General features: G+C 37.3%; 2 protein-coding genes and 1 long non-coding RNA gene across 11 annotated transcripts; 1 reads left to right on the top strand and 2 right to left on the bottom strand.

Annotated features, from left to right (window-relative positions):
• Positions 1-52,901: 52,901 nt before the first annotated feature.
• KCNJ8 (potassium inwardly rectifying channel subfamily J member 8) lies at positions 52,902-60,555 on the bottom strand. 2 transcript variants are annotated; one of them, XM_086713907.1, is made up of 4 exons: positions 60,537-60,555; positions 60,065-60,203; positions 58,772-59,213; positions 52,902-54,595 (listed from the first exon to the last, which is right to left on the bottom strand). In XM_086713907.1, the coding sequence occupies exons 3-4, from the start codon at positions 59,143-59,145 to the stop codon at positions 53,695-53,697; spliced, it is 1,275 nt and encodes a 424-aa protein (XP_086570033.1). In that variant the 5' UTR covers positions 59,146-59,213; positions 60,065-60,203; positions 60,537-60,555; the 3' UTR covers positions 52,902-53,694. The 2 variants fall into 2 exon arrangements, with proteins under 2 accessions (XP_086570033.1, XP_086570032.1); XM_086713906.1 differs by lacking the exon at positions 60,537-60,555 and adding an exon at positions 60,358-60,495.
• A 15,930-nt stretch (positions 60,556-76,485) lies between these two features.
• Positions 76,486-215,311, bottom strand: ABCC9 (ATP binding cassette subfamily C member 9). 8 transcript variants are annotated; one of them, XM_086713901.1, is made up of 42 exons: positions 215,162-215,311; positions 214,861-214,994; positions 213,626-213,740; positions 211,081-211,141; positions 209,379-209,540; positions 206,630-206,771; positions 200,089-200,210; positions 191,295-191,461; positions 189,996-190,238; positions 187,453-187,647; positions 185,453-185,605; positions 184,822-184,977; positions 181,451-181,585; positions 179,234-179,396; positions 174,573-174,613; positions 173,528-173,670; positions 157,555-157,663; positions 152,787-152,894; positions 146,556-146,628; positions 145,568-145,673; positions 137,561-137,599; positions 136,081-136,182; positions 134,323-134,407; positions 133,038-133,118; positions 122,280-122,417; positions 121,822-121,947; positions 117,888-117,984; positions 115,569-115,798; positions 114,747-114,895; positions 114,444-114,513; positions 112,263-112,420; positions 108,311-108,403; positions 103,356-103,458; positions 94,172-94,273; positions 93,471-93,591; positions 92,031-92,161; positions 91,230-91,308; positions 88,977-89,085; positions 86,883-86,986; positions 84,187-84,320; positions 82,146-82,208; positions 76,486-77,163 (listed from the first exon to the last, which is right to left on the bottom strand). In XM_086713901.1, exons 5-42 carry the CDS (start codon positions 209,518-209,520, stop codon positions 77,026-77,028), a joined length of 4,650 nt encoding a protein of 1,549 aa, XP_086570027.1. In that variant the 5' UTR covers positions 209,521-209,540; positions 211,081-211,141; positions 213,626-213,740; positions 214,861-214,994; positions 215,162-215,311; the 3' UTR covers positions 76,486-77,025. The 8 variants fall into 8 exon arrangements, with proteins under 8 accessions (XP_086570027.1, XP_086570026.1, XP_086570029.1 ...); XM_086713902.1 differs by lacking the exons at positions 214,861-214,994; positions 215,162-215,311 and adding exons at positions 81,298-81,473; positions 214,083-214,298 and having other exon boundaries at positions 76,925-77,163; XM_086713900.1 differs by lacking the exon at positions 215,162-215,311 and having other exon boundaries at positions 214,861-215,140.
• On the top strand, positions 176,177-183,128 carry LOC147579270 (uncharacterized). Its single transcript, XR_015253732.1, has 3 exons — positions 176,177-176,227; positions 179,792-179,830; positions 182,193-183,128. It is a non-coding gene; the product is annotated as an uncharacterized LOC147579270 (long non-coding RNA).
• Positions 215,312-288,358: the final 73,047 nt, after the last annotated feature.

The following is a 288,358-nucleotide window of genomic DNA, read 5'->3' as shown; positions in this document are numbered from 1 at the left end:
AAGTCTTGGTTGTGTCTACATGAGTGTGTACCTATGTGTGTGTGTATGACAGAGAGACCAAGTCCCCATTTTCTGGAAAAATTAATTAAATGCTAAAAATTAAATAAACTTTTATTACCAGTTTATTAAGTGTCAGGCCCTTTGCTAGGCATTCACCATATAGCAGTGACTAAGACACCATATCACATAGGCAATAAGTCACAGGACCAAGATTTAGCTCAGCCCAGCTAACTCCATCATGTGCTCTCTTAATCACTATTTCTTAAAAATCTTTGCTTATAAAAAACTATGATTTATTGTTTTCTTGTGAATGGTGAGTGAAAAAAACATGTCATTGCTTCCACACCAACATTTAGCATGAAAGTGACTCATGTTGATACCTTGAGGTTACATCTTCCATTCTACAAAACATCTCAGTGAAATTTTAAAATAATATTAAAATGTGGATTTTTCTAGTAAGTTGCTATTTAGTTAGTTTTAGTTTCTATACTGTATTTCCAATAGGCAATTCAGTATACTTATTTTTTTTGTTTTTTTGATTTTAGATCTTTCTTAACACTTATTTGGGAGGTACTTAGACATTCTTAGCCCCAGCTGGGTCCCAGCTCCTCCCTCTTGGAGAAGGTAGAGCAAACTGCTTAAGAGTATGGCGTTGCCCAGTTCACACCCAGTTGTATGATAGAAATACTTGACACAGGTTTCCTCCCTGTGTGTGAAGTAATGAATCATTGATTATGTGACTTTTTAGGTATTCTATTAAACACTAAAGAATAAAACATTCACTCCTTTACAAAACAATAAGAGCATGGTCTGGAACGGTCAGCCCTACGTTCAACTCCTAGCTCTGCCACTTAGCTGTCTCATCTCTGACAAGGGACTTAATTTCTCTTGCACCTCAAGTTTTTTCATCTGTCGATCATTTCATATCTTATACATAGATCATTTACCTGTAATTATTATTTACCTTATAAATAAAGTACTGTTTACCTCAAGCCTGTCATTAGATTGCGTTCATCAATGAAGTATTGTTTCAGTAAAATGAAGGGGTCAGGCCTAGAGGTTTCTAGCTCTAATGTAGAATTTATGGCCTTGGGGATCCTAAGGCTTCTCCCTGGTTGTCTAGAGGGTGTTCTGCTTTTTTTAGACTTTCCTGAATTCAGCTGGAGTCTTCCGATTGAATATTCTGACTAGCGCTACCGAACAGCAGCCATCTTCCCAGCCAAATTAGGACGTTTGTTAATTCACTTTCAGACATGATCTTCACATTGCGGATAGTGAAAGTGAAAACCCTGTGAAGTTAGGTTTGAGATGCCATTTCCCCAAGATGATGATCAAGGTATTCAGAGTTCTGATTACTAAGCATTTACTCAGTACTCTTTCTGGCACACTGCATTGCTTCTTTATAAAAAGGTCCAGTGAGAACAAACCATTTTGTTAGTACACTAAAAACATTTATGGGAGAGGCTCCCATAAATCTCTTTAGTGCTTAACATTGGGATAATAAAACTCAGGGATTTGGAACTCACTTTGGTTCTCATCTTCTCTCCGGACCTTTGTGATTTAGAAAGTCCATATGTTAAAATCTCAGAAAGGCTGATTCAGAGAGACCTTCTTTAATTTGGAGTCTGCTGGGGACCTCTAATTTATTTGTTTCCTCTTATTTTTTTTCCAAACTAAGATTTTTTTCACAGGACTTCATATAATTTTTCCAGCTTTTCTGGTATAAACCATCTGTGGTCATTTTGCAGAGTCTCTTTAGGTCATGGGAAAGTTCTGTCTTTCCTGCATAGCACATATATGAGTCCTGCTTACCACAGCCACTTTTTAGTAGTGGATAGTTGCATTTGTCTCCAAGGAATTTAGATGTAGTCACAATGCCAAACTTGTTGCCGATCTATAATTGTGAAGAAATTTGAGAATTCTCTTACATTTAAATAACTCATTCATCAGTTTATTTTAATGTTTACTTTTATTTTTGAGAGAGAGAGAGAGAGAGGGAGAGAGAGAGAGAGACAGAATCTGAAGTAGGCTCCAGGCTCTGAGCTGTTCGCGCAGAGCAGGGCTCAAACTCACGAACCATGAGATCATGACCTGAGCTGAAGTTGGACACTCAACCAACTGTGCCACTCAGGCACAGTCCTTTGTCAGTTTTTGAGATGCATTTTGCCTCTTCCTCAAAGATATAGGTTATTACAGAAGATCTGTTAGAAAATGAAAGTTGTTAAATGCTGTATTTAGTATGTTAGTAGTATATTTATGTTGGTTTTCCAGATACCTTACAACTGTAAAATAACCATTGAGTGGATAGAAAATATGAGATGTATTGTCAGAGCCAGTCCTGACTGTTGCTTTTCAAGTCTTTATCACTTATCTTTTCTAATTACACAAATTTCTATCTTCCTTCAGGACCCACCTCAGGTACCCTTCCTAGACTTTGTACTCCCCAGTGCCTCTGAATTTCAGAAGACAAATTATTGCCTATTTTGATATTTGAATATACCCTGTCCTATGTATTTGAATTTTTTTTTTTATGTATGAGGTTATATGGAGTGAAACTATAAGCTTCTTGAGGACACAAACTACCTCATTTAATTATAGTCAAGTCCAGACATCATCTGCCTGGTGGCTGCAAATATGTTACTTTAAATAATATAATTTATAAAAACTACAATACATACCTCCCATGGATATTCTGGGAAAAGCCAAGATAGCAAAGCAAACCTGAAATCGTCAAAAAATTGCAACAAATACATTCTTCTATTTTTCTGGGATCTTATCCTTTGAAAATGTGTGTGTGTGTGTGTGTGTGTGTGTGTGTGTGTGTGTGTGTACAACCTGTGATCTGTGATCATATTAGATATGGTTTTGATGCTTTTTTTTAAATAGCTCATAATAATCTTTTTGCTATGAAATATTATCCAAATGCATAATCTTGCCAGCCATCATTTATTCAACTATTTACTTATTGTTGGACATTTAAATTGTTTCACTTTTCATTTTATTTTTAAGAATATTTTTTAATATTTTTATTTAAAATAAAAACCTTTACCAATTTATCATTTCAACAGTCCATTATAGTGCCCTTTCCCTCCATTTTTGCAGCTGTCAGTATTATTGTTGAATATATATATGTTTTTAATTTTAGAAACACATTTTTATTATTTTAAATTACATTCTTTGCTTATTAAAGACATTATCTATTTCCTATTTATTGTCTATTTCCATTTAAATTTTTTCTTTTGTGAACTGTCCATTTGTTATTCTTTCTCAATTTAATTTGTTATGTCATGTGTTACTCTCAGGTTCATAAGAACTAATTGTATATTAAGGACATTATCTGAGCCCATATTTGTTAGATTCATATTTATTTTTCCTTTAGTGTTTACCTTTAATTTTGATACAGCATTTCTTAATAGTTCTTGCAAAAAATTAAACAATTTTTTTCTTTGTGAGTTTTTGCATATAAAGCATTGAAAATATTTATTTACATTTTTCCTCACTTAGATTTTTCTGCTCTGAAGTTTTAATATTTAACTTTATAATGTACTTAGAATTACTTGCTTTTTCCCTCAATTAATTGATCAATTTCTTAGACCCATTTATTGAATTTTTTTTCCTACTCATTATATGTTTTCTTATTTATTGCATATTTTAATGCATACTACATAATTTCTTACTGGTAACACATGTATCATATGCCAGTTTCATGTGCATTTTTGGGTTCTCTATTCTATTTCATTGACCTGTTCATGCTTGTTCTAGCTCCACAGTGTTGATTATTATAGCTTTATAGTAAATTTTACTGTAAGTTATACCATTAAATACAGTAAATTTTAACATCTGGAAAGAAATTCCTCATGTCACTATTTTTAGCCTTACAAAAATTCATTGGTTTTCTTGCCCATTTGATCTCCTTACAGAAATTTAAGATTATTTATTTGCCAAGTTAAAAGTATCTATTTGGGATTTTGCATAGCATTACACTAAGCCTTAATATTCCTTGAGATACACTGACAGAAAATATTATAGCACTCAGTATGTTCTTTCTTTCAAGTCAGACTACTACTCTTTTCATACTGGAAGAGAAATAATTGCCAGCCTGCACTATAGTCCAAGTGGGTAAGAAGCAGGGTGTTAACTGATGATAACTTACATCTGCAAAGAACGTTTCCTGAAGAGACTTTCTGAAGTAGCTCTCACAGCTATTTTACTTATCTGATACTTTTCCTTAGAACACAGACATGAATTTTCTCCATCAATAAATCTCAAGCAAAAATTTTAATCCTGAGATTTTTTTTTTAAATTTTTTTTTTTAACGTTTATTTATTTTTGAGACAGAGAGAGACAGAGCATGAATGGGGGAGGGTCAGAGAGAGAGGGAGACACAGAATCCGAAACAGGCTCCAGGCTCTGAGCCATCAGCCCAGAGCCCGACGCGGGGCTCGAACTCATCACAGACCGCGAGATCGTGACCTGAGCTGAAGTCAGACGCTTAACCGACTGAGCCACCCAGGCGCCCCAATCCTGAGAATTTGTAACACATTGGTGTTTCCTATCGAAGCCAATGTTTATTAAAATATTGAAGTAAATACCTTGAACAACTTTCATACTCGAATGGAATTTAAAAAGTTATCACTGGAAAATTGCCCTAAAGTCTAGTTGTAACACTGTAATACAAACAACAAAAAATAGTTTTCACTCATCTAAGCCTCCTTATCTGTCTATTGTTTTTGGGTTTCATTCAGTTTTTCATGGTCTCAAATGCATGTGTTCTTGTTTCTGGTGGGAATTCTTGCTAAGTGATATGTGTCTTTCTCTTCCTTTGGGATTTGAACTATCCCAGAACCATCTTTTCTCTTTTTTTTCCCATAAATTCTGCTCCTGGGATGACGGTGTCCGTGTTTGGTTTCACAAACATCTGAATAAAATGTGTTTATTTTCCTTTAGAAATATGCATTGTAAACCAAGTGTACTTTCGTTTTTAGAAAAGTACAAGGTGGTAACTCAAGGCCTAGATAGACAGAGGATTTTTATATTCAGAGTAAGTCCAAGAAGAGTAGACTTATTTTCCAAAGATTTCTGTGCTGAACCGCATCTTGAGATGAGAAATAAATTTAATTAGTTTGGATAATTTTATCTGTCTAGCTATTTGGCTTTTGATCAACAATTTTGAAGCAAAGATTGCCTTTTATTACAGAAGATTTTTCTTAATTCTTATTTTATGTTCTTATCAGAACAGTAATCTAATAGATCAAAAATCTCTAACTGATGGTGGCAGCAGAGTTGTTCTTGGGAGGTGTTGAGTGCAAAGCATTTTGTGTTTGGGGAACTCATTACAGTCTCAAAACTTTCTTCATTTTCTAAGACAATTAGGAAAATAAGAAATCTTGACATCTTAGGACAACTTCTATTAGATACACCAGGAGGAAGCTTTTAAAGACATAATTTAGGAGCACACAAGAGATCAAGTAACTTCAGAAAAGAAACTTGCACTTTAGTTTCAGGACAAGCTATAAAGTTGAAAATTTTGTGATAGTAAAATACTAAACTTGAGTAAATTATAGGCACTGATACTTTAGTCTGAACATATGTTTAGAAGCAATCACCACCATCAGTGACTGTAGACACGTGCCAGTAGGTTGGATTGCTGAGAATCATATGTTTTCATTTATTTTTGAGCTAACAACTTGAGAGTTTCATGGCAGTGGGATTCTGACAGTATTTGGAGCAATCTGCTGCTATGACGTCTATATAAAGATTCATGTGGATTCCTAGGCCTGACGTATATTTGAGAGCCTGAGCTCATGCGCATCTTCTATGATTTGTGAAACTGGAAGTAATGACCGTTTTCTTTATTTAGAGAGAAATATTTTTAAAAGGGTCATTAAAATATTTAATTTTAATTTTACCTTATTTTAAAACATCAAACATAGATTAGGTTATTATCCAATTTGATTCAGATTCAATTCAATTTTTGTTTTTTAAGAAAACATAATTTTGGGCACCTGGGTAGCTCAGTCGGTTAAGCATCCAACTCTTGATTTTGGCTCAAGTCATGATCTCATCCCACAATGGGTTCTGCGCTGCTAGCGTGGAGCCTGCTTGGGATTCTCTCTCCCCCTTTCTCTGCCTCTACTCCACTCACACACTCTCTTACAAAACAAATAAATAATCATTAAAAATTTTTATTAAAAAAAAGAAAATGCAATTCAAAGATGCCAAATAGCAAGAATAATGCCCATAACCACAAAACATGCAAAGGATTGATTTTATATTTTTTATGAAGAAACTCTACCAGTCACCACTAGATTTTCCTTTTTTCAACGTTTTTTTTTTATTTTTTATTTTTTTTTATTTATTTTTGGGACAGAGAGAGACAGAGCATGAACAGGGGAGGGGCAGAGAGAGAGGGAGACACAGAATCAGAAACAGGCTCCAGGCTCTGAGCCATCAGCCCAGAGCCTGACGCGGGGCTCGAACTCACGGACCGCGAGATCGTGACCTGGCTGAAGTCGGATGCTTAACCGACTGCGCCACCCAGGCGCCCCTAGATTTTCCTTTTTTCAACAATACAATTCTGTGGTAGAAACTGCTGAAATTTCTACCCAAACATGGACAATTACTTCTTGAAAGTTATTGTCATCTAGTGCTGATCAACCTATGACAGAATAGAAATAGAAGCAACAATTATACAAAGAGAAATAGATTTATGTAATATTCCATATTTATTAAAAACTCTTAATTGACTATCTACTAAAATGAAACATTAAACATTAAACAGAAAAGTCTTTGTCAATAGGGGTTTCTGTTCTAGGGGCACCTGGTGGCTCAGTTGGTTAAACATCCAACTCTTGGTTTCTGCTCAGGTCATGATTTCACAGTTGGTCGGTTCAAGCCTCGCATCGGGCTCCATGCTGACAGTGCAGAGCCTGCTTGGGATTCTTTCTCCCTCTCAAAAGAAATATATATATTTTAAAAAGGAGTTTCCATTCTAGAGGGTGAGTTTAGGAAAGAAACCGGTACTATATAATGCAGATATTGAGAAACTATCACTCAAAGACCAAATATGGCCCACCACATATTTGTGTAAATGTTATTTTGTTAAAACACAGCCATGCCCATCCCTTTGCATGTTAACCAGTGGCTGCTTTTGCACTACAACAGTGGAGTTAAGTAGTCATGACTGAGACTTTGGCTCCCAAAGCCTAAAATATTCACTATCTGGCCCTTCACATCAAAATTTGGTTGACTTCTGGGAATAATGTGTTGATGGCAATAAACGGTTTTAAAAGGCAGGGTGAATTTTTGTGTAGAGTGATCAGGGAAGTGCTTTCTGAGAAGGTAACATGTGAGCAAACCCGAAGAAAGTGAGGAAGAAAGCAAGAAAGCTCTGCAGATTTGACAGAAAAGAGTCCCGAGGAAGAGAACAGGAAGTACAAATGAAGTGGGAGTGAGCTTGTCATGTTTGAGTAACTGCAAGGAGGCCGGTGAAGCTAGAGTGTATTGAGCAGGGGGACCATGATAAGAGGGCTGTCAGAGATAGCAGAAGGGCAGATAATGGAGGACCTTGTAATCCAAATAATGAACTTGTTTCTACTCTGAGACAGTAAATCACTGGGAGCTACAGAGTGGAAGAGGGACATGATATGCCTTATATTTTAAAAGGAAACCTCCAGCAATAGCTAGAGGGAAAACTGTAGGGGAATAGTGGTGGAAATAGTAAGCTCATTTGGAGTGCTAATTGCAGCAGTCCAGGTGAGTGACCATGGTGGCTTGGACTAGGGTGGTGGTGGTCAAAGTGGTAATAAGTACTTGGATTTAAGACACATATTGAGAGTAACCAACAAGATTTGCTAACTGACTGGATGTGATGTGTGAGAGAAAGACAACCACAAATGACTCTAAGGTTTTTTTCCAAGCAATTGAGAGAAATAGGGTGAAATTTATGAGATGGGATCCACTAGAGGAATAGCAGGCTGTTTTGGAAGCAATAAAAAATGAGTTCCCTTCCCTTCCCTTCCCTTCCCTTCCCTTCCCTTCCCTTCCCTTCCCTTCCCTCCCCTCCCCTCCCCTCCCCTCCCCTCCCCTCCCCTCCCCTCCCCTCCCTCTTGCTTTCTTGCTTTCTTTCTCTCATATTTTCAGACCTTTTATTTTTAGGTTAACAAAATCAGATTGAGACTTGCAAAAAAGAAGGAAAGAAAAGAAACTTCTTTAATAGACAATGTAAAGACATTGGAAACACTTTCTAGAGCAGCAGGTGATGATTAACTCATAGCTCACTCTATGGCTTCTAATCAGCCTCAAGGCACTTTACTTGGACCCCTGCCTCATCTCCCTTCTCTTTCATTTCAGCCTAATGCATCTTCTTCTTCTCCCCTTCCCTTCATGAGTCCAGCTGCAGCAAGTAGGCCTCATGGACACATGCCTACAGCTGCTAAAGTCTGCTTTTGAACTGACAAATTTTGATATGACCGTTAGCATCCAAGTGATCATGTTGAGTAGGTAAGTAGATACCTGAGATGAGTTCAGGGAAGTAGTCTTGGCTGAAGAAAAAAATTGGGGAATCATTTGGGCATAGAGATCATAGATCATGGCACTGTTGGAGACGACCTGGGAGTAAGTGTATGAAGAGGAAAAAAAAGTGTAAAAATACAAGGATTCCCAAGAACCATGTTTAGGATGATGAGGAAGAACCAATAAAGAGAATGAGAAATGCAGCTGGGCAGGTAGAAAGGGAACCAAAAAAGTTGGTGTCCTGGAAGCCAAGTGAAGAAGTTGATTGAAGATGGAAGGAAAGGTGCGTTGTCTCCAAGGCTGCTGAGGTCAAGATGAGGAGTAGGAATTGACCTTCTGATGTGGAAGTGTGGAGGTCATATAGGACCATGTAAAAAGCTATTTCAGTAGAGGGACAATAGCCCAGTTAGAGTGGCCTCAAGAGAAAAAGGGGATATTCATGGAAATAATGTATCTGTGGAGCAAATGGAGAGAATGAGAACAGGTAATCTTGTGAGAAGATTTTCAGTAAATTCAATCAGGGAAAGGAAGCAGTTGCTAGAGGGAGTTAATGGGTCAAGAGAGGATTTTTTTTTCTTCAAACAGGAACTATTATAGTAAGTTTTTATATTAACAACAATGACTTATAAAAAACTAGAATGTGGCCTGAATGAGGTCCTTAAGTAAGCAAGAGCAGTAGAATTCAGTGTGCAAGTGGAAGAGATAGATTTACACAAGAGCCCAGGAGGTTCATCCCCAGAACGGGAGGAAAAATCAAGTGCAGAAGCATCCAGAAAAGACAGTGTGATAGGTTTTATAGTAGACCCATGTGGATTTTCTCTTGTAATTTGATTCATATTTTTCAGCAGAATAAGAATCTAGGTCATCAACTCAGAGTGCAGAGCTAGGAAAATGGGTAAGTGAATGAATTAGGGGAATGAGTAGAATTGTCTGGCAGCATTAAGGGTCTATTCTAAGTTAATAATCATCATTTTATTTATTTTTTATTTTTTTTAATGTTTATTTTTGAGACAGAGAGAGACAGAGCATGAATGGGGGAGGGTCAGAGAGAGAGGGAGACACAGAATCCGCAACAGGCTCCAGGGTCCGAGCTGTCAGCACAGAGCCCGACGTGGGGCTCGAACTCACGGACCGCGAGATCATGACCTGAGCCGAAGTTGGCCGCTCAACCGACTGAGCCACCCAGGCGCCCCAATAATCATCATTTTAAAGTGAGACCAGTCAACATGGTTGAATGCATTTTTTTCCCAACTCTGTTCGCCTCCTTTGGTGCATAAGAAAACTAGACACAGGGTTGTATTTAACCAGGTGTGGAGTTTTGGCAGAGGACTACTATGGAGAGGAAAAAAGGTGAGAGGGCATGTGTATGGGAGTAATGGTACTGATAAATTGTAGAATCTAAGCTGGATAAGAAGGAAGTGAGAACATGAGATGGATAAGGGACAGTGAAGAGGTTGTAGAAAAATTGGAGGTCCAAAGACAGGTGGAAATAAAGTTGAGCACCTAATTGTTAGAGTCAGGGAGAAAAGTACACAATCTTAAAAGGTAGGATGTGGGGCTGGAGAGAGGTACATTTGAAACTGAACTTGGGGAATGGGGTAGTTATTGGTAAAGCATATGGAAGATATCATTGTGCCAAGGTGAATTAGGCAGAATTAAGGACAGGCACAATTCAAGAAAAGAGGCATGAATCTGAAAGGACAAGATAAAAGAGGGCTTGTCTACCTGGATAGGAAAACCACCAAGAATTATGGCAGAAGTCCTTTTGGACTGACCATTGCTGACCTCCCAGGGGGGTGGTCCTGGATATCCACAAATGACTGGAATAAAGAGAGATAGTGAATGATATTGTCTGACGGCATGAACTGAGAGTTTTAGATATCAGCCCAAGAAAAGACTAGAAAATGCATAGGCCAACGTTCCCAAATTTTGCTGCATCCTGGAATCACCTGGGGAACTTTACAACACCTGGATCCCCACATCATAGCCCATACTAATTAAATCAGAATATCTGGGGATAGGAACATAGCATGAGTATGTCTTTCCAGATTCCGAGGTGATTTTGGTGTCAGCATAGTTTGGCGACCACCACCAGCGTCAACCCTACATTATATCATTTGGAGAATTAAAGTAGAACAAATTGATCTTGGCTGAAAGGCTGATTTTTTCTGAAAATATCTCTATGTAAATGGAGAGCAGGAAATGAAAATAACATTGAGAACAATAACAAAAACAGCTGTTGGAAATCAGCCGGAAATGGTGAGGTTGTTATGATAAGAAAGTTGACAGTTTGAGAATTGGAAGGAGTGTTTTAGTTTAGATAATTAGCTTTAATATCCATGTGGCCATGTGCCAGGTACTTAACTTTATTCTCAGGTTCCTCATTTATAAAATGGAATCAAAATATATACCTTTCAACTATTGACAGAATATGAATATCTTGGCAGAATTCCCTTACTGAATTCTTCCATTGAACATTTTTGTATCTTCTGCATAAATGCCTATGTACTATTTCTTTGATACAAATATTTTTGTTTTATATATGTATATATAATTTATATATGTTATATGTAATTTACAGTGTATGTGTATGTATGTATGCATCTGCCAAATAAAATCACGACAGCAAGCCCTATGTGTAAGAATTTCATCAGGCTGAAGCCAGGTTCAATTCTTTTCTCTCAAAGTCATTGTCTGATAAAATATGAGTGTACCAAGCTCCTCATCTTCTCTTGCTTTGTGAAAGGATTGTAAATAACATTTCTGGAAGTGAGAAAGGGGAAAGAGCTCATCACTTGCCTTGTAGCTTCGCTCAGACCATGTTGTATGGTCAAGTGTTACAATCACAGTGTAAAGTCAGGCATGGGACTAAGTTTTAGTTGTATAGTTTTTAACTTAACCTTTCTGAATATTATTTTAGAGCTGTTGAGATAATATATGTGCCAACTGAATAAATTAGTAATTGGCCCATAGTAAAGAGGAGTATATGTTTAATAAATGATCACTATTACTATTCACCATTTTTAGCCACTTTATTTATTAAATAATTTCTAAATTTTAAAAAATTTTTATTTTAGAGAGAGAGTGAGAGAGAGTACACAAGCACGGGAGAGGACCAGAGGGAGACAGAGAGAGAGAGAGAATCCCAAGCAGCCTCTGTGCTGTCAGCATGGAGACCAATGCTGGGCTTGATCTCATGACCCTGGGATCATGACCTGAGCCAATATTCAGAGTAGAATGCTCAACTGACTGAGCCACCCAGGCAACCCTAGCCACTTTAATCAAGGCCATTTACAGTTTTAAAGTCAATGTTACCATTAGAAGAATTCAAAGCAATGTGTGAAAAATACAAAAATTCCTAATGTTAGAAAAATTGGCGTTTCGTGGGTTTTGAGAATTTTTCTGACACTTTGTTTACACAGGACATAAAGATTGCAAGGACAGGTATTTAATTTCCTCTGACACAGAGGCTGGCAGGAAGTTGAAAAAAATCAAGATGGATTGTTCCATAAGGGCTTGATGTTACTTAAGACATGAACGCCACCAGGATAGAGACCTATCTAGGGAAATGGTACTTCTTTTTTTTTTGTGAGCCAGTGACCTATTGTCCCTTCTTACAATTTGCTGAATGTGATCTTTGCTCAAGTTAATCACAGAGAGCCAGTTTTGCAGGGTTCCAACAGCAGCCTTCCAGTGGTGAAGGGCCAATGGCAACATACTGCAATACACGCAGGAAATCCACTGCTTTATGGGTGAAATAGGCTCTCCAAAAGAATCTTTAATAGCATGGTGTTGTTTCACATGAAGCTATTAAACTGTCTACATGAGAAAGAGACCTGCACTCCAAAGCTCTCTCTGGTCCCTTTCACTTTGATTTTTCTGGCTCTTATAAACATATATAAATTCAGTTTGAAATTTTCAAATCCTGTAAACGGCTCAGAAAATTTCAGATCAGTTAACAAAAACCCAGTTAAGCAGTCTCTTGGCACAATTCTGTAATACTTAACAGGTTTCTCTGGGCCGTAAATTAAACAGCCCCTCACAGGAGTTTAAATAGCTTATGGGGACGTGGGGTGGGCTGGTGGTCTTTGACAAAAATAGCCAAGGAAGCGATATATTGATCTAAAAAAAGGTATGATTTAATGTCTTCTATTATTTTCTTCTTAGATTACCAAAACCTTGTATTCCACAAAATTACTTTATATGTACCAATAGTAGCAGTTCTTGGTCGATAACGTGTTGCCATCTTCAGAAAGTGATAATGTTTGATTGCAAAGGTCTTGTTCTGTTGACTGTATAAATCCTAAAGAGCGAAAAGGGATTGTTTTTCTCTGCAACTAACTGAGAGTTGGTAGGAGCTTCCAACATGGCTTTGAAAGGCAAACTTGGCAACAGTGGTTTCCACTTTAATCAGAGAGTATAAATCTTTTTAAAATCTGTATTAAAGAGTCATGCAAAAGAGAGGAACTTAAGTTAAATTTCTGCCTCTATTTTTAAGAGCTAAAAACTTATATCCACGTATCCTTCACAGAGGTCCAAGTCCTGTTGTTTCTAACTAACTTATTAATGGTGTCATGTTTGGCAAACTACCTTAACTCTCTGGGTGTGTTGGCCTTTTTGGTGTAACCATAAAGAGTGAATGAAATAATGTGTATAAAATGCCTAGAACTTAATAGTTGCTCAATAAATGTTTACCGCTCCGTACCAAATTTGGGCTTTATAGGATTTACCATGACTAGAAAAGTACAGGCACCTTGCTGAATCAGTTTGCTCTGCTTATTTAACATATGCTCTCTGCATCTCATTTCTTTTTCCAAAAAGCTAAAATGAAAGTGGGACCTGAGATCTTGTCTGCTGTAGGTGGGCTCTCTGTCTATATTCCTACTCCTTTAATGGTGGGTACATTTTCTAATTCATTATGTGTGTTGTGGGTTGATGTCCCTGAGAAACTAAGATGGACATCAGCATGCAGGAGGGATTTTACAGGGTGTCCTTAGGATCAATGCTTATGAAGAGAAGGTGAGATAGAGGAAAAAGTCTAGCTTCAAGTCACTCTCAACGACAGACTCAGTAAACTCTATGGGAAGTTCTGAAGGACATGCCACCTCCCTTAGTGGAGATGAGAGAGAGGGGCCTTTCTAGTCCCATGCCAAACACTGTTAGGGTTTGGGACATCCTTGAAAAAAACTTGACTTGGACAAGTTGACTCTCTGCAGTTGAGGAAATATTTGAAGGAAGCTGGTACTAGGAACCATCTGGAGGCCGTACTCCCAGCAGCAGGGGGAATAAGTCTTTCATCATAGCCAGAGATCTAAGCATATACCACAGTGTTCACTAGTGCTTGGGCCCATGCCAGGAGCATTCTGAAAGCCTGTAATGCCTTCAAAAGCAAGCTCATGCCATGACTATGCTAAGGTGAGCAGATGTGCTTCCTTGTTCATACAGGTTTATGCTGATGCAAGCAAACACAAGCAGATACTTATCCCTTGGAATAATGAATGGTTATGAAATAGACAAGATTAAATACTCATGTGTGAAAGGATAAAAGCATTTATCTATAATGTATAGGATACTACCACTGAATGTTTGTTGAATGAATAAGTACAAGTAAAGGAGATGTTGCTAAGGTCATACCATCTTTGAAGGTGCCATCAAGGAGTGAATGTAACCCAGGGAAGCTGTGTGGAGGAAACAGTACTCACAGAAAAGGGCTGAACTTGGGTACGTTTTTGGATATACATTTGGCATAGAAGTCCAAAATAAGAAATGTGAAGTTGTTCAAGAGGACTGAGATTGAAAGGCTAGAGGATGATTTTCTGTGAATCTAAATCACAAAAGAAGGGAAGCAATGTACAGTCACTTGGTGAACACTTTGGTCATACAGTTTTAAGGAGTGGACCTGGGCATCATAGACCCAGTAAGGCACTAGAAGGTGGTGTGGACAGTTGTGTTCGTTTTACACACAGGGCATGAAGCAAGAAGTGCTGGAGATTGAGATTTGGAGAAGGGGGTGTTTCAGTAATTGCATGAACTGATTAAATTAGCTGGGGTAATAATGGTGAATGAAGCAGAAGTTATAGGCAGGAATAATTTAGAGAATTTGTCTGGAGGCAAGTTGAATTTTTCTTACTTGGAAAATAATGTACACAGGGCTTCAAATCTTTTGGGGTTATATTCAGTTTGTATGTAGCTATGAAGACTGAGTTGTGAAAAGTCATGAACTATATTCCTTTTTTTTTTTTTTCCTAATGACACCAGGATAAAAAACTGCAGATTTGGAAAGAGCTCTAGAGATTATTTATTTCAGCTCTTTCATTTTACAAGTGAGAATAGCAAGGTGGAGCAAAATTAATGACTCGTCCCTTGCAGTGGTGGAGTCGTACAAGTGGGGCCCTCTGTTGCCTGGGGTATTTTCTTCCCTACAATTCCAGACTGTGGTACTACATTTACAAAACATTATTAAAAAATCTAACGGGTAAAAATATCTCGTACTAACCCTGTGCCATTATAATATATACTGGGGCTCCCCTCCAGGTTCCAATCACAACCATCTGATGGGCTTTTTTTTTCTTTTTTTTTCAACATATGAAGTTTATTGTCAAATTGGTTTCCATACAACACCCAGTGCTCATCCCAAAAGGTGCCCTCCTCAATACCCATCACCCACCCTCCCCTCCCTCCCACCCCCCATCAACCCTCAGTTTGTTCTCAGTTTTTAAGAGTTGATGGGCTTTTAAAAATATGTAGATTTCAAAGTATATATTTTGAAGTTCTACAAGTGGTTTTGTTTCTGAAAAGAAAGGTTTAAAATGTTAATATCCTAACAAACCAAAAAGCAAAAGTAATAAATCAAAGATATTACACCCACAGGAAAAATTGTATTATGCATGTGAAAACCAAATGGAATAGGTTTTATATGTATATTTGTGCATTCTCTGAAATCTTTTGCTTGCATGAAGTTATTGGCAGGAATCCTGGCTCTTCTAGAGCATTTTACAGACAGACACAGATTGGCTCAGTGCCCTCTGCACTGTGTCTTCGGGAGACTAGGGAGGGTGTAAGTTTTATGACTCCTCCAATGTAAAATATTATACTTATGAAATACTTAAAATAGCATATTTATGCAAAAACACCATATACTGAGAACAACCCGGTTGTTGGTGCATATTTAAAGATATGTAAGGTTTTCCAATATTTTTCTGTCTGGCAGTTACATGAATCAGTGTCCCAGCGTTGGGCAGATGGCATATTCAGATAAGAATCATTTAGGGATGGTTTAAAAATGGGTCTATTTACATGGGTGTGGGCAGGGTGTAGTGGAACTACCAAGGAAAATGCATCAACCTGGCTAGGGTCAGCAGAAACTTTACTAGTCTTTAATCCAAAGGAATGAGGGGAAGAAGAAGTTACTAGAAGGGTAGAAGAACATGGAGTGACCTTAAGCGAGTGACCTTAAGTCAGGGGACACAACCGATTCAAGGTGACTTTACAGGGAAGGAGGGAGTGGGGGATTATGTGCACTGGCCTCAGTGTCCTCTCTCCTTCCAGTCTCCTGTCACCGCTGTCCACTGGCCAAACCAGCAAGAAGTTGGAGTGCAAGGGAGTGGAGGTAGCGGAGAGTGGATTCGGGGAACAAAGGGAAGGTATCTAGCACAGGAGTTGAGGGGGAGCAGTGAGGCCTTGGAAAGGTTAGTATCTATTGATGACATCATCAACTTCATTAACTTGTTCACCACACATGTACGGAGTATTCACTATGTGGCGGGCACTGTTACTTGTCATTGGGACACAAAGGTAAATAGTACCAAGTTCCTGTCATGAAGGAGCTCAACTCCTTCATGGAGAGAACCGCAAATCAATGCAAGAGTGAAAATACCTGTAAGTGCAAGGTTAAAATCCCATTTTGAGGAAGAATGGCAGCAACTGCTTTTGAAAGGATATTTTCCTCCCAAGATTCCTTAAAGATAACAGGAAATCCACTTCCAGGAAGAACCCGGAATCTCACGGGTGATCCGAGAGAAGAAACAATATCAGGATGTTACATCAAGACCTGATAGCAAGGAGTGACGTTGATAAAAGTCCAATTAGAGAAGTTCTGAAGAAATACGATATTCTTCTAAATCCGGGAAGGTTTGCGTGTGTCTGTGTATAGGGTGGCAATGCACTTATACACGGGGTGTTAGGATGGAAAGACAGGAAGCAGATAAGTGTTTACGAGAACCTTAGATTCTGTGTCAAATGTCATCATGGAGAACTAATTTAGGGAGATTCCTTGTGTAATTCAGACACCAGTGGGGCCTTCCATGTTCCCTCCATTTGCACATTTTCTCTTTCCCTCCTGTGTTAACCTGTACCCACGAACTCAGCCCCTTCACCAGTTTCTATATACGCACAGAACTTTGTCATGGTAGGGTGCGGGATATTTATGAAAAGTGTGCCACAGTCGACCATAATACTTGCCTTCTTTTCCCTTCTTCTCCTTCATTCCCTCTCTCTTTCTTCTTTCAGATTCTGCCCAGGCACTCAATTGTTTCCTTCTATCATTGTTAACCTAGTAAAAAGCAGTGGTTCCCAAACTAGCATTATCACAATCCCCTCAAGGGTTTGTTAAAACACAGATGTCTGGGGTTCTAGAATTTTAATTTCTAGCAGGTCCCCAGATGATGCTGATGCTGTTGATCTGGGGACCACACTGAGTACCATGGCCTTAAGTTCTAACACCACACATCTCTGGTAGCCATTTTAATCTTCAGGTGATTTCGTTTCTCTGCTGATGTCACAAGGATAGGTGTAGATAGAAGCCTTCAGAAAGACACCTCCGGTAACTTTGGGAAATGATGTCTCTTTTCACTAGACTGAACTGAGTCCTGTACCCTAGCCATCCTGAGCGTAATGTGTCAGGTCATGGTCCTTCTTCAGCTGGGACTTACCCAAAAGCCAAATTATAACACATTCCTTGATTTCGTTAGTTGCACGAGACTCAGAGGAAGACAGAGATAGACTGGAGATCATTATGTGATTTTTCCTATTAGTCTGCCACTCAATAGTACCGATATTTGATATAACTGTGTGTGTACTTTTATTGTTTAAAAAAATAGACCATCAGCCTGGAAGTAAGTGTTGAACACAAACGAGAGCTAAATCTACCTGAAACATGTCTCAGTGTTCAAGTTACCCTTTGATTTATTGTATCTTATTAAACCAGTATTTATCAATTCCTGGTATATGCATAGTGCTTCCCTGTCTTGGAATGAATATGAAATTTGGTGGAGAAAACAAACATACACACAGAAAAGGGAGCAAATAAATGATAGAAAGGAAAAACACTGCATTATGTAAAGAGAGGAAATGGCTGACATCAAAGTACCTAGCCAAACCTTGGTTCTGTAACTTGTGAACATTTAAATCTTTGATTGATGGTGTTTGGGACACAAGAATAGATCACTGTCCCAAGATTAAGCTGGGCTCCAATGGCCAGTGTCTATTGGCAATAGCATAAATAAATAAGGATTTATTTTCCTTTCATAAGTAGTTGTCTGGAAGTAGGTAGTTTGATGTGGGTTCAGGAGTTCAATTTCATTGCCGAGATTTGTTTTGCTTTGTTTTGCTTTGTTTTGATTTAGATTTCCCCTTATGGCTTTAAAGTGGCAGCTGCAAGTTCCACTATCCTCTTGGTCACATTTGGGGCAGGAAGAAAGGAGGAAGGAAGATTTGGGTCAGTCTTGTCCCTCGTTTCCTTCTGGGAAAGGTTAGAAACACAACCTTTCCCAGAACCGCCCTGCAGAATTTAATTTACATATTATTGGCCATGTGTCATGTGGCCAGCTGTGGCAGCAAAGAAAGATGAAAAAAGTTTTTAGGTAGGTATATTCCAACCCCAAACAAAATCTGGCTTCCATTGCAAGGGGAAAGGGAGACAAATAATGTCTATCCCAGCGAGGTATCTTGGGAAGCTGTTTGTAACTGTCAGGCTGACAGTACCTGCCATCTGCCTGATCTTGCTGTCCTATCAGGGTTTACACTTGGGGACGTAGAGAATATAGTTAAAATCTCCACCTCTAGCATCCCATAGCTCTGTGGTTTAATCCAGGGTTAGACACAAATAAGCTGGGTGACCTTGAGAAAGTTACTTGCCTTATCTGAGCTTAAATTTTCATAGCTGTAAAACAGGGATAATAATATTAGTATCTTCATCCCCAGTGTAGAGGTGATTTTAAATGAGGCACTGTATGTAGCACCCTTCCTTCAGGGCCTGGCTTATAGTGGGTACTCAATAAATTAAAGACTTAGAGTTTTAGTTGCTGAGATCCTTCTCAGGGAAGTGAAAGCATGGATGTTCCAGGACGGCTGTAGCAGAGGATCATGTTGGGATGCGAGAATAAATGATAGGCTAACCCATAGCTCATTACGGTCTCTCAAATTATTATAGTTGTCTACATAAGCAAATTCTTTCCAGTCTACTTTTAGCCTGGCACTGTTCACACTACTAACTTTTACAGACTTGAGTGTTTATGTGAGCCAATGAAAATGAACTGTAACTCAGGAAATGTAACTAGAAGAAGTTCAGTGCGCTATTGTAGTGTGCATGCAATAATCTGTCGGATTTTCTCTGAATTCTGTTCTCATCCTTGTGAAGCATAGAAGGTGAGTTCTTCGGTAGTTGTAAACAACTTCCTCCTCATGATTCAATTCACTTACTTGACTCTAGAATCTGCTTTATAGTTTTGCTTGGTATTATGAAAAAATGAGTGCCATATTTGTCCTGGTAGTATAGGAGACTGCTTCATGCCAATCACCATTATAAAACAACAGTGCCATTCTTGGGGACTTTGTAGAATGGTCATGTGAAGTAAGTAAGCTGAGGTCCCCATGGCTGAGATTGGGACGAAGCAGGAATGTGCCACATCAGAGCCCAGGGCCTCTTAGAGCTGTTGGGATGAGGGGAGGAATGGAGTTTCTCGTGGAGGCCAAGAATTTGGTACTGAAGAGGACAAAGTTAAAGCCATGCTGAGGGGGCAGGACAGGACCAAGGGCTCAGGGGGTCCATCTCAAGTAATGGCACAGCAGCCCCTGGTGCTGCAGAGTCATGTAACCTCTACCGTAGAGGCATCAGCTCTTCTGCCCTTTGTTGCAGGACCCCCTTCCAGAAGGAAAACCAAATGGCTCTCCTTCCCATGTCACCTCCTAAAATTCATCTTGATCAGTCCAACCCACTTTTCCTTTTTATTGAAATCATAGTGTTGAGCCCTTGCTGTGTGCCAGACCCTGCTCTGGGCAATTTGAACTTGCCGTTCCCACTTCCTGGAATTCTTGTTCCTCAGATATCCACATAGCTTGCTACTTTAAATCTTTCCTCCTTCAAGTCTTTTATTCAAGTATCACATTCACAGTGAGGCCTTTCCTGGCCTAGATCTTTAAAATCATGCCCTCCCCTCTCCCCTTCCCTATTATATATTTCATGGCGCGTAGCAAATGTGCTATGAGATTTACTGATTTGTGATGTGTGTGTGTGTGTGTGTGTGTGTGTGTGTGCGCGCTCTCTGAAGAGAAGGTAAGCATCACAAAGGTTTTTGCCTGCCCTGTTTGTTTTAAAATATGTTCCATCACTGTTGCAATTCATTGCCTAAAAAAATGCCCACCACACAGTAACCTCCTAAGGAGAATTTGTTAAATGAAATAATGAAATACACTCCAGACAAATCCCTTGGTAATCCAGTGTTAAACAGTCTATGTAGACATTATTTTGTATATTTGGACTATGTACACTCTACTTCGACCTTGGTGTTGATATTGGGTTTTGGTGGTAAGCAGCACCTTTTATAGAATATGATCTTAACAGGATCTTACTCTAATAGTGTGTATGTATCCCTGTTACATTCTCTGAACGTATAGATGGGGCTTCTTAGTTGCTGCAGTTTCCAAGGTAAATGAAATTTTATGTTAATTGACTTCCATAACTACTTTTCTTTTATTTTCTCCTCCTCTTCCTCCTCCTCTTTCTTCTTCTTCTTCTTCTTCTTCTTCTTCTTCTTCTTCTTCTTCTTCTTTTTGAGACAGGGAGGGCTCAAGTGAGTGAGGGGCAGAGGGGCGGAGGGGAGAGAAGTGGGGCTTACCCAGCGCTCCTGTATTTTACCCAAAGGGGGGCTCTGGCTCACCCGACATGGCTCCTGAACTCAAACTGAGATCATGACCTGAGCCGAAGTCAGATGCTTAACAACTGAGCCACCCAGGTGCCCTCCACAACTCCTTTTCAAAGTGCTAACACTAACCCTTATTTCTTATTTCTACCCTCCACTATTGGAAGGATATGAACCTCACCTTATCTCACTAGCAGGGACAGATCCACCATGAAGCTAATGAAGTTTAAGTTTCTGTGATCCTTATGTATATGGATCCCATCTATATCACAGTATTTAATTGTGTATTAAGTGTAATTTATATATTATATTATTATAATAATGTATATATAATAATTATGTATATTATCTTAAAGAGAACCTCAAGTTGTTATCAGCTTCAAGATGCACCAACCTATACCCACTCCTATTCAACAGCTATGGTCTTTTGATTGAATGGGTCCTATGTGAAAAAATTGTATCTCATGGAGTTCCCTCTAATTCTCATGCTCTATTTCCCTAAAACATAAAACAAATGCTTTCATTTCCTTGAGATTTCATTGTAGATAATTTAAAAATATATCTGTCCACTCTCTTTCATTATTTTTTCTAGCATGATAAACTTGGACAGTGTGTAAACTTGAAGATTACATTATTTAAATAAATATGCTATTAGATTATATTATTTAATAAATATGGTATTCAATAATAACACTCACTGTTATTGAGTGTGTACTAAAGATCCCCTGTTGTTTTTGCATTTTACATACACTAACTAATTTAATTCTCATGAGAACTGTGCATTATCCCCATTTAACAGATGAGGAAACAAAGGTTCCAGAGGTGTTTGTTATATGTTAGTCAAAGCCTAAATACCACGTAATTTCCATAGCAGGGTAAAGACTGAAAATCTGTGAATTGTATGATAGTGTAGGTGTCTAATCACAAAGCTGATTATTTGTCAAACTTTTAGCACCTTTTGGAAAAGTGACAAGAATAGTATTTGAGGTTTTTGGTTTTTCTGGTTTCTTGAGACAGGGTGACATTTATATCCATATGATTGCATATACAATTTACTCTAAAAGGAAAAAAGAAAAGGAAAAAATAATCTTACTGGCTCACTATCCTATGCATCAAATAAAGCCAGTGATCATGAAGGCAAGAAGAAATGGAAAGTGGAAATTAGGAAATGAATGCACACAAAGAATTATGCTTAGGAATTAAGCTAAGCATCATTTGCTTTTCCTAATACCATGCAATAAAATGTTTTATATATACTGCTGCTAAAAAATGCATCCCCATGATTGCTAAATGTAAAAAATCTGCTTTCAAAATTCAGTCAGGTGGCTAATTCTGAAACTGGATAATATGCATTGATATTAATAATATGCATTGATAATCTTTATGATGATTATTTCTGGTATCTCTTAGCCTTTTATTGCTTAAAAAGGAAATCAACATCAAAATTCACACCTGCGAAACGTATATCATTTTCTTAGCTGTTGTGACTTATGATTCATGATTCGGTTGTTTGTGTGTCTGGCTAAAATTGTGAGTTCAATGGCTGGGATCCTATTCTCTGGATGTCTTGCCTAATGCTTAGCATTAGGCAAATTATTTAAGTCATAACCCCTAACATTCTTGTCTAGACAGTCTTCCATGTGGTGTACTTGTTCTTATTTCCATGTTTTCATCAATAATAGCAGAATGAGTTTGAGGTTAGATGCAGATTTTTTAGAACAAATTTTTAATGTTTATTAATTTATTTTTGAGAGAGAGAGAGAGGCAGAGAGAGAGGGAGACAGATAATATCAAGCAAGTTCTGTTAGCGCAGAACCCGATGCAGGGTTTGAACTCATGAACTGTGAGATCATGATCTGAGCTGAAATCAAGAGTTGGACACTTAACTGACTGAGCCACCCGGGTGCCCCTAGATGCAGATTTAAAAAAAAAAAAAACACAGCTTCTCCAAATAACAGAGTGTGAACCATTCTGGGAACCATATTTTGTAACAAAGAACATTTCAGAAAAATTCTATTTAATTTTTATTACAATTATATATATTATATATAACTATATATATACAATTTTCAAGTTAGTAGTCTTGGCTTTAGGAGTAGAACCCAGTGATTCATCACTTACATATAACACCCAGTGCTCATCCCAACAAGTGCCCTCTTTAATGCCCATTATCCATTTCCTCCAACCCACATCAATCCTCAGTTTGTTCTCTGTATTTGTCTCTCATGGTTTGCCTCCTTCTCTGTGTATATCTTATTTTTCCTTCCCTTCTATGATCATCTGTTAAGTTACTTGTATTTCACATATGAGTGAAATCATGTGATATCTGCCAATCTGTCAAGAAAAACTCTATTTAGTTTGGAGAGTTTCTTTCTTTTTTTAATGCTTTATTTTTGAGAGAGAGGTAGAGAGAGAGAGAGACAGACAGACAGACAGATAGAGGGAGAGAGAGAAGGGTGGGGGGGGAGAGTGCGAGTAGGGGAGGGGCAGAGAGAGAGAGGGAGACACAGAATCCGAGGCAGGCTCCAGGCTCTGAGCTGTCAGTACAGAGCCTATGTCAGGCTCAAACTCAAGAACCATGAGATTATGACCTGAGCCGAAGTTGGATGCTTAATCGACTGAGCCACCCAGGCGCCCCTAGTTTGGGGAGTTTCAAGAGTCATTTTCATATCAACTGGGTTTTAACAAATAAAGTCTTTATGGTATAGAAATCTGAGGCTAGGATAAGCAGTTGCTATCTTTTCCAGTTGATTCTGTGTAATGATTAATGTGTGGGCCTCCTCCACATAATGAAACTTCTGTTGTGTAAACAAGAACTCAGTTTCGTTAAAGGTCAGACCAATTAGTTACACACAGTCTTTAGAATTCAGAATTATTGATTTCTATTTCCAAAGGCACAAAACTCTGCTACTAATAGCTTCTTTATTTTTCCTATATGTTGAAGTATATTTAAGAACAGTGAAATGTAAAGATGTCATTCATTAAAACACAGCTATCATTTATATCTATGACTGTCAAACAAGACATGACAACTTTAAGAGCAACAGGATTATGTATGCCATATAAAGTATGTTGCCAATCACTTAAAGATCCCAGAAAAACATCCCAGAAGATAACTAAGATGTTTGTGGTGTTCCCTTGCTTGTTTGGCTCTGGAAGCCAGCTCCTTTAATTTGCTTAGTAAATTATCCTCCTATTTGAACATGAAAGTCTTGATCTGAACTTCAGCAGAGGGCAAAAAAGATAAACAGCCAAGATAGGTCATGTGAGGATAGTAAACTTGGCTGAATACTCTCTCCTCTTCTGGAGTTTGATCAATATCTGTAGGTGAAAATAGTTCTTATTAGGTCACTAAAATGTTTATGAGCTAGCTAGTTTCAAGTTTTCTGCTTTCCCAACTTCCTGGCATTGTAAACGTTCAGTAATTATCTAATAGTGACTTTTTTTTTGAAAATCAGATACGAATTAAAAAGAAAGACTTATTTGGGAATCACATAAACCCTGGAACTTTCATGATCTTTATCCTCAAAAGCATATAAACAAATATTGATCCCATACCACAGTCATTTAAAGACTATTGAATTTCAGTCATACGTTTGGCCTGCTGGTTTCCTTCTACATTCCTTTCTTGATGCCAAAAACCCCACTTGGCTCCAGTAATTCCAAATTATTCCAGCAACTTCTTATTTGATAAATATTATACTCAAAAACTATAAAGGCTAAGAAGGAGAATAATTAAGAAATTATAACTCATTATTAAGGGTGTTTGCTATTTGACTCAAATGTATTGTTATATGGAGGGTTTTTTTTTAACCTAACATTTCGAAGACTTATTGTGGCATAAAATAAAGGCTTTTTCAGAATATTTAGATCCTAGTGAAAAAAAGAAGTTAGAATTATCACTAAAACACTTGAGATCACAGTTAATTTCTAGATGGTGTCCATACATGTTACCACATTTGATCTTACAACAATCTTGTCAAGTGATATTATTTCAATTCTGCAGATAATATATATACATGTTATCTGTAAAATTTAAATTTTTTTTACAGGAAATATTTTTATTTTTATTTTTTTAATGTTTATTTTAAGAAGAGGGAAAGCATGAAGCAGGGAGGAGCAGAGAGAGAGAGGGAGAGAGAAAATCCCAAGCAGGCTCTGCACTGACAGTGTGGATGTGCTGGGCTTGATTTCATGAACTGTGAGATCATGACCTGAGCAGAAACCAAGAGTCCAATGTTCAATCGACTGAACCACCCAGGCGCCCCACAGATATTTTTAAAAGTATGTTTACATTTCACAAACTCGTCTTTAGAAAGTTGGCTAAATAAGTCTCTGGTTGAATTTTTAAGGAATTCTACAATCTGGTTTTATTAGTTTTAAGATGCTTTCATCCGTTCTCTCTTCAAATATTGTTTTTGACCTTTCCTTTCTCTTTCTTTCTGGGACTCCAAATATAAGTATTGCTATTGTTAGTCTCTCACTCTATCCTCTATGTCTTTTACTTTCTCTTTTAGATTTTCTACCTATTTGTCTCTTCATGTTTCATTATGGATTTATGGTTTTAGTTTCTGATCTCTCTTTCAGTTCGGTAATTCTCTCCTCACTCTTTCTTACCTGCTGCCGTACCCTTTAATTGTGTTACCTATTGAGTTCTAATCTGCTGTTAGATATGTCTATTTCCAATTCACTGTTAAAATTTTTAATCCTGTAATTTCCTTGAACCTAATGAGTACTGTGGTTTTAAAGTACTTCTCTGATAACTCCAATATCTAGAGCTCTTTTGGGTCTATTTCTACTGTCTGTTATTTCTGCTAGTTTATTCACATCATTTTGTCTCCTTATGTATCACCATTTTGTCTTCACCTGCATAGAATTGGTGAATTCTTCTAGGTAGAAAGTAGCCTTAAATTCTAGCTCATCTTCCTAAGCCTCCCTCTTTCCATGGATTTCATCTCATAATTCTTTACTATTTTATTAGCTCTCTGTTGCTTTCAGCAGAATTAAAAAAATACTTCACCAATTTTTTATTGTCTTCAGCAAAAGAGTAGTTTATTTAATCTGTGATTGCTCAGAAGCAGAATTTTTTAATGCATTTTTCTATTAACAGCATATGTGCTAATTAGGTTTGGAGGCCCATTCATAAAAAAAAATCTATTGTCCCTATGTTTTGGGTGTAGTTCCTAGAAGCAGAGTCAGATCTTGGGATTCTTTTGCAGGTCATTGAGGTAGTTCTCTCAGAGGAAACACCTGTAAAAAACTGAGGGAAGCAGGGTAGGGCATGGGGAAAAGTCAAGCAAAGATATTCAACTACAGTATGAGCTCACCAATCCCATGCAGAGTTCTAGAATTTAAAATGTGCCACTGTATTGTGCCAAATTGAGGTAAGGGGCTAGGCTTTTATACCCCTAAATTAATCATTCATTGGCCTCAGGCTAACCCTAAAGAGGGAAGTTATAATTTTCCAGGCATTTCCATACAAAGTAGTTCCTGTCAGACCATGGTAATTCTGGGAAAAAGGTGTAGTGCTGAGCTCTTAGTAGCCAGCTCAATATAGATGAGGGATGGGTGCCCTCTTCCTAGGATCTGGGCAGGACATCAACAGCAATCTTTTACATCTCATAAGCCACCTGAACTATAAGGGAGTATTTTCAATTTCTAAGAATAAATGCATTTGTTTGAGAATATGTATTTAGATTTTATACTTTGAATACCTGCCAGGCTTTTCTCTCTGCTGGGACTTGAGCAACTTTTTCCACACTTTTCAACTGCCAGACAGAGAAATAAGGATTCCTTAAACTACAAGCCATGATGGTAGCTCCAGTATCCTGGCACAGAGTGTCCTGGAAGGAAAATAATAGAAAGGTGAGAGTCTTTAGGGGGGCAGTTAGTGAGTTCTGGGTGCTAGTGAGGAGCTAGAGAATGAGGACTATTCTTAGACTTTCTTTTCTTTTTTTTTAGATTTGTTTTTAATGTCTACATATTTACTTTTGAGAGAGAGAGAGAGCTCACAAGGGAAGGAGAGACAGAGAGAGAGAGAGGCACACACACACAGAATCAGAAGCAGACTTCAGGCTCTGAGCTGTCAGCACAGAACCTGATGCAGGGCTCAAATTCACGAACCGTGAGATCATGACCTGAACCAAAGTTGGATGCTTAACTGACTGAGCCAGCCAGGCACCCCTTTAGACTTTCTAATTTCCTGGTTACCTTCTGTTATCCGCACCCCCTCCAACCCTCTCTTGATTTCATTTCTTACTTCTCTCATCTCTACCTGTTGTTTCCTCACAGGGCTTTTTTGTATTCCTCTTAATCTTTTGCTGAGATTTGGGCATTTGAAAAAACCACCTCTCCTAGTCTTTGCCTATTGTCTTTCTGCAGAAGAAGACCTTCACCAACCCTGGCTAGGGGTTCCAGGACCTCTCCAACATTTTTTGAGCTCTTGCTTCCCTGGACAGTTGCATGTGAAACTGTACTCTGATGTGCCTGGGTACAAGCCTGTTTCTAGTAGCTTCCATACTATGCCACCAGTCCAGTCAGCATTTGGCATCAGAAGAGACAAAAATCAGTCTAATTAGGCAGATCCCCGACAAACCAGAACATTGGATGCATGGTCTACTCCTTTGTTTTGTCCAGAAGGAAAAGCCCTGTTATGGAGAACCCCTTCCCAGTTGTGCTGCACTAACATTATAGCCCATGGGGAGGGAGGTGTGGACTGGTACGCAAAACTTGCAAAACGATTTCCACCCATTTTCCTGGAATCCCTTCTTGGTTTTACATTGGCCTGGGTGCTGTGCCTTCTCAACAGGTCTCTAGAGGTCACAGAATTATTCTTGTCTGTATATATTTGTTAACTCAGTTTCTCTTTGAAGGAAGGAGGGCTTGGTGCTTCCTCGTCTGCCATTTTGCTGATGTCACTGTGTGGGATTGTGTTTTGTAACATGAGTGACCACCCCAAACTCATTTGTTTTATAAATCCTTATTTATATAAGTTAATTTTTCTTAAAATTGAGTATATCACCATGGGAGTCATTGCCTCTTGGTCTTTGTCTCTCTCTGAGGAAGCTGCTCCTGTACTAATAGTGGTATCTTAGCAGAGTACCTCCCCAGGACAGTTATGTGCTCTCTTTCTATATTACAAACTACAGGTGAAGCTGCTGGCCAATATCTTCTACGTCAAGCTACACATTCTAGCTATTTGGAAGAGCCTCTCTTGTGTTAAAGTCACAACTGCAAAATATGTTTTAAAATAATTGCTTAAGTGCAAACTTCTATTATTGAGCTTCTAGTTTTCAAGGTTTATGAAATTTGAAATAAAGACAGTCTGTTGTCTTCTTCTATTACTTTATAAGTAGATACAGTCATGGCTTACATGATAGATTTCTGGTTAGGTCCTTGCCAAAACTTATTTGATAGCTCACTATCAGTTAGTAAATCATAAGGCATTAAGTGCCTTGCCCAGACCTTAAAAGAATTTGGGTAGCTCAGTGAAGAAGCTATTTTTTAAAATAAAATATTACTTATTTGTGTCTTAACACGAATAAACGCTGAATGCCATGAATATAGAACATGAAGTAGGACAACACTTACTTTTGGAAATCTGTTTTACCATGAAAATTCCACCTGCCTTTCAGCCTACCTGATGTAGCTGGAAATGTGCTGTACTTTTTGCATGGGTAAATCACTCCGTTTTTCTTTTTGATCATTAGGAGGTGGGACATACTGATTTTTCCCCCCGATTATTCTTCCAGTCAGAGTGTCTTGAATAAATTTTCCATGAGAATGGAGCATTAAAGGATCTCTTTCCTATTTAGGCCTGGAGAATCTATTTCGAGTTTGTGTTCTGAGATATCCGAAGAGTGATTAGGGAGGCTTGTCTAGGACTCTGGGTGTGCAGCTTTAGGTGGTTGCCTCTCATCCTCCATTCTCCCTTTTCCACCTCTGCCCTGTAGTGACACCAGCAGAAGCAGCAGGCTGGCCTGTCTTCCCTGAAAGATTCTCCCTTGCACAGGGTGCCATCCTCCAGCCTAGGCTGCTTCACCTGATACCCATGTTGAGTCATCTTGGGGTTTTCACCATGGTGCCTGTTCTCATGGTCCTAGACAAGCTGTTGCAGTCTTCATGTATCTTTGGTAAGTGTGCTGGTCAGCATGATTTTTGCATGACCTCAGATGGCAGACAGGACTGTATTTGCAGGAACCAGCAGTGGAAGGCTTGCTCCAGAAGCAGAGTGACAATTTACAGTGTGTAAACTCAACGGCCTGGTGGGTGTCCCCTAGGTAAGACAGTGACCTACTCTAATTTTGTTTTCACTCTTTTCTTATGTACCTTTGTCCCTTTTTTCTCATCTTGTCTTTCCTTCCCCCTTCCCCACTCTCTAGACATGAGGATTTCTGGAGATGGTGAGATCATGGCTTACATCCATGTTTTTATAACTCTCCTCCAAAGCCTTTTAAGAAGGTGAAGTCAGATGCTCCAAAATTTTCCCTCTGATGTTTCCTTTCTAGCTACAAAGCTCTTTTACTGCAGTTTTCTTTCCTCAGCAAAGTGTCTAAGAAAAAGTAAAAAAAATTAACTAACTCAGAGATTTTTGTCAATGACTAAAATAACATAAGATGTTATCACCCAAGGTGTATTTACAAATTAGAAGTGTGTGTAAGAGAGGCCTATTTTCCTAACCATAGGCATGCGTAGCAAATACCTGATTAATTGTTAGTGTGCTGAGGAGAGAGTTAAGAAGGGTGTCCTAGAGTGACAACAGGTTCCACATTACAGAAGATCAATCCAAATTTGCTTTCTGCCTATCCCAGATGTTCGTGTTGTCTGCAGAAGGCTTACCTCTCGCATTGCTTCACACCCACTTAGGACCCACAGAATCACCTGAGTTTCCTTTCATTTCAAGGGGGTTGTGACCTCTATCATCTATGATGCACTGGAAGGAAAAGGGAATGCAGTAATGTAGGTCAGCAGTTCTCAACTGGGATTTCAGACTGGTGGTGGGGGTAGGAAGAGAGGAAGGGTTAAAATTTTTCGATCTTCCTAATTTTATTTTTTTAAAAAACCTCTACTGCAGTGAATGGTGCTAGCTGAGTATAGGCTGAAATTTTGTCTTTCCAGACATGTTCTAGAATAAGATTCCACAGTGTAAGAAGCTTCCCTTGGGCCTGAGATGAAAACAAGGTCATTTTCCCAGGGGAGTAACCCATCGAGCAAGCGTTTAAAGTAAACAAACTGCCTGGCTCTGGCTTGAAATGAGCTGTAGTTATCAAGATTTATTGCAACTGACTTTGGACCTCATCCAAATGCTGAATTAATACAACCTTCTTATTAACTAAAATGGAGTCTCCCTTTTGGCAGATGCAATAGAAAAGTTCCTTTTCCCATATTCTGGAAGATTCAATTGCCTTCTCACTCCCAACATGGGTCACTAAGCATCCTAAGTGGAGAAGCAAGTACTTTCAGTAAGCATTGTATACGTGGTCTGATTTCAATGCTCATAAAACAAAATAGCACAATTCATTTATAATATGCAAAATTAGGACCTCTTTTCATGTTAGTTGAAAAAATGTAGCAATTCAGTTAAAATAACATCTTATATCTGGTGTAGTTTAAATAGTGTAATACATGTGATACCTATAATTTTGATAAGTATGGTATGGTTTTGATATTTCTGCCCTTTTCCCCCAACTATATCATTATACAGTGGAGAAAGCAGAATACTAAAAGCCAGGCGAATTGGTTTGACCTCTCCCAAATGACATGACCTTTAGGATGCTTGTCAATAGAGAAAAGAGAGTTGCCTTACATAACCTCAGAGCTTCCTTTTAATCTTAACTTTCAAAGAATCTATAATTTCCTCATCCTTCTCTGGAAGATGAGAAATAACTTGACATTTCTAAGGAACCCTCCTGTGCCTGCCTTGCTAACAGGCACTAAAATATAAGGATGCACAAATAGAGATACAATCCAGGCACAGATTCTAGTGTCTTCAAATAATTGAGGTTTTGGAAGTAAGTGAAGTTGCTTTATTTTAGGGAAATAGAGAGAGAATGACTGAGAGTACAAATCCTAAACTAAAACAATAGGCAAAGTGACCACTTTGAAAAAAAAAGTTGTGGTGTCTGGGTGGTTCAGTTCGTTAAGCGTCCGACTTCGGCTCAGGTCATGATCTCAAGGTTCATGAGTTCGAGCCCCACCTCGGGCTCTGTGCTGACAGCTCAGTGCCTGAAGCCTGCTTCAAATTCTGTGTCTCCCTCTCTTTCTGCCCCTCCCCCATTCATGCTCTGTCGCTCTCTCTTTCTCAAGAATAAATAAACATTAAAAAAAAACAAAGAAAAAAAATGAATTAAAGATGTGGTGTGGTAGGATGCACATGAAATGGAACCAGTACTTAGATCAGCTAAAAGGGTTCTGGGTTCTGGGCGGATGGTGTGGGGAAGGCTTTAGGAAATGCCCACCTAAAGTTTTTGTCAGTCTTGCATGTGTAAGATGATGATTAGAGGGACTTTCTCTTTTCCCAGAATTGGCAACTGGGGCTCAACAGTGAGGTCAAAGAATACTACATAACCCATGTCCTTATTGAATTGTGGGAACCCCATAGCCTCTTCACCCCCTACCCCTAGCATTTATAAGAGATGACAGAACCCAACTCCCATCGCCAGCCACAGTCTCCAATCTGTCTGCACTTTCTGTGCCTATGTAAGACGATTGTGAGAAGAGGAAAAATGGCTAATGTCACGTGTTAGTGGGGGTTCTGTGGCTTTTCCTCCCATTCTTTATGAGACAGGGCTCCAAGAGAGCCCTCATAAAGTCTAGGGTTGCCTGCAAAGTGTGAAGACTGCCACCTCATTCTCTGGATGGATGTTTGCTAAATTGTGATCCTCTCAGCATGGAGCGCATAGGTGACTTTCTGGCAGTTATTCATGCTCTCTGGAGTTTTCAAAGCCCTTTATGAATACTTGGTCTCATTGTTTAGAGAAGTCTGAAGGTATAAGTCTTGCTAGAATTGATTGTGACAATGGAGTGAAGATATTGTGGTATAATGTCCCTGGGAAAATGAGAGCAACTTCACCCAGACAGAGTCTCTGTGGCCTTTGCAGGATGCAAGAGTGGAACTCAGTTCTTTCTGAGGCTCCAAGTGAAGGAGTTAGGGATAGAGGGTGGGGCAGGAGGAAGAGGGTGGTCCAAATGTCTATGGCAGGTTGACTTTAAAATGTCCTCTAATGATCTCAGTCTCCTAATATTCACACCCTGTGACTTCTAACTAATACAATATGGCAAAGATGATAGAATGTCACTTTCAGGATTTTATTACTAGGGTTGTAATTTACGTCTTGCTAGCTGACTCTCTCTATTGCCTTCTTGGCTTGCATGCTTTGGTGAAGTATGCAACCATGTTAGGAAGCCCATGAACTGAGAGTGACTACTGGCAAGCATTCAGCCAGGAACTGAGGCTCTCAATCCAATAGGTTGTAAGGATCTAAATCCTACCCACATCCACATGAGCTCAGAAGCAAATTCCTTTCCAGACAAGTGTTCAGATGAAAGTTGTTTGGGCCTCATTAGAAACTTTGAAGCAGAGGGACATAACTAAGCCATGCCTGGATTTCTGAACCTCATAAACTTTGAGATATTAAATGTATGCTGTTTTAAGCTATTAAGTTATATAGCAAAAGATAACTAATACAGAGGCAGTGAAGGCATGGCCACTGGAAAAGGATGAATGAAGAGTGGTAAACCTCTCACTGAAGGGGGTACTCAGTAATATAATGGTGAAGCTATAATCACCCCAAGAAAAATATACACACATCATGTTGATAGAGACCACGACACTGGCGGAGGCTACTAGCAACACATGGAAACATACTGGGCACCAGTTATATATTTTTCTACTATATCGCTTACTCACTCTTATCTCCCCAATACCCATGATGCCAAAAAAGAAGAGAGAGGAGGTGTCCTAATGATAGGACTTTTCTCCAATGTGAGGGAGAGGGAGGAAGATAAAAAAGAGCAGGCCACATCCACTCATTTATTTCCAGTCCCTTGGGCTACAAGCCTTTCTAGGGACAGGAGAATAGAAGTTATTAATCTGATATGTGATTGGAATTTTTAAGTGGAGAATGTTTTTGGAAATTGTGCAAAAATTTTTTACGAGATTTTCTTCCCCATCAGAAAGGGAAATTTGACATGTTATACATAAGACAGTGCTTGGAGAAAGCATAATCTGTTTCATGTATATATTCCCACCACGTTTAGACTCCATGAGATGGGTAACACATTAGTACAGGCAAGAAAGCATCTGAAACTCTGAAAAGTGGAGGTTGCCTTGGGAAAGGGGTTTTAAGCTCTGAACTGTGAGAAAATGCTTCAACATCTGAGAAACACCAAGATATCTTTGGCTGCTAATATGGAACCAATTGGCTTAATGTGGAAATTCCCAAGTGTTTGATAGTAGTGGGTCAATACTTGCATATAGCCTCTGATGAACCTCTTGAGTCATATGTATCTGGGTCAAATCAGGATATTGAATCACCTTAAAATATGATTTGAAAATGACCATAGTGACTCAAAGAGATGTATTTTCCTAACTTTCTCTGTCACTTCGATACTATTGTTCATTCCCATCCTTTGGGGAGTTCTCCTGTTTTAGGGCTTTTGTGACACATTTCCCAGGTTTTTCTCTTGCCTTTCTTATACTTCTCTATCTTCTTTACAGACTTTCCCTTCTTCCTATCTATCTGAACTTTGGCAAGTTTTCTTCCTGGCTCTACTTAGCATTTTCCCTCTTCTTTTCCCTGTCAGGAATATCCACTTCTGTGGTGTCATCTGAGTTGTCTATGCACATGCCTTCCAAATATACACATAAACACACATGTGTGCCTACACACACACACACACACACACACACACACACACACACGTGCTGCTTTCCATCCTGGATCTTCGAATGATGAAAAAAACGACATAGATTATACTTACTCTTCTTTGACCCCTGTTGCCCCCTTGTCTTCTCAATAAATCAGCTTCAAAATTTCATAGTTTTCCTCTCTCACAATGTCCTGTGCATCTAAAAAGAGTCAGGTGCCCCCATAGCTTTTTTGGCTTTAATGATAACTACCCTAATCCTAGTTCAAGCCCTCATTACCTGTTGCCTCGGCTACTACAATTACTTTCAATCTGGTCTTCATGCCTCTCCTTTCTCTGCACCATCCAACAAATTGTTAAGGACATAGTTTTCATAAAGTAGAACCACTGTTATATCCTTTGTTTAAAAAAGCTTAAAGACTTTCTCTTACCTTCAAATGTAAATTCATACTCCTCATCCCAACACTCAAAGCCTTCTATAAATCCCTAATCTACCTTCTGAATTCATCCTTCTTCCTCTCATTTATTTTTCCCATAAGACTTCATCTTGTCCCCTCTTGCTATACTTGAGCAAGCCCCTTTGTCTACCACTTTGCTCACAGCCACCAGAATAAACTGTAAACATATATGTATATATATATATATACATATCTATTAGGCTATGATAATCCCTGCTTAAATCCTGTCAATGCTTCCCCATTGCTTCGAGAATAAAAATGGAGGCCTTTTGTGCTGACTCTCCAAAGGCTCTTTCACTCAGGCACAAGGCCTTTGTACTATATCTCTGAACAAGACCTGTCTTGGGCTTTTACACTTCTCATTGCCATTCCCCTGGCAACTTCTTGTCCAGACCTCAATAGAAATGGTGCCTTTTTTACAGTCTTTCCGGCATGATCCTACCTAAAGGGTTGCCCTTGCCCCACCCAGTCAGGTACATAACCCTGTTTGTTTCCTTCATCACTTTTTATATCCAGCAGAAATCATCTTGTGGTTTAAATATATATATTATAATATTTATATTATATCTATTATATAATATATTTATTATCGTATATATTCAATTATAATATAATATAAAATTATAATATAATACATATATACACATATATACATGTATATACACATATATACATGTATATATGTGTGTGTGTGTGTGTGTGTGTGTGTGTGTATATTTACCTTTTTGTTGTTTGTCCTCCTTCACAACGTGATAAACTCCATGATGCCAGGGATTTTTTTTAAGTTTATTTATTTATTTTTGAGAGAAAGAGAGAGAGACAGAGCACAAGTGGGGTAGGGGCAGAGAGAGAGGGAGACACAGAATCTGAAGCAGGCTCCAAACTCTGAGCTGTCAGTGCAGAGCCCTGTGCTGGGCTTGAACTCACGAACCATGAGATCAGACCTGAGCCGACTGAGCCACCCAGGCGCCCCCTTCAGGCCAGAGATTTTGTCGTCTTGCTCATGGCTGTGTTCCCACCTCATTTAACATAGTGCCATTCCTTATTTAACAAATATATGTTGAATGAATGAATGAATGAATGATTGATTCAGTGTCATTTATTCTGAATTGATATACTCCTCACTCTCTCTACCTGTTGAAAATAGTGGTCTTGCCAGGTTCTGCTTGTTATTTTAAACCTTCTACCATCTGTTCATTAGACTATAATTTTCTTTAGCAATGCAGTTTTATTATATTCATCTTTACATCCAGTTACTGTGCCAAACAATTATAATTACATACATAGCTGATATATTGAATTAAAAGGCAAGAAATACCACAAGAAATAATGGGAAGTTTTCACAAATGATTTCATAGTTCTGTTGGTTTTATTTATTTATATTTATTTATTTATTTATTTATTTATTTATAATTTTTAAAATTTTTAAGTAATCTCTACACCCAATGTGGAGCTCGAACTTACAACCTCCAGATCAAGAGGTGCATGCTTTCTGACTGAGCCAACCAGGTGTCCCCATAGCTTTGTTGGCTTTAATGGTATTTTTGTCTCTGGAGCTAATTATTGATACAGGAACTGATAATGTCCACTGGTACCAATTAATAGTTGTAAAAGGCAGAAAATGTAAATCACATTATTTTAAAGAAAAAAAATCAATGATAAAGAATTTTCCTTTTTGTTTTTGGAGTCAAATAAATGGTTCCATGCATGTGAGTATCTAATAGGTCTAAAAGGACCGTAGTTTGAACGTGACTTGAATTTAAAAAGTAGAAAGTGGTAAATAGTATCTATCTAAAATTAGCAAAATATCAAATTATATTCAAGTATAATTTGTGAAAATCCCATTAGTGCCTGTTTCCAGAAGCATCTCTTTTACATTGATATAATTCATCTTATTTCTGCCATTTCCCACTCTCTGTTTTATGTATTTGTTTATTTTTTGTATTCTTGACTTTAACTGGATTTGTTTAGTCTTTTTTATGTTTATTTATTCATTTTGAGACAGAGACAGAGAGAACATGTGAGTAGGGGGAGAGGCAGAGAGAGAGGAGAGAGAGAGCATCAGAGGCCCTGTGCTGTCAGCATGCTGTCCAGTGTGGGGCTCCATCTCACAAACCACAAAGATCATGACTGAGCTGAAGTCAAGAGTCAGATGCTTTACCGACTGAGCTACCCAGGTGCCCCTCCTTCGCTAGTCTCTACCACTTATGGTCTCTTGATGGGCTAGATATTCTATACCCTGCCTAATAATTCTAATCTTGTTGCTACCTTGTAGTGTTATCGAATATATATAAACTTTTCTGTCAGTTTTTATTTCTAATTGCCACTGAAGATAAGCATTACCCTGGCTGTGGCAATACTAATTTTGGAGCATGCTGATGACATGAGGACATTGTTGTTAGTTTTGTTCTGGGTGTGATAATTGCTTGTACAGATTCCATATCTTTTTAAAGTTTGTTAATTTGTTTTTGAGAGAGAGAGAGAGAGAGAGAGAGAGAGAGAGAGAGAGAGAGAATCTCAAACAGACTACGTGCTGTCAGTGAGGAATTCATGAACAGTGAGATCATGACTTGACCCAAAATTGAGTCGGACTACTTAACTTACTGAGCCACCCAGTAGCCCTCCATATCTTTTTAGATATGTAGTAAAATATTTATAGATAAAAGTATATGATGCTGGGAGTCCTTCAAACAATGAGAGAAGGAAAGAAGGAAGCATAGGAAGGTAAAAGAGGAAAAATGATTGGTCTGTTAGTCATTACTGAGGTGACTGATGAATAAGTGTAGTTCATTATATTATTCTCTCCACTTCCACATATGTTTGAAATTTTCTCTAGTAAGTTAAAAAGAAAAAAGAGTCACAATTTCCCCCAATGAAGTATAATTGACTTTACTGGTAATTTGCAAAAGGAAATCGGAGACAAAATAATTTTATTTTGAATGAGCACACAGAAAATCTTTGATTCAAATGCCAGAAATTTCATTTAAATTTGATAAATTCTGTGTGTTAACTGAACAGTTGTTCTTTGTTGTATTTATGATATTTGCCATTCCAGCATTCCAGATTAAGCTCTCTATATGTGTTTCTCCGTAACGTTGCTTCTATCATGACGCACATTTCCATGGCTACTGCAGTGTCCTGCACAGCCTAGTTTTAGTCTTGAAATCATCTTGCGATTTCTCCAAAATGCAGGGTAATACCATTCAACTGCAAAAGAGCAAAGTTACCCCAGAAATCCTTTCTGCCTAATGTAGATCCACCTAAAATGGAAATATAGTAACTTGAGTTATGTTCCTGGGTAATTGTTTAAAAAGGTTTAATGTCTGTACCAAATGTAGTTTCTTTAGAAAATGCCAAAATTGTGATCTGTCAAAAAGTGTATCAACATACATAATCTTTAAACATAAGTTGTGACCAAATGTTAGGAAACTTCAAAGGGTATTGAATAAAACTTTTAATCCTTGGATTAAAAAGATCCTCTTTCTCTCCGTATCACTTGCGATGGCCCAGGTTATCTGCAGGCTGAAAGCCCCTGTGGCCTCACTAGAAATTAACCTGAGGGTAACGGATGCCTAGTTACTTACAGGACCAATCAATCATCACTGTCTGTCTGCAGAGCAGCACGCATCTGCACAGCCCCGCACTGTCCCCACATCATTGTCTGCTCCTGCTTCTGCTCCCAGCCCTATGGTCTATGAACTTTGGATATTTCCTGACCTTTGTGAAAAACTACTTGTCTAGAGACTCTCTACCTTCTTTTTGGTGAATCTGGGTAATATGACTCAGCTCTGACTGATTTTCGCAGCAAGTCCGTTTCATCTTCTTTACATTTTCCAGGGATTCCTCGGGGTTTCTCTCCCACTGATAAAAAGATCTCTTATTTATGGGACTTCAATAAATTAATTATGATTTAAAAAATTTTTTGGTTTTCTTATGTCAGTGACAAGAGGACAAGCTTTAGGCATAGCTTATTGTTTTTCCCTAAACATCCTACTCGTACACACTCAGTGTTTTCATGCTTCTCTGATCCTAAGCCACTTAACCTCTGTATGTGCCTGTTACCTATGACATAAAGATGGAGATTAATATGAGAAGAGAGTTTTGATAGCCTCTCTCTTTCCTTTCTCTGCCTTTAAACACTCATGTCTAAGATATGTCTGTTTGTGAAATTAGACACACAACTTGGGGAGGAGGAGGGACTTTAGGAGTTGATAGCCTGGTAGCAATTTTCAGTGTCTTTGGTCGAAGATGGGATTTACCCTTCATTGTATTCCTGTGCAGTCACAGTGGATACTCTAAGAGCTTGGGGGATGATCTAGAATAAATTCACTGGTCTTCCCTTTTCATGGTTTCTTATTGCCTTTTCTGCTAGATATTCTTTTTTCATTTCTGCCTTTTGGTTAACACTACTGTGGGAGCATCACACCATTCCAGCTGCTGCCAAAATAATAGTAATTATAATGATATGCTTAAGATTTACTGAGGGTTGGGGCATCTGGGAGGCTTAGTCAATTAAGTGTTTGACTCTTGATCTCAGCTCAGGTCATGACCTCATGGCTGTGAGATGGAGTCTTGCGTCGAGCCCCATGTTGACCGTGGAGCCTGGTTAAGATTCTCTTTCCCTCTCCCTCTGCCCTTGCCCTGCTCATGCACCTGCACACATGTGCACTCTCTCTCTCTCTCTCTCTCTCTCTAAGTAAATAAACAAGAAAATAAATGATTCATTGAGGACATAAACTGTGTTGAACACAGTTGAGTGTTCTAACTCCTCAAAATATGAAATATGTTATATAAAATAAATAATTGATGGGGCGCCTGGGTGGCGCAGTCGGTTAAGCGTCCGACTTCAGCCAGATCACGATCTCACGGTCCGTGAGTTCGAGCCCCGCGTCAGGCTCTGGGCTGATGGCTCAGAGCCTGGAGCCTGTTTCCGATTCTGTGTCTCCCTCTCTCTCTGCCCCTCCCCCGTTCATGCTCTGTCTCTGTCTGTCCCATAAATAAATAAAAAAAGTTGAAAAAAAAATTAAAAAAAAAATAATAAAAAAAAATAAAATAAATAATTGCTATATTGTAACTATATATAATGGTATATATGATATAATTACTGCGTATAACTATATATACTATACAGCATTATAATACATATGCATTATGTGTCTTATATGTTATATGTATTCTATATGTTAAATATGTTATATAAAATTATATATAATATATACATAATGTATGTGTTATATATGTATTATATACACAATAACATAGAAATAATATAATTAAATGTAATCCGTTAGACTGTAGGCATCTTGCGATGACTTCGTTATCATTTGTGTTCCCACAGTTTAACACAGTGTCTGACACTGAGTAGTTGATAAATAAATAATAAACGAATGATTGTATTCAGGCTTTAGCATGAGCTGTAAATCTAATAGATTGTGATACCAATGGAGTTAAGTGAATTTAAAAATTTTTTTTTTCTTTTTTTCAACGTTTATTTTTGGGACAGAGAGAGACAGAGCATGAACGGGGGAGGGGCAGAGAGAGAGGGAGACACAGAATCGGAAACAGGCTCCAGGCTCTGAGCCATCAGCCCAGAGCCCGACGCGGGGCTCGAACTCACGGACCGCGAGATCGTGACCTGGCTGAAGTCGGACACTTAACCGACTGCGCCACCCAGGCGCCCCAAGTGAATTTTAAATAACATTAATTTTATAGGATCTTTTGATAGTCAATTTAGAAAAATTCAGTGCATTTATCACATAATTAGAAAAGTAGAATTCTATCAGTGTTTATTAGTTTTAAGAGATTCGTTTTTTGCCTCTCATTGTTTTTCTCTTTAATGTATTTTGTGTGCTGAAATTCTTTTAAATTTTATTGAATGGAACTGTGGTTATAAAAAAGTGCACAAGTGATGATGTACAGCTCAATGAATTTTCCCAAGGTAAATATACCTAAGTAATTAGCACACTGTTCAAGAAACAAAACCTTAAGAGAACCATGGAACCCCCCCCCCCCCCCATGCTGTCTTCCAGGTACGATCCTTTGCCCGTTGCCTTCTGAAGGTAAATGACATCCTGACTTGTAAACACCGTGGAGTTGTGTTGGCTGTTTTTAACTCTTTTGATTTGCTCAACAGTGTTTATGAGATATCTTCCAATGTGAGTAGTTGTAAGTTTTTTATTCTCATTGTGCTATAGAATTTTATCATATAACTGTACTGCAATTTATATATCCATCTTATAGATAAACATTTGCGTTGTTTTCCTGTTTGGGGCTGTAATAATGATACTATAAACATTCGTACACAAGCCTTATGAGAATATACCCAAAGCGGAATTGCTGAATCGTAAAGTTTCTTATATTTAGTTTTAGAAGATCCTATGAAACAGTCCTTTAAGGTGCTAATGGCATAATCGCGTTCGACTAGTAGTATATGAAAATTCCTCATCTTCCCCAACACTTGTTTTTTGTTTTGATATATATTTACTAGTTTTTATATAATAAAGTCTCCAATAAAGGATACAGATGAGTGGCTAGATGAAGGGTTGGATTATATAGGGTAAGGACTTAAAGGGTTCTACACTTAGGAGCTTCTGTCCCTGTGAAGTTGGGATACATACCTCTCCAGCACATGGATGTGTTCACCATCCTGGAAACTCTTCTAGCACTGAGCCCCATACTAACAGAATTTTGGGGGGAATTTGCATATCACTCATTTAAAAAAATTTTTTTAAAGTTTTATTTATTTTTTTGAGAGAAAGAGAGAGCATAAGTGGGGGAGGGGCAGAGAGAGGGGGGAAGAGGATCCAAAGCAGGCTCTGCGCTGACAGCAGCAAGCCTGATGTTGGGCTTGAACTCATGAACTGCGAGATCATGACTCGAGCTAAAGTTGGACACTCAACCGACTGAACCACCCAGGTGCCCCGCAGAGCACACATTTTTAAAAACATTTCTTCCAGTTTTATTGAGAAATAATTGACAGAGACTACTGTATATGTTTAAGGCATATAGCATGATGGTTTGATTTACATATATTGTTAAATGATTACCACAATAGGTTTAGCTAACATCATATTTGCATCTAGATAATGAAAAGAAAGAAAAAAAGAACAAAGAAAGAAACTCTCAACTTGTGATAAGAACTCTTAGGACTTACTCTATTAATAACTTTCCTATATATCATACAACAGTATTAACTATATGTTATACATGACAACCCTAGTATTTATCTTATAACTGGAAGTTTGTACCTTTTGACTACCTCCCTTCACCCCTGCCTCTGGTAACCACAAGTCTGACCTCTTTTTCTGTGAATTTGCTTTTTTGTTTTTTAAAGATTCCATATATAAATAAGATAATACAGTGTCTGTCTTTCTCGGTCTGACTTATTCACTGAGTGTGATGCCTTCAAGGTCCATCAATGTTGTCACAAACGGTAGCATTTCCTCATTTTCTATAGCTGAATACTGTTCTATTGAATGTATTTACCATAACTTCTTTACCCATTCATCCATCATTGGACATTTAGATTGTTTCCATGTCTTGTCTATTATAAATAATGCTCTTTGATCATGGAGATGCAGATATCTTTTCAAGTTAGTATATTCATCACCTTTGGATATATTTTCAGAAGCGGAATTGCTGGATGACATGCTAGTTCTATTTTTAATTTTTTGAGGCTCCTCCTACTGTTTTCCATAGTGGCTGCACCAGTTTACAGTCCTACCAACAGTGAATGAGAGTTTCCTTTTCTCTACATCTACTCCAGCATTTATTATCTCTTGTCTTTTTGATGATGGCTGTTCTAAAAGGTGTGAGGTGAAATCTCATTGTGATTTCAATTTGCATTTCTCTAATAACTAGTGATGTTGAGCATCTTTTCATGTACCTGTTGATTTTTTGTATTTCTTTGGAAAAATGTCTACTCAGGTACTTTTCCCATTTTTTAAATTGGGTTATTTGTTTGTTTTCTACTGAGCTGTATGAGGTCTTATCAAAAAAAATCACTACAAAGACCCATGTCAAGAAACTTTCTTCCTATGTTTTCTTCTATGAGTTTCATAGTTTCAGCTCTTATACTTAAGTATTTAATCCATTTTGAGTTAATTTTTGTGAGTGGTATAAGATATGGATCCAGTTTCATTCTTTTACATGTGACTATCCAATTATCTCAGAACCATTTATTGAAAAGACTGTCTTTGCTCCATTGAGTATTCTTGGGTCCTTTTCAAATATTAGTTGACTGGGTTTATAGTGGGTTTATTTCTGGGTTCTTGATTCTGTTCCATTTGTCTATTTTTCTGTTTTTGTGCTAGTGTGATATTGTTTTGATGACTAGAACTTTATAGTAAAGCTTGATATCAGGAAGTATGATACCTCCTGCATTGTTCCTTTTTTTCCCCCAGGATTTCTTTGGCTATGCAGGAAACTTTTGTGGTTCCATATTGATTTTAGGGATTTTTTTTTCCAATTGCCATTGGAATCGTGATAGGGAATGCATTGAATCTACATATGACTTTCTGTAGTATTGACATTTTTATAATATTAATTCTTCCAATCCATGAACACAGATACCTTTCCCTTTATTTGTGACTTCTTCGATTTCTTTCATCAATGTCTTATAGTTTTCAGCATGATATTTTTTGCCTCCTTAGTTAAATTTATTCCTAAGTATTTGATTGTTTTTGATGCTATTGTAAATTGATTCAATTTATTTATTTCTTTTTCAGAAATTTTGTTGTTAGTATATAGAAATACCACTGATTTTTGTATGTTGATTTTGTATCTTGCAACTTTGTGTAAGTCATGGCTACGTCTAACAGGTATTTTTGGGGGGTGGGGTGAGACTTAAGATTTTGTATACATAAAGATATTCTTTATTTATGGATTTTTAAATAATTTATTGTCAAATTGGTTTCCATACAACACCCAGTGCTCATCCCAAAAGGTGCCCTCCTCAATGCCCATCACCCACTTTCCCCTCTCCCCCACCCCCCATCAACCCTCAGTTTGTTCTCAGTATTTAAGAATCTCTTATGGTATGCCTCCTTCCCACTCTGTAACCTTTTTCCCCATATGGATTTTTTATATATAAAAAGATTTTAAAGATTTTCTGTATATAAAATCATTTTGTCTTCTAATAGTGACAGTTTTACTTCTTCCTCTTTGATTCTGATACATTTTATTTCTTTTTCTTTACTGATTGTCCTAGCTAGGACTTCCAGTATTATGTTGACTAGGAGTGGTAAGAGTGAGCACCTTGTTTTCTCCCTGATCTTAGAAGAAAAACTTTCATCCTTTCACTATTGAGTATGATGTTAGCTGTCGACTTGTCATATATGGCCTTTATTATGTTGAGATATGTTCCTTCTATGCCTAATTTGTTGAGTTTTTATCATGAATGAATGTTGAATTTTTTCAAATGCTTTTCTCTGTTTATTGCTTATTGAGATAATCATGATTCTTTTCTTTCTTTCTGTTAGTAATTTGATGTATCACATTGATTGACTTGTGTATGTTGAACCATTCTTGCATCCCAGGGAGAAATCCTACTTGATCATGGAGAATGATCCTTATAATGTGCTGCGAATTCAGTTTACTGTATTTTATTGATAACTTTTGCATCTACATTCATCAAAGGTGTTGGCTTATAGTTTTCTTCTCTAGTAGAGTCCTTTTTTTGGTTTTGGTATCAGAATAATGCTGGCCTTGGAAAATGAATTTTAATTTTTTTCAGTTTATTTATTTATTTTGAGACAGACAGAGACAGCGTGAGAGGGGGAGAGGCAGGGAGAGAGGGAGAGAGAGAATCCGAAGCAGGCTCCTTACTATCAGCACAGAGCCTGATGTAGGGCTTGAAATCATGAAACTGTGAGATCATGACCTGAGCTGAAACCGAGTCTGACGCTTAACCAACTGAGCCACCCAGGTGCCCCAGAAAATGAATTTTAGAGTGTTCTCTCTTCTTTGATTCTTTGGAAGAGTTTGATAAGGAGTGGTGTTAATTTTTTTTTAATATTTGCTAAAATTCGCCAGTGAAGCCATTTGGTGCTGGGTTTTTCTTTGTTGAGAGATTTTCGATTATTGATTCAATCTCTTTACTAGTAATTTGTATTTAGATTTTTAATTTCTTCCTCATTCAGTATTGATAAGCCTGCATATATATGTATGTATGTGAATATATATATATATATACATATATATATATATATATCAGAGAGAGAGCACAAGTGGGGGAGAGTGGCAAAGGGAGAGAGAGAGAATCTTAAGCAGACTCCACTCTCAGTGTGGAGCCCAATGCAGGGCTCAGTCCCACAATCCTGGGATCATGATCTGAGCTGAAATCAAGAGTCAGACACTCAATCAACTGAGCTACCCAGGTGCCCTTATAAGTTATATATTCCTAAAAATTTTTCCATTACTTCCAAGTTGTCCAGTTTGTTGGCATATAGTTGTTCATAGTGGCCTCTTCTGATCCTTTGATTTTATGTGGTATAAGTTGTAATGTCTTCTCTTGCATTTACAATTTTATTAATTGGGGTCCTTTGTCTTTTTTTCCTTGGTTAGTCTGGCTAAGGGTTTGTCAGTTTTGTTCATCTTTTCCAAGAACCAACTCTTAGTTTGGTTAACCTTTTCTATTGCTTTTCTTTTCTCTATTTTTATTTATTTTGCCTCTAATCTTTATTATTTATTTCCTTCTGCCTACTTTGGACTCAGTTTGTTTTTCTTTTTCTAGGTCCTTAAGGGGTAGAATTAAGTTGTTTATTTGAAACTTTTTTGTTTCTTAATATAGATGTTTGTTGCTATGAACTTCCCTCTTACAACTGCTTTTGCTGTATCCTATAATTTCTTCTATGTTGTGTTTCCATTTTCATTTGTATCAAGAAACTTTTATTTCTGGGGCACCTGGGTGGCTCAGTCGGTTGTGTCACTTTGGCTCAGGTCATGATCTCATGGCTAGTGAGTTTGAACCCCGTGTCAGGCTCTGTGCTGACAGCTCAGAGCCTGGAGCTGCTTCAGATTCTTGTCTCCCTCTCTCTCTGCCCCTCCCCTACCTCATGCTCTGTCTCTCTCAAAAATAAATAGTAAAAATTTTTTTTTAATTAAAAAAAGAAATTTTTACTTCATTTTTAATTTCTTCTTTGATCCATTAGTTTAGGATATTGTTGTTTAATTTATATGTGTTTGTGAATTTTCCAGTTTTCCTCTTGTTATTTCTATTTTCATGCCATTGTGATAAGAAAAGTCTGCATCAGTTTGCATTCCCATCAGCAGTGCAAGAGGGTTTCCCTGTCCCCACATGCTTACCAACTTGGTATGATTTCAGTCTTCTTAAACTTGCTAAGAGTTGTTTTGTGACCTAACATGTAGATTATCCTCGAAAATGTTCAATGTATGCTTGAGAAGAATGTGTATTGCTGTTGTTGTGTAGAATGTTTTGTATATGTCTTAGGACTGTGATGTTCAAATGCTGTTTCCTTATTGGTTCTTTACCTGTATGATCTATCCATTGTTGAGAGTGGGGTATTAAAGTTTCCAACCATTATTATATTACTGTTTGCTTTTCCTTTTAGCTCTGTCTGTTGTTGCTGTATATATTATATATTTATATTACATTTATATATTATAAACTTATATACCCAATGTTGGGCACATAAATATTTACAGTTGTTTTACTTCTTGATATACTGACCCTTTTATTGTTATATAATAACGATTTTGGTGTCTAACACTTGCTTTTAGGTTTTTAAGATTAAATTTTCTGTTGATATAAAATGGTATTGAATTGTGGTTATTTGCATTTTTTAGTTACTAGTGAAATTGCACATGTTTTGATATATATGTTGGCACTTTAGGCTCTCTCTTTTGTGATATGCTTTTTCATGTTGCTTGCCAATTATTTCTATTTGGCTGTTTTTACTTTTTATTGTACTTTTTTATTGATTTGTGAGAGTTCTATATAAGTGGCAGATATGAGCCTTTTGTAGCATATGAGGATGACAAATGTCTTTTGCTATTCTGTGGGTTGTGAGTCCATTTGATCTAATTTAGCATTGTAGTATTTAGGATAAAATTTAAGCTTGAGTGTAGTAGTAAAATATACAAACATGCAAATTTTGAAAAACTAAAAATACCCCACTAAAATTATATATATATTGGGGCGCCTGGGTGGCTCAGTCGGTTGAGCGTCCGACTTTGGCTCAGGGAATGATTTTGCAGTTTGTGAGTTCGAGCCCTGCGTTGTGCTCTGTGCTGTCAGCTTGGAGCCTGGAGCCTGCTTTGGATTCTGTGTCTCCCTCTCTTTACCCTTCCCCACTCATGCTCTGTCTCTCAAAGATAAATAAATGTTAAAAAATTTAATATTATATATATAATATTAAATATATATTTTTATATATTAAAAATATATATATTATATATGTAATATATATATATTTCTTTATTTCTCATGTAACTAACTGTCTAAAGGTAGATAGTCCAGGCTAGTGTGACTCTATTCCACAAAGTCATTTAGTGTCACAGGTTTTTCCATCTTTTTGCTCCTTGGGTTTTGTCATCATTAGCCTGGTGAAAGCTGACCTCCACCACATACGTGTCTGGTCCATGGGAGGGAAAAAGAAGGTGCAGAAATATAAGCTCAGGACATTTTCTTATTATTTATTTAGCTATTCATTTGAACATTAAAAATATTTACATTTCAATTAGTTAATGTACAGTACAATATTGGTTTCAGAAGTAGAATTCAGTGATTCATCACTTACACACAGCACTCAGTGTTCCTCATGACAAGTGCCCTCCTTAATACCCATCACTCATCTAGCCCACCGCCGTCTACCTCCATCCTTCAACCTTCAATTTTTTCTCTATCTTGAAGAGTTTCTTGTGTTTTTCTTCTCTCTATTCTCTTTTTCCACCTTCCCATATGTTCATCTGTTGTGTTTCTTAAATTCCACATGTGAGTGAAATCATATGGTATTTGTCTTTCTCTGACTGACTTATTTTGCTTAGCATAATATATTCTAGCTCCATCCAGATTGTTGCAAATGGCAAGATTTCATTCTTTTTGATGGCTGAGTAGTATTCCATTGTGTATGTATATATATATATATATATATACCACCTCTTCTTTATCCGTTCATCGATTGATGGACGTTAGGGCTCTCTCCATAGTTTGGCAATTTTTCACAATGCTGCTATAAACTTTGGGACGCACATACTCCTTTGAATCTGTATTTTTGTATCCTTTGGGTAAGTACCTAATAGTGAAATTTCTGGATTATAGAGTAGTTCTATTTAGTGTTTTGAAGAACCTCCATACTGTTCTCCAGATTGGCTGCATCAGTTGCATTCCCATCAGCAGTGCAAGAGGGTTTCCCTGTCCCCACATGCTTACCAACACCTGTTGTTTCTTGTGTTGTTAATTTTATAAGCTCAGAATTTTTAAAAGATTTATTTTTTTTTTAAATTTTTTTTTTCAACGTTTATTTATTTTTGGGACAGAGAGAGACAGAGCATGAACGGGGGAGGGGCAGAGAGAGAGGGAGACACAGAATCGGAAACAGGCTCCAGGCTCTGAGCCATCAGCCCAGAGCCTGACGCGGGGCTCGAACTCACGGACCGCGAGATCGTGACCTGGCTGAAGTCGGACGCTTAACTGACTGCGCCACCCAGGCGCCCCAAGATTTATTTATTTTTGAGAGAGAAAGAGAAAGAGCAAGTGGGGAAGGGACAGAGAGAGAGAGGAGGACAGAAGATCCAAAGTAGGCTCTGTGCTTACAGCAGCAGCAAGCTTGATGCGGGGCTGGAACTCATGAACCGTGAGATCATGACCTAAACCAAAGTCGGACGCTTAATCTACTGAGCCACCCAGGTGCCCCTAAGGTCAGAAATTTTAAAGTCAAGAAAGGGAAGACATCCATTGACCTCTGTCCATGGGCTGTTGACCCCAATTAAGCATGTGACCACAACTAACAGCAACAGAGTCTGGGGAAGGTAGTATCACTAGCTAGACAAATTTGTTGCTGTGAAAGGAAGAATAGATTTGGGGGAAGGTAACTATCAATTTGCTGTTACCATTTATTTGTGGTAAGTAGTTTGGGAACAGACAGACTTTTAATCTAGTTAGGAATATGAAAATATGATATCAAAACATTATATAGTACCAGTTATTATGAAATGACCAATAAACAGGTACACATTATGGGAATGAAGAAGTACTTAAGGTGGAGGATTTGAAAAGGCTTTGTAAAAGCTATAGTTATGGTGGATAGAAAAAGCACAGATTTCAGCCTCAGAGACTTGCAGAATTGTGTGAGAGACTGAATGGAGCATTCAATAAACTTGAAGCAGTATAAGGTATTGAGGAGAGGGGCAGGATTGCGGACGGAAGCTGGGAGGTGAGGCTGGAAAGATGTGTTGGAATCAGACCACAAAGAGCCTTGAGTATCATGCTTAAAGAATGTGGGCTTTTATCAACAGTCAATGAGAAATAATTGAAGCCTTTTTTTCATGAAAAGGCTATTTTAACTTCAGTTTTACAGATAGCTATTTTATCTTCTACATTTTCAATATTTATTTAATGCAAACCAAAGTAATCCAATAGTATATAGAAATCCAGCCTTAATATTTTTGTTTTTTCAAGTGATTAAAATAAACACTGTGCAAAGTAATAGTTTCATTTAAATTACCCCAGAGAGTATTAGAGTTGGGGGGAAGGGTGTCATACTGTACTGCCAAGAAAATCTTCATGAGAACTGGGGCAACAATCAAAAAAGAGTACTAATGAAGATGTGAATAATCTGCCATGAAATTTGGCTCCGATGTGATATTTTGATCTGAAGTTAAAGACTGATTAAGATTTTCATGAACTTAAACTTGAATCTGTGCAGTAAATTATCAAGGGGTGTAATTAGAGTCACTTCCTTCCTAGGTCTACGGGGAAATTCCCATCACCATTGATGAGAATTGTGCGTAAAGATCATGGGAAGAGCATGGCCCTTGGGTTTCCTCTTAAACAGCCTGTAGGATTTGTTATGGTTATTTTAATGCACTGGTCCTTAGAGACACTAATTTCAGATCTGCCTCTACCTTCGACATGCTGAAAATGACAAAAGTTGGGAGTGGGAACCCCAAGAGACATAGATAACTTGTCATTCTTTTTCATCTATAATTAATTTACTTGTAAAGAGGAAACTTCTTGTTTCTTAAATGCCAAATTATTAAACAACAACAACAACAAAAATGATTCATATCAATGGAGGGGAAAGAATACTGCCTCGTGTTGACTAAGTGGCTAGCAACTTCTCTGGGAGTTAGACTCTGGGAACTGAGGTTATTTCTTTAAGTCACTGCTGGTTCTGAGACACTTATGTGCCAAAACACTTGGCCAGGGGTATTTAGAAATGTTTGTGGCTTGGGAAACAGGATTTTTACTCAGGAAAAGTCTTGAGACAAATGGCAAATGATGAGAAATTATAGAATAAAACTGATATTGGGATAAGGTAAAGCAGGAAAACAATGGTAGTTCTAAGGATTAACAATGTTCTGGTTTCTCATGCAGCTCTCAGCAAAGCCATATGTGCAATGGCCCTGGATCTTCTGTTGTCTTCCCATGCCCTCTTAGTAACTAAGGGTAGGTCTTAACTTTGATTTTGAGATGGAAGTGTCTTTTTGGTAATTCTTTTTTTTTAATGTTCATTTATTTATTTTGAGAAAGAGAGAGCAAGCGTGAGGGGGAGAGAGGCAAAGAGAGAGAGAGAGAGAGAGAGAGAGAGAGAGAGAGAGAGAGAGAAGGAGAGACAGAATCCTAACCAGGCACCCAACCAGGACAGAGGCTAGTGTGGGACTCGGTCTTATAACTAACTGTGAGATCATGACCTGAGCTGAAACCAAGAGTCAGACACTTAACTGACTGAGCCACCCAGGCACCCCTCTTTTCTGTAATTCTGATACACAAGCCAGTGTTTCCTCATACTTTCCATCTTAGATTACTTAAGAGCAGAATCAGCACCTACCTTGCCTATAAATCTCTGGTCCTTTTTCATAAAACGAAACACACCTAGCTATTTTTTGCCAGATGGTAAATGTCAGACATTGAAAATATATTGCCAGATGAATAAATGAATGATAGATATGTAAAACCAGAAATATCCTCTGTATATAAAATATTTCCTTTTATACATTATAGTGTTTTATACATTATACTAGTTGATGATAGGCAAGTGGCAGGTATCAAAGAATCAAGAAACATAATAACTGGAAGTGGGCAGATATAAGGTCTCTGCTGCAGATTTAAGAGATTAGATTTACACTGCAAAGATCTTTTGTCTCTGTCTTAGAGAACAAATGTAATGCATTGAGTTACTCATTTACTAAGAGTGCAACTAATTTCAAGGCAGTCCTTCATTTCAAGCTTTTGTTCTGGGCAAAGAAATTAAATTCTTCTGAGCCCTTTATACATGTTAACTCACTCTTTACAAAATCTTATGAGGTAGGTACCATAATCATTCTGCTTTTATGCATGGGGAAAATGAGGTGCAAAAATTAATTTGTCAAGACCTCACAGTTCCTAAGTACGGCTGCAGTCTATTTCCTTAACCATAATATTGTATTGTCTTATGAGACGGCACTCCAGTCACTAAATAATGACAGGAGAGGCCCGTGAGGCTTTCTGGGGATAATGCTCCAGGTACAAGCAAATCCATGATATAAGAAAGTATGTATGGTTCCTTTTCAAAGAACACCAAGGCCAGTGTGGTAGAGAAGGGAAAGAGTGATGAGACGTAGTGGCTTACAGGCTTTGGGAAAGATTTTGGTTTTCATTGTTAGAAAACCGGAAAGCCACGGGAGGGTGTTAAGCAGAGGTGCGATGTAGTATTACTTAAAACAATATTGAGGCTCAGGTGTCTGGGTGGCTCAGTTGGATAAGCATCTGACTTTGACTCAGGTCACATGATCTCACGGTTCGTGGGTTCAAGCCCCTCATCGGACTCTGCTGAGAGCTCAGAGCCTGGATATTGCTTCCGATTCTGTGTCTCCCTCTCTCCCTCTCTCTATGCCCCCTCTCCCACTCGTACTCCGTCTCTCTCTCTCTCTCTCAAAAATAAACATTAAAAAAATTAAAAAAAAAGAATATTGTGGCTGCTGTATGAAGATTAGGGTGGGAGTAGAGACTAAATATTTAATATAAAATAATACTTAAATTCAATACATAAGTCAAAATTACCCCCCCCACACACACACACATACACACAGAGTCTTCCTGTTTTCTAAAACTAAATAGTTCCTGAAACTTTTTAGCCAGTTAAATATATTTTTAAAAAAACATAGGTTCTCAAATTCTTGTAGTATCCTAAAACGTTTGTATAGTTTTAGGAATTATTACTGTGATCTTTTCTTTAATGTGGCCATCACCAGCTAAATGATGTCCCTGCCTGAGCCATGACTTGACATAGGAGGCCCCATCGAACTTCTTGATTGACTTCCCCATTGAACTGATGGTCATTAGGTGTTTGGTATTTAGTATTTGGTTGCAGCTGGAAGGGGGATGGAGGAATTGCTCACGCTCCATAGCTAAATTTGCCCCAGTGCCAGGGAATTCTGTATCACTTGGACTCAAAAATCCTGCATTTCAGTCCCACTGACTGTACCCAACACTACCTACCCTGTAGCCTGTGTCATCTCCGCTAACATTGGCTTGTCATGGGGCAGCAGGCAGGCATTATACACAGTCTTACTGTTGGTGTGGCAGCTGCCTTTCTGGGTCTGCTCAGCTGCCCCAGGGTGAGAGTGGGGGACCTGCACCTGTACCAGAACTGCTACGAAGTCTGATACCAACCTCTGAAACCTCCGTTGGGTGAAGTCTTATTAAGATCTATTTTTTTCTTTGGCATCCTTTTCCAAAAATGGTTTAATATTCTAACAATTGGTAGAGCTGCATCTATATATTCTGGGTAATGAGCACCCAGCTTGAACTATGGAGGGAGAGGTAGAGAGAATTGGTCATACTCTGGATGTATTTCCACCGCAGACCTAACAGGTTTTGCTAATGCATGGCATGTGAGGTATGAAAGAGAGGTGTCAAGTATGATTCCCAGGTTTTGGCCTGATTGGAAGAAAGAGTGGGGATAAGGGGTAGGTTTTGTTAGTGAAAATGGAGTGTTTGGTTTTAGGCACATTTTAAATGCATATGGGGTAACCAGGTGCAGCTTTAAGTACCTGCTTGCTACATGAGTCTGGAGTTCAAAGGAGTGGTTAGAACTGTTCAGAAATGATTAACTCAGTAACTCAACAAACATTTTCCATTCATCGATTAGAATCATGAGTCTTTTGTTTAATTTAGGATTTTAATATATTTGTGATTATCTGCCTATTTCAAATGTTCATAAATGAAGTAAAATAAAATCTCCAAATCTGTGTAAAAGGCTGTACAAGAGCTCAGCTTTCTGATGTTTCTGATGTGAAACAGAGCAAACCCAGAGCCTCTCAACTAAGTGCTTGTCTTTGTGCCCTCATCCCTTCCTTGAAGAAACAGGAGCTCAGGATGATTAGCTCAAGCTTTGATAGAAAATATCACTTTAGCAAGTGAAATAAAGCTAAACTTATGTATGGTAGGCCTGAATTCAGGAAGGAAGTAGATTTTTAAGACGGAAGGTTGGAGATTCAAAGAAAAAAGGTTGTAAGATTTCCATGATACACCAGGCTCAGAAAGAAGAGCCAAGAAAACATCTCAAATCTTGGAAGGAAATAAAACCAAAATGAAAGAAAAAGATGTAGTGCCCTTGGAATAACCAATTGCAAAGGCAAGAAGATCTGAGAGGTATTATCATTGTATATCTCTTTCACATGCCTCTAAAAATGCTTTTTTTTTTCCCCTTGAGCTTTGACTAGGGATAATATTGTGAAAGAGAAATCACAAAACTACAGTGAATACAAAGAAAATATTTTAATAAAATATTCAATACAGTATTTCCCTATGGGGGCTTGTAAGAAGTGAGAAGCCAAAAAAGTAACTGTCACTTTTAGCAATCCAGTCCTAAATGAGACAGGAATGCTCTTACTTTTCTCTAAAGCTCCTTGCCCAGTTCCACCAATAGGCTGCCATCAGGAGGATGAGGAAACCTGCAAAGGTCATTGTGAAGAAGTAACTGAACAGAACCTGTTTAGAAGCAACTAGAGACCAGCAGGTTTTGCCTCAGGCCTCTCACCAGGTACAGTATCTGGGAAAAAAAAAAACAAGAAGAAGGCAACATAACATACTGGTTGATATACAAAAGGTGTTAACAACAAAATTTTGGGTTTCCGCCCTTCATCCTATTTGCATTTCCAGAGTGACCAACAGAAACAGAGAAATCTGTTTTAACCTCTTTTAGTGGTTTTAACCTCTAAGCATTTTGAACAGATCATTCCTTGGCCAACTTTTATATTCAAGGTCTATTATGCGATTCTTGGGTTTCAAATGGAGAAAAATGAGAACATACTGTTTCCTATACATAATATAACTGCAAATACTGCATGTATGAAACAAGTGTCAGCCATGAATCCTCCACCTTGTGTGTTACTGTTTATTGACACAGAAAGTGCTGTTGCTTGAATATGAGTATCATCTAGTGCATGAAGATATAGAAGGACAAATTACTGTGTTTCCATTCTGGAATAGTCTGACAGTGCTTTCCACAAACTATCAAAACTTGATAAAAGACTTTCTTGAGGTTGTCTTGCTGTCATGATTCCGATGTGTTTTGATTTCCTTCAGGAGTCATAAATTGCACCTTTGGCACAATGAGGGATGAGTTGTTCCTTCGGATAGAGTTGTTTCTCCTCATAGAATTGTTTCTTCTCATGGAATTGCGCTTCCTCAGAGAATTTTGATGGGATAGTTCACTCTTTTGGAGAGTCTGAATAAGGATGGAAGGCTTCTCATCCAGCTCTCGGGCACTGCACCTTGGAGCAGCTACTTTAACAGTGTTGCCAAATTTGGAGTAATCCACAGAATACACTCCTTCCTCCTCAGTAACAATGGACACAAAGCGATGGCCCCATTGTATCTCCTCGGCGATATAGGAGGTTCTTGCTTGTGTGGTAATGCCAGTAGTCTCGACCACTCCTTCGAGAATCACTATGACCTCTAGGTCTTGGTTGGCAAGGTCAGTGGCTGAGATATCATACAAGGGGCTGCGCTTGTCAATCACATGGCAGATGATCAAAGGGGCTACCAGAAAAATGTTATTGCTCTCAATTGGGTTATCAACAGGAATGTCCAGCTGGTGAATAGGCACCACCTCCCCTTCAGGTGTGGTTGTTTTCTTGACCACCTGGATGCGCACTGAGGCACTAATGATCATACTTTTCCTTAGGTCACCCACTCGGAACATGAAGCACAGCTTGCCATTTCTAACGGCAATCACAGCATGGCGGCTGAAAATCAAGGTTTCCGCCCTTCTGTGAGCCTGAGCTGTTTTCATGAAAATGCAACCCAACATGACTGCGTTGATTATCAAACCCACAATGTTCTGGAGAATCAAAACTGTGATGGCCAGGGGACATTCCTCTGTCATCATTCTCCCTCCAAATCCAATTGTCACTTGAACTTCAATGGAGAAGAGGAAAGCAGAGGTGAAAGACCTGTAAGGAGTGATATCAGAAAACGGTGCCATCAGATCAAATTTTGAATAATGAAATAACATGCTAAGCTGAATTTTCCATTTTCTTCAATACTTTTGGAAACACCTGGCAACTTAACTTGTCAAATGTCTGATTCTAAACACAAGCACTTTCTCTCTCCCCCTCTCTCATCATAATGCCTCCACTTTCAGACTTCTGGGATACAATTCTGTTATTTTCTACATCACACAATGATGGGCCTACTTATATGAAAGCATTAAAAGAATAAGTTAAAATAATAAATACATATTTGTATCTACAGGCATATTTTACTTTGTGAAATACTTTCACAAAGGCATAGTTTACTTGGTGAAACTTTCTATGTTTATTATTTATTGCATATCTGTGTTTAAGTGACTTGAGTCATATGGGAAGGTATTGAGTAATAAATGAACATTTTATTATTTACAACCCTTAAAATCATACTCATTGGCTAACACTTATTGTATACCTCATACAGACAAAGCATGGTGCTTAAAGGTGGTACAAAACACATGACTCAAAAATATTAGTATTTTTAATAAAAAAAGAATGTTTTGCCATTCAGAAAGAAAACTTTTTTTTAAATTGATTGTCCCATTTTGTTCTCTAATTCTAGTGAATACTGAAGCCATTAAAGGAAAAATTTGAGAAAGAGATTTGTAAGTGGCTATGTCAAGGTCACATAATTAATGAGAACTTGAATTCTGTCACTTCTAGCTTAGTGATCTTTTGAAAGAAGCAAAAGGAAAGAGTGGACAATTGTCAGTATTTTCTTGGGAAGTTTTTTCAAATTGTACCTCTCTTCCATATCTAGTGCAAACACTGATTTGGTAAGTTCAAAGTTGACTGGGCAAAACTTACAAAAAGCTCTCAGGTTAGTCTGATTTGTTCCCCTGGTTAAGATACACCACATTTGGTTATTCTTAAGATTAATTTATTCACTTACCCACATAACCTATATTGCCATGGGTTCTTTACATAAACAAGGTTAGTCCTATGTTTGCCCCCAATGCCAATTCCAAAGTCCTCTAATTTTATAGATTAACCATGTGTAGGCTATCTGCCAGAGTATTATCTATCTATAAATGCCATGCACAATGAGTGGGCAAAATGCTTAAACATTTGAATACTGAGTATATGCCCTTTGGTGCAATACTGCCCTTTGGTGCAACACCATGAGGGGTAAGCATATATGATTGATTGGCTTTCCAGTGGAACGTGAAAAATTGCCCTTTTACCCCTTTTGCTGCTAAAAAGATTCATGGAAACCACAATAATTGCTTAGTGCACTAGCTACACAGAAGATGTGTTGTATGATACAAAAACTCGTAAAGATTAAGAATGGACCCCAGGGGAGGAACTTGGATACAGCACTGATTTCTAATAATGTATATGTACTTCATGGAGCAGACTGACGGTGAATATTCCCACGTTTCATTTTAATGGCTTGGGAGATTATTCATATGCTGTATTTTATGTATTGTTTATTTTATGAAAGAATTTAATTCTAAATATTACGTGGTACAAGACCCAGCCTTTTATGGACACCTGTCATGCTAAACACCCTCAGAAGATGAAAGTGTTCAGCTGTTCATTTGTTCTGGTACAGAGGGAGTTAGGCTGAATGAAAGAAAACATGTTGGTTTATTTTCTGCCTCATGTTGGAAAGTCATCCACATGAAAGAGAAAGTGAGCCATCCTAAAATGAGAATGGTAGAATGTTATTTGGACATACTGGTGAGTAACCATCACTCTAAGTTGTTTCTAATTTTGATGACATGGTGGGACATTTAACTTACGAAAGGTAAGGAAATGTAAAGAATAAGAAATATTATCAGACATCTTTTAATCCCCTTTGGGAGAGAATGGAGATTTTCTGGTTCTATATTTTTGGTGAAAAAATTTTTATTATGTGCGGTTGGTTATGATTAAACTAAATGTTGAGATGAAGTATAAACAGTAGGAAAACGTTAAAAATAAAATTAGTAAGATTTTAACCTTAAAAGATTTCAAGTTATTTTTTTAGGTAAGAAGCAAAACTAAAAATCAAAAATTGTCATGCTGAGATCAGCTTTGTCTCACTGCATTTGAGACGTCATTTCTCACAGTAAATGGAATATTCATACCAGCAGGAATACATCAGGGTAATGAAAATGCTTCAGAACACATCTTGTGAAAAATAAAAGCTAGCAGTAAAACAGCTTTTAGCAACCAGTGCATTCTATAAAGTTCTTTTTAAAAAATCATCAAAAGGATGTTAGTTTTGATGCTATATCTTTCTAAAAATTTTTTTAACATTTATTTATTATTAAGAGGCAAAGATAGAGCATGAGCATGGGAGGGGCAGAGAGAGGGGGAGACACAGAATCTGAAGCAGGCTCCAGGCTCTGAGCTGCTAGCACAGAGCCAGACGCGGGGCTCAAACTCACAAACCGCTATATTATTGACCTGAGCTGAAGTCGGGCGCTCAACCAACTGACCCACCCAGGCGCCCCAATGCTATATCTCTAATAAACTGCTTCATGACTTCTTTTTCACAGGAAAAGCCAAAATATTTGTCTTGTAAATAAAATCTGCCATTTATTTTTGAGGTTTATTGTTTTTTAATCTCTTTTTATGAGTATCTACCGCACGTTTGTTAAAAATTTATCTTGATATGAAATTGGTTCACCAATATCAATGTCCATAAATTTCTTAAAGAGAAATACTATAGAAAATGATACTTGGCCTACAGATACCTGTTAAACACAATGTTTTGTTTCTTTTATATCCGGTACGCTGATAATCACCGACATTTTTCATCTATATTTTCTTTCAGAGAAAAGTTTGTGAAAAGTTCAAGACACAATAATATCTATCTACTTGATGATAAAGGCAATGGATCAATTCAGTATATTTTTCTCTTCTCAAAATCTGAGCTGAAATCTGTGATGTGTGATCTCTGCACACAAATGTTGCATCTCTTCCTGATACGCTGGCATTGAAGTTACTTAGGAAATGGAAGGACGGACAAGGACAAGTTCAAAGTCTGGGTTTCCGCTTCTGGCAATGGTATGCTAAATTCAGAAGATTTCAGGGTCAGTAAAGGTCTCATTCTTTACAGCTGCCTGGCAGAATGGTGCTTGTTCAAGTTGCTTTGCTTTGTACACTACGCAAATTTGTAATATTACTCAGAAAATGTCCTGGCAAAGTTTCCAGTATTATTGCCATTGTTTTGCTTCAGAGTGACTATTTTTGCAATTGATATACATGATCTCTTTGCACCTTCCAACAAAAATTAAAGGACAGATCACCCCATCTAAATGTTCTTAGGCCATGTGAAAATATGTTCTTAGGCCAAGTGAAATCAAATTCACTTTACTTACCACTGAAACACTTACAAGAGAAAGAAGCAAAAGCTAGGCAGTCTGAGGACGGTCTTGTTTTTACTCTATTAAAACTTGTAAAGAAAATCACAACATTAAGGTACTTCTGTATAATCCCTTCCATGAAAAACTTGGATCAATTTCCATCAAAAGTTAATTTTTTTCTAGTTCTGCATCTTAGCATAACCAATGCTAGCAACCAGCTATTATATAAGATACTCTTGATAAAGAAGGGCTTGTAGCTACTTATTTCAATTTTAGTGGATTTTTAACCTAGGACACCTGTCCGCCAGTGTTTTCCCATTTCCCTCACTATTGCTGGAAATGTCATGGGCAAGAGAAATATTGGAACAATATTGCTAGCATTGACACAATATTTTTTGTTGTTCAGAGATATTTACCCGTGGACACTAGAACTATGGCCAGCAGCTTTTTCATACTGAAAACTAAATATGTGCTTTTTCCGAGTGAGGCATTCTGGAATCCTCTGAATCATAACCATTTTTATAATAACCAGTGCAGTATTTTTAAAGCTAGCCAGAGGGATTGAAGCTCCACGTTTGCAGAGACTCCTCATCCGTAAAGCTTCCTTTAAAACGATTTTAATGTGTCAGATTAGTTTTGTTTTGTTTTTGTTTTGTTTTGTTTTTTTACTTCTTTGTGCCCGAAGGTACTAAAGGAATGCTTTATTTCACTTTCCACAAAAATAACTGTAAGAGGAGAGCAAGGGCAGTTTCCTATTTTTTCCCACACCGTTTTCAATCCCTGCCTCATCCCACTGCATTCTTACCTGACGTTAGTCACACAAACAGTGGACTCCAAACCACTTTTCTCCATTCCGCTTTTCTCCATGTAAGCGTAGATGTCCCCATGGGCAAAGGCCACGAGCCACCACATGATGGCGAAGAGCAGCCAACTGCAGAGGAACGACATGGTAAAGATGACCAGCGTGTGGCGCCATTTCAGGTCCACCAAGGTAGTGAAGATGTCCTGAAGGAATCGCCCTTGCTCGCGGATGTTCTTGTGCGCCAGGTTGCATGCCCCGCTCTTGGCGATGAAGCGGGCTTTGGGGAGGCGGTCTCGGACGCGCGGCTTGCGCAGATTCTCCGCGGCGATGCGCGCCAGCACATACTCCTCGGGGATGATGCTCTTTCTGGCCAACATCGTCCTGTCACCATAGCCAGCTTATTCACCTGTCTCTGACCTGACTCCTCTTCCCTCGGGACGTCCTCCTGCATAAGGCAAACGACGATTTTAAAACTCCCCCCTCCCCCATTTTCTCACCTCTTCAGTTCTTGCATTCAGGGATATGTGTATACGTTCCAGGTGACCTGCAAAGCTAAGGTATGATTTTATCAATCCCAACACGATTCTAGTTTTTGCGCTTGAGTTCTGGAGTCGCGGAGAAATTATTTGGTACGAATCGGAAGTGTTTCAATTTTCCGTATCGTTATGAACACGGGCAGAGCCTTAGTGAAACAAAACCAGGAGCCGTCCTGTAAACAGCAGGCTCAATGATAATTCCGAGATTAACCGCGTCTGTAGATTAGTGCAAAGATACAAACACGCGGCGTCTATGGTGGAAATTAAAACCAGCTGGGTATTACGATCCACTTATTATTTAGACGATATAGCAATATGAAAAGTACAGAGAGGAAATTCTTCCTCCGTTATTTTTAGAAGTAGGCAGAGAAAAGGCCGTGGCCTCTTGCGCAGTATAAATAACATGTTTAGTGAAATTTGACAAAATAATAATAAGCGATGTGCTATGTAACTTGAAAACGATGAAGAAGTATTTTAAATTTCAAAGAAGTATGAACTGCATTAAAAAAAGAGAAAAAAATCCCATTGGAATTCATAATATTGTAAATTGAAAACTTCACAGCGAAGGCTTCAAACAAACATACAAGCCGCAGGAAAAACCCGGACAATAACCTGCGGATTGCAAGATAGAGTTAGAAGAGTGTGCCCCGAAAAGTCCCTCTAATACTGTAAAACTTCTGCAGTGTTTGGCATTTTAAATCATTTGCGGGGGTGCGAGCAGCCTCCCCCTCCCCTCCCCGGGAGGAGCGTTGAAACTTACAGACTCTGGGCAGCGGGTGCGGCAGCTGCACCTCCCTACACAGGCCGGCCGACCGCGGGCAGGTCCCTCGCTCTCCCATCCCGGCGCGCGGGTGCAGGGACCGCGAATGCCGGAGGGACAAATCCGGGGACCGCGTGTCCTAAGGAGAAGAGTTAAAATAATAAAAGGTGCAATTGAGTCTGAATGCGGGAAGGCTAGAGGAAGGGGGATGGGTGTAGATCTTCCCCTCCCCCGGTTCAGCGCTATTCCCCTGGCCGTTGCAGTGCAAGGAGGAGGGGCTGGGGGAAGAGAACCTTGGGGGTGATGCTCTACAAATCAGCCTCCCAGTTCAGGCTTTGACGCGCGCCAGATCTATGAGGCCGCCGGAGTTGGCGAGATAGAGAAGGGAGGGGAGTGGGGGAAGGCGCAACCCGCGGAGGTAGGGAGCTGGCCAGGGGAGGGGCAACCGGGAGGGGGGTAGGGAGGGCGGGACCTGTAGGGCCAGTTCTCTTCCAGTAGCGGCGACCCCCCGGGCCTCCAGTTTGACACGCAAGTCTTTAAAAGGCTCCCTGCTCAGGAGGGAGAACTTGCTGAGTCCAAGTTCACTGACGTAAAGAGAATTTATTTTTTATTTTGTAATCTGGTAGATAACTGGGCTACTTAAGATTGAATAAAACCAGGTATAGAAATCAGAAAACAGTTTTCCGAGGTGTTCACGCTGTGTGCACACATATTTATATACATTAAATTTCGAACTAGTGGGGATGATACAGGTGGAAGATGTTCTGAAACCCAGTAAACTGTTTCTTCACCAGCCAAAGCTAGTTCTCAGGAAATTAAACGCGCACGTGCACACAGGCACACTAAGACACCCGCCCCCACCCCCCAACCTACAAAAACAAAAACAAAAAAACATTTGGGGTCCCTTCCAGTGAGAAAGTTTACCCCCAACAAAAAAATCGCTGTCAACACTTAGAACTCAAATGGCCATTTTTCAGGAATTGGTTGCTTTCTGAAATGTTGCAGCTTCTCTATCTTGTCTAGATGGTCTGAAAGATAGAGCAATTGCGCACAAGAAAGATTATACAGTGAATATCTTTCTATAGCTTTTTGAATAGGAGCCAGCAAAGACAAATGTGCTTTGTCCCATAGATCAGGCCTCCTGATTTGGCACTTGTGTTAATGGAAACTTTAATTCTTGGAAATTTCACGTATTTTCCAAGACTCAGGACAGAAAGTGTATGGAGAATAAACAGTATGTTCACTTAATTTCCAAAAGACCTAAAATTAGTGTTTAATAATGGCAGTGAAGAACTTTTTCCCATTGTGGATAATCTTAGTGCCTTTCAGCCTGGGGATGCTGGTCTGTTAGTGGTAGCTCTCCTCTCTACTGATGTTAATTTTTCCAGTAATTTATGTCATAGATTTACTACAAGTGTGTGGGGATCTATTTGTATAGTTAATCCCCTCATTGTTCTATTTTACAATTGAGTTTGGTGTACAACTTTTTCCCTATTATGATTTTAGCTCAGGGAATATTCATTGAACACCTATTTTGTAAAGACTTTTTGTTTTTTTTGTAGATATATATATATATATATATATATATACACAATCATAGTTGCTGTCTGAAGAGGCAAATGGTTGTAGTGATAGAAATGGGAGTTTGATAATAAATTCCAATACAAGCAAGGATGTGAACCAAATGAGAAAAAGAAATACAACCAAATTGCTATAGGAATTCAAATGAGAGATAGTAAGACAAAGACAATAAGGAAAGCTTCATGGATGAATTGACGTCTGATCCAGTCTTTAGACAATGTATATTTGGGGTATGCAGAAAGGCAAAGATAAGACATTCCACAGAGAGGAAACATCATGAACAAAATTATGAAGTACTGGCAGGGGTGGGCTATGATTTAGTAACAGAAACTAAATGAATTACCATCGATGAAGCAAGGTCAACAAGATGGCAGGATTAGACACTTGGCGTTCAGTGTTGCCTGGGCAGCCGTGGTCACCACTCTTCTCAACACATGGGTTATTCGTGTACTTGTCTCCATGCCACTCACCCCCCCATGAAATGAGAGTTACTAGAGGGCAGGGCTGGGAGTCCTTTACCTCTGGGTCCTAACTAAACCTCTAGCTTACCACAGCTCAAATGACAGAGGTGCTAACAAAATACTTTGGAATCAATATGTGGAAAAGGTAAGGCTGAAAACCGTATTGGGGACTTGAAAATAAATGCATTGATGGCCTTAAATGCTCAACAAAGGAGTCTGGGCAGTTTTCAATGCATAAGGGTAAGCCATGGAAAGGTTTTGATTAGAAAAAACACAGTAAGAGTCTGATTTAGTAGGGTTGATCAGGAAGCAGGGGCTATGATGGCTTTGGGAGGTGCATTTCTAAGTAGAGTCCCTTGGGCTCCAAAACTCTGTGATTGGCAGAGGGAGATACTGGAAACTATTATATTAATTAAAAAAGGAATTGCGGTCTGGGGCTGCTAAGCAAATATATACAAAAAGAATGTTACATAGAATCAGTAGTGGGAGAGGGAAAAGTCAGAGCTGACTGTGATATTTACTGTGGTGACAGAAAAATACAATTGACACTTGAACTGCATGGGTTTGAACCACACAGGTCCACTTCTAGGCAGTTTTTTCCCAATAAATACAATACAGTACAATACAGTACAGTACAGTATTTTTCTTAATAACATTATTATTATTTTCTTAATAACAATTTATTTTCTCTAGTTTACTTTATTGTAAGAATACAGTATATAATGCATATAATATACAAAATACATGCTGTTTGTTATCGGTGAGGCTTCTAGTCAAAGTAAGTGATTAGTAAAGTTTTTGGGGGTGTCAGAAGTTATATGTGAATTTTCAACTGTACATGGGGCCGGCACTTCTAACCCCTAAGTTGTTCAAGAGTCAGCTGTATTTATTATTGATCGATATCTAGTTTCTCTCCTTTTTGATCTTCCTATTCTCATATTATGGCCCAAATAGTGAACATTTAAATTTACCTTTGAGAAGCTTGTTAAAGAAATCAATGTTTTAAGAACACATTTACTACTTAAGGCTTATTTTATTGGTCTACTTGTTTAATCATTATTTTGCTGTCATCCACCAACAGTTACACGTGTTTTCTTTACTCTTCAATAATTTTCCTATTTGTTCTTTGATTAGTGAAGACTAACTTGTGCTCCACTCTTGAGGAGACCAGTAATAAGTTTAGAACAGAGCTAACTTTTAAAATCTTGTGATTTTCTTGACTTTAAGATGTTAAAAATTCTGTTAGAATCTGCTCATGTTGCATACCAGAGGAATTTATGTGACTGGGAAGCAATTCAAGGATATCTGTTCACTTTTAAGTAAACATCTGTTAGGTTCCTTTTAGACCCTATGAGCATTTTATTTGTGAATAAAGAAGTTTCTGCAATTCCTAATTTTTCTGAAAACAAAGTTTGTCAGGTGCCTTCAAACAAGTAGAGAAAGTATTAGGCTGATACTTTTCCCAGTTGTCTATGGCTTTGATTATCAAATATAAATCGGTGAAATCCTTGAAAGTACTCTCTAGATTAAGGGTGAAGTCCTTGCATTTAATGTGCTTGCCTTTGACTAGACTTGTGAATATCAAACTCTTGGATTTCCTGAGCCATATTAGACGTAAGAATTTGGAGAGTCTTCAACATGACAATGGAAAGGATTCATGTTAGCAGCCCAAGTAACAGTTGGTCTATTTGCTTGGTATGCTGCCTTATTAGTGTCCTCATATAAACCACTTTGGAACACATTGCTTGGGAATCAGCTTAATAAAACTCTTACATAAACTAGTAATCAAAACAGCATGTTATAAACTCACTTTTTTTGAGTTATCATGAAATGGCAATGACAGTATAACTCTTCTTACTTATCTGTTCCAGTGAGTTTAGAGACCATTTCTTTTTGAGATGTGTATCTATTTATGTACAAAAAAGTCTCCCTGTCCTTGAAATTAGGTCACCCCATTTCTTCAAGGATAGCCATCAGCACCATTCATGAAAAAGAATCCACCCAGCTTGCATGCTCAGCTCCTCAAACTTATGGCAGCCCAAGGTGTGGATCCACAAGTCAGGAAGGGAGGCATTCGTAGTAATCACTACCTTTTAGTACACATCTAGGTGAACAAAACAAAGCCTCTGTGCCAAGGCGTTCTTGGGGAGGAATCTGTTAGCAAACAAGTAACTGAGTAATACATTGTGTAGTTATCAATGGTGTCAAAATTTATAAGGAGAATAAAACAGAAAAGTATTGAAAGTAACTGGAGCCAGAAATGGACAATTTTACATATGGCTCAGAAGAAGCCACTTTAAGAAGGAGGAATTTGAAGGAAGGATTAGCCAGCTGATCAACAGGGGGAAAGAGTGCTTCAGGCAGCTCAAGAGCAAGTATAAAGGAAATGGCTTGGTATATTCAAAGAACAGGAACAAGATCAAATATAGAAAGGAGAAGAGGAAAAACAGACAAGTGGGGGGAAAGTGGCAAGAATATTCACTTATCTATCCACCCCTCCATTTACCCAAAGAATAGAGAATCTGCATATACTAGGCTCTGAAAAACATTGACCTAATCCTTTATACAGCTATGCTGGGTTGTTTTCTTCCTTTCACACACGACTCTATTAAAGTATGGCTAAATAACTTACCCCATATCAAATACCTAGTAGATGAAAAGCTGCAACAAACTCAAAACATCTGAACCCAAATCCTGTGCTTTTCTCACTGGACAGTATCTCAAAGGGATGGTTGTTATTCCATCATCCAGCTACATGAGAAATACCTGGTAACATTATTTTATGCCCCTCTAGGCTTTTATTGAGCAAGAATAGAATAAGATATAAAATCTTAGGCCCCCACATGAAAATATCTTTAATGAGAATGCTTAAATACTCTAATGAAATAGAGCCTATTTAAAGGTTCCCCTGGAGATTCTCTTGCCGACTCAGGTATAAGAAGCTCACAGAATTGTTATGAGGGCAAGATGACACAATCCATATCAAGCACTCAGATAGTGACTAGCCTGTTAAAAGTACATATTAAATGTCAGTTCTTATTAATGATGAGAAAGATCTCAGAGCTGGGTGTGGAGGTGGGAAGGGGGGAAGGTATAGACCCACAGATTCCTAATAGTTAACTACTAGTTAACTATCTTCCCTAACCTAAGACTGAGAAAAAAAAGACATGACCCATGTGATTTTATAGACTTGAGTATTATTTTTGAGAACTCACTGACCTTCGGAGTGTTCACTAACCAACACTTGCGATAGTGTCTCCTCAACTCTTGAATTTAATCAAGATACCAGGAACTGAAAAGAAGCCAGCCAAGACACTAATAAAATAAGGACCCAGGAAATCAACATGTCTGCTTTACTATAATAGTGTTTCCAAGAGAAAAATGGTTCCTTCAGTCAAGTGGAGAGTACCTGTGGTAATTATTTTCTGCTGGTAGGGCACAAAATGCTAGTACTAAATAAAACGGGTAGGGTCTTTTCCAAGAGAAGATGAAGAATAGTGGCCTTGAAATTATGCTTTGATATTCTTGTGCCAAGAAAGACGAGTTTGCATGAGCCTGGGATCTGTCTTGCTATAGGAACTCTTTGCAGGCTTCTCTGAAGCTCTTAGGGAAAGAGCAATTCCCAACAATGTCCTGATCTGTTGCTAAGCTGTCACGTCACAATGTTTTGAAAAATCAGTGACTCATATGGTGCTTGGAAAGGGAAATCTGACATTTTCCAGAACTCTCAGTAGGGTGACTCCTTATTGCCACCTTTCATAAATGCCAGTTGCAGAAGGGATTATAGAAGTTGAAAGTTTTAAAATGATATTTAGACTCCACGATTATTTGCCATGATTTTTTTTTCCCTGCTACTAAATGATCTGGATTTTCCTTTAGGTAAAAATTATCTGTGCCAGAAAAGCTTTCACAAAGTCATTTTTCTAAACAGGTTCATATCAGAATTAAATAGTTGGTATTTGTTACTAATTTAAAATGCCAAGTTACCTCATTTATTGTTAGAATAAATGGGGTAAGGGGTGCCTGGGTCAGTCGGTTAAGTGTCTGACTCTTGGTTTCAGCTCAGGTCATGATCTCATGGTTTGTGGGTTTGAACCCCGCATCTGGCTCTGTGCTGACAGCACAGACCCTGTTTGAGATTCTCTGTCTCTCCCTCTCTTTCTGCCCCTCCTATGTTAGCTTTGTCTGTCTCTCTTTCAAAATGAATAAGTAAGCTTAAAAAAATAAAAATAAAATAAATGGGGTAATGATATAATCTTTCTGTAAACCTACAGAAATTTATTATGCAGTTGGGTAAATCTTTTTTTTTTAATAAATTTTTAATGTTTATCTATTTTTGAGAGAGAGAGCATTAGGAAGGGAGGGGAAGAGAGAGAGAGGGGGAGAGAGAGAATCCCAAGCAGGCCCTGCACTGTCAGTGCAGAGCCTGATGTGAGGCTTGAACCCATGAACCGTGAGAACGTGACCCCAGTTGAAATCAAGAGTCAGATGCTTAACTGAGCCGCCAAGGCACCCCTGGGTCAATCTTTTTTTTAAAAAAGTGAAGAACTGGGGAAGATGCATGAAATATACTGTAACCTTTTAAGTTCACATAGTTTTAGAGTCAGAAAGATGTGGGATCAGTTGTCAGTTTTGCCTCTTCCTTAGTTGGTGGCTTTGAGCAACATACTCTATCACTCTGAACCTCATTTCCTCTTCTGTAAAATGGAGACACTAACGTCTGCCTCTCAGAGTTGTAGAGCTGAAATTAGGTGAGGATGTAAGGGATTTAGCACACACCAATATACTTAAAATGTAATGTGTTCTAAAAAAATCATAACTTTGAGACAGCTTCCTTAATTAGTATTTAATCAACTTATCACTGTAACTATTTTAATATTTTCTTAACCTGCATTTGTTAATATTTTTGGATCAATAGTGGGTAATAATGGTGGTAACAGGCACGGTCTTCTCCTTAGTGATTTTGAGACAATTCTTCCAGAATATGTAATTTACATAGTTATCATTTCAAGGTAGATAGGTGTTCTTTCTACTTTTCTAGGTTTTTAAAAATTAATAATGGCTGGTGAATTACATAAAATGCCTTTTTAGCAAATGTCAAAGTTATTTATTTATTTATTTTTGTTTCTTCCTTGGCCAATTAACTTGGCAAATTGAGTCACTAGATTAAAAAATGTTGAATTATTTTTACATTCCTGAGATAAACTGCACGTGGTCATGGTGAATTATTATTTTAATATAATGCTGAATTGCATATACTTATTTAGGATTTTTGCATAAATATATATAAGTGAGCCTGGTCTGTATTATTCTCTTTGTGTTCTCTCTGCCTGGTTTTGGATGAATGTTATGAGCCTTTGTAAAATTAACTGATGCATTTTCCTTCTCTCTGGATCAGAATAGTTTAAATAGAATAGGGATTAGTTCCTCCTTGAAAGTGCAATAATTTTGAAATCATCTGAGTCTGATTTTTTTTTAGGAATAGTTCTTGGTTCTTTAAATTCTCTTCATTCTTTGTTTGTTTGTTTCCCCTCTGAGACACCTGTTTCAGAACTTCTAATATGTTCTCCTTATTTTCTTATTATGCTTCATATTTTTTATCTGCTTGTTCTGTGCTGCATTCTGGGTACCTTATAGATCTGTGTCCAATGGAAAAAAAGTCCCTCATCATCTAAGCTTAATTACTATTTAATTTGTCCATTGAGTTTTTAATTTAATTCAATTTTATTAAAAAATTTATTTAATGTTTATTCATTTTTGAGAGACAGAAAGAGAGCGTGAGCGGGGGAGGGGCAGAGAGAGAGGGACACACAGAATCCGAAGCAGGCTCCAGGCTCTAAGCTGTCAGCACAGAGCCCAGCGTGGGGCTCAAACTCATGAACTGTGAGATCATGACCTGAGCCAAAGTCAGACACTTAACCGACTGAGCCACCCAGGCACCCTGAGTTTTTAATTTTAATGGCTCTTTTTTCTTTGCTAGTTCTATTTGGCTATTCTAAATTAATCTACTTTCTCTCACCTTTTAAAAACCTGTGCATACCACCATTTAACCACTGCATGGATCACAGATCAAGACAAAATATACCTATCACTCTAGAAGATGTCCTGCTGCTCCTTTCCAGACTGTCATTGCTCCCTACCAGAGCTAGCACTATTATGACTTATTTCATCATTAGTTTGTTTTGTTTACTGTTGAGCTTTGTATATGTGGACTCATAGAGTAGGTACTCTTCAGTACCTGCCTTCCTTTACTTAATTTTGTGTGAGATTTGGCTGTGTTGTTTTACATGTATTTCAAAGTGCTACTAAACCACCATTTATTTACCCATAAATAAATTTTTTGGGTTTTTTTTTTTTTGTTTTGGGTTTTGGTTTTTTTTTTACTATTATGAATAAAGTTGCTATGAACGTTTCTGTACAAGTCTTTTTGTAGACATAAGCACTGATTTCTCTTGGATATATGCCCAGGAGTGGAACTGTAAGTCCTGGTATAGGCACATATTTAGCCTTAGTAGAAAAAGCCCATTTTCCATACAAGTTGTGCCATTTATACTTCCTTAAGTGGTGTAGGAAAGTTGTAACTTCACCAACACCTGCTACGGTTTGTAGTTTTAGTCTTTTTATTGCTAGTCTTTGTAGTTTTAGCTGTCTTTATTTGCATTGTGATGAAGAATGATGTTGAGTACATTTTCACATCCTCATTGGCAAACATACATATTTTTAAATCTCTTATAGATTGTTTTAATATTTTTAGTTCTTAGGGCCCCTGGGTGGCTCAGTTAGTTAAGCATCTGACTCTTGATTTCGGCTCAGGTCATGATCTCACGGTTTGTTGGTTGAAGCCCTGCATCAGACTCTGCACTGAAGGTGTGAAGCCTGCTTGGGATTCTCTCTGCTCTTCCCCTGCTTGTGCTCTCTCTCGAAAGAAATAAATTAAAAAAAATAGTTTAAAAAGTATTTCTAGTTCTTGTGCTAATATTTCTATTTGTTGTGTCTCTTGCTTCTCCTCATGGTGGTTCATTTTCTCATGTGGTTTTAATTTTGAGTGTGAATTAATTTTATTGTTTGTTTTTCATTTCCAGGAGATCTAGGTTATACCCCAACAGACTGATTTTGCATTTGCTCTTTCCAGAACCCCATGGCTATCAATATTCTAGAGCCATTTTTACATAATATCTCAGCTTGACTATATCATCTCACCATTGTAAAGTTGGAAGCATATCAATTTTTTAAGAGGGAAAAAGCTTATTTTGTGACTTAAAAAATAATCCCAAATCATACTATTAAGATATGGTATATGTAGTGGATTCTCAAGACTAATATCATATCAGAATGTGCTTTTCAAGTCATAAAATCCTTTTACCACCATTTAATCAGAGATTCACAAAAACTTGATGAAGAAGACAGAGCAGTTATCATGCCTTTTTGTGTTTTTTTTGTTTTTGTTTTTGTTTTGTTTTGTTTTTTTGTGAATGAATACTTGGAAACTCAGGCTTAAAATGATTAATCCAAGGCCACACATCCAATATGTGATAGACCCAAGACTAGAACTCAGGTTTTCTAATTCCCGATCCAATTCTTTTCAATATATTCTCCATAGGCTAACATATTATTCTTTATTATATATCATAGATCATATAAATCATTTATTTCCAGGAGAAGTTCATAGATTCGCTAAATGAATCCTCAGTCTAGTATAGTGCATGGCCAGGAGTGTGGGCCTTGAGGTCAGATTGCCTGAATCTCTGTTCCACTAAACCTTGGGCAAATTAGCCAATCTGAACCTCAATTATAAAATAGTGATAATGTTTACCTTGTAGAATTGTTGTCAAGATTAAATGAGATGATACTAAAAGGCTCACGTCATATCTGCTCAACCTGTTCATTGTAATTATCCTTTCATCAAATTTTTAATGAAATGGTTTATGCGATACGCATTCTACTGATACCCTAATTGATTTTACATTGCTCTTTTCTTCTTTCCCCCAGGGATTTTGCTTCTCTCGTGTTGTTTGATACAAGATGGTACTAGACATTACAGAGATATGATGTTTAAATCATAAGTCATTATGTCATCTCTCTGCTTTATTGGCACACATAGCTAAGCTTTATTAAAATATTCTTTAAGCCAAGAATTTCTCATGAAATATTAGGCTTGCTAATTTTTTCCCTACGTTTCTGGCCAAAAGCCTAGATGCCTTGTGTTTCCAATATAATATTTTACTGAATTTAATATATGCTAGAAGTCCAGTGAAGTGGGAACAAAGAAAAGGAGCTCCTATTTTCAGGTGAAATCTTGTCCCAAGTCATAGTCTTTTGCTACCTCTCTTTTCCAGTTTGCCAATGACACAGCAAATTCAGTGCCTGGGACAAGTGCTTGGCATTTGTAAGTGTCTGAGAGTGACAGGTCACTGGGAGGACTTGGTGCCTCTATCTAAAATATGCTAGTAATTGTCCTATGTGTTGAGGATCCTAAAATGGATGAGAGAGTGCAATTCTAGGTGGGTGTTACTGCTTGTTTTGAATGGGTGGTTGTGAGAAAGCGTCTCACAGGCTGTGAGCTATGCAGTCATTCCCACAGGGAAATAAAACTTGGGCTTAAAAAGTCAATGTTTGGAGGTGATTACTTATGGCAGGAGATTTTGTTTTGTTTTCTTGGTTAAAAGAAAATTACATTCTTTTTTGGACTTTCCCTCTCTCTCTGGAGCAAAGGTAGGGTGTGGGACCATGTAAAGAATGTCCAAAGGGTTTAGTCAACCAGCTCACTCTGCTGCTCATGTGATAGAAGAATGGGTCTCCCTCCCTTCAGTTTTTTCTTTTATTCCAAAGGAAAATAATCAGTAGCCAGCTTGGTATCATCACTCTTTTTCTGAAACTACTGGTTGTGATTTTGGTTTGTATTCTTGCTTTCATGTCACTCTCCAGACTGTGTTAAATTTTCTCAGCATAAGATATTACTTCCATTTGGCATATACTGCCTGGCCACAAGCTTTTTAGGTCAGAGGTCAATCCCTGACCCAAAGTGAAGTAGTACAAAGTGGGCTGGTCATGTGTAAGATAGAAAGATGAGCTGGACAAAGGAGATTCCTTGCTTGATACTTTGAAACTGACAATCTGAGAAGTGGAGATAGTTGTGGGCCTCGGTGCTAGAAGCCTTCATCTGAGATAGGAGTGGTTGGTAAAGGCTACATGCAAAGTGAGAAAGAAGTGGACAGAAAGATAGAATGCACAGAAGGGTAGAAGGAAGCTGAGAAGCTTGAGACAGAGAGATGGAATTAAGGGAGTGGACTGTCTTTAGACAGGCCATTAGACCTGGCCTAGTCGTCACTTCTGAGATCTGACAATTCTGCTTTCCTTAGATTCCAATGCAGAAGTGTGTTTTCAACACATCCCTGTCTCCCACTCCCATCCCCTGGTGCTTGAAGTGCCATCTCTGGAGATAGATCAGTGATTTGGGGGTGATACACTTAAAATTTAACCTCAGATCCTTACCTGTAAAATAAGTAAAATAAAGATAGTTATTTCAGAAGATTTTATACTATTTTTAGGGGCACCTTGGTTAAACATCTAACTTCAGCTCAGGTTATGATCTCACGGTTTGTGGGTTCCAACCCTGCATTGGGCTCTGTGCTGACACCTAGGAGCCTGGGGCCTGCTTTGGATTCTGGGTCTCCCTCTCTCTCTGGCCCTCCCCTGCTCACTCTCTGTCTCTGTCTCTTTGTCTGTCTTTCTCAAAAATAAACATTAAAAAATTTAAAAAAAGATTTTATACTATTTTAATATGCAGTAAAGCTTTGTGTTACCCTGAAAAATAATCTCCTTGAATCATACTTTTTTTACTCAAAGGTGAACACATAGCAGATATTCATAACAGTATTACTCAAGATGAAAAACCAAAGTTTGTTTTCATGTAGCATCCCTTAATAAGGAGATAGCCACCTTTCTTTCATAGATGCCCTGCTCAGTTCATTACCCTTATGACAACCATTATCATCTCTTTGTTGAACTAAAAAAACCCCACTCAACATAACCCAACAATATGTTGCCATTGTTATTTATTTATTTTTTTTAAATTTTTTTTAACATTTATTTATTTTTGAGACAGAGAGAGACAGAGCATGAACAGGGGAGGGTCAGAGAGAGGGAGACACAGAATCTGAAACAGGCTGCAGGCTCTGAGCTGTCAGCACAGAGCCCGACGCGGGGCTCAAACTCACGGACCGCGAGATCATGACCTGAGCCGAAGTCGGCGGCTTAACCGACTGAGCCACCCAGGCGCCCCGTTATTTTTTAAAATAATAGAAAAAAAAGTTGAATTTCATATCACTGGAAACACATTTTATGATCTATCCATAAGTGAAATGTCCTCCTAAGGTGGCCTTAGGGCTAGAAGATACACTTATAGATTATTGTGATTATAAGAATTTCTCTTTATGCTAGCCATTGTACGCTTATCTATGCATTTGCATTAATATGTGATGCAAAGGTTAACTCAACTTTATTCTTCTTTAGGACAGCAAGATAAAATGTGAACATATATGTGCATGTGGAGGGTGGCATGCACATGTACTGAGGAGTTGGAGGATAGGATGTAACCTTTGAAAGAGGGTTAACAGTACACCTTAAGAATTTAAACAGTTGAGAATTCTATTTATGTCTACATTCAGACTTGATAAACATTTTGGGTGTCTGAAAGATTAATTTGTTTTAATTGCTCCTTAAACTAGTGTTGGAACAAAGCCCCAATTACTATGGGTCCAAGAGCAAATACCTAGATATGGAAGAGCTGGTCTAAATCCACTTGACTCTGATAATATTAAAGGTCAATAGTCTTTCACTTAACAATAACTGATAATGTGTATAAATAGTGCATAATGTGGCTCTAAGAGAAAAATGGGAATGGAGTGGCATTAAGTAGCATTGTACTATTGCTGCATATAAACACATTACTTATTTTATGCAATGGGCAGATTAGGTAGGTGATAAAAAAAATGATCGGAAAACAAAGCTCTTTGTCATTAGTGTGTAGTGTATAATTGGACATGATCTGTGATGGTTGGTGGCACGAAGTTCACAGAGAGCATTCTTCTTAGAGTCAGCTAACTTATTTAGCCAGGTATGACTCCTTTGACTTTTTGTCAATTTAGGAAGAGGGCACTGGTGACCATGGTGTGAACGGCAAAGAGAAATTTGCTACTGCCTGTAGAAAAAGAAATAATTTAAATCCTATGTAGTAGATATATAGAATGAATATATCAACATTTATGTATCAGTGATGATGACAAACACCTGTAGAAAAAAATGTGAAGATGGAAAGGTGAATAATCATCGCAGATAACTCACCTTCATTCCACAGTGTGAGGTATCGATAGTGAAACTTACCCAAACCCCTCACATTATGGACTGTGAACATTTGGAAATATGATTCCAAATTCATCAGAATAACATACAAATGATTCAACACCTAACTCAGATGTGGGCAGGGGAAGCTTTGTATTTTTGTGAAGACATTTTCCCCTTAGATTCCATATTGCTGATTAAACCACAAAACAAAATACATTCAGAACCCATCTTCTTGGGTAATATTCAGTTCATTTAACTATATGTTTCAATGATGGAACTAAGGGGTTCGCTCAATGACACTGAGAGGCTTGTTTTAGACATCTGGAGTAAGGTAATGTCAGGAAAGAGAGGAAACATGTGAAAATCACCTTCACTATTCTCTGACTTCACATTATGCATAACAAAAGGAAACTACAGTGATGAGTGAGGTGGGTCAGTGATTCCCAAACTTGCCTAGTTATGAATCTCATCTGGAGACACTTGCCAGAACACAAGCCCTTTCACTGGAAAGTTGACCCAGGTGATCCTTACTAGTGCTTGAGAAAAACCATTGTGAATGATGTGTAATTACTAAAGAAGAAATCAAACTTAAGTTACAGGACCCATCCTCTTGACTACTGTTTCTTATGCTAAAATGCTAAGGTTAGAAGATTGCCTTTAACTTTAGATAAATCAATAGGGATTTATCATAGTACTATAAATCACAGAACTCCAAAGAATGTAGTACAAAATAAGTGATAAAAGATACATTGGAAGACAGCTATAAAAATTGATCAATAAACCTTAGGGAAAAGTCCAGACATCTAGCCATTTCATTAGGGATGTCATAAATTTATCCATATAGCTGTTTCACTTAATGGAAACTTCCACATAGGACCTATATATAAAACTAATGAAGTGCATGACTGTGGCAAATGTGAAACAAAATTGTCAAAGCAGGGTATTATCTCAGCAATTGGTGTTAATTTACATCTATTGATCACCTTGGTTGATACCCAATGATACTATAAGTGAATGAATAATAACCCTATTTAGTCAAGCAAAGAAAAAGATAATTTATGATATAATACCAAGTCAGTATAATTTCACAGTAGAATAAACATAACCCAGAAGGTGAAGGGAATAATCCATAATACTAGGCACATGGCTAGTGGTAAGATAATCAGTGGATCAGTAATCTACACTTATTAGGGCCTACTGCAAGCTAGACACCATTAAATGCAAAGGGCAGAAAGACAAAACAGACATGGTCCCAGATCTCAAATATCAGTTACTTGAACTCAAATACCAGTCTTCTGGTATCTAATCTAGAGCTAAGTTGACTTTTAAATGGATGATGAGTAGTAGCATAAAAATAGAGGATGCACAATCCTTTAAGAGAAATTTTTTTTTATCTCTCAGTGATATTAGTTACCTTGTTAGTTTTCACATAAATTTTATGCATTAATTGATTTTATCAAATATTAAGGAATTAAAATTTATAAAATTAAGTTTGGTTAATTAAATGTAAAATTTGTGAGTGTAAAATTTGATTTGGTTAAGTCTCATCTTTTATAGATATGCACCTATTTAGTAAAGAATTATTTCAAGATGAGTCATTTCTATATTCAATAGATCAAAGATGTGATATAATAAATGATTAAACAGTTAAAAAATCATCCCTGACTTTATTCAGTCAGTTTAGTTTTGTAAACAAACACTCAACTTAAGTGACTAAAAGTTATGAGGGAACCAGTGACCACTCGGGTGTTAGAATGATAAACGTGATTCTAGGTTTAGTGTAATTAGCTGAGGATCTGTTGACATTGCTGGTACAGAAGTATAACTTACAAATATTGTAAGGAATCACTCTTATGGTAAGTCCCCATTTCTCTGTGAGAATGAGCTATAAGTTGATAACAAGCGTCATGTAAATGCAGCCTTGTAAAACATTCCCATGCCAGAAATACTTGGAGGAGATTGGTAGAAATTTTAGAAAATATTTTCAAGATTGATTTAATAGTTATTGATTCCATTTTGTTTACCTTTTGGGGAACAGTAAGAGGATTTTTCTCCCAATGAAGTTCTTTATATGCAACAAAGAGTGACAATTCAAGCAAAATAACATAGGACATTGTGTCCGTCCTCGTGGAACTTACTAGGTAAACATCAGGACTCTATATTCAGGTAAAGGCCCAGTCATATATTTTGGATAAATAAGTATTACATATTTCCCAAGAGTGAGTACATAATATAATAAACGGAACACAAGAACTATATGGAAGAAGCATAAATTCTCTTTTTCCATCAGTCATAATTCTTCAAAATCTAACAATGCATATGGATCTTCATATGAGAATCAATGGTATTTATACAAGGTGGGCACAGAATTATAGTAGAATGCTTTGGCTGCTAGCATGACAAGTGCAGATAAATTTGGTATTTTAAAATTTGTTAATTTATATTTAAGCAAAACAGCATTAATATTCCATACATTTTTGATGCACTCCTAACACACATACTAATATTAAAATAACATTTTGATTCCTTTTTACATGTACGTTAAAATTAGAGCAAAATGGATACATGTGTGACACCACTGTGCATAAAAAGAGGTATATGCTTCCATCTTGAAATAGACACTTGTTATATATATACTTATATAGGCAAATATAAATTTGAATCTTGAATAATGTGGAATTTTAGGGCTCAAAATCATAAACACATCTAATGATGAGTTAAATCACAGAGAGCATTAGCTGGTCTGCCACTGAAGGATTGAATCTATTTATTCTTTGAACTTTAGTCTGGAAAAAACACATTATGCCTGATACCTTAAGAACTCTCTCCTTACTAGACAGGGAAAAACAGAAGCTTGAGTATACGTTTTCAAATATCCAAACTCTTTTTATGATCTTTCCAGTTAAGGCTTTGGCTTTACAAAGCTACTATAAATGTGGTGACTTCTTGGTAACAGAAAACAATTTAGATGAGGGAAAAAAAACTGGTTAAGGATGCATCAGTATTACTAATATTAATGAACACAGAACATTCACATTCAGTAGATAATGAATTTGAGTGTTTTATTTTCTCACTGATTAGAAACCTGTTCTTTTAATCCTCTTCCAATAACAACTGGAGACACCAACAAAAAGGAAAATATATTCTTACAAATAAGAGTACAACAATACTGAATACTCATGATAACCTCTATACCTGAGAGCTATTTAACAGACTTAAAATTATGAGAAAATATAGCTGTTGACTTACTACTTAAAGTAGCTTACATGTTTTAATGCAACCTGCTATTCTTAAAGGTAAAGTGGCTTAATCATTAGAAAAACATCAGTAATGAACCTATTTAAGCAGTAGAGTCTAGGAAAGAAAAACAAAAAGGAAGTATCCATATAGGAAATACAGTAAAGTGTCATCAGTAAAGTGACATTGTTACTAAGTACAAAGTCCCACAACACAACAAATAAACTTTACGAAAGAGTAAAAATTTAAGAAGCCACTTTATGAAGGTCAAGCTGATGATCCATTAAGTAGGTTATGACTGCATTATTTTAAATCCATGTATTGTTTCAAGACATCTCTTCACATGTCTGCACGGACAAAAGAAGCAAAAACTCCATCTTCTCTAGCCAAGAGGCTTTCTGGAGTGTCATATTCTAAAATATTTCCTCGCTTCATCACAATAACTAGGTCTGCCGTCAGAATAGTGTGAACCCGATGCTGTGAGTGAAAAAAAAACAACATGTATTTGTTACAGATTTCAAGGTACAGGCAAAGCTATGGAATATGCATATTTCATCGATTATTCAGGGACAATTCTTTATCTCGGGGCACTAGGAGGTGCACGAAACACAGCCTCTTTTTCTTATTTAACATATCATTATTTACATACTTTTAAATGCTGGCCAGTGTAACTGGGTTTGGGATGGGCTGTATTAAATTGAGTGTAGCTAATATAGTAGTTTCAGTACTGTCATGGATGTGTAAGGAGGCTAATTTTGTTTGTCAAATAATTAAATGATAAGAAGAACCATCATGGACCATTTGGGTTATCATTTAGTCTAGACTAAAACGATCTCTTGTGTGGAGTCAACTAACTTGTGGGCTAACACACATCTGAAGAACATTGGAAGGTGGTTCAATTCTGGGAACACAATATGAGGAAATCCATTCTGGCATGCAGTATTAGAATGAATTATCCGGGACTTTAGACACGCCATGCTTTAGTCTTTAGACATCACTGCCACACACTTGTTCTCTCTTTCCACCTAGTACCCTTTGGAGAGAAGCTTTGGGATTAGTAACTAATAATAAAAACTATCACTTACTGAGCATATGCTATACATTAAGTGCTCCACACACATACTTGTTAATCATCAAAACATTCCTCAAATGTGGGTGTTATCTCTCTCTGCTTTGTTTGCAAGACCACTGTGGCTCACAGAGATAAAGCAAAATCAGGAGATCACATAGATAATAAGTAGCAGAACCAGGATTAAAACCAGACTTATTAACTTCAAAGCATGAGATATTTCCACCCTGCTATCAAACTGTTTTGTAGGGAGTATCTGGTACCTTAGAGGATTGTTCGCCTACCATTATTAGTGTTATGGTTAAGAGCATGGACTTTGAGGTTAGACTGGACTTGTATTTTGGTTTCATCATGTTTGGTTGTGCGATCCTGATCAACAAACTAAATTTTTGTATGTCTCAAGTTCCACATCTGTAAAATGATGGTAGTAATATAGTACCTGCCTCACAGAATGGTGGTGAGGATCAAATGAGATTATCCATGTAAAAAAAAAAAATCAGCACCTTGTCTGACACATACAAGCAAATACTAAATGTCAGACACTATTATTTTTTTTTATTTTTAAAATTTACAAGGGAAAAGTCTGTGCTGTGGGCTTTTCACTTCTCTTGGTAAGATAAGTGCTGAGAAATAGAAATATAATGTGAACCACAAATGTGAGACACATGTAATTTTAAATTTCTTAAAAGCCACATTTTAAACCGTAAGTACACAGGTGAGATCTATTTGAAGTTACATTAAATCCAGTTGATTTTTTTAAGTAAGCTCTACACCCAGTGTGGGGCTTGAACTCATAACCTTGACATCAAGAGTTGCATGCTCTACAGATTGAGCCAGCAAGGCATCCCATGAAATCCATTCTAATGATATATTTTAGCCAATATATTTAAAATATTTCAATATATAATCAACTTAAAAATTATTAATGATATCTTTTACATTTTTCTATAAGTACTAAGTTCTTGAAATCCTGTGTGTTTCACACTTACAGTATCTCTTAATTTGGACTACTCACATTTTGAATGTTCAATAGCCACGTATGGTTCAGGGCTACCATACTGGATGTGGACTATGCAGGTCAAAACATCAGAATGCTGATGGAAGTGACGGACCCAGAAAAACCATCTGTTTATCTGACACACAATTTTCCAAAGTTCCTTCTCCTTACAACCCAGCATCCAACCTAAAACCATCCCCGGGACAAAGGCCTATCTTCTTCCCTGGGCCATGTAGATGGAGTAGTCTCAATGCTTATGCTCTCAGAAAAGCAAAGAGACATAGGTGGACAGCTAAAGGTGAAAAGAAAGACATATACGGAGTATAATAAAGATGCCAGCTTAGAACATGTACCAGTATTTCACATATCCATAACAAACCTATCATTTACTGACTAGCAATGAATGATATAGGGGCACCTGGGTGGTTTAGTCTGTTAGCGTCTGACTTCAGCTCAGGTCATGATCTCGCAGTTTGTGCGTTTGAGCCACGTGTCTGGCTCTGTGCTGACAGCTCAGAGCCTGGAGCCTGCTTCAGATTCTGTGTCACCTCTGCTCTCTGCCCCTCCCCCGCTCATGCTCTGTTTCTCTCTGTCTCTCAATAATAAATAAGTGTTGAATGATATATATTTAGGAATTACCAAAATTTGTAGGATACTGCTTATTTATTTTTGAGAGAAGATCAGAATCACTTGTATACCCATGCATTTAGAAAAAAAAAACTTAAGGTTAATGAATTGTTTAATATCTGCTGTGTATTTTCCCTCCAAAAAAGATTATTCTTCAATCATCATATCATAGATGCTAAAAAAGGAATTTGGCCTTTAAATCCATAAATAGAATATTATAAACATTGCCTTGTTTTACTAAAATAACATTTACTTAAAAAATAAAAATAAAAACATGGAAAAATCTTGGCCAATGAAATATGTATGTGGTGTCTATTCAATTAATCAAAAATATTTTTTCTTGAGAAACTGTGGTGTCAATTATAATAGCATTGATGCAATTTTTGAAATGCTCTAGAGAAATTAATTAAGAGTGAAGAATAAATCACTTTCATAAATAAATGCCATGCACTATTTTCGTGCATGAAGGCTTACTTTCAGAACCCAAAGACATTTGTCTTTTGAAGTTCTTTCACTGTTTTCAGTTGCAGTCAACAAAATTAACAGAACAGCTTTTAGCAGGGAAGAAAGAATAGTAACTGTTAACATAGCTGAGAATCATTCTACAAGGGTTCTGTCACAAGTTGGTGGTTTTCTCTTTCTGTTAAGAGCCTGTTAAGAGAAGTTGGTCCCATGGTAATTCATCCTACCCATGGCTTTCTGTGTTCCAATGGGGAGGTATCCTAGTGACTACATTAGTGGTCTTGAAATGAAGAATGGGTGAAAGATACAGAAGTCTATGAAAAGTATTCAGTGAATGTAGGCAGATAAGAAAGAGAACATAATTTTTTGGTTAAAAATAGAAATTTTGCTATGGGGTGCCTGGGTGGCTAGTAGGTTGAGTGTCCGACTTTGACTCAGATCATGATATCGTGCTTTGTGAGTTCCAGCCCCATGTTGGGCTCTGTGCTGACAGCTCAGAGCCTGGAGCCTGCTTCGGATTCTGTCTCCCTCTCCCTCTGCCCCACCCCCGCTCACACTCTATCTCTCTCTCTCTCTCAAAAATAAATAAAGATTAAAAACAAATTTAAAGACATACAAATTATGCTCAAGTAATCTAGGTGTGAACTAAATGGGGCTACTCAGCAATACCATGCTTCATGCAGAAGACAGAAAACTAGTCTTTTGAGTAGGCAAGGGTCTGCTTCCCCCACTCCTTTACCTGCTCATTTAGGGGCAACAGGAAGTTCTTTCTCCCCCCAAATATCTCCCTACCTTCTCCAGAGAGAAAATTTTTGAAAATATTAGAGAACTGTTTTTCAAGTTAGCTAATTCTCTCACCCATTAAATCCTTCACACTCCAGTGTGAATGACTTAATCAGGTAACTCTCCTCCAGGACAGAGTTCATTGGGAAAGTGAGAAAAAAGTGGCCTTTTCTTTACCTAGGCCCAGTGTATAAAAGGTGGGCCCTGATGGGAGTCATTTCCTACCACTTTAAGAAAAGCTGCACTTCAAAAGGTTCTCTTTCCCCATGTATCAGTCACAAAAATGGAAGCATACAAGCACTTCATACATAGCTCCCAGTACTCAACGGTTAAACATAAATAATTCTGTAAATTAAATAATGCAATCTTCAGGGCACATAAGGAACATGTACAGTGTTTTTAAGGACACTTACAATATATCCTCAAAGAATAGTGAAATTGGTCCATAGGACAGAGGTAAATCTGATTCTCGGGTTTTCGTAAGTACTACCTCCTGCATATATACATACTTAAAATTATGCATGTGCTTCATTAAGTATTGAACATAACTGAAGCAGCAGGTTGAGCTGATTTGCATGAGAATACCCCAAAGGCATTTCCTTCACCATATCCCCATCCCCTTTAATCCCTGCATTAGTCCTGCCTGACTGAGGGGATGCCACTAGATAACTACCAGAGAATGGGCTAGTTGGCAGAGGAGCTGATGATGGTCTACTTGTTGGTCATCACCAAAGTGGAAAAGAGGCCATTCTTGTGGGCGAGCAAGTTTGGAACATTATCACACTCCACTAAAATACCCTCAGAGAAGACTAAAACAAGACCTGCATCCAAAATAGAGGAGACACGGTGCTGGAGAGAAAAGAGAAATGGAAAGACAAGAGTCAGCAAGACGGAAAATGTCCAGGTGATTCATTTAAAAAAGTTATTGTTAAACATTAAGCCTAAATGCGAGCAAGAAACCATCCATCTGCAGACAGGAAGAAGAAAACCATGGCCTACATTAAGTAAGCTATGACAAATACAAAGATGTGAGCAATCCTTCAATTTGGTGCTCAGAGAAAGTATCTGCCTCAGCTGTATCTCATTGCTTTCTTGTTTAAACAGTTAAATGAATAGAAACATAGAAATTAAGTGTAAGTAGTAGCAGAATTGGTAGTCATTTTGAAGAATTTTGCTTCTGAAACTGCTCATCAGATGATTAGATTATCAAAAAGAGAATTACCCCATGTGAATTACCATCTGTGTCTGGTGAAAAAACACAGGCATTCCTGCTGGAATCCTTAGATTTAGGATATCACATCATTAGGGGAGGTAGGCAGAACAGACAGTTTGGGGAAAAACAATATAAAGACTTTTAGAGCATAGCTGTGTGTATGTGTGTGTGTATTTCACACATACAGAAGCATTGGCAGAGAAATATATCATTCAACGTACGTATACTTGAATTGCCCAAAAGTTAAGATTATTGAATCTTGGAACAAAACCCAAAGAGGAATAAATAACCCTGTCTCCAATACTTACAGCTATTGTAACAACAGTGCGGTCTGCAAAAGCCGTCATTACCACTTTCTGCAAAATGTTTTCCTGTCAAAAAATAAATAAATTAAGTCTGAATTTTCTCTGGACTTCTTTTTCTTGCCATACTATTCCTCCCTAAGACCAAAGACCCCCAGGCTTCTGAGAATTCCTGGCTCTTGTCTTCTGAGGAAGGTATGACAGGGGGCAGTGCCAGCAGCAAGCTTATGCTGGGTTCTGTATGTGTCTTCAAAAGGCCAATAAAACTCAGTGATCAACCCAGAATGACTGATAGACTTGTTAACCAGGGAACTGGAAGGGGAAAATGAAATTAAATGGGCATGGAAATGCTCACTTGAGTTATACCAAACAGTATGTATTCAAAACTAATAAAACCCTAAAATGGTGTTAATCTTTGGGTTAGAAAAGGGAAAAAGTAAAAATACATGCCCCAATTCAGATTTTGACCCATAAAAGAAGAACCATCTAGGCAAAAACCATTTTTATCCTTACCACAAACTGTTACCATTATACCCTGAAAGATGTTTTGGGTAATGATTCTCTCTCTCCTAGGGGAAAACTTGATTCCTAAGTCTTCTTAAGTTTATTTATTTATTTTGAGAGAGGGAGAGAGCGAGTGATCAGGAAAGGGCAGAGAAAGAATCCCAAGCAGGCTCCATGCTGTCAGTGCAGAGCCTCATGAGGCTCGATCCCACAAATCATGAGATCATGACCTGAGCCCAAATCAAGAGTCAGACACTTAACTGACTGAGCCACCCAGGCAACCTGATTCCTAAGACTCCTAAGTCTTAATATGAAGACTTCCTTCCAGTTAAGGTGGCCTATTGCCCATTAATTCATTCTCTCTTTCTCTCTCATCTCTTTTAAGGCTTATTATACTTATGATAATCCCCAATATTATAAATCATTAGTAATTAATACTAATTTTGATGTAGTTTTGTTTATTTAGTGAATTGGCTTAATTAGAAACTATTTTATATGCTTCAAATTATGTTAACTTTGAGAAGGAGATACAACTTTCTGTAATTGGTTAGAATTACTAGAAAGAAATGATGTCAAATTAGCATCTCCATGTATAACTGACTCTTAATAATCTTGAAACTGTTTCATATGTCTGGATATTTTTTACCCAACCTAAAGTGTGCAGCAAGAGAATACCATACGTTTGTGGATGTTTTTTATTTTTGTCCTTTCTGATGCCAAACGTCTAATATCAAGTTAACTTGTAAAAGAACAACATTAATTGCTAGCTCATACAGTTTGTGGTTTAATGTGACATTTTCTCCACTCCATCACATTCTTCTAGACAGATCCTTCTTGGGTGTATTTAACAGTTTTAAATAATTTCTTTCAAAAGCTAAAGTTTCTGGCTTGTTCCTGTGGTCACACTGAGAAGACCACTGTCAGTTCTAGTGAATACTTCTTCTTCAAATTGCTTTAGAAAATAATGATTGATTTTATCAATTTCTATTAAATAGAAATTTGCATACTTCATTTTACAACTTCCATGGCATAAGACTTGAACACTTGAGTACAGTACAGTACTGTTGTCAACTGAGCATTGGAATTTTACTGCTTTAAGAATTTATCAAAAACTGGGGTGTCTGGGTGGCTCAGGTGGTGAAGTCTCCGACTTCAGTTCAAGTCATGATCTCATGGTTCGTGAGTTTGAGCCCCACATCGGTGTTGATAGCAGAGAGCCACTTCAGATCCTCTGTCCCCTTCTCTCTCTGCCCCTTCTCTGCTCTCTATTTCTCAAAAATAATTTTTTTTAAAAAAAGAATTTATCAAAAAGTGATGGCAAGTTTATTTTATGTTTACTGGTAGTAGGAATTGCTTTAAAAGTGTCATGTCTCCTTTATCATAATTTTCAATGTGCTATCATCCGTTGATTAAAGAAATGAATGAGAAGACACTCAAAACAACAGTACTGAGGATTCTGAACCCAGTTGGGGAAAAATAAGTTGTAATTTTTACGTGTGTCTCTCCAACTCTTCAATTTAAAAAGCGTAGATAATGTACTCACTGTGGCCATGTCAATGGAAGCTGTTGCTTCGTCCATGATGAGAATGCTGCTTTTGCGGACAAAGGCCCTGGCAAGGCAAAACAGCTGTCTCTGTCCAACGCTAAAGTTCTCCCCACCTTCAGTGACAACTGCATCTACATCAGAGAGAGAAGCAAGGATTTCACTAAAGAAATGCTACTAACATTTTCCTTGAGCAAAGTAGGGGAAAATAGTTATGTCCTACAAGAGCATGCTGGACCTCAATGTACTGCTGCGAAGATTTCATAGTGGGAGGGCAAAGAGGAATTTTACTTTGGGAAAATGAAGATGATCCTGGGCCATCCTATCTTTGACAACAGATTGTAAATTACCTCCTTATACTAGGATATAAAATACATTCGGCATCTTGAAGACTGGAAGACCTTAGAGGTCATTTAATTATTGAACATAATTATGAAGGGGGATTATTTATTATAATTATCTGAGGCCCAGAGAAATGAAGTGGCTTGCCCGTAATCACATAGCTAATTTGTAGTAGAGCTTGATGAGAAACAGAACATTCTTGACTCTAATATCCATTCTTTTTTCATTATACCATCCCACTGGACTGTAAGGTCCATGTGGTTAAGGACTGGGTTTGTTTTTGTCCATCAGTGTGTCCATCTGACATAGTGGCTGAATAAAACATTGTATGGATAGATGAATGTTACATCCTCATTATCATTTTTGTTTGCTTTCATCCATATGTCATAAACTGTCCTACTATGAAGTTAAGATAAATTCTGTTTCCAAAACATCTCTTTTATTAGGTTTCAAACACTTCTTCTTAGGGTCCTGGAGGTAAATTTCTATTGATCATATTCTCATTGCATCAAATTTTTATAATTTTTCACGCTTGGGAGCTATGCCTTTATTCTCCAAATTTTAATTTACATAATAAATAAGGAGGGTGATGGAGGTGATGAATATTCTTCATCTGAGTTGGCCTGAACCAGATCTTTATCAAGCAGTTGATATAATCTTTATGGGGACAATGAGCATAAACAACACTCAATTACATTGTGTAAATACAATCCCCTGTTGCTTACACTGTACCATAACCCTTGAACATCATGCCCATGATTCAAAACAGGTGCATGCATCTTTCATGTGAAGTGAAGAGGACTATAAAGTTTTCATTGCCTGTATTCCAACTACTAACGGTGTGAGTGTCTGTACCACGAGAAGGGTATATACGCATTATCAATTTCTCAAGTAGACTTATTGGGCTTACCATGAGAGACGTCAAAAATTATGATAGGAAAGTTCTTCCAGACCTCTGGAATTGCTCCCACGGTCTAACACTGGCAAGGTCAATAAAACTACCCTTAAAGACATGCTATCTCAATTTCTCTTTGTGGGATGCCTTCGCCTTGGAACCTAATTAAAATCATATTGTTTTTGAGTAGGTCCTCCTAACCAAATAAACTAATAATAAACATGGTTTTATTTTGGAGGCTGATTTTCTTTCTAGATGCCAATACAACACAACCAATATGGGAACTACATGTTATTTATTAAAATTAAAATTTATTAAAACAATTTTTATTAAAATTAAAATAAAATTTATTATTCATTAAAATAATTAAAATAATTTATTAAAATCTAATTTAATAAATGATTTATTCATATTTAATAATTAAATTAAATTAATATTTAATTTATTACTATTTAATTTAATCAACCAGCTCTGATCTTTCTGATTACTTTCTTAAATGAGTTCAGATTTTTTTTTAATGTTTATTTATTCTTGAGACAGAGACACAGCATGAACAGGGGAGGGACAGAGACAGAGGGAGAAACAGAATTTGAAATAGGCTCCAGGCTCCGAGCTGTCAGCACAGAGCCTGATGCGGCCCTTGAACCCACGAACTGTGAGATCGTGACCTGAGCTGAAGTCGGATGCTTAACCAACTGAGCCACCCAGGCACCCCATAAATGAGTTCAGATTTTAAGTCCAAAACAATAAATATTCATTTTTATGAGTTGAACACTGCATTGTACACTTTGTTGTTTTGGTTTGTTAATCACTTTCTTTCATTATTCAAGTTGTTGTTTTATTCTGTCATCATTTGCCAGAAGTTGTCTACCTTACTCTTGAGCTAAATTTATATCAGTGATTGTTTGAGTACGTGTTTTATCCCTTGCACAGGTGGCTAAAACTGATACTGCAGCAAGGTCATAGAAAATGATGTCTTCACAAAATTATGTTACATAAATATAAGAAACAGTCCCTCCTGGGAACAAAGAAAATGGTTGCCAATGTGGAGAAACTGCCTGCTCCTAAATGGTACCTCCTACTTTGAACTTAGTAGCCTCTTCAATCCTTTTACTCATTTACTGAGGGTTAGAGGTCATGTAGATCATGTGAGTAGAATGATCACAAGGAAATATTCTGATTAAAATGACCTGTACCACTAAAGGTGAAAAGACTGAAGAGTTAAGTGTATTAAGAGGAATATTTTGGAGTGTTCATATAGAACAGAATTTGTTATAAGGTTCATCCTTTTGCATCCCATGCAAATCATTAGATTTTAAGTGTCCTAATGACCTTTTGGAAATTATTTTAAATATAAGGGGATTTAATATGAATTATGTAATTCTAGCATAAAATATAGATAGAGATATATAGAATTAATTGCATATGTTAAAATAAATGTATTCTTTAGAAAACATACCTAGACCTCCTGGCAGGGATTTGACCATATTCTTCAGCTGAGCAATTTCTAGAGCTTCCCAGAGTCTGTCATCTGTGCATTTACACTCTGGATCTAAATTAAATCTGTAGGGGAAGAAATAAGTTATTTAGTCAATAAATAAAAATAAAGGAATTTTTACATATGCTTGCTTATTGCTATTCTTTCCTGAAAATGTAAATCCTGGGGTACCTGGGTGGCTCAGTTGGTTAAACATCCAACTCTTGAAATCAGCTTAGGTCATGATCTCAGGGTCGTGAGATGGAGTCCCTTGTTGGCTCTGTGCTGGGCATGGAGCCTGCTTAAGATTCTCTCTCTCTCTCTCTCTCTCTCTCTCTCTTTCATTCTACCCCCGGCCCCCTGCACTCACACACGTGTGGTTTCTCTTTTTCTAAAAAAAAATGTTAAGTCCTGTTTGTTTTGGTTATTATTATATCCCTGGTACCTAGAACAGTGCTCAGGATAGAGCAGGCATTCAATTCATGTTTGATGAATAAATGAATGACCTCAATGTTATGAACAATGTTTTCTGATGATACAGTTAGTATATTTATACGTGAGACATGACATGGTAAAATTCATTATGTGTATTTATCCAGTTTCATATTATGTTTATGTAACTTGAATAATGTCTAGCAAAGTGTTTCCACAGAACTGATGATTATATGGGAACATATAATGATATCTTAGATGAGCTGTGCTGCACCAACCACAATAGTAGTATTCATCATAAATATATTCAGAGATAGAAATTCACTATGGTATCACTAAATAACTTGATACATCCACAACTTTTATTTATTTTCTTAAAATTCTTTTTTTTGAGAGAGTGTGAGTGGGGGAGGGGCAGAGAGAGAGGGAGACACAGAATCTGAAGCAGGCTCCAGGCTCTGAGCTGTCAGCACAGAGCCCAACGTGGAGTTCTAACTCACAAACCATGAGATCATGACCTGAGCCAAAGTTGGACTCTTAACCCACTGAGCCACCAAGGTACCCCTATACAACTTTTAATTAAAATGATTTTACAGCTGAATATTGAGCAACCTTACATACATTTTCTCTTCAAGACAAAAAGAAGTGGCAAATACTTCTTTGTAATTAAGGTAGAGGAGGGGAGCCAGAGAGAACAAAGGATGTATGGAATGAGAGACATGACCCGGCAGATAATGCCATGGTGGGCTTTGGAGTCAGACGAACATTATTTGGAATTGGAGTTCTACCACTTACTAAGTGTATAAACATGGACAAATTAGAGCTTCTCTGAGGTTTAAAATTTTCGTATGTAAAATAAGGATAATAATATGTATACTAGAGCAATGCTTTGAAGATTTAATGAGACAATATATTCAAAGCACTTAGAAGATAGTAGATACCTAGATACTGCCATTCTTTCTTTCTTTCGTTTTCTTTTTTTACTGTGGGAAACCATAAACCAGGTATCGAGAAGATTGTAGCGGCTTCTTAAAAGCAATTTTGGCTGAAAGAGTAATTGTGAGGGATAGGGGAGCCAAGGGATTCACTGAACTTAATATCTGCTGAGCCCAGGCCAGACGCATAAGCAATAGGCAGGATATCTGTAAAGGCAGAACACCTTAGAAATGTCTGTCAACAATCGCTGCTCCAAGTACAGAAGAAAAAGTAGCTTTTGTGGAGTCAAACTTAAAGAGCAGAGCTCCTAGAAATATATAAGGGACTGGCTTCTATAGGTTAATTCAGCAACTCTAGGGTTTCCCAATCCAAACTGTTGGTCAGAATATTTGATCTTATCATCCTTATTTTGTTTGTTTGATTCCTTTTTTATTTTTAATTAAAAGTTAAAAATTTTTAATTATTTTGTATTTTATAATACATGTGTAATGTATTTTAAGTAGGGCCACACCCAATGTAGGGCTTGAATTCACAGCCCTGAGATCAAGTGGCTTGCTCTATCCACTGAGCCAGCCAGGTACCTCTCTGATCTTATCATCCTGATAACATTATTCACACCTACCTGAAAAACAGTTCTGAGTAAAACCCTCCCATGAGCCAAAAGGTAAATCCTGAGGCATACAGGTTTCTGTTGAATACATCACCTACCTAATAGAACCACTGAATAGTATTGGATCCTGCAAAATGATTGAAAGTCTAGAACGTAGTGTGTGCAGTGGTAGTTTTGAAATGTCTATCCCATCAATGACAATCTTTCCTGTTAAAGAGAAACAAAAATTATAAGCACGTAGTAAAATCAAAAGAAAAACAATATTGTTTACAAACGGAAAGTACTTGCCGGGTTCAGGGTTGAAACTCAGAAGATAAAGCTTTCCATTTAAGTATTAAAAACATCATTATGCATCTCTAAGAAAAATATACATTTTGGTGATATTTTATCTTATGTATTTTCCCTTAAAGAGATTCTCAGTTTCTATTCAATTTCTGTGGTTCATACAAACCAAAAGTACTTTTTCTCCTTAATGGGTCTTCTTTCTTCCAATATTCCTTTACCCTCCTTCCTTGTTTATTTTCCTTCACAAGATATTCTATATACATTTACCTATCTGTTTTAATTGTCTTTTTCTCCTAACCACAATAATAACTCCTTGAAGACAGTGATTTTTATTTAAATTATTTACTCTTGTATTGATTGAACAGAACATTGCTTTGCAAATAAGAAAGGAAATTCTATGACATACAAATCAAATTTTAATGAATTTCTCCATACTGTGTTTAGACTTATCAGAGACTTGTGCAATGTTGATTTTTTTCCTCAAATTGATAAGCTATTTTATCACATCACTTTGTGTAAAGACAGTATTGCCCTATGAAATGAGTGGCCAGGTGAAAAATGGCAGGTGGGAGTCCCTTTTCCAGCTAGATTTAGATTCAAGAAGAAGCAAAGTGATCAACTTAAACTTTCTTTCGGGAGTACCACATTATCTATTAAAATCTTGGGGCGCCTGGGTGGCGCAGTCGGTTAAGCGTCCGACTTCAGCCAGGTCACGATCTCGCGGTCCGTGAGTTCGAGCCCCGCGTCAGGCTCTGGGCTGATGGCTCAGAGCCTGGAGCCTGTTTCCGATTCTGTGCCTCCCTCTCTCTCTGCCCCTCCCCCGTTCATGCTCTGTCTCTCTCTGTCCCAAAAATAAATAAAAAAAAAAACAAAAAAAAACAAAAAAAAAAACGTTGGGAGTACCACATTATCTATTAAAATCTTAATAGCTTAATGCTAAATAAGAGAATCAGTCATTGATAGTTCACATGGAGCCTAAAATCATGTTTCTGGATTCGTGAGGAAGGAAAAGGCTAATCTAATATGTACAGTTACAGCCACAGGTTTTTTGTTTTTGTTTTTTGAATGAAAAGTGTCAATCAATTGTCTTTGGATTATGTCATTGACTTACAATGCAAAACCACTGAAAGTCCTCAAAGTACCTGTGTATTATTACTCGCCATGGAAGGGCAGGCTGCTAACCCAGTGGCTGATGCCTACTCTGCTTCTGAGTCTAAACCCTGAAGAGACTTCAATTCCTGTTCATCTGCGCTGTTCATAAACTGACCTCTTTATCTCACAAAGCTGTTGTGTAGATTACATTAAGTAATATAAACTGTCAAGTATAATAAAAATGTGAAGTACTATAATTGTCAGCATAATCATTTCAGATAATAATAGGAAGCACTTCCTTGAGCTCATGATCAAGCACATTGCTGGATCCCCTTTTATTCAAGATTGCTTATGTGCTGGGCTATTTATAGGCCACTTGATAGACTAAATAATGTGACATATTTTTTCTAAAGCAAAGATTAAATTATTTCCACGTATCATATTATTAGTAATTTTGTGGATGCATAAATATTTTGTATGTTTTCAACATGTGCTTGGCAGTTTGCAGCTTTGCTGCCTCACAAAATGTTCAACATCATTAAACCATGTTACTAAGATGATAGTAAGAGTCATGCAGCAAAATTAATAATGTAGATTACTTATCTCCTTGCATTTTTTTCCTTTGATGGGAATGGATACATTTTTAGTTTCCCCTATTCCTTTCTCTTAAAATGCCACCTGAATCTACTGCTGTTCAAAATGGATGGTACTGTTTTCGTTTTACCAGTTTATTAGAATTCTTCAACAACAGTCTCTAGAGTTGAGTTCAAGGCTAATAATTTTATTAGCAATTCTATGTTCATTCTTTACTTCTAGAGTGTTTATCTGGGACACCTACCTCAAGCCATGGGTTGCAGGACACAAAGTCCTTATAAATATTCGTTTGTTATTTCTGCAGGATTAGGTAAGTTGATGTTGCATTTTTTTAAGGAAAATCACCATATAGTCATGAAAAAAAAAACTGAGTAACTTACCATCAAATATATCAACCATTCTGAAGAAAGCCAGAGATAATGATGATTTCCCACTGCCAGTTCGGCCACATATGCCCACCTAAAAAAGCAAATGTCACCCAAAGAGAAGAGGACACAGAAAATGGGCAAAAGTAGTTTTAATTTAGACAAGATACCATGGTGAAACTGCATTTCTATTTAAATAGTTATAATAAATCATTATTCTTTTCTTAGGGCTCCTTTATGTATTATCATTAAGATGAAAACATAGAATCCTCACCAATCTTCAATGACTTCATTCTAGCTCTTTTGATGTGTATGTGGTTGTGTTGTTTTTCCTTTATGGCTTAATTTTTGTGTTTAGTGTATTGTTGGTCTAATAAGTAAGTATTCAACTTTATATTAGAAGTGATGATATTATAACAAACAAGACTGATTCAATTTTTTTCTGCACATTTTCTCTTTTTAAAGTAACTAAAACAAACCATTTTGGGACTAGAGCTAGTTCAAATGCAAAATTTCTCAAGGGGATGTCCAATATGGCTTTGAGCCAGAAGCCAAAAATTTGGAAAAACACATGTATTGTTGATTTCCCTGATCTTCGTGGGAGACTAATGAATGGCAATGTAACTTAGAGAACATGTATTTTATCCTGATCCTATCTCCCCTCTCTTTTATGTAGATAATTTGATCTGTAAAGTACCAGGAGTGTTACATGAGCCCAGTGAGAATGTACTTGGCTGGATGTCTGAAGAGCTTAGGTAGTGATAAAATGGCTCCATCAAAGGTTTTGTATGAAACAAATGGCAATGAATTCCATACCTTTTGCCCAGGTTTGATGTAAGCCTTGACATGTTTAAGAACAGGTTTCAGATTATTTTCGTATCTGACACACAGATCATGAATCTTGATCTCCCCTTCCTGTGGCCAATGTTCTGGAACTTGAGAAGGGTCTTGGGGGGGAGGGTGGAGTAGGGGAAGTCAGAGAGAGAGGAAGAGAGAGTGGAATGGAGGGAGGGAGAAAGGGACAGAGAGAGAGAGAAAAGGAAGGAGAGAGTGACAGAAAGAAACATACGCATACTGATATACATTTATACATACAAACATATACTTTTTTGGTAAATTTAAAGTAATACTGAACCAAATGCTATGTCTTTTTAAAATTAAAATTACATTCAGAGTAAAGGCCTATTGATTAAGAACTTTCAAAATAGTCATTTTGTGTTTGTTTTGGAGCATGAACTATCTAATGTCTTTTCTGCATTCCATAACTTGATTCTCTTTAAGATAGTTATTCATTCCTTTGTTCAGTCAGTCAGTCATGAAACATCTGAGTACTTAAAATGTGAGAGGTATTGTGCAATGTGTTGGAAATATGGAGATGAAAGACACACCTCATGGTGCTCACTGTGTCCTGGGGGAAGCATACAAGTAAGTTGGTGTCTGCAACACTGCAAGGAGAGTCAGTGATGGAGGCCAACCCAAGGTGCTCTGGGAGCACAGCTGGTGGTAACCTGAGAGTTCCGGGAGGGTTTCCAGAGGAGATGGTGGCTGAGATGAGTCTTACAAGGATAAGGGGTGGTGAAATTTGTTTCAAATATATATAAAGAGAAAAAAAGATAAAAAGAAAACCATAGAAAGAAACCATAGGATGTTGGTATGGCCGGAGTAAAAGGTGTGTAGATAGATGATGAGAGATGAGACTAGGGTAGGTGGGTAAGGATCGACTAATGAGGAGTCTAGTGATCTTAGCTTAACTTATCTGGGTTCTGTCCTTGAAGATCTGGATAGCTATTGAAGTATTTAGGCAGAAGAATGCATTTTAAGCATGAAATTAAGAAAGATCATTCCGTCTTCAGTATTGAATTTCCTGCCAATTTTTTTCTAGCAAAGCTGAGAATCTTAGTGAGTAGTTTTAAGATCCAAGTTTCTTGACATCTAAGTTAAATTGATCTTGAGAAAGAAAACACAATAGTTCATAGTTTAGGCTGGTAACTAATGTAATAAAGTCCAAATACTTTTTATAATTCTCTTTAAATATTACTAAATAATATCTATTTGGATTCTGGTTGTATCCAAAACTTTTCAGGCCTAAGTAGTCATATTATTTCAGGTATACCTTATAAAGCAAAGTCAAGATGAGAAGGGATTCTCTGGATATTAAAGTGGAAAACAAAAGCAAAAAAGACAGTGTCTGACACACAACTATCATTTATATAAAATAAACACTTAAGTGAAACAAAATAATATTCAGAACAATACCCATGGTGCCTTCATAGTTCTCAGACTCCATAGTTAAGAAACTGTTCACTTTCTTCACTGCCCCCATTTGGACCTCCAGGTCAGCCAAGTTCCTCACAACCCAATTCAAATAATTGGTTATCTGCGTCAGGTGACAAAAAAGTTAACACGTTTAAAATAAAGTAGCAATCTTTGTAATCACTGGATATTTTAGGATAGGATGACTTGTACAGTTAGTGTACATCATGTGCTATGACTTATAAGTGCTGCAAGATATCAGAGACCAGGGAGGGTATCATGGGATAAAGCAGGCAAAGACAGTGTCCACTCTTCTTCAAGTGTCCTCAAATGTCAGTGTTGTGTAAACTGTCCCCTGCTTCCCTGCACAAGTTGTATTACCTGTTTGTACTTCTCTCATTTATATTCATATTCATTTTAGTTTCTCAGAATGGGTTGTCAATGACTTAGGACAGGGATTTCACACCTCGGGAGTGCTCTCACCATAGAGTTTGAGCAGTTTCTAAAAACTGACTCACAGTTTAAGAACTGAATCCACACTGTCCTAAAATGCTGAGCTTGTGCCCCATCCTACCATTATTTGCAAGATGTCATTTCATTATGAATTTCAAACTGCTCCTCTAAATCCATGAATAAGAACTGACGATGACTATAGAAAGCACCTCCAACACCACATGAAAAGAGACATTTTCATCCATACCTACCGTAAGTGCATACAGAAGACCCAAGCCCACCAATCCAGAATTGGAAGACCCGCTGATGGATGCAATGGAAGCAGTGAGGACAATGCAAGCTCCCAAATAATCCTAAAAAGGAGCAAGTAAAAAAAATGCTAAAAGATTTTCGTCGAGTTCTCATACAAAAGGTACCAATCAATTTAGAGAGGTGGGTACTAAGACAGTACACATAAATTTCAGGGGAAGGTTACCTAAGATGCGGATGAATGACAACTCACAATATTAGGGCTGGAGTGGGAGTAATTCAGCACTCTCATTGCATTTGTGCAGAAATGGATTCATACAAGTTAAATAACTTGCCAGAAATTAAGCTGCAGTTGGTGGCACCACCAGGATCAGACGTAGGGTTTCTTTTTCTCCTCCCCCACCCTTGCTATAGCATTGTGTTGCCGGACAAGTAATTATTTCGAAACTTGATTTACTACCTTCAATTTCATGTGTGCTTATGTCAGAGTTGTGATCTAGCTCCCTTGTGCTATATAGTAAGGGCTTGGCAGAAATTTGCATCTGGTTAACTTTAGATTCTTGTCTAAACTGTTTGTCAAATATCTAGGCTTAGTGTTTGGGACATTAAGTCTCCAGATTCCATGTAAATAAGGATAAGGGTTTATATTTGTTCTTAAATGGGAAGTGTGGGCCTGTCTTAGAGCATCTGGATGAGCTATGACTCAATGGTAAACTCTTTTGTGAAATTTTTAAAAGTTCACTGAGGCCAGTCTTTATCTCAAATAAGAAACAGGGCACAACCATCCATTTTCAAACACCTTGTTCCTTCCCATTTCCCAGAAGTCTTAGTCATTGTTATGTCTTATCATTTGTAAAAGAAATCTTTCAAACTTTTCATGCTGATGAGTCACATGTTCCAGAAGCAGGTAGCATTTCAGGCATGAGCACTTCTACAGTTATTTTAAGTCTCATCTCACTTGTGACCTTTCAAGTCTAGATATGTCTCTGATCCCTCAAAAAAAAAAAAAAAAAAAAAAACCAAATAACTAGATGCTAAGACATTAATGACAGTAAAAAAAAAAAAAAAAAGACCTTAATGACAGTAATGGACTGCTTAACATACTGGAGTAACAAGTGAAGTTACTCAAATCATCTCCCATGTGAGCTTTCCGAACTCTTTTTAAAACAGCTCCAAAGACCTAGTTCTTGAGGAGCAATCAGTAATCCCAGCCTTGAAATCAGAGATCTGGGCTCAGACCCTGACTTTGCCAATTACCAGACAAATAATTTAAATCCCTTTGAAACTCAGTTTCTTTGGAAAATAGAAATGATACCTAATTCAAAGACTTTGAAAGGACTAAAAAAGATTAAATGCCCGTTAGATTTAACCACCTCCATGTATCAGGATGTCTTTTTTCCTCTGGATGATTTTCAAACGTTTGAAGCAAGCTTAAAAGTTTATGTGCATCATAAAACATCAAAGGTTAAAAGAGGCACTAAAATTTAATTCCATAATGATTCCCATGATCTTTATAAAGAATAAAGAAAGAAATCATGCAGAGTTACTCTCTTGAGGCAGTAAATTCCAAAGAGGTAGTAAATGCTCCTTGGATTGCTTCTTCCAATGGGACCATGTGTTAACAACTTGTCACATCCCAATTAGACAGTTCTTCATTTTCCCTTTATTTGAAGCAACAACTACATGGATGCATAATCTAACCAGTCTGGGCCACTCTTACATCTTACAAATGCCAACATGCTCCCAAAATACTTCTAAAATATTTACAGCAATATGAATTTTTCCTTCCAGCCCTCTGTCTAAAGTTAGTACTTTTGAAGTTATGCTGTAAATTTGTAATTTCTATATTATCTTTTTAAAAAGGACTTATAAAAAGTTTCTGTGATAAGTACCAGAAAGCAAGTTAGTATCAGGGGATACTTTGAGCAAGGTCCTCCTTCTCAGTTTGATATAAATAAATACATCATTCAGCTTCTGAGAAATTTCTGTGGGTAATGTACACATTAAGGCTTTGAAACAAGGCACATTTTTATTAATTTATATTCTCTACTTTCTCCCAGCTGGCCTTATTGGGAAGAAGAGCCTCATTCATTCATCTATCTATTGATTTATTCATACATTCATTCATTTATTTTCAAGTCTTTACTTAAATTCCATTTAGTTAACACATAGTATAATATTAGTTTCGGGAATAGAATTTAGTCATTCATCACTTACAACACCCAGTGCTCATTACAAGTGTCCTCCTTAATGCCCATCACCCATTTAAACCATCCCCCCCACCTTCTTTCCAGCCACCCTGTTTGTTCTTTATAGTTTACAGTCTGTTTTATGGTTTGCCTCTCTCTTTCCCCCACCCCCACCATATTCATCTGCTTCATTTCTGAAAATCCACATATGTGTGAAATCATATATGGTATGTGTCTTTCTCTGATTCACTTAATTCAGTTAGCATGATACACTCTAGCTTCATCCATGTTGTTGCAAATGGCAAGATTTCATTCTTTTTTATGGCTGAGTAATATTCCATTATATATGTCTACTACAACTTCTTTATCCATTCATCAGTTGATGGAAATTTGGGCTTTTTCCATAGTTTGGCTCTTGTTGATAATGCTGCTAAAAACATCTGGATGCATTTGTCCCTTCGAATCAGTATTTTTGTATCTTTTAGGTAAATATCTAGTAGTGTAATTGCTGGATCATAGGGTGGTTCTATTTTTAACTTTTTGAGGAACCTCCATATTGTTTCCCAGGATGGTTGCACCAGTTTGTATTGCCACCAGCAGTGTAAGGGGGCTCCCTTTTCTCCACATCTTCGCCAACATCTGTTGTTTCTTGTGTTGTTAATTTTAGCCATTCTGAAGGTATGAGATGGTATCTCGTTGTGGTTTTGATTTGTATTTCCCTGATGATGAATGAAACTGAGCATCTTTTCGTGTGTCTTTAGCCATCTGGATGTCTTCTTTGGAAAAGTGTCTATTCAGGTCTTCTGCCCATGCCTTAACTGGGTTATTTGGTTTTTAGGTGTTGAGTTCGATAAGTTCTTTATAGATTTTGGATAGTAACCCTTTATCTTTCTGCTGTGCAGAAGCCTTTTATCTTAATGAGGTCCCAACATTCATGTTTGCTTTTGTTTCCCTTGCATCCCGGACATATCTAGTAAGAAGTTGCTATGGCTGATGTCAAAGAGGTTGCTGCCTCTGTTCTCCTCAAGGATTTTGATAGTTTCCTGTCTTATATTTAGGTGTTTCATCCATTTTGAATATATTCTTGTGTGTGATGTAAGAAAGTGGTCCAGTTTCATTCTTCTGCATGTTGCTGTCCAGTTTTTCCAATACCTTTGTGGAAGAGACTTTTTCCATTGGATATTTTTTCTTGCTTTGTCAAAGATGAGTTGACCATATAGCTGTGGGTCCATTTCTGGGTTTTCTATTCTGTTCCATTGATCTGTGTGTCTGTTTTTATACCAGTACCATACTGTCTTGATCACTACAGCTTTATTCAGAATTGTGATGCCTCCAGCTTTGCTTTTCTTTTTCAAAATTGCATACATTCTTTTAAAAATATAACAACAAAATAATCACTGAGTCTCAACAATGGAAATTAGACAGTAGCCCTAATATAAACATTATAAAGGAAATGCAAAACATTATGTACTCAAACTCTCTGTCTCCTTCTGTCTCTTTTTCTCTTTCTCTCACCCCTCTCCCCTTCCATTAAAATGACTATGGAATTGTTATATTTTATATTGGGGCTTAGATTCACTTGTTATAGAACTAAATGGTAAATGCAATTAGATGATTATTTAAATTATTTTCTATTACATTAAAATGGTAATTCTGGTAATAGATAGTTTACCCTGGCAATAAAGCCAGCAAGAGAAGTAAAAACAGATGAAGGAGGGAAAGGAAAAGGCTGATCAATAAGTTTGAGTTAATATATATTTTCTGGCTCTCTTTCATATGGCTAATGTTTTTAAAACTGCTTGTAAGGTTTCCATTATGATAATTAGACACTATTATTTTAATTATTATCACAGTAAATAAAACATGCCAAAATTTACTTATAAGAGATAATGTTTTTGGTTTTTTGGTTTTAAGAGATAATGTTTTTGACATCTCAGTGATAAGGCATAGCTTCTTAAAGTACATTTATAGCACATTTTCAGTGGATGAACACATTTTCAAAATCTACAGTCCACTAAATTCGAATAGATATGAGGGCTTAAGAGCCAGGATGTCTGTACCTATATCAAAGCTATATCAAAGTTATTTTATTTATTATAAAAATATTCTTTATCTTTTTTTTTTTTAGAAAGTACTATCCATGTTGTCTTCTGGTTAGACCAAACTAGATATTTTCAGTTCACTCCTAGATTATTTCCACTGCTCAAAGAAATTTTTTTGTAATGAATTTGGAATTTTTTGGAGGCATTTGATCAGAATTTTACCTTGATCTGCATAAGAAAGGAAGCTCTTTTGTGCACAATGTTTATCATGAGAACTCATAGCAGAAATACTAAATTCTATTAACTTCCCTTCAAATAGGATAAGAGTATAGGTGTGTGAAATTGGTGGATAAGGTAAGAGTTTATGCTAGCTCCCTACTTTTTGTTTCTTTACCATTAAACTTAAGCAATGTAATGAATTACAAAGTGATTGCACAGTTATACCTTCTTTCCTTTTTTCGCAAATATGTGAACAACAAAATGGCTTCAAGGCTATTAATTAAGAAAGGAGAAGCAGCTGGTCTGAATAACTCACACAGGAGATCAAATACTTAGCACTTAGTGGTCACTAGGCAGCATTTATTCTACTGCTAAGTCCTTACACATACTAATCAATCAATTCACTGAATAAAAGCACCTGTGGTCAAAACGATACAATGGAATGACAAATTCAGTTTAGGAAATAGAAGCTACTGCTTATGTGAACTGCCAGTTCTAAAAGAGGTCCCCACCAGAGGACCTTTTATCTGTCTAGTGATAAATTATAACTTCCATCGAGTTTGTGAATTCAACACTTCCCTCCAGAAGAGAAGCCTTTGATTTTCAAAGCTAAAAGAGAGGCCTCTTCTTGGATTTCCAGTGATTCAATGGCATCTATCTATCTTTTCTATAGTGAAAACTATAATTCTATAAAACAGACTTGCAAATAGTTAATAGAGATTCAATCTCTTTCCTTTTGTAGCCCTCAGAAGTACTGGTCTATGGCACCACTGAGTATCTGGGGGAATATATCAGGGCCTCCAAAGTATAAGATCAGTGCACACCTGTCTGTTGTGGAGTTATGAACACACAAAAAAGCTCTGTGTTGCTTCATAAAACAGGCTCTCGTGCAAGCTCACCCTGAATACTATTTTCACTTCAGTCTGTTGATTCTAAAGACTTTCTTTTTGGCTTCCCGATGTGAATTTTCTTTTATCCTTTCACCACACAGCAAGACAAAGCCTTGGAAAGACAGCCTTTAGATAGAGTTACACAATTTTCGCAAATGGAAACACCGGTGCCAAAGAACTGGAAGTGTTTAGTGCAGAGGGCTGAAGAGAAAACGCCATGTCGAACCAGAGAACGTAAGCAGCATTCAAAGGTTAGGCTGTAGTGACACTCTGCACGTGATTGCGGCCCCCTCCACTTGGCACCCACAGGAAAAATGCTCCCCTCTCTGCCAAAGCAACCTGGGTGGTCATGGTCTTGCTAGTTTTCCTCCAGCCAATTAGTTTGCTCTTTTAGACTCTTGTCCTTTTTCGATGTGAGTGTATGGTGACCTTTATCTTTTTTTGCTAATTCAGAAGGAGTATGAAATGAATACAGTGGTCAGGGCTACCTCTTCCGTAGGGAAAGCTGTTCACTCAGAGAAGGGGAATAACTTGTGATTGTTTTAACTCTCACTTAAGTTGATGAGGGAAAGAAATGAGAGCCATGTATTTAAAATAAATTAGAGAATGAACAAAAATTGGATGGGGCTCATGGATCTTCCCGAATCCCACAAAAGGTGTTTTTCTCTGGTTTCCCTTCCTTTCTTCTTGAGATTTTCTGTCCAGGGAATCCAGTGACATTGCTTTTGAAAGCTCAAATTGAGAATGAAGAGAAAGGGAGGCAAAAAATAGCCACAGAAAACCACAATAAATTTTCTCCCCTTTCTCTTCATTAAGGTGATGAGTGAATTAGAGTTGGTGAAATCCCTAGATCTGCATCAGGATCTCCCCTCACACAGGAGAGCAAACACTTGCTTCTTCTGATTTATGCCCAATGCCCCAACCTTCCTTGTACCACTTTAGTTGTGTTTCTGCTCTGAGAACTCCAAGAATATTTGCTATAAGCAAATATTTTTCTTAATTTGCTGAGTAATATGGCAAAGAATAGAGAAAGGAGGAGTTATGTCAATACTGTGGGTTAAGTAAGATCAATGCAGATTCACTGCAACAAATAGAAGTTTTCATTACTTATTTTTTTAATGACTTACAAGACTATGTCCACAGCTGTCGGGGTCAGAGAACAGTTCACACCCTAGTCTCCAAGGTCCTATATCTCAACATTCATGTTTCTGACAAAAGGTCCATTTATTTCAAGCTGAAATTGTGTCTCCGGTGATGTGGACATGTCCACAGGAGGACAGTAGTAATGAGTTCTTTATATGTATACAATTAGGAGAAAGGTTATTTCCTAATAGGAGTTATCTAGTTAATTTATTCAATACTCCTACTGTAGCACATGTTCTTGGATTACAGCATTTATATTCAAATAAATATTCTGATATTTACATACTCTAAATAACAGCCTGGTTCTAACGAACACTCTCAATGTACTCAGAAAAAAAAAAAAAAAACAGAAAGAGAGTGAATCTGACTAGTTTTAAGTTGGATCACTGAGGGCTGTCTAGAGGGGTGTGTGTGTGTGTGTGTGTGTGTGTGTGTGTGTGTGTGTGCGTGCACACCTATATAAACCTATATACACCTATATAAACTTATTGACACACACAATTAGGCAAAAGAGACAAATCATATACAAAAGACTGTGGAACTTGATTTCTGTCTGCAGATATGCCTGGAAGTTTGCAATGAATCAACAAGTTCCTTAAAAAATTTACTTTTATCCATAAGAAATAGAAGCCAAAGATTCCTGATTTATTTTTGTATTGGTTTTTAAGGGAGAGCTCTGGTAATGAGATTAGACAGCAAATGTTGGAAGGATTATAACACAGAAAACAAAGACAAGACATACTAACAAATGTATTATAAAGGAACAAAATAGATAGCAAAGTCTGCCCTTCCTGTTTCAAATACCAGTATTTTCTTTCAGTTTCTACAGTTGGAACTAGAATTCTTTTACATTCAGGTTGGTCTGCTGCCTTTTCACTTGGGGGTTAAAGTAATGGGCCATGAGTCAAACTGAACTAAGCCATTCTGAATCTGGCCACTCTTTCTCTCTAATTTTTCCTGACTTCCCCTTTTTTGGCAGTCTGAAGGCTCTAATATCTTGTCTTCTGGCTATGAGAGTAGAACATACGGTTTGCTTGAAGATTCTTGTTAAACACTTGTCCATTAACCTGACAGTAGGAAGTGCAAAAGAGCAGAAACAGGAGTCTGGTCACACATTCACCTCAAGTCCAAAGCAAACACACTTGCCCCTTAAAAAACATGCTTGATCTCCAAGTTAAGAAAAATCAGATAACAAAGGTAACTACTGATATTTTCCCTTGTGGTTTGGGGACATTCTTTCATTAAGCTATTTCATGATTAATTCTGTTATTCAGATATGATTGGGCTTTTTTCTTCCTTAGAGAAAACAAATTTAAACAAACAAATAGAAGCTTAAAACGAGGAATTAGGGTCTGGATAGGATCTAGAAATAAGGTCTTAGTCTGGTTATAAATCCTAAGCAGTACTTCATCTGCTTTCATGCTATCTATATATAGGTAATTCAGGAGACATTTTGTCCTGCCCCAGAGCTACCTGGAAGGAATTTCTTAACAACAACCAATCTAAAATTTGTAAAATATAATTGTCTTATGTCACTGAATAATTTCTATATTATTACTAATATAGTGGAAAAGAATCTCTAAACCAGTGGAAAATCATGACAACTAAAGCTCACAGGGGGCTCTAAGAATCTATATCAATTTGTATCCGTCTATCAACAACTCAAGATTACAACCTAGCCTCCTTCATTTTAACCTCATCAAATTCCTTTCACTATCTGCCCTCTCTGGTCTGTTGAGTTTTGAAAGCCTGCATACAGTAGGGATGTTTAATTAGTAGACTCGATGTCCTTACAATAGTACAGATAAACTTACTTTTCCTTTTGACAAATGGACAGGTAATTATTTTTTAAAAAGTTTACAGACAACTCATCATTACCACAAAAATAGCTTATTTATAGTGCTGATTATGCAGACTAGTCTGCAAACTACATTTCCTTCCTTTCTGGAATTTGTATCTCATTCGTCTCCTGGTTCATACTCCAGCTGGTTGGCTTATGAACCACTTACCAGGGTAGGTGCTGTTTCCACTCATTTATTTATTCATCCATTCATTCAAAAGTCATTTGTCGAGTGCATTTGCTAATCAGTGAACTAGAGGACTTATATTATTATTTTTCATCGCAACACCCCCATATTCTTGTTTCTATTTTACAGATGGGAAACAGGACTCAAATAAATTAATTAACTTGCTAGATTCAAGTCTGCATGAGGCCAAAGCATGTGCCTGTTCTCCTACTTCATAAAGGAAAGAAGAAGGCAACAGATGATTAATTGCAGTTTTTTATGTTTTGTGCTAATGTGATCCTCCACTGGCTTAAAACATAGAAAGTCACCATCTCTTCTAGGCTTGTCCTGCTCAATGAAGGAAAATGAGTACATCTGTTCACTTGTCAAATTTGCTTTTTTGAAAAAAAAAAAACTGAAGTTATACAAACATTTGCCATTCCATTAACTTATGTAATCTAGAGACTAAAGAACACAAAATGAATTTTTGCTTTTTGGGCTATTTGTCTTGCCATTAGCTAAAACATTATGACAAATTTCATCTGTAACATAAACAAACCTGAGCTATTTTAATGTCTGGAAAAGTGAAGTTAGTGCTGAATCTCAGTGCAAGACTAATTTTTACAACTGTCTCCCTCTTTGCATCAGCCCCCTTTTTTTGTTTGGTTTCCATTTCGAAATCATGAAATGAACGTACCGTTCTGACCTCTAGCCATCTGTTGGCTGCTGAGAGAAATAAGTAGGCAATGTTGTTTGTGTCCGTCAGTTCCAGCATACGTTGCTTAAATCTGGTTTCGTGCCTGTAGAAAACAAAATTATTATCATGCTAGCCACACAACAGGAGAAATAATAAGAAACAGTCACACTTACTACTACACTATTTACTCGACAGTGACAAACTGATGGGATGGAATGACTAGTAAATTGACTCCGACTTCAAAATAAAGGCCAGCTGCTACTGCTTTGCTGTATGCTTGCTGGAGAGGGTGTGGTTCGGTGTTTCCTCCTTTCTCAGACCTCCGCTATGAAAAAGAAGCTTTTGGATGACAAATTCCTATTAAAGATCATTTCATAAATTTCCACATAATTTTGTAGCCACAAAGACAAGGCATGGCCTATGTTGCAAGGGCCTTACAAAAACCAGAATAAGTTGTACAGAAATGCAGTATGCCTACTTTTTATTGCATATTTTACTTTTCCCAATGACACAGAGTTGGGTGGGAGGTGCTGGATGAGAACCAGGAAAGACAGGAAACTATGCACGTGTAACAGGAAAATATATACTTTTAAATATCTACTGCTGCCCAGTGTTTCTGGGAACCAAAGAAGGAAACTGGGTGGCAAGAAGTGGAGGATGGGGGTCCTTGGAGGTGGCAAATGTTCTTGCTAGATGTGGTATCTTACGCTCAAGATTCTAAAATATTTGTAAGGATGGTCATTGCATGGAAGGAACTCTTAGTCTATGGTACCTACAGGGTTCTATGACATATACAGTTTAGATATTGATTCCTGACCAAATTAAGTTCATTCTTGGCAACCAATGCCATCAGACCAAATTCTATGTAATCCATGTTATAAATGAAACTTCTAAGAAAAATCTTATCCATATCAACATGTGAGCTACTCTCTCACAGAACTCATGCTACATGGTGATAAATCTAAATAACAGAAATAGTCTCTTTTCATTTTCAATTATTTTTCCCTGAATAACCAAAACAATGGAAAGCTGGATAATATAATCAAAATAACTGGTTTGAAGGTTGGAAGAAATGCCATATCAAAATGTGGTCTATCCACCCTCTGTTCTTATATGGACTGCTTGACTACATGTTGCATTTATGAGGAATAGCCAAATTTCATTTGACAGCCCAGCAATGATTCCTGTTTGATAACAGATTGCCCAAAGTTTCCCCAAATCTGCAAATCAATTTGCAAAACTTTATATTAAACCATCACTATATCAAAGAATGAAAACGTCCTGGATGGGGTGTTCCCTTGGCCCATGAAGCCATCTATACAGGCCAATATAAAGCAGATACTTGATATCTGTCCAATTGATCTGATCATTCCAATATGCCAAACCAGATAAATCAGATAACTGAGTCAAACAGCAACATCTGATCTACAGTAATCAAAGGATTTGGCAATCAGAGCCAAATAATTACCTCACTTTGAGTTATGAGTTTGCAGCCTTGATCTAAATGCCACGTACAGGGGGACCTGCCCTGAACAGCAACACATTTGAAGGGGACTGAGCAGTCAGAGAAACATGGCTACCTTGTCCTGTGATGACCCTTTTAGAGATGAATACAGTGAATAATGAAAAGGTAGAATGGCTCACAGGATTATAGGATTTACTGAGATAGTGGATATGAATTGTAAAGAGATCTATCCATGTAAGAGCCAATCTTTCTGTTTGCAGTGTTATGTCGATTTTCATCCACTCATTCAGAAGCACTTAGGAAGCACCAACTCTAAATGAGACATTAGAATACCTACATGAATGAGACATAACCTCTCCCTCGAGGAGCCCATTCTTTAGTGAAGGCGGTAAACATGGTATTAACAAACAAGGATGGCACAGCACAGAATCTAGTCATAATGACTCCGTACACAAAATGCTACTTGAACATTAAGGAAGGGGGTGATTTGTATTGACCAGAGAGTCGGGATGGCAGGGAATGAGGTGAGGAACGGGGGGAGAAGGAGGATTAAGCAAAGTTTCAAAGAGCACTGTGGGGATGGTCCGAGTGAAGTTTTAAAGGATGAGCTGAATTCTTCAGGTGAACAAGGGAGGACAAAGCACTGGAAGCAGTAGGAACAACATGAGCAAAGGAACAGAAATGAGAAAACTCATGTTCTGGGGCTCAAGACAGGGTTCTCTCCGTAGAGGACAGTGGTAGTGGAGAGATTGGAGGTGGGGCCCACTGGACCAAAGCCACTGGGCTACATTTGAGATAAACATCAAACACTTTATTCTGACAAAGTGCTTTGTCTGGGACTCTTCTTACTCCCCATTTAGTTTTGGGATATTGTTTCAGATACACTCTTAAAGAGTTTGTAAATGGAATTGGCAATGGTCTGAAGCAGCAGCGAGAGGGGAGGGGTGGAAATGCAGTGAACATTCTTTCTGTGTGTTTCTATTTGGCAAGAAACCTTCTGTTTTCCTAATGGAAACTTTGACACACTCAGTCTGTATCTTTTCATCCACATCCAGCTCATCTTCTGAACATTCTTAGACCTTTATTCTGTTGGACCAAAAAAAAAAAAAAAAAAAAAGGAAAGGTCCCTGAAATCTCAGTCTAATTTAACTGTGATGCTTTCGTGGTAAACTACTTGAGGGAGTACACTGCTGTGTGTGAGTACACCATGATCCCTGAATGCAGGGGAGGAAAAGCAGCCTAATCAGTAAATAATAACTTTCCAAAAGAGCTGAAGACTCTGGGGATCCAGGGAGCCTGAAAGGAAGGAAGAAATGGAGGGAAAAGAACATGTTTGATTCTTGACCACAAGCACCAAATGTAAAGACTCTAGAATTTTATTCATGGCAGCAGGACTAGCCCCACATTTTGAAACTCCCTTTGGCTTAAAAATGCTGATACTTGTGGTATTTAATATTTACTTTAGAAAGGAACCCTGGAAGATGTAAATCTGGATGATTATGATGCAGATACTTCTACCCAAAAGTTGTCTTTTGTTTCTTTCAATCATAATTCAAGCGTGAAGGTTTAACACGTAATATTTGGTTCTTTTTACAACTACCTAGACTTCTCCTCATGTAAAATTAGGAATAGTCATGCTAAATTCTGTCCTTGTGTCTAGTGACAAATGTAAATGAAAAGCCTAAACCTTGACTCTTGGTCAAGTTTCTCTCATTTGGAACTGTCATTTCCTTCATGACAATTTACCTGATTCTAGTCCTCTCTCTCTTAGAAAATAACCTCAACTAGTTCAGAGAGAAAACAGAGCAGGGGCTATTATATGTTGAACCCATCAGTTTTCTGTTGTCCCATTGACCAGCTTGACTGAATCCAGTAACTTCTTGCCCCTCACTTGCCATGCTATCTTGTTTTCTTTGTGGTTTTTATCTGGGATGGAAGTGGAAGGCCATATCTTTTTCATCATTAAATATCCACATCAAGAGTAGTACCTAGCATATATTCAATACTCAAATAAATTAACTTGAAAGGACTTATTTGGTGAAAAATGTAATCTTTAATATGATGCACTTATGAGTACCAGTGGTCATTGCTGGCTACAATGTCAATAAATAATTTTGCCATCTCCAATAAGAGGCACTCTGATGGGAAAACACACCACTGCAGAAAATGTGAATGTTTCATGATGAAGTCTATGTAGATTTTATGTAGAAATTCTGTGATACACGTTGTGGATGGTTATATCTCTATATCTCTATATTCTACTTTTTTAAAGTTTATTTATTTATTTTGAGAAAGACAGAGAGAGAGAGAGAGAGAGAGAGAGTGTGTGTGTGTGTGTGTGTGTGTGTGTGTGTGTGTGTCTGTGTGAGCGAAGGGAGGGGCAGAGAGAGAGGTAGAGAATCCCAAGTAGGTTCCACACCATCAGCACAGAGCCTGATGCGGGACTCAAACTCACGAACCATGAGATCACAACCTGAGCCAAAGTCAGACACTTAACCAACTGAGCCACCCAGGTGCCCCTCTATATTCGTTTTAATTCAAGTTTATATATGTAAAATAATATAAATATGTCTTAGGTTAGAAAAATCTCTAATTGAAATAATTACATATTTGCATTTAGGGTTGCGAGAAGACATAATACTTTAACATGTCAATTTCCAAGATTAAATGAAATATTCAGTGGTACCACCTTCTTTAGTGAGTTTACTTAAACAGGGTAAATAGGGCAGATAATTTTTTAAGTGTTAAGCAAACACTCGTGATCAAAAGCTTGGATTATCACTATTTACCAACATTGAAGAAAATGGATTAAATCCTGAAATAACCTTGATTTAATATTTCTTTTATTATTATCAATAATACATTCATTTTAACTTGTTTATTGGGTGCTTCTTCACTAATCACTGTGGTTAATACTTTACATGCATTTTTCAATTAGCCCAAGGGCCTAAGAAGCACAGTTGATTTCTCCATTTCACAGATCAGTAAACCGAGGCTAGGGTTTGCAAAGCATGGTCTACATTATACAGCTAGTGTCTTCTCAATATGGTGTTTCATTCTTTCTTTATTTTTTTTTTAATTTTTTTTTTCAACGTTTATTTATTTTAGGGACAGAGAGAGACAGAGCATGAACGGGGGAGGGGCAGAGAGAGAGGGAGACACAGAATCGGAAACAGGCTCCAGGCTCTGAGCCATCAGCCCAGAGCCTGACGCGGGGCTCGAACTCATGGACCGCGAGATCTGACCTGGCTGAAGTCGGACGCTTAACCTACTGCGCCACCCAGGCGCCCCATTCTTTATTTATTTTTGTTAAAATTTTAGGTAATTAACTCTGAATATTTATTGCCATATTTTTCATTCTTGTAGTTTAGAACATTGCCATGCACACAGTGGGCATCCAATAAATGGTAGCAGTTATCAGTTATTTGTAGATAAATATTTGTTGATGATGTAATGGCTTAATCCACAAAATGAAAACATGTTTACTCGCCTAAATGCCCGAATGGTGGTGAGTCCTTCAGCTGTTTCTGAGAAGTGGCAAAGCAGAGGGAGCTGGGTACTGTCATCAAGTTCCTGGAGGTCCCTAGAGCAGAGAGAAGTGCAAAATTAACTTCTTATGCATTCATGCTCAAAGACTACTGTATTCATCCTCAGGTAGGTTTTTATTTGCCGTTGCAACTTATTTCTTCTAGGACCCAGTTAACAAAAACTTTAACAGCTTATAATCTAAAGAAGAAGAGAAATATGGGTACATAATGAATTTTTGTCTAGGCCAAATTATGTGTTGTTAAAAAAAAAAAAACTACTTGTGGGGCACCTGGGTGGCTTAGTCGGTTAAGCATCCGACTCTTGATTTCGGCTTTGGTCGATCTCAGGGTTGTGAGATGGAGACCAGCACTGAGTTCCATGCTGGGCACGGAGCCTGCTTAAGATTCTCTTTCTCCCTCTTCTTTTGCCCTTCCTTGCCTGCACATCCATGTGTTCTCTCTCTCTCTCTCAAAAAACAAACAAACAAACATTTGCTTGATAAAACAACTAAAAGTGCTGTGGGGACACAGAGGAATGGATGATTATTTCATACCTAGAAGATGGGTAATATTTTTTTTTGAGGAGGTAGAATTTAGGCCAAATCTCATCAAGCTTTGAGGAGGGTTTCAACCAGTCAAGAAGAAGTACATTCCAGCTAATGGGAACAAGAGCAAACACAGGAGACTAAAGAACCTAGCAAGTTCAGTCTGGCTGGGGTCCAGAGTCCTTTGTGAGTGCTAAGGGGGAGAAAGTTTGTATAAAGGAGAGGTGGGACTAGACAGTAGAAGATCTTGGGTGGACTGGACAAAGTCACTGAAGACTAGAAATCATCAGGCTGTGCTTAAGCAACATAACTTGAGAGGCTATAATGGATGAAAGAGAAAAGTGAGTTTGGAGAGTCTATCTCAGAGATTTTTAAAAGTTCTGAATTACTGTGATACTAGTGGGGTTTAAAATAGGGGGAGGATTGTAAGATAGTCTTCCAGAAGTAGGCTTCTAAACTATAACAATCAGCGAGTTGTAGCAGGGTGAGTAAAAGAAAAGAGTCAAATATGGCTTAGCAGACTTGACAGATGACAGTGTTATTTGTCAGGGTGAGGGACACGGAACAAAGCAATTTGAGGAAAAAGACAATGAGTTTGCCTTTGGCCACAATGAGTTTGAATCTCTGCCTTCATGGAACTTTTATTCATAGGTTCTCCAAGGACCTATATAATATCCAATGTATGTTTGGTAGACAAACGCCTGATCATCCCTTTCATAAAGATGCACACTACTCATGAAAACATTTCCTTAAACCATGTAAGCTAGCATTTCTCGAAAATAGGCTAAGAGTTATACTATATGTTTCAAAACATCCTTATTTTTTCTTTCAGTCTTTTTTTCTACTTTTTTTTTTGTTTGTTTTTAGGTTTGGGGGATTGAGGATTTAGAGTTGTGGCATCAACTCTCACCTTCCGGAGTCAACTGAATTATACTGTTACTTTAATCTTCAACAATTAACTTGGGCCATACTGGGCAGCCTGTATCGTTCCAAACAAATGCAAATTTATTTCGAGTTTCTACAATGGATTTATTCACTTTAGAAAATGCAGAGGAGGGAAGAAAAAGAAAGAGGGAAGGAGGAAAATGAATATGAAGGAATGTGAGTCGTTTGCTACTTTTTAAACATAAAACTAAGTGGCTATTTGTAAATTTGACACAACAACAGGTGGCCACTACATTTGAGGTTTGTTGTGAAGGGAAAAAATTAGGAAGGAGAAATCTTTGTTTATAGGACTACATTTTGTGAAACCAAACAGGTGACGATATAACTTGACCTTGTATTCTTGTAAGAAACACTTCCTTACAGAGCTAACCACACATTAGATCTTTGATTTCAGATATTCTAAATTCCATGACATTTCCTGTCTCCCACTTTAATTCCTTGTGGTGTTTAGAAAGCAGTCTGTTAAGCTGCTTGAGCTTTTCAACATGAGTGAGTCCGGTGGAGCCTCAACATCTAGAAGGGATTTTTTTTTTTGTCTGTGAAATTGAAAGTCATGTGGCCATATTTACTCACTTTCAAAGAATTTCAAATAAGAATGGTTCATAATCCATTATTAGTGTTAATTCTTTAAAAGTGATCATCTCCTCTATATTTTGGTCACTTACTACCAATGCTAATAACAGATTATTCCTTCTTAAAATAAACAGAATTCACAATTCCAATTTATAAATGACTAGGAATATTTGCCTGGCCTTTGCACTCAATTTGTATTGTGAAGGGGCAATAATAAGGCCAAATGAATATGTGACTGAAGTAAGACATGACTGTAATATTTAATTTAATAGTGAGAAGATAAGGACAGATTTGGAAATAGTCAGCAGAAATGCAGTAACTAAACTTTTTGCCCCTCTAGGAAGCAGAATCCGCAATAGTACTGTAAGAAATGAAAGAGTGAACTGATGACTAACTTCTCCCTTTCGGTCTAAATTTGCTACAGGAAAATAGGATGAGGCTGGTAATGAAAAAATACTTAATACAGATCTATAACATTTGAAGAACCCTAACTCATAACCTCTAGGGAGAAATAACTATATTTTTTAAATTAAAAAATGTTATATGATATATTGAGAGCCAACTATAATCTTGGCTTTCTTGTTACCTTCCCCAAATTTTCATCATCATCCTTGCACTCAAGTCTTATTAAATATTTTCATTTTACTGAATAAACTCAATATCTACCTTCTTATTCCAGCACTTAATCCACATACAAGGATTACTATATATATATATGTATATATATATATATATATATATATATATATATATATGCTTCATTTTCTCCAGATTCTAAGTTTCTCAAGAACAGGTTCTTGTCAGGTGGATCTCTTCATCTGCCACATGGCTTACAAAATTATTTTTCAACACAAAAATGCTTGATAAGTGTTTGTTGAAATAAAGTGATTATTGCAATGATACAAAATTTACTATTTATAGCAAGACTTCAAAACTAAACTGGAAATTTTTTTTTTAATTTTTTTTTTTAACGTTTATTTATTTTTTTGGGACAGAGAGAGACAGAGCATGAATGGGGGAGGGGCAGAGAGAGAGGGAGACACAGAATCAGAAACAGGCTCCAGGCTCTGAGCCATCAGCCCAGAGCCCGACGCGGGGCTCGAACTCACGGACCGGGAGATCGTGACCTGGCTGAAGTCAGACGCTTAACCAACTGCGCCACCCAGGCGCCCCTAAACTGGAAATTTTAAAACAACTGGTACTACATTTCATTTAACTATGATGCATCTCAGCAAGTGATAAATCTTACATTAATAGAAGAATTTAAGATTCATGGCTACTTTTATTTATATTCAGCTGGGTACTCAAGTACGTGTTAAATGATCCAATTTGAAAAGTTCCAATCTCTTAAAGTTACAGCCCTTCTATCAGACACTCAGGGTTATCTACTTTTCTGGTCATCACTCTGACTTATCACTTTAACCTTTTTAAATTCTTCTAGTTTTTTACAGAATGCATTTTAGCATTTTACAATATTTTATCCCTTTTTTCCCACTTGTGGAATAGAACAATATTAAATCACTTACCCTTGATCTTACAGGTTTTCTGTCAATGCTATGTTAAGCAAAAGGACTATATAATGAAAAATTTGGCGTAGTTTGTGGATTCAAAACTCAACAGGTCAAATCCACATGTTAATATATATCCAGAGCTATGGAAGGTTTACACAACCAATTATAGAAACAATTGTTAATAGATCTCCAAATGAAGCATAATATAGGTTTCATCATGTTAAAAATAGGTTGCATTTCCAAATTCCATACCTAATCTTGAAAAACACTACAGCAAATCTGGATCACAGTAAATCAAATATATAGGTTTTTGAAAATGAACAGAACTTTGTTTTACTTACTTGGAGGCCACTCGAAAGTATTTCTGGATAAAATAAAAGGCGACCCCAAGAGGCACAAGAGCAACCAGGAACACAGGGGTAGCATAAGAAATCATGCCAATGGCAGACAGGCAGAGCAGTGTTGAGCGAGTTAGAGATTCCAAAGTTGGAGGGATGTGCTATTAAGAAGGTAGTTTGAAAGGAAAATGTTTAAGCTCAAAGAAAATTTTGGTTACAATGCAATAAAACATTCATTTTATATTAATGTTATGTAACTAGTTACAAAAGTAGTATATGAATCTTTTCATTGTAAGCAAGTCTTCACTCCAACTTCACTAACTTCCCATAGTTTAGTATCCATTTATCTACCTATCTACTTATCATCAGTCAGTGTATCAGTCTATTTATCTTGGGAATTTCATGTAAATGGCACTATACTATAAATCTTATTTGTCCATGTGTTCTTGTTTTATTTTACTGGACAAGATAGATTATAAATCTTCCCACATAACCATATACAATTCTCTTTCTTTAGAATGGCTGATACTTTTAAAAAAACAGCTATTTCTCTCCAGTAAGACATTTACATTAATTTTCTGTAACTGCTTGTTCATATCCTTTGTATGTTTTTGATTGGATTATTTACCTTCCTTTTGATTTTTAGATACTCTTTATAGATTATGGATGTTTTCCTCTTGCTTTATATATGTTACCAGCTTTTCTCCCACTTAATCTATTATATTTTAAATTTGTCTTTGATGCTTTTAACTCAATAGAAATTTAAAATTTTATATAGTCATTTCTGTTGGCCTTTTTCCTTATTCAGAGTTTTGTGTCTTACTTAAAAAGCCCTTTTGTACCCCAAAACTCTAAAACTACTCTCCCACATTTTATTTATAGCTTTATGTTTTTATATGGCTATCTTTATTCCACATGTCTTTGCTTTGTATTTTATGGATAGCTAATTGTCCCAACATCCTTTATTGAAAAAAAAAATCCTTTCTTACTGATTCCAGATACCACACTTATCCTATGTTAAATCTCTCCATATGCTGGTATTTCTGAGTTCTCCATTTTGTTCTTTTGATCTACTTGTTTTCTGTGATCACCAGAGTATTTTATTTTTATACTGTTTTCTGGGTATCTGAAATGGAAATTCTCTTTCTCTATATAGGATTTTTAGGATTTCTGGGATTGTTGGATCTCTTTTCTTCATTTAAGGTTTCTAATTTTGTTTTTGTCATTAGTATGAATAGAATTTATTTTTCACTTAATTTTTCACTTAGTGTAGAGAAAGTTACTGAATTTTATTATACACCTTATGTAGACACTCTTCTGAACTTTCAAATTGGGTTTTCATTGTACCCATTGTCTTGGACTCTCCAAGTGGCAATCATGTCCAAATAAGGACTGTTTTATCTCTTCTTTCCCCATATTCATTCCTTATGAAGAGTTTTAGATGCATTGTGACTGACACCAACGAAACATGAAACATTTTCAACATACTTATAGTCAGCTGCATGCATCAAGCATTCTTTTTCTAAATTGAGGATAATTTAGTTATTCCTAAAGCAACTCTGAAAAATCAGAAAAGACAAGTGCTAGATTTGATGGATTCTTTTGTCCAGTTAACCTAAGAGGTCTCTTCTTGGAGTGATCCAGTTTTAGAGATTGAGGACTTTAATTTCAGGACCAACTTCTAGAGGCATAAGGATCTAAAACTAAACTGGGTATCTCTGTAATATTTTCTAAAATATCACACCATTGCCTCATGCAAGAGCCCATCTAATTGAAATAAAGGACCTCTAAGACGCCTTGGCATTCTATCCTTTGCTTATGAAGACACTCTGCATCAATATTAAACTCTTAAGAACTTTACTATGAATGGAGATACAACACTGACAAAATTATTCCTTTTTTAATAAAAAATTATATGTTAGTTTATTCTTTGCTATTTTTCTTTATTTCATTCTGATCCCCTAAGTATCCTCTTCCCACATAAATTATTTTGAATTAAGGTTTCCTTTAAGTTTTGATTCCAGAAATCATTTATGCATATAATATTGATATAGATATATATAGGCTTTCATTTAAGTTTTAGATGTTCTCTATGGCTAACAAGAAACATGGTTTATCTTAAATGTTACTTTGCTTATAATGAAAAAAATTATTTTTGAACTTGGAAGTAACTCAGGCACTTACCTGATCGATGATATTTGTATCAGCTGAGAAGCGATTGAGAATCAGTCCCAGGGGGGTGGTATCAAAGAATCTAGGCAATAAACAACACACTGGAATGTATAATACACATACATTGGTATGTATAATAATACTAAGCTATCTGGAACCTAAGCAACTAATGGACATCTTGGAGTCAAGTAAATGAGAAGGTTCCTATTCATTTATTTAAAGACTGAACAAACGCACTAAAATTTCACATTTCACTTAAAGATGCATGTTTTTATGATTTTATGTGGGGAAGTAAGAAATTAGTTACTTTTTTACCTTATTGGTCCAAGAATTATCTTATTGAGGAGATTGTGGTGAAGATTTTTGGCAGCTGTGAGACCCATCCATTCTACAGTGAGAGATGTCACAAGGCAGAGGAAAATACCTGCTCCGCAAAGTATGCTAAATCCGGCCACATAGTAGGTCTAAAAACAACCAACACACAAAAAGACACAGCTTTTTCTTACTAGAACACCAAATATCGAAGTCAGACAATATCTGTAACTTCATTATCTTTAGTCAATTTAAGCAGTTTAAGGAGAGCGGTTTTTGGAGAACTAAAGATAGTACTGCAACCATAGCCCTAAAGCCAAGTCCCCCACCTATTTCCTTCACTCTCTTCCAAGCGCAGATGAGACATTAGAATCTGTTTTCAGGTTTGAAATATTCTTGGCTTTCTACACTGTAGAGCTCCTCCTTCCTATCCCTAATCTCAGAATGACCAGCTAATATATTGGCATAGGTAGTTAAAATCAATACTATCAAAACAACAACAAAAGTGCTGTGTATAAGTTACAAACACACACACACACACACACACACACACACACACACACACACGAGTACATATACCTCCCCTAATCCAAAACCAAACATTATCATTAAATGTTTCTTACAATAAATTTTGAAACACAAAAGTTATCATAATAAATTCCGTTTTGACAGTTCATTCTATTTCAGGTCCTGTTCTAATTAACTTACTGAATCATTATAAAAATCCTATGGCATTTGGGATTCTAATATCAAACTAAATAAAAGGGTATCACTGTTAATCTCAGCATTATTTCCTTGATGATTTAAAAACAGAATTCATTATACCTGATCAGCTTTTCCAGTATTATTTATACTGTACTCTGAAGTCCATGTGGCCAGCCAGTAGTCTATAGCCACAATGACTGAATGTTTCAAAAGCTTAGAAAAAATCATCAGGAAGAGCAAGAAGAATCCTCCAGAAGTAAGGTACCGCCAGCAGGTTTTCCACGGCATTTTAGTCCTGAGCCTCATTACAGTGGACATATTATCATCCTCATCTTCCTCCTCTTCTTCCTCTGCAAATAGAGTATTAGTTTAAGCTTTATTCAGTCAACAGTAGATAGAATTTGTATCATCCTACAAAAAAAGCATACAAAAATATCCCTCAAAATTCTAGAAATACAAATGTTAGTCTTAGAAATTGTGAATGCTTTTAGCAGGGAAAAACTTCATTTAAAAATGGTGAAGAATGAATGAATGGGCAAGGCAATAAACAACATCTATATCCAGATGAGATAATTTGCCAATTTATTATACACCAAATTGACAGAAGTGTAGACTAGAAATTTACAAGGTTACTGAAACAATTGTGTTGCTAATAAAACCACAGGCCTGTTATGCAAACACAATCTTTTGTACTCTAAATTTCTGGATTCATAAAACTTCACCAGAAGGAAATAGACTCTGAAATTTGTAGATACCCAAAAGGGCATAATCTATAGTCTCTATGGCCCATTTTAGATGCGGTCATGGAGGAGCATGAGCAAGAAGAAACCTTCCAGAGGGCAGAGGACAGTAGGCAGGGAGGTCCTCTCAGATGTTTAAACCACCTGGCAACTCCAAGATGGCTGTCCTAAGAACACACTTCATTATGAAGACAGGGAATTTTGGCATTTCCTGATTGGCAAAATGTGATTATTTGTGTGGTCCAGGGTCTGTTGTGCATTGCCCATCATTTCCTTTTCCAGAGATAGTTTTCATTGCAGTTGTCTGTTTATATATATTCCACTACTGTATATTGAGCAGGTTGTGGGTAGGAAAGATGGATAACCTGTCTTTGGTTTATAGCTTCAGACCACACAGATCTAAAAACGGACACTATGGGAAGACTGAGCATCACCAAAGATCCTAATATTTTGAGCTGGATGCAGTAAATGAACAGATCTCAGATAATCTGTCCTTTGGTAGAGGTAGATTCAATGTGTGGTAGCTGGAATGGACATACTGACCAGGACCTGGAACAGCAACCTAGTGGGAAATATGTACCATACTGGGCTTTTGAATATTCATTACCTCATTTTATTCTGTAAGAAAGTAGTACTGTCTTCTTTTATCCTTGAGAGAATGGATTAACACAAGAAGCCCAGGGTACAGTACCCAGCCATATACCCACCCCTGGAACGCTGGAGAGAGTAACATGGCATGACTCCACATTTAGAGTGCATTAGAAATAACTGGTTTAAAATTCTAGAGGCTGATGTCTGTTTACAGCACCAGACATTCTTTAAAAATATTTTTAAATCTAAGGAATTGAAGTGCAAAATCAATTCATTCATTGTTCATTCATTCATTCTCTCCATGAGTATTTGCTGAAATACTAAATAGTTCTCATCTGAAATGTAAAGGTAGCACATTTTGGTGTTCTTTGGCCTGAAATTACAATTTTCTCTGTTTCTTAATTGGCTTGTAACAATGCAGTCTTAAGCAAAAACTGTATAGGAAACATGAAGTATAGTGTATTTACCTTAAGGACTTAAGTGCAATTTATCTTATAAACTTCTTGGCAACAAATGTCAAGGCAATGTAATTATTTCATCTCATTCCTCAATTTTCCAGGAACTCATTTTTTTTCTCTACTGTACATTAATAGATCCAGACAACTGAAACATAACAAATGGCTTTTGTGGAATTCTCTTATTCTTCATTGTTGTATTGTCATGAAAACTCCACAAAGACTTACTGAATGATTCAAATATAAGGATTTCAAAATGGTACTTTCTTCCTATTCCCTATTTATTGTTTATTTCTTAAGGACTGACATTTTATTAATAGCTTGATTTGGTCATTCTACTAGACCTTTCCAACTTCTACAAACAAGGGCCTAGATCTACTTACAAATACTGCCTTTTCCTTTCTGCTCTCTCTCACACAGCACAAACACCCTGAGACACACTTAGAAACCGCTCATGATGCCTGTTGATGGATTATGTACACCTTTCCTTTGCTCCTTTTCTTTTCATTTCATTTTCAGTATTATGTATTTGGTTTAGGTCTTTCCCCCCCCTGGAAAGTGGCTCATTCTTCACAGCCACACTCGTGCTTCAGTTGCCAAGGTAGAACAGTCACATCCCCCTTAAATGTTTCAGATACAAAAGAAAGATCTACCTTCATCTTCATCCTCCATTTGGGCTTTGGCCTCTCTCGAATACATGGCTCTTCGGAGGGTTTTCCTCTCCAACGTTGTTTGGTCCGCTTCCATATCCTACAGCAAACATTGTACCATCATTCAAGAAGCTCACAACCACAGGAAGATTTTGACGTACCAGTCAGTGACCCACAGGTACCAATCGTTCGTTACCTTTGTCAGTCTCGGGCTCTCTGTAGAAGAGCCACAACTCCTACCACAGGAGTACTTGTGAGTACTTTGTAAAGCTTCAGAGCTTAGAGGTGTTGGGCAGTAAGAAGCCAGGAAAAGTAGCAACAACACAATGGAGCTGACCCCAGAAAGAGGGACACCTCCTCCCACCTTAAAGTGCAATTCCACCAGTGCTACTTCTTCTATCTCTACATCCTTTTCAGATACTCCCTGTAATTCTCTAACTAAAGATTTATTCATGGTAAAAAATATCTTCCTTTAAAAATGCATGCAGTTCTAGACTGGTTCAAGTACTATCACTCATCCCCTCTTATTATAAATTATTAAATCAGAGTGAGTTTCTTTAGCATCTCACTAAGGTAGCTGCACAAAAGAAAAGGACTTCAATAGGCATTGAAGGAAGGTAGGTAATTTTGAAGCAAATGAAAAATGAGGGTACTTAGGTGCCTAGAAGTTTAGGAGGAAGCCCCAGGAGGAGAAAATACACAGAAAGAGAAAGGAAATGTGCCCTGAACAGACTTTGTGAATTTTTCAGGGTTGCTTCAGACTTGTTCTGTGTTCAAGAAAGGGAGGAGAATTTCATTTTCTCCACTCCTCTGCCTCAAACACCCTCGTCCCTGTGGCTTTGGAACTGGACTAGTGGTATCTTTCTGATACACTGTGGGTTAAGTCAGCTGCTGCTGGACAGTTTGGGAAACTAACCATATCCTTGTTTGTACGGGAAAATGCATTCTGAGTTCCAAAAAACTGACCCACAGACTTTTGGAATCTGGTAAATTGAGGGCTTTCTGTATATGTGCTTCCTCCCCCTCTCTGACACCCACACACACCCACACACACAAATTGCAGTTTGTTACATCAATAAACTAATAAACCCTTATTGGTCAGTCTCTAGGTAGTGATCATGGTTGTTGTTGTTGTTGTTGTTTTGGCCTCTTACACAACATGTGTGATACAGGATACTTGCTAGAAGGCTCTATTGCCTCCAGATTCTTGGTTAAAAAAGAATGAAAACTAAAGTGTCTCTTGAATAGTGTTTCTTTTTTCGGAGACAATTTCATATCAGCTTTAATTCTGCCTAATGATATGAAAACTAATGCTTACAAATGTGATTAAACACAAAAATAAAGATGACTTGTTCCTTCATGTGTAACGTGATCAAATTGGGAAACAGAAGATGTGGTTCTTGTTCAACTCTCCATGCTGTGTGAGTAAAAGATTTAACATCTAAGATGCTTTAAAAAAATCTTTACTCATTTCTCTTATAAGTAAATGCACGTATTAAGCTCATTACAAGTTAAATATTTTAAATTATGTTGATACTTGGCTTAAGTATATGTGAATTTAGTTTAATTTATCTAATAAATATTTATTGAATACTTGTTAAGGATCGGATCAGGGGGAGGGCTGGAGACTGGGGGAGGAAACATCAAATGATGCTAGTTTATTTTGCTTAATATTATGATGAAGATAATGGTTGTCATCCAAGCTAGAATTTTTGATAACATTTAAGTCAGCTAAAAGTGTTAACTCCTTCTCTTTGTTGTAGTTTTCATTGCTATCCTTTTAACATATTCGTTTGTTTCCCCCTTACCCCTTATTAAACTGGCAGTTCTGTCCAAAGCTCAGTGACAGGATACTTTGTTTTGCCATCCTTCTCTGCTTGCTTGATCTGCTTTGGCTCTAGGTTTGTCTTTCTCAACCGTGGCACTATTTACATTTTGACCAGACAACTCTTTGTTGTGGGGGCTGCACTGCAGGATGCTAAGCAGTATCCTTGTCTTCTACCCACTAGATGCCAGAGGCACCTGCCCCTCCACTGTGACAACCAAAAACATTTTTAAATGTTGCCAAATGTCCTCCAGAAAGCAAACTGGGCCCTGGTTGAGAACTGGTGCTCTAGGCAAACACTCGATCCTGCCACACAACAAAGTGAACAAGAGACTGTTTTCTCCACAGTGTGATTCTCCCTGCTTTTGGATGAATTTCAGGTGCCTGCCCTTCCTTAGGTGGCGGTAACCACCCTCTATCACCAGGTGAGGATTCTGGACAGGTGCATGGTTCATACTGGCTTTTACTGGCCACTGTTCAACCTCACAACTGCATTTGCTCTGTCCACACTCTAACTTGCTCCATATCTCCACCAGCTGATTTATAACCCTGTAATGTGTCTTTAATTATAGAGCTATGCTATCTCAAATGATCTCTTCATTTCTAAATACAACTTAATGGACTTTCTTCCTGGCTTGTTTAATAGTCAGTATTACTATAAAATCAAGCCAACAACTTTCTCCGTCTTTTTTTTCCAGATCTTTTTTCCAAAGTAAACCATAAGTGGCCCCACTCCTTAAGTTTACGTCATATCCTTTTGTCCCTGGCATCTAGGTCACCATAAAAAAAAATGTCATTTGGAGCCATCCCAATAAGTTTATAATCAAGTTTCTCACAGTATAATTCCTAAGTGGGCTCTTGCTGATTGTACCTTATATATATTTTTTGATGAATATCTTCATTGGAATGGTCCTGTGATTTTTCCTATTCTACCTAAAGATTTTTACTTACATCTTTTCTTTCTTAGGTAATTTGTTTTTGAGATCTTTGGCAAATCTGGAGAAGACAGACAAATGCTAGGGTCTGTCTGACTTTTTATCTTCGTCTCTCTATGGAAACATAGATCCTTTTATTCTTTTATAAAATAAGTCATTTTAATTTCTGGATATTCTCAGAAATTTGCTGATGTAAAAATTTCATTTTATAATGCTCATTCCATGCCAGGAGTAACAAATTCTGGACACTTCCTAGGCTCGACTCAAAAAACACTTCAAAAATTTACTAATGTAATTTATAATTTCACCTTTCAACTACAAGTTGTTCTTTCATTGTACTCAGTCTGGTTTCTGACTCTGTTATCACCTCATTCAATGTAATATAACATAATACATAACACTATATTGGAATTACATTGACTACAGACTTGGGTTTAAATCCAACTAGTACTACTTATATGTACTACACAACTTATAAGTTATGTAACCTTTCCGGGCTTCAGTTTTCTCATCTCTAAAAGTGAGATCATATTTTCTTTACTTATTTCCCATATTGTATTTACTTTTTTTCTGGGGATTTGTGAAAATTAAATGAGATTGTGGACTTGAAAAACTACATCCATGTAAAAGCTAATTGTTATTTCCTCCTGATCACCTTCCTTCACTTCCCAGCCCTATTCCAGACATGCTTGGCAATTTCACCTACAGCTCACAGTTCTTCCTTCTTTCAAAATCATCTTAGATTTTGTTTTGATCACTGCCCTCCATTTGTAGGTGGTGAGTGAAAATTTCCTCATATTACAGATGAAGAAAATGAGATACACAGAAGGAAAAATAAGATAAAATAATGATATGCCATGCTTTAGAAAATTGTTTTTTTAGACACATAATTGTAATATCATTCAAATTCAAATCAAAATTCTCTAAAAACCTGAGACTACTTCATCCAAAAATATCATTAGAATTTTATAGTTTCAAAGTAACCTATTTATTAACTATATTATTAATTATATACATATACATATACACATACAATTACTTTGGGTTTCAAATGAGGACCATTATATCATCAATATTAAATAATAATACTTCTTTAGAAGAATTTTTGATAATTATACAGTATATTTATGACTCTTCTGGAGTGGATTCTCAACTCTTCTGAACTATGAGCAATTACCTTTTCTAATTCTTGATCTTGCCGATTCATAAGTGTTTTCCAGTGTTCATAAAGCTCAACATCTTTGGTTTGAATGTCTTTCAAAGTCCCTTCTCTTAGTACACTTCCATCCTTCATGGCTATGATCTAAGCAAAGCACATATTAGCAGAACTGTGACAAAAAGCCCTAATTGGCCAAATGAGTTACTTTTACCTCAGACAGGATTTCTTAATGTGCCTATTTACTTATATGACTATAACAATAAAATTAATGGTTTTTTTTCTTTTCTTTCTTTATTTAAATTTATTTATTTTTAATTTACATCTAAGTTAGTTAGCGTATAGTGCAACAATGATTTCAGCAGTAGATTCCTTAATGCCCTTTACCCATTTAGCCCATGCCCCCTCCCACAATCCCTCCAGCAACCCTCTGTTTGTTCTCTGTATTTAAGAGTATGACACTTCTTTTAAATTCTTACCCAGTCAGCATGTGTTAGATACTGTAATTTGTGAGTTACAAGAACAAGTGTCCTTTTGTCATCTTGGAGAAATTTCAAAATCCCTTCCTGCATTAAGTGATCACTCAAGTGAATGTCCAGGGCAGAGAATGGATCATCCTACAACCAGTAAAATGGAGAGAATGTGAAACATTTTCTATATTCTGGATGTAACTCAATTTCTTTAGAAAGTAGAAATACAAATAACTAAGAGCAAATTATCCTTAATATATTTATAAAAAACCAGACTGTATATGTTTAAATTGTTGGGAAAAAGTATTAAATTAAAAATGAAGCTTTTATTTTCTCTTTTACCTTAAAAATTATTCAAAAAGTGAATAATAATATCCAAAGTGGTTTACATTATTATATCTAGAATCTTCAAGCTCAAAAAACAACACTTCATGACAACCTTTAGCAATAGACTAAACAGGGGTGCCTAGGTGGCTCAGTTGGTTGAGTGTCTGACTCTTGATTTCAGCCCAGGTCATATATCACAGTTTGTGGGATCAAGCTCCACATAAGACTCTACGCTGACAGCATGGAGCTTGCTTGGGATTCTCTCTCTCCCTCTCTTTCTCTGTCCTTCCCCCACTCACATACACTCTCTTTCTCTCAAAATAAATAAATAAACTTAAAAAAAATAAAAACCCCACAACAGACTTAACAAAAAATAAAATAATTCTAGAGTTGAAATTTAGAAAATAAAAATAGGCATAGACTCCACATCAAGATGGCGACATAGGAGGCTCCTAAATTTCCCTCCTCCCATGGATGCTTTAACTATGCAGCTACACACAGAACAATTCCTTCTGAGAGAAATCCAGAAACTAGTTGAGTGACTTCTACACATTGGAAAACTGAGAAAATACCCCATTTAAAAGACAGTAAAGGCTAGACAACTCTCACCACAAACCTTACCCTCTGCTCAGCACCATACAATTGGAGAAAATCCCCAACTCCCAACTTCTCTTTGAGGAGTGAAGGGTTGGGGCCATACAGCTAGTGCCTCAAATTTTATGGCTGCTATCCAAGGGGCAGGCCCCCAAGTCACTTAGCTTTGAAAGCCAGTGGGGCTTGCATTGATAAGTCCCACAGAAATACAGGAAGCAAAAAAGCAGTTGTTAACACACATGTGAGCACTTACTACATCTATCCTTCCAGGACTCAGAGCCAAAGGGGCAGGCAAAAAACAAACAAACAAACAAAGAAAAAACAAAAAACAAACCCTCTTCCCAGTCTTTTCCTGAGCAGAGTTTGCATACTTTACAAGCTACTACCTGAGGGTACAGCTTCTAATTAGCATGAATGTGGGTGCTGATTGTGATCCTCCCTGTAGACTGAAAGAGCTATTGGAAGATGGCTCAGGTCATGATGTCATGGTTCGTAAATTCAAGCCCCCCACATCAGGCTCACTGCTGTCAGCACCAAAGCTATCAAGGCAGAGCCCTCTTTGGAGGTTCTGACCCCTCTCTCTCTGCCCCTCTCCTGCTTGTGCTGTCTCTCTCAAAAATAAATAAACATTAAAAAAAAGAGAATGAACTATAGAAAGGTAAATTAAGAAAAAAAATCCCATTTACAATCACTCAAAAAAAAAAATTAAAATACCCAGAGTGAATTTAACCAAAGAGGTGAATATCCATCCATATACTGAGGATGTTGGTGGAAAAATTAAAGAGATGAACAAATGGAAAGATACTCTGTGTTCATGAACTGGAAGAATTAATATTAATAATAAAATGTCCAGCTAGTGAAATCCTTAGCAAAATTCCAATAATATTTTTCTAAGAAATAGAAGAAAAATCTTAAAATTTATATGGAACTACAAAAGACCCCAAATAGCAAAAAAAAAAAAAAAAAAAGAAAGAAAGAAAGAAAGAAAGAAAGAAAGAAAGAAAGAAAGAAAAGGAAAAAATCTTGAGGAAGAACAAGGGTAAAGACATCACATTTCTTGATTGCAAACTATGTTACAAAGCTATAGCAATCAAAAGTATGATATTCGCATAAAAAGTGACACATAATTAATGGAACAGAATAAAGAGCTTAGAAATAAACCCATGTGTATATGGCCAATTAAATTTTGACAAAGGAGCCAAGAATATACAATGACGAAAAGATAGTTTCTTCAATAAGCTGTATGGGAAAATCACAAAAGACTTGACGAAACTGGACAACTTACACAGCACACAAAAATCAACTTAAAATAGATTAAAGACTTAAATAAAAATCTGAAACCGTAATAGTCTTAGAAGAAATTATAGGAAGCAAGCTCTCTGACATTGGTCTTGGCAATGATTTTTTTGGATTTGACACCAAAAGCAAAGGCAACAAAAGCAAAAATAAACAAGTGAGATTACATCAAATTTAAAAGCTCTGCACAGCAATGGAAGCCATCAACAAAATGAAAAGACCACCTATAGAATGAGATAAAATATTTGCAAACTACATATTCAGTAAGGGGTTAATATTCAAAACATGTAAGGAACTCATACAACTCAATAGCAAAAAAGCCCAAATAACCCAATTTAAAAATAGACAAAGGACCTGAACTGACGTTTTCCAAAGACATACAAATGGCCAACAGGTATATGCAAATGTGCTCAACATCACTAGTCATCAAGAAAGTGCAAATCAAAACCACAATAAGGTATCACCTCACACCTCTTAGGACGTCTATTATCAAAAAGACAAGAGATGACAAAAGCTGGTGAGGATATGAAGCAAAAGGGAACTTTTGATGGGAATATAACTGGTGTAGCCACTATGGAAAACAGTATGTAGATTCCTCAAACATTTTAAAATACAACTACAATACCATCCCATGTCTTCATATATGTCCAAAGGAAATGAAATCATGATCTCAAAGAGATATCTGTTCTCCATGTTCTTAGCAGCATTATTCACAATAGCCAAGGTATAGGAGCAACCTAAGTTTCTGTCAAAGATGGGTAAGATGTATGAATAAAGAAAATGTTTCTCTCTCTCTCTCTCTCTCTCTCTCTCTCTCTCTCTCTCACACACACACACACACACACACACACACACACACACAGATACACACTTGAGTATTATTCAGCCATGAGAAAGAATACCCTGACAGGTGCAATAACATGTATAAACCTGTAGAGTATTATGCTAAGAGAAATAAGACAGACAGAGAAAGATAAATACTGCATGCTATCACTTCTATGTGGAATCTAAATTAAACAAAAAAAGAGTCAAACTCACAGAATCAGGGTAGAATGGTGGTTGTTAGGGGCTGGGCCTGGGAGTAATAGGTAAAGTTGGTAAAAGAATATAAACTTTCAGTTATGAGATGAAAAAGGTCTGAGGATCTAATGTATAACATGGTGACTATAGTTCATAACACTGTATTATAAAATTGAAATTTTTTAAGAGAGCAGAACTTAAGTGCTTTCATCCTGCCTTGTCCAAAAATGTAAAGATGTGAGGTAATGGATGTGTTGATTAACTCAATGATAGGAATCCTCTCACAATGTATACATATAACAAAGTATCATGCTGTACATTTTAAATATGTTACAAATTATTTGTCAAATATACTTCGATTAAAAAAGAAATTTCAGGTGGCATCTGACTCTAGCTAAGTTAACTTCCTTTGCTAGAATAAATCAACACTCATCATAGGAAACTACTAAGAATGTAGAGGCTCTACAATATACCACTTACAATATCCAGGATACAGAAAACAATTAACACATATATAAAGTAACAGGAAAGTTTGAACCAGAGTAAAGAGAAAAGCAGTCAGTAGAAATTGACTCTGGCTCAATATGGCTAAAATGTAAGAATTAGTGGCCTTTTGAACAGTTATTACAGATATATTCAAGGACTTAAAAATATATGGTAAGGGGTGTCTGGGTGGCTCAGTCAGGCTCTCTGCTGTCACTGCAGAGCCTGCTTTGGATCCTCTGTCCCCCTCTCTATCTGCCTCTCCAGTGCTTACTCTCCCTCTTTCTCTCTCAAAAATAAAATAAACATAAAAAAAATACGGTAAAACAGGCATAAAAATATTAATTGGATTAAATGAGATAATACAAATAACGTACTTAGTATATTACCAGCTAAATAATAGACACTAGGTAAATGATAGCTTTATTATATTATTGGTAGTAATAGTAGTAATGACAAGAATACCATACCTACCACTGACCTGACAATTGTCTTGGGAAGAAAGGAAGCTTTCATGTACCAAGTGATTAAGTCACTTAGAAAATGATTTAGGGTATTATATTAATTGACTGGTGATGACATTCCTATTATTTATTTTAACATACATTTTATTTCTATAATGTTACATACAGCATCAAAGTAGATGCTTGACATTTTGGAATTCTTAAAAGAAGAAAACTAGAAACTACTAGAGAAAACTGGAATCTTTCCAGAAAATAATGAATTATAAAGCAAAGTTACCTGCAGAGAGCATGGTGAGCAGATAATGTAATTACCAGTTGGAAGTGCTACTCATGGCAGGGGACTGAGAGAAACTCAGGGAATGCTAAAGGGACAAGCAGTAGAAAACAGTAGTAGAGGTTTCTGGTAAAGAATTGGGAAGAGCGATTGGAACAGGGAAAAAGGAATTCATAAATGTCTTCTTCATCACACTTACTTCTTTGCTGTTCTTGCATATTGCACTTGCATGCAATATGAAACAAATTTGTACTTTGTCTTTTAGGACCAAAAAAGAAGTCTACTCATTCTACTACACATATGCTACATAGCGAAATAGTTAAAAACTGTAACTGGGGAAAATTTTCTAAACAATTGAGTAAGCATGGTTATAGTATATATACAGATAAATTGCACTGGATAATTATCTGGACAGTGAAAAGTAAAAGCAATTTCTATTGAGATAGAAATTGTTATCTGGAAGTTAGAATAAATGCATGTATGTGATCATTATACCAGTGATATGATTACTCAATAATTTCACAAAAGTCTCCATCAATCTCTGCCTGCATCAACAGAAGCTATAAGCAAGATGGCTTTATTATAGTATTTAGGAGTAGCCTGTATGAAACAGAAATATTAACAAGGCATTTAGATAGCTAAAGGGTGATTTAAAATTATAACAGCTTTTAAAAAATCAGTTTACTGATTTCATAATTACGAATAAAGAGGTGATGTAATTAATGTCCTCAAACAGCTTTTATAGGAATACGTTTAACAGTGGAGACACGCTTACTGTAATCTCATTTGTTTAGATCATTTAAATAATGCAACATTTTGGACAATGTAATAAGTTGACAAAGTGATATCAACACACATGTATATACACATATACATACATATATTAATGTGAGTATATATATTTTAAACACGGTAACTAAACACAATGCACTTAATGACACAATTATCTTGACTGTCCTGAAATTCCTCTGGATGACATGGGAGATATTTCAAAATCTTTCAGAACCTATGGATCATCCTAATGAACGTTAATTATTTCTGAAATATTCCAAGATGTATGCATAGGAGATTGAATTAGCTTTCTACTACTGTCCAGTGAGTTTCTTTTTTGAATCATCACAGACATCAGCTTTTTGTCACTTAGCTTCTTTTAGTAACAAGAAGAAAATCTCTTATTTGAATTTTCTAATTGTTAGATTTTGGATAAGTGATAGAAAGATAAATTACTATTATATGGAATTTCTTTTAACATAGAGAAGTTCTGATGGCACTTAAGAATTACTTTAAAAAGGAGAGTTCAGGTATTAGTATAAAGTGATGTAGAATAGGGGCACCTGGGTGGCTCAGTTAGTTAAGCGTCTGACTTTGGCTCAGGTCATGATCTCATGGTGTGTGAGTTTAAGCCCTGCATTGGGCTCTGTGCTGACAGCTCCGAACCTGGACCCTGCTTCAGATTCTGTGTCTCCTTTTCTCTCTGTCCCTCCCCCATTTGTGCTCTGTCTCTCTCTGTTTCTCAGAAATATATAAATGTAAAAAAAAAATTAAGTGATGTGGGATAAAGCAATGTTTCCACAGCAGTGGAAAAAATACCATTAGTATCAGGGCTATACTGGTGAAGTTTTCTCTATCTCCATTTCCAATAAGGTAGCAAGGATATAATACCAAGACTTAGCTACCAGCATATCACTGATTTTCCAAAATCAGATAATGATTATAGAGGTAATCTGATTGTTTCTGAGACAACCTCCTGCCTCTGATTCCAATAAGAACCGTAAGACTCCCTTGCGATACAAACTATTCCAAATGATTCTGAGAAGTTTTCATGTAGAAATAGCACATGAACTGGAAACGAGTTCTTAATAATAATTCAGCTTGGTTTTCTATAAAATTCTGACTTTAAACGTATAAGATAGTAAGGCATAATGCAAAGTCCATTATCTCTAAATTAAGAGCCTCAAATTTTAGTCATGACTCCACCTCTCTGACGCTGGGTAATTTTCCAAACTCAATTATTTCATTTGCAAAATGGGGGTAATAAAGAGACTTTTCAGAGAGCACATAAACTTTTTGCAAAGATCAAATAAAGTAGCACGGGAAAAGTTTCTGTGGAGTGTTGTAGAAGTGTTATTTTATTATTACTTTCTTATAAATAGATTATAAATACTTTCTTATAAGTAGATTCTATACTTATAAATAGATTAATACTTTGCTAATCCCTTTCAAGCATCACAATGAGAGTTTATCGACTTCTAAGAATCTCTTAATAAGGAAGGTGGTTAAGAACATAGGCTATGAAATCAGGTTATCTGGGTTTGTAACCTTGCTTCACTATTACTATCTATATGACCTTAGATAAATTATCCCCCAAAGCCTCACTATCCTCAACCATAAATAGCAGTAGTAAAACAATAACGATAATAATAATAATAATAATCATAATAATGCTAAACCTAATAGGGTTATTCTGAGAATTAAGTGAGCTAATATGTATAAAGTACTTAGAATCATGCCTACATCGTAGAGATCCCTTAAGAATGGTTGCTATCATTTATATGCCATAGCTTCATTAAGGAGCATCTTGGTGTTACAGTCAAATGTAATCTTTTATACAACTTAATAAAAATCTAGGTTATATGGGTTGGGAATCATTTCTCAAGATTCAGTTTGTATATTAACATTTTGGATTTAGGGGAGATACTTTTTAAAAAAAATATTTATTTATTTTTGAGTGGGGTGGGGAAGAGCAGAGAGAGGGAGACAGACAATCCTAAGCAGGCTCCACATTGTTAGCGCAGAACCCAATGAAGGGCTCGATCTCACGAACCTGAGCTCATGACCAGAGCCGAAATCAAGAGTCTGACGCTTAACTGACTGAGCCACCCAGGCGCCCCAAGGGAGATACTTCTTTTTTTTTTTTTTTTAATTTTTTTTTCAACGTTTTTATTTATTTTTTGGGACAGAGAGAGACAGAGCATGAATGGGAGAGGGGCAGAGAGAGAGGGAGACATAGAATCGGAAACAGGGTCCAGGCTCTGAGCCATCCGCCCAGAGCCCGACGCGGGGCTCGAACTCACGGACGGCGAGATCGTGACCTGGCCGAAGTCGGACGCTTAACCGACTGCGCCACCCAGGCGCCCCAAGGGAGATACTTCTTTTAAAGAAAGTAAAACAATTTGTCAAAAGCCAATTCAATGAATAAACGATTCTTCCTTTTTTCAAGAGCATATTATTATTTTTTATATATGTACATACAGTTCTCACTAGTGTATTCTTCTTATATTTAAAGAATATCTATAAATTGTATGTATTTTTTGTATGGATATATTTTTGGAAATAACTTGTAAGTATATTCACTGATACAGCACATTTGTATATGCCATAAAGCTTCAAAAATAACTAGTATACTTCATACACCATTAAGAAGTTTCCATTTGGCTTTGATATTATGTAAAGGCTAATGTGATAAAGTTTAATTAGAGTAAAACAAAACATCATCCAAGTAATTATTTGTACAAGATCCTGAAAGATAGGGGAAAAGCCTTTTTCTCCTTTGTTTCTTCTGTCTAACACAGAAGTTGGCACTGAGGACATTCACTAAATATTAATGGATGGGAAGATGGAAGGAAGAAAGGGTGGAAGGGAGGAAGGGAAAGGGTTTGGGAAAGGGAAGAGAGGGATGGGAAAAGGAAAAGAGGAAGGTAGGAAGGTAGGGAGATAATGGGAAAAGGCAAAAGGAAGGGGAAAAAAGGACAATACAGGTGCTAACTCGACAGTAATAATTTTTTTTAATACTAGAGATTCTTAGCTGATCAGAAAACAATACTCAAAAGGCATGCAGCTCTAGCCCAGACATTGCCACTCACTAGTCATTAGTCCTTGGGTAAGGCACTCTATGCATACGTTTCTTCATCTAACATGAAGATACCATCTACACTCACAGCAGTCATAAGATCAAATGGGATAACACTGTGGTTCAGAGTACTTTGTGAATTTTTCTACAAAGAAATTATAGGATATAATTCTGAGGTAATTATTAAAACACATCAATAATATTTTTTGCTGCTAAAATATTCAATTTCAGGTTGCAATGAAGTAAATATTTAGATCATAAGATCCAATAGTTGTAAGGTTATCTAAGCTGATCAGAGTGCATCTAGAACACACTTTTTCAAAGGGACTCTGACAAATACTATTATACCCAGGATTAAGAGAAGTTATCAAAATTATATTATTGTGGAAGAATTAAAAATACTAAACTTGCTTAGCTTAAAGTAAATTAAGACAAGTTATGAAAATAATATTAAAATGTTGAATATGACTGCATAAAAGAAATATATTTGCTGCTGTAGAAGCAGAAGGAAAACCAATTAATGAAAAATCCAAGGAAGTAGATTTTAATCACTTAATAACTTCCCGATAAGAGCCATCTGTGGTAGGCAGAATAAAGGCCCCCAAACATGTCCACGTCCTAATTCCCAGAAGCTGTAAATGTTACCTTATATGGCAAGTGGGACTTTGCACATATGATTAAGATTAAAAACCTCTAGATTGGAAGATTGTCCTGAATAATCCAAATAGGTTCAAACTAATTACATGGATCTTTGAGAGAAGAGAACTTTCCTAGCTGTGAAGAGAGGAAGATGTGACTAGTAAAAATGGTCAGAGATAGAAAGTTACTGGCTTTGAAGATGAAGGAAGGCAGCCATGAGCCAAGGAATGTGGGCAGCCTCTACAAGTTGGAAAAGGCAAGGAAATGGATTGTCCCCTAGAGCCTCCAGAAGGGAACACAGCCCTAACGACACTGATTTTAGTTCAGTGAGATTCATTTTAGACTTCTAACCTACAGAACCATCAGATTATTTAAACCACAAAATATAGCAATTTGGTATGGCAGCAATAGGAAACGTATACAGTGACCAAAAAGGCCACCTGAAAGTGAAGCAATCTGTCTTCAGAGTCATCAAAAAGCTGTTAACAGGCAATATGAAAAGTAATCCTATAATGAATGGATGGGAATCTACAATAAGTTAACCCTATGAATTCTTTGAATAAGTTAACCAGACACCAATCTGGATATCCCAACTCTCAACACCCCAACTCTCAACAACTCTCAACTGATTCTACAATTGTAATAAGTAACAGTCACTAAATTGAAGGCAGTGGAATGAACAGGGATAGAATACTAGACCCAGAAGACCTTGGTCTCTTTCAGATTTCCAAGTCACTTCGTCTTCAGGTGGTTCAGCTATTAAGTGATCCTAAAATTCAAGAAGTCATTTCCAGTTGTAGGTCCATCCACTATGGAAGGGATTTACAAGTACATAAGTTACTGCTAGATCTTGCTATGGTTTTGTGGTGTAGTTTTCTGGAGAATTTTGGTGACAGGTACTCTTAGGGAGATTAACCTGAAGTGAATTTCCAGTATGTCCAAATTCTACTCCTATCCCCAGCAGTAGATCCACATTTCGTGAGAGACTTCAAAACCAACCTACTTTTTGAAGAGCTTATAGGTTTTAGATGGAATGAAAATTATAAAGAAGTCTGGAAACCGGAATTACAGATGGTTAATAATTGCACAGAAGGAGAAGGCAGGGGAAGGATGCATTTACATACTCTGCCGGTGTCTAATATACTACTTAAAAGTTCAGTTATTTTGGCTACCTCCTGCTAGAGGAACCAAACTAGGGCAAAATTCATAATCAATATAATCATCAAAATCTTTTTGTGGATCCATAGGTAGAACAAGATTTTTTACCCAGTATATACAGGAGGGTGATCCATGTAGCTTTTTTTAAGACCCAGGCTCTAGACTCTGCCCTTATAAATTATGATTCAGTAGGTCAAGGGTGGTACCAAAATTTCTATAGCTTTAGAAAGCTTCTCAGTCAAAGCTTATGCACAGTCTGAGCTGCACACCACTGTAATGGAGTACTATGCTTACTTCCCCCTATACCCACCAAGAGTGCATTTTCTAGCCTTTCTTTCTTTGTCATCCAACATAAATGAGAAGGCATATGATCCTGTCCAGTTGATCCAACACTATACAGACTTTTCCATTAATGATACTCATGGCTAAGAAACTCACATAAGCAACAATTTAGGGCACCTAAGTCACTTGGACACCAATCTGGATACTCCAACTCTCAGCCTTATGGGTTGATCTGATTTGTACTGTGAGATTTTGTTTCCCTTATGTTCTTTATTATTTCAGAAGTTAACCCATCTTTCCTTGAGTAAACTGACTTGAATCTTTAAAGTCTCATTTGTCCAGAGGGAAACATGAAGTAGAAACAAAGATCATATTCTCACCAAAAAGACAATGTTGGTATTTTGATAGAGAGCTCGTGCCACACAGATTCTTTGCCTCTGACCCCCACTCAGGTTGATGCCCTGGAGAAGAATAACCGTAAGTATCCAACCTTTCCAAAAGCAAATGATCTGACGGTGAAGAATTCTCTTTAAAATACAAACTTGTTTTTCAGAAATTTTAAAGTAATGGTAATTTATTGATTAAATTGTGATAGCATTAGTAAGATAAAATCAAAATTGTCTATTAGTCAATACTTGAATCATAGTTAAGAGAATTTTTGAGTGGTAACATGAATTCTTCTTTCACTCTGATAGACAGCTCTGCTGTACAAAAGCTTTAATAACCACACACATGGTTAGCGCTGAACACTGCCAGCAATTCCAAAATTTTTACTAGTTTTGCAAATTGTATCTCTAGTTTACTTAACATACGCCTCTTAAAATTTATATTGCCAATTATGTTCAATAGTCTATACAGCAATATGGTTTTAAAAACAAGTACCAATTATAAGAACTTTTAAACTAGTATTTATTGACCACTTAGTATGTGCAGACTTGTGTAAATGCTTTTACATTCCTTATTTCTTTTATTCCTTATAGCAATTCCAACGTCTAGGCATTATTCCCTTTACTTTACACACAAGGAAAGTAAGGCTCAGAGAAGTCCATGCTCTTAAACAGTATATTATGCTGCAATCAAGAACAGCCATTAAGAACACTGACTATAGGGGCGCCTGGGTGGCTTAGTCAGTTAAACTTCAGACTCCTGATTTCAGTTCAGGTCATGATCTCATGACCATGAGTGCTCTCTCTCTATCTCAAAATAAACTTAAAAAATTTAGCCAAAATTGTTTTAAAGATTGTATGCAGGCATAAATATTTTTTAGCTGCTCAGAACAGTATGACATCACCATTAAACATGTTTACATAAAGAAAAAAGGATACTTTAACAAGAATAAATAGATGTTGACAAGAATGGAAGAAGTCGGAAGCAATCTCAATTTCAACTCCAAGTATGTAAAAATACATTTGATCAAAGGCAGGAACTGCTTTATTTTCCTTGAGAACTCTCTAGTAGCTAGCACAATGTTAAGTATATGGTGGTTACCCAACAGATACTGAAGACTGGCATTAAAGCTCCTGTGCTCCTATTTCCGGAACCTGCCACTAGGACAACGCACAGCCCCTAAGCTCTCAGATTTCATTATGCTCCATTAAAGGTTAAAGACAACCAGAAGACTTTTTTAGATGTTTGTTTTATTTAATTAAGCTATACATAGCTCACCCTCTCTCCAATTTCAGTTTGGTCTCCAAAAGGTAGTAAGTCAATATCTGGCTGAAGAGAACAGGCATCCGTAACTGCTTTGTACCTTTGGGAGAAATTGTTTTGAATTTTTAGATCACTATTAATATACTACCCATAAAGTAAGTCCCAAGTTCAATATCTTGGAAGCCAAAATACAACATTTGTTGAACAACTTGGTATATATTCGCCTCTACACTGGGTTTGTGGAAACCAAGATAAATAGATTTTGGTTTCCACTCTTATAAAACTAGTAAATGGAGAAGGCTGATAAAGAAACATATAATAAAATGGATCTTATTAGGTGCTACAGCTGATGTAGGTGGAAAATGCTTCTAACATACATAGAAAGAAATGGTTGACCACTCTAAGAAGTCTTTGCAAAGGAGGCAACATGTAAGCTGTATCTGGAAGATGGGTTGTAACTTGTTAGGAAGAAAATGATGGAAAGGAGGGAGACTTCAGGAGCTGCATGAAGGTGAAAAGGCCATGGTGCATCTCAGGGACAACAGGAGGCTCACAAGAGCTAAAACACAGGTTGTGGGTGGGTGTCTGTGCATATTATCATGCATGCTGAAGGGAAGAGAAATGGAAGGTGTTGAGGATTGATGATACTCAAACAGATTTAACGCCTGGACTGGAAATGATAAATTGCAAGTATAGGAGATAGGGAGCACTAGGGAAAATATCAATAATTTCATTTTCTCAATCACCTAGTCTTAAAATATTAAAAAGTCATTGTTGATTCTTCCCTCTTCTTCTCCCTGCTCTTATTTTTCCATTCTTATTCAAGAATTGTTTTTTTGTCAGCTGTCTCTTCTTTTCTATTTGTGCAGTCACCCCCAAGGGCAGGCAATGAACACTGCATGCCTGGATAATTATTCCAACAAATGTCTAAATGTCTCCTTGCTCCTAGAGCAGATTCATCCTTATGTATCTATCATTACACTTTCAGATTAATCATCACAGTTACTTCATTATTCCCCTTTCTAAAACTTGCTGTGCCTCCCCAGAATGCATAGAATTATATCAAATTGGCTTTTAAGGCATCCGCTACCTCAACTCAGCTTTCATTTAAATCCATTTTGCCACTGTGAATATACATAAATCCTTTTCTGTCTGGTTTGTTCCCAGGGTCCCAAATGATCCCATGTAACTTAAGTTCTTCCTCCCACACTATCTGATTTCCTCTTCCCTCCCTTCCCTGTGCCTCCCCCTTGAACTAATTCTCCTTAACTTTCAAGGTTTGGCTTAGGGCTTTAAGACCCAGCCTTCTGAGGCTGGCTTAAGGGTCATGCCTTTGTACACTCTGGTGGTATTTAAAGACGGTTGAGAGATGGCGTATTCTGGCTGCTGTTTGTAACTAGAACCTCTCAGATCCCACATTCTTCCTTTTCTTTCCACGAGTAACTTTCTTTCTTTCTTGGATTTTTCCTTCTATTTATCAATAACCTCAGCACCCTCCCAACCACCAGGCCCTCCACCCCTCCACACTCCACCCTCCATGATTCCATTTTAGCAGCTTAGTTTTGGTGTACAATAAGTATACAGGATGGGCTGAAACGTCCAGTTAGACTTCTATTTAAAAAGTTGACTCAAAAGACCTGGTGATGAAGATGGACACAGGGCATGCAGGGAAGAAAGGAAGGCATGGCTCTGCAGGTTCCAGAAACCATGGACCAAACATAAGCATTAGAAATAGTTGCTCATTTTAGTTCTAAATTTTACATTCAAAATTACCTCTGTTTGTTGAAAGGACTTCCAAAAGTAATATTTTCTTCTACTGTAGCATTTAATAGCCAAGGTTTTTGAGCTGCGTAAGCCACAGAATACCTGTTCCTACTGGAAAATGGAAAAGATAAACAAAACACCGAAGGTATAAAAGGATGTTGTGCTGTATGTGTATTTTAGTAAAACTAAGAAGAACAAAAGTGGATGAAATATCTTGAACACAGAAATGGAAAGCTTCTAAGAAAGAATATTTTAATAACCACCAAACTTACTATTTATGGTTAAGTATTTCACCTGAATTAGAAAGATTAGAATTTAATCAAAATGTTCCTCAATGTGCAAAATTTGATTTTGCTATGCTAAAGAAGTGTTTAGAGGTATAAACTATAGGTTGAAAATTTATTTTGTAAAATAACTACAATTTTTAAAATAATTAAAAGGTCAATAGCAATACATTCTCTCCAAAGCCACTGATATTTTACTTTATATTAAAAGCACCTTACATAACTCTGAATTTTATATGCAAACCTTAGAAAAAGACATTAATTGGTACTGTGTCTGTGGCTTATTCATGTTAACAATGTTTTAAGGTAGTAGATAATATATAATTATTTCAAAGCAATAATACATTGAGGAATCCATTTCAATGTTGAAATAACTACACATTTAAAAGCTACATATTTCAAAACATATTGAAATAGCTTATTTCCTAAAAATTATAGCCTCTTCCTCCTCCCCATTTTTGTTTTTTTGGTTTACACATTCTACCAGATGTCTATACATCAGACTTTAATTTGCAATCACCAGGAAAATACATGTGAGTTGAAGATAAAGAAGATGATGGAATTGGGGTAGGAAAGGGGTCAGCTTAAAAGTCACACTTCCACAGTTAGTTCATGGTCTGTAAGTACTAATTAAGGAATCACGGTTAAAAGATAGTAAGGTTAAGAAAAAGAGTAATTAGAAATATTCAGTGATCATCCCGAAACATGTCTTAGGAGTTTAAAAGATATGATGATATAGAGTATGCTAGTAGTCTCTGAGATCATTGTATGTGCAGTAGAACAGTGGTTCCCAACTTCTGACATGTCTTCTTCTTCTCCCTCTGGTCTTTCCATCTCTAGCTTATGGACAGATCCCATCACTGTTTAACTCATAAACAATATACATATTCTTGTGCTTTTATTTTATGAAATCCCAAAAACAATTTACTAAGAACAGTTTGAGTTTCGGCCAAAGTTGAGACATTTGTGACTCATGGAGAGGAAAACCGTTGACACAATGGGCCATTTTGTTCGGCAAATTAATTTTTTTAGCAGACTGTAAATGTTGGGAACCACTGCTATTGGCAATATGTTGGTACATTTTAATAAATAAATTGGTACATCATCAGAATGAATAAAATGACTAGGAGTAAGAGTCTGAGTATTAGGTAAAGTCTGAGGAAGAAGTTATTCTTATTAAATGCAGATTAAAATAGAAATAATACCTTCTGGTTGCTTCAAAAGAAGGTTCAGATTCATTTACACTGCAAGTATGGCAAACAATGTTCATTAATTATGAAATATAAATATAAGAATGAATGTGTGCATATATCAGATAAAAATAAAATAAACATTGGACATATTAATAGCTATGTTTCCCAAATGGTTTTTGATATTAATTTCAAAGACAAACCAGACAAATAACAATTTTATTTTATGTCTTCATCAGTGAGGAAATAGTTGCTTAGTAAGCTTCCAAAAGATAGATAGCACTGTTCTGTTTCATTACAACATCTGGGTTCATACAGTGACCTGGGTTCTACAGCACCTCTGTTCTATGTAGCTGTATAAATTTAGGTAATCTTCCTACAGTAGTTTCCTAGTCTGTATAAGGATTTGGTATCTCCAAAGTCTCCCTACTTTTAAAATTGAAATCTAATCTGTTTAGATTCCTAATTAGCCATCCTATGGCATGAAAAAAAGAACTACTTTTGGGGCTCTAAACTTGAAAGGTTTAGACATAGCTTGGTCCTTAAGGAATCCTAAGAAAGATAGACATGCACAATAGGTCAAACCACAACATTTGGGTATGGTTATTGTTTGATATGATTTATGTACAAAGAGCTGTTTTCCTAATAACATTTAGTTATATCTATATTATGGGGGAAAACACCTATTCATTTTATTGTTCTAAATTTGAATAATGTAGTTGAATTCAAGACCTGAATTCAAAAACTACACACAAAATTAAAGTCTAGTGGAACTCTAAAAGTAGATCTCATTTGGCTCTGGAAAGCACCATATGCTTTTATGGAGAAAATATACCTAAGTATGTTGTCTAGTAATACTTAGCTTAGAGCTACTAATGATAAGATTTTCATGCTTGCATACTGCTAATGACATCCTGGTAAGGTTAACTAAGGCAGGAAAAAACAATTTCAGACTAAAAATCTCCTCTCAATAATGATTATTCTCTGACCCAAGTTGCTCACATACCAAAAATAATGAAATCTACATTTTCCCAAGTGATATTTGCTTATAATATGCTTTAGTATCAGGAAATTTGGATTTTCAAAACCACACTGAGATACCACCTCACACTGGTCAGAATGGCTAAAATGAACAAATCAGGAGACTATAGATGCTGGCAAGGATGTGGAGAAATGGGAATCCTCCTGCACTGTTGGTGGGAATGCAAACTGGTGTAGCCGCTCTGAAAAACAGTGTGGAGTTTCCTCAAAAAATTAAAACTAGAACTACCCTATGACCTAGCAGTGGTACTGCTAGGAATTTACCCAAGGGATACAGGAGTGCTGATGCATAGGGGCACTTGTACCCCAATGTTTATAGCAGCACTTTTAACAATAGCCAAATTATGGAAAGAGCCTAAATGTCCATCAACTGACAAATGGATAAAGAAGACATGGTTTATATATACAATGGAATACTACTTGGCAATGAGAAAGAATGAAATCTGGCCATTTGCAGCAATGTGGATGGAATTGGAGGATATTAGGCTAAGTGAAATAAGTCAGGCAGAGAAAGACAGATACACTATGTTTTCACTCATATGTGGATCTTGAGAAACTTAAGAGAAGACCATGGGGGAAGGGAAGGGACAAAAAAAAGTTACCGAGAGGGAGGGAGGCAAACCATAAGAGACTCTTAAGGGCTGAGGACAAACTGAGGGTTGATGGGGGATGGGGGTGAGGGGAAAGTGGGTGATGGGCGTGGAGGAGGGCACTTGTTGAGATGAACACTGGGTGTTGTATGGAAACCAATGTGACAATAAATTATATTAAAAAAAGAAATTTGTAGTTTTTAAATGTTTATTTATTTACTTTTAGAGAGAAGGAGATAGAGAGCAAGCAGGGGAGGGGCAGGGAGAAAGGGAGAGCAGGGAATCCCAAGCAGGCTCCGTACTGCCAGTGCAGAGCCTGACACAGGGCTTGAACCCACGAACCATGAGATCATGACCTGAGCCAAAACCAAGAGATGGACGCTCAACTGACTGAGCCATCCAGGTGCCCCAAGTAATTTGGATTTTTTTTAAATGGTAAAAAGTTAATGAATGACCTCAACGGTTTTAGTTAATTTGAGGAAGACAGAAAACAGATGAAAAGAAGCAGGTGTAGAAATTAATGGATTACTCTGTAGCTTGTTTCATAATAGAAGAAAGGAATGGGACCAAATAGAGAAAACTAAATTCATCGGAAGTTATCTGCTTGCCCGGAGAGTATACATAGAGGCAGAAAAAAAGGGGACAAAGTTAGAACCTGAAAGATATCACTATTTAATGAATGACTAAGGAAGAGAAACCTGAAGAAAGGACCAAGAGGAGCAGGCAAATGCTTTGAGGTAAACTCACCTGTGAGTCAAAATTAAGCAAGGAGGTTTTGAAGCAAAACTTATGGGCAACAATATCAAGGGACCAGGAGGTCAATTAACACAATGATCAAAAAGTACACAGTGAATTTAAAAATTAGGATGCCACTATGGACTTAGTAAGAATAGTCTCAGTGGAGTGGCAGAGGTAGAAACCAGAGTGCAGTGGACTGAGACAAGAGGAGAATAAGAGGAACTGGAAAGAACTTGTGAAGATTTTTCTCATCTACAAAAGGAAGGGGCCACGGTGGTACCTGGGGGTGGGGGTTGAAATTAGAAAGATAGACAGAAACACGATAGAGACAGAGACAGAGATGGGAGAGTGCTGTTTTTCCACTAATAAAAGTAGAAAAGAGCCAGGGCCTGGACTAGATGTAAAGCAGATAAAGAGAAAAAGAACATGCTTTGGATATAGGGTGTATCAGTCTACTAAGGAGACCAATAACAGACTAGTTACTTAAACATAGTTCAGAGGGATCAGAAGAGACAGTACATTTCAATCTGCCTAGGAGAATGAGACAAGGCTCTGTCAAAGAGATAATATCTGATTTGACACTAGAAAAAAAGTGAGACTATCTAAGGAAAGGAGTTACACAGGAGTGTGTGCATTTGAGAAACAACTTGCAGTTCAGGGTTACTGGAACACAGTGCTAAGGGTGGGGGGATTAGACAGGGACCAGATCATGAGAGGTCCTGATATAGTATGCAAAGGTCTTTGGAATATTTCTTGGCCAGTCAATGCAAAAATTATAAGCAAGAGGTAAGTAATTAGATTTTCATATCAGAAAGGTACATCTCATAACAGTATGAAGAAAGGTGAGGGAATTATTACTGTGAATAGTTCACATATGCAATTCTCCTGAACTAGGACAATTAATATAGGCATAAAAGTGTTAAGGACAGACATAAGAAAAGTGACTGGTTGGACTGTGTGGGCAATGGAGAGAGAGAAGAATTCAGGTTGGATCTTTGAGCTTTGACTTGGGCATCCACGAACAGATTTCAGTGGGTGGGGACACATTCCTGCCAAGATACAGGAGAAGTAGGTATTGGAGATAATGAGGGATATGAGCTCAGTTTAGATGTGTTCAATATTCAGTTTATATATAAAGACTTTTTGGAGGAGCTATTAGATCTTCAGAAGAAAGATGTTGGCCAGAAATGTACACCGGTGTGTTGTTAATACTTAGGGAGAAACTGAAGTCAAAGATATAAATTAAAGGCCAAGTAAAGGAAGAGTGTCCTACAGTAGACCACAGAAAGACTGAAGGAGAATCAGAATATTCTTCTTCACCTTCTATCTCCATTTGTATTACGGCTCTTTACTTTTTGACTCATTAATTTTGGTTTATCCTTAAAATATAAGTTCAAGTATCATTCATTCATGCATCTCCCTAAAAAAGGCTTGTTGTCCCCACAGACTCAGCTCAGTAAGGTTACCTATTATTTGCTCTTATAAAACTCTGTCCTTCTTCCTAGCACTTATAAAAATTTGACCAAATAATTACTTATGAAATTATTTTCTTACTTCCTTGTGGCCTTCCCTGCTAAGCAGTAAGCTTCATGAGAACAGTGTGTTCAATTATTTCCTCCCCAACAACTGCCACCGTGATTTGTATGTCAAAGATATACTAGTCTCAGAGTAAGGAAGATATGGTAGATATTGGTCCATTTGTAGGTAGTCATCCTCCATGAACAAACAAAAAGAAACCCTATTCTTTCATTTTTAATGAGTAATATTAGAGTCCTTAACTTCTAGAGACCACCTCTATAATCTCACACAACAGCAATATGTTTAATCTAATTCAAAGGATTTCTTTTTCTCTTACAAAACAAATACACTTATTTCTGAATTTCAACATCAAATCTTAATGATTACATGAAAATCACTGGGTCCATGTCCAGACCCATCCTCCACCATTCACTGTGGTAGTGAATAGCACTGAAAGCAGCAAGAGAAAACAAAGAGGCCAGATGGAAAATCCCCTTGTGGAAAATAGATTTCCATTCTGTATGCAGGACTTGTGTGTATTTTCCTTCAAGAATAAAAATTAAACTTAGTAGCTAGCAGCTTTCAGGTATCATGGCTGATACCTTGTGGAATGGGAAAGAGTGAAGCTTTGCAAGCTTACATCAGAAATAATATTTAGAAGAATGGGAGCTAGATGTGGGCCCAAACACACTACACTGCATCTAATCCAGGAAAGCTGATTCAGTGTGTTATTATTCCTTCATACCACGTAAAGTCACATGAAAAGGAGTAACTCCTCAATTCACCGGTCTTAGAATAACTGAACCACTGTTATAAAGCTGATTACACCAAGATGTTAGAAGATAGAACATCAGCACATATGAGGCCTGACAGGAGGATGGTTGACAGCCTGGGCAAGAGAGAAAGAAAAGAAAAGGAAAACAAAAATAAATGATGGCTGTGTCTCACATGATTATCAAAATTATTACACAGTGTAGACTCTGTCACTGGAACCACTTGTCAGGTAGAGCATTTTAGTTCTAGCTCCTAAGATGTCAGTAGGAATTATTGTTTATCAAGACAACTTCATTGTTGTATTGTTTATCAAGACAAATTCATTCAGGTAGAGCATTTGCTTTTCAACAAATATAGAGCACACCCAGATGCAGAAATAAAAACCCTGGCATTCTAACAATTTTGGAGAATTTTTTAGTCCCTTCCTCCTTTCTCTGACCTTTCTCTTCTGAGGTTACAACATGGCTGACTAGGTCAAAGGTAGCAATTTCCAAAGAAATGTCTTTAGAGGTCTTTGTACACTTGGTTCTACTCATGTAGGTGTGCCTTGGGTGAGCAGCAATACCTTCTTTCCTGTCTAAAGTAAATATTTATCACCACAAGAGGACCAAGTGCTTATTGGACTTTGCTCATGCCAGTCTATGAGGGCACATTTAAAAATAAAATTCATGCAGCCAGAGATACATGCAGTGGTGAAATAATGGCAGCAAGGCACTTGACACCTTAGGCTAACATTTAGTTTATTGGGGTTTTTTTTTTTTTTTTGAGCTTCCAAGAAACATCAAACAATTCAGTGTGTTGAAGTAAAGCACTTCTTAGGTTTTGTACTTCATCAACCAATCAATATTGGTAACTTCTAAATTAGCTTTGCTCTAATAACATTTCTCTGCCTTTCCTTATTGGGTGAGGCACAACAGCCTTTTATGGAATGAAGAGTAATTATAAATAACTCTTTAAAAGAAGATCAGTATCTTCTGAATATTACCAATAGGAAAATATGTTTTATCAGATATTAAGGATGCCATAGAAGAAAAAAAAGTAATTCTTGTAATAAAGGAAAATAGAATTTGTGTTAGCTTATCCAATCTCTTAGAGGCTTAGTTTTTTAAGCCATGTGTGCCTAAGCCAACACAAACATTTTTTGAAGAAAATCTTAGTCCTTCTGCCATTAAGAGATGGGAGTATAGTGAATGAAGGCAATGTTCATAAAAAGATGATTTTTAAGTTATGAGGATTTTATAAATACTTAGAATTATCTAAAATCCTTTTACACACCTTCATCCCTTTGGCTCCATCTCTAAGACATAATCTTTTATTAGCTTTATTATTGGGATCCATGAGATTTCTTTCTTTCTTTCTTTTCATGAGAGAGACTTCTTAACCTCTGTTGAGTAAGTGTATGTTTTTATCTCTAGTTTCCTCTTTGCTTAGCTTCAATGAAGCTCAGAGTGGAATCTGTGGTCCATATTTTATCAATACACAGGACTCCAGAGCATGTATTTCTACCTATTTACTTCTCAGATTATTATTTAAATCTTAATTTTTCTTGATATCTTTATCTTTATTTTTCAAGCTTTATTACACTATGTAACTTTAAATAAAATAATTTCCTACCTTTGTGAAATGAGGTAGGAATGCAAAAGAAAAAATACTAGATTATGTAAAATACTTCCCTAATTCTCATATCATTTATTTATCAGTTAGCAAAATGATGAAGATTATTAATGATAATATTGGAAGTTGATCTGGCCTAAGTGGAATCCTAAATAACTCAAGGGAAGACTATATTAGAAGAAAATCCTAGAGGTCTGAAAATAAATCTCAAGCTTCTTGAGCTTCTCAAGCTGTCACTGATTCCCATTCTTTCTCTCTGGTTTAATGACAAACAAAGGTGAAAATAAAACCAAAGTAACTTGATGATGGCTGTACATGTCACAAAATAGAATTTAATCCAGTAAAATCTGTTTCTCAAAACCTCTAGTCATCCAAGATGGAAGGAGATAGTGGCAGGGCAAATTGCCTGGTGCCTGATCTTAGTGATCAACAAGAACTTGTCATGAAGCAAACTACAGGTGGCAATTATTTACCAAGCTCTCTTCTGGATATTCACTAAACAGTTTCATGTCTACTGTCTTTTTTAGATTGGCCCAGTAGGAATAAAATGTACACTCAACATTTCCCAACCTCCTCCTTTCACTCATGATACTTAAAATAGGATGTTTCCCGTTCAAATTTCACATCCAAGCATTTCCATCTCTTACCTGGAGTTTAACATAGTCTCTATTCTAAAAATGCTCTTAAATAGTCTTTACTCATTCTTGAGACATACCTGTGTATGTAAACAGCAGAGTAAGCAACAATAGAGTTCACAGTGGTAGGGGCAAAATATTAACAAACGTCTATAGATCTAGAGCAAGGTTTCCCAACCTTGACACAACTGACATTTGGGGTCAGATGATTCTTTGTTGCCGGGGCAGTGGGGAGGGGGTCCTGTGCATTGTAGGATGTTTAGCAGCATCCCTGGCTTATACCAACCAGATCAGGAAAACCTGTTTCCCCAGTGTGACAACCAAAGATATCTCCCCTGGGAGAAAAATCATACTTGGTTGAGAAACACTGGTCTATAATCCAATTTCTTAGATAAGCTATAGCAAATTTCTTCATAAACTGCTTATGGGGAATCTACTAGGTAAGCCGAACTGAGTAAATTGGTTTAACACTTTATTGCACAATTATATGATATTATGGTTGAGTCACTTCATTACCACAATGTGTTTCAAAGACCACCATTCAAATATTCAGGAGAAGCACCATGCTAGATATCTCCTTTTTCATATCTTTACAGTGGCATAACATACCACTTTGACCTATCCATGTACCTCTTACTAGATATTTCTAGCGCCTACTTTAAGTTGGGTGTGAAAAGAAATGGCTGATTTCTCAGCCCCTTATGAAGATTTTTTAAAAGATTATTTGGTAGTTCTTCACTGAACAGTGAACCATTACAGCTTTTTTGCATTTAAGCTTTATGAATAATGTAAGTTTTCCATAGCTTCTTTTAATATAGGATAAGTTTTTAAATTATTTCTTTGAATGTTATTCCTTTTAACTTTGAAAATCTATCTTTACAAAATCCCAATCATACTAGTTTATACCATGATAACCCTCTGTAAGAACTGTTTTCTAATTTTTAATTTATGACATTTAAGGTTTCTACTAATTTAATTTTTTAGAAAGCTGCACTTATTTCTGAGGGGATCCTCAGATTCCTAATGTAGGAATCTATTGCTCTCATTTCTTCCCTTTGTAAGATCATCGGATGGATGATAGAGCAATAGAAACCAATTAAAAATACACATACTTGCTCCAGTGAACTTTGCCTTCCAGTGTCTGCATCTCACCAAGGATAGCAAGGAGAAGAGAAGACTTCCCACAGCCCACTTGGCCCACAATCATGGTCAACTGACCTAGAGAAATTAGATAAAGGATAACAGCAAAAGGACATGGAATTCTAGTAAAATAAAACCAAAATACATTTAGAAAAGGCTGAGGCTTCAAAATCAATAGCCCACACTTGGTCTCCAGCAATAAGGTATTCTAAATAGCTCCTCTTTCTGATACATGAGTTTTTTTTGACAAAGAAGAGAAAAATTAAAAGATATAGGCCTTGATTTACTGTTTCCAACTATGAGAACAGCTGACATTAGTGAATAGAGCAACGAAATAATTGCCTAAATAATCTCAATTAGTTTTAACTTTTTTACAATTCATTCAGGTGAAGAAGGCAGTTTTGACTCAACTTAATTAATTGAGATGAAAGGGATTGGGCTGGTATTAAGACGACTTCTCCAATTTCTTACTTTGATACGCACGTAAAATAGAAAAATCTCAATCTATTGACCATCAGGCCAGATCAAAACATTTTTTCTATTCGGATATCTAGGCATCTTAACCAAAAATTATTGGGTATTTGAGCCTAAAATAACTTGAATACTTTAGTTGTCTCAGGGATAGAAAATAATTTTCTTATATAGTCTTTATTTAAATCCTTTTTCAAACAACATGAAAAATCAACTACCCCATTATTTAAATGGACAAATCAGCAACAAGCTGTTATCAGCTTATTTGGACAGTAAATAACTTGTCCAAATGTCTACACATTTTGTAGTGAAAGGCAAGTCTTATTTCCAATCACTTCCATGATGATACAGTGGCTTATGAGCTACATGATGCAAATAAACAACTCTAAATAACATTAATAATGTTTAAACAATCTTTTTTTTGTTAAGATCTTGAAAATCCATACTTGTCATAATTAAAAATAAAAAATAATAACAAATGTCTCTCACCTGTTGGAATTCGAATATCTATATTGGATAATGTAGCTAAACCACTGCCCCATGAAAAGTAGCCATTTGTGACCTAGAAAAGAAGAATACATAAGTTAAAATATAAAATTATGTATGTATTTTGTTTTAGAGAATAATTCCAATAAAATACATTTTGTCTTTAAGACACTGGAAGACTTTCAATATAAGGTAGAACACACAGTGGTGAAATTCTAATTTAGAGTTAGCTAGAATTGTAACTATTGAGAGGTATATATGAAAAAAAAAAGAATGGAAATGAAAGGAGGGTCTTTGAAGAATTAGCGATACTATGAAAAGGCTAAAAATTACAATTTTCTCTGAAAATTTGGGATTACTAGATCATTTACATGTGAGCATTCCTAAAAAGTAATCATCCCAAATATTTTCCAATGTAACACCAGCATTGATTATTTTCTCACGGCTAGGCAATTTCCAGAATCCTAATGATGCAAAGTATAGAGTGGACATCATGTCAAATTATTCCAACAAAATGCCTCTGTTAGCCAAGGAGGAAGGTTTTGTAATAAGGTTTTGAAGTGTGTGGATTTAGTGCCATTTAATGAAGTTCAAGAATGAGTAAAAGGAAGAGAGGAATAAAGCACAGAAATGAGGTAATATATTTTAGTGGGATAAACCTCAACAAGCAGCAAAGATCATTAGACCTATAGTCACCCAAAGCAATCTATTTGTATTAAGAAGTGTGAAGTGGACTTGATAGTTTTTTGTTTTTAGTTTTTATATAAAGTTTATTTATTTTGAGAGAGTGTGGGCACTCCACCATCAGTGTGGAGTCCGATGTAGGGCTCAAACTCACAAACCTCGAGATCATGACCTGAGCTGAAGTCAGACACTTAACTGACTGAGCCACCCAGGAACTCCTGGACTTGATAGGTTTAATAGTTACAAAAATGGGAAATGAGAGGTACAACAAAACCCCCGGATTGAAGTTGCTTGAAAAGTCTAAATTGTAATTTTCCATGTAGGTTTTCTTTAGCTCGTAAGATGTGTGACATTTAGTACTGTCTATCACATAGATGTGCAAGAAATTAGCCCTGGAAGGAGGGTGGCACGGAAGGGTTGAATTACTGATTGCTTTACAAATATTTGCTGAGCACCCATTCTGCGTGAGGTGTTGTGTTAGTATCTATGTAGACTACAAAAAAGGTATAATGCATCCTCCCCGCTTGCTTGGAGCTTGCAACCAGTTGAGTAAATAAACCATGGACAGAAGCAAATACAACACGACAGACACAGATGGAGGTGAGAAGACAGAGCTACTGGAGACTGAGGAAACTAGTTCTGATGGGCGGCATGTAAAGGCTCACCAGGAACTACTGAGGGGCAGTGGAATGGGGAGGTCATAAATGTGTGTGGCTCTGCCAAATGGTACATTGTGTCATTTCCTCCATAGAGTTCAGCAGCCTGTTCTAGGAGCATCAAAGGCACAAAGTTGGATTGCTTACAGAAAGCGCTGAAGGACTGAGACAAAAGGAAGGGGCTCAAGTTGCTGGAGGTCTCAATAAGGTTAAAAAAGCAGTGTCAGCAAAGGTGAAGCCCAAGAGAGTTGGAGGTAGGGTTGTGGTGTCAGTGACTGACTGACATAAAGGAGTTTATGATTTTGGAGGAGCAGCAGTTTCAGGTGGTGGCCAGGTGTGACCATAGGCAAGGTTGTGGAAATGGAGTGAAAGCAGAGCAAGAAATTTCTGGGCTGGGATACTAGATAGCTGGGCCCTTGGAAGTTTAAACCACATCCATGCATGGCACCAAGTAAGCTAGAGAGATGAACAAGGAAACGGGCACCCAAATCTTCAGCAATGGTGTGGAGATGCTGATGAGGTCCTTTGATAATAGATGTGATAAAGATAGACAATGCCAAAGCTTCACAAGGATGCAGGAGAAGAAAATATATGGTCTGAAAGCAGCAGAGAAGAGCTAGAAGAATGCAGTGTCGCCTCTTGATTTGGTGCTACACAGAAGTAAAAGAGAACAAGCTTTCTTCAAGAGGGATAGAGGAGGAGGGTCAACATTAATCTCTCCTGCTGCAATCTGCACTTCCACTCCCTCCTGCCTTTTACAAAATAGTCTCATGTGTCCACCAGGGTTAAAATCCTGGTTCCCCTAACTAGTTGTTTGACCTTGGAAAATCAGCTAACATATAAATCTTTGCAAAGGTTCAGGGGTGGCTCAGTTGGTTAAGCGTGCAACTCTTGATTTGGGCTCAGGTAGTGATCTCACAGTTTGTGGGACTGAGCCCCGCATTGGGCTCTGCGCTGACAGCAAAAACCTGCTTGGCTCTCTCCCTCCCTCTCTTTGCCCTTCCCCTGCTCACAGGTTCATGCTTTCTTTCTCTCTCTAAAAATAAATTAAAGAAATAAATAAATCTTCGCAAAGGTTCATAAAAGGTTAAGTACAAAAATGATCATCTTAGCATGGTTTGTGATAGAAGGAAGATGGAGGCAAATCCAGTGTCCATCACTAGGGGATAAGGAAAATGCAGTGATTCATACTATAGAACACAGTAGTGCTGTGAGAAGTAGCAAACCATCATAAAAACATTTCAGGACACCGAAAGCACATGGATGCTTATCACATATTTTACAAGGATATGAGAGTATATTTAGGCATAAACATTGAGCACATTACAACTGGTACCATAATGGCAGGGGAACGGTACAGAATAGGAGTGAGGATCAGGGACAAGGGGAAAATGTATTAAAAGTAAAGGAAGGGGAAAAAAAGGAAGGAACGAGATAGACATGAGTTACCTATTACCTGACCCATTTATATAAAATACCCAGAACAGGGGCGCCTGGGTGGCGCAGTCGGTTAAGCGTCCGACTTCAGCCAGGTCACGATCTCGCGGTCCGTGAGTTCGAGCCCCGCGTCGGGCTCTGGGCTGATGGCTCAGAGCCTGGAGCCTGTTTCCGATTCTGTGTCTCCCTCTCTCTCTGCCCCTCCCCCGTTCATGCTCTGTCTCTCTCTGTCCCAAAAAATAAATAAACGTTAAAAAAAAAAAATTTAAAATACCCAGAACAGACAAATTCATAGAGACAGAAAGCAGATTGGCCATTGATAGTGGCAAGAGAGCAGGGTAAATGGGGAGTGACTGCTTAACATGTATGGGGTTTTCATCTGGGGTGACAAAAATATTTTGCAATGGAAGAGAGGTGGTGGTTACACAAGATTGTGAATGTTCTAAATGCCACTGAATTGTTCACTTTAAAGTAGTTAATTTTATGTTATGTGAATTTTATCTCAATTAAAACAATTTTTAAGAATTTAAAGGCAGGGTCTTACACAGACCATTGTTCATTTCCTCCTGCTGAAAATAAGTAAAAGAAGTAAAAATGCTGAATAAAATGTAGTGTATAAAAAAGCTCATTAAAGCAAGGAGTAAGGAAATACCAAGTCAAAGTATAAATAAAAGGACAAATTCAGAGCTGTAAGCCCTGAAACATGTAAGACGTTTTCCCACAAAAGGGATAAGAGAAGCTATTTTAGAAGAGAAACAGTAACATGTAAGAACACATCCTAAAAGATGCCAATGTTTATTAGAAAGTTGTAGTGATCATAGCAGTGGAATTTGGGACAAAGAAACAAATGAAAGAAAAATAAATAAAGGCCAGCAATCAATCCAGACATATAAGATCCCTGATGTGTGTATAAGACTACACTGACTGTTGGTGGGGACGGTGACCAATATGTGGGATGAGGGCAGCCAGATATCATATAAAAATTAAATTACCTTTCTTACTACTAAATGTAGTAAAATTACCACCACTGAATTTACTACTGCTAAATTTACAACCCAAATTACGTGTTACTGATTTCCCTACACATCACATCCCTACTTTTTACCAAACACAAAAATGTATCCTAGGTTGATTAAAGAACTAAAAGTGAAAGGTGTAGCTTCAAAGATTTTAGGAGCTACTATAAATCATCTCTATGACCTCTGGAAGGAAAACTTGTCTTGAATGAGACAAAAAACAAAGCATAAGCCATAAAGGAAAACACTGAAATGCTACACAGTAATGAGAAAGAATGAAGTACGACTTCACAGGACAATCTGGATGAATTATACATACATCATGAGCAAAAGAAACAAAACACACACAAATACACACACATAGTTAAACTTAAAACAACTACAGTGTGTTTTTAAGGAGGTGTGCATAGCAAGGGTAATCAAGGAAATGATGACTATAGAAGTCAGCATGGTGACTGTTTCTTGGAGATGTGAGAGAGAACAACAAATGTGTGTGTTGGGAGGCCCTTCGGAGGAAAATGGCGATGTTCTTTTCCTGGTGTGGGTTCCATAGGTGTTCTCTTTTTTACTTAAAGGTGTATATATATATAGATATATCTATATATATATACACACATTTATATATTTTATGTACTTTTCTGAAGGCATGTTTTATTTTTATGTAATAAAAAATGATTCAAAGCAAATGAGTTATTACCAACTTGAGAATTTCCAACAGGAATAAAAACTGAAAGGCTTGCTGGTGGGCCTGAAACTGTAGTATCCATTGCTAAGCAGTTTTTCTGGGTATTTTTGTGTCTTTTTGGCAGAGTTGTTTTTTTTGGGTTTTTGTTTTGTTTTTGGGTTTTTTTTTGGGGTTTTTTTGTGCATGAAAGGTCAACTTTAGAAAAAAATAATAGCCTCTATTTTTTTTTACATTCGAAATAAAAACAAATTTAGCAAGGCACATGGAAAAGATGTATTTTTAGATTCTTACTATATTGAACAGAAAATGTTAATAGAAAAAAACTGACCCTGTTCCTTTAGTCATGCATGCATTACTTGCTATCTGGGCGTAAGTGGAAGTAGAAGCACAGAGGACCCTTCCTAGTCTCTCATTCCATACTTTGTCATGGCCTAGTACTTCACACCCCATCACACATTCTAATTGTCTAGGGAACTACTAGAACTATTTTTTTAAATGGTGCCTGGGATATATATATATATACACACACACATGTATACGTATACATACGTATACATAGATATATATGTATACATACGTATACATATACACATATATGTATATATACGTATATATGTGTATACGTACATATACATACGTACATATGTATATATGTATATATACACATATATGTATATATACACATATATGTGTATATATGTATACACACACACACACAGCTTTCTAAGAGATTCTAATGTGTAGCCAGGGTTAAGAATCACTAAAGCTCTTTTAAGATTCCCATGTGACATATTTTAACCTTGAAACAACCATACTAAAATGGCATCTCTACTTCAAGATGGTCAAACCATAGCTCAGGGAGGCAAAGTAATTTACCCAAAAGGCACACATCAAATCGAAGGCAGAGGTTGGGCTAGCTAGCATTAGCTTATTCCATCCAGTAACACATTTGCTCCAATTGCTAAGTGCCTATTGTGGGACAAGCATTGTGTCAGACAATACAGAGAGAGATATTTAAATGTAGCCTTTGGCTCTGTTATACTCCCCAGTGAGGCTCCCCCACTCTCTGACTGGCCTGGGCAGTACAGGGAGTTGGATAGCCCCACAGTCAACACAGCTAGTTTTCTAAAAGGGCTAATTTCCAGAACTCTGGCTGCACTAATGTCCCAAAGCCCTTGACTGCTCAGGCATCTGTTCCTGAACAGCACTGAGCCCTCCTTGGACCTTATCCCCACTATCAATCCTCAGCCGTTGATTCCCTGGTGGCCTGCTCTACCTAAGCACACTTGCTTGGGAGAGTACAAAAGGCTGTTTGAAATTAGATCAAAGACACTTGCTGGGAAACTGGGTGAATGCATGCAACACTGGTCTAAGCCTCTCCTAGTTGAAGGAAATTACTATCTATTTCCTTAAAAATTGGATTTATAATATTGGTGTTCTCTATAAATCAATTTATTAGGTAGAGGAACATAAGAGTATGAAAGGAAATAACGTTGGATGCTAGCTTCTAACACAGATTCAGAAGAAAGGCTCACCCTCCAGTTATTAAAACATACTGCTGGAGCAAGAAATGTGGTTTTGAGGTGACAAAGAACTGAGAAGTGAACTCATCAGAACACTTTGAAAATGTTATGAGGATTAGTGATCACTGTAAAGAGACTTTAAGGGCACAATTTAGGACACTTATACAGAACTTCACCATAAAATAGTACCATAAATGTTTCTATTCGTGCAAGAATCCAGGAAATAAAATAACCTTTATTGCAATGTCCTCTGTCTCTACAGGACGTAGACGCCTTGTTGATTGCTCATAGCTGTCCAGGTGATATCTTCCAGGCTGCTTCCTGTTTATAGTTTTCGGCTGCTGCATTCCAAGTGGGAAAAAACACAAATTGAAGTTTTATGCAAAAAAAAAGAGGTTTTAATAAACATTAAGGCATATTGCTACTTCTCCACTTCAATTCCAAGAAAAAGAAATAAAGAAAGTGAGCATGATATTTTAATTATTTCAATAGATTCTCCAAATAAAAAAGCAAATAATAACAAAAAGTGTTAAGCTATAATTTTAAACCTAATTCACAAGCCTTTGAAGAAAAATTAAAAATACAAAAATGTGATACTTGCAACAGATGTAATTTAAAGTGCGGAACCCCAAACTAGGTTTTGGATACTCTTTCTCCAGCTCTCCGGGTAAATATGCCTGGGCGGTAAAAAAACTGCATGCATGTCAAAGCCAAACAGACTAACTCAGGTTAAACTAGAATCTACTTGTAAGACCATTTGGCTTGTACATGCTCCAACAGTACATTTTTGGTCACCCTTTGAATCTCCTACACTCATGTAACTCAGATCACCCAGGGATCCACTACGGAGTGAGAAAAAGCATAACAATCTAGGATTTTTTTGGTCCAAACATGCATGGATATTGTTTCATAAGTATATAAACATTATATAATGCTGATGTAAGCATAACAAAATGATCCAGTCTTTCCCAAATGTTATAGCATTATTCTTGGTCAAAGGACTAAAGCATTTCATTATACAGAGGATGCCAGCCGAGGTTGGACAGTCTTCACATACTTAAAATGAACTTGAATTAGGTCATAGAAGTTTGTTATTCTCTTAACTCGACTTCAATTCTGTGTATATTGAGACACATGGCTAAAGAGAAGGTAGAAAATTCAGTTCTGTAAACTTCTAATTTAGAAAAATTTGTAAGCTCAAAGTTTGATCTAGTGAACAAGTATTTCAAAAAAAATTATCCGTCTTACTTAACTACCTTATAGATTTTATGAAGGCTAAATAATAATACACTTTAAAACTGTTAAGTTACTGGGGTGCCTGGGTGGCTCAGTCAGTTGAGTGTCCGACTTCAGCTCAGGTCATGATCTCATGGTTCGTGAGTTTGAGCCCTGCATCGGGCTCTGTGCTGACAGCTCAAATCCTGGAGCCTGCTTCCAATTCTGTGTCTCCCTCTCTCTCTGTCCCTCTCCCCCTCATATTCTGTCTTTTTCTCTCAAAAATAAATACATGTTAAAAAAATTTTTAAACTGTTAAATTACCTATAAGAGCAAAGTATTCTAGAATTGTGAAACTTTTTTTTTTTTTTGGCCTGGAATTGCAGGTTTAGTTTTTTGAAAAATCCACTGAATTCTACTATGGGAATTAAAAATGTCCTTAAATAATCAGTAATTTAATCCAAACAAGATACTGCTCTTCCAATTTCCATCAATTGTTATATCAACAGAACATCAAATTATCAAGTAGTACATTGCTAGGCTACATGCAAATAAATACACAGATTAAAAAGGTACTGAGCAGAGCGAGCAGTGATTCTGTCCCACAGAAAATACTGAATGCATTTCACTTAAAAAAAATAGAGATTATTCCTGAAATTTTATTTTAGTTTTGTTTTTCTTTTCACAATCTCACAGATGACCCTGGAAGTATGTCACATGAGATACATAAAGTCACTATCCTTTAAGCTAAGTGTATCTTCCTCACGAGACAGGTCTATGCCTTTACATAAATCCACTGTCTTCTAGAGTCTTTAATTCTATAGTAGTATTGCCCCAGAGGTCCAAAAGGAATGACGTCATGTTCTTCACAAAACCAAGGAGAGGGTGGGAGGAGGAGATGTGTTGACAGAGATTTGAGTCGGAGTTCCACAGATGTAATTTGAAGAGACTTTGGCTCTAGAATGTCACTAATTCTCCATGGAGATTCTACAGCCAAAACCACTTAACTCTAAGCTTTTACAGAATACATAGCATCTTAAGCTCTCAAGAAGAAGTTTCCATTAGTGTTATTTTCAAACACACAGCTTTTTTCACTCCATTTAAAAAAGTTTGTCGTTTGTGGTTTGGCCCATCAGCAGTGATGAATGACCCTGAAAGACATCAGAAGTCCAGTCTGGTTTCAATAACCCTGAAGATATTGACTGCACTTGAAGGGGATTCTTTTTTCCTTCCAGCAACCTTTACTCAGTTCAATTTTTCTTCTATCCCTCATCTCATGCAAAAAGGTTCTTCAGATTTCCCTAACTCCACAAACCTGACCTACCACATCCCCGTTCCTGGGGCATCGACTCTGCTCATCCTCACATCTCTGAGAGATGATCTAATAAATTCTGTGGCTATCTCCTACCATCTCAAAGGATGACAACGCCGGTTCTAATCAAATACTTGACTTTCCTGCTGCCTCAAAGGAAACCTTTTTCCTACACTTTTTCCTCCACTCTATAATGTGTTCTTGTTTTTGTGTCCATGGCCACACAATAGCAAACAAGCATTTTGAAGCATTGTTACTCCAGTGTATACAGGCATGGGTGGTAGTTCCTTCTCAGACAAAATCACACTCGCTCAATAAAATAACTTAATGGAGAGTAAAGAATAACTCCAGAAAAGCAGAAGAAAACAGCAAGTCTAAATATAGTTGAGTGCTCATCTCAACTATTTTTAGTAGTTTTAAACATGATTTAAAGAAAAATTTAATATAGCTTGACTTCCTGGTAAGAGGACTTTCCAAGCCTCAGTTAATTCCAGTCAAGAGATGGCATGTGCGATTTTGTTTGCTTATACAAGTAGTAAATATATTCATATTTTGTCTCATAGTAACATGAATAACTAATATTAATTATAACATGACTCTCTCTAGAATATAACATCTTTCTATGTTTTATTGTTATGAAATATATACATATAATTACAAAGAATTTCTTCAGAATTATTCAGACATACCTTCCAAGAAAGTGGTTTGATCAAGTCTCATTGATTTAAATATTAATTAATGGCTAATGATTCTAAAGTTTACATCTCCAAAGCTGACTTGTCTTTTTAGATGTCAATCAGTATCTCAAAATTACCATGTGCAAATATGCCTTTCGATTCTACCTCAATTTCGACCTGCTCACTTCTCAGCCTCCTTATCTAGTTGATCAGCAAGTCTTTATCAGCTCAACCCAAAAAAAAAGGTACACTGAATTTGATCACTTTCTCACAATGTCCACTGCAAGTGCCACAAAAACTAACTCTAACCATCATCTCTTGTTGCCTATGTGATTATAACAATCTCCTCACTGATCACTGATCTAGCTGTTCTACTCTTGTTCCCACTGATTACTGTCAACCTAGTAGCCTAGTAGCCAAAGTGATCTTTTAAAAATATAGCCAAAATTATATTAGTGCCTACTTTAAACCCTCCAATGGTTTCCTATTGCATGTCAATACAGTCCAGACCCTCAATCCTTGTTCTTACGTTGTCTTGTCTCTGCATTCTTCACCAGGCTTCAACAATAGTGTCCCTCTGTTCCTTGAGCACACCGAATTCATTCTCACCTTAGGGTCTTTGCAAGTACTAGTTCTCTGCCTGAAATGCTTTTTTCCCCCAGATCTTTGTTGAGAAGGTCTCAGCCCAAATGCCAGCTCTTCAGAGGGGGCCTTCTGGGAAATGACCACTCTACTTCCAGTATACCAGTCACTCTCTCATCTGTTATTTAATTTTCTTCAAAGTGAAATTATCTTATTTTTTAAACTTATCATCTGACTCTTGCCTTCAGAAAGCAAACTATGACAAGGATGAGGTTGTCTGCCTTGTTCATAGCTACATCCCTTGTTCATATCTATATCCCTGAAATCTATAAACACAGGCAAATACATGGTACATGTCACATTACATGTAACAAATACAGAACAAAATAATATTGACCATGTTTCCAGGCTGTGTAGATATTGAGTAAATATTTGTGTAGTGGATAAATAAACTGGTTTAAGGGTTACAAGACTCAGGTTTTAATCCTTGCTCTGCTGCTTACTAATATGGCCACATTCAAGCCACACAATACACACACTCAATATATTCAGTTGAAAAATAAAAATAGGTAATATAATGTTATATTGAGTCAAAGATATAATACATCAAAAAGCACTTCTTAAACTAAAAAGTGTAGCTCAAAGGTATTGGAAGAATATGATATGGGAGTTGTTACGCTCATTTTGTATTGTTTTTATATAAAGTTTCAGGTAGACAGCCTTTTTATAATGTTTATTTATTTTTGAGAGAGAGAGAGAGAGAAAGAGAGAGAGAGAGCATGCGCACCTGCAAGCAGGGGAGGGGAAAGAGAAAGAGGGAGAGAGAATCCCAAGCAGGCTCCACGCTATTAGTGCAGAGCCCAATGCGGGCTCGATCCCACTAACTGTGAGATCATGACCTGAGCTGAAATCAAGAGCCAGATGCTCAACCCTGAAGTTAAGGTGCCCTGGGGTAGACAACCTTTTAATTTTTTTTTTTCATTGAACATGTTCTTTCCCTCTTGGGATAATTCTTTGATGATTTCTAATATCAAGCCTTATACATACGTTTATAAATTTTAGACTTTTGAAGTTTGTTGTAGAAGCAGGTGGCAATTTTTCTTCATAAAGGTTAAAAGTAAAGCTTACAATTTCTTCTAACTGCACTCACTGAAAATCATCCAATATTGGGACTGTTACATAGTCACAGCTTCAGTAAGAAGAAAAAGCACCTACCACTGCAGTGTGTTTCTTACAGGACTCAAAAGGGAGAGAACCTTCACCAGTTCGCCAGCTATCCTCACCAATCTCATCACTCAAGAGAAACTCATTCAGCTTTTGAACACTGCAAAAACCAAACAAACACACAAACAAAAAAAAAGGGGTTAAAAATAAAAGTGCCAATGATGAAGTTCTACCAAAATAAACAAGCATCTCCTTTACCAATTATCATGTTGAGCAAGCCACCTCTGAGAGTCATTTCTCAACACCAACTGGGAATTTAGCTCAGAGGAACAAACATCCTAACTAAAATGCCCAAGAATGATGGGCTCCCAGGACTGGGGACTTTCAGTGCTAAAACTAGAAAAGTATCAGAAAAATTAGAAACAATTTGTCACCCCCTTGAATTCAGTTAACTTTTTCGCACTTTTTTTTTGCAATTCTGTTTCTTGTCAAAGCCAGTAGAGTTGAGGAGGAACTTGAAACAGAGAGGTTAAAAATAATAATGCCAATGAGATAAGGACCCATTATTCTAATTATACAAATGAGGGGAAATAAGTTATAGAGAAGTTAAGTAGCCTGCTTAAAAGCATTTAGCATATAACACACAGATCTGAGGTCCATGACCATTCTGCCATCTTGCTTCATTACACATATTTTTTGAACCTGGCAGTAAGAGGGGCCTCTAGACAGTTGTTGCTCAGTATTGGCAAAGGACCAGAAGCATCAGCATCACCTAGAGCTTACCAGAGATTCTCTGGCCCCACCCGAAACCTACTGAATCAAAATACTCATTTTCATAAAGTCCTAAAGTGCTTCATAAGCACATTACGGCTCTAGAAGAGTGGTTTGCAAACATTCTTTATGATGGTCTTCTTGGGTAGGGCACGAGGATCCTTGGCCTGCCTAGGAGGCATTTTTTAAAACCACTGTTACAGAATCAGGAGCAAAAAGAAAGAACCAAATAAAACAATAACATGATTTTAGAGCATCCACCTATAAATAAAATAATATGCTAAAGAAAATTCTGTGAAGCTGCAGAGGAAAAGAAATGTTCCTTTTAGCATGCTAGGATGCTAAAAGTAGATACACTGGCTTGGCACATGCAGCATCAGCCACAGGGGAAATATTGCCTTTGGTAGGAAACTAAGAAATAAAGATTTGAAACAAAAATTAATATTTTTTTCATTTAAGCTTGTAGTCAAGTGCCTCCAAATAGGTCTGCAAAGCTTGTGGGGTGTGTGTGTGTGTGTGTGTGTGTGTGTGTGTGTGTGTCAGACTAATAAAATGAAGAAAAGTAAATTTATCTCAGTCTGTTGCCTATCATCTTTAAGCCCGGTGGCATTGAATGCCAAAAAAAAAAAAAAAAAACTGCTTCTTTTCATTGGAAACATAAAGGTAAATAAAATCCATTGTGCTGGTCTAACTGTTAGTTTCCAAAATGCATTTACAGAGAACTAAGAAGGATAATTGTTGAAGAAGAATTTTGGCTGAATAATACTCCATTGTCTGTATATACCACATTTTATTTATTTATTCATCCATTGATGGGTATTTGGGTTGTTTCCAATTTATGGCTACTGTGAATAACGCTGTTGTGAACATGGGTGTGCAAATATGTATTCAAATTCTTGCTGCTTTGAATTTTGGGGGGCATATACCCAAAGGTGGAATTGATGCATTGTATGGTGATTCTATATTTAATTTTTTGAGGCACCATCATACTGTTTTCAATAGCACCTGCACCAGGGTTCTGGAATTCCTGACTCAATGTATTAGAGTTATGATAACAGGGATGAACCTTGAAGACATTATGCTAAGTAAAATAAGCCAGGCACAAAAAAGCCCTCACAAATACTGTATGATTCCACCTATATAAGGGACCTAGAATAGTCAAATTCATAGAGACTGAAACTCAGTTATGGTTTCCAGGGCTTGGGAGGAGAGGCAAACAGGGAGTTATTTTTTGATGAGTAGAGATTCAAATGTAAGGAGCTGAAGAAATTCTGGAATGGACTGTGGTGATGGATGCACGGCAATGTGAACATACTTAATACAATAGAACTATACACATAAAATGGTTTAACTGGTAAATTTTATGTTATGTATACTTTACTGCTATTAAAAAAATTAATTTCAGACGCCTCAGAAAGAAAAAAAGAAAAAGGAAGAAAGGAAGGAAGAACGAGAAAAGAAGAGCTTTAGTTTGTGTACTTTCTTTAAGTCTTTGTCAGCAAATACTGACCACATAGAACTTATAGAAAGATGCCTTAGAAATGCCTTATGAAATGGTAGTTTATAAATCTTAAATGTCAGCCTTTTCTTCTGTACTTTTTATTTTTTTTTTTATTTTTTTTTATTTTTTTTTTTATTTATATATGAAGTTTATTGTCAAATTGGTTTCCATACAACACCCAGTGCTCATCCCAAAAGGTGCCCTCCTCAGTACCCATCACCCACCCTCTCCTCCCTCCCACCCCCCATCAACCCTTAGTTTGTTCTCAGTTCTCAACAGTCTCTTATGCTTTGGCTCTCTCCCACTCTAACCTCTTTTTTTTTTTTTTTTTTGTTCCCCTCCCCCATGGGTTTCTCTTAAGTTTCTCAGGATCCACCTAAGAGTGAAACCATATGGTATCTGTCTTTCTCTGTATGGCTTATTTCACTTAGCATCACACTCTCCAGTTCCATCCACGTTGCTACAAAAGGCCATATTTCATTTTTTCTCATTGCCACGTAGTACTCCATTGTGTATATAAACCACAATTTCTTTATCCATTCATCAGTTGATGGACATTTAGGCTCTTTCCATAATTTGGCTATTGTTGAGAGTGCTGCTATGAACATTGGGGTACAAGTGCCCCTATGCATCAGTACTCCTGTGTCCCTTGGATAAATTCCTAACAGTGCTATTGCTGGGTCATAGGGTAGGTCTATTTTTAATTTTCTGAGGAACCTCCACACTGCTTTCCAGAGCGGCTGCACCAATTTGCATTCCCACCAACAGTGCAAGAGGGTTCCCGTTTCTCCACATCCTCTCCAGCATCTATAGTCTCCTGATTTGTTCATTTTGGCCACTCTGACTGGCGTGAGGTGATATCTGAGTGTGGTTTTGATTTGTATTTCCCTGATAAGGAGCGACGCTGAACATCTTTTCATGTGCCTGTTGGCCATCCGGATGTCTTCTTTAGAGAAGTGTCTATTCATGTTTTCTGCCCATTTCTTCACTGGGTTATTTGCTTTTCGGGTGTGGAGTTTGGTGAGCTCTTTATAGATTTTGGATACTAGCCCTTTGTCCGATATGTCATTTGCAAATATCTTTTCCCATTCCGTTGGTTGCCTTTTAGTTTTGTTGGTTTCTTCTGTACTTTTTAAATTGAGGTATCATTGACATATAACGTTTATATTAGTTTCAGGTATACAACATAACGATTCGATACTTACATATATAGCCATCTGATCATCACAATGTCTAGTTAACATCGTCACCATACATAGTTAGGATTTTTTTTCTTGTGATAGGAACTTCTAAGATCTACCTTAGAAGTAGTAGTAAAAGATCTTCTTTACCTTAATAGATTTTAGTTGTCATTCTGTTCTTATATTTTGAAGAGTGGATTTTAGGGAGCACAGCTTTGCCATTCAAAAAAATACCTTTTAGGGGCGCCTGGGTGGCTCAGTTGGTTGAGCATCTGACTCTTGGTTTGGGCTCAGGTCATGATCTCATAGGTTTGTGAGATCCAGCCTTGAGTCAAGCTCCGAGCTGACAGCCTGGAGCCTGCTTGAGATTCTCTCTCTTCCTCTCTCTCTCTCTGCCCCTCCTCTACATACACACACACATACACACACACACACACACACACACACACACACACACACACACACTTGTGCTCTCTCTCAAAATAAATAAATAAATAAGCCTTTTTTTTTTTTTTTTAAGAATACCTTTTAAACAATCAGACATTGTGTCTTTGCACACTAAGGAAGTCCAGAGACCAGGCTCATTTGCCTTTGTAACTATGTCTAGCTGTTTCTGGCATATATTGCTCAATGAATGCTCAATAAATCAAAGAAGGAATAAACCAATAATTCAGACATTTAAGTCAAGTCAGTTGATTCAATTCTCCATTTCACTTTTCTAGTAGACACACAAATCTTACTGAAGCCTTCATGGAATTAATGAGCCCCATTCTTGCTAAACATCAGAAAGCAGTGGTCTCTGAGTGTAACTGAGGCATGGAGAGAACCTTCTTTCCTCTCTGTAACACCTCACTTCGGAACTCCAATTACAATGAATATCAGAGGATCCCAAGATGAACACTTCTCTGAACCTCTCCTTCCTTTCCCCGCCCCCTGGCCCCATCATTTTAGGCTGAGGGTCCCTGGCAGTGCTGTTTTATAATTTTTTGTTATCGTCTATCTCTCCCATCACACCGTGAACTCCTTAAGAGCAAAGATTTTCATCTTCAGAATCTAGCCCAATGCCAAAAATACAACATAGTAATTTCTCAAGAAATGTCTGGTGAATGAATAAATGGGCAATACAAAAAGCATTTCTTATTCATATGAGGTCCTTTCAGAAATCACTGAGGCAAAGCAATTATGGAAAATGCAGGAATCCTGACCAAGGGTGAAGTAATTCCCACCATGCTGCCAGAGTTATATATTAAAAATCCATTTCTCTCCTTAAAATAACAAATGGCATCCCTTTGCCTTCAGTGTCCTTAGATCATTTACAGGCTGATCAGGATCTCACTCTCCAGCTTCATCCCTTGACACTTTGCATATTAGAAAGTTTCACCAATTACACTCAACTAAATTTAGTCCTCTGAATGTACCAAGATTTCTCACCTACTTACTCACCCCTTCACCGTGAATATGTTGTTCTCTCAGATTGAACATGTTTTCCCTTTTTCTTCAACTGATCGAGTCCTACCTATTCTTTAAGATCTTACTAAGGAACCACTAACTCTTTTAAATCTTCACTGACCAGACTGTCTGCCTTCTCTCTCAATGAGCTTTAGTGAGCCTTACATATGGGCCCATGGCATTCTGTGTAGAGCTCTGTAATAGCATAACACACCATATTGTACTTAGTTTCCCTTCTTGGTCTCTCCAACTGGACTGTGGGTTCCCTGCAGATTTCATTCTACCTTTCATCTTTGCAATTCCTAATACCTAGCAATGTACCTGAAGTATTAACGAATGCATGTGGACCCACAGAAGATATCTCTCTGAAGCACAAAGTGGGGATTAATAAAATGTGCGTAAATTAGTAAAACAGAGATGGGTAGAGTACCTAAAATATTTAGGCAATGTGCTGGGCACTCTTCATATACTATCTCATTTAATTATCTCAATTACCATAAGTATAAGCTATTGTGCTCATTTGATAAGTGAGGATGTTGAGCTACAAAGACACTAAATAACATGCTTGAAGTTGAACAATGTGTATTCTATGGCAGTACTAGGATTTGACAGCAGGTGTATTTGATACCAACCAATTTCCTAGCTTTCCGCCACCATTTTTATAGTTCAGTGTTTTACTAATTTTTCATGTGTTTGGATAATTCATACAAGTATTTAAGGTTTTAGTTACACATGTCACTTTTTCACTTTTCAAGCTTCATTTTGGGTTTATAGATAAAGCTTGAGTACCTTGGACAGGTGCTATTAAGTTCACTGGTAATAAATTATTTTATACTGGCAATTGTGCGCTTTTCCTGTAGGAACTATGAAACTTTTGTAAACAGGGACAAGGTATGCATGCTCCATGATGTGCATGATGATATGCATGTATGCATGCTCTATGATCAATATCAGTAACAATTTATTTGATCAAATGTAACTGTAGTGGACTAGCCAAGCTTACATTCCTTTCTGAGGTACATGAAAGAAAAGATACAGAGTTATTTTCCGACACAGCAAGGGATTGGTTTTACACATTTTTCTCTTAGCCAATAATATTTTTGGACATAGATATTGCATGATACATCAAATACCAGAAACCTAAACTGAAATTATTTATAAAGGATACAACATATCAACTTATGTTCTCCTCCAGAAAAGCAAAAACACACAAATTATGTCCTTACAAATAAAGCAAAGTGGAAAAGTGAGGCAAGCATCCTGGAAAATCACTGATACTCAAATATTTTAATACTTTGTTTTATTTTATTATTTTTTTAAATGTTTATTTATTTTTGATAGAGAAAGAAAGAGGGAGACAAAGGATCTGAAGCAGGCTCTGCACTGAGAACTGAGAGCCTGATGAAGGGCTCGAACTCACGAACCGTGAGATCACGACCTGAGCCAAAGTCAGATGCTTACCTGGCTGAGCCACCCAGACACTCCAAACTAAACATTCTTATTTTTATTCTTTAATGTTTATCTATTTTTCAGAGAGAGAGAGAGAGCGCACACGAGCAGGGGAGGCGTGATGGGGGGGAAGGGAACAGAGGATCTGAAATGGGCTTTGGGCTGACAGTAGCGAGCCCTGTGTGGGGCTCAAACTCACAAACCACGAGATCTCTACCTGTGCTGAAGCCCTAAGCTCAATCGACTGAGCCATCCAGGCACCCCCCAAACTAAACATTTTAAAAAGAAAGTGTAGAATTTTCATGTAGGAATGAATTTTACATGGCATGGAATTTTCCTACAATAGAGAAGTATGTAAGTCTCTTACAGGCATGTATAACACGAGTTTGGGAGTATGCTGTGCTCCATTCTAACCCGCTGAATTTCAGAATGTATTTAAGAATGCAGCAGAGAACTTATGACTTCCACGGTCCTGAACAGGAGGTTTCAAAATCAGCTCACCAAAGTCTCCAATTATAAACAGGCTGCTCAGCTCGTTGTGGGCCAACTGGCATCAAAGACAGGTCACGGGCTCCCAGGCACAGAAGAAAATGCCAAACCCAGTCAAAACTGGGAAAAAGCTCATTGGGGTTCCCAGAACCAGCACACAGGGGGGAAAAAGCCTGGCCTCCCCTGTTGGTCGGTCATCTCTGTAGGACCCACAAATCAACCACTGAGACTCATTTTAGAGAAGCAAGTGTTTATAAGCTGATTTTATTCGGCCTATGGCTTGGGAAATCTGGAGCTGAGCCTTGAAAACAGACTGGTCTTTATCAAACTGGCAAATGCCTTTCCCTGAGACATAACGAAGAAAGAGTGCTATGCAGAAATATATAGCGAATATTATCCACTCTCAACTTTACCGGGATTTACTACTGCAGGATTGTATACTACGAAGTGGGAAGGAACTCCTAGGTTTTTTGATGGGTTTTTTTTTTCCTGTTTTTTTTTTTTTTTTTTCCAAATGCACTCTTAAAGTCCTTTTGATGCTTGGTAACCTCCTGACTTCATAGAAGTTATCTGTTATAAGTTACCAACTAACTGTTTTCTATCCCCACTTGTGGTACAAAGTCAAATTCCAATTAAAAATGAAACCATGAGAGGGACAGCGATTAAATGGAGAAAATGAAAATAAGGACCAAAATAGCAGACTTTGGCCATTTATCAATTTTATTGTTTGAAGTAGCTTCCCTTCCAGAGCACTGCCTAATTTGGAAGTGGTGCTACAAAAATCAGTCAGTGTTCGGTACAACTGTTTCAGAGTCAGAACAGAAAGAAAAGAAAATGAGGCAGATGAGGCCAGAGGGAGTGATCTTTAAACTCTAACAGTTCCAGAATTGGTTACTAATGACACATCTTACAGAAGAGGATTATACTACTGTAACCAATCAGAACTTGAGTTTATAATAAGATAATGCATATGCATTTGAATGTTGTTTGGTATTAAGCCATTGTTAAACCAATATAAACTATTGCCTAAAACTGAAGATTCTGATATTTTAAGTATCAGATACCAGTTTTCTTAGTAATACATAGCCATTGGGAAAATTATCTCATTTAAAAGACCTTACAAGAAATGTTCAACATTTATATCAATGACAACACCAGGCATCATATATTTAAGGCCTCCATTTTCCAATTTTTCTCAGTATTGCAGTATCTTGACGTTTCTTTCAAAAGCCAGACATGATATGACTGTTTATGAAACATGCTGAGGTTTATAAGATCTTATACAATAAGCAAAATACTACTTTAAGACTTTCTTGCTTGTAATGCAGCATAAAATGCAGTAGATTGTGGCACAAACAGCATTATATGATATAGTTTGGTAGCATACTTATTTATACAATACAAGAAAAATGGTGGGAAATGGTCATTATCTTATCACATTTATTTTCATTGTTGTGCATTGTGGGGAACTGTAAATCTGAGACAAACTATACACTGGTTAAAAACACTAGAGAGCACATTTAAAATGAGAAAAATGTGGAGTGGTTTTGCAGAGTCTTTCCATTTGCAGAAGCCATGAGCCTTACTTAAATTTTTTTCCAGATTAAATTAAAATTAAAACAGTAACTATGGATTGATGGGAACACTGTCCATCACTGCTAGTGCAAATATAAACTGACACAGCTTCACTGAGAAATATTATGGCCATTTTCATTAAAAAATCTTAAAAATGTGTACACCTTTTGACCTATCACTCTGTAAATGGAAAACAACATAGCAATATTCATTAAGGACCTTAAAAATATTCTTACTGTTTATACAATTGAACACCCCCCCCAAAAAAAACTCCAAATCTAATGAAAAAAATGGGCAGAAGACATGAATAGACAGTTCACCAAAGAAGACCTACAGATGGCCAATAGACACATGAAAAGATGCTCAACACCATTCATTATCAGGGAAATGCAAATCAAAATCACAATGGTATTATTATCTCAAAGTGTCAGAATGCCTGAAATCAAAAACACAATAAACAACAAGCGTTGGCGAGGATGTGGAGAAAAAGGAATCCTCTTCACTACTGGTGAGGATGCAAACTGGTATAGCCACTGTGGAAGGCAGTATGGAGGTTCCTCAAAAATTTAAATATAGAACTACCCTACAAATCCAGTAATCCCACTACTGGGTATTTTCCCAAAGAATACAAAAACATTAATTCAAAAGGATATATGCACCCCTATGTTTACTGATGCATTATTTATAATAGATAAATGATGGAAGTATCCATCGATAGATGAATGGTTAAAGAAGATAGATAGATAGATAGATAGATAGATAGATTAAAGAGATATATACATACATATGCACACATACACAATGGAATATTATTCAGCCACAGAAAAGAATGAAATCTTGCCATTTGCAGCAATGTGGATGGAGCTAGAAAGTATTATGCTAAGCAAAATACGTCAGTAAGAGAAAGACAAATACCATATGACTTCACTCATACGTGGAATTTAAGAAACAAATGAACAAAGAAAAAAGAGACAAACTAAGAAACAGATTCTTAACTATATGGAACAAACTGATGGTGGGGAGGGGGAGGGGTGAAACAGGTGAAGGGAGTTAAGAGTACACTTATCGTGATGGGCATTGAGTAATATATGGAATTATTGAATCACTATATTATATGCCTAAAACTAATATAACACCATATGTTGACTATACCGGAATCAAAATAAAAACCTTAATAAAAATTTTAAAATTATTCATACTGTTTAAACTAGTATCCCCACTTCGGGAGAGAAGGAAGATGGCGGCGTAGGAGGACGCTGGGCTCACCGCGCGTCCTGCTGATCACTTAGATTCCACCTACACCTGCCTAAATAACCCAGAAAACCGCCAGAGGATTAGCAGAACGGAGTCGCCGGAGCCAAGCGCAGACGAGAGGCCCACGGAAGAGGGTAGGAAGGGCGGCGAGGCGGTGCGCGCTCCACGGACTGGCGGGAGGGAGCCGAGGCGGAGGGGCGGCTCGCCGGCCAAGCAGAGCCCCCGAGTCTGGCTTGCAAAAAGCGGAGGGGCCTGACGGACTGTGTTCCGACAGCAAGCGCGACTTAGCGTCTGGGAGGTCATAAGTTAACAGCTCTGCTCAGAAAGCGGGAAGGCTGGAGGACAAAGGGAAGGAGAGCTGCTGAGCCCCCGGACGACAGAGCTCAGTTTGGTGGGGAACAAAGGCGCTCGCCAGCGCCATCTCCCCCGCCCATCCCCCAGCCAAAATCCCAAAGAGAACCAGTTCCTGCCAGGGAACTTGCTCGCTCCGCGCAAACACCCAACTCTGCGCTTCTGCGGAGCCAAACCCCCGGCAGCGGATCTGACTCCCTCCTGCTGCCACAGGGCCCCTCCTGAAGTGGATCACCTAAGGAGAAGCGAGCTAAGCCTGCCCCTCCTGCCCCTGTGCACCTTGCCTACCCACCCCAGCTAAGACGCCAGATCCCCAGCATCACAAGCCTGGCAGTGTGCAAGTAGCCCAGACAGGCCACCCCACCCCACAGTGAATCCCGCCCCTAGGAGAGGGGAAGAGAAGGCACACACCAGTCTGACTGTGGCCCCAGCGGTGGGCTGGGGGCAGACATCAGGTCTGACTGTGGCTCCGCCCACCAACTCCAGTTATACACCACAGCACAGGGGAAGTGCCCTGCAGGTCCTCACCACGCCAGGGACTATCCAAAATGACCAAGCGGAAGAATTCCCCTCAGAAGAATCTCCAGGAAATAACAACAGCTAATGAGCTGATCAAAAAGGATTTAAATAATATAACAGAAAGTGAATTTGGAATAATAGTCATAAAATTAATCGCTGGGCTTGAAAACAGTATAGCTGACAGCAGAGAATCTCTTGCTACAGAGATCAAGGGACTAAGGAACAGTCACGAGGAGCTGAAAAACGCTTTAAACGAAATGCATAACAAAATGGAAACCACCACGGCTCGGATTGAAGAGGCAGAGGAGAGAATAGGTGAACTAGAAGATAAAGTTATGGAAAAAGAGGAAGCTGAGAAAAAGAGAGATAAAAAAATCCAGGAGTATGAGGGGAAAATTAGAGAACTAAGTGATACACTAGTATCACTTCCTCCCGGAGGAGGAAGAGAGAGGGAAAGGTGCTGAAGGGGTACTTGAAGAAATAATAGCTGAGAACTTCCCTGAACTGGGGAAGGAAAAAGGCATTGAAATCCAAGAGGCACAGAGAACTCCCTTCAGACGTAACTTGAATCGATCTTCTGCACGACATATCATAGTGAAACTGGCAAAATACAAGGATAAAGAGAAAATTCTGAAAGCAGCAAGGGGTAAACGTGCCCTCACACATAAAGGGAGACCTATAAGACTCGTGACTGATCTCTCTTTTGAAACTTGGCAGGCCAGAAAGAATTGGCACGAGATTTTCAGTGTGCTAGACAGAAAAAATATGCAGCCGAGAATCCTTTATCCAGCAAGTCTGTCATTTAGAATAGAAGGAGAGATAAAGGTCTTCCCAAACAAACAAAAACTGAAGGAATTTGTCACCACTAAACCAGCCCTCCAAGAGATCCTAAGGGGGACCCTGTGAGACAAAGTACCAGAGACATCACTACAAGCATAAAACATACAGACATCACAATGACTCTAAACCCCTATCTTTCTATAATAACACTGAATGTAAATGGATTAAATGCACCAACCAAAAGACATAGGGTATCAGAATGGATAAAAAAACAAGACCCATCTATTTGCTGTCTACAAGAGACTCATTTTAGACCTGAGGACACCTTTAGATTGAGAGTGAGGGGATGGAGAACTATTTATCATGCTACTGGAAGCCAAAAGAAAGCTGGAGTAGCCATCCTTATATCAGACAAACTAGACTTTAAATTAAAGGCTGTAACAAGAGATGAAGAAGGACATTATATAATAGTGACAGGGTCTATCCATCAGGAAGAGCTAACAATTATAAATGTCTATGCGCCGAATACCGGAGCGCCCAAATATATAAAACAATTACTCATAAACACAAGCAACCTTATTGATAAGAATGTGGTAATTGCAGGGGACTTTAACACCCCACTTACAGAAATGGATAGATCATCTAGACACACGGTCAATAAAGAAACAAGGGCCCTGAATGAGACATTGGATCAGATGGACTTGACAGATATATTTAGAACTCTGCATCCCAAAGCAACAGAATATACTTTCTTCTCGAGTGCACATGGAACATTCTCCAAGATAGATCATATACTGGGTCACAAAACAGCCCTTCATAAGTTTACAAGAATTGAAATCATACCATGCATACTTTCAGACCACAATGCTATGAAGCTTGAAATCAACCACAGAAAAAAGTCTGGAAAACCTCCAAAAGCATGGAGGTTAAAGAACACCCTACTAACGAATGAGTGGGTCAACCAGGCAATTAGAGAAGAAATTAAAAAATACATGGAAACAAACGAAAATGAAAATACAACAATCCAAACGCTTTGGGACGCAGCGAAGGCAGTCCTGAGAGGAAAATACATTGCAATCCAGGCCTACCTCAAGAAACAAGAAAAATCCCAAATACAAAATCTAACAGCACACCTAAAGGAACTAGAGGCAGAACAGCAAAGGCAGCCTAAACCCAGCAGAAGAAGAGAAATAATAAAGATCAGAGCAGAAATAAACAATATAGAATCTAAAAAAACTGTAGAGCAGATCAACGAAACCAAGAGTTGGTTTTTTGAAAAAATAAACAAAATTGACAAACCTCTAGCCAGGCTTCTCAAAAAGAAAAGGGAGATGACCCAAATAGATAAAATCATGAATGAAAATGGAATTATTACAACCAATCCCTCAGAGATACAAACAATTATCAGGGAATACTATGAAAAATTATATGCCAACAAATTGGACAACCTGGAAGAAATGGACAAATTCCTGAACACCCACACTCTTCCAAAACTCAATCAGGAGGAAATAGAAAGCTTGAACAGACCCATAACCAGCGAAGAAATTGAATCGGTTATCAAAAATCTCCCAACAAATAAGAGTCCAGGACCAGATGGCTTCCCAGGGGAGTTCTACCAGACGTTTAAAGCAGAGATAATACCTATCCTTCTCAAGCTATTCCAAGAAATAGAAAGGGAAGGAAAACTTCCAGACTCATTCTATGAAGCCAGTATTACTTTGATTCCTAAACCAGACAGAGACCCAGGAAAAAAAGAGAACTACAGGCCAATATCCCTGATGAATATGGATGCAAAAATTCTCAATAAGATACTAGCAAATCGAATTCAACGGCATATAAAAGGAATTATTCACCATGATCAAGTGGGATTCATTCCTGGGATGCAGGGCTGGTTCAACATTCGCAAATCAATCAACGTGATACATCACATTAACAAAAAAAAAGAGAAAAACCATATGATCCTGTCAATCGATGCAGAAAAGGCCTTTGACAAAATCCAGCACCCTTTCTTAATAAAAACCCTTGAGAAAGTCGGGATAGAAGGAACATACTTAAAGATCATAAAAGCCATTTATGAAAAGCCCACAGCTAACATCATCCTCAACGGGGAAAAACTGAGAGCTTTTTCCCTGAGATCAGGAACACGACAGGGATGCCCACTCTCACCGCTGTTGTTTAACATAGTGCTGGAAGTTCTAGCATCAGCAATCAGACAACAAAAGGAAATCAAAGGCATCAAAATTGGCAAAGATGAAGTCAAGCTTTCGCTTTTTGCAGATGACATGATATTATACATGGAAAATCCGATAGACTCCACCAAAAGTCTACTAGAACTGATACATGAATTCAGCAAAGTTGCAGGATACAAAATCAATGTACAGAAATCAGTTGCATTCTTATACACTAACAATGAAGCAACAGAAAGACAAGTAAAGAAACTGATCCCATTCACAATTGCACCAAGAAGCATAAAATACCTAGGAATAAATCTAACCAAAGATGTAAAGGATCTGTATGCTGAAAACTATAGAAAGCTTATGAAGGTAATTGAAGAAGATTTAAAGAAATGGAAAGACATTCCCTGCTCATGGATTGGAAGAATAAATATTGTCAAAATGTCAATACTACCCAAAGCTATCTACACATTCAATGCAATCCCAATCAAAATTGCACCAGCATTCTTCTCGAAACTAGAACAAGCAATCCTAAAATTCATATGGAACCACAAAAGGCCCCGAATAGCCAAAGTAATTTTGAAGAAGAAGACCAAAGCAGGAGGCATCACAATCCCAGACTTTAGCCTCTACTACAAAGCTGTCATCATCAAGACAGCATGGTATTGGCAGAAAAACAGACACATAGACCAATGGAATAGAATAGAAACCCCAGAACTAGACCCACAAACGTATGGCCAACTCATCTTTGACAAAGCAGGAAAGAACATCCAATGGAAAAAAGACAGTCTCTTTAACAAATGGTGCTGGGAGAACTGGACAGCAACATGCAGAAGGTTGAAACTAGACCACTTTCTCACACCATTCACAAAAATAAACTCAAAATGGATAAAGGACCTGAATGTGAGACAGGAAACCATCAAAACCTTAGAGGAGAAAGCAGGAAAAGACCTCTCTGACCTCAGCCGTAGCAATCTCTTACTCGACACATCCCCAAAGGCAAGGGAATTAAAAGCAAAAGTGAATTACTGGGACCTTATGAAGATAAAAAGCTTCTACACAGCAAAGGAAACAACCAACAAAACTAAAAGGCAACCAACGGAATGGGAAAAGATATTTGCAAATGACATATCGGACAAAGGGCTAGTATCCAAAATCTATAAAGAGCTCACCAAACTCCACACCCGAAAAGCAAATAACCCAGTGAAGAAATGGGCAGAAAACATGAATAGACACTTCTCTAAAGAAGACATCCGGATGGCCAACAGGCACATGAAAAGATGTTCAGCGTCGCTCCTTATCAGGGAAATACAAATCAAAACCACACTCAGGTATCACCTCACGCCAGTCAGAGTGGCCAAAATGAACAAATCAGGAGACTATAGATGCTGGAGAGGATGTGGAGAAACGGGAACCCTCTTGCACTGTTGGTGGGAATGCAAATTGGTGCAGCCGCTCTGGAAAGCAGTGTGGAGGTTCCTCAGAAAATTAAAAATAGACCTACCCTATGACCCAGCAATAGCACTGTTAGGAATTTATCAAGGGACACAGGAGTACTGATGCATAGGGGCACTTGTACCCCAATGTTCATAGCAGCACTCTCAACAATAGCCAAATTATGGAAAGAGCCTAAATGTCCATCAACTGATGAATGGATAAAGAAATTGTGGTTTATATACACAATGGAATACTACGTGGCAATGAGAAAAAATGAAATATGGCCTTTTGTAGCAACGTGGATGGAACTGGAGAGTGTGATGCTAAGTGAAATAAGCCATACAGAGAAAGACAGATACCATATGGTTTCACTCTTATGTGGATCCTGAGAAACTTGACAGGAACCCATGGGGGAGGGGAAGGAAAAAAAAAAAGAGGTTAGAGTGGGAGAGAGCCAAAGCATAAGAGACTGTTGAGAACTGAGAGCAAACTGAGGGTTGATGGGGGGTGGGAGGGAGGAGAGGGTGGGTGATGGGTATTGAGGAGGGCACCTTTTGGGATGAGCACTGGGTGTTGTATGGAAACCAATTTGACAATAAATTTCATATATAAATAAAAAAAAAATAAACTAGTATCCCCACTTCTAGAAATCTGTCTTAAGAAAATAATCAGAGAAAAGTTTAAAGACAAAAACAGACATTTATCTCAGTGTTAGTTATATTACTTATGTTAGGTATAAAGTAGAAACATTCCAAATGCCCAATAAGGAAGTAATTGTTAAATAAATTAGAGTACAGGACTTCAAAACAATAGACTATCGCGGAGCCAATAAACATCATGATCTTAATGAAGAGAAAAAATAAAACCAGTAAGTGAAATAATGAATCAAAAGCTACATAAATTCAAAATTTTTACTTTAAAATCATAATTCTTTTCATCTAAAAATAGTTGTAAAAGACTGAAAAGTAGCATATTAAAATTTTAACAATGGGCAGTGATTTGAATCTTGTTCTTTATACTTTTTCAAATTTACTACCATGAGCATATATTATTTCCATAATCAGGCAAAGAACTCCAGACATTCCAGTGCATACCTTATGATGGCTTTGACTGCAAATCTGACCACTGTAGAGAGCAGGAACAGTGGGGTGACCAGGATATGAAAGAGAGACAGTGAAGCAAAGGCCTCTGCAGGTTTTAGATTGTTCCCGCTAGCATACGCGTGGGTAACAAACGTCTGTGCAAAGAAAGAAGTTCTTTAGAGAAAGTTGGAGAAAGTTTCACAAATGCTTACATTCAATTTTAGAAACCTAACATATTCTGCTACCCCAATATGTCCACTGAAAATATGAAAACAATTGCTTTATCCAAATTACTCCTGAGGAAAAATAATACTTGTTATTGGTAGAGTACATAATGGTTTACATGCCATCTTAGCAAGAAACTTATGAGAGAGGCAGAATAGATTCTATTTATAGATTAGGAAACTGACTTCTGTCAAATTACTGAGTAGGGGGAGTAACTGTGAAGTGAACCTAGGGTTCTTAACAACCAGTCAGGTTCTTTCCAAGCAATACTAAATTTTCTAAGAGCAAACTAAGATATTCCATTGCTTTAGGGTCCCTATTGTGTATCTTTACTAAAATTGCCAACATTAGTGTTTGATGCAGATGTATTTACATTTCTAAATAAAATACGAGTTCCCAGGTTTGTCCTTTTAGTCTGAAATATAATGTAATCTTCTGGTTGTTGATGTAGCATGATTCTGATGTAAGAATGTCTGGGAACCAGGTTGTGGAGATTAGAACAGTTTAGGTCTCAACTACTGTTAATTTTGCTCACCAGGGCACATTTGGCAATGTCTAGGGAGTGTTAATGGTCTCTAACTGGTAGAAGCCAGGGATGCTGCTACCCATCCTCAGGCAGAGGAAAGGCCCTAACAACAAAGACTTATCTGGGCCAAAAAGTTCATAGTGTCACAGTTGAGAAACCCTGGATTAGAACTATTACGATGGGGACTGTAAAGAGAAAACTGGCAGAGGTGAAGTAATATATATTACCACCCACACATTCCTGCTCATGAATCATTTCTAAACACTGACTCTGTTGCATGTTGAAAAGCAAGAGAAAGTTTCTTACAGCAAGAACAGCTGCTATGGGGATTGCTGCGTTCATGAAGACTGTGGAGAGAAATCGAATATATTAGGTTCGTTCAACTATGAAACATTTTCAGTAACTTTAATGCATCATCTATTATTACTTTAACTTCCCTTGAAGACAGAGAGGACCAAGTGCATTTTGTCTGGAGTCCACAAACGTTTCCCAGTTGGTATTTCCTTGTTTGCAGGTGTATGAGCTCCCCCCACATGAGTCTTAATCAGAAAATATCTTCTATTACTGAAAAGCTGTTTTTAATAAAATGTTATAAGCCGCAAAATTCAGATAAAATGCTCCTTTAGTGGTGAAAATTATTAGACTTTAACAAATGTGCATTATAGAGGTATTCTCTGTCCGTATTTCACATGGTCCACTAAACTAACTTAAATGTATGAAAATTAAGCTATTACACTGATAAAAAAAAAGAATTTGACATCACTTCACATTCTGCCTCCAAAAGTGATATTTATTTTCACGTATAGACCTTTTGCTTAACAAAACAACTCCATATCCTGAACCCTCTGCTAGTTTGTCTCTCCAGAAACATATTGCACTAATACTTGATACACAGGATACGCATAACTGAAACAAAAACTTATAATTTAGGCTAAAATACTAGTATTTGGAGGTCACAGTAAAATTACAAAGTCAAATTGATAATTTGTAGTTATATTTTTTATAAACCATAGAAGTTTAGGGGCTGGGGGCTAAAAGATTAAGTGAATTACTAACAGAGTGAGAGCTAGAACCTAGTTTTCTTGACATGCAGGACAGAATCTACCCACAAATAAATCATCATCAGTCCTCATGATCCACTCTCATGAACTACCCTGACCGCTGAACACAGAATCAGATTGTGATTTTGCAGGTCCAGATGTGGCTTGCTTATCAAATCCAAATTCTTGTATAATACTGGGAATCCAAACACTGCTCTGAGTTTTATAACAGCAAAGATGACGAGCCACATTTCTGCCTCCATCTTGTTTCTCAGGCTACTGTCACCCTGTTCTCTAAGTGTATTTCTTTCTTTTCCCCTCATCATTGTTTATAATTCATTTTACAGTCCGCATCTTTGAATAAGTAATCCCCCCTTAATGAGGAAGAGCAAGAACAACTGCTATTTGATTGAAAAAAACATTTATACAGCAATCTGCACCGGGTACATGTAGCAGGTACCCTTCCAATGCCATTACAAAGATGAGAATGAGAAGCTCCAGGTCACACAGTAGGGATTCAAACCAATGAAGACTGCTTGCCACCACCTTGCTCTGCTGCTGACAAGTCACCATCATTGAGGTATGATAAAAGAGTGCTTTACATAGTTCTCATATTTAATGATTACAACTACCACACACAATAATAAGAAAGCAGCTTAGGTGCTTAGGGTGTTACTTAGGTGAGTAACATGCAAGATTCCAAACTAGGAGGTGATAGAGCTTGGATTTAAACTCAGATCTATTAAAGAGAAAAAAATTTAATACTGTCTTTTCACCTTTTACCAATGGATTAAATCCATAAATAGCACATGACCATTTGGCAATGGAGACTGGGAAACTAATAGAATCTCTCTTCCCTTCAGATATTATCTCGACTGGCAAGAACACTGATTCACAAAAGCTGGATCTTCTGTTCTACTAGTGAGTGTCCTGTTTAACTGCTTTTCAATATTTTCAGATACCACTGATTGAGCACTTTTATGTTTCAGGTACTGTTCTAAACACTTTATCCACATTATCTTATTTAATTCCCCAAGATACTCTTAATACTTCCCAGCTTCTTGATGAGAAAACTGAGATTTTTACCAAAGACTGACCAAGGCTGTAGAGCTGCCAAGTTGCTGAGGCAGTCTTTCATTTCAGGTCAGTTTGCCCTGTAAGACCCAACAGTAACCACTTTGTTAGACAGTTGACTTCCTTCTTTCATTATTTTTGTCTTCTTACGATGCTCTACAAGTACTATTTATAAAATGTTTTTAACAGTTACTGAACAGTGTCACATTCACTGCCTCATTTGATTCTCACAATATACCCATGATAAGGATTTATTATTATTATTATTATTTTTTAAATAGTTTTATTTATTTTTGAGACAGAGAGAGACAGAGCATGAGCAAGGGAGGGGCAGAGAGAGAGGGAGACACAGAATCCAAAGCAGGCTCTAGGCTCTGAGCTGTCAGCACAGAGCCCGACGCGGGGCTCAAACTCACGGACCGTGAGATCATGACCTGAGCTGAAGTCAGACGCTCAACTGACTGAGCCACCCAGGCACCCCAAGGATTTATTATTATTACACCATTTTAAAAAATTTTTTTAATGTTTATTTTTAAGAAAGAGAGAGAGACAGACAGACAGAGTGCGAGTGGGGTTAGGGCAGAGACAGAGGGAAACACAGAATCTAAAGCAGGCTCTGAGCTGTCAGCACAGAGCCCAATGTGGGGCTCGAACCCACTAATCAGTGAGATCATGACCTGAGCTGAAGTCGGACACTTAACAGACTGAGACACCAAGTGCTCCTACACCAATTTTTAGATGAGGAAACTGAGGGATGGAGGTTGGTGAGCACCAGACCATTTGCCAGGTGCTTGGTATGAGGTAATGAGTATGAAGCACTTGACCTCGTGCCTGGAATAGAATCAACAACTCAGTCAACATGTACAGCATTCATTATTTTAATCTTTACTACAGTCCTACATGGTAGGTATTATTATCATCTCACTGTCCAGATGAAAAATATTGAGGCTTGGAAGACATAACTAACTTGGTCAAAGTCATACTGCTATGAAACGGCAGAGTTGAGATATATAGCCAGTTCTATGCATCAACCATAGTTCAAGCTCCTAATCACCAAGAATACTGTATTTAACCATATCATAAAACTTGGGGGTGCCTGTAGCTCAGTCGGTTAAGCACCTGTCTCTTGGTTTCAGCTCAGGTCATGATCTCACAGTTTGTGAGTTTGAGCCCCATGTCAGGCTCTGGTTAACAGCATGGAATCTGCTTGGAATATTCTCTCTCTCTGCCCCCTCCCACTTGTGCTCTCTCTGTCTCTCTCAAAATAAATAAACTTAAAAAAAACTTAAAAATGGTTCAACTGGAATTTTACACCATTGACTCAAGAATTCCTGCCGCCTATAATATACACATGCTTCTGCATTTTTACTTTCATGATCTGTTGTTTTTCTCCCCTGTGATGGCCTCTTCCGTCCTCTCCTTTTGTATCTGGCATTCAAAAAACAACCCAAATCTCATGTCTGGAGACAGGCAAACTGGATTAACAACCCAACTCTGCCATTTAGTAGGTACATGATGTAAGAGAATTTCAGGTTACTTAAACTCTCTCCACTTCCATCTTTTAATATATAAAACAGAGTTAACAGTGGAATCTAAATTATTGGAATGTTGGGAGGATTAAATGGGATGATATGTATAAAGCCACTTATGCCAATAATTGGCTGGCTATCTCAATGTATTTTTATTATTGTCATTATTTTTGGCTGCAGCCATCCTTCTCATGAGTATTTCAGTCTATTGCAAAAAGGAATGTATTGTCAGGGTCAGCAGCTTTGAGTACTATTATATAAACAAGTGGATATCAATCATTTCATCTTCTAGTATTTTGACACCATATTAGCAGTGGTGCAGAGCTGGAAGATAAATCTCCTTCCCATTTCATTTCTAATGCATCAGGCATTAGGGCTAGAATAAATGAGCTATATAAACCAAATATTTTCTCTAAATTTATTTCACAAAAGAAGTATTTGTAATGTCTAAGAACGAAGTTAGTTTAGAATTTGAGAGGAAACAATGTATAAATCTCCAAAACTTTAATTTGTTCAAGGTCTTGGGAACAATAGAGATAAGCAAAACTGACACATAAACCAAATCAAATGTTGGTGGTAGTAGTTCAGCTAAATTTGTAAGAAATGTACTAACATAAACGTAATTATTCTTGAGAGTACTCAGTGTCACTCTGGGGGAAAAAAAACAATTTTTTAAATGATTGCTTTATAAAAATTAGAGTTGAAGATAAAAATGCTCCATGTTTAAAAGTTCTTGAAAATGTATTGGAAAAGAGGGGTTTATATGAATGTAATTTGGCTTCTTCTACTTGGAAGCATTGACATTTTTTTCGTCGATTTTCAAAAATAGCATTCTAAGTATAATTTTCAAGAAAATATAATATCATAAGCTTCCAGAGATATAGGTAAGACAACTGCAGATAATTTTTGAGGATCTTTGGGGATAAGAAGGTCAATAATAATACAGTTAAATCAACTTAAATAAATAACTTTTTACTGGAAACCTATTCATCCCAACTGTAAATGGTGATGATTTCAATAACAGGTACTGTACTCATCCCATCCCATTTTACAGATGAAAAAAAAAAACAAGAATTTCAGATGTAAAGTAATATGACAAAAACACACATCTTATAACGAATCAAATTTAGGTCTACCTGACTCTAAGCCTATACTAACTCTGTTCTTTAAATTTAAATAGACTCATGTGGCTAGTGGCCTATTGAACAGCACACATGTGGAAAATAAATGGGCTTCTTCTGATGAGTAGAATGTCTCAGTGATCACCACCTAAGCTGAATAGACCACATGTTTTTTGGTGGTCCTTCTCGCCATGGCAACTTACTGGAGAGTGATGTATAAAGTGCAAAGGTTTTGAGACTGGATAGTTCTTTCATTCTTGTTTCTTCTACACTTTTACAAAAGATGTGCTCCCAGGCATACAACTTTAGAAGTTTGATGCCTTTCAATATTTCGTTTGTTTTCTTCAGTCTCTCAGTAGAATAATCCTATAAAACAAAGAAATAGACAATAATGCACGCTGCATCCAAGTGACTCAAACAGGCAGGACCATATATATAACAGACAGGGATGGACCAGATCTTGATTTCTGCCTGGCTCTGCCACTGATTATGGCTTTGAGATCCCCTGGAGAAGGGGTCAAATCCTCTGTGCTTCCACCTCCGGGTGTAAAATGAAGAGTTGAATGAAATGGCTTCCAATTTCTTTCCACCTGAAACCTCTCACGCTCCTGTTACTTTGAGTTAAATAAAAGCAGTTTCTTAAGTCTCACGTGATTTCCTTGAATAATGTCTGCAGATAGTAATTATAAACATTTATGGAAATGATACAGAGACTTCCAATGCTTCCTTCTAACATCAAACTTATTTTATTTTCTTTTCAGCACTATCACTCATACTTAGAAGAAGAGAAAACAATGAATGTAAGAAAAGTTAGTTTGCTTCTTATTTGGGAATGTCAGGGTTGTGTATGCTCACACTGTGTGTGTTCACATTGTGTCTTCATAATACACTTTGTGAAACCAAGGCTATTCCCTTTAACTTTGAGAGATTTCCACATACTTCTTCATAAGCTCTTGTTTAAGGCCAAAATTAGATTTACTGATTACTAACAGTTTGGGTTGAGTGTAAAGAGATTTTTAGCAGTTACAAGAGCCACAATTTACTCAACCATTGCAATTTCCACCACCACCAAATACTAGAATTTCTAGTAAGGTACATTATGACCTATGAAATATCAAAAGGAGCAGTGCAAGTGGCCAAAAGGCAGATAGGAGGGAGCAAAAGTAGCAAATGGCTTGGTTTTTATTCACCTTCTGGTCTCTACAGGGTCTTAGATGCCTATCATATGATTGTTACATGAGTAAATGAGTACAGTATGACCAGCTAAATGAAAGACAGATGTTTGAGGAAAGTCCTGTCTTCACTTTGTGCTCCTCTTCCTCACTTCTCTGTATTCATGTCCTAAAGTAAAGACGGGTAGATGGCTCAGACGGAAATAATGAGTAACGTCACCAGAAGCAGCAGAAAAACGGTGATGAAAACCACCTGCATGACATGCAACTTGCTTGTCACAGTAGAAACCAACTTGGGCAACAATTCCATCAGTGGCAGCATCCCTATATTTTATGCCTGATTTACAGGCAGCCTTGCTCATATTTAATCAAACTTTACTTCTGAACATGCTGTCAACAATTTTATTATTTACAAATATTTCTTTAAAAGAAGCCAATTCTTGCTCAAATGAAATGATTTCATGGAAAACTGAAGCCAGAAGGGGTCAATAATTGGGCTTTTTCTTGCTTGCCAAGTTGACCATGAGCATACTCGGCCAGAGCAGCTGCCTGAAATACTTTAGTGTAACTCTGTAGATCATCACGTGGTTTGCTTCAATTCTAGGGATATTTCACTTCAGAAGCAATAAACCTGATGCTTTATTTATTCTTTGATCCAATTCTCCCATGTCAATAATTAACATGCAGGGGGTTCAAAATGGATGTAGATACATTCTCTAGACCAATGATCTAGAAGAAGTTCAAAGCCTCATCACCTCATGGCACTTAAAACCATCAGGAATTGTGATTCTGGCATTTTGAGTTTAAGATCATCAAGTCATACATTTCAAATCCACTTTTAAAAAGTGCACTTGCGGGGCACCGGGGTGGCTCAGCTGGGTAAGTGTCTGACTTTGGCTCAGTTCATGATCTCATGGTTCGTGGGTTTGAGCCCTGCCCCTGACTTTGCACTGACAGTACAGAGCTTGCTTCAGATTCTGTCTCCCTGTCTCTCTATTCCCCTCCCCCACTCGTGCTCTCCCTCTCTCTCTCTTTCTCTCTCAAATAAATATAAACATTTAAAAGAAAAGTGTTTTAAACATAAATACTTAAAATAAAAATATAATACACATTTGCTGCCTAAGAATTGAAATGAAACATAATAATTTCCAAATTATTCTGAGTGGCATGTATTAATCTCCTATTATTTTGAAAATGAGACAGCTTACTAGATTTTCCTAGTAAAGTTTCCAAAAGATGTTAACTTACAAGAGTGCTCTTCTGAGCCTCTGCCAATTTTGTTGCGATGAAGTACTGAATGGGTGCCAGAAGCACAATGACAGCTGCCCCAACCAATGCGCTTGATCCAAGTAAATTATAGAGCAGAATCACTCCCATTATGATCTAGAAAGGAAAACATATGGAAAAGGGAATATGAACAGGGGCATGGCCACTGCAGCATGAAAGGCAATACATTTTGGTGAAAGCATAGGATTTCTTAATTCTTAATTAATTAACTAATACATATACGTGGAAGTCAACTCAACTATGAACAGCTAGGTTTTACTATGATTTATTTGGGGAAAGCTAAGGAGTCAGAATTTGTTGTTAGGATGAGGTTCTGTGCAACTGGTGTCAAACCAATTTGCTGCATGAAGCTACAGACTGGTCCTGTGATGCTTCCGACCTTTGAAGGCAGTCTTCACATTTTTATTTATTTATTTATTTATTTATTTATTTTTTTCAACGTTTATTTATTTTTGGGACAGAGAGAGACAGAGCATGAACGGGGGAGGGGCAGAGAGAGAGGGAGACACAGAATCGGAAACAGGCTCCAGGCTCTGAGCCATCAGCCCAGAGCCTGACGCGGGGCTCGAACTCACGGACTGCGAGATCGTGACCTGGCTGAAGTTGGACGCTTAACCGACTGCGCCACCCAGGCGCCCCAGTCTTCACATTTTTAAAAGGACATGAAATGTTTCTTGAAAATGTTACATACCAACTTTTCCAGGTGAGAAGGATGGAAAGCAGGAGGTGACATCATAATGTGAATACTGGATGGTTGTTTGCAGACTAAAGGAATAATCTGAACTCCTCACATCCTCAATGATCCCAGAAGTCACTTGATGACATGAAACCTAGGCTCAACTAAAACTGTGGAGAAGCTAAAGGTGGCACCCCATCATACCTCACTTCCCTTTTAAAATTTATTTCCCTTGGGCACCTGGGTGGCTCAGTTGCATAAGCGACACACTCTTGGTTTCAGCTAAGGTCATGATCTCAGGGTTTCGTGGGTTTGAACCCCACATTGGGCTCTGAGCTGGCAGTGCAGAGTCTGCTTGGGATTCTCTCTCTCCTTCTCTCCCTGTCCCTCCCCTGCATGCACTGTCTCTGTCTCTCTCAAAATAAATAAGTAAACTTTAAAAAAATTAAAAAAAAATATTTCCGAAAAGCCAGGGCTGACCCACGTAAGCCAACCCTCTCAGGTTTGTTACTTTCTTCTTCTTCTTCTTCCTTTAAAATTTAGCATTTGACCCTTCAATCTTCTCTCTTTGCTTTTCCCCCACAATAGCTCAGATTATCATGGCTAAAAATGTCAACTAATGAACTATATTCATGCAGTTAAAGCATTTAACTTTTGAGTGTATGCCAATGGTAACAGCTTAATAGTGGCCGTTTGGAGGCAAGCGCACATATTTACTGCCTAACCAATTAGGCTTTTTATGAATTCCAATCAAAATGAAAGTTTCCTTAACGTCACTCATGATGCAATCATTCAGAGGCAGCCTTTAAATTGTACCACATAGGAGGCTACTTACTTGACTTGTATATAAGTACATTTTGATAAAATGAGACCGAGCAGACTTTATATCCTACTTTGTGTCAAGCACTGCACATGATACACACTTTTGTTTGATTTGGATTTCCATTTAGAACTAAAAAGGTGGGGTGCTTGTGTGGCTCAGTCACTTTAGTGGCCAACTCTTGATTTCGGCTCAGGTCATGATCTCAGGGTTCATGGGTTTGAGCCCCACATGGAGCTCTGTGCTCACAGTGCAGAGCCTGTTTTGGATCCTCTGTCTCCCTCTCCCTGCCCCTCCCCTGCTCATGCTTGTTCTCTCTCAAAAATAAATAAGCATTCACAAAAAACAATTTTTTAAAGATAAAACTAAAAAGGCAAACAATACATTTAAAAACTAGCATATCTTCTTTATTATTGCATGCATTTTAATAAACATGGTACACAGGGACATAAGTGACAGACTGGATCAAATAAGATCTACAGTTGGGGCACCTGGGTGGCTCAGTCGGTTAAGCATCTGATTCTTGATTTTGGCCCAGGTCATGATCTCATGGTTTGTGATTTTTAGCCCTGCATTGAACTCGGCACTGACAACACAGAGCCTGCTTTGGATTCTCTCTCTCTCCCTCTCTCTCTGCCCCTCCCCTGCTCTCTCTCTTTCAAAATAAATAAACTTAAAAAAATAAGACCTACAGTTTAAGCTCCATCTACAGGATGCAAAACTCAAGGTAAACATATTCAGCATCACACAGAGGAAAGAGCTAAAAACATATCTTTTGCTATTTTGACCCAATTAGGGGGAAAATGCATCTTTCCTAAAATACTATTTTCCATTAAAAAAATAGCTAAATAGCCCTCCAGCTTGTTAGTGTTCCTACCACCTTATAAAATTTGGCATTGTATAATACATCAGCTATTGAAACAATGGGATGGATTACAACTGTTTTACTTTAGAAATGCTACAAGAGAGTCTGTCAAAATAAAAGGGGTCAAGACTTGGCTCCATGACTTGCATGGATTTGGTCAACAATGATAACAACTAACAATTACTAAATGTCCATGAAGTACTAGGCACTGTGCTAAATGTGCTACACATACTAACTTATTTAGTCTTGATGATGCCAACAATTCTACAAGGCAGATACAGTTATCATTCCAATTTTAAAGCTAAGGAAACTAATATTTTGAGGATTTAAACACTTGTGCAAACAGGGTAGAGCAGACATTTGAACCTAAGCAGGAGAATTTCAAACCCCACTTTCTTAACCTGTCAGAGCATTTCTGAGTCTCAGTTTTCTTCTCTACAAAAAGGGTATAGGGGGCACCTGGTTGACTCAGTTGGTTAAACATCTGACTTTTTAATAATTTTTTTAATGTTTATTTTTGAGAGAGATACAGAGTGTGAGTGGGGGAGGGGCAGAGAGAGAGACAGAGACAGAGAGAGAGAGAGAGAGACAGAATCCGAAGGAGGCTCCAGGCTCTGAGCTGTTAGCACAGAGCCCAATGTGGGACTCAAACTCATGAACGGCGAGATCATGACCTGAGCTGGAGCTGGATGCTTAACCAACCGAGCCACCCAGGTGCCCCTAAACATTTGACTCTTGATTTCAACTCAGGTCATGATCTCACAGTCATGAGATAAGGCCCCATGTCAGGTGCCATGTGGGTGTGGAACCTGCTTAAGATTCTCTCTCTTCCTCTCCCCTCTCTATCTCTCCCAAAAAAAAGCATAATAACATTAGCAAGTTCAAAAAGTTACCTTTTACTGAGCTAAATATTTCATACTCCTTTTGTTTTGTTTCCTCTGCAAATGAGAATATTACTTATATTGATTTACCTGAACAGGCATTGCCCATAGATTGGGACACAGGAACAAGAACCACATGAGTTGATTGGTTTCAATGGCAACCAAGTTATTGATCTGTCCCAGGGTCATCTCACCCATGGATAAATTAGATGTAGACAGCCTAAGAATTTTATTGTATATCATGGCCTGCAAAAAAAAAAAAGTGTATTTGAAGCTCTAAACTTAATCAACATTATGCTTATTTACTTCCATTGAAAATATTACATTTTAAAAAAATTTTTGGAAAAAAAATCCCTGTAATGACATCTTCTTCAGTCAACCACTATTTTCATTTTAGCATAGTTACTTTCAGTCTTTAGCTAAACACAAACCTAACTGGCCATATGATCAAAACATATATTTGACTTTAAACATATTGAAACAGAGATCATCAAATGAAAGATTTCAAAAGCTTTCTTAATATATATTAATACAAAACTTTTTAAAATTCTGTGGGTCTACTAATTAGTTGTTTCTTTTATCAAATAGCTCCTAGAAGTGTTGAAGTTGCAGTGTCAAAGTCAAACAGAAAGAGAAACAAAACTGAGACCCCTACCCTTCCTGTCATTGAATGGCATATGGCATTTTCAAGAAACAAAGATCATTCAAAGCTTGTACATACCAGCAGAGCTCCACGGAGGTTAATGCCAGTCTCTATGGTTACATAGTAGGAAGCCTGCAAAAATGTCCTTTGCAGAATAAGGGCCAAGAAAAGAAGAACTGCTAGTACATAAGCATTTTCAAGAAATTCCTTTGATGAAAGGGTTTCTGAAATCTTGTCCCAAAAGAAAAAGACATAAATTAGAACTGGTCTTTTCATATACCAGGTGTACAGATCACATTTATCAAACGATACATAATTCTTAAATATAAAAACTCAATGTCTTTATAATGCAGCAGTGGAATGAGCCAAGGTAATTTTGGTTTTTCTTCATCATGTCCACAGATACAAATTCAAACTAGTTCAATGCATAAAATCCCAAATTTATCATTAAGATTGCTGGAAATGCCTGATTGTAGTAAAAAGGTAAATTTTGATTTAAAAATGTACGTACATTTTCGGAAAAGATATATTTAGCTTGAGAAGTAGTAATTGAAGATCAAAGTTAATTTAGACTGTAATTTATTTGACTTAGTCTAATATTCACATAATTTATATTAAATGATAAATGATAAATGTAATTTGGGTATTGATTTCACCCATGTTGACACTTCCAATGACAAAACACAATTTATAAAATTGTTTCAGTAGGAATATGACTGAAGTCATCATAAGGATATACAAAACTGATTGCTTTTTGTTTGGAACAATACTATGTGGTAACTTGGTTAGAAGTGAGAGAAAGGTAACACTCAAATAAGGACATCATGTCAGTTTGGGCAATACTTTTGTGGGTTAGATCCATTAAATTCTACTCCTGGTCCCTTCCTTTTCTTTCATGGGTATACATACAAATGTGTAAGTTCTTCCTTCTCAGAAAAATGTGTGATTAATATGTGTAAGGGAGAGGGATGATAGAAAAATTATATGTGGAACTTATGGAATGCAATGAGGCTAGTAGAGACAAAACTTCACAAAAGTGCATTCAATGGTGAAAATATCTGGTTCATTTCAAAATAACTGAACACTACTATATGCAAGCAAATGGGCTACACATTGTGAACACAGATATGAACAGTTCACAGTCATTCTGTTTAAAGAGCTTACCACCCAGAGAGATAAGCGTATCCATAAATAACATGCTTCCTTATAAATAGCATTTACAGCAAGTGCCAAGGTGAAATCAACAATGTGTTGGAGAGTATGAACGAGAGTCAAATTCCAACCAGAACAATCAGAAAAGCTTCACTGAAGAGATGGAATTTGATGTAGGCTTTGAAAAATGCATGAAATTTTAATAGGTGAAGAAAAAAGGACAGGAAATCAGATTGAGAGAATAGAAAAGGAAAATTGATTCATCTAGACTAGATTTTTCTATCTGTGAAACTAGGGAAATCAATTCTTATCTTAGAAAGAAACTAGGAAGTTCATGATGAGATTTTCTTAAGAACAGAAAATAAAAGACTATATTTACAACAGCAAATATATAATATCTTATACCATATAGCCCCACAAATATTAGCATAATATCTAATGAAAATATCATAATGCGACTTGCCCTTATCATTGTGAATCAAGGTGATGGTGTTTATCATATAAGAACAGAAATATGTATATAGTACAAATCACATTGCTAACATGATTGGTCACAGGCCTCTAAAAAAATGACTCAGCCATCCCTCATGTACTCATGCATGAAAATTCTTCTAAGGGTTGCTAAAAAGATCAAAGAAAATAATCAACGTGAAATTCCTGAGCATGGCTTCTGGCACACAGTAGATACTTATCAAATGCCTGTAGGCTCTGAATCTGAGAAATAATTTTGTTGAACAGATCCATTCAATGAATACATAAATACATGATTTTCTCTACAAGGAAAATTGTTTTCTTTGTTTTAAATGCATTCAATTCTCTGTAAATAAGACTGTAAGAACTGTTCATAGAACTGCATTAATAAAAAGTAACAATTACAATAAAATCTGCCAATAATATGTTCCCCTTCAAAAGCACCACAGACTTACTCCTGTTGTGTTATTTGTCCCATTCTGGGTTTCATTCACACGCTGAACTATTCCAGAAATACAGAGAGGTCCAGCAAAACCCAGTAAATCTGCAAGATAACGGAATGTGCTACTAAGCAGAATTGGTCGCCCAAATGCTCTGTACATTGCTAGCCATATAGATGGAGTCCGGTTTGGATGATCTGCTACTTTTTTCTGAAAGAAAAAAACAGATGAACCAAAGATAAAATGACTGGAGCGGCATTTAACCTCACCAACTATGGGCAATTCCTTCTGATATTTCTGATGATATGTTAAGTTTATAAGTAAATGTTAAGGAGTCCCTTTAGTATAGTATGCATAACCCATATCCTTGCACTCTATGCAAACAGTAGCCACTGAGTATGGAATAGAATGAGGAGTAAAAAGGCCATTTTCAAAGACTTTGCCTTATTTTTAGTTGTCAAAGGATAACCCAAAATTCTTTTTTTTTTCTTTTTTTTTTATTTATATATGAAATTTATTGTCAAATTGGTTTCCATACAACACCCAGTGCTCATCCCAAAAGGTGCCCTCCTCAATACCCATCACCCACCCTCTCCTCCCTCCCACCCCCCATCAACCCTCAGTTTGCTCTCAGTTCTCAACAGTCTCTTATGCTTTGGCTCTCTCCCACTCTAACCTCTTTTTTTTTTTCCTTCCCCTCCCCCATGGGTTCCTGTCAAGTTTCTCAGGATCCACATAAGAGTGAAACCATATGGTATCTGTCTTTCTCTGTATGGCTTATTTCACTTAGCATCACACTCTCCAGTTCCATCCACGTTGCTACAAAAGGCCATATTTCATTTTTTCTCATTGCCACGTAGTATTCCATAGTGTATATAAACCACAATTTCTTTATCCATTCATCAGTTGATGGACATTTAGGCTCTTTCCATAATTAACCCAAAATTCTTAAGGCCAAATTAATTTTTTAATTCTCTTTGGTTTGGAAAATGTATTTCTGTCATGACTGTTACCAAATACCATTGTATGGAAAAGAAGATAGTAAAATACTAAGATCAAGATTATTGAAAGATTAGTCAAGATTTCTGGAGTTATTAGATCACAAGAGATCTACTACAAGCTAAAGATATTTTACTCCAGATATTTTACTACAAGCTAAACAAAACAGATCATCCTAACTTCAAGTTGTTTCTCTTTCAGGTATTTCCTGTCTCCATGAATAGTAGTCAGTACTTTTTAAAGTTGTGTTAGACTTGTGTTTCCTAGTTATTCAACAAAGAAATGTAAAATTGAAGAATGGCATATATGCTTAAGCCAACTCATGGCTTCACACATATGTTGTTTGTTGAAAGGATTTTATGACCTTAATAATTATAATTAAGTCTTAGAGAGGAGGTAGATAAAGTTTTTTCACTGTGGCAAAGAAACCAAGTCAATGGAAGATAATTCAGTTGTGTCTCATATTCAATTCCCTGTTAGACGAACAATACAATTATTTTTAAAAGCTTATTAATACAAGACATTAACACACCAAGTTCAAGCTGATCTTTGTAATAAAGAGTACTAGGAACACTTAAAATATGTTTAGGCTGTACTCTTAATCTTTACTTTAGCAGAGAAGTTTAAAAAATATTATGCAATACTTTTCCCAGAGGTGAAACCAAAGAGATGACTCAAGTTCATTTGTAGTAACCATTTCCTGCAATATTAATTTCATAACACACATTTTTGACACAAAACAGAGGTCATTTTCATCATTTACCATAAATGCTTTGTTGTCTTGATTTAGAACAGACAAAACTCACACCGATTCACCATACCCTACTCCTTTCCAATGTTGTTGTGAATACCAATAATTTAAATTATGATAATATTTATAGATGACTGCAATATAAAATACATCTACCACCATGTATGGTATACATGACTGTATAGAATGATTATAAGACAAACTGAAAATATCTAAAAACTCGATTTAAGGTGTTTAAAGTAATTATAAATGCTCAAAGAAAGTACCAGAAGAGACCAGTTTTGACAAACATATAGGAATGGTAGACAACTTTATTTAATTCAGTTTCACAAGTTTGGAATACCGACTCCAAAATATAGTCAATAATTAATTTAAGGACTTTGGTTTCTTAAATGTGGTTATTAATAATATGATCTACTTTTACTGTTATATAACAAAATTATTGACAAGATACTTGGAAAAGCTTCATAACAACAATTCCATGAATTATTAACATTATATGGGAATAATGATCATATATACATGACCATTAAGCTTAATTCTAACTTTCCAGTTGGTTTCAGAAAAAAGACAGTGTACCCTCTATCCCTCCTCAGGTATGAACTGGGCAACTACCACAATATAACTTTATTTCATTGGCCCTTCTGGTATATTCTCATTGGCCCAATTCACATGACTCAAAACTACTGGGAAAGAGAGATGAAGAAAATCTTCTCTTCCTCAACCATAGATATTTAAGCTTAGTGACTTTATATTTAATAGATCTATTTTCTACAATTATGGGCATGAAAAACAGATACTAAATTACCTTTTGTTCTTCATATGCATCTTTCAGGCAAACATAATTTGTTACTGCCCTCATTGCTATTGGCAATTTTCCAATTGCCTTCAGATCAATAGGCTTTTTATGAGCAGATATGATAAGTGTGTTCATCCACCAGTATGTTGCTTTTGACAATAAATTCACAAACGGTTGAAGAAATCTCACACCCAGATCTTGGAGGTCTTCAGGAGGCTTTACTTTCTGAGGATTCATGAAGAATACATATCTCTGTGGCAAGAAAAATTCCACAGAATGATAATTAACCCAATTCTTTTCCCACATATTAAAATAAAATTTTAACCTTTTCTACATTTTCATTTCAACAGGCAAAAATGTTTATTTTACTAAACATTTTCATTCCTTTGGAAATATTCTTTGAAATACTTTCCTTTCACTGTGACTAGATTAATTAGTTAAATACCAGAATTTCACATTTAATCCCGCTTAGAGACAATTCTAAAATTATAGATTATCCCTTTAAAATATAGCTATTGCTAAGAATCAGTCTTTCATGATATACTGTGATAGGGTCAATTAAATAAAGATTTTTACATTATTTAGATTTTTTTAAATGTGTTGACATCATTATTGAGTCACTCTTTGATAATTCATCGTTTGGTTGATGTTCACTAACTATACTCCACTATTCTTTGCAGCTTGTATCTTGACATTCAGAGCAAACTCAAAGCGCTCTGGTAGAAATGAATATTAAAAAATCATTCACAACTATGTCACACAACATAACAGCATTATGTGATGCAAACTACAACAGGTTTGTAATAACAGACCAGGCATGACTCTTGGCTATGCGACTTTGGATATAGCTAGAGTTATCACTGTAGAAGTTTCTTCATCAGTGGAATGAGTAAACATATTATCTTCTTTTCATTTTGAAATTTCTAGGAATACAATAGTTTGCTTAATCTAGGTGTGCTTGGGACACATCATGGATGATGTAATTTTCTGATGAAGATTGGGATACATCATGGATGATGTAATTTTCTGATGCAAACAGTTTCATCTATAATATGAACTGAGATTAATGTTTGGCACACAATCATTCAATCAATATTTACAAATGAATAAATAGATGTAGGGTTCTGGAATACCAATGGTCTGAAACTTAGTGATTAGTTCAACTTTTATACACATAGATGATACACATTTGTTTGTCTTCTTAAATACAAATGATTTCTGGCTGACTGTAATCTCTAATATTGAATTATTAGAGATTCAAGAATCTCTTGAATTCTGGTAATTAAACAAAAATGATTAGATACTTACTCTGACCCGAATTACATTGATCTCCACAGCCATCAGGAGTCCATTCAAGATGACCATCATCCCAGTGATGCAGAAACGCAAGTCTGATACTCCCCAACCAGACTGCCAGTACTTGACTAATTTTATAGTTTTTGTAATAAAGGCCATTACCCAATACAGAAATAGGGCTGGAAAAATAAAAAGGAAAAGGAAAAAGATGCATTTTTTCCCTGATTTTAAAAAACTTCATTGAAATTTCAATATAAATATCATACTCTTTAAGAACAAATATAATTTTAAATATTCTATTTCCACATAATTTTATTTTTTAAGAAAACAACATATATGGAGTTTTGAACTAAAGGTATGGTGATGACTTTAAAATGCTAGTGCTTCTGGACGCCTGGGTGGCTCAGTCAGTCCAACTTCAGCTCAGGTCATGATCTCAAGGTTGGTGAGTTTGAGTCCCACATCGGGCTCTGTGCTGATGGTGTGGGGTCTGCTTGGGATTCTGTCTCCCTCTTTCTCTTCTCCTCCCCTTCTCCCTCTCTCTCAAAATAAGTAAATAAAACTTTTTTAAAAATGCTAGTGCTTCCACTCTGATTATATGTAATAGATGGACAGATGGAAAGAGACATGTAAATAGGAATAACCTACACTCCGGAACTTATGTGTAATTCTGTAGACTTTAAAATTGCTTTGATCTCCTGGTCTTGTTTTTTGTGTTTTTTTCTTATGAAGCCTCAATTATATTATATGAAGAATTCACAAGTTGTTATCTGTGTAACCTATCCAATAGGTAATCTAATGGTATTATGCTGGAATTATTATGGAATGCATATAGCTTTATAATGGGGTTTCTGCTTTCCAGATAGCATTCAAGTAGTAACTCATCTCACCCAAATGGTTTAAAATACCACATGCCTCCACAAAGAGAAGAGAAGAACAATGATCCTACAGAACAAACTCAGACCTTAAGTAGTGGGATGAGAAACGTAGGCATCTATACCATCTCATACCCACAGCCAGCCTTTTATAGCAAATATGAGATGGGCACAGAGACTTTCCTAGAAATAAAAGGTTCAGTATACTTCACACTTTAAATAAAGGTCAGTACAAATAAATATGGGATGAGAAAGAAGAAATCCAAAACACATATGAGACGATCCATTGTACAGCACTTATCAGAATTATTAAAGTTTAAAGGTGGTCACAACTTCCTTAGAAAAAGAATTGAACACTGGCATATAAGCTCATCATCTATCTTGTTTTAGCATAAAATGAAAAGTGCCAGAATAGATTTAGAAAGAAAAAAAAAAGACTACATGCTAACTAAAGATATTCATCTTAAATATAAAGAAACAGTAAGTAGATGGAAAAAGACATACAATGAAAACAGTAAACATAAGAAATCTGAGTGGCTATATTAATATCAGATAAAGTAGACTTAAAGACCAAGAGTATTATCATAAAAAATACTAACCTAAAGGGATACATGCACCCCAATGTCTATAGCAGCATTATCTACAATAACCAAATTATGGAAACAGCCCAAGTTTCCACTAGTGGATGAACGGATAAAGAAGATGTGGTATATATATTCAATGGAATGTTAGTTAGCCACAAAAAAGAATGAAATTTTGTCATCTGCAACAACATAGACGGAGCTAGAGAGTACTAATCTATGTGATATAGCCCAGTCAGAGAAAGACAAATACCATATGATTTTACTCATATGTAGAATTTAAGAAACAAAACAAACAAGCAAAGGGAAAAAGAAAGAGAGAGAGAGGCAAACCAAGAAACAGACCCTTAACTACAGAGAGCAAACTAATAGTTACCAGAAGGGAAGCGGACAGGGGAAGGGGTTAAATAGGTGATGGGTATTAAGGAGGGCACTTGTGATGAGCACCGGGTGTTGTATGTAAGTGTTAAATTACTAAATTGTACACCTGAAATTAATATTACACTGTATATTAACTAACTGGAATTCAAATAAACACTTGAAAAAAAGACAAAGAGTATTACCAGAAATTTTGAAAACTTTTAATAATGACAAAGCGTCAGTCGATTTTTCAGAGAGACACAACAATAAAAAAATACACATATGCCTAATAAAGATTTAGAAGATCTGGTAGCTATCAACCACTTTGAACTGTTTGATATTTATAAAGCTAAATAATACTTAGTATTATAAAAATACACCCAAACACCTGCAGCATATACATTCTTGTTAAGTGCACGGTCCTGGCATAGGCTACATACTTAGAAAACAAGAAAAAATAAACTTAAAATGACAGAAATCATATAACATATGTTCTCTGATCACAATAAAAATAAATTAAAAATCAAGGACAATAAGCATATTGATTTTCTATTGCTGCTAAGCAAATTATGACAGGTTTAGTTAGCAGCTTATACCAACACACAATTATTTTCTCACAGTTTCCATGGGTCAAGAGCCTGGGCATGGGTCAAGTGGGTTCTCTGCTTCAGGGTCTCACCAGACTGCAATCCAGGCCTTGACTAGGGCTGCAGTCTTTCAACAGAAGCTCAACTGATTTGATGTCTTCATCTTTGCCATACTCTATTGGCTAGAAGCAGGTCACAGGTCCCACTCACACTCAAAGGTAGAGAATTATACAGGGTATGAACACCAACAAAAGAGATTATGAAGGTAAACTTCAAGTCTTTCCACACAATAGGATATCTATAAGTCTCCAGATATTTGGAAGTTAAACATAGTTGTAATTGACCACATGTTAAAGAAAAAATCGCTAGGGAAATTAGTATTATAGCTAAATTATAATAAAAATACTACATATTAAAAATTTAAGGATTGCAGCTAAAACAACACTTAAAGGAAAATTTATGGCTTTAAATATTTATTTTAGAAAAAAAAGACAGATCCAAAATCAATGATCTAAGCTTCCATCTTAAAAACTAGGGAAAGAAGAAGAATGAACAAAATAAAAGGATGAAAATGATAGAGATAAGAGTAGAAAGCAATGAAATAGAAAAAAAAATAATTGAGAAAATTAACAAACCCAACCAAGCCAAGCAGGTTGATTTTTTTTTTAAAGATCAAGAAAATTGCTAATTCAGCTAATTCCCCAGCTAGACTGATTAAGAAAAAAAGGAAATCATAAATTGCCAGTATTAGGAATGAAAGAAGAATTATCTCTACATATCCTGTATACTTAAAAAGGATAATCAGGGAATATCTTGAACAACGTCATGACAAATAAAAAAACTTAGATGAAAGGGAAAATTTCTTGAAACCTGTAACTTACCCAAATTGACATGAGAAGAAATACTCTGAAAAGTCTATGTCTAATAGAACAGTAAGTTTATAATTTAAAATCCTCATTTAGATGACTAGGCAGGCAAGAAGGACATATGCCCATAATAGAGAGTGTGTACTCTGAATAAAAGAATCAAGATTAAAAAGAAAAAAGAAAAGGATTTCTAAACCCTGGAAAGACTGAATCTAGCAAAATGAAATTTACTGTGCATAAATGCAAAGCTTTATGTTTAAATTAAATATTGTATGTGTGTTAATAAACACATAAATAAATAAATACATACATAAATAAATAAATAATAAAAATAAATAAAATCCTCACTTAGTTAAAACTCCAGGCCCAGGGGCACTTGGGTGGTTCAGTTCATTGAGTGACCGACTGTGGTTCAGGTCATGACCTCATGACCTCATGGTTTGTGAGTTAGAGCCCTGAATCTCGAATCTCCTTGCTGTCAGCCTATCAGTGCAGAGCCCTCTTCAGATCCTCTGTCCCCTTCTCTCTGCCTCTGCCCTGCTTGCACTCTCTCAAAAATAAACAAACATTAAAAAAAAAATCTCCAGGCCCAAATGATTTCACTGATGAATTATTTTGAACATTTAAGGAAGAAATAAAATTAATCATACACAATGTCTTTCAGAAAATAGAAAAATAGAAAAAACTTTTCAATTCATTTTCAGAAGCCAGTATAACCCAGCATATGAAAACCTGACAGACATTACAAGAAAATAGACCAATATGCATCACAACATGGATCTAAAAAAACTTAGCAAACAAAATCTAGCAATATATAGCATTGATAATATATCATGACCATGTGTAACATAGCCCAGGAATTCATGGTTACTTTATCATTTGAAAATTCAAGCAATTAATTTAGTACATTAACAGAAATATAATTGTCCCAATGGATGCAGAATAAAATCTTTAATAGAATTCAACATCTATTCATGATTTAAAAATACAAAAACAAAAACAACTCTGAGAAAGCTCTGAATAGAAGAAAACTTACTCACCTGATAAAGGTCATCTACAAAAAGCTTATAAATAACTTTATATTTAATTATGAAATGTTGATGCTGTTCCCCCTAAAACTGGACACTAGACAAAGATTTCACTCTCCCCATGTCTATTTTGCATTTTACTGGAGGTCCTAGCTAGTACAATACGATGAAAAAAGCATAAAGTTTGAAAAGAAATAAATATAACTGTATTATCAGATGATATGTTTGTATATATAGAAAATCCTAAGAAACCTATAAAGCAATATTTAGAAGAAATAAGAAATTTTCCAAGGTTTCAAAACATAAGGTCAATATACAAAATCAACTGTATTTCATAAACATGACAAACAACTGGGAAATGAAATTTAAAATACAAGTCTATTTATAATAGCAATGGGAAAACAAAAAAAGCTAATAATAAATTTAGTAAGACATGGAAGACCTCCACCCTGAAAAATAGAAAACATTGCTAAGAGAAAAAAAAGAAGACTTAAATAAATGAAGAACTGGTTGTGAAATTCAATATTGTTAAAATGTCAATTCTCCTTCAAACTGTTGTAAACATTCAGTGCAATCCCTATCATAATCCTACTGAAATTTTTTGGGGAGAGAGTAGAAATTGACAACCTGATTCTAACCATATATGACAATACAATAGAACTGGAATATCCAAGGCAATCTTGGGAGAAAAGCAAAGACAACAAGTTGTATGGTATACTATATGATTTCAAGACATCCAAAGCAGTAGTAATCAAAACAGAATAGTAATCTTATAAAACTCACAAATACATCAGAGGAACAAACTATAGAGCCAAGAAACAGATCATACTTAAATAGTAATTTGACTCAATATTTTACAAAGGTCCCAAAGCAATATAATGAGAAACGGAAAGTCTACCTCACAAATTATGCTGGAATACATGGATATCCGCTCGGGAAAAACAAAAAAGAGCCTTGGCACCAACCTTACACCACAATTAATTTTAAATGGATCATAGTCCTAAAAATAAAAACTAAAACTATAAAGCTTCTTTTAAAAAAACACACACACAAGAGAATGAGGGAAACATATTTAGAGCAGAGGCAAAAATTTCTTAGGACCCAGAAAGCAATAATTAGATGTTAAAAAATGATAAATTATGCTACATCAAAATTAAAATCTGCCCACCAAAAGACCCAGCTAAGTAAATGAATGTGCATGCCACAGACTTGGAGCAAAATATTCTCAAAACATAGATCCAATGACATACTAGTATCTAATATGTACAAAGTACTCCTGCAACTCAATAAAAAATGGGCAAAATATATCAAAGAGACACTTTACAAAAATCACAAATGACTAATAAACTTATCAAAAAGTGCTCAACATCATTAGCCATCAGGGAAATGCAAACTAAAACCACAATGAATTATCGGTACATACCCACCAGCATGGCTAAATTAGAAAAATTAAATCATCAAATGTTGGTGAGCATTTGGAAAAACTGGAACTCCTACACATTATTAGTGAGTATATAAATTAAACCACTTTGGGAAAAGAACTTGTGGGTTCTTAACAAAACATAAACATTTACCTACATACCCTATGACCCAGCAATTCCACTCTTAGGTATTTACTCAAGAGAAATAAAAACATATATCCAGGGGTGCCTGGGTGGCTCAGTTGGTTAACTTCTGACTCTTGATTTCAGCTCAGGCCATGATCTCATGGTTTGTGGGATGGAGCCCACATTGGACTCTGTGCTGACAGCAAAGAGCCTGCTTGGGATTCTCTCTCTCTTCCTCCCTTTCTGCCCCTGCCCCACTCATTCTCTCTCTCTCTCTCCCTGTCTCAAAATAAATAAATCGCATGTGAATGTTTATACCAGCTTTTCTTCCATGATAGCCAAAACCTGGAAACAGTCCAAATACTTACTGTTAAGAGAACGGAAAACTGTGGTATATTTATACAATGGAATAATACCCAACAATTATAAGAAAAAAATATTGATCTGTAGTACGTTATGAATGAACCTTAAAAAATCATGCTGAGGGGCGCCTAGGTGGCTCAGTTGGTTAAGTGTCTGACTTCAGCTCAGGTCATGATCTCATGGTTCATGAGTCTGAGTCCTGTGTCAGGCTCTGTGACAGCTTGGAGCCTGGAACCTGCTTCGGATTCTGTTGTCTCCCTCTCTCTCTGCCCCTCCCCCACTTGTGCTCTGTGTGTGTCTCTCTCTCTCAAAAATAAGGAAACATAAAAAAAAGAAAAGAAAAGAAAAAAATGCTGAGAGAAAGAAGTGGTTACACAAAAGAATTTATACTGTATGATTCAATTTATGTGAAGTTCTAGAACAGGCAAATCTAATCTTTGGTGGAAAAAAATCAGATTAGATTTTGCCTCTGTGGAGATGAAAATGAGAATTGACTGGTAAAGGGACACAGGAAAACTTTCATGGATGATGGCACTGTTCTGTATCATGATATGGTTATACAGGTGTGTGTGTTTAGCAAATTAAAATTTCTATACTTAAGTATGCAAATTTTATCTCCCAAAAAGAACTGTAGAAAAATTTTAACTCTAGTTAATGATATGCATGCTGAAATAATTAGGAGGTGAAGCCTATTAATGTCTGTAATGTACTTTAAAATGTATCCAAAAATAAGATGGCTGGATATAGGGATGGAAAGATGTAGACATGTGATAAAAATAAACAGAATAAATCGTAAATTGAAGAATCTAAGTACATGAGTATTCTCTTGTTTTTGTTTTTTTTTTCAACTTTCTGTGTATTTGGTGATGTTCATAATATAATGTTGGGACAAAATCAGTAGTTTTTTGATCTGAAAATAAGTGTAATTTTTCTGGGCCCAAATATTTCTCTCCTAAAATAATGAGAAACTTAGACTTTTATCTCTGTAAGTCCATCCCAATATGATCAAATTGTGCCCTCTGTCTTGTATCTGCTCTGATCTCCAAGCCAGACTCTGATCACATCTCCTTCAAATATTATTAAGATGCATATTTCCCTTCTAATTATATCTTACAACTCTTATATCTTATTCATCATCAGTTTTTCAAAAACTTAAATGTCTAGCATATTGGATATCCAATGGTATGTATATATATTTTTGCTATTGCTGTTAAAAATTTCACTCTTTTTCTTGGCATCCTCATAAAAAGATTTCTGTGATAGCATCTGCTTATCATGTTGTACTAGACGGCCTTCTATTAAGATAATTCAGACTTTGACAAGCCTTTTAAATTAATGTTTAATCCGGTCTACTTATTTGTGTTAGACTGCCTTTGCCCAATCATCTGCTGTGGTGCAACACAATTAAATAATCAGTATTTCCCACTAATACATTTAAATTTTTAATGTCCTCTGGACAGGCAAATAAAATATTTGTGCGGTTTAATTATTATTTTCACAAATTTCTATATTCATCATTGAGCAATCAGGTGAACTCTCTGAAACTGATAAAATTGTAAGCATTCATTCACACACAGATAGGTCTGCCTGCTGTTTTAGGATATTCACAGGTCCTTGAAGCCGAACCATGATCCATGTTCTACACCTTCATCTTAGCTCTCTTTATGCAAATGTACCCTGAGCTTCTGGGTGGCTCAGTCGGTTAAGTGTCCAACTTCCTCTCAGATCATGATCTCACTGCTCGTGGGTTCGAGCCCCACATCGGGCTCAGTGCTGACAAGCTAGGAGCCTGGAGCCTACTTCAGATTCTGTCTCTGTGACTCTGCCCCTTCCTTACTCACTCATTCTCTCTCTCTCAAATATAAAAAATAAAACATAAAAAATAAATAAAAAAAAAAGAAAATGTACACCGAGGAATGCAAGGATTGGTCAAAGTATTAAATACCACTAATTGGATAAGTGACATTATTTCAATGTGAGGCAAAAATAAAATTAGAACACCTTAGAGAGGCTCTTATTTCCATAGGACAAGGAAGCAAGAGAGGCTAAAAAAGAAAAGGTTAGGCATGAAGCAGATCTGAGGGGCCATGCTTTGGGGACAGTACAGTTTTCAGCATGCTGTGAAGCATACTCTGCTGCACGAAGTCCCCTGATACCTCGGCAGCAATGCTATGAAGAGTGTGACATTGCCCCCGCCTCAGTGAAGGCTGAGACCTTCCGAAAATGCCTCAGGACTCCAAGCCAGGGGCAGAAACACACAACCAGACACACCAACTTGCTGCTGGGGCAGGATGGTGCACGGGTTCAGATTCTTAGAGTACAGCCTCTACTAGCCAGAAGGCTAGCACACCCGTCCACTTTGCTCCTGCCTCACACTAACACATCACAAGGGGCATCTGTGAACGGATGTCTTGGGGGTCGAGAGTTTTCACAGCCTAGAGCACTCAGTGTATCTTCATCTCCCCATTCACCAGGAGACTAGAGAAGAACAAACTACAGTGTTTTTCCCATGCTTCCCAGTCCCAACCCCCCACAGACAGAGTGTACTAGGAGGAAAAAAATAGTTCTGGGGTTGAGGGGGACACTTGATCATACTTACCTAAAAGCAATTTAGGAAAATTTGATGTTTCAATATTATGATAATATACTATTGATGTTGTAGTGGCGACAAATCCCATCACAGCTGGCATGAAGAGGTGGAGATGCCGTGATTCCCGCCGTCTACGGAGAGCGGTACAGTATCAGTGTCTAGAGCTGATGGTTCCAGATTCTCATTTTGTTTCCATTTTTCTCTAAAACTTTCTCTTAATAACAAGATATTTAATATACAAAATGCAGTAGCAGTGGCTACGAGAACATGCAAAGGTAGACTCCATTGGGAGACATAATTCTGCTCAAAGGGTTTATCCCAACACAGAGGAGCAGGTACCACAGCTCAACAAGACCTTAAATACTCACAACAAAAGTAAGTATGTAACTACTCCTATTCTGAAGGGCAGAACTGCTGAAATAATTTAACACCTAAAGCAAGTAAAAACTACCGGATGAATGTGAACTCTAATGTATGTGAGAAGTACACTTATTCTTTTGATGGCTTTCCTAAACTATATGGCTGTTAGTGATTTCTCCATTTCTATTAATTCGTTCAACACAAATGTGTGTGCTGTGTCCAGGCATGATTAGTTGTTGAGATGCAATAGTGAATGTGACAAGATACAGTGTCCATAGTCATAAAGCCCAGAGTCTGTTGGTGATACCAAGAGTAAGGAGGAAATTATCGCCCAGGTGAAGGGACTACAAGTGCATGCAGGGTTAGTGTCTAAGGAAGAGAAAGCTGTGTGAAGGAACCTACTTCTGAACTGAGGCCGTAAGAATGAGGAACTGCTGTTCAGAGAAGGAAGAGAAGACTGTTCCAGGCAGAGGATCCAGACATGTCTAACACAAGCAACTCAATATGATTGAAAAGAGACCAGATTTCATTCTGAGGGTAGTAGAGAGCTTCACTCGGATTAGAAATATGACAGAACCGGATTTACGTGGTGGACAGCCCTCAACTCCATTTACATTAATAATGTAAGCTGGTAAAACATTTAACTGTTCTCAAATTACTTAAATACATTCAGACATAAACGGTATAAGGAGTGATTAGTTTGAGAGTGGGGGAAAAGGAGCTTTTGGGAAAGTCGCTTCAGAAGAAGTACAGTTGACAGTGGAAATGGAAACATGAAAAGGAATCCACTAATCAGGAATGTGGAAGAAGAGCATTTTAAAAAGAGAGAACAGAATATGTAAATACATAGAAGGAGGAAACTGTGTAACATGTTCAAAATTCCAAGTAGTTTAATATTCTCAGAGAGTTTGAAACAGGATATGTGGTGAAAGGCTCTGTATGCCATGGTAAGGAGCCGGAATCTAATCTTTCGGAAAATCTAAATAATTTAACAGGTAAGTGGCATGGTCAGATTTTAGGGGGTTTTAGACAAATCAATCTTGTAATAATGTGGATGATGCAGTAGGTAGGTAGTGTGTGCATCTGAGGAGAGGGGAGAGACATACAAGGAAGAAAAGCAGTTAGCAAACTGTGGGTATAGACCAGGCAAGAGATGACAGAAGCCTGAATTAAGTTTCAGCAGCAAAAACATGAAAGAAATACAACATCTGGAAAATATTCATTGTTAAAATGGACAGGACTTTAATAGTGTTAGGGTATGAGGGTGAGGGTGATGGAGACGTAGAGAATAATTACCAAGGAGCCTGGATGGGGGGTGGGTAACCAAATAAGACTTCAAGAGGATGAGCAGATTGGAGAAAGGAAGCCAATAAGTTCTAGCAAGGCCACGCGGGCTGTGAAGGTGTCTAATAAACATGCAAAAGGAGTTGTCTAATAAGCCAAGTGTATGCAGAGATTTGGAACATGACCACTGATATTCCTGGAATCATTAATATAGACAATTTTAAAGTACCATGATAGCGTAAAAGCTGGTTTAAAAACCACCTACCATCCCCAGAAATACTTCAAAACAGTCAAAAAGTAGGAAATAAATATTTAATCACTACAGAAATTAAGAAATGCTTCCAGCATTCTTTTACTACTGAATCAAAGAAAGAATTAAAAAATCACTTACATGGCACAAAAACAGACACATAGACCAATGGAATAGAATAGAAACCCCAGAACTAGACCCACAAACGTATGGCCAACTCATCTTTGACAAAGCAGGAAAGAACATCCAATGGAAAAAAGACAGTCTCTTTAACAAATGGTGCTGGGAGAACTGGACAGCAACATGCAGAAGGTTGAAACTAGACCACTTTCTCACACCATTCACAAAAATAAACTCAAAATGGATAAAGGACCTGAATGTGAGACAGGAAACCATCAAAACCTTAGAGGAGAAAGCAGGAAAAGACCTCTCTGACCTCAGCCGTAGCAATCTCTTCCTCGACACATCCCCAAAGGCAAGGGAATTAAAAGCAAAAGTGAATTACTGGGACCTTATGAAGATCAAAAGCTTCTGCACAGCAAAGGAAACAACCAACAAAACTAAAAGTCAACCAACGGAATGGGAAAAGATATTTGCAAATGACATATTGGACAAAGGGCTAGTATCCAAAATCTATAAAGAGCTCACCAAACTCCACACCCGAAAAACAAATAACCCAGTGAAGAAATGGGCAGAAAACATGAATAGACACTTCTCTAAATTTCATATATAAATAAAAAAAAGAATCACTTACATAATATTTAGGAAATTTAAAAATGAGCATACTACATATCAAGGCCTGTAAATAATGTTGTCAAAACCATATTCAGAAGAAAGTTTATAACCTTAAACATATCCAATAAGAAAACATTGTAATAAATAAATTATGTAGTCAATTCAAGAGGAAAAAGAATGACAAAACATCATTAAGGAAGGCAATGGTAAAGGATGAATAAAGACAGCAACAGCCACAGTAAGGTTTTATATTTATATTGTGGCATTTCTTTATTAGGGATTTGATGTGTGTTTTAAGCATGCTAGTATCTGTATTAGGATTGCTATTATATTGTTAGTTGTTTACTTACAAACTTGTATAAGTTTCGAGTAGTGTCCCAACCCTATTCTTTCCTTACACTCTGTTATTTTTAGAGTATGACTCACAGACTTCAAGGTTCTGGTAGATGCACATATATCACATTATAGCAGAAAATCTTTACTCAGAAAGTAAGGAAGAAAATCAAAATGCATTGATGTTGTCCTCATCATGGAGGAGAAAAAATGATTTAAAAAAAAATATGAGAAAAATAAAAGCTTAAATGAAAACAATAATAGTGAATATTTTAATACACACTTTTAGAATTTGAAGAATTAAATAATACAAAAATAATCACCACACAGGACTTGAGTAATCTAATCAGTAAACTCAATAAAATTTTATCTCCAACAAGGAAAATAGAAAATTATTTTCTAATTCTCATTAAAAACATATGAAATAATCAAATATTTAACTATAATGAAAATGTTAATAAGTCCCAAAATGTATTTAACAAATTACATGCTTTAATAATTTATCAACCATATTAGACTAAAAAGCAAACCAAAAATGATTCCTAGACCAAGGAGAGTAAATAAACCAGAACTACAAGCTATTTAGATAGAAACATAAAAAATGACATTTCTTATAAAAATCCATGCAAAACAGATAAGGATGTTTGTTTCAAAAGAAAAAATGAATAACTTCAATATTTGTATTACTAAAAAAGAAAACCAAAAATACAATTTGGAAAGTCTTTGCATTGTTTCACTAATTATAATGAGCATTTGTTATATTTTAAGAAAAGAACTGTTCACAAATATTTTCTTAAATAAGAAGGAATGAAGGATCAGCGGTGTCAAACGTAGTAAGTATGATAAGGAAGAAAAGGTGTACATCAAGGTGTCATTAATGTTCACTAGGATTCTTGTGGAAGCAGTTTCCAGAATAGGACAAGGCAGACAAGAAAAGAAACTAAATTTTGGAGGTCAGGAATCATTGAAAAATGACTTTTTGAAAAGCTTGGATGAAAATGGTAAGGGAAAGCAGTCTGCAGCTAAAGAATGGGAGGAGGTAACACAAAATCAAGAGTGTATTTCTGCTTGGTTTCAGGACGGGCCTCTAATATCACCACGTCAATAAAACAAGTTTCTTCCATTAGCATACATCTTCATCATTGTTAGCTCAGCCTCTGTTCTAAGTCTCTGACCAAATCTACCCACCAATCATGAGGCTGGAAAGAAGGAGGCATCCTTGCCTACATGGTGTGTCAAGTTTTTAGGAAATATTGGACTAATCTATCTTTCACTTTATACACACACATAGAAAGTTAGCTTGTATGTTAAGGGAATAAAAAATGAAGACTAGAATTGGCTATGTTAATTGGCTTGTATGAGTTAGTTTGTATGTTAAGGGAATAAAAAATGAAGACTAGAATTGGCTATGTTAATACAATATAATACAAATACACTGAAGGGTTTTAAACAGTAATCAATAATAGTCAACTAAGCTTCTTTTTAAAAAATATTTATTTATTTGTTTGTTTATTTATTTATTGAGGGGGGCAGAAAGAGAAGGAAAAAGAGAGAGAGAATCTGATGCAGGGCTTGATCCCACGAACCATAAGATCAGGACCTGAGCTGAAATCAAGAGACATGTAACCAACTGAGCAACCCAGGCACCCTGCCAATTAAGCTTCTAAATGCTTGGAGGCATGCGATATCTTCAGAGTCCCTGATTTTTCTTTTTATCAGAAACTAAGATGTGCATATCTATGAAAAGAACTGTCATAAAACATTACAAAATAGTTGGCTCTGTGACGAAAGTTTAGAAGTTTCATCCCTCATTAATTGCAACAGAAAAACATAAACAGATGTCAGGGAGGTCCTGATTAGATAAAAGGAAAATGATTTCAGGGCTTTCTTTAAAAAAAAACAAACAAAAAAAAAACACTTTCATATCAATTCTTTAATTAAAGGTGTACCATTTAGGGGCGCCTGGGTGGCTCAGTCAGTTAAGCACAGACTGCTGATTTCTGCTCTGGTCATGATCTCACTGTCATGAATTAGAGCCCAAAGCCTTGCCTCAGGCTTTGCTCTGGGTGTGGAGCCTGCTTAACATTCTCTGTCTCCCTCTGCCCCTTCCCCATACACTAACTTGCTCGCCTGTGCTCTCTTTCTCTCTCTCTCTAAAAAAAACGGTGTACCATTTAGCATAATTTCAAAATTCTATTTGATACTGCCTATCAAAATTATTTCCTATTTTTTGTTAGTATGTGATAAAAATATCCTCCCCACATTATGTTTAAATTTATAAGTAGAATTCACTATATTCTAACTGCCAAATGCAAACTTTTTTTTCATTCTTATAAATGACAAAATTCCAGGGCACCTAGGTGGCTCAGTTGGTTAATTTGCACACTTTGGCTCAGGTCATGATCTTGTGGTTCATGGGTTCCAGCTCCACGTCAGGCTCTGTACTGACAGCTCAGAGCCTGGAGTTTGCTCTGGATTGTGTCTCCCTCTCTCTCTGCCCCTCCCCCTCCTAGGCTCTGTCTCTCTCTCTCTCTCAAAAATAAATATTTAAAAAAATAAAAAAATAAATGGCAAAATTCCTTCAAAAACATGAGCTTTATGAGAAATCCTGATTTTAAGACAGTTTTGTGTTTTGCCTCAATTTGTGGCTATATTCTCACTGGTTCTCAGACATCTTTAATGCCTGCCTCATCTACCTTTGCTTCTTTATAAAATAAACTGAAACACTTGAGAACTGGTTACATATTTATATGTAAATATATAACTCTTAGAGCTATATGTCAATATAGACAATCTTTCCATGTATATCTATGTTGGTAATATAAACATCAAACTGTTTAAAAGGAGAGAACTTTCTGCAAGGGCTACATAAGTGAAGGAACAAAGAAATAGAAAACACATGAATAAGCGCAAGCCACAGTGATCTGAATTTTTGTTATCAGAGAAATTATGTATTAACATAAAAACACAGACAAAACACATAATTATCAAAGGCAGCAGTGCCCCCTTATCTGTGGGGAATATGTTCCAAGATCTCAGTGGATGCCTGAACTCACAGATAGTACAGAATCCTATATATACTATGTTTTTTCTTATACATACATACCTATGATAAAGTTTAATACATGGGTTAGGCACAATAAGAGATTAACAACTAATAATAATAAAATAGAATAATTATAATAATATACTGCAATAAAAGTTATGTGAATGTGATTTCTCTCCCTCTCTGTCAAAATAATTTATTGTACTGTATTCACCTTTCTTCTTGCGATGATGTGAGATGATAAAATGCCTACATGATGAGGTGAAAGACATAGACACTGTGATGTAATGTTAGGTTACTACTGACCTTATTGACCTTGTGCCAGTACATCAGAAGGAGGATCATCTGCTTCCAGACTTCGGTTGATCATGGGTAAATGAAACCATAAATAAACAGGACTACTATGAAATGAGTGACAGCCGTTGTTCTTAATAAGTCATAACTAAAAAAGTTAAGCCTGACCTGGTGTTCTCTTAACTCCCATCCATATCAACATACTCACTAGTATAGTGTAATGATAGTAACTGTGTTGAATCACTTACGAATCAGAAACAATGCCTTCTGCTATTTCACAAACATGCACAAAGAGAAGAGCAAATGTAAGAATCCATCTCAGGTTATGTCCAGGAAAATGAAGCCATGTGTTGTGGTGAATTTGTACTTTCGAACTTTGACTTCCCCACCCTGGAAAAAAAGAGAAGAAATAGAAAGATGAAAGTATTAATTATAATCATGGGAATAATTCACATTGTGATATCATTTGGGGGATGGGTGGTTCCTCAAACAGGAACGAGATGTGCTTTCTAGGGTAGCAATGAAAATCCTGGTCTATTTTCATTATGTTAAAAAAACTAACAATTTCAATTGTTATGAGACTGCCTCGGTTAACACATTGACATTTGCTGCACTGCTCAAGAATAACACCAACTCTGGGTGATACCATGGTTAACTCATGCTAATCAGAGCTCTTACTGACAGGTCCCTGATTCATTCAAAAGGAAACTGAGTTAATGATGATGTTAATAAAAGCAATTTGGTGTCTAAACTCTTTCAAAACATGGGATCTGCAGGGGGACTAATGAAAAATGCCATATTTGGTAATGAAATGTAGAACTCATTACTTGAGTCAACTCAATCATATGCATATCATGTGAGAAAAATTATAACCTATGAGTGGGCCAGCACTATTCATCAGAGATAGTAGTTTTTCTCAAAGAAATTTTTTGTCTGTGGAGAAGCCTCACATACTTCAAGAATGAATCGGGGTTTGCACTCAAAATATTGCAGGAAGCAATTTCTGCAAAAACAAATGGGACCCCTGAAGCATTCTTTGAAAAGCAAATTTATTCATGTCTTAGTTGTTCCCAAATGAACTTCATTATTGAAATATTAGTTACATTTAAAATATTGAACTGGAATTTATGCTGTAAACTCTTGCAGGCAAGCTTTCCTTATACCTGATACTTCTTTAGGATTTATTTATGATCCCTCACTAGCTCAAGGAGCCAATATTATAGATGAACAGTCTGTATTTTTCCCCACCTCTTTGACAATGTTAACTCTGATTCTACTTGAGTCAAATACTCTTTCGCCAGCCTGTGTTTGAGGCTCGAGATGCAAACAGACAAGACTGTCACAGTAATTGCCCTGAAGAAGTTGGATGAATGTCAAAAATGAATAATTAACTGTTGTATTGCAATACAAAAATATATAGGCTACTTTTGGCCAAAGGGCATTGTCCTACCAGCAACACCATGTAAACAACAATTCGTGTTTTTATATATGGCCATCATAGTCCAAATATTTAGTGTCTATATCAAGAGTTGCACTGGCCTCTGCATGATAAGATATATAACAGAAATTCTTTGATCACTGTGACAATGCCAGGTATATAGTAGTCTCTCAATTAACATTTGTTAAATTAAGAAATAAAATCATACAAATTATTTTTAAACCTCCTTTTAAAGCAGATTGTTAACCTATGCTAATTTTCTTAAGAAAATCAGTCTGGTAGCTTTTTCATTTATTTTTATAAGCAACATTGTGCATGGGAGTATCAAACACTAAAATCAGATAGTGGTTACCTCTTGAAGGGATAGGAACATAGGATGTGGGAAGAGTAACAGGCTCAGGAAATAGTACACAGAGGGATTCACTTATATTCTCACCATTAGATTCCTTAAGATGAGTGATGATAGACTCAATAGATGTTTATTATATTAGTCTTTGTCATTTTTGAATTTTTTTTTCAACGTTTTTTATTTATTTTTGGGACAGAGAGAGACAGAGCATGAACGGGGGAGGGGCAGAGAGAGAGGGAGACACAGAATCGGAAACAGGCTCCAGGCTCCGAGCCATCAGCCCAGAGCCTGACGCGGGGCTCGAACTCACGGACCGCGAGATCGTGACCTGGCTGAAGTCGGACGCTTAACTGACTGCGCCACCCAGGCGCCCCATAGTCTTTGTCATTTTTGTACATGAAATGTATTTTAAAAAATTTAAGTTAAAGGTCTATTTTGGTTGTTTTGGGGAAGTGATGCAAATTATATATAATTGCTCTAAATAACTGGGTTTTTGTTATATGTAAGCTGAAAAATAGTAGGGAAAACTGTATTTTTAACTCCTTTCCAAATAGTTCACATAAGTATTCTTTCTACCTGGAATGCACCCTTATCACTCCTACTCAAATTTGCAAGTTCTGTGTCCTCAGGTCCCCAAACATGTCACTTCCCATGCAATCTTTCCCACTAGTCCCAAGAATTAGTTGTTCTAGCAAGTTAATGCCCAGGAAAATGTGTTTCTATAGCTGCACATGAGCTTACAATGTGGGATAGTCATTTTTCTCTTGACTTTGATGCATCTGTTTCACTGGACAAACCCAGTGAATATTCCAGGTCAAGTACTATTCCAGGCCACTTCTGAATAGTGCTGGCCCACTCATAAGCATTTTACCCATTTTCCATTCTCTTCAACCAGCACAAAACAAGTGCTCAACAAAGGATTTAGATCTATCGCATATAATTCTCTTTCCCCCTTCTTAAAAAAACTGCTGCTACTACTTCAAGTCCATTTCTAAGAAGGCATCTGACTTCTATTTTATCTACAGAATATCCTATGCCACAAATATAAATAATTGGGAAGCACAAGATACTTGTTTGTTCTTTTCCCACAGATTTACGCATAAGTTTTCATGTCGGAAAAATTAAATAAACATTATACCAAATCTCAGCCACTAATAAGCCTTTTAAAATAAATATTAGGTGATGAAATATAGGACAGTAGATTACTTACCAATAAACAATATTGGAAAAGTGATAAACAACAGGAAGACATGAGGGACCAGGTTGAGGGCATCCACAAAGCAGGGATTTTGTAATACACCATGACTGATATTATATGAAGAAATGTTGTTACCACAGAATGAAAGGCTCATTTCTTCTTATATGGTTTACTCTAAAAGGAAGAGAAAAGAGAAAGAGCCTCTTATTATTAAATTCCCTTTTATAAAATCATAGCCCTAAGGAAGAGGTTTTATTATAAAATTAACCCCCTTTATTTTTGCAGTTGTGGAAATAGGAAACTGTATGCCAAAATCATTTGAGAGTTTCTTAGAAAGGCCTGTGCATTCTATAGATCATTCTCTTTCAATCTTTTTTTTTTTCAGAGAAAGATATTTTATTTTAACTTGGGAGATATGTCATTATTAATATCTACCAATGATGGTACCTTAAAGAAGCGTGTGTTTGGCTAAAATGATTTCAAAGAACAAAAATGGTCATATCTCAAGAAAAAGAAAGAAAAAATGAAACTATTCACCGATATTACAAAATAGTGTAATATCAAATCCTTTTTCATCTTCTCTCATTGAAAATGCATTAGCAAACAACTTAAGTTTGGTAAAATTTACCGTCATTTTTCACTGCAGGAAATACGAATACACAGAGACCAATGTGGCTGCAAACAGCAATCAGCCTTTCTCTGAAGGATATTAAAACCAAGTGCTTCAGACAAATTAAATATAACTCAAGTGACAATTTAATGAAATTACTCAGGTCCCACAGTCAGAGAATATTCTTACATGAAATGCACCCTATTCAAGTTTTAAAACAAAAAAACATGTCTTTTAATTAGAAATCAATATTACATTAGAGTAGAAGTAGACAGATTTAGAAAGGAAACAAGATAAACCAGAGGTTTTTCTAGCTATTGTTGAGACTTTGGCTTCTACTCAGTGAAATGGAGCCACTGGGGGGTTTTGATCAGAGGACTGACATACTCTGACTCACATTTAAAAAAAAAAAAATTAAGTTTATTTATTTTGAGAGAGAGAGAGAGAGAGAGGGTACACTTGCGAGCCAGTGGGGGAGGGGCAGAGAGAGAGGGAGAGACAGAGAATCCCAAGCAGTGCAGAGCCTGATGTGGGGCTAGAACTCAGGAACCTCCAAGATCATGCCCTGAGCCAAAGTCATACGCTTAACTGACTGAGCCACCTAGGTGCCCTCTGACTCAAATTTTAAATTAATTCCTCTCATTGCTGTGCTGAAACAGATGGTATAGGAGCAAGGGTTTGCTTCATCAAAATACTACTATGAAATTCTGGAAAGTTTTAGCCTTCTGAAAAAATCTTTTATAATGCCTCCTATTTACTCAGTCTCTGCCAAATTCTGGGCACTTTGCATACACTATCCTTATAACAACCGTGCGATGTTAATTATTTGTATTTTACATAAGGGCATCGTGAGGTTCAGTAACTTGCCAACCAGTAGAGAAGTGGTGATCCATATCCATGTGTCTGACTTAAACTATTTTTCTCCCACTGCATCATGCAGCCTCCAACCTATTTTTTTAAACATCTTCTCTACTGTCATTAAAAGAGTAGAGTTTAAGATTTTAACCTCACTGGACTTTGGAAAGAATCTACACATATATGTCACACTGGATTCTGAGTTAGATTATCAAAGGTTGGCGAAAGTTTAAATGAGTTTATAAGTACCTTTTCTCTCTTCCCATTCATTGAGAAATGATTTAGCAATGGTCACAAACAATATTTTTTCCTAGGAAAAAAATAAAGAGTGTTACACAGAAAATACTGGCAACAGTAGGTAATCTGTTGGAGAAACCAAATTTCAAGCACAAGTTTTATAAGCTTTATATTACTAGAACTAACTAAAATGCCTGTGCTTACAGTCTGTAGATACTTATATGGAATTCCTCTCACATATTGTTTCTGTTAAGCCCTTTCATTGAACATCATTGATATGATCTCTAGTTGAGACCTTTTCTCATTGAAAAAATTATATTAAAAACAACTCAAGATGAGGGTATATACTTGGCAAATTCTTAGCAACTATTAAGGCTCTAAGCCTCATAGAATAATTAAAAGCAGTGTGAGGTTTTTTAAATAACAGTAAAATGGAATTTGTAGCTATATGAGGTGATGGATTTTAACTACACCTACTGTGGTAATCATTTCTCAATACATCTGAATTAAACATCATGCTGTACACCTTAAACTTATACAGTGATGTATGTCTGTAAACCTAGAAAAAACAAACACCTAAAAAATAATAGCTACTAATGGAACTTCTAAGACTATTTCTTTTATTAAGTAGAAATGATAAAAAGAAACTTGATCTCACTCTTACTGAAAGACATGTATAAACTGTTTCCTAGAACGAACGGGAAACAATTTTTACTTTTGCTAATTTTATAATTTTATTCAAAATTATGCTATTCCAATTGGTCACATTTATAAATCTTGACATTTAATCATTATCATTGCACCAGACACTAAAGTATAATTTGAATTTGCAAAACATATATTTCATTGGCTATAGTAAGTCTGCCTGCTATGTTTAATCAATCCTCAAACCTACCAATCAAGTAACCTCTGGATAAATGTGTAACGGTGGAATGAAACTATCAGAGCACTACTGCAAGTTGAAAAAGTCAAAGAACGTTTCCAGTCGTGTACCTGATGTCTGAAATTCTGGGCCATTAATTAACTATAAAAATACTTACTGATGCTAAACATGTGCTAGGCACTGGGAAACCAAGAGTGCATATGACAGAAACAGTACCTGTGGTCTTAGACTGTATAAATCAGACTACACTAATCCCAATAGTTCTTGGTATAATGTAAAGGTTATGATCTACCAGACAGGGAGCTATACAATGATATGATCATACTAAAGCATACACTTCAGATTAATAAAGTGAAAGCTTTAGAATGATTTCTTCCTTCTACCATAATCTCTAACCTCACATTCCCTGGGGCTCCCAACCTGTTCTCTACCTCTCACCACATCTCTCCTTTTGTTTTTGTTTCTGTCTTTTCCTCCTCCATCCATTTCCCTTTGACCCTTAGCTTCTTTCTCCAACATACAGTGCACATGTGGCACATCCTAACAGTCAGCCCATATTATTACAACTCAACATGGGCAAAAAGAGGAAAGGAGTAAACTTATAGATATGTTGATAATTACTGTGTTTACCAAAGGCATTTTATTCAATCAGGACTTTTAATTAATTTTTAAATCTCTTATTGTCATTCAGGGTTTTCCCTCCCAGAACCCTGATTAAGTCAGGGACGCTTTGGGAACAGTGTAACGTGCTGCTGCTCTTGCTGGCTAAACTCTGTCACGTGACCCCCCTGAGTCCTGCCCTTTCTGGAGCTGTCTAGTTCAACTAAGCACGGACAGAGGCCCAAGCATCCAGGAGGAGGGAGAGGAAAAAGAGGCCAGATGGGAAGACATGACACTTTTCTCCCCACGAGCACACATCTACTGAAAGATGTATGACAGCAGACAGGGTCGAAGAACTTGACTGAATGAATCTTAAAGACAAATGTCAAAAGTGAAACTCTGATTACAGGGATGGTCTGCAAAACAGAAAACACAGAAAGAAAATACTCCTTGAGGACCAAACTTACGATTTCATCGCAAGAATCCTACCCTCAGTATTCTTTGAAATGCATTATATGAAGTTCCACACCCTCAGGAGTTATAAAATTGGGATTTAGTTGATGACTATAAAGTAAAGTAAGTAAAAACTAACACTCTTTCCTGTTCACCCAGAAGAAAGTGTCAGTTTTAACGGAGCAACAGCCACAGGGAACTTAAACATGCTGGAAACACCTGAAGAAAACATGCTAAAAGCAATATAAAAACTTAATTCTTATATACAACATAACTCGTTCTTTAGTTATTCAGAGATTAACTATACACTATGAGAGAGAAACATGGCATTGTAAAGAATGTAGGGCATGTAATCTAATAACCTCTGAAATTTCTCAGTCAGTGGTTCACAAAATATGACTAAAAGATGTCTATCTATCTATCTACAAATGACAGATCCAAGTAGGAAAATCACTAGCAAAAATGACCACTGATTCCTGATTTAGTGCCTGATCTCAATGCACCCGTTGGAGTTCTATCGCACACTAAAGGAAATGGTACTCAGAAGATAAGATTCACACATGCCAGTGGGATATATATATATTTTAATTCCAAACTTAACAAAAAGGAAAAAGTAAATACCTTGGGCGGTCGCTTGCTGCTGCTTCAAACCCCTACTCGTGCACTTGCACTACCTTCAAAACACCGGCTTCCTACACTGTTTTAAGTGCAAATTTCAAACCCAGACGCAGAACTCCTAAAAAGTAAAGAGTAACAAAAATTAAGCAGATAGAAAACAACTTCATGAACAATATAGGAGAATGTCTCAGAGAAAAAAAAAATTAGTAATAACTCTCTGCACTATTCCTGGCTGGTTTTAAGTAGGAGTCGGCAAAGTTTTGTAAGTAAAGCTGGAAACCTGATCCCCACGCCCTCTCTTCCCCGGCTGGGGCCGGGTGCCTTAATCCTAGAAATAGCTACCCTGAAGCCAGAGCGCCATGTGAGCGCGCGGGCGCCTTTTGATTGCCAAAATCGACAGTTTACAGTTACTCTTAAATTTTTTAAATCATGTTTATGTAAAAAATACAGACGCACTTACTCCGAAGGCAGTTTTCCTCCCCTAGGCGAAGCACGCAGGGCGACGGAGCGGATTATTTTTAGGGTGGTGGGAGATCAGCTGCTGCCTCCTATCGGGTTTCTAAATTGCACAAACTGCTCTGAGCTGGGGCGGACACGACAACTCCGAGGCAGGAAACTGGGCAGAAGCCCCGAGTGCAGCCGCGCCTGGGACTGGAGACCCTCCCCACCCCCGCTCGGCCCTGCTTTCCGTACGGGAGCGACAAACTTGGGGTGCGCGATGCGGCGATCTCACAAACACAAGTAATATGTGTGCCCCAAACTTCATTAAGCACGGAAACTTGCAATGTATGAGTCAATGATTCTCTGGAGTCAGGTTTTCAAACGTCAAAACATGCAAGGTACTCAACTTGCACTTGTAATTTCCCTCCAGGTTCTATATGCCTTTTATTAACCACAAAAGGAAGCGGATCTGGGGAGTTCACCTTTTTCCCCCCGAGCGAACCTGGGAAACGAGGGGCTCATTCAAGGCAGAAGACCCCGCTGCCAGGCTGTGTGGGCGCGTGCAAGGGTCTCACAGCAGCCAGGCGGGCTCAAATCTAATATTTGCCCCAGCGACCGGGAAAACTTGGTTCCTCCTCCGGACCGGCCGCGGCGCTTTTCCGAAGGGCGACCGTCACCCTAGCTCCCCGAAAGTAGGACTTCGGCTTCCACATCTGCACAAACAGTTCCCCCACTCTTGCTCCCTGCGTGCGAGAGAATTAATTCTCAAGGAGACAACGTGTTTAAAATACACTCACCCCACAGTAAATAACTGCCCCCAGGGCGCAAGCTGTTAATTTTGTCCCCGGGCAACCCTATTTAATTAACACGCGATTTTCTGCGGGGCCAGCCTTCGATCAGCTTGAAGTCATCATTGTTCTCAACCATTGTCCTAATATGACACAGGATGGTAAGCAGGCGGGCTGGTGCCCCCCAGGCTCCGTGCGCGACCGCCCAGGGGCACCGCTCCAGGAGCGCGGGCACCCGCAGCGGGTCCTCGGACCTGCGCCCTAGCCCGGGCGGCCACCCCACCTCCACGCTTGGCGGACAGAGACTGACCTCCGCCCTGCGAGCCCCGGGGATTTCCCGCGGGCGCCTCACTCTCGGGAAGGTCGCTGCGTTCCCTCGTGAGAGCCGGGCCTCCGCCAGCGACTGAAGCTTGTACTCGCGGCCGCTAGAGGTCTGCGGGGCCTCGCGGGGCGACATCTGGAAGGGTCCCGAAGACCGTGGTCCTACGGCCCCTGGAATTTTGCCAACTGCACCCCGGAGCGGTCTGCCACGGCGCAAGCGCACAGAGAAAGCGTGCTTCAAGAATGGGGATCCGGATACTGTGGGTGGATCCTGGGGAGACCCGATGAACTAGCCGGAAGGGGGGCCTAGGGCTCCCCAGGCGGCTGGGGAGAGACACCTGGAAATAGTGGGTGCAAATAATCCCCAGATGTAGACTCTGAGTGTCACTACAGATAATCAGGTTGACTCTGAGACTTTATATCTATATCGATATCGATATCGATATATTACTATTATTAAGACGATTTTTAAAGATTAAAAGTCATGCTTATTGTAGAAACTGGAAATTATGGAAGAGTATAAGGGAGCCCAAGGAGCCCCCAAACCTATAAAACTGATAACATTTTGTTACATTTTAATGGTGAGTTAAAGCACGGACCTGAGGGCGAAGCTGCTATCAAACCCTGCTACCTGACTCAGGTCAAACACTTTGGGCAAAATACTTAATCTTTCCTTGTATCCGTTTCCTCACCGGTTCAATGGGGAAAACTGAAAAATATATATGGCTTCATAGTCTTGAAGGGTAAATGGGTACATGAGATAATCCCTTTAAAGTGGTGAGAGTGTCTGCCCTTTCAGTAAAAGCTACTATGTATGCCAACGTTATTATTTTTTCTATCACATTTTATGTTGTTCCAATCACAAAATAATTTGTCTCCTCACAGTACCTTTTAAAACAATTATTTTCTGATAGAATTTTAAAATCTTTATAGAAATCATTTAAATGGCTGCATAATGCCTTGTCTGGCTATACCATAATTTAAAATCCATATTCCTGGATTATTGGACATACAGTTGCCGATTTTCCACTACCATATTATATTTTGATGAGCTTTTAAAATAAAGTTTCTTCTTTCTTTGCAACAGATAATTTCTTTAAGGTACATTTTTGGAAAAGTAAGTGCAGGGTCAAAAGTAGTATTTTTAGGGCTGTGATATAGAATATGAAATTACCTTTCTAAAAAGTTTGTGTTAACTACCCCCAAATTGTATGAAATGACCTATTACACTTATGCTGAAACCAACATTGAATATTCTTATTTTTAAAAAGCCTGTAATTTGGGGTGCCTGGGGGGCTCAGTCAATTGAGAGTCTAACTCTTGATCTCTGCTCAAGTCATGATCTCAAGGTTGGTGGGATCAAGCCCAGTACCAGGCTCTGAGATGACAGCACGGAGCCTGCTTGGGATTCTGTCTCTCCCTCTCTCTGCCTCTTGCTTAATGCTCGCTCTCTCTCTTTCTCTCTCAAAATAAATAAACTAAAAAAAATCCTGTAATTTGACAGATAACATGCAATTCTTTGTTATTAATATTAACTTTTTTTCAAATGTTCGCTAATCTTTGTTGTATTCCCTCTGTTGTTGAATAGCTTGTTCATATACTTGTCCATCTAATGGGTCTTAACAAAGTTTTTTATTATTTGCATGAACTTTTTACAAAAGTATATTAATCTTCACATCTACATGACAAATATGTTTCCCAATTTGTTGTTTAAGAAAACGATTGTGGTGCTGCCTTTACAAAAAATAAAAACAGTTGTTTTTATACATTCTATAAAGATTTATTAGAGCAGATACACTGGCTAGATCTCCTGGAGGTCACAGAGGTTAGTGATGAGTCAGACCTCCAGGGTCTCTGCATTCATGATGCTTTTTTTTTTCTAAGGGAAAGTTTACTTAAGCAAATTTGGTGCCTTTACTATTGCATTGTATTCCAATGCTTTAGTTAATAAATACTAACTTTTTATTTATATCTGTTTAAAAGGTTTTTTTTTTCAACTTTTTAATGTTTATTTATTTTTGGAGAGAGAGAGAGTGCAAGTGAGGGAGGGGCCGAGAGAGAGGGAGACAGAATCTGAAGCAGGATCCAGGCTCTGAGCTATCAGCACAGAGCCCGACACAGGGCTTGAACCCACGGACCACAAGATCATGACCTGAGCTGAAGTCGGATGCTTAACCAACTAAGCCACTCAGGCGCCCCTTAAAGGTGTTTGTTTGTTTTTTTTAATTCTGTTCTAGAATTTATTTTGGCATATGCTATGGGATGAGAACTTAAGTTAATATTTTATTTCTTATACAATCACCATTTAATCTCTTTCCTCTGCTCTGTTGTGTAATACCATCTTTGATCTTTGTCACTTACTTATCATTATTTTATAGTAAGATCTGTTTATGGGCCACCTATTCTGTTTAATGAATCATTTTTTTTCATATTTTTTAAAACTATATTACGATGATCTGATGAATTTGATTATTATAGCTTTAAAGTATATTTTAACTCTGCGAGTTCCAGTCTACTTTCCACTCCTTTCAAAATTATCTGTTGACATTTACCCGAGAGAAATGAAACAGCTATTCTCTGTTGGGCATTTTGTTGGAATTTTATTAAATTTAGAAAATAATTTACAAAAAAAATCATATTTCTAGTGTTCTTTCTATCTGAAAACATGGTTTCCCATTTACTTAAGTCTTCTTTTTATCTTTCTATCAAATTTATATAGGTTTGTACATTTCTTGTAATGATCAATCATACAAATTTCATATTTTTATTTCACATTTTGTACTCCCATTAAGAATGCATTATTTGTTTATATTTTCTGATTATATATTTACCTTATATTGAGCAATTTTGCTAAGCTTTCTCAATAATCTCAGTGTTGTTTTACCATGTTACCTTGACTTTGCAGAAAATATTTTATCTGCAAATAGTGTTACACTTGTATTATGGAGTATATGTTTGCGTTCCCCCCCAAACTTCATATGTTAAAATAACCTCCAATGGGATAATATTAGGAAGTCAGTCCTCGATAATTATATTTAGATGAGGTCATGAGCCCCATGATGGGATTAGTGTTCTTATAAGAAGAGAAAGAGACTAGCATTTGCTCTCTCTGCTCTCCCCTATGTGAGGACAGAGTGAGAAGATAGATATCTGCAAACCAGGATGAAGGCCCTCACTAAGAAACAAATTTGTTGGTACTTTGATATTAGACTTCCCAGCCTCCAGAACTGTGACAGATAAATGTTTGTTGTTTAAACCATCCAGTCAACAAATTACTACCCCAGTAATTTGTTACAGCAACCCAAACTAAGACAACTTACTTACCACTTTCAAATACTTACAGTTTATTTATATTCTATCTCTAATTTTAATCAACTCTCTTTTCCCATCACTAGCTGGATGTCTTGCTCCCACCTTCAGACATTCTGATTTAATTTATACAGGGTACAGCCTTGGCATCGGGTTGGTTAAGTGTCCGACTTCGGCTCAGGTCATGATCTCACAGTTTGTGGGTTCGAGCCCCATGTCAGGCTCTGTGCTGACAGCTTGGAGCCTGGAGCCTGCCTCAGATTCTGTCTCTCTCTCTCCCTCCTCCTCCTCTTCCATTCATGCTCTGTCTCTTTCTCTCTCAAAAATAAAACAAATGTTAAAAAAAATTTAGAAAATGGATTTGGTAGTGCTTTTAGGTCCATCGGGTAAAGTGCAAAATTCGTATGTATTTTTAAGTTGAAGCATAAGACCACAAGAAATTTTGATCTTGAAGTGGATTCCTTCGGATTGAACCATCATGTCCATGAAGGTATTATTCACTCTTCTCAAGTGCTCAGGGTGACTCTTGGGAAGAGCTGGGGAGGTAAGCATGGAAAGCTGTAGAAGTGTGAGAGCAACGTGCCCTGAGGTACTTCATGGGGCAGGCACAACATTCCTGCTCTGTCTCTGAGTGGCCATATTTGTGAAAGTTCCACAACGTCTGGGAAGTAGATATTGTCTTCATTGAAACTAAATTCAGTTTCTGGCCCAAAGAAACTTCTTGTGGCCCCTGAACACTAGTGGTGCAAGAATGATTTTTCTCTTTGTTTTGAGTTTAAATAGAAAGTTGAAAAGGGCTGGAAATATCTTTTTACCTTTCTGCACGCTTACCCTGAATTGAATGCCTTGTTAGATATACAGAAGAATACTAATAGTTTTTAAATACACTTTATTAGATTTTGGAAACTGCATGTAATGTATATGGTATAGATAGGCACATGCACACAAAATACACATCTGGAGGGGTGCCTGGGTGGCTCAGTCAGTTAAGTGTCTGACTTCAGCCTAGGTCATGATCTTGCTGTTTCCGAGTTCGAGACCTGCATCTGGCTCTGTGCTGACAGCTCAGAGCCTGGAGCCTGTTTCAGATTCTGTGTCTCCCTCTCTCTCTCTGCTTCTCCCCCACTCATGCTCTGTCTCTCAAAAATAAACATTAAAAATTTTAAGAAAAAATAACAAAACAAAATGCACATCTTGAGTTTTATGTATACCTAGATGAATTCAGAAAAGTATTAAAATTATACATACTTAAATATGCTCTGTAAGATTTAGTTAATCAGACATACTATATGGCACAATAAGAAATTACTTCTAGAATTCTGCCTGCTAAATTCTTAAAAAAATTAAACATATTAAAGAGGTCAGTTTTTTTTTTTTTAATTTTTTTTTCAACATTTATTTATTTTTGGGACAGAGAGAGACAGAGCATGAACGGGGGAGGGGCAGAGAGAGAGGGAGACACAGAATCGGAAACAGGCTCCAGGTTCTGAGCCATCCGCCCAGAGCCTGACGCGGGGCTCGAACTCACGGACCGCGAGATCGTGACCTGGCTGAAGTCGGACGCTCAACCGACTGCGCCACCCAGGCGCCCCGCGAGGTCAGTTTTAATAAAAATAACTAATTACAGAATTCACAAAGGGAAAGCAATTACATAACCTTTAATGTGATTTAATTTAATATAACATCTCTGAATATCTGTTTAAAGAATTATATGGAAAATACATAGAACTAGCATATCATATTAACAGGTTTCTTTTAAAATATGTATATCAGGTTACTTTTTTGAGTCATGTAATTAATAGCCTTGAAATGTTTACAATACTAATCTGATGAGCTATTGTCAAAAATACTCCAAATGTAAATCATGTCATCAAAATTGTTATAATACTCAAATTAGCAAGGTCTAAATTTATTTATTTTTCTTATTGTTAGAAGCAAAAAGTTTTATTATTTTCAGTTTGAGTAAATAGAAATAGTTTCCTTAAGCATTCCATTTAACTAATGACAAAAGTATGAATTACTAATTGTGGAGATAATTAGGTTTGCTAGCAATCCTGTCTTTACTAAATTTGAACAATGTTGGAGCCAGCCCAGTCCCTTTACTTTGACAAATAAAGATGAAGTCTCTGTCCCATTTCTGAATCTACATTATTTTTAATCCTTGGTATCATTTACATAATTTTTGTTTATTTGTGTCATCAAGTCAATGTCAAAGTTGCACCAAGATATAAGCAGAATATTTAGATTTGCTTGGCCAAATTAAAAAAAAAATCACTCATGAAGTTAATGTTACTGAGATTTACTAGCAAGCCAATGAAAAGACAGTGTAATAGATATGCTCTAGAAAAGAATCTTAGCGGGAAAGTGGATGTTATTGCTTCCTGATGTGTCTCTGATTGTTTATAGACATGCACCTGAACTTTGGGGGTCACTGTGGCCTATCTAGAGTGAGGAATCCTCCAGTTTGGAGGAGACTTAGACTTAAGGTTTACATGCTATTCAGCCCAGCAATGCAGTTCTTTGTTGTCCCTCAGGGACATACTTTTGCATTCTATTCCTTTCTGCTTCACTTGGCCTAAAGTAGCACATAGAAAAATAAAGAGTAAAAAAATTCACTTTTCATTCAACACATATTCATTGATTGTTTGCTGGGTAATGCAATAGATATTGAAGCTATAGAGTTGAAAACGACATGGTCCAAGCTTCCAAAAATTTTAAAATCGCATTGGAAGAGAGACACATAAATAAGTATAATGCAAATGTAGCTCACTAAAAGATATAGACACCAGCAATTATAGAGCCTAAAGACTATAATTAACAAGCCATGTTCAATAGCTGGACAAAGAAGGAAAGAGCGTTTAAGACAAGTGGAGCAAAAGCATGCACTGTGAGTAACTTGTCCTGTGAGTATTCTGCAAGAACAGTTAACGTATCTAATCAATTTTAATTTGGTAAATGAGTGATGTGTTACAATAGGAGTAGTATGTGACACTGAATGTCACATGACCACAACTAAGCCAATGGTTCTTCTCACACACGTGCGTGCATACTGCAGGACTGTGGGTGATAATCTCCCATGCTTGGCTACTCGGTCTCAGGCCATGGTGTTTGGCAGAAATCAGTGATTTTTCAGAACATTAGAAAGTGCCCACAACTGGCACTAGTGTATGTTTTGTCACTTCAAAGCACCTATGGACAGTCCTCTGCTTTTTCATGCAAGAGTAAGCTTAGGAATGTTTTCCTTCATTCTAGCTCAGACTACCTGCAGATATAGACCCTTTCCTCTGCTGTCTTATTGCCAGTTACATTAAATATAGCATATGACAAGAGTTTGTTAATACTGTACTGTAGTCAACATCTGTGTGAGTGTATACAATGACCCTCATGCAGAAAAAGATTCCATTGAAGCAATAGATAGCAGTTTTTCCACTAGTGATAGTGAAAGTCATCCTACACAATAACCCTCCTCTCTCTGGTCTCCCTCACATCAGCCCCGAAGGTTTTCAAAGGTAAGTGCAGGTTAATTTGTTTATTTTTCCTCATATTTTGTATTTTCTTTATTATTTTGTATTATGTTACAGTATTGTAATCATTTTCATATGAATATTTTTGGGTTGTGGAATGGATCCTCTGAGTTTCCATCATTTCTTATAGGGAAATTCGCTTTGAAACACAAGTGCTTTGGATTATAAGCATGCTTACAGAATGAATTATGCCAAACAAGGGTTTTACTGTATTAGCAAATTAAATCTAGGAATATATAAAAGGGAGATGATAACATAACCAGGAGGAATTTATCACTGGAATCCAAGGTTGGTTTAATACTAAAAAATCCATTCATTTTGGCATATTAACAGAATAACATAACATTTACAGAAAACATAACATTAACAGAAAGAGCATACAATCAGCACAATAGATGTATAAAAAACATTTGACAAATTTCAACATCTATTATGATAAACTCTTTCAACAAACTGCAGGAAATGTCCCTGATCTGACAAAAGGGATATACAGAAAACCTACAGATGACATCACACTTAATAGTGAAAAATTGAATCCTTTTTCAGATTAAGAACAAGCCAATTATACCCACTCTCATTATTTCTATTCAACATCATACAGGAGATACTAGCTAGTGCAATAAGGTATGAAAAAGGAAACAGGAGACTGACCGGAAAAAAGTAAAACTTTCTTTATTGGTAGATGACATGATCATGAATGTAGAATGTTTTTAAGGAATCTGCAAAAACACTAGAAGTCATAAGTGAATTTAGCAATATTTCAGGATACAAAGTCACTTCCATATTCTAGTAGTGAACAATTAAAAAATGGTATTCAAAGAATGCCATTTGTAGTAGCATTAAAATGATAAATTATTGTAGGGTAGATTCAATGAACTATGTGTAAGACATACACACTGAAAAGTTGAAAATACAGCTGAGAGATAAGAGAAGACCTGGATAGAAAGATGTATTGTGTTCATGGATTGGAAGACTCAATATTGTTAAGATGTACATTCTCCCCAAACTTATTTATAGATTCAAGACAATTAAAATCAAATTCTTATCAGAATTTTGTAGGAATTCTCAAGCTAACTTTAACTTTTATATAGAAACGAAAATTGCATTGAAAAGTCCAAATAATCTTGAAAATGAAGAACAAATTTAGAGAACTAATCATACCTGATTTCAAGATGTACTATAAGGCTATAGTACAAAAACAGAGTGGTAAAGGTAAAAGGATACATATGGGTCAATGGAACAGAACAGAAAATCTAAGAAGAAATGTATATTTGTTCAAGTGATTTTTGACAAAGGTGCCAACATGATTCAGTGAGAGAACAGAACTATTTTTTTTAACAATTTATGCATGAAAAAATGAACTTCAACTTCCGTCTCATACCATACACAAAAATAAACCCCAAATAGACCACAGACCCAACATAAAAGCTATGAATATATTTTATGTTTCTAGAGAAACATATTCATAACTTTAAACTAGACAAAGATCTCTTAAAGAAGAAAGTCAAAGCAATAGTGAACAAACAAAAAGCAATAATTGGACTTGATCAAAATTAAAACATTTAAAAAACACCATTAAGAAAGTGAAAAAGCAATCCAAAAAATATTGACACGCATAGCTGACAAATGACATATCCAGAATATACAGATAGTCCCTGACTTAAAATGATTCAACTTGTGATTTTGTAACTTTATGATGATACAAAAGGGATATGAATTCATTAGAAGCTTAACTTTGAATTTTAAAGTTTGATCTCCTGGGCTAGCAATATGCTATATGGTGCTTGGTTGTGATACTGGGCAGTGGGAATAAGCCGTAGGTCTCAGTCAGCCACACCCATGAGCAAAAACAAACAGTGTAGTTACAACCATTCTGTACCCATTCAACCATTCTGTTTTTCACTTTCAGTACAATGTTCAATAAATTACATGAGATATTCAACACTTCATTATAAAATATATTTTGTGTTAGATGATTTTGCTCATCTGTAGGCTAATGTAAGTGTTCTGATCATGTTTAAGGCAGGCTAGGTTAAGCTATGATGTTTGGTAAGTTAGGTGTAATAAATGCACTTTTTTATTTATGATATTTTCAGTTTACAAAGGGCTTATCAGGCCATAACCCCATTGTAAGCTAAGGCAGATCTATAGATGAAAAGTTGCAATGAAATAAGAAAATAACCAAATTAAAAGTTTGAATAGACACTTCATAGAAGAATTGTATCAGTTTTTAATTGTGGAATAACATATTTCCACAAACCTAAGTGACTTATAACAATACCCATTTATTGTCTTATATTTCTATAGGGCAGAAGTCCAGGTGAGCTGAACTGGGAGCTTTGCTTAGGTTCTCCCAAATACAAAATAAAAGGTGTTGGCCTGACTGGGCTCTATTTGGAGGCTCTGAGGAAGAATCCACTTCTGAGTTCATTCAGTTGTCTTAGTTGGTCACCCAGATGTCCCCAAATCCATTTTCTAAATCAATACTTCCCAGAATCTGATATTCTGCCTGAATGCAATAAGTATTTATTGAATGGCCAAATAATATATGCAAGTTGACCTCAGTGAAAAAAAAAAAAAAAAGCATATCTTCTCAAATCTTCCAGTAAAATCAACACACTAGGAATATGCTCCATGATTAGTCTGTTGTGTCAAGGGACCAATGCCTATATCCCAGTTTGAGAAACACCGTGGTAGAGTGGCTTCACAACTGATTGTTTACCAGGAAAACTTCCAGAAATATTTTTGCATACAGGTAATGATGCTGAATCATGGTGCCAAATACAGCTCTTGGTCTAAAGTGATTAGAATTTAACTGTATGTCCTTATTCAGTTAACAATGGGCTAATGAAATCACTATTTAAATAGTCAAACCCAAATTTTCTGTTGCTCAGGTGGTTAGGGCCTCTCTTCTTTTATGTCAGCTCTTTCTTTGTCCAAACTGTGAAGTAGGAAGCTGAGTAGCCATCCTCATAACTTAGGTAATAGCAAAGTAGTGGGAAATAGCGAAATTACAAGATTATTTGGGAATATAATAAGGAATATACTGGGAATATAATAAGGATTTTCCCGGCCTCCCTGAAAACTGTAGAGAACACTGCAGAATAAAGATAAGTCAACAAGCAATTGCAATAAGGGTTAGACATAATTTTGGAGGTCAGTAGAGAAAACCCAGAACATCAGTGTTGGTCAGGAAAAATTTCTCCATCTCTTTAGGACCTTGGTAAAATATAAACTCTCTTTTCTGAAATAAAGTGTATATTTTTAGAGCTTTGTAGTCATAATAAAAATGTAAATATCTATAGTATATTAGTATACTGTATTATCATTATATAGTATACTCCTCTTTCTCTGTGTCTCTTTCCCCACTCCTAAACTAGCCACACCTCCCAATTCTTTATTTAATTGCACTGGTAATCAGATTTAAAGCCTTGGAGTAATCTTGAATTCATCGCCCACTTTCTTTTACTCTTCCTCCTCCATCCTCACAGCTACTAAATCATTTATGTTACACTTAGCAATGACTTCCATCCACCTCTTTTCTCTCTCTGCCTCCCTTCTCTCTTCGAGTCTCATTATTTATTGTATCAACTTCTTAATTGATCTCTCTCTGCCTAAACCATTTTACACATACATATTACATTCATCTTCCTTATTATCGTGATTCTAAATTCTGGTTCAGACATCGTGCTTGTATCTGTGTTGGTTATGTCCCTGGCTGTCGTTTCTTCCTGCTCTTTCTTTGGGGGTGAATTCCTTCATTTCATCATTTTGAAGGGAGAAAAGGAATTAATGAAGTAGAAAAAATTTAAATTAAAAAAATAAAATTTAAAAAATATTAAAATTAAAAAATAAAAAACAAACACACACACACACAAAATAGAATAAGTTATGCTAGATCCTAGGTGTGTTTTGGTCTGGGTGTTGAAAGTGGCTTGATATATTAGAGAAAAAAGGGGAAAAAAGAAAAAAAAAGGAAATGGCTTGAAAATTTGAAAAAATGAATACACTGAAGTAGACTGCTGAATTCCGTGGTTCAGGTTGTGCAGATTGTTGTGTAAATCCTCAGATCAGTTTTCTAGGTGTGCAGGATGGTTCAGTGTTGGTCTGGCTGTATTTCATGGACACAAGACACACAAAAAACTTCCATGCTGTTCCTCCATCTTGGCTCCTCCTCACATTCATCTTCCTAAAACTCATCTCCCAACACTTCACCGCCACACTCACACATCTTTCATGACTCCTCTGTCATTTAAGGTCCTCCCAATGACCCCTTCTCATCCTCAGTGACCCCTTCTATACCAACCAAACTCTACGACTTACAGCTCTGATACACCTCCTGTACTAACCACATCAATATCCTTGCTTTTGCTCATCCAACTGCCCAAATGATCTCTTTTATGCTTTTCCCTCTCCGAAGCCTTTCCTGCTTCAATACTCTCCCCAAACAACTCATTTCCTGTATCACCCAACTGTGGATCTAGCACAGCATTTGCCACATTGAGGATATAAAACTGATTGCTGCAGAGGGTTTTTTTGGTAATTGCAGTCATAGTGCCCCCTCCATGGTGGCATTTGCAGTGTTTCCTCCATGAGGCACAGACTCCAGTTCCAGCCAGCACACTCGTCCCTAAGTCAAGGTAACCTAGAAGGCAGAGGTCTCAGTGGCTGCTACTCCTTCTTTTCTCCCTTCAAGTGCAAAACATAGATTACCCAGAGGACAAATGAGAAAAGGCTGGTGGACTCTAGCCAAACAAATAGTCTTCTATCATCTCTTAAATCATGCCTTTGCTCACTAGCTCATAGCAACCTTCATGGACAGCTGGGTATTTTCCTACCTTAAGCCTTTTGAAAATGAGAGCAAAGATTCACCTGGAGAGAACTGCAGAAGGTAAGAGCAATGAGCTGTGTTCTTGGAGGGATATCAGGGAGGACGCTTGTAGGTGTGAGCCCAATAGGATTTTGAGTCAAGTATATTGTCTTTAAAGCAATGAACTTTTTTCCAAATCATTCTATTGTTACGTGAGTCTAGCAATAGAAACCAGAGAGCAGCTCCTCCAAAGATGGTTTGTAGGAATGAAGGATACTCATAATGTTTATACAAAACAAAAGCATAAGTAAGATCTATATCTCCATTACTATGTGTCCTATAGTCTGGAAATACAGACTTATACACATGCATTTAATACTGAATATTCAATGGCCCTTACTGAGGATGTGAATGTAGACAAACTTCCTTAGGAAATGCTATAAAAGGACATAAGGTTACAGTCAAAATTAGAAAAAAACACACACACACACAAAAAAAAACCCCAACAACATGATGTTGTTCCTGGAACAGCAGATCACAGAGGCTAATATGGGAAACGGATCCTGAGGGCATTTAATAAACTTAGATAAGCCCTAACAATTACATTGGCTGAGTCACGTAATAACATTTTTTTTTATTCTGCAAATGTGAGCCTTTTAAAGAGTGCATTTCCTTTTTTAATGATTCATTTGGGAAAAAAGATATCTGTGTTAAGACAGAGAGAGTACAATTCATTGGTCCTTGGTGAAAATAATGTCTTGAAAACCAACAGGTTGATCTTGCTTCCACCAGCTCCAATGAGCTATTATTTCTTGTCACGAAAAGTACTGTGACTTGGATTAATTTATTCTTTCAACAAATACTTACTGACCATCTACTATGTGTCTCATATGTGGTTGGAGAAAATAGCACTACAGAAAGTACACATACCTCCTGCTTTTCTAGGACTTTAAGTCTAGCAAGGAAGGAAACTGTTAAATAAATAAGAATCATTATTTAAAATAAAATGGTGGTCTTACAAGGAAAAAGTATACAGCATATAATTGCCAGACCAAACCTAGACCAGGAAGTTTCCCTATGTAAATTAAATTTAAGCTGTAGCTTGGCGGGTGAGAAAGAGTATACCAGGTGAAAAGTAAGACAAGTTAGGGAAGATAATTATGTTTTTTGTTTTGTTTTTTTAAAGGTTTATTTTTTAATTTTTATTTATTTTTTAGTGTTTATTTTTGAGAGAGAAGCATGAGCGGGGGCGGGAGGCAAAGAGAGAGGGAGACAAAGATCTGAAGTGAGCTCTGCACTGAGAGCAGAGGGCCTAATGAGGGGCTTGAACTCACGAACCATGGGATCTTGACATGAGCCAAAGTCAGATGCTCAACTGACTGAGTCACCCAGGTGCTCCTTATGTTTTTATTTTTGAGAGACAGAGAATGAGCAGGGGAGGGGCAGAAAGAGAAGGGGGCATAGGGTCCTAAGCAGTTTCTGAGCTGACAGCTGTGACCTGGATGAGGGGCTTGAACTCACCAACCATGAGATCATGACCTGAGCTGAAGTCTGGATGCTCAACTGACTGAGCCACCCAGGTGCCCCAGGAAAGATAATTATGCTTGAAGACAAGAAAGCATGTGCAAAGGTCCTGAAGTATAAGAGGCTGTGTGCCTATTGAGGCACCAATAGAAGATCACCCACGGAAGGATGGTAAGTGCAAGGAAGAGCAAGGTAAGATGACACAAACACGCCCGGTCTTGGAAACTCATGGTAATGAGCTTAAATTTTATTCTAATATCAATAGGACACCAGGCAGCAGGCAAACATTTTTTTTTTTTTTACTTCAGCCTATGTAGAAGTTTTTTATACTCATCTCATTTCTTGTGTTGAATTAGTTTTTCATATAATACTAAATCAACTTACTGATTACATGGTAGAAATATCTTCATTTCTCATATTATATATTAATATCATATGTACTTATAATATATCTTTGGAAAAGCAATACCTGTGAGCAAACTACTATCACTGCAACCTTCAGCATTATGATTTTTCTTTTACACATTTTGCTAAATTATTAAGTATGTTAACCAAGGTAATGCTAAGCTGCTCTGTCAAAGAGACCCCACAACCTTATTCCTTATTTATATTACAGTTCAAACCTTATGTTCCTGATGAACAGATAGTTTTCCTCCATGTGGTGACTCAAGACCTCAGCTTCTTCCAACTGCTTGCTGTGCTGTCCCTTGGGATAGAGATTCCCAAGCTTTGCTGGAAGAAGGTGATTAGAATCACCTGAGAGCTTTTAAAAATCCTGATGCCAAGGCTGTACCCTGTATAAATTAAATCGGAATGTCTGAAGGTGGGAGCAAGACATCCAGCTAGTGATGGGAAAAGAGAGTGGGGAAAAGGCATACGTGCTTCCTAAAAGTCTCGTGTTAGAAGTGACACATATTCCACTGATTGAAGCCACGCACACAGTCATCCATTATCTGTAAATAAAGCTGGGAAAAACAATCCAGCTATGTGCCCAAGAAAGCAACAGTCAATAGATTTTGTTATAGAAAGTATAGAAACCATCTCATTGTGAAGGCTGCTTTTAGGCAACGGGCTTCAGCAATGGAAACTTGAGCAAGGCAAAAGGGCCCATGGTGCCCTCTGAGCTGAAAGCAAACAGCCTTAAAATAGCCAGAAGCCCTAACTGACCAATGACAACAAGGTACAGTTCCTAGGATTACCAAAAAAAGGAAAACTCCATATGTTCCCATACTTCCTCACTCTGCCTTATAACTGTGGTCCTCCACCACCGTCTTTTGGCCGTCTCTCCTTTGCTGTCCTGTCCCGCTGCTCCCTTGCAGGGTATTCAATAAACTTCCAACTCTTTTGTTCTTCTTTGGGTGAATTCTTTCACTGCCTGTGCTGCCAGCCCCCACCCAACTGGGACACCCAACATTTTGTGCCCCCCCCATCCGATTGTAGAGCCCCACACTCATGTGTTGCTATTATGTTAAGTCCCATTTTTTAAATTACTGTTGAATTTGATTTTTCTTTTTCTACCCCTACATATCTGAAATTATTTCAAACACCTTTGTTTCTTTAATTTTTTTCTGGGTTTGGCATCTAGAAAGCCATAAGTGAATATTTGCTGAATTTTATTGTGTTCATTGATATTTAAGTAGACATGGAAAAATCTTGAGTGACGATCTCATAACATGTGAGCCCATTTGTTTAGTATCAGGGATGAATTCTGAAGTCAGAGTCACTGGTTTTGGTAGAGAATCAGCTCTCATGGCACACATTTATCTATGCAAGCTGTGCACATGTGTTACTGTTTTTCAAAATTTTATTTGTACTTGGCTTTCAAAATAGAATTTTGGGCTAAGACCAGCAGATTTCAGATACCAAAATGTGGAAGAACACCTGGTAGCACTTGGAAAAATTAGCTAGCCAAAACCAATCATGTAACTCTTAATGGTTCCTTGACCACAGGAGTCAGGAGTTAGAGCATAGAAGGGGATTTCTGAAGGGGACTTTGGGAACAGTCTTTTAAAAGAGCCCCCCTAGGGGCGCCTGGGTGGCGCAGTCGGTTAAGCGTCCGACTTCAGCCAGGTCACGATCTCGCGGTCCGTGAGTTCGAGCCCCGCGTCGGGCTCTGGGCTGATGGCTCAGAGCCTGGAGCCTGTTTCTGATTCTGTGTCTCCCTCTCTCTCTGCCCCTCCCCCGTTCATGCTCTGTCTCTCTCTGTCTCAAAAATAAATAAACATTGAAAAAAAAAATTAAAAAAAAAATAAAATAAAATAAAAGAGCCCCCCTAAAGAGGAAGAGTATGAGAAGTTTCCTCCTAAACCCAAGTCGTGGGAGAGGCGATTTAAGGAAACCAATTGCGGAACTCCATGTGTGCCTCCTGTAGTTTGAGGGACAGAGTGAACAGACATCACATCACCCGTGGTAATTCTACAAGGCGAGAGGCTGGATGGAAAGGTGAAGTGTGAGATATAGTAGAACTCCACTCCCAGCAGTTGTACTTGCTGGGCTGTGATTTGTGACTGCTCTCAAGTCTCTGAGCTCCCCAGAAAGTGGGGGAGGACTGTCCTGTACATGTTTGGAATCTCTGGGCTCTGTTGTCTTAAGGTCTCAAGCAAGACTTCCATTTTCACACTCTATTACACATCATTTTAATCTTCTTAATACCATATAAACAGGAATCTGAAAAGTCCAAAAGGAGCAGTTCAGCTTTTGGGGTATTTTTAGACAAGATTAAAAGAAGATAAAGTGAAAGCCCTTCACAAACTGTAAAACACCATAAAATGGTAAGATGTTAGTGTTATTTGGTGCTCATTTAGTATAAATACTTATTACACTGAAAAGATCCCTTATCAAAATATAATATAGGGATATGTAACCATACTTGAACCAGGTTTAGTTTGTTTGGGGCTTTTCTGTATTTAGTATTTAGTCAAGACTTCATGGGTTTAAACTTGGCAAGGAAAATGAAAAGAAGAAAAAAAAAGAAAGCTAACTTAAGACATTTTCCGTAATTCCCCTTGTCTTTTCGTCCTTCTCCCAATTTTTTGTTTCTCTGGAAAAACACCAGGGAAAATATTTCAAGTAGTTATTTTAAAAGACAAAGAGGAAGTTAAATGGAGTGAAACCTTTCTTTCAAAACACAGTAAACAACACAACGGATGTAATTCTCATCCAAAAGCTGAACTAGTAACTATAAAGACCAAGAGTTAATACCACTTGTCATAGGAAAATGGCAACAAAACTTAGTCAATAGATAGGAAAATATACCAAACTTTAAGGAGAGAAGATTTACCCCAAAGAGAGGCAGAAGATGAGATATGATTAAAACTAGAAATTCTGAGGAGAAAGGGAAAATGTGCAAGCAAATTTTATAGTGCTGGGGATTTCTTTTTAATAGGAGGAAGAAAAAATAATGTGTCATCCATTTTACACATGTTACTGGTAAATTCTTCTTATAAAGGAACATAAAATCTTGACATAAATGTAATTAAATCCATGCTGTCCACAGTGAGCATGAAATGCGATCTCTGACTCTGGAACTGTTGGGAGGATGTCTAATTGTTTCGCACATAAGTTATATATATCCAGGTTTCCATCCAGTGAGGGATCTGTTGCTAGCTCAGTCCCATACTGGAAGGATGAAAAGATAAGGGCTCATAGAAATTTATAACTTGATCAAGTTCCTATTGTTAAGCATAAGGCAAGGTTGGGATTCAAACCCAGACCTAGTCTGAATCCAAAATCGGGTCTCTTGTAACAGTACCCAATTCACTGGCTGCATAAGAAATAATTAAGAAGGAAGGTCCTGGAAGAGAAGGATTCTGTGTTGCACAAAATATCATAACACAGAACTGTATGGAATGAGACAGTGTGGGATCCCTTTCCTTTTGGACTCTAGAAAACAGGTACCGAGATGAGTCAGGTGTGCAAACTGTTGATTGGGAAGTATAACACCTTAAAAGAAAGAGGAGGAAGTAGGATTGGACAAGGGGAACTGTCAGACCATGACACAGACCTGACAAAAGCTCTGCCAGCCTTGTGACAGGACTCTCCAGAGCAAAGCCATGCCCCTGTAGCCCCATGTTGCACCACTTTGCTCAGTCATGGGCTGGGGAGCACACTGAGAAGAATCTTGATCTTTGTTCAAAAACCTATGCAGATCATAAGGAAACCAATTGCTGGAGAATTGTCAGCTCCCACCCCCATCTCCTTGTGGTGGGGTAGCAGGCCCTTTGAAGGGGATCTGAACAGCTCACCTCAGCATCTGCCACAGATACACAGAAGAGGAGCAGAGTTTGGATGAGTCAGGAAAAGAAAGCAGAACAGAGAGCATTCTTCTGACCATACATATGTCCCCTACGTTTCCTGAGTCATAACAGTTTGAATTTAAGAACAAGATGATAAAAACAACTATTAAAAAAGAAAAAGCCAATTGCTTGGGTGGCTCAGTCGGCTAAGCATCCAACTTTGGCTCAGGTCACGATCTCACAGTTCATGAGTTTGAGCCCTGCATCGGGTTCCTGCTCTCAGCACAAAGCCTGCTTCAGATCCTGTGTCCCCCTCTCTCTCTACCCTTCCCCAGCTTGCTCTGTCTCCCTTAAAAATCACTAAACATGAAATAAAGGAAAGAGAAAGAAAGAAAGAAAGAAAGAAAGAAAGAAAGAAAGAAAGAAAGAAAGACTATCTATCTATAATCCTACTTACTCCTCAAGAAATACAGCATCCAGAAGACCTTTCCAAATAAATTTGAGAATATCCAGTGGGTTTCTCACACAAGTTTTGTTTTTTAATGTTTTATTTTACTTTTGAGAGAAAGAGAGAGAGAAAGAGCACGAGCAGGGGAGGGGCAGAGAAAGAGGAAGACACAGAATCTGAAGCAGGCTCCAGGCTCTGAACTGTCAACACAGAGTTCAACACTGGGCTCAAACCCACGATCCGTGAGATCATGACCCAAGCCAAAGTCGGATGCTTAACCGACCAAGCCACGCAGGTGCCCCTCACATGAGTTTTAATAACATTCTGTTGACTACCTTGGGGAAACCTACTATTTTTCTTAGATCCTGGTCCAGATCATTGAGATAATGTGTCTAATTGTGCCTAAGTTAAGAATAGCAGCTATGCCATTGTTACCCACTGATAGTATCACTGCCCAGACACTGCCCCACTGATGATGCCAAGTAGCCCAAGACTTGATATCTAGTCAGGGCTCCTATTCCAGAGAATCGAAGGTGTTGAAACCACCTCTTTCTTATTATCCACACCACTAGTGCAGCTAACATTCTGTCGATGTGTCCAGATTCCACCATTTCCAGAAGACTCATTGTCTCATGGAGGTTGTAGAGAAGCAGCTTTCTGAGATTTTGCTTACTTTTTTACTGTAGCTCCCATGCTGTCAGGCTGGGGATGACTGGGCCAATTGATAATCTAAGTGACAAATGCAAATACACTCCCTTTTAACAATAATATATTGGATTTGACCAAACTTCTGTACTTCTATTTTCTCTTGCCTGGGGAGTTCTTTCTTGGTTGGAAAACAGACCCTTGTTGTGTTTCCCATTCCTAGTTTTCCAGACTTATGCAGATATTTTTATATCTGAGGATGCAATCTGAGATAACTACAATATTTGCTTAAGAGTTTTCTCCAGTTCCTAGGGAATGGGAAACTAATATTAGAAAGGAATGGAGTAGCTGATAATTTTTACAGCATGATTTCTGTAAGAAACTGAATACAATTATCATCTACAGTGTAAGTCAGTTATTCTCAGCAAACCCTTTTTATGTCTTTATAAAGAGTTAAAGAACTCTTCCTGACAGAATAGCAGGCCTCACATGACCATAATTTACAGGTCTGCTGACCAAATTGGGCAGAATCAACTCTCCTCACAAATAGTCTTGAATATTATATTTTATTTTTCCATGTGTTACACAAATACCAGCTTAGAATGTTTTCAGTCCAGCTATTTGCATGTGAGGAAATCAAGATAATGCTTAATACTTTGGAACTAACCTTGAAGTTCAGCATCAATCCTACAATCTACATTGGAATCATTTATTAAAAGTGTTCCTCGCTGGAAGCCTAAATGCCCTAAAATGCACACCTTTATCTGGGTTGCTACCTTATAAGACAATGTTAGGAGGGGCAATATTGGGTCAGCACTTTCAGGAAAGTACTGAAGAAAACCATTAGCATTCAAGACTTTAAGCTCATTTCTTGTCATTCATTCAGCATATGACAGTTTTTCAGTTTCCTTGGGATACAAGAGAAACTGAGGCAAGTAGCATTTTAGTTTTTTCCCCAGCTCTCTCAGAAACCTCCAATTATTTTCTAAGAAAAAGACAACAAAAGAGAGGATTTCTTACCAATCCTTTTCATGCTACAGAAATCAAACACATCTGTAGTCCAGAGAGCACACAAGTATGTTCACCTCCTCTTCTGGTTACAGTGGTGACATGTTCTTCCTGTCTATCCTTCTTGAGGATATCAGGTTTTCCACACTTCTGTCTCTGGAGCTCTTTGATCTCACAGCTTTGTCTACACTCTCTCTCCAATTTTTTTCTGTCACTGATCTTAACAATTAAGGACAATTTAGGACCCTGCTGAGCACCTAAGACTACAGGGTTCTTAACCAAGACTGGAAGGATAAGAATCTTGCTTACAGTTTGAATTTGAAGTTCTTTCCACATAAAACTCATCTGCAAGAGAAAAGAGACAGAAGATCCACACTGAAAGATTAAGAAAAAAAATTTTTTTTAATTAAAAAACAAGGAAACAAAAGAGTAAGAGCCATTTCATAGACACAGCCCCAAGTCTCTAACCAGACTAGTGTGCAAACATGTTTGCAGCCCTCAGAAGTGGTAGGAGAGGGGTGTGGAAGGCTAATGAGACCAGCTAATACCTGGATCAGATTTTAATCCTTACATAGAACACGATTAAGGTATAGAACTGAATGAAACCTTGCTGAAAGGCCTTTCCTGGAGAAGCTGTCCCTAACGTAGATCTAGGAAGGGGAAAAAGTGGCTCAGCAGCCAGGGCACTGACACGCAAGCTCATTGTGGCTTGCACTTTGGGAGAAAACAAATCTTAAATGAGAAATCTATTCCTTTGGCCTGCACTTTTCAGAATAGAAACCTGCATGGTATCAGAGAATCCTCTAACTGAGAAGCAAACATAAATATTGGTCCTCAGCCAGTTGTACTCTTAAGTGCTAAATCGGATGTAAAATCACCCTGCAGAGACATCTTGGTGGATAATGTCAGTGTCTGGGCTTCACCCAGATCCCCCAGATCTATTTTTACTGTTTCTTAAGGCAGGGACTCCCTCTGGGGTATGCTTTCCCAGCCAGCACCACTGGACCTCCTGTTTCAGAGCACTGCCCTCCAAGACACATTCTCCCATCCGATTTTCATAGCTCTCTAGTCTCAGTTGCAACAAGTTGGCAACATAAATTAAACTCCAGAATCAGGCTGAGATCTTTTTCTATGGGACTTTGCCTGAGGTCACACCCTTGCTCAGACTCCTCCTCTTCTCTCTCCTATTTTCCTCCACTCCCTCACCAGCTTGCCTAGAATACTCCTTTAATACACAGTACCAGTGAACCCTCATCTCAAATGTCTGGTTCTAAGGAACGTGACCCAACAAACTCCCGTGAGAGTCTCTCAGGAAAATAAACAAGCACCTCTAAAGACACACTGTCTAGAAAAAAATTACAAAACATACAAGGGAAAAAATCTGTCTGAGACAGAGTGTGCAGAAACAACAACAGAAGTATTTAGTGCTACTAAGGACTTCATGTAACAGAAAAACAATTTGACAGAATATATAAATTATCCAGGATAGAGATGGAGAGAACTAAAAATGGAAAGTATGACAGAGAGTTTAAGAGAGACAGGAAAACAATGAAAAGCTTTGCCATACTTCTCATAATTCCCAAGAAGAGAATAGAAAGAATGGTGGAGAGGAAACATCTGAAACAATAATGTCTCAATAGTTTACAAAAGTCATGAGAGAGAGGAAACAACACAATTCCAAATAAGACAAAAAAAAAAAAAAAAAAAAAAGAAAAGGAAAAAGTAGATACATCTGAAATAGGCATTGCAAAACACAAAAGCAGAGAGAACATCTTAAAAGTAACCAGATAGGAAAGACAGATTAACCATGAAGAAAGAATCATTAGACTACCAGGACAGCAATGACAGAGGCCAGAAGAGAGCAAAATTGTGTTTTCAAAGCGTAAAATGACCATCAGTATAAACTAAACCAAATTAAAATATCACTAAAGAAGGAGAAAACAAAAACATTTTCAGACAGTGACTGTGAGATTTTATAAGGTAGTTAATAGATTTTCGCTAAAGAAAGAGATTGACCCCAGGAGGAAGGTCTGAGATGTAAGAAACAGTGCAGAACAGAAAAAGAAAGTGGGTAAACAAATATGGTTCAACTAAATTAGCATAGACACTGAAAACTACCATCCCTGCAACAAAAATGCTCACTGTGGGGAGGGGAGGGCTTAACAGCAAGATGAATTTCAGTAACAATAACACACATAGATCACTGAGGAGATTAGAGTTAATTCATTCCACCAATTTTATATAATCTGAGAGGAGAGTAGAATGCTGGTGATCTTTACACTTTCTATGCCATATATGAACACTGTGAACTTATCCACTTAAAGGATAGAAAGTGAATACATTTTTACCATATGATAATATAAGAAGAACAACAGGATATTTTGAAAAAAACATGATTTGTGCAGTAGGAAAAGAGAAGAAAAGATACAGAGTGAAATATGGGAAGTAGAAAACTGGAATGAGATGACAGTGCCGGTGAATGTGGCCATATCGGTATCAGATGAGAGACATTTGGGTGGGAGGACAGCACTGTTATATTTTGAAAGGGTTGTATAAAAGGAGCAATTCATTAGGAAGATGTATCACTGTTGAACTTGTACATGCCCCTAACGACATACATGTCTATATAGACCCATGTTTTCTTACCATAAAAAATTAAAAACAAAATAACAAACAGCCCATATATTTGGGAATTTAAGAACATATTTCTTCAACGTTTATTTATTTTTGGGACAGAGAGAGACAGAGCATGAACAGGGGAGGGGCAGAGAGAGAGGGAGACACAGAATCGGAAACAGGCTCCAGGCTCTGAGCCATCAGCCCAGAGCCCGACGCGGGGCTCGAACTCACGGACCGCGAGATCGTGACCTGATTGAAGTCGGACGCTTAACCGACTGCGCCACCCAGGCGCCCCAAGAACATATTTCTTAATAATTAAATTGTCAAAGAAATACAAATTGGGATAAAACAGTTATGTATTATAAAAATACTGCTTATCAAAACTTATGGAATAAAGTCAAAGCAGCACTTAGGGAAATTTTATAGTGTCATATTCATGTATTAGTGAAACTAGTAAAATTAGCAAAAAATAATAAGTCAACTGTCAAAATCAAGAAGTTAAAAAAAAAAAACCCAAAGTAGAATAAAAGGAATAATAAAGATAGGAGAAGAAAACAATAGCAAAGTTTCCACCTGCTTTTAATGGCTTCCTACTGTACCTTAGACCAGAATCTATAAAGTCCTATCTTCCTGTCTGACTGCACTTCCTAGTGCTCTTCCTCTGGCTCCCTGGCCTACTTTGTGCTCCTCAAACATGCCAAGCTCCTTCCTTCTGTAAGACCTTTGCACTTGCTTTTTCCTCTGCCCGGAACACCCTGCCTTTGAATTCCAAAAGTATCCATTGCATTCATGGCTGTATCAAAAAATGTTTATTGAGGATCAGTTATGTTCCTGACACTGTCCTTGGCCCTGGGAATACAGCCATGAAAACAGACAAAAGACTCTGTTACTATAGAGTATATGCCCTGGCAGTTTTATGATTCAGAAGGTCTTTCCTCATCAGTGACCTAAATGTCAATGCTATTCATTTTTTTTGTCTTCCTATTTATCTGTCTCTTCCTAGCAGTGTGCCACTTCTTTGAGATGAGGGACCTTGTCTAACTTTGTTCATCACTGTACTCCAACGGCATGGAATGATGCCTGAAACAATTATGTTTTGGGGAAATAACATTTCATTTACATAACATAACATTTCATTTACATAACATTTCATAACATTTTGGGAATGTTAAAATGAATGTTGAAAATTAATGAAAATCAATGTTGAAAGAAAGAATTCATGGAAGGTATTTCAGAGGAGGAAAGTGTTATAAATACAATTGAGGAAAACAGAAGAAACTGCCTATAGCAAAGCGACCGTGTGTGTGTGTGTGTGTGTGTGTGTGTGTGTGTGTGTCTACAAGAAGAAAAAAGACTCTGTGTAAAGGCAAGAGAATGGACATCATGACTGAAGAAGAAGAGGTTGGATGAGCAGACAGGTACCAGATCTAAAGTCTCTATGCAGCACAAAGGAATTAACATTTAATCTTACAAAAAGCCATGTGTATGATGGCCATCTATTTCAACAAAAGATGGGAATTTTAAATCCATGTTTTAAGATTTGATTTAAAAAGTAAAGAATGTTTTTATTTTGTTTGAGTAAAATAACCACTTTAATGGTTATAATTGTTTATTTATTTTTATGGACTCAATTTTAACCTCATAACTATATAATTGGTAAAAGGATATTTAATTAATAATTAACTTTATATTGTGCTTCATATAAACATAAACATTGAAAGAGGTGTAAATCAAGCACTGGAACTCAGTTATGTGCAAAATTAGGATGTATTTTCCCTAACTGGTACCAAATTTACGAGCCTACTTGTATCTGGGTGGTGACTTTGTCATCACCACCATCATTATTATATTTAAAATGTATTAATTGTTTCTTATGTCCAAGATACTATTCTAATTCATTTAGTTTTTTCAAAAAACTTTGGTGCAGGGACAATTAATTGCTTTAGGTCAGATAGCTAGTGAACAGAGTAGCCAGGATTCAAACATAGTAGTTTGACTTAAAGACTGAACCACTACTCATGCTGATTCGGTCCTTCCTGATGAATTCAATCCTGCCCACTGAAATGTGTCCCTTAATCTTTTCATGGAAATGTATACTGTCCAGCTTTAAGTCATATTCTCATGGCATCCTTCTCCACCTCCCTGATTTTCTCTGCCCACCTCTTATCTGTTCCTCTTCAGAGGCATCTGCCACCAATGTTACCCTCTGGTTTGACCACTGGAATTGGCCAAAGACAAAGTCACAGTCAGGTGCTTTCAGAGGGATGAGAGGAGGTCCCTGTCCTCCATCAGATTCAGTGTGATGTCATTGGTTCCAGTGACTTGGGAGTCTCCATGTAGACGGCATATGGGGTTTTCTTAGCCAATGTACATCTCCCCAAACCCTCATCTGTGGTATATATATGTGTGTGTGTGTGTATATATATGTGTATATATACATATATATACATGTATATATATATATGTAATACATATATATATATATATATATATATATATATATATACACTCAGAAGGGTGCATACTGAGTATACATTCTGAGTATACATTCTACTGAACAATAATCTAAGGGGCTCCTGTCTCTCTGCTCAACTTTGGGCTCTCTCAGGTGGAATCTTGAATACTAACTTCTGTGCCCCCTAGGAATAAGGGTATGGTGGCCCTTAATGTCTTCTCTTTATAGGCACTCTATGCTACTTTCATGCCCTGCTGGCCTTCTGCTTCTGTGAACCCACTTACAAGTGGGCTTTCTGTCTTCATAAATCTCCAGATGAAAAGTCAATGGTATTCCTCAATTTTTAGAACCCAAATTTAGGAACATGCAAGTCTAGTGCCTCCTCCAATTTGGGGACTAGGGGTTGGTTAAATATTTCAGTAACTATACTCTCAAGAAGGTGACTATTTTTCTCTTTCCCCTCAGGGTTCTGTGGGAACCCACCACTTTGTAAATTGAACAATAGGGTGCCCCATTAACTTAGGAGTAAGAGAGAAGGGACATTCTTTGTGCTTAAAAGATGAATTCAGTGTCTTTTGTTCTCAGTTGTGAGTTTAGTATGTCCTACTCACCAGTCACTAACACCAGGGGACACTGGAAAGGATCTGAGTTGGTACATCATATCCTCATGTCCACATCAACACAGTAGTGTTATGAAACCATTGAAAGACAGGGACATCAACACCATCTGAATCAGCATAAGGAATTAGAGAGAGTTTATAGGGTATTAGTGACTTTTGATAATAAACACATCCTCTTGATATATTCAGCTCAAATAAGTTAAGATTAAAACCACCACTTTTAAAAGTTAAGAACCATATGGGCTGAGCTTCCTCTTTTGGTAATAAAATATATGGTTTACTTTTGAAGAATTTATTTTTCTGTGAAATATCAAATACCAAATACTACAAGTTTTTCTCAGATAATATGCACTTTCAGTGTTTGCATTCAACTTTAAAATAAAGTTAACCATGTCTTTCTACTGTATTTTAATAAAGTCTTCATCTTCTAAAGCTATTTGTCAGGGTAAAAATAAAATAAAATTAAAATTAAATTAAATATAAAATAAAGTTAACCATGTTTTATAGATTCTGATCATATTTATTATGTAAATATATTATAGTGAGAAAAACAAATAATTAAGTATTAGTGTAATGCTTAGCTCAAACAGAGCCTGTGTTCTAATTTGAAAAATATGGTTGGCATAACCAATCTCATTATCATCCGAGGGACGCCTAAATGACAACATATATAAAGCATAAGAATAGGCACTTGGTCCAAGTTTGCTATTTTTCCGTCCTTAGTATTGCAATCTATTTTTCCCATAATTCTTTGTTTTCGACTCAAAATTTCTTGAATTAAAAAAAAGTTCTAGGAAATAACATAGTATGTTCTTTGCATTATAAAATTATCATTCATTCTAAAAGTCCTTCGTTTTAGGGACTTAGTTTTAGTTTTTGGCCAAGACCAGATCATAACTGTATTGCTCTTGGCCAAAAACTGTTCTACCTACTTATCCTTGCCTTATCCCTGCTGATTAGCAAAACTTGGCAGCACAGTCCTTGAAAGTGATATGTCCTAGTTTCCTGGAGACTGTTTAATGTATGGACTCAAAAAGTTCCAGTCTTGGAAAAACTTCCCTTAAAAAGATTTCAGTAACCCAAAGCAGCATAGTCAACTTCCACCATCTAACCTCACTTAGAAAGTATTTTCCTGACTGGTTATGGAAGTTGCTCACCATCACAAATCTGTGATTAGACATCCTACCATTTCTCAGCCATTCACTTCTGAAATTTTGTAATTTTCGATATTCCTATAATGGTTGTGAAACTCAAATTTTGTTTTTCTTCTGCAGTGTTGCTCCCCCTAGTGCTGAGTCAAAACACTGAATATTTGTGAAACAACCTAAGCATTTCGCTAAATGAACTAATAGAAAAGATAACTGCAGAAAGAATTCTAGCATTTACACACTAAAAGTATTTTATATGCAAATCAGGGATAGGGTACTTGTCATCACCATATCTCCATCTGGGAGTGCAGCATTGACTCCTAACAAATGTCCTTTCAACCAAACTGCGGAGAGAATACATAGAATGGGGAAAAAATTAAAACCGTTTCTACCTTAAATTTTTAAATTTAAAATATGCCTTGTATAATGGCATCTAAATTTTTAGAAACATCTTATCATACAACAGCATTATTTTACTAGCTATGAAAACATTGAATAACTAATTCTTAAAAAATTTTTCCACATTTTTCAAAGAATGAAGTACATGATTAAAATACACTCAGAAAGAAGCAACTTAAGCACTTTCCAACTTAGCAGTGAAGTGACTCTGATGGTTGGACATTGTGTCCATAGACTTTTGAGGAATTTGTCTGCATGTCACAGGCTAGAACTACTGGATAGCCATGAATCCCATGATCCTTTAGGGCTAGTGATAGTTTCTTGCAAAACTTATTTTACCCAGTCAGATTTACCCAATGAGAGTTCTCTTGCACTCTCTCAACAGCCTGCCATTTGCTCCCAGTCTTTACTTTTCACCTTTCCTACCCAACTCCCCTAAATCTATGTTCCTCCACCCTCTGGTTGACCAAACTTTTTGACTTGCATATTGTTGACTGGGATCATTGTAACTGCCACTTCAGATTGGATCAAAGACTTTCCATTTGAAGTAACAGTGTTCGTAAAGGATACACAATTGGCCTATGAACTACTCAGGGGCTAGGAGAGCCGACCTCCCCCAGGCGAAAACCAGTGTAGAACATTTAACCTCCCAAAACATAACTACTAATAGCCTACTGTTGACCAGGGTGTTACTGATAGCACATACAGTTGATTAACACATATTTTGTATATTTATTACGTTGTGTATTCTTACAATAAAGTAAGCTAGAGAAAAGACAATGTTACTAAGAAATTGTAAGGAAGAGAAAACACATTTGCAGTACTGTAATGTATTTATATATTAAAAAATCCGCATATAAGTGGAAACCCATGTTATTCAAAGGTCAACTGTATTTCTTATGTTAAATAACACATTTCAAAAATATTATTGAGGTGCAAACATTTAGGAATGGCATACTTCTCCATGTCTGGATATCATATACATAGCTTACACTTCAACAAACATGCTTTCTGTACTGAAACTATCATATTAATCAATCCCAGAAGTTTTTGGTTCACTAATGCTCCATTTCATATTTCTAAATACAATTTTTTATGTAGTGCTAGTGTAAGGAGCGCTTACATTTTTTCAGGATGAAGGAGCTGCTTTGGAAGAGGTAGTTTTCCTACTTGTAAGATACAAAAGTAAAATATAATGAATGTGCATATGAAAGAATCTTCCAATGCACAGCAGAAAGAATCTTCTGCACCACTATCATCAAGATCCTGCTTCAGAATGTGGGTTCTGCCTAGCAGTCTGCTGCTGGTTTCCTGTGCCTTCTGGTTCTTAAAATAGTTTGGCGTATAACCAAGAGAAAGAAAGTGTGTCAGTTAGGACTGGAGTCAGTGCATATAACAGAGACCCTACTTACTAGAGAAGCTAAAAAGCATAAGTTTGTGCTAATTTATGTTTAATAAAGATCAGAGAGTGCAGCCCAGGCCTGAAACAGTGCCTCCATGGAGTCACAGGGATTCCAGAGAAGCACTGAGTTCTCCCATCCATCATGCTCCCAAATGCGTTACCTCTGCCTCATAGGCAGCAGGAAGGAAGAAATGGCAGAAAGGCGAAAGGGTGCACACCATCTGTCTTTTAAGAAAATTTTCTGGTAGTTACACACTTCCATGTTCACATTATTGATGGTTATGAATAAGATTGAAGTAGAAAGAGAGGGAATAAATATTGGAATAGGTAACCAGTAGTCTCTGCAGCAGAAGGTGGTAATGACACAGCATAAAAAGGCACCTTGAAACCTGTAGATGAGTCATGGGAAAATATAGTAGTATAAGCACAGCAATAATCATCTTTCTTTAGTGTAGGAGGATGAACAACGAATTCCTTTCCATTACTCTCAATAAAATATGCGAAGGATGTCACCATGAATCAATAGCAGCATGGTTTAATGACTAGGATCTGGTTCCTCCTTCTCAGAGGCAAAGTGCTTAATTAGAATGATGTGTCAGGAATTTTAGAAATCTGACAGTGCACATTTTTTTCTTTATTCTCCTCCCCTCCCAGTATTCTTTCTTTCTTTCTTTCTTTCTTTCTTTCTTTCTTTCTTTCTTTCTTTCTTTCTTTCTTTCTTTCTTTCTTTCTTTCTTTCTTTCTTTCTTGGCTTTATCACCCATTTATACTTCCATATACATTTTACAGTCATTTTTTAGTTAAAAAAAGTAGGATTTCAAAATTGCACTTTCTTTTTTGAAATAGATTAATAAAAAATCTTGGCTCATGACACACTCTTACTATTTGTTTGTGAATGGTCTGCTCCTATGCATTTAGTTAACTATTAATTTTTAACAATTAAATAAGCACTTGCAAACTACCACGCAAAACAAAAGCTAGCATCTTGACAACAATCTATTCTATCCTTGGGTTTCTCCCACCCAAAGCCACCATTGTACTTCTAATTACATTCAAAGATATTTTTCAACTTCAGTAAATTTTAATTTGTTCAAATCTTATTTTATACGCCCAAGAACAAATCCTCAGTAGTGCTCAATATTATGTAATTCTAAATGCTATTTATGGCAATGATTACTACTTGCCAACACTAATATTCATTGTCCTTTTCTTAACATTGATTTGATTCAAGATGGCAAAGTGCTCTGTTAAAAGACTATATTTCCTTGCCTTCCTTATAGCTAAGTGTGGCCTGTGGCTAATTTCTGGCCAGTGGGACAAAGTGAAAGTTGTTAGATGACACTCTTGAAAATTTCTATTAAAGTGGAGACATACAGATAGGATTCATGCACCATGTGACCTTCACTTTCCTGCTTTTTTGGTACTATGAGTGTGATGGTTGGAGCTCCAGCAGCTATTTGAAACATGGAATAAACTTGATATTGAAAAGCTGCTCTGTAAGAATGACAGACAGAAAAAGATAAGCCTAACAATTGTAGAGCCATAGCAACTCTGGGCTACCTATCTCTAGGCCTCTTTTTAGTGAAAGATAAAGAGACTCTTGTCTTATTTATTCAACTTCTATTTTCAGTCTCTGTTACTAGCAGCAAAATGCATCTCATAACTGATACAATATTGTAAATGTAAGGCTTTAAAGTTGTATTTTATAGGTTGTGATGGTTCTATAGGAAAATTATTATTTAAAAATTAGACATTTTAACAAACTGTTGTTAGCAACAAAATGCGATACCTAACCCTTATACTGGAATGAATAGAACATCTTAAAGTTGTATTTTATAACTTCTGATTTTTATTTTTTTAACATTTTTTAAAATGTTTTATTTATTTTTGAGACACAGAGAGGCAGAGCATGAGTAGGGGAGGGGCAGAGAGAGAGGGAGACACAGAATCGGAAGCTGGCTCCAGGCTCTGAGCTGTCAGCACAGAGCCCAGTGCAGGGCTCGAACTCACAAACTGTGAGATCATGACCTGAGCCGAAGTCAGCCGCTCAACCGACTGAGCCACCCAGGCGCCCCTATAAATTCTGATTTTTAAATTTAGGAAATTAATGGCTTTGCTTATTTGTAATGAAACTGGAGAACTTACTGAGCTTTTGCTGTTGTTGTTCTAGTAGTTTCACTGTTGAATCCTTGAACTTTTTTAAGTTAGTCATCTTATCATTTGTACGGGAATGAATGAGATCCTGACACAGAGATGGGATCATCTGAAATTCTTGAATCCCCAAATTCCCCTGCCATGTGAGCCTCAGAAATAGCTTACTCCTCCCCACGAAGGGGGGATCTACCCTCACTTGCCCTCCCAGCTTTTAGGATAGCAGTCACTCAGCCAAGATATATTAGACCTGATAAAGGAGAAAAGACACTCTACCCTAAAGGAGCTGTAGAATCTACATGGAGCTGAATTCAGAGGGTGGATCAAAAGGGGTGGGACATAAATTTGAATTCTCTAGAGAACACTTCCCTGAGACACAGGATTTAAAACCCTGGCAAAGAGTGAAGAAGATGGTGCAAACATATTAGGATTGCTCCTTAGAAGCATATGAAAAGTGATGGCCCACACTACCTGAGGCCCACACTATATGATGGCCCACACTACTAAATAGATTTAGGAGAATTTTCTCATAGCACTATAAAAATATGATGACTACCTATAAAAGTAATAAATTCTGTGCAACTGGAAAAATTGAAATTTATAAATTGGTATTATATAGTCATTTGCATGAATTTGGTTTTGCCTCTTGTAGTAGACTTAAAACTCCATGAGGTCAGAGAATATGTGTTTTTGTCAACAGTCTATAGACCCAATGCCTAGCAGATAGTAATAGGCTGCCAATAAATACCTCTCAAACAGATAAAAGAAGGAACGTAATTAAGGAGAATTGTACATCAAACAAGAATAGACCAGAGAGAGAGAGACACGAGATAGCTTTGAGAATTTTTTCTAGCTAATCTTTTAAATTTTTAATTATGCAAAGAACTTTCTAGAATGTTAGTGAACATCTCGAGACACTTACATAGAATGCTTTTGCTAGGCCAACTGTCCCTTTGCCTTTTGTGAAGCATACTTATTTTGGGTACAATACCACAATGTGGTGCTTAAAAGGATCCACAAGACTTACATGAGTTTTGAGCAGTTTGAGGAGAGCTCTTGTTCATGAAAGTAATCAAGAACCTTTCTAAAAAGAACATATGGACAAAGTTAGTTCTGTGGTGCTTGCCCTCTTTCATTACTTCTCTTCATGAAGGAAATGAGTAAAAATTAGTATCAGTAGGAATGGGAAATATCAGCAGTTTTAGCCCTTGAATGGCTATAATAGTGAAGATAAATGCTTTCTCTGGTTACATACAATAGCTTTCAGCACCTAGGTTTATCCTGTACTAGAGCTATTAAGGAAAAGTTTTTGTCTTGCCACATTGCAAAGACCCATTAATGACAATAAAGACTGAATCTGAAAGGCTCCTTCCATCTTGAGAGAGCCCCCAGAAAGGGCAGGAAGATGGAGAAGAGTTAGTTGAGTCTTGTCTCAGAATAACTGATGTGCTGCTATGGGTTGGTTCTTCTCTAAGGTTTTCAGTAAAGAAGAATCTACTGTGACTAATGTACCCTTCTCACATTCCTCTCCACAAAATAAGATTTATATTAATTAATCAAAGTTTTTTTCTTGAATCCAAAGATTTTACAAGTTGTTGTTTGTTTCCCTCAATTCATGTGTTTCCATTACATTCTTCATATGAAAAAATCATCAGTTTTGCTACCGTGGGAATGTCTTGCTGCTTAAAACAGATGTTAATGACAATTTTATTATAAGGGAACATCAGAAGAGTCAAAATAACTGTGGGAAAGAGTGTTAATACTCTTTGGGGTTAGAAAAATATAGCTATGTTGTATTGACACACTTGGAGGACTAATGTCAAAATTCTTCCTTTAGTTGTCTATGTGAAACAGGCTTGTGAAGCAATTCAGAAGCCTTCTATGCCCACAGACATTTTCCTAAATGATTGGTTTTGAACTTTTTCTGGGGAGGGATAGTAAAAATATTCTCTCCAGTTACCCTGGGCTATTCTCTCCCACCCCGTTATATTCTACACTTGTAGTATCAGAGGCTGTACACCAGTGATAGTCTGGGGTATGGAGAAAGGATGGGAGAAAACCTAGATGGGGCTGAATGAAATATTTGCTAAGGACCTAGATTCTGCTTGATCTTCCAAGATTCCCTTAAATATCCTACATCAGAGACTCTTACATCTAGTCAAGGTGTGACCTCTCTGGGTTGTGATTCATTCTCTCCACCTCAGCTCAGTGTCATGGAACCTCTACTGAGGTCTTCTGACAGGATGCAGGGATTTCCACTCTTGAGAAATTTTGCTTGACCTATACATAGATTCTTTTCTTGTACTTTCTTCTCTTTCCTTAGCTGGCTTCTCACCAAGCTGAAGGCTATAAGTGGTGTTTCTCAGGGTCTTATCAGTTCCCCCTTTGCTTCTTGGATGAGGCTGCTGAGAAAGTAGCTCAACCACCTCACTCTTTGGCTTCCATTATCGACAGATAAAATTTCTGACATTTTGAAATGTATGCCCCAATCTGTTCTGTGATTGGTTTGTTTTGGTGAATCGTTAGCTTTGCCTATCATTATCATTTGTGACTAGTCTTGTTTGGGTATTAAGGGAGTAAGATTCGAGACCACTACATCATTATGCTATCTTAACATAACAAATGTTCTCGCTTTACTCTTCACATGCAGGAAACCTCCGTGGAGAATTCTGGCTTTGTGGGGAAAGTTTAAATAGGGGATACAGGAGGGAACCTTGAACCAGTGATAATCTGCCTGGACCATAGTTCCTCTGGAATAAGATGATAAATTGAGGTTTCTATCTAATTTAGTCTTCTTACATGGAAGGGAAGAGTAAGAGCAAATTTGAGTGTCAAAATGTCTTGGACTTTCTTTGTCAGCAATATATTTTGGTACAGTGGGGTCAAATTTATATTATGTAAACAAAGAAAAACAGTTATGAGCAATTATCAGTTGAATTTAGGCAATGAACAAACTATCTGCTAATTATCAGCCTTAGCTATTTCCTTTGACTAAATTCTTTGGCAAATTGCCCAACACACTCCTACATTTAACTTGCCATGGATTTCCAAATAATTAGAGTCCAATTTCAATTTTAAAGGTCTGATGTTATACACACATTCACAGAGAGAGAAAGAGAGAGAGAGAGAGAGAGAGAGAGAGAGAGAGAGGATGGGAAAGAGAGGGGAAAAAGAGAGAAAGAGACTTTGAAACTAGGAAGAAAAGTGAAACTATATAGTCCTTTTACTTCTTTAGAAAATAAATTTTATCCTAATTCCTTGCTTAATGACATACAAATTATAATAAAAATAACTTAATCCATAAAACTATTAAATTAAGAAAATATTAGCATATTAAAAGCTTTGTTTAATTTCTAAAAAAGTTCTAAAGATCCTTTCAGCATGTAATTTTTTATTTGCAGGTTAATGAAAGGATAGGATTGACAGAAGAAAACACAAAGAACTACCATTACATTTTGAAGGCCTGTTAGAAAGAAGATTTTTACCTAATTCTTACAGGCAAATCTAGTAAACTGAAATATAGTCATGGGGTGCCTGGGTGGCTCAGTCAGTTGAGCATCTGACTCTTGATTTCAGCTCAGGTCATGATCTCACAGTTTGGTTCACAAGCTAGAGCTCCGTGTCAGTCTCTGCGCTGACAGCATGGAGCTTGCTTGGGATTCTCCCTCTCCCTCTCTCTCTGCCCCTCCTCCACTCAAAATAAATAAAATAAAAATAAAAACATTAAAAATAAATAAATAAATAGAAATATATTCATAACTATGGGCAAAGTGACACCCAAGCAGCCCCTGAAATAGTAGCTCTGCATAGAAAAGGGTTCCTAAATTTAACCAGGAGTTCAGCCAACAACTGTTTTTCATTCTTTAAAATTGCCAGGAGCCATTTGCAAAATAATCTGTATCAGCAAAAAGAACTGTTGCAATTATATTTAGGACCCTCTTAGTGAAATCTCTAAATGTGCAGGTATTAATTACTTTTAGATGGTCCTGCACAAGTTGATGAAAGGACTGACAACATTTAAAATTGCTAATTAGAGTGCAGCAGCCCTTGAAAGATATTCAAAATCCATCTGGTAACCCATGGAAATCCTGTCCTATTTGGCTCACAAGTATTTATTAAACAACTGTTATACAGAAGGAACTTAAGGTTTAGTCTTCCTATAATATGCCTATAATAATATAGGTATTATTATACCTATATTTATTTCTCTCACATGAATGTTCTATTCTTACTTGTCAACAAATAAATCATTCACAAAAAAATATATATTTTTGGGGCCTAATATCTTTTCTCTTTCCAAGATGCATGCCCAAACTTGGAAACTGAAAACATGAAACAATTAGTAAAAGTTACTGATTTAAATGAGTGATTTATAATAAATACACACATTACAGCTTACTTTATAAAATGGTTGTCTTTGGGCACATTCTTCTAAAAATAACAACTCAATTTTCAAGTAGATGCTGATTCTCCTTCAGTAGATCATGTCTCTTGGTTTTCATACAGTTAGTGATGATAAATGTCAACAAACATTTTCTGTAAATTACATATCCTTCATGAGTTATTTGATAATTGGAAATTAAGTATTTGACTTTTCAGTGAATATGGACTCTCGTGGTGACAGCTTGGAGCCTTGAACCTGCTTTGGATTCTGTGTCTTCCTCTCTCTCTCTCTCTCTCTCTTTGCCCCTCCCCTACTTGTGCACAGTCTCTCTCTCTCTCTCAAAAATAAATAAAACGTAAAAAAAAAAAAAAAACCCTCTGAGACAGACGCTAAGCAGACCGGAGAACATGACCATGGGTGTAAATTGGGACTTTTCAGGTAAACCAGAATTTAAAACTATTACCATGGAGTCTTCCAGGCTTTTTGATGTTTAGCCCCTGAAAACTATTTCATAGGCTGGACCAATACCCTGTGTAATCTTTTGCTTCTTGGTCACAGAACAGCTGGAGTTCAGCACTTGGGATGATAATGTTCTTATATGCATAAAAGCTTCTGGTTGCAGAGGACAGAAACTCCACCTGAGCAAGCTTAAGCAAAAATCACAACACACCAGCAGCAACAACAGCAAATGGAAAGCCATACAGGAGACCCTACTAGAAAGCTGCTGGTGTAGCTTGCAGAATTAAAGATGGGAAGCCAGGCTGCAGGAAACCAGGAGCCAGAGCAGCTTGAGGACCCCCAGGGATTAGAATCAGGAATTTGAGGCCATCAGTTCTCTCTCAATCTCTCTCTGTTTCCCTGTCTCCCTGTCTCTCTGTTTCCATCTCTCTCTCTCTCTCACTTTTGTGTCTTCCTGTGTGTTGGATTTATTTCCCCCATTGTGAACCAGCATCTTCCACATGGCTGGGTCATGACCTGTGGTAGCTACATGTGTTACATCCTCCCAGGTTCACTACCAAAGCAAAGAACCTTCTTCTCTTAAACATCACAGGTAAATCGTTAGAGATAAAGTAGCCAATTATATTAAAAAATTGTTATCATTATCATTAAAATGATAATAAATATATATTTTCTCTATATCTTGCAATCCCATATGTGTTCATAGCTTTATGATCTCAAAGGGAATTGTTTTATTTCTTCTAAGTGTTACAGAAGCTATAAAATGAGATAATGAACTAACTGAAGAGCAGATAAATAGATCTCCAGAACCAGAGTTCAGAGACTAAGCTTATTTTCAGCTATTCTCATCCCAACTTTAGGAGAGATTAAAAACAGAAAAGAGGGGCACCTGGGTGGCTCAGTGGGTGAGTGTCTAACTCTGGATTGTGGCTCAGGTCATGATCTCACGGTTGTGAGATAGAGCCCCTTGTTGGGGCTCCACACTCAGTGTAGGACTTGCTTAGGATTCTTTCTCTCTCTCAATAAATAAATAAGCTTAAAAATAAAACAGAAAAGAAAGTGACTATTCAGGACAGGCAGGAAGCTGATTTGTTTTTGATATTCTGTCTTTTTAAAGATAGTTTATATGTGTATGTGTTTTTAAATAAATTTTATGCTCTGTAAGATTTTATCACTGTATTAAAAATTAATTCTTACCTACACTTTTACTAAACAAATACTTTCTTCACAGTGTAAAAGCAATTTACACTGTGGAAAAAAGAATAAAAAAGAATATTAAGGCATAACAAAAGAAAAGCATGTTTAGGCTTTGAGGCTAATTGAATCACATTATCTAACACTATTTTGAAGCCTGATTTCCTGTTTCCCATTCAAACACCACCACTAAAGTATCCCCCTTCTCTGGCTACTCTATAGAGCATATATATTCTAGATATATATAGTACTTTTCAATGTCTTGGCAGAAATTATATCAACAAGACAGCATTGGTTGATTTCCCAGAAAAGGAAGGATTAAAAAAAAAAACAACACAGATTTTTCTTAACATTCCAGCCTTCTCCAAATCATTCTTTTATTTGAGAAAAGTATTTGACATTAATTAGTACATTGATACAACCCTGTTCTTTCAAGTGGAATTAAAGCTTTGTTAAATTCAAAGCCACTCTGGCAAATGCAAAGATATTTTCATTTAGCAATTATACATAAAGCAAAAATGCTTGTTATTAACAAATTATATCTTATCATTTTTGGTCACTGTTTATACCTTGGCTCAGAATCCCAATATAACCACTTAATTGATGAGTAACCTTGGGCAAGTTGGTTAATCTCAAATAATTTCTTCCTCTGAATAACAAGAATAATATCAGCTTCTTTAGAGAGCTGTTACCAAGAGTCAATATAATGATATATGGACAGGCATTTGATGTAGAACCTGGTATAAAGTAATATTCAATGCATTTCTCTGTAGGCTTTGTTGTAGACTGAATTTTATCAGAATTTTATGTGAAGTAGAGTGAATCCCCATAGTATAAAAAGAATGAGGTCTTCCTGAGTCCTTGAGATATGAGGGCTACAGGACACTATGGGGGCTCTGATAGTACAATGACTAAAATAACAACAACATTTATCAAAGAAACAGAATGCCTCCATGAACCCTTCCAATTTCACTCATACTCCATTTTTTTTCTGTTTAGAAAATGTCATAATTTGAGTTTCATAGGAGTATAATGCAGTTGCATGACAATATAAATTATGTCCTGGAGACAGGTAAACTATTTCTCTATTTCAATTTGCTTTGGATGGCTCATTAGTCTAGCCAGTTCATTAGCTAAAATTGCTAATGCATTTCATCCCTGTGATTGAGAGTGGCCCACAGGGATAGCATCATTGTGTTGAAAGTGATTGTAAGGTAATCGATCATAACTACTTGTTGTAGGTATTATCCTTGCTTTTGGTTTGTGAGGTACCATGTTTAAATTCTAGCCCATTTTTTTCTGTTTAGATGGCAAAGCTCATGGCAAGGACTGAATGTAACTCACCTTTGAATCTCCCACAACTAGCTTAGTTCCTAGAATATGGATCTTAACATGTGGCAGTTGACCTGAGTTACGCCATAGTATATCTCAGTATATCTTGTATGAATGCCTATACCTATGTAATTATAACTCCTTACCTTTTCTTTTGTATCACCAGGCAAATACGGCATGAAGATAATGTCAAGCCAAATACCACACAGAACAATCTTTTCTCAACTCATAGAGATTTGCATTTATCGTTCGTTTCCTTCCCTTCCCCCACATACTGGCATAAGAGGACTCCTAGGGTTAAATTACTTAGACTTAAATTGGCCCCTCAGCTGCCAGAAAATTGAATTGAATCTCTTATAAGCAAGGAAGCTGTTCGTGTGGGAAGTGTCATTCCCATGGGATCTTCTGTACAACTGTGCAAATTTTAAACAATATATCTAGGGAAAAGAAAGAATGTGGGAAAAATATAGTAAGTTTTCTTGTGTGTTTGTATAATTTTGACTTTTTGGCCAAAAGGAGTAATATGTAATCAATGGTTACACATTTTTCAGTACTTGGTCCCAAGCCAAATTGAAAAATAGCTCCTCTCCCACTGAGGATCGTCCCAAGGCTTTAGTGTCTCCTTTGTGTTGTGAGAACTACTTCCCAGGATGTTTCCCTTGTTCTGAAATGGGAAGAAGTGGACGTGCAGACCTGCGCACTGGGGCCTGGTCATTAACACTCACCAGCTGTCTCAAGACGTGAAATCCCAAAATAAAAGGGACATGAAACATCCCCAGGCCTAAAAAGTCACTTTACTAACACTGGGGCATGAGAGAGGAAAGAACTTTCTGTGACTCTGAGCTGTAGTTTAAGTGCCAGAACACTTTTCCTGATGGTGTGGCTACAGAACGGGTGTGGAGACAATGTGGGTTCTGTCTGATGAGCAGCAGCCTCCAGAGGTCTGGGGTGGAGAGCCAATGTGTGAGCTGGGCAACCTCATTTCACTTCAAAACAGCATATGATCTTTGCAATCTTTGCATGTACTTTGCTTGTGATTTTCCCTTGGAGTCATTATGAGCCAAAGTAGGTACCCGAAGAATGTACTTCGGAGAAAAGTATTTTGTCCTATTATTATTTTCCCATCCAAATTTAGGTCAGGCAATAGGTTAATTGGGGGAGGGGAGTCAAAAAAATCTATAGTGGCTGTTAAAGTGTAATCAGGCTGATTGTATCCTTCTCAGGATAATTTTACTATACAGATTAAACCGCTTTGTTCTTTATAAAAGGACTAAAGGGTTCAATGTGTAACATGACTTGAAATAGTCTCCCTCCACTTATCCAGATCTAGGGTATATACATAGAAACCTAACACCAGTGTTTCATTTTCACTTATTTTTTTCTCAATTAAAATAAAATAAAATAAAATTCATCCTGGAACTAGGTGGGAACTAGAGGTAAATCCAGAAGCTGAGGTAACTCTTGGTTATAAATATTCAAGAATCACTGGACAATGTGATTTTTTTCACATACCTGGTCTTGACGTAATACATATTCAAACATATTTCCCTTTAAAAATATTAAAGAGGCAAGGTAGCTGGTGTCCTAAAAGACTGTGAGCTTGGGGAGCAAAGCTGGGTTTGAATCCCAGCTGTGCTACCAACTACTATGTGATGTTGGTCAAGTAATTTTAAGTCATTTTATCTTCCTGAGCAGAAAACTCCATGTCAGCAAAATTAAGGCAGCATGTTCCTCACAGAAATGCAAAAAATAAATGACAATATATAAGTGAAAAGCCTATGCTGTCATATGTATGTTGACAACCCAGTTAATGTCCACGTCCTTCCTTACTAGACAACCTAGATATTAAACTTCCCTTACATATTAGGCACCTACTTACGAAACCTTAAGTTGTGCAAGTTATATTTTTAACTAGGACATTGCCAATTATTTTGGAATTTCATTCTAGTGAGTCCACCATTGTTTCCACCAGCATTAAAAGAAATAACAAACTATCATAACAATGAGTCATTCTTCAAAATGAGTGATAGTTGCTATGTGAAAACCAAGTGATATTTAGAGATCCCAATACTGAAAGGATTGTGGTGTACTACCTTCTTCACCACTTATTCATGTGTTCATTCATCATTTACCAAATATTTATTGGTTATCTACAATATGCCAGGCATTGTTCTAGGCACTGATAGAAAAGCGATTCAAAAAGATAATAATGTCTGCTCATATGAAGCTTATATTTTAGTGCAGCAAATAAATAATACAATAAATATTTTATCAAAGGTGACAGGAACTTTGGAAAAAAATAATACGGTAAGAGAGATGGGATTCTGGGGGAGGGATAAAGTTTGAAATTGTAAACAGGACATTCAATGTACTCCTTGGTGTGAGAGGTGAAGAAAGCAAGGAGGTAAAAGAGCAAGACATGTAAATACTAAGAGGAGGGACTTTCAGGAAAAGGGAATGGCCAGTGCAAAGGCCCTGAGGTAAGATTGCAACTGTTGTGTTTGAAGAAAAGCAAGGAAAAAGCCAGTAGGACTGGAATGGACTGACAGAGAGGAAAAGGAGTAAAAGAAGAACTCAAAGTTGTATTGAGGGCCGGATCTTATCTAACCTTGTAGTTCATTATAAGCACTTTGATTCTATTCTGAATGAAGTGTGGAGCCACTGCAGAGTTTTGAGAAGCAGAGTAACATAAACTGACTTACATTTTGATAAGACCACTCTGGCTGCTCTGCTGGATATAGAATGGCAGGCAGTCAGAGTGGAGGCTGAGATACTGGTTGGAAGGCTACTGCAATAATTCACATGAGAGACGATGATTGATTGGACAAGTGTGTTAACAGTGGAAGTGGTGAGATATGGGTTGAAGTTAAAGGAGCCAACAGGACTTCACGACAGGTTGGAAATAGAGGAGTCAAGAAAACTTTCAGTGTTTTGGCTTCATCAACTGAGAGGATACAGAGTTGATGTCAACTGAGATAAATAAGATCATGGGGTAGGAGTCTTGGAGATGGGAAGAAAATTTGGGCATATTTGAGATTTTTAGTAGATATCGATAAAACTGGCAGATGAACAGTTGACTATATGTCTGGAATTCAGAGAGTAGGTCGAGGCTCGAAATACAAATTTGAACATTGTCACCACGGAGGTGGTCACTGCACTCAGATGACACACAAACTCACAGCAACACATCCCGTAATTTTTTAGAATGTAAATATCACTCAATTAGTAATCACTCCTCTTCTTTTGCATCACGCTAACCTTAAAATAATGCAGCAATTCCTTTTATACAATTGAATCTTTTGGACTCCACCTAAAATGTGGACATTTTACTTGCATTTAAAGTGGCACACCTGGATAATATCAGTAAGGAAGTGAATGTATACAGGAAAAAGAAGTTAAACCAATATTGGGGCCCTCCAACATTAAAGATTAGAAAATGAGAGCGAAGACACAGCTAAGACAGAGAAGCAGCAACCAGTGGGGTAAAAGGAAAACCAGGAGAATGTGGTGACCCGAAAGCCAAGAAAAAAGATGTTCTCAGAAACAAAAAGTGATCAGCAGTGTGAAATGTTGCTAAAGGTCAAACAAAATGAGGCCAGAGAAAAAATATCTTAGCAACGTAAAGGTCTTTGGCAACTTTTCAAAAACACCATAAAAAATTCAAAGTGAAAGAAAAAAATCATAGCATAAGTTGAGAGAGACCAACAAAATTCTGATTTTGACGTTGAGACTTCTTTGAAAATTTTTTAAGTATCAAAATCTTTTTAACATGGGGGATGGGTAGTCTATTCATTGGTAGTTAAGGAATATATACAGTCTGCGTTTTTGATAGTCTACAACTGAAATGATTAACCTATCAAAATTACTCACCGTGCTGAATTAAAATGTGGAAGTGTAGACTTTGTATCCATAACATCATCTTATCGACATAAAAACCTTTAGTAATGACAACTAATAGTATTTCAAATAAAATTGAATAGAAATTCTGAATATACCAGAAATATATTTCTAGACAATGGTCCATTCCTCTTTGAACAGCATTAGGCACAAAAACTTCAAATATTAAATAATATAAATTACATGTTGGAGTTTATTAGAAATTAATTTGGCTTTTAATGAGTGTATACTTATAGTGCCATCTACTGTTTGGTAGTAAAATCATAACGTGCTGGCAACTAGGAAAGAGAAATAAAATACAGGTATCTTCTTATTATCAGTAATCTCTTTCTGGAAATCAGGTATTCTGTGTAATAACACTAACCTGGAGAATACATCGCATTATTTGAACAAAGAAGAATTATAACTAACATGCTCCACATCAACCCAAAAGTCAATTTTATAAAATGAGTGAGTTTTGTTAAAACTCACTGAAGCATTTGTGTGTATGCATGTATGCATATATCATACATATGTATGTACCAAACTATAGCTTAAAACATTACTTTCTGGGGCGCCTGGGTGGCGCAGTCGGTTAAGCGTCCGACTTCAGCCAGGTCACGATCTCGCGGTCCGTGAGTTCGAGCCCCGCGTCGGGCTCTGGGCTGATGGCTCAGAGCCTGGAGCCTGTTTCCGATTCTGTGTCTCCCTCTCTCTCTGCCCCTCGCCCGTTCATGCTGTGTCTCTCTCTGTCCCAAAAATAAATAAACGTTGAAAAAAAAAAAAAACATTACTTTCTGATTACCAATTATCAATATGGTTGTTTAACAAACAACTGTTTTGCACGCAGTAACATTTGTTGACCACAGATACATTTTTCATAAAGTTTATAAGTGATTTCAATTTTATTTGGAATGCAAGGCCAAATCTTTTTCCCAATCATCCTGTTTAATATATTATATTTCCTTTAGAACTGTCTCTGGGATATATTGTTAAATGAAATAAGTAAGGTAGAGAAAATTGTGTATAATTTATCATTTATCTAGGAAAAGAGAGAGAGGATATTATGTATTATCATATTATGTATTATCGTGTTATAATTTTGAAAACGGACAAATAAAAAATTAAAAGTAATACCTTGCAGAAGAAAGAAGAGATTAGATCACAGGAAACAAGGATAGAAGCAAGACTTCCTTAAATATACCTTGCTGAGTAGACTCAAGTACATAATTATAAACCACAATTAAGTATTAAAAGGAATTCTAATAAATAAAGTGAAAAGAATAAAGTTATATTGCATTTTAGTAGTATGAATAAAAAGTTTATACTTACAGAAACATTGTAATGAGAGATAAATATATTCTATGAAGTTAAGGTGTGAAAAACCAGAAGTCATTTTTGATAGGAAAATATTAAACAGGGAGAGTTCTGTGGGGGGGGTGGCCTTTAAGCTTTGGCCTACTGAGGAGACTGAGGACCAAATTCTGTAACTAATATGTGTTATACACACTCTTCTCCTCCTCTTTGATAGACAATGACCAGACCTGAATTAAAATATTATCATTAAATTTCAAATATTCATAGACCTCAACCAAATTTGATATTCAACATCTTTTCTTTTTATTCTCTCCTTATTTTTACTTCCTTTGGAATCGACACAAAATATTATATTCATTTCATAAGATTAACTTATAGACTCTAGCAGGACATAGGTCTTTGTGTTTTCATAATAACAGAATGTCATTGTTTTACTGTTTTGTTTTCTTCCCTCTGTGCTTTAAACACTCAGCATCTGTTAGGAAATCAAAGATCATCTCATCTGTCAATACTTCAATTATTCTGTAAGTCATTTATAGAATGGTAAATGGTGAACTTTAAAGATGAGGTTAATAAGTAAAATGAAGAAATTATAAATGCAATTATCTTGATGCTTTCCTCCCTCCCTTCCTTCCTCTCCCCTATGCTTCCCTTGTTCAGTCACTCAACAAGTATTTATTGGATTTCTGCTGTGTGCAAGCTCTGGGTGTGCAATGCTGAGCAACCTTTGGCCTCATGGAGCTAAGTGTGTACTATAACAATAGGAATGGCGAGGAGGAAGCCAAGATAAACTACAGAAGCTGATGGTCCTACTAACTATAATATACAGTAATATGTACATACGTAATATACACATGCTATTTATAAAATGGTAAGATAAATCATTAAAAAATTAAAAATTAAATTAAATCACCAAAAAATTAAAACATTTGGAGTGTCTGATAGGTAGTGTCCTGTCAGGTCCAGTCCCTCTGTAGGGCTCATTTCAAAAGGCCAGGTACTCCTTGAAATTTTTCCTTATACTCTGAACTCAAAGTAATTTGTTTTTCCTTTAAAGACCCAAACTCTAAGGGTATCAGGGTGGTTCAGTCAGTTGAATGTCTGACTTTGGCTCAGGTCATGATCTCATAGGTTTGTGGATTTTAGCCCCTCATTGGGCTCTCTGCTGCCAGCATGGAGCCCCCTTTTGATCCTCTGTCTCCCCTCTCAGCCACTCCCCCACTCGTTCTTTCTCTTTCTCTCAAAAATAAATAAAACATTAAAAAAAAAGACCCAAACTCTATTACTTGTCCTTTGGTACTCACATTCTTCCACCCACTTTCTGTTAACTCTACTCATATAACATCCTTCAGTAAATCTTTGAGGACAAAACTTGTCTCTTACTCATTCTAGCATCTTCTACATAGTAAGAGTTTAAAAAATACTGACCAGGGGCGCCTGGGTGGCGCAGTCGGTTAAGCGTCCGACTTCAGCCAGGTCACGATCTCACGGTCCGTGAGTTTGAGCCCCGCATCGGGCTCTGGGCTGATGGCTCAGAGCCTGGAGCCTGTTTCCGATTCTGTGTCTCCCTCTCTCTCTGCCCCTCCCCCGTTCATGCTCTGTCTCTCTCTGTCCCAAAAATAAATAAACGTTGAAAAAAAAAATTAAAAAAAAAAAAAAATACTGACCAGACTGCACCTTAAAAAATCATAATTTGTCTGCCTACAACTAAATGTTACACAAATCAAGTGGCTTGTTTATCTGTTGTCTTTTAAAGGTGTGGAAAAAATATACTCAATTCAAAAGCAAGTGTGCGTGTATATGTGTGTGTGTGTTTGTACATACACTCATACATCATATAATCATTTGTGTTTTGTACAACTATATATTTCATCTGATGAAATGTTCCAGTCAATATTACTCACAGTTTATAAATGGATCCCTTTAAATTTACAAAGTCACTTCTTGAGCACCCTCAAACAGATCCCACTTGAACGAAAAAAAAATCCTTTTTCAAGTTACTGAGCCAATTTGTCATCTTCAATTTATAAACTTTTATGAGGAAAAATTAAGTTGTGATAAAAAATTCTTTGGTTATCTGAAACCTAGTAGAAGGTTGTATGGCCAAAGAGTGTGAGGTATACAAAAGAGTGATGTGTTTGAAAGACTGAATCAAAAGTAGACAAAAAAGATAAAAGATTTGCACAATTTTGTTTACTTGGCAAACTAAACAGTATTAGAAAATCTGTCACACCATCTAGAAGTTGAAAATATGCAATAATCTCCTTTTGTAGTCCTCTCTGCAAACTGCTTATTCACAAATTTTCTGCAAGAAATGTCTGTGAAGTAAGGTTAATAAAAATCAAGGAAAGTGGCAGGTTGTGAAGAACAAGGTGAGAGAAATAGTCCAGACTATTTTTGTTTTTATGAAATTTATTGTCAAATTGGTTTCCATACAACACCCAGTGCTCATCCCAACGGTGCCCTCCTTAATGCCCAACACCCAATTTACCGCCCCCCCCCATCAACCCTCAGTTTATTGTCAGTATTTAAGAGTCTCTTATGGTTTACCTCTTTCCCTCTCTGTCACTTTTTTTTTCCCCATTCTTCTCCCCCTTGGTCTTCTGTTGAGTTTCTCAGGATCCACATATGAGTGAAACATAATGTATCTGTCTTTCTCTGTCTGACTTACTTCACTTAGCATAAAACTCTCCAGTTCCGTTCACGTTGCTACAAAAGGCCAGATTTCATTCTTTCTCATTGCCAAGTAGTATTCCATTGTGTATATAAACCACAATTTCTTTATCCATTCATCAGTTGATGGACATTTAGGCTCTTTCCAAAATTTGGCTATTGTTGAAAGTGCTGCTATAAACATTGGGGTACAAGTGCCTCTATGCATCAGCACTCCTGTATCCCTTGGGTAAATTCATAGCAGTGCTATTGCTGGGTCATAGGGTAGATCTATTTTTAATTTTTAGAGGAACCTCTACACTGTTTTCCAGAGCGGTTGCACCAGTTTGCATTCCCACCAACAGTGCAAGCCGGTTCCCGTTTCTCCACATCCTCGCCAGCATCTATAGTCTCCTGATATGTTCATTTTAGCCACTCTGATTGATGTGAGGTGGTATCTCAGTGTGGTTTTGATTTATATTTTCCTGATGAGGAGTGACGTTGAGCATCTTTTCATGTGCCTGTTGGCCATTTGGATGTCTTCTTTAGGGAAGTGTCTATTCATGTCTTCTGCCCATTTCTTCACTGGATTATTTGTTTTTCACGTGTGGAGTTGGTGAGTTCTTTATAGATTTTGGATACTAGCCCTTTATCCGATATGTCATTTGCAAATATCTTTTCCCATTCCATCAGTACCTTGTAGTTTTGTTGATTGTTTCCCTTGCAGTGTGAAGCTTTTTATCTTGATGAGGTCCCAATAGTTCATTTTTGCTTTTAATTCCCTCGCCTTTGGAGATGTGTCAAGTAAGAAATTGCTGCGGCTGAGGTCAGAGAGGTTTTTTCCTGCTTTCTCCTCTAGGGTTTTGATGGTATCCTGTCTCACATTCAGGTCCTTCATCCATTTTGAGTTTATTTTTGTGAATAATAAGAGTAAGAGAGTGGTCTGATTTCAGTCTTTTGCATGTTGATGTCCAGTTCTCCCAGCACCATTTATTAAAGAGATTATCTTTTTCCATTGGATATTCTTTCCTGCTTTGTCAAGGATTAGTTGGCCATACATTTGTGGGTCCAGTTCTGGAATCTCTATTCTATTCCATTGGTCTGTGTGTCTGTTTTTGTGCCAATACCAGGCTGTCTTGATGATTACAGCTTTGTAGTAGAGGCTGAAGTCTGGGATTGTGATGCCTCCCACTTTGGTCTTCTTCTTCAATATTACTTTGGCTATTCGGGGTCTTTTGTGGTTCCATACACATTTTAGGATTGCTTGTTCTAGCTTCAAGAAGAATGATAGTGCAATTTTGATTGGGATTGCATTGAATGTGTAGATAGCTTTGGGTAGTATTGACATTTTAGCAATATTTATTCTTCCAATCAGAAGAATGGAATGTTTTTCCATTTCTTTGTATCTTCTTCAATTTCCTTCATAAGCTTTCTATAGTTTTCAGCATACAGATCTTTTACATCTTTGGTTAGGTTTATTCCTAGGTATTTTATGATTCTTGGTGCAATTGTGAATGGGATCAGTTTCTTTATTTGTCTTTCTGTTGCTGCATTATTAGTGTATAAGAATGCAACTGATTTCTGTACATTAATTTTGTATCCTGCAACTTTGCTTAATTCATGTATCAGTTCTAGAAGACTTTTGGTGGAGTCTATCAGGTTTTCCATGTATAATATCATGTCATCTGCAAAAAGTGAAAGCTTGACTTCATCTTTGCCAATTTTGATGCCTTTGATATCCTTTTGTTGTCTGATTGCTGATGCTAGCTCTTCCAACACTATGTTAAACAACAGCGGTGAGGGTGGACATCCCTGTCATGTTCCTGACCTCAGGGGGAAAGCTCTCACTTTTTCCCCATTGAGGATGATATTAGCTGTGGGCTTTTCATAAGTGGCTTTTATGATGTTTAAGTACGTTCTTTATATCCCGACTTTCTCAAGGGTTCTTATTAAGAAAGAATGCTGAATTTTGTCAAGTGCTTTTTCTGCATCAATTGACAGGATCATATGGTTCTTATCTTTTCTTTTATTAATGTGATGTATCACGTTGATTGATTTGCGAATGTTGAACCAGCCCTGCAGCCCAAGAATGAATCCCACTTGATCATGGTGAATAATTCTTTTTATATGCTGTTGAATTTGATTTGCTAGTATCTTGTTGAAAATTTTTGCATCCATATTCATCAGGGATATTGGCCTGTAGTTCTCTTTTTTTGCTGGGTATCTGCCTGGTTTGGGAATCAAAGTAATGCTGGCTTCATACAATGAGTCTGGAAGCTTTCCTTACCTTTCTATTTTTTGGAACAGCTTGAGAAGGATAGGTATTATCTCTGCTTTAAATGTCTGGTAGAATTCCCCAGGGAAGCCATCTGGTCCTGGACTCTTATTTGTTGGGAGATTTTTGATAACTGATTCAATTTCTTCACTGTTTATGGGTCTGTTCAAATTTTCTATTTCTATCTGTTTGAGTTTTGGAAGTGTGTGGTTGCTTAGGAATTTGTCCATTTCTTCCAGGTTGTCCAGTTTGTTGGCATATAATTTTTCATAGTATTCCCTTATAATTGCTTGTATTTCTGAGGGATTTGGTTGTAATAATTCCATTTTCATTCATGATTTTATCTATTTGGGTCATCTCCCTTTTCTTTTTGAGAGGGCTGGCTAGAGGTTTATCAATTTTGTTTATTTTTTCAAAAAACCAACTCTTGGTTTCATTGATCTGTTCTGCTGTTGTTTTAGATTCTATATTGTTTATTTCTGCTCTGCTCTTTATTATTTCTCTTCTTCTGCTGGGTTTGGGGTGTCTTTGCTGTTCTTCTTCTAGTTCCTTTAGGTGTGCTGTTAGATTTTGTATTTGGGATTTTTCTTGTTTCTTGAGTTGGCCGGGATTGCAATGTATTTTTCTCTCAGGACTGCCTTCACTGTATCCTAAAGTGTTTGGATTGTTGTATTTTCATCTTCATTTGTTTCCATATATTTTTTAATTTCTTCTCTAATTGCCTGGTTGACCCATTCATTCTTTAGTAGGATGTTCTTTAACCTCCATGCTTTTGGAGGTTTTCCAGACTTTTTCCTGTGGTTGATTTCAAGTTTCATAACATTGTGGTCTGAAAGTGTGCATGGTATGATCTCAATTCTTGTATACTTATGAAAGGCTGCTTTGTGACCCAGTATGTGATCTATCTTGGAGAATGTTCCATGTGCACTCGAGAAGAAAGTTTATTCTGTTGCTTTGGGATACAGAGTTCTAAATATATGTGTTATGTCCATCTGATCCAATGTATCATTCAGGGCCCTTGTTTCTTTATTGATCCTGTGTCTAGATGATCTATCCATTGTTGTAAGTGGAGTATTAAAGTCTCCTGCAATTAGCAGATTCTTATCAATAAGGTTGCATATGTTTATGCTTGTTTTATATATTTGGGGGCTCTCGAATTTGGTGGATAGACATTTATAATTGTTAGCTCTTCCTGATGGATAGACCCTGTAATTATTATATAATGCCCTTCTTCATCTCTTGTAACAGCCTTTAATTTAAAGCCTAGTTTGTCTGATGTAAGTATGGCTACTCCAGCTTTCTTTTGACTCCATAGCATGATAGATAGTTCTCCATCCCCTCACTTTCAATCTGAAGGTGTCCTCAGGTCTAAAATGAGTCTCTTGTAGACAGCAAACAGACAGGTCTTGTTTTTTTATCCATTCTGATACCCTATGTCTTTTGGTTGGAGCATTTAGTCCATTTACATTCAGTGTTATTATTGAAAGATATGGGTTTAGAGTCATTGTGATGTCTGTAGGTTTCATGCTTGTAGTGGTGTCTCTGGTACTTTGTGGTGCTTACATTTCACTCATAGAGTCCCCTTAGGATCTCTTGTAGAGCTGGTTTAGTGGTGATGAATTCCTTCAGTTTTTGTTTGAGAAAACCTTTATATGTCCTATTCTGGATGACAGACTTTCTGGGTAAAGGATTCTCAGCTGCATATTTTTTCTGTTCATCACATTGAAGATTTCCTGGCATTCCTTTCTGGCCTGCCAAGTTTCAGTAGTTAGGTCTGCTGCTACCCTTATGTGTCTACCTTTGTATGTTAAGGCCCGTTTATCCCTAGCTGCTTTCAGAATTCTCTCTTTATCCTTGTATTTTGCCAGTTTCACTATGATATGTCATGCAGAAGATTGATTCAAGTTACATCTGAAGGGAGATCTCTGTGCCTCTTGGATTTCAATGCCTGTTTTCTTCCCCAGATCAGGGAAGTTCTCAGCTATGATTTGTTCAAGTACACCTTCAGCCCCTTTCTCTCTCTTCTTCTTCTTCTTCTGGAATTCCTAAGATACGGATATTATTCTGTTTGATTGCATCACTTAGTTCTCTAATTCTCCCCTGGTACTCCTGGATTTTTTTTATCTCTTTTTTTCTCAGACTCCTCTTTTTGTGTAATTTTATCTTCTAATTCACCTATTCTCTCCTCTGCCTCTTCAATCTGCACTGTGGGTGCCTCCATTTTATTTTGCACCTCGTTTATAGCATTTTTTAATTCATCATGACTATTTTTTAGTCCCTTGATCTCTGTAGCAATAGATTTTCTGCTGTCCTCTATGCTTTTTTCAAGCCTAGTGATTAATTTTATGACTATTATTCTAAATTCTTGTTCTGTTATATTGCTTAAATCAGTTTTGATCAATTCGTTAGCTGTCACTACTTCCCGGAATTTCTTTTGAGGAGAATTCTTTTGTTTCATCATTTTGGCTAGTTTTCTGTCCCTTATGCATTTTAAAAGCTTGTTGTGTGCTCTGCACCTGTGAGCCCTGCTATATTAAAGGAGGGTCATACACTGTCCAGGGCCTGGCTCTTCAGGAGGTGTTTTTCAGGGATTGTTACTTGATCTCTGTTGTTGTGACTTTGGTTATATTGTTACCCTACTCTTAGTAATAGTTTGTACCCTCCACCAGGTGTGCTTTGATTTGTTCCTTGGAGTAGCCCCTTCACACCTGCATGCCTCTGTCTTCTTCAGTTCAGCCCCAGCCTCCCTAGCATCCCGAATGGCTTGCACATTTTATCTCTTCCAGTACAAGTTCAGAAGTCCGGATCTCGGGGCGCCTGGGTGGTGCAGTCGGTTAAGCGTCCGACTTCAGCCAGGTCACGATCTCGCGGTCCGTGAGTTCGAGCCGCGGTCCGTGAGTTCGAGCCCCCCGTCGGGCTCTGGGCTGATGGCTCAGAGCCTGGAGCCTGTTTCCGATTCTGTGTCTCCCTCTCTCTCTGCCCCTCCCCCGTTCATGCTCTGTCTCTCTCTGTCCCAAAAATAAATAAACGTTGAAAAAAAAAAAATTAAAAAAAAAAAAAAAAAAAAAAGAAGTCCAGATCTCTTGTCTCCATCTTGCACAGGCCCTCCCCGCAGGTCTCAGAGGCTGACATTAATTTATTTTAGAACCCTTAAGTTGAGGGGTCAGAAAGTGCAAAAGGATCTCCAGCTAAAATGAAACTGGAAGCTGTGAACTGGTAAACCTCACACATGCGTGCTAGTCCAGACTATTAGAACAACCGTAAGGTGGTTAGTGCTAGAACCCAAAGGGCTTAATGTGAATTTAGAACTGTAATCACAGGGACTACGATATTGGCTATATAAAAATCTGACCCAAAATAAGTGCTTTCTAAAAGCTGAAGAGAGTAAACGTCTAGTGAGGCAGCAATTCTGGTTAGGATTTTTCATTTTCATTAAAAGATTGCCACAAATAGCTTATAGTAGTAGTTTAGGATTTAGTTAATAAATTAAGACAGAGTAGGAATTTATTACATTCAGGGAGAAGGAAGGATGAAGACGTCTAAGAGTGTTTGAGATGACATTTGTAATATTTTCTGAACACTGGGTTCAGGTTTGCAGGACATTGTTCTTAGTTAAACTAATAGACTTTTCTTTCTCATTTCACTCAATTCTGATTTTTTAATTCAAAAATGTAGGTTATTGTTGCCTCTTAAGAATTCAAAGCACTCTATTGAAGAGTTTTTAAATGTAGGATCCTTAGTTATGTTTGTATCATTGGAGTTTCTTCTGTTGTGATCAGGGCTTCCAACAGCAAATCAAAATTAGTTGATAGCAGATCATGTTGGTGATAGGATCTGACATAATGAAATATAAAGTCTTTATACAAAAAGATCTATATATAATTTATAAATATAAGTAATACTAATGAGTTTATAATTTAATTTAGGTAACATAAATTAAAATGATTTTTTGTATCAGCTTGTTAATTAAACTCTAAGTACTTTATCATCTTTATATTGCTTACATATCTTGTATACATTCTCAGTAAGTGCACATTGAATTGAATTGGTTTCTACTTAAACCTTAAGCAAACAAGACTCCTAATTTGGTTGTCTTTTCTTACATATGATAATCAAATAATTCACACATATTTTTGGCAGGATTTGTGAGAAAAGTATAATCTGGCTATGGGATTACATTTTACATTCCTCCAGATTTGTATTATCTCATGAATACTAATTTTGTTCAGTTAACTTTTTATTTTGTATCCCTTAAAATTGAAATAGCCAATGACATTTATGACATTCAAGGTCTTGAGATTATGTATTATAAAAGAAAAAATATATACAGACATGGTCATTAAACCCCAGTCTTTGGAGTTTTGACCTTTATGCCACCTGGTATATTATCAAGACAACATAAAATATCTTTTGAAAACACTAATGTGATACTAAAATATATTGATGTTGAAAAATAGACATTTGATGCATCTTTTTGATATAGTGATAAGCAAATGTTAAAGTTATTAGCTGTATTCATTATTTGTACATTCAAAGAGGATATTTATCATGGATTTAAGTAGTCAAGATTATATAAACCAGGCAGAATAAATTTCTTGAAGTAATCCAGTGGTTTTCTGTGCCTCATCACTACTAGGTTAAGAGCCAAGGCAAAGTGTTAATTGATGTTAAGGCAATGAAGCCAAAAAACCAATACTCTGTTGAAACTAGTTCTCTTTCTGATTCTTACAACAAGAAAGAGGAAATTTGCCTGATGCAAAGGAGACAATTTTAGGGGCTTCTGGGCGGCTCAGTCAGTTGGGAGTCTAATTCTTGACTTTGGCTTAGGTGCTGATCTCAGGGTAGGGAGATTGACCCCTTTGTCAAACTCTGTGCTGACAGCATGGAGCCTGCTTGGGATTCTCTCTCACCCTCTCTCTCTGCCCCTCCCTTACTCACTGTCTCTCTGACTCTCTCAAAATAAATAAACTTTAAAAAGGGGGGGCACACGGGTCGCTCAGCCAGTTAAGTGCCCAACTTGGGCTCAGGTCATGATCTCACAGTTCATGAGTTCAAGCCCCGCATCGGGCTCCCTGCTGTCAGCAAACAGCCCACTTTGGATTCTGTCTCCCTCTCTCTTTGCCCCTCCCAGCTCATGTGCCCATACATGCATGCGCTCTCTCTCTCTCTCTCAAAAATAAACACTTATAAATAAATAAATAGAGTAATTTTAAAGACCTAGATATGCTCTCACTATGACCTTGCAAAATTGAAGACAAATTAAAAATTAAAAAAATCATAAGATGGAAAAAACATGTTGTGTAGCAGCTAATTGCTGCAGGTTGAGCTGATGAGCCCAAGAAAGCAGAATTCCTCACCAAACAAAATAAGCAAACAAAAAAAACTGCACTTCTCTTTAGAGAAGATACCTCACTATATTGGTATGATTATAAAGATGAATTTCCCCCCATCGATATTTTTAGGCAGAAAAAATTTAAAGAAGAACAGAAAGTATTAAATTGTGATGCATAATGAAGTATGCAAGCACTATTGGTTGCCTATACAAAATTAATTCCCTACTTCTTCCATGCTTACAATATTTTGAGAATTTGAATTCCTATGCAAAAGTGGGCATATCCCTAACTCAGAAGTAAATCTTGCCTATCTAAGTCAGTGATGCATGAGGGCTGGGGCTTTCTATAGGTATGTGAGGGAGTTCTGAGTGGAGGCTTCTGGGAAAGATTTCTCTTCCCTTAAGAATAAGAAACTGGAGGAGACAATCTCTCTGTACTTCTCAATGTTGTGTTTAATTATGATGCTAAGAACTGCTGCAGATATTTTCTGAAGAGAGGTAGCCTGGGAAAGAAAGCAATACATTAAGGATTGTAGATAAGAAAAGCAAACTCTAAAGAACCAGGGTACTTTATGGTGTCATTGAACCTTTAACTCCAGCTAGAACCTCCCTACCTCTGGACTTCATGTATGAGGTAATAAACATTTTAGTGACTTAAGCCATTTTGCATAGGGTTTTCTGTACCTACTAAAAGCATCTTGATATATAAAGCAACAAGAATTTTGAATCTTTTCCTGGAAGGTAAAATAGATAACTACTTTGGGAGTTACAGAATTATGGAGAAGTATCTTGCAAAATAGTTGAGGATTGGGAGGAATAGATGAGCAAGAAATCAGCAAGGAGAATCCTAAGAAGGTTATGCAGTGATAACTTCCATATGGCAGAAGTGGCTGGGAAGTTTTTGTGCTGAGCACTCTAACAATGTTCTATAACCCCAAACTGTCAGTAAAACTCAGGAAATCTACAACAACCTTGTGCTATTGATGCTTTGAGAAATAAATGGAAAGAATACCTAACAATTAGTAATATGTTGCAGAGGAAGGACAGTAAACACCATAACAAGTTAAAAAGCGTTAAATCTCCTGATAACCAGGATACATACACCTCACCATGCAAATTTTTCAAACCATTGGAAAGGTAGATGCAGGGGCTTTTAAAAAATATATACTGGAAAATAAAAATTAAAGGAATACTAAAAGATATTGTATTAGTACATAAAAATTCAAACAAATTTTAAGTGTATGCTACATAATACAATAAATAATATTGATAATTTTATTATATATCATAATATATTATTTATTTATAAATATCCAAGGGCAAGGATCTCCTTTCCTACACTCTCCTCAAAGGCTTTGCCCTCCTACCCTGATTCTCCATTTCCCACCATTGACTTCCTTATTATGGGAAACCTTTCCCTAAACCAGCTGCCCCAGAGGCCACAGTCCACTTCTTTTGGAAATGAGGATTTCCTAAAACTGAAACCAGTTCACTGGAGATCTGGAAGTGAGCTGACAGTGAAATGTTTTTTCCCCTTAATTTTTACCAGTTCCACACGATTCCAACCATCACCTTGGACCACCAAGCCTTGAGTGGTGTTGCCAATTGTCTTCCTTCCAGGCAGGGATTTTGTAGCTCTTTGAAAGAAAGAAAATTGTGTTTGTGTGTGTGTGTGTGTGTGTGTGTGTATGTGTGTGTGTGTGTGTGTCTGTATGCCTGTCTATCTCTCACATTCATGCTTTTCTTCTATTATCTTTGTTGAAGCTAGAGGATGGGCAGGTTGTGGGTAGGGGAAAAGAGGAGCAAGAAGATTTTGTTGTCTCAGAATGAGAGCTCCCTTTTACTCTCTTTTATTTCTTCTGAGAGCTTTGGATTTGGAGGCCTGACCACTAGGCCACGGATTGCCTGAGTATAAAACCTGGAGATAGTTTTATATTGCTTGGGTGATGCCTAAGCAACAGCTTTTTGTCTTTGGTCAACTGCCTTCCTCAGAGAGAAGTGAATTGGTTGTTAGCTTCTGAGTTTTACCAAATAAAGTAGAATCCAAGAAGAAAGAAAGAAAAAAATACATATATATAATACATATTATTATATATAATATACTATATTAGCAATATATATAATTATATATAAGATATGTATATAATTATTGTATATAAAAATAAGTTTATGTATGTTTATTCACTAGGATATACTACAAATATCTGTTAGCATAACTTATTTAAATTCAAATCAAGAAATGACATTCATTATGCAAGTACTATATATTATGTGATATGGATAATATAAGTTGAAAAAGGCACTGTTCCTGTGTTTCAGGAATTGATAGGAATGGGGAAGGCAAACACATGCACAACATGCAACAATGTGTGCAAAAAATAAGTATAAAAAAAAGAATTTTAAGAGTGTAGAGAAAGGAGCAAATAACTACAAATGGATATTTTGAAAGGGCCTCATTAAGCAGAACCTTGAATATCAGCAAATGAGGATAAAGAACAAAGATAAAGTTATGTAATAAAGGAATGAAGAGTATTCTTAGGAAACAATTTTATGTTGGTAGACAGTCCAGATGTCAATTTAAGGAAGGTCAAAGAGATTTTTATGTGTATGTTGGTAAGCCATGGAGGTTTTTGAGGAAAAGAATAACACAATGAGATGTATTTAAGGAAGTTAACTCTGACACAGTGAATGGTTGAATTGGCATTGGATAAGGCATACAAGAATAATAATTTGCAGTATCTACGTGTGGGGTCCAGTTTAGAATGATAACAGTGGAAAGAAAAAGAAAAAGATGATGTAGGAAAAATTTTGAATATAGAATGGACAAAAAGAGGCACACAAATTTAATTCTAGGATTTTCAGCTAGATGACCTGAGAGAACTGTGATGCCATTGACTAAGATCAGGAACATAAAAGTATAGAGAAGGACAGTAATATAAGGGATTTCTTAGAAATATCCATGTGAAGATGACAATAGGCAAAGGAGAGAATAATCAAAAGAAGAGAAGCCAGGGATAAAGATGACAATTTGATAGTAATTCATTCAGATGAGACTATGAACTCAGATAAATTACAAAGAGGAAGAATGTAAGTGGGGGGAGGAGAGCAAGGATGAGGAATGTCTAAATTTAAGATAGAAATATCCTGTTTGAAAATAGTGGCATAAAATTGACATTTCTGTCTTCCTTTCCTGGAAATCATCCAAAACCAATGAAGAAAAAGAGAAACAAAACACTAAAGTTGTTTTTGGCAAAACTAGAAGACAGTTAAAACTCCAAACCATAAAATAGATTAAAAAGCTTTCAAAATCAATGAGGATCAAGCAGGCAAATGCTCACAAAGAAACAGAAGGGGTTGGGGCAAATGCTGCAACTGTATAGCTCAAAAGATCCAAAATAAAAGTACATTTCCTGGAACAGAGGCACACACACAAAGGTACAAAAACTTATATCCCAGGTCTACAATAATAGTTAGAAGGAACATGCATTAACTGCAGGAATTCAGTTTGGTTCCAAATATTGGTGAAGGCAAAGCCAAATGAGAAGTCATACAAAGGGGCCATTTTTAATGAAGCAATCTGTCTCTATAGCAGTGGAAGAGAGATTTTATATTGTTAAACAAATAAACAAACAAAACTTATGGTTACCTATCCAGCTATTCTGCCACAAAGTGTTGGTCCTCTCTCACTCCCTAAAACTCCTGCAAATAACTGGGGAAATGATCTGTTTCACTGATAAATTTTAAAAAATAAATTTGTTCAGGAGTCACATAAAGTACTAGATGGAGAAGGAGAAGAAGCAGAAGAAGAAAGGAAAAGGAAAATCAACTAACAAGTTAAGAACACTCACTAGAATAATGTTACCAAGGAGCAAACAAAAATTACCACCAGATATTTAACATACATGAGCAAATCTTAACTAAGCAATTACCTCTATAATACAAGAACATGGAGCAGAGATAGGAATAGTCTGAGCAATAATATCTATTGGCTTTCTAGGTTTCACTGTATGAGCTCACCACATGTTCACCTTGGGAATAGACATTGATACATGAGCATACTTCATATCAGCTACCATAATCATTGCTATTTCCACAGGAATAAAAATATTTAGCTGACTCACCACCCTTCATGGAGTCAACATTGAATGATCCCCCACTATACTATGAGCCTTAGGCTTTATTTTCCTATTTACCATAGGAGGCTTACCAGGCACTGTATTAGCAAACTCTTCACTAGACATTGCTCTTCATGACACATACTAGTAACTCACTTCTACTACATATTATCAATAAGAGCAGAATTAGCTATTATAAGAAGGTTCCTCCATTGATTGCCCCTATTTTCAGGATACACTCTTTGATAACACCTGAGCAAAAATCCACTATACAATTATATTTGTAGGTGGTAACACAACCTTCTTTCCTCAACATTTCCTCATATTATCTGGAATACCTTGACGTTACTCTGACTACCCAGACACATATGCAACTTGAAACACAATTTCTTTTATAGGCTCATTTATTTAACTAACAGCAGTAATATTAATAATTCTTTGAGTTTGAGAAGTTTGGTGAAGAAATAGAAAGTGATAGAATATAAGCTGGGAGAAATCAGAAAAGAGAAAATATAAAATCATTCACAGAACAAAATGAGTTGAAAGGAGCACAAGGGAAAATAGGTACTGCTAAAAATACAGTTGAAGACATAGAAGATAAAAATAAAGTGTGTCAGGGCACCAGGATAGCTCAGTCAGTTGAACTTCCAACTTCAGCTCAGGTCATGATCTTGCAGTTTGTGAGTTGGGGCTCCACATTAGGCTTGCCTCTCTCAGACAGTCAGCGCAAAGCCTGCTTCAGATCCTATGTCTCCCACTCTCTACCCTTACCCCACTTGTGTTCTCTCAAAGATAAATAAACAAAAAAATTTTTAATTCTTTTTACTATGTTTATTTTTTGTAAATTTTAAAATTCTATTTCATTTTAGTCTATTTTATCATATACATTTTTTTTAATTTTTAAACTTTTTCTTACATTTTTTTTCTTTTCTTTCCTTTTTTTCTCTATTATATCAAGCTTTTCTCAACAACCAGACCAAAACACCTAGGATCTTGTTTCCTTTATTTGATTTTTGTGTTGTTTTTAAGTTTTTAATTTTAATTTTGTATTTTATTAATTCTTTTTCTTCCTTCAAAATGACAAAAAGAAGAATTCACCCAAAAAGAAAGAACAGGAAAAAATGATACCCAGGGGCTTAATCAACACCGATATAAGTAGGATGTCTGAACTATAATTTAGAACTACAATAATAAGAATACTAGCTGGGGTTAAAAAAAAGCATAAAATACCTTTGTATGGAGATAAAAGAAGTAAAATGTAGTCAGGACAAAACTAAAAATGCTATAACCGAGATGCAATCTCAAATGCATGCCACGGCAGCAAGGATGGATGAAACAGAGCAGAGAATCAGTGATATAGAAAACAAAATTATGGAGAATAATGAAGCAAAACAAAAAGAGGAAAATTAAGGCAAAAGAGCATGATACAAGAATTAGAGAACTCAGTGACTTATTAAAAAGGAATAACATCTGAATTAGAGGATTCCCAGAAAATGAAGAGATAGAAAAAGGGTTAGATGGTTTTTGTGAGCAAATTATAGTGGAAAACTTTCCTAATCTGCAGAAAGACAGAGACATCAAAATCCAAGAAGTACAGAGAACTCCCATTAGATTCAACAAAAATCAATCATCACCAAGGCATAGCATAGTCAAATTCACAAAATACACAGACAGGGAAAGAATTATGAAAGGAGCAAGGGAGAAAAGTCCTTAACCTATACGGGAAAACAGAACAGGTTTGCAGCAGCCTATCCACAGAAACTGGGCAGGCTAGAAAGGAGTGGCAGGATATATTCAATGTGCTGAATTGGAAAAATATGCAGCCAAGAATTCTTTATCCAGCAAAGCTGTCATTCGAAGTAGAAGGAGAGATAAAGAGCATCCTTTCTCGATAAAAACCCCTCAAGAAAGTAGAGATAGAAGGATCATAGCTCAAGATTTAAAAGCCATATATGAAAGACCCACTGCTAATATCATCCTCAGTGGGGAAAAACTGATAGCTTTGTGTCAGGAACACGACAAGGATGTCCATTCTCATCATTGTTATTCAACATAGTGTTGGAAGTCCTAGCCTCAGCAATCAGACAACACAAAGAAATAAAAGGCATTCAAATCGGCAAGGAGGAAGTCAAATTTTCACTCCTCTGAGACAATATGATACTCTATGTGGAAAACCCAAAAGATTCCACCAAAAAACTGCTAGAACTGATCCATGAATTCAGCAAAGTTGCATGATATAAATATCAATGCGCAGAAATTGGCTGCATTTCTCTATAGCAATAATGAAGTAGCAGAAAGAGAAATCAAGGAATCAATTCCATTTACAATTGCACCAAAAACCATAAAATACCTAAGAATAAGCCTAACCAAAGAAGTGAAAAATCTATACACTGAAAACTATAGAGAGCTTATGAAAGACATTGAAGAAGACACACAAAAAAATGGAAAAACATTCTATGCTCATGGATTGGAAGAACAAATATTGTTTAAATGTTGATACTATACAAAGCAATCTACATATTCAGTTCAATCCTTATCAAAGTAACACCAGCATTCTTCACAGCACTAGAACAAACAATCCTAAAATTTGTATGGAACCACAAAAGACCCTGAATAGCCAAAGCCATCCTGAAAAAGAAATCCAAAGCTTGAGGCATCACAATCCTGTACTTCAAGCTGTATTACAAAGCTGTAATCATCAAGACAGTATGGTACTGGCACAAAAACAGACACTTTGAACAACAGAACAGAATAGAAAACCCAGAAAGGACCCACAAATGTATGCCCAACTAATCTTTTACAAAAGAGGAAAGAACACCCAATGGAATAAAGACAGTCCCTTTAGCAAATGGTATTGGGAAAAATGGACAGCAACATGCAGAAGAATGAACCTGGACCACTTTCTTACACCACAAACAAAAATAAACTCAAAATGGATGAAAGACCTAAATGTAAGATGGGAAGCCATCAAAATCCTAGAGGAGAAAGCAGGCAAGAACCTCTTTGACCTTGGCCACAACAACTTCTTACTCAACGTGTCTCCGTAGGCAAGGGAAATGAAAGCAAAAATGAACTACTGGGACCTAATCAAGATAAAATCTTCTGCACAGCAAAGGAAACAATCAGCAAAACTAAAAGGCAATTGACAGAAAGGGAGAAGATATTTGCAAATGACATATCCAGATAAAGGGTTAGTGTCCAAAATCTATAAAGAACTTATCAAACTCGACACCCAAAGAACAAATAAACCAGTGAAGAAATGGTCAAAAGACATGAATAGGCACTTTTCCCAAGAAGACATCCAGATGGCTAACAGACACAGGAAAAAAATGCTCAACATCACTCATCATCAGGGAAATACAAGTCAAAGCCATAATGAGATACCACCTCACACCTTTCAGAATGACTAAAATTGACAATTCAGGCAATGACAGATGTTGACGAGGATGTAGAGAAATAGGAACACTTTTGCACTGCTGCTGGAAATGTAAACTGCTGCAGCCACTCTGGAAAACAGTATAGAGGTTCCTCAAAAAAAGTTAAAAATATAACTACCCTACGACCCAGCAATTGCACTACTAGGTTTTATCCAAAGGATATAGGAGTGCTGTTTCAAAGGGGCACATGCACCCCAATGTTTATAGTAGTGCTGTAGATAATAGCCAAATTATGGAAAGAGCTCAAATGTCCATCCACTGATTTATGGATAAAGAAGATGTAGTATATATATATACAATGGAATATTACTCGGCAATCAAAAAGAATGAAATCTTGCCATTTGCAACAACATGGATGGAACTAGAGTGTATTATGCTAAGTGAAGTTAGTCAGAGAAAGACAAATATCATATGACTTCACTCATATGTGGAATTTAAGATACAAAACAGGTGAACATAAGGTAAGGGAAGCAAAAATAATGTAAAAACAGAGAGGGGGACAAAACATAAAAGACTCTTAAATACAGAGACAAACTGAGGGTTGCTGGAGGGGTTGTGGGTGGGGGAATGGGCTAAATGGGCAAGGGGCAGAAAGGAGGACATTTGTTGGGATGAGCACTGGGTGTTATACGTAGGTGATGAATCACTGGATTCTACTCCTGAAATCATTATTGTACTATATGCTAAGCAACTTGGATGTAAATTTTAATAAATAAATAATTTTTTAAAAAGAACCCTTGTGGGGCGCTTGGGTGGCTCAGTCGGTTAAGCATCCAACTTCGGGAAAGGAACCGGAAAATGGCGGCGTAGGAGGACGCTGGGCTCACCGCGCGTCCTGCTGATCACTTAGATTCCACCTACACCTGCCTAAATAACCCAGAAAACCACCAGAGGATTAGCAGAACGGAGTCGCCGGAGCCAAGCGCAGACGAGAGGCCCACGGAAGAGGGTAGGAAGGGCGGTGAGGCGGTGCGCGCTCCACGGACTGGCGGGAGGGAGCCGGGGCGGAGGGGCGGCTCGCCGGCCAAGCAGAGCCCCCGAGTCTGGCTGGCAAAAAGCGGAGGGGCCTGATGGACTGTGTTCCGACAGCAAGCGTGACTTAGCGTCTGGGAGGTCATAAGTTAACAGCTCTGCTCAGAAAGCGGGAAGGCTGGAGGACAAAGGGAAGGAGAGCTGCTGAGCCCCCGGACAACAGAGCTCAGTTTGGTGGGGAACAAAGGCGCTCGCCAGCGCCATCTCCCCCGCCCATCCCCCAGCCAAAATCCCAAAGAGCACCAGTTCCTGCCAGGGAACTTGCTCGCTCCGCGCAAACACCCAACTCTGCGCTTCTGCGGAGCCAAACCTCCGGCAGCGGATCTGACTCCCTCCTGCTGCCACAGGGCCCCTCCTGAAGTGGATCACCTAAGGAGAAGAAAGCTAAGCCTGCCCCTCCTGCCCCTGTGCACCTTGCCTACCCACCCCAGCTAAGACGCCAGATCCCCAGCATCACAAGCCTGGCAGTGTGCAAGTAGCCCAGACAGGCCACCCCACCCCACAGTGAATCCCGCCCCTAGGAGAGGGGAAGAGAAGGCACACACCAGTCTGACTGTGGCCCCAGCGGTGGGCTGGGGGCAGACATCAGGTCTGACTGTGGCTCCGCCCACCAACTCCAGTTATACACCACAGCACAGGGGAAGTGCCCTGCAGGTCCTCACCACGCCAGGGACTATCCAAAATGACCAAGCGGAAGAATTCCCCTCAGAAGAATCTCCAGGAAATAACAACAGCTAATGAGCTGATCAAAAAGGATTTAAATAATATAACAGAAAGTGAATTTAGAATAATAGTCATAAAATTAATCGCTGGGCTTGAAAACAGTATAGCTGACAGCAGAGAATCTCTTGCTACAGAGATCAAGGGACTAAGGAACAGTCACGAGGAGCTGAAAAACACTTTAAACGAAATGCATAACAAAATGGAAACCACCACAGCTCGGATTGAAGAGGCAGAGGAGAGAATAGGTGAACTAGAAGATAAAGTTATGGAAAAAGAGGAAGCTGAGAAAAAGAGAGATAAAAAAATCCAGGAGTATGAGGGGAAAATTAGAGAACTAAGTGATACACTAAAAAGAAATAATCTACGCATAATGGGTATCCCAGAGGAGGAAGAGAGAGGGAAAGGTGCTGAAGGGGTACTTGAAGAAATAATAGCTGAGAACTTCCCTGAACTGGGGAAGGAAAAAGGCATTGAAATCCAAGAGGCACAAAGAACTCCCTTCAGACGTAACTTGAATCGATCTTCTGCACGACATATCATAGTGAAACTGGCAAAATACAAGGATAAAGAGAAAATTCTGAAAGCAGCAAGGGGTAAACGTGCCCTCACATATAAAAGGAGACCTATAAGACTCGTGACTGATCTCTCTTTTGAAACTTGGCAGGCCAGAAAGAATTGGCACGAGATTTTCAGTGTGCTAGACAGAAAAAATATGCAGCCGAGAATCCTTTATCCAGCAAGTCTGTCATTTAGAATAGAAGGAGAGATAAAGGTCTTCCCAAACAAGCATCCAACTTCGGCTCAGGTCATGATCTCGCGGTCCGTGAGTTCGAGCCCCGCGTCGGGCTCTGTGCTGACAGCTCAGAGCCTGGAGCCTGTTTCAGATTCTGTGTCTCCCTCTTTCTCTGACCCTCCCCCATTCATGCTCTGTCTCTCCCTGTCTCAAAAATAAATAAACATTAACAATTAAAAAAAAAAAAAAAGAACCCTTGTGACTACACTGGCCCCGCCTGAATAATCCAGGATAATCTCCTCAGCTCAAAATCCTTAAATTAATTGCAGCTGCAAAACTGCTTTTACCCGTGTATCATATTCACAGGTTCTGGGGATTAGGATTTGGCTTTGGCAAGCTTATATTCAGCCCACTGTGCCTTCCTTCAGCAGAACACAAATGCCTTCATGAAAACACAGATAAATGAGTACTTCAAGACACATCACCATTTTTGTCAACCATTGACGAATATTATTAAGTTTGGAATCAAAGTAATGATTGTAACCTAAGTATCAGCTGTTTGTAAGTCCTCAGAGTCCTTGAACCTGCTGTGGCTACCCAGTACTTCAAGATTTAAATAAAATTTGCTCAAACTCCCATTGCACATGTAGTTGGATATCCATTTTCCTTTTGAGTGTCTCCAAGAACTCCTGGGAGGCTTGCATTTCTCCTGCTCATCACTAGCTCAGATTTCCTGCTTTTGCAGCATTCTCAATCCCACTCTACACATCTCATCTTGTGCATTCTATCCACTTTACACTCTTTTCCACATGCCCCACATGGCCCTGAGGACTACACTCTCCCAACCCATACCCTGGGCCCTCACAGAGGCTGTGTGAGTAGCCGACTCTAGCTGAAGACAGGAAGGCACAGAAGGTGTTTACAGAACAGCACAGATAGCACAGCAAGCATCTTAAATATGCTCTAACTCCAGCTCATCCAGGTCATGCTATTTACCTTTTCTACACGAAATTTCATCTTCTTTACTCAATGAGCCTCTTGAGGCATTGTGCATTTAAAAAAAATGATCAATAATGTTCTTATACGAAACATTGTGCCAGTTCATGAACTAACATTTTTTTCTCTAATACATAAGTATTTCTATAATCCCCCATATAGGACCTTTACTATATGCTATTCACTGTGATAAATGTTTTCTGTATGTTGTGACTTAGTCCTCAAAATAATCTTATGATGTAGTCGTTATTATTATCAAGCCTATCAGATGGATGGGAAAATTTAGACTTGTAGAAGGTAAGTAATTTCTCAAGGTCAATCTAATAAGTGGTAAAAGGAAGATCTGAACACATAGACCACTGAGCATACACATAGACACTGTGTTCTCTGAAGAATATTTCAATTCCACGCAAAGATCTTCTGCTCCCCACCCACACATTACATTGTGGCAGTTGGAGAAATGGGCAATGTGTTAACTGGGGCATTCTGGTATTTCTGGCTTCCTCTCAGGGTCATAGACTCCTACGTGCTTGAAGGGAATGTGCTGGTCAGTCCCATGCCCATGCAGAACAGAAGCAGTGCATGTGACCAGGAAACTGGGCAACTTTGTGACATCTTCTGTAGATTACTTATCTTCGTCCATAGCCTCCTTTTCCCCATAATGGACTCCTGCAGGAATGGGGCTGGACCTACAGGCTGGGTCCTATTGATTTGGGCCTATGTGACCTGTGGTTAGCAGCTATCTTCTGCTCAAGGCATATCCAGGGACAATGATCTGGTCAGACGATCCACCCTTTTCATATTTTCTGATCAGGGTGACATTCTGATCAGGGTGTCTCTACTTGCTGGGTGGCTTCTTCTGGAATACCTCCTTCTTGCCGTATCCCAGACTTAGTGCCTTTATAGCAAGTGCGCAGTGAATAGTGGAATTCTTCATTGGCCCTATTTCAGTGCTGATGTTATCAGCACTACCTCACTCTTATGTTCTCATTATTTCCATAGCTTTTCACCATTTTGCCCTCAAAACCCCCTATACCAGAGAAGTGACCATGCTACCGACACATTTGTTGCTAGATCCTGTCTATTCTGAGTCTGTGTGTCCTCTGTTCTTTCCTTTCCCCAGCAGGTCAGACTTTAACCACTAAATCATTACCAAAAAAAAAAAAAAAAAAAAAAAAGGTCATTCCAGACTGTTCTCATAGCATAGGGGTTTGAATCCAGTTTGGAGGGTTTGAGACTGCATTCAAATCTCCCCCTGCCCACTTGCCAGCTGTGAGACTTTGAACAAGAGTTAAAGTTACTTGGAGACTTCAGTAAGGCTCAGTTTTATTATCTTCAGTCAGAAGTGATGTTAAGTGGTCAAGAATAGTTGTGAGGATGAAATGAAATAATGTATACAAAGACCAGCAGTCTGCATGACACAGAAGTTCTCAGTAAATGTTAATTATGATTAAGAATACATTCCTGGGGGTGCCTGGGTGGCTCAGTTGGTTAAGCACCAGACTTCGGCTCAGGTCATGATCTCACGGTTTATGGGTTCGAGCCCCATGTCAGGCTCTGTGCTGACAGCTCGGAGCCTGGAGCCTGCTTCGGATTCTGTGTCTCCCTCTCTCTCTGCCCTCCCCTGCTTGCACTCTGTCTCTCTCTATATATCAAAAATAAATACACATTAAAAATTGAAAAACAATACATGCCTGTAGAGAATGGCCATTTTCCATTAACATTATCAAAGTGGTGGTCAGTTTTAATTCACTGCATTACAGAGTATTGTTCCAGAAGATTCTCCTTTCAATGCTAGGCAAAAATTTCTCTTATTTTGCAGGACTTAAATCTGGTCTTTGAGGGGCCAAGTCCATAGCTTTATGGAACACTAAATCCTGATTGCTTCCTGACCCACCTGACATTTTTTTTTTAATTTTTTAAGTTTATTTGTTTATTTTTAAGAGAGAGAATGGGCAGAGAGAGCGGGAGAGAGAATCGCAAGGAGGCTCTGCACTATCAGCACAGAACCCGGCATGGGGCTGGAACTCACTAACATCGAGATGACAACGTGAGCTGAAATCAAGAGTCAGATGCTTAACAGACTGAACCACCCAGGGATCCAGCCCTGACATTCTCTGTAACAGAGGATGGGACCTCTGTCGGTTACAGTTTACCTGCTTCATCTCCCATCCCAACCTTCTATCCTACGCCAGTCACAGAACAATGGTTGTGTGTGCCTGTAAGGATCTGATACTTTGTTTTTAGTACTGCAAACAGCTGTACTACCTCCAGGCCATACCCTATCAACTCTTCCCACAGAGTTCTAAGACTGAAGTAACTAAAGTCCTTCCTGACTCTGAGCTTAGCATTTTGAGGCATCTCCCTTTCTTTCTCCTCCTAAATCATTATCAGTACGAATTTGGCAGGGAGAGGCAGATAAAGGTCCAGTGAGTCCTTGAAGTCTTACAAATAATCCAAGTTTCCACAGTGGCATTTCCCTGCAGATTAACCTTTCTCTCTCTTGCTCCACAGAAGTTTTCAAGTTTATTTTCTGCAGTTCCTTTCCACCCTGCTTTTTGGAGTAATTTCCTTAGCATTAACAAATCCATGTGTGTGTTTAATCATTTGATTTAAATTCAAAAATGGATATGTTCATCCGAGGTATCAAATGCCAATTCAAATCTTAATAATTACAAGGCCGTAAACACCAAACCGTTAGCAATTTTGTTTACTGTGGAAGCCCTCTTATTCAGGATTCTTTCACACTGCTTATTATCTCTTCTCCTCAAGGGAGGCACATCCTGAGTTATGTGCCAGCAATAGGGTCTGGCTATGGTTGAAATTTCTCCCCTTCAGCCACTGTCATCACACTATCTGGGAACTCCTATGATTTGAGGACCATGTTGGTTCTATCATGGGCTTATGAAAATTCTACCAATTTTTTGCCTATTTGGAAGTTTTAATCTAGTCTTCTGGGGATCCTTCTCAGGAATGAGGTCAGGGTGGACACCCTCCTTTCTTCAACAAGTAAAAAGAATGGGTAAGGAAGAAAAGAAAGAAGGAAGGGAAGAAGGGGAGAAGGAAGAAGGAATGGGAGGAAGGAAGGAAGGCCCAACTCCTAGGTTATGGTGATTTTAAAAATATGCCTACAGGGGCGCCTGGGTGGCGCAGTCGGTTAAGCGTCCGACTTCAGCCAGGTCACGATCTCGCAGTCCGTGAGTTCGAGCCCCGCGTCGGGCTCTGGGCTGATGGCTCAGAGCCTGGAGCCTATTTCCGATTCTGTGTCTCCCTCTCTCTCTGCCCCTCCCCCGTTCATGCTCTGTCTCTCTCTGTCCCAAAAATAAATAATAAACGTTGAAAAAAAAAATTAAAAATATGCCTACAAATTCTTTGATGTGCCACCCTAAAATTGGAGTCCAGTTTCCCTCCCCTTGAGTGTGGGCTGGACTTAATGACTCACTTTTAACAAAAAAAAAATAGAACAAAAGTGACAGTGTGCAATTTCAAAGACTAGGCCTTTAACAGACACTATCGTTTCCACCTTGGTTGCTCTGTTTCTCACTCTCTCTTGAATCACTTGCTCTGGGGAAAACAGCTGCCATATTGTGAGCTGCTCCAAGGAGAGATCCATGTGGCAAGGAACTGAGGGAGAGCTTTGGCCTTTGTCAGCAAAGACCTGAGGACCTTGGTCCAATAGCCAACAAGAAACTGAGGCCTGCCCACAGTCATGTGGGTGAACCATGTTGGAATTGCATTATCTAGCTCTTATCAAGCCCTGAGATGACTGTGGCTCCATTTGAGATCTTAAGTGAAACCTCATGAGAAACTCTGAGATAGAACCCAGCTCTTTGACCCTTGGAAACTGTGAGATATAAGTATTTGTAGTTTTAAGCTGGTATATTTTAGGTTAGTTTATTATACAGCGAGAGATAACTTAAACATAACTAGTAATAGTTGTCAGAATACCCAGATAGTACTGAAATTTAATTTGGATTCAAAGGAAGATAATCAGTACATTTTGATCAAGTAATTTCATTTCTAGAAATCTGTTCCAGGAACTATCACCTACATAATTACAAATTTATATGCAGTTACTAGGGATTATTACCTTATATAAAAATTTCAGCAATAAGGGATTGTGAAATAAATTATATTCTGTCAACTTACAGTGATTTTTAAATAATGCTTAACAATAAGTTTAAAGAATTTATAATGCAATATATATAAACAAAAACAGAATATAAAACATACATATATTGTAATTATAACTCAGTAAAAATCTATACATTAAAACTCTAGTTACAAAGTGTTACCTTTGCTCCAACAATAGAAGTAAAGTCTCCAGGGACTGTAGGTCTCTAGCAATTGAAACTGTAAATGACAGCCAGGACTTTCATTTTCATGGGCATATATTCCTTAAACACTCAAAGAAATACAAACAGAAAGGGGAATTCTTACAGGACTGGATTCTTTCATCCCTGGAGACTGACTGATTGCTAGATTTAGATGTTTGTGTGACTTCATTCCTACCCACTTGCTGGTGAGATTAAACAACATTAAAAAATTATAATGAGTCCTACCATTCACCAATCTTTTATTATGTGCTAGATTCTGGGCTAGGCACTTTTATGATATCTCAATTAATTCTAGCATTAAAAAAAATGGTCCGACTTAAGCCAGAACTGAAATTTATACCTGGCTGTTAGATGGCACCATGGTACAGATTAGGTATAGTGCATGATATACCTTCCACAGTTTTTATACAAGTTAAACTAACCTACACAGAGGCAGAAGGAAGCATCTGGTAAATGAATTCACCTAGTGTCTGTGGTGGGGGTTCATTTATATACACTTGCCTGGGGGACTGAGAGGGGACTCTCAAAGGGGATAGTTGGGCCCCTGAAACAAAATTCAACAGAAGGAAAGTATGAGTCTGGAATTAAGACGTTGGGTTCTCTGACAGCCCCAGAGAAATGTTATCTTACAGGACAAAGACTTTCCAGGTGTTATTAAATTAAAGACATGACATGAGAAGATTATCAAGGATTATCTGAGTGGGCCCCAAATTCAGTCATAAGTATTCTAATAAGAAAGAGGCAGAGAGAGATTACAAACAGGAGAAGAGAAGATAATATAACCATGGAGGCAGAGTTTGGGGTGATGCAGCCACAAGGTGAAGAATTCAAGCTGCCTTCAGAAACTAGAAAAAGCGAGGAATGGTTTCTCCCCTAGAGCCTCCAGAGGAGCCCTGTCCTGCTGACACATGACTTTAGCACGGAGATACTGATTTCAGACCTCTGGCCTCCTGTACTGTGAGATAATAAATTTCTGTTGTTTTCAGCCACCATGTTAGTGGTAATTTATTAGGGCAGCCATAGAAAACGAATACACTAGTTCTCTTGAAGACTTTTGTGTCCATATTTACATGGGATATTGGTCTGTACTTTTCCTATGATCTCTTGTCTGGTTTTGGTACCACATTAATCCACACACTGGAACATGTGCCCTTAAAGTCCATCTTCTCTTCTATTAGCCAAAGCCAGTCCTGCCACCTAGAATTAGATCACATCTCCTGTGGTCTACTAAAGGACAGGCAGTAATTCTTCCTTCTTTCTTCTGCGTCAATATTTTTTTCCTTTTCCAGTTCCCCTTATCACCATGCAAAGATGCTATTATTTCCCACCTCTTAAGAAATAAAAACCTCTTTTGACCCCATTTAGCCCTTCCACTCCTGCCCTTTTCCTCTTTTGTCCTTACCCCAAAATTCTTTAGTTGCCTGTACTCACAATCTCTGACTTATCCCCTCCCATTTCCTCTTTCATCCACTCTGGTTGAGGGTTTGCCACAACCAAGCCTGTGGACCAGCTTTCCTTAATATTACTAATGACTCCACATTGCTAAATATAACAGTCTCTGTTTATGTGATCATCCTGGCATTTGATATAATTGATCACGTTTTCTTCCTCCAACAATTTTGCTCATTTCGATGTCAGGCTACCACACTGGTTACCTTTCTAAATTTTGGCCATTCTGTCTCTTTTGTTGCCTCCTTTTCATTTCTTGAACTTCTACATGGTAGAAGTCCCCCAGGCTCAGTCTTTGGTCTTCTTTTCTATCAGCTTTTCATTTTACCTGATCTCATCTAGCTCCTTGTCTTTTCTATCTACCATCACCTGCTACATCTCATCTAGTATTATGGGTTTGAATAACTGTATGATGATAACTCCAAAGTTACATTTATCCCTTAGACCTCTCTTGTGAACTCCAGACCATATATTCAATAGCACACTTTTATATCTCTTGGATGTCTAACATGTGTTTCATAATGACATACACAAAACAGAATTCCTAATTTTTCTCTTAAATTGGTCCTTTTACAGTCTTTTCCATCGCAGTTAATAACAGCTCCCTCCTGCTAATGGTCAGGCCAAACATCCTGCTGTCCGTCAGCAAATTATATTAGTTATACTTTTAAGATATATTCAGATATTAAACTCTTTACATCGTCCTCAGTTTATTCTTCGAATGTCCAGAAAAGTACCTGACACACAGCAGTCATGCAATAATGATTTGTTGAAAGAATGAACAAAGTCATTTATGTCATATCCCTGCTCTTTATCAATTCCTTAGCACAGCTTGGCCCATAATACCTTGATGTGCTGTAATGGGGTCCATGTGTTCGTCTCTTCTTGCACATTTGTTTTTGTTTTTGTTTTCTGTTTTTTGTTTTTGAGAGAGAAAGAATGAGTGGGAGAGAGGCAAAGAGAGGATCCCAAGCAGGCCCTCCACCATCGGCACAAAGACAGATGCAGGGCTTAAACTCATGAACTGTGAGATCATGAACTGAGCCAAAACCAAGAGTCAGACACTTAACTGACTGAGCTACCCAGCCACCCTGCATGTTTTGCCACTAACCAGCAAGCATCTTCGCTCCAATTATAGTGACCTACTTAAAGTTTCCCCATTTATAATGCTCTTTCATTCCTCTGTGCCTCCCACAATGCTGTTCCCTCAGCATAGAACATTCTTCTGCTTTAACAGTATTTCAAGAGTTATCTTAGCCAAGAAAAATCTCGTTCTCACCTAAATACTTCTTGGCCTACCTCAGCACATGCACTTCCTTCACTATACAAACACACTCTACAGGGTTTGCTTGTCCTCCCATCAGAATTCTAAGCTCTGTGTCTTGGTCATCTTGCTTTGGTATTTCTAAAGTCCAGCACAACACCCACCTTACAGAATGCAATGAATGTGAACAAGTAATGAATGAAAGGACTCCTCTGTGCATTATGTTCATATACAGAACCATAAAACAAGAGTTAATATAAAAATATGTTCTTTCAGGGGCGCCTGGGTGGCGCAGTCGGTTAGGCGTCCGACTTCAGCCAGGTCACGATCTCGCGGTCTGTGGGTTCGAGCCCCGCGTCAGGCTCTGGGCTGATGGCTCAGAGCCTGGAGCCTGTTTCCGATTCTGTGTCTCCCTCTCTCTCTGACCCTCCCCCGTTCATGCTCTGTCTCTCTCTGTCCCAAAAATAAAGAAAGGGTGAAAAAAAAATAAAAAAAAATATGTTCTTTCACTATAAACATGAATGAATTATTATTTGGCAACAACACTTCACACTCATCTCTAAGGGAAGGATGAATCCGAATATTTGCTTTGAGGGTGGTTTATTTTTATTCCTCCACACTAATCTAAAGGCAAGCTAACATTTTTTCCCCTGGTAAGTCATTCTTTCTCTTAAAAAAAAAGTTATTGTATTGTGATAAAAATACTTAACCTGAGATCTATTGTCTTAAATTTTTAAGTGTATGATACATTATTGTTGACTATATGTACAATGTTGTAGAGCAGATCTCTAGAGTTTATTCATCTTGCTTAACTAAAACTTTATGCCTGTTGATTAGACAGAAGAAAAATACATTAAATAAGCATTCTCTAATTTTACTGAAAAATATATTTTTTTAAAAAATGTTTATTTATTTTTGAGAGAGAGAGAGTGCATGCAAGTGGAGGAGGGGCAGAGAGAGAATTTCAAGCAGGCTGTGCACTGTCAGTGCAGAGCCCAATGCAAGGCTTGAACCATGACCTGAGCCGAAATCAAGAGTAGGATGCTCAACTGACTGAACCACCTAGGTGCCCCTGAAAAAAATATTTATCATATTTCCATGTGCCATATATGGAACTAGAGGAATTATTTTCCATTTTTACTACCATGCTCTCGCTGTCTTGCTCTCTCTCTCAAGATTGAAATCAGCCACTTCTCAAGTCTAACCAAAATTGTACTGTAACAATACAAAGAACACAAAATGCTTTATTATCATAAGACTGCAACTATAAACAAAAGAATGTGTGGGCAGAGACTGGGAAAGTAATACGAAATGCAGTTCACTGACATTTACTGAACACATACTCTGACTCACACAGTATTCTAGATGCCATTATAAAGAAGGAACAGTCTTCCTGGAGTAGTCCACGCTTTCACAGCATTTATGCGAATTGCTGCAATCCCTTTGATAAGTAACATCAGTGGCACCTGTCATGTCTCCACTTTGGAGGACACCAATGTGTCACAGGAGTCAAACTACTGTGGTGCTGGAGGCCCAGTAGGGTTTATGGAACCCTAGAGAATTACTGTGGAGAATGTCAGCTGTATCGGTAGTGGGAACTAAGGTTGTTATTGAGGTGGAAAGGAAAAAGAGTTGTGGTGTGTAAGAAGCAGTAGATGTCCTCCTCACATGGTTACCAAAAAAAAAAAAAAAAAAAAAAAAAAAAAAAATCAGTTGGTGTCTCTGAAGCACAATAACTGCAAGGGTTCTATTCAAAGAGCCAGTGCGTGGGGGCAAATTGACCATTTGGCCTAGACTTCTGGGATGGTTCTTGGAGCCTATATCCTCTCTCCAGGCATGCACTGATATATTCATAGCCATCCTTCCCCACATTTGCCAGTGTAGCACCTTCTCCCAGAACCAGTCCCTGGAAGGGTTAGTCCATCAGCCACCTCACAGCCAAAGAGAAGTGAAGTTTCCAGTGCCCCACCTAAGACCTAAAA

The sequence above is a fragment of the Puma concolor genome, chromosome B4, assembly GCF_028749965.1.
Source record: "Puma concolor isolate L17-30 chromosome B4, mPumCon1.1.hap2, whole genome shotgun sequence".
Taxonomy (NCBI): Eukaryota; Metazoa; Chordata; class Mammalia; order Carnivora; family Felidae; genus Puma; species Puma concolor.
Note: the sequence above shows the minus strand (reverse complement) of the source record. Positions and strands in the feature narration are given on the sequence as shown.

What these genes read in the sequence shown, in the direction of transcription:
- KCNJ8 (XM_086713907.1), bottom strand. Translation starts at nt 59,145, where the DNA reads ATGTTGGCCAGAAAGAGCATCATCCCCGAGGAGTATGTGCTGGCGCGC. An exon ending in GTTTGTGTGACTAACGTCAG is followed by an intron (nt 54,596 to 58,771) that starts GTAAGAATGCAG and finishes CACTCCTTACAG; the next exon opens with GTCTTTCACCTCTGCTTTCC.
- ABCC9 (XM_086713901.1), bottom strand. Translation starts at nt 209,520, where the DNA reads ATGAGCCTTTCATTCTGTGGTAACAACATTTCTTCATATAATATCAGT. An exon ending in AGTCCTTTCAACAAACAGAG is followed by an intron (nt 134,408 to 136,080) that starts GTAATTTTGAAT and finishes TTTCTCCCAAAG; the next exon opens with GTACAAAGCAGTTACGGATG. An exon ending in AAACTGAAATTGGAGAGAGG is followed by an intron (nt 133,119 to 134,322) that starts GTGAGCTATGTA and finishes ATTCTTCTCCAG; the next exon opens with GGCATCAACCTGAGTGGGGG.